We start from the raw sequence: 237,352 nt of genomic DNA on the forward strand, positions 1-237,352 counted from the left end.
GATTCCTGGAGAGGCAATCTACGGTATGGGGAATACAGTTCGTAAAACCACGTTTCACAGTTAAAATGTACTGACAATAAGTTGCTCGTGTTCTTGCAGACACCACACACAAGTGACAGCCATCTAATGTGATAGATATGTTACTTAGCTTCGTTTTGATGGTCATTTCTCGATATATTCCTATATCAAACTTTGTATGCTATAGGCAGCCGTTTGTCAACTGTGGCACAAATAAAGCTGGCAAAAATTAAACGAAGATGTAAATTTTTAAAAGACTTAGAGAGTCTTAAGTCCCCTACCTGTCACACCAGCAGAAACTCACCTATAGTCTATGTTCAAAACAGAGGCTGAGGGCAACGCAGGCATATGTCCAGGCTTTCACAGTTCTCATATTGCACTTCAAGTTATGAATCCTGATCCACAGATGTAGTCTACTACGTTTTCTGTCTTTATTCAGTAGTTTGGGACAGAAACCACCCATTAATTGCACATACCCATTAATGACCCTGAAAGTTAAAGAAATAAAGCAAAGGGCCGTAATTGTCCTGTTTGCTAGACAATGCTAGTCTCTGTCTGCTGCCAATGATTTATGCCCCACACGTTGTTTGTATTCTTCACCTTCTTTAGCCAGAACTGAACTACGAATTACATTTTGAATAAAATTTCCTCCCAGGAACTAAGAATGAGGCCTCCAAAAAACTTCTTTCATAATTATGCAGTATTAGTTGAATAATGACTTCTGCCATGATAATCAGGATGGTAAACACTGAATCGGCCAGCTGCATCATAGCTTTTGGTTTTGAATCTTTCTGAACCTCACACAGGCTATGCAAATGATGAGCCACTGCGTTACAGTCCCAGTCCCATACTCTCTTTGTAATTGATGTCATGTGCCTCTAGTCAAGCTTCCTACCTTAAAAGAATTCTTTGCCTTGCGACTGTGCTGATGAGCTTGATATTATTTCAAGCTCCACCATTTCCTAATGCATATTACATAACCATATATTCATAATACATCAGTGACTTCCAGCATATGATGAATTCCATTATCCTGAGAAGAGGCATGCCTCCATAGCACTCAACGGCGTCCCACCTTTTGCATACAAAAAATAACTCTAGATCAGAAATATTTTAAACTGCATTGGATCACCTAAATGAAAGTTATGCAATAAATCCACAGACTCAGAGATTCTAAGTAACAAGGAGGGTGACAGGAGACACATGCATCTCCCTGGGAACAGAAAATAGAATAGATTCTGTGGGTGGACTAGAAACTGGTGGGGAAGGAGGGGACCAGGAAGAAACATGTGGTGGGGTTGGTGAAAAGAGGGGCCATAGAGAGACAGGTGGCTGGAACTGGAGGTCATTTGGGAAATAATGTGAAAACCTAGTGTAGTTGAAACTCCCTGGAATCTATGAGGATGATTCTAACGAGGACTCTTAATAACAGGATACAGAGCCTCAACTGTCCATCTTCTGTACCCAGACAAGAGTTGTAGCAGTGTCAATGAGACACCAACCCAGACACAAACCTTTCAACCTGCAAGCTGACCTTTCTTCAACATGTACCGAGGCAATGGTGGACAGAAGTTCTAGGTGTAGCCAACCAGTGACTTTTCTAATTTGAGGCCCACATGGCCTAGATTACCAGGAACTGGAAGTTGAATAGCCCAGAGACCTAGGGTAGAGTCAAACATAACTGACAAAAACAAAACAAAATAAAACAAAAAGACAGCAGAAATGAAATGATTGCAAATGACGATGTTCTGCTGTTCTTATGGATTGCCTAGTCTCTCCATCAGAAAGGCTTCCTCTGACAGCTGATGGGAACAGATGCAGAGACCCATGACCAAACATTGGGAATTCAGGGGAGAGTAAGCCCAGGTTGGAGGTCTCCATCTTGGAACTCAGGAAACAAGGAAGGGTCTGAGGAGGGGGAACTGTGAGAGTCAAAAATGTAAGGACACAGGGAGATCATCGCCTGTGGAATCAACGTGGGGGTTCATAGAGACTGAAATAGCAGTCAGAGCACTGCTTTATGCATGGATCTAAGCTAGGCCCCCAGCATATGGCTGGTGGCATGGTGTTTTTTGAGGACTCCTGACAGTGAGAGTGGGGTGTCTCTGATTCGTTTGCCTGCTCTTGGGACTTTTTTTGTTCTTACTGGGTTCTTTTGTCCAGCCTTGATATGAAAGTTTGTGCCTGATCTTATTGTATCTTATTGTGCTTTGTGGGGTTGTCCCTAAGAGGCCTGCTTTTTCCTGGGTGTAGACAACTGAGGTGGGGGACCTGAGGGAGAGGAAGGTGGGGGGGGGGCAAGGAAAAGCAGATGGAGGGAAAACTGCACTCAGGTATGAAAGAATAAATTTTAAAAATTAAAACTTTTACTGGAAAAGACTGACATTCAAAGTAAGAAATGGATATTACTGGTTCATAGGCTCATACACAGAATATTCACAAAACAGTACCTGAAAACTCTGTTATCTAAAGCGTCTTTGTATGTTAATAACATACTCAGCTCTACACAGTAGATTCTCACACGTGCCTTATAGAAATAGCAGTTTTGGAAAGGTATAACTTTATAACAAAATTGCAAAGCACTTAGTCTAGAATGTTGTCACTTAATGAGAAAAATATTTCCATGGGAGGACTGGATTCCAGCTTTGTGAAGGCTCCTTAGGAAGGCTTGTATATGTTGCACATTCCAGGGATTATCTGTGGTCACTAGAGGTGAGCAGAAGCTTGCTTCAGTTTCAATTGCCTTAGTATGTGAGAAAGTGAAAGCTGATTTGCATGCTGGCTATGAGCTCTGGATCTTGCACAGACTGCCTAACAAACCAGTGACAAACACCCTAAACAGAAGCACCTGGCTGACTCCTGATGTCACCAGTTCACTGTGGGGGCTCAGAGCTCTTTGTAAGCATTCTTCTGCCTTCCTAAAACTCACACTACATAAACTACATCCTGAGTGTGGTGCTTACCCAGGAGAGTCAATTAACTACCAAGATGCATTAAGTAATATTAGGCCACCATTTAGTACATGCATAACATAACTGCAGAAGTTTTATGGCAATAAACAGACCCATGGGCTTAGAACCTGAATTAAGCATATGTTAACCAAGTACTTCCAGTATGAATATATCACAATGAGATAACTTCAGAATTTTAATAACTATCCAATATATTACCTCTATATGTAATACCCATGCCAAAATTTTATTCTAATAGAAAGATAGTCTCATTCTAGAATATCTGCATGACAATGCAGGATATATTTTATCCACAAATATAGTATTCTCAAATGTACAATATTAATACAGTTAGAAGATAGGAATGTAGGTAGCAGTTAAATAAACAAACTGAACAAACATGAAGTTGAACTTCAAATGTAGTGTATAAAGAATACTAAAATTTCATTTTCTCGGTAAGATTTTTTTTTAGGTCTGCATATGTGTGGACCATGTGTGTGCAGGTCCATGGAGGCTAGTGTCAGGTCCCCTGGAGCTGGAGTTACAGACAATTGTGAAATGCCCGATGTAGATGCGAGGAACTGAACTTGGGTTTTCTAGAAGAACAGCAAGCATTTTTAAATGCTGATCGTGCTCTCCAGCTCATGATAACAATTTAAAAAATAGTTTACTATTTTAAAAAACTATTATAACGTGATTTTCATTATAAAATGGCTGTGTATGTATGGGGAGTGGAGATTCGGTTTGGGTTTAAAGTGATAGAGTCTTATTTGTAGCAAAAGCTGACCTAGTGTTCACTGTGTGCTCCATGCTGGATCGCACTCACAGCACTCCTGTTTCGTCTGTCGCCTGACTGAGAAGGCCAGCATGTGAGCTTCTATACATAGGTGAAAATCTGTAAAAGAAGACCTGCAACAAACACAGCATCAAATGCCAATACCATCTGTGCAACATTAAAGAGAAAGTCTATGGTTATACATAACGCGAGCATTAGGCATTAATAGTATCTGTGTAATGTCAAACAGAAAAACATGAAAATACACAATACACTGTGTCTTTTACCATGACTTCTTGAACTGAATGTAATAATAAATGTCTTCAGGTGGTTTTTCATTGAGTCAATATTCACTTGAGCATAGAAAAGATTTTGCTTTTTTGAACATACAAATTTATATTGGGTGTAAGACTAAGTGAAATCAAGATGGTTTTACTTGTTAAAATACTGCAGATCGTTCCTAGAGCAGTTTAAGATATTTAACCTCAATCTTTATAAGGTCTCCCCAGAGTCTCATTGCATGGATATATTTACTTATGAAATCTCAGAGTAATTAGGATCTAGGATGTTTCTGCAATTTTTATTTTCAGATGACTAACAACATTGGAATACATAATGCCTTTGTCCATACAGCAGGAACTTTTTCTAGAAAAGGAAGTGGTACTAAGTGCTGGTCAACGCTGCCTGCCTACGTAGAAATACGAAAGGTAGTTCTTATTTTTCCAAGAATCCGTTAATGTCAAGTATAGTCAACTTTTGTAGACTTTATTAATTTGATGACAAATTGGCAATCATTTATTATTCTATGTATTAATACTTTCTATTATATGTATATGTTAAGGCTATGTATTATGAACCATGTATGTTTCTATTGTTTCGACATGTCACATCTCAAGAAGAACTGTTCCTATCATTCCCATTGATCGTTATGTGTTGTGGTTTGCCCTGAAGTTATCTGTATTTTGATGCTAATTCCACTGCCCCAAGGACAGCTGCCTAGTCACGTACTCAGAACTCAGGTGACTTCACCAGAACCACCTTCCCGTTGAATTTGTAAAGTACAGGTGAGGGGCACGTACAGGATAGAAGGAGGCTTGTCATTGGAGGAGAAGGAAGGATGGGTGGGAGAGAAGTTTGAAGGAAAAGGAGGAGACTAGGAGGAGAAAGGGAGACGGAGAGAGGAGAGAAGCTGTGGCAGGACAAGATGGCAGGAGATATTAAGATTCTGCTCTGTGTATTTACAAGTGGTTATTAATGTTCTCAAGGGATGGATGGTACCGGACTTTGTATGTTTAAGTGGGCAATTATATCTTATCAATTGGGTCAAAGATTATTGTGCTGTGTGTTCTTTAATGTGTAGATTTAAGGAATGTAATGGAGTGTGGGGCAACTGGTCTGGGCCGCCGCGGAGTTGGGATGTGTTTCTGCCAAGATATCTAGCAGATATCATGGGGCACTGAGGTGCCAGAGCTCGCAGGGTAAAAGACAATGATACTTTTTTATTTTTATATTTTTACAACAACAGTTATGTATACTTTTAGAGACTCCCACATATTTATTTTTAACAAAATATATATTCATCAACAGCTTTAGTTCCTAGTAAACAATTAATTGAAAATGTATATAATAATGAATAAATTAGTTATTTATTTAAAATTTTTAGATTATAACTACATCATTTTCCTCTTCCATTACCTACCTCCAATCACTTCCATATACCCCTCCTTGACTTTCTTTCAAAATCATAGCCTCTTTTTCTATTAAATGTTTTTGCATGCATATACATATACACATATTCTGTAGCTGGCTTTCTCCATAAGTAGTAATAAGAGTAGAAACCTAAGCGTCAGGAAGAAATGTGCAAAATAAAACAAGAATATTTGAGAAATAAAAACTGGGGGATGTATCCTAGTCCACAGATGTACAAAACACTCCAAAGAACCTTACACAAACACATGAGAAAACATGGTATTCAGAGAACATCACAGACTCACAACTACTCAATATTAGAAACCAAAGACAATAGGTATATGAAATACCAGAAAAACTATTTTAGGACCCTACTTCTAACAAGGATTAGTGACAACAGAGTGAACTCAAGTGAGCATTAGACTGAGATAAATAAATAAACTCAAGATCTAGATAAGAAAGAGATAACTCAGGGGGTGTAAGTAACATCTTGGATAAAAGATTCTAAAACACAGAGGGAAAAAATGTTGGGAAATTCAGATTGTATGAAAGAACAAATCAGAATTACAGAAAATGGGTGAATCAATCAAACAAAAGGAAGAGAGAGTACGGTCCACAGCCAAGTCCACAGAGGAAAGATGTCAGAGACAAGAAGGAGCAGTTGATGCAACAATCCATTCAGAAATATACAACAAAAAGTGAATGAATTCAATGGGATAAATATCGGAATCTACTTCTTAGAAAGCTTTGGGAAACAAACTCTAAAGTCATGGCCAACGGACAATTTATTCAATTAAAATATAGCTTGTTTGGTTTTATTATAAGTTTAGAGGAAGCATTCAATTTGGATTGTGGTGCATTATCTCCTTCCAATCACTCCATGGGCAGCATCTGAAGTAACTTCGTTGGAGGTAGGATCTCTGATGGGAATGTTCTCTCAGCGCCAGTGTTAGTGCCCTGGTGTGGCTTGTAGAATAACCCTGTAATGCTCTGAGCAAGGCCTCTCATTAAGCAGAAAGCTGATGTTTCTGCTTTAGAACTACTTGTGCAGGTTCAGGAGGTTTCTGATTATTAATGTCATTAAGATAAAGGTTTTAGTTGGTCATATTCACTTTGCTGTTTGCTCATTACGTTTTCAAATTATAAGGCAAAACCTCAACACCACACTTAGTGATGAGGCCAAGGAAGTCTGTTACATTTATATATTACATTTATATTTTAACTAGTTCTCTAAATTTATACAAAAATGAAAACTCCTTTAAACATAATACATAATACATAACTTGATTGCCTCAATTCCATCGTGTATAATGTATTAACAGCAACAAAAATCATTGCTCTGCCAGATGCCAGTGTTGTTTTACAGCTGCATTTGTGTTTACATTCTAATAATTCTGTGTGAACATTTGATCAAGTCTTGTCATGTGATGGGAAGTGTCAGTCTTTCTTACATCATTAGTGAGTGGCACTCTGGATGGCCTGCTAACGCATCCTGTTAGCACAAAGCATTGCAAGAGACAAATCAGTGTGCTGTTACCCCTCATCTCCACGGTAAAGACACAACATTTCATGAGGAAAATGTCACCAGCATGTCTTACCCAGAGCTATTCTTAGCAAGTTCAATAAAAAAAAGTGGATAAACTACTTCTTTGAGGAAAGGGAGATGTGTCTGAAATATATGGTTCAGCACTCAGATGTGAAGCCATCAACTCCCCATATGGCTGTTACCAAAAATCATTAGCTCTAGTATATCTTAAAGGCTGTGTTCTATCTCTTCCGCCTTGTGCTTTTCCGTAAGCATGAGAGAAGGCTAAGTCACACATGTCATGCTGTGATATGAGTTGACTAAGGAATTAATGGTCTAAAGCAATTAAAGGCTTCTTCCTTCAAAATGTGCCTATGAGAATCTAGTTAGTTCTATTTCTTCACGTAACATCTCAAAGCAAAAAAGTAAAACATGAATATTAAATATCATTAGAAATAAGAATTAAATAATCTAAAATATCTATTTTCAGTTTGAAAATGTTTATAGACCGTTTTCAACTTCTACGGACATGCTATCATGTGCAGACTAGTATGTTTGCATGTGTACATTTACATGACTCTACCTACCTCTCTGTTACACATACACATATCTTCAGTGCTTCAGCTCCTATTTTTTACAAGAGGCCATCCAAGTGACTATCCCAAGAATACACTGAAGAGATCCAACATGTTCTATTTACCTGCTGAGAAAGTTAAAGTAGCCGGCTGGAAGTTTTTCTGTGTGTCTTACTTTGGGTCTTATTGTTATGAAGAGGCACAATGAAAGTGACAAATACATTTATTTATTTATTTATTTATTTATTTATTTATTTATTTATTTATTTATTTTTACACTCCAGATTTTATTCCCTTCCCAGCCCATCCTCCAACTGTTCCACATCCCATACCTCCTTCCCACCCTCTATCTCCACCAGGATGTCCCCACCTCACCTACCCCAGCAGACCTCTAAACTCCCTGGGACCTCCAGTCTCTTGAGGGTTAGGTGCATCTATTCTGACCAAAGCCAGACCCAGCAGACCTTTGCTGTATATGTGTTGAAGGCCTCATCTCAGCTGGTGTACGCTACCTGGTGAGTGATCCAGTGTCTGAGAGATCTCCGGGGTCCAGGTTAATTGAGACTGCTGGTTCTCTTCCAGGTTCGCCCTCCTCCTTAGTTTCCTCCCTAATTCAACCATAGAGATTACCAGCTTCTGTCCATTGGTTGGGTATAAACTTCTGCATCTGACTCTTTCAGCTGCTTGTTGGGTCTTTTGGAGGGCAGGCACGATATGTCGCTATTTGCGAGTGCTCCATAGCCTCATTAATGGTGTCAGGCCTTGGGTGCTCCCCTTGAGCTGGATCCACCTTTGGAACTGTTGCTGGACCTTCTTTTCCTCAGGCTCTTCTCCATTTTCATCCCTGCATTTCTTTCAGACAAGAAAAATTGTGGGTCAGAGTTTTGACTATGAGATAGAAATCCCATCCCTTACTTGATGCCTTGTCTTTCTGCTGGAGGTGGGCTCTATAAGTTCCCTCTCACCACTGTTGGGCATTTCATCTAGAGTTCCCCCCACCTTGAGTCCTGAGAGTCTTTCACATCCCTGGTCTCTGGTACATTCTGAAGGGTCCTCGCAACTTCCTACCTCCTGAGATTGCCTGTTTCCATTCTTTCTGCTAGTCCTGAGGGCTTCAGTTCTTTTCCCCCACCCAATACCGGATCATGTTCCCCTCTCACTCCACTGCTGTCACCTTTCTCTCCCCAGTCCCTCTCTTTCTCCTTCCTTGTGGTTGCTTTTTCTCCCTCCCAAGTGGGACTGAGGCATCCTCACTTATTGACTCTTTTTAGTTCTGTGGACTTTATCATGGATACTCTGTACTTTTTTTTTTTTGCTAATATCCACTTCTTAATGAGTACATACCATGCACATCCTTTTGGGTCTTAGTCACCTCCTTCAGGATGATATTTTCTAGTTCCATCCATTTACCTACAAAACTCAGGATGTCCTCATTCTTAATAGCTAAGTAAGTAGTTTCATGTGTAAATGAACCACATTTTCTGTATCAATTCTTCTGTTGTGGGACATCTGGGTTGTTTCCAGCTTCTGGCTATCACAAATAAGGCCACTATGAACATAGCAGAACATGCGTCCCTATGGCATGGTGGGGCATTTTGGGGTATATTTCCAAGAGTGGAATTGCTGGATCTTTAGGTAGGTGTATTTCCAATTTTTGAGGCACTTCCAAATTGATTTCCAGAGTGGTTGTACCAGTTTTCAACCCCACCAGCAATGGAGGAGTGTTCCTCTTTCTCCACATCCTCACCAACATGTGCTGTCACCTGAGGTTTTAATCTTAGCCAATCTGATTCGTAGAAGGTGGAATCTCAGGGTTGTTTTGATATGCATTTCTTAAATCACTAAGGACTTTGAATGTTCCTTTAGATGCTTCTCAGCCATTTGAGATTCCTCTGCTGTGAATTCTCAGTTTAATTCTATACTCCATGTTTTGATTGGGTTGTTTGGTTTTTTGATGGTTAGCTTCTTGAGTTCTTTATATATTTTGCATATTAGCTCTCTATGAGATGTGGGGTTAGTGAAGATTTTTTTCCCAATCTGTGGGTTGCAGATTTGTCTTATTCACTATGTCCTTTGCCTTACAGAAGCTTTCCAGTTTCATGAGGTCCCATTTATCATTTCTTCATCTTAGAGCATGAGCCATTGGAGTTCTGTTTAGGACATTTCCCCCCTGTGCCAATGAGTTCAAGGCTCTTTCCCACTTTCTCTTCTATTAGACTGAGTGTATCTGGTTTCATGTTGAGGTCCTTGATCCACTTGGACTTGAGCTTTGTGCAAGGTAACAAATATGGGTTTATTTTCATTTTTCTACATACAGACAACCAGTTAGATCAGCACCATTTATTGACGATGCTTTCTCTTATCCATTGTTTATTTCTGGTGTCTTTGTCAAAGAACAAGTGTACATAAGTGTGTGGTTTTATTTCTAGGTCCTCAATTCTATTCCATTGTTCAACCTGTCTGTCTCTGTACCAATACCATGCAGTTTTTATCACTATTGGTCTGTAATATAGCTTGAGGCCAGAGATGGTGATTCCCCCGGCCGTTCTTTTATTGTTAAGAATTCATTTCACTATTCTGTTTTTTTTCTGCCTTTACAGATGAATTTGAGAATTGCTTTTTTCATATCTTTGAAGAATTGTATTGGGATTTTCATAGAAATTGCATTGATTCTGAAGATCGCCTTTGGTAAGATGCCCATTTTTACTATGCTAACTTTGCCAATCCATGAGCATGGGAGATATCTTCATTTTCTGAGGTCCTCTTCAATTTCTTCTTTGAAAGACTTGATGTTATTATCATACAGTTCTTTACTTGTTTGGTTAGAGCTACACCAAGACATTTTATACTATCTGTAACTATTGTGAAGGGTGTTGGTTCCCTAATTTCTTTCTCAGCCTGATTATCATTTGCATAAAGGAAGGCTACTGATTTGTTTGAGTTAATTTTACACTAAGCTACTTGTAGTTGTTTATCAGCTGTAACAGTTCTCTTAGTATATGGGGTTGCATTGTGTACAGTGTGTGTGTGTGTGTGTGTGTGTGTGTGTGTGTGTGTGTGTGTGTGCGCACGCGTGCACGCATGTCATAGCAAATAGTGAGATTTTGACCTCTTCCTTCCCCATTTGTATCCACTTGGTCTCCTTTTATTGTCTAATTACTCTAGCCAGAACATCAGGTACTGTACTGACTAGAGAGGGAAAGAGTGGGCAGCTTTGTCTTGTCCCTGATTTTAGTGGGATTTCTTCAAGTTTTTCTCCCTTTAATTTCATATGGACTGTTATTATGTTTAGGTATGTAAGATGAACTCCTGATTTCTCAAGACTTTTAACATGAAGGGATGTCTTTGTTTTGTCAAAGGCTTTTCAGCATCTAATGAGATAAATCATGGGTGTTTTTGTTTGTTTGTTTGTTTGTTTATCTCCCAGGTCTCTGGTACATTCTAGAGGGTCACCCACCTTCTACCTCCTGAGGTTGCTGTTTCTATTCTTTCTGCTGACCCTCAGTGCTTCAGTCCTGCCCCCCAATATCTGACCATGTTCCCCTTTTTTCATACAAGACACATGAATTATTTTTCAAAAATCAAGAGAGAGAATGTTATATACTAAATATTTCTGTCTGTCTAACATTTTATATTGGAATTGTAACCCCCTAATGTATTGGCATTAAGAGGAGGACCCCTGTGAGGTTATTAGAACATGAGGGGCAAGCTCTGTGACTGTTAGTTTCCAAATGGCTAATTTTTCCTTATGAAGATGTGAATACATCACAAGACCTATTTTGAAGCAACTATTGTGAATTTTTATGAAAAACTATCCACTCTACACTTGTCAATTTGCATGATAATAACAAAAAAGAGTCTAGGTAGATGATTTAAAATAAATTACTTTTCTGCTTGTGAATCTGGGCAACTGAAACTCAAGAAGTTTCTGGGTTGCCCTGTGGTGAAATCTGCTTCTTTCTTCATAGGCCATTCTGGTGCCATTATAAAAACCAAATACCAGAGACCTATCTTGTCATTTTTATCCATTAAAAGACACAACCAAGGGCAAGTGGAGAGTAGATAGAGTATTTTTTTTTCATAGAAAATTTCACAATATTTGCCTAAAATTTGCTATGTGATATATTTATATTTTGATAAGGAAAAATTAATCATTTGGAAACTACTAATAATCATACAGAATTATATGAAATAATTCATACAACTTTGTATATGTGGCTGCCTGTGTGTGTGATGGAGAGAGAGAGAGAGAGAGAGAGAGAGAGAGAGAGAAGACAGGGTGGAGAAATGGAGAGAGAAGTCAGCTTGCAGTATACTCTATCCTGACCCCAAATTCACTACCTTTCTGCTTCAGTGTCTAGTTTGCTGCCTCATCACACTTCATAAGAAAGACAGGAATTTTTATTGGGATATTATGTAATTCATGAAGAGTTCAAACTATAGCGTAAACTTGTGTGTTACAGATGACAATTACATCGTCATACAAAAACAGATAAAAAGTCATTGAATAACTAATTTTCAGTAATCTAATTGAATGTAAGGCCAGTGGGAGTGTCATAGGCCACACTTGCCACTTACAGTGGTCCACTCTAATGGTCATTCATGTCAACAAAGGACTCTGGTGGTGACTATGAAAAAAAATCGAAATAACTCTTCCAGAGATTCTTTGGACAAATAGAGGATAAAGGTTCTTTCCTTGGGCTCAATAAGTGAATAATGTAAGTCCCGCAGGCAGGTGGGTAAGTCATCTCCTATTCTAGTCCTCTGGCCACATCAGTGTAAAGTGACATCAGGATCTCCCCCAGCTTTGTCTCTCATTTCCTACCTAGAGGACTTTTGCCTGTAGAGCCAAATATGATACGTAGAGTCACCAAACTAGATATCCACCCCATACCTCTCCTTTCTTCAGCTTAATAGTTCTTAAAGTATTGTATATATACTTTAAGCCTATATTGCATATAGGCTACACATAGGATGCATGCAAATGTTGATGTAAAGATAAGAGCGATGCTTTTTTGTAGGGATACTTTTTATGATAATATGTGAGCTTGTTCATACATGGTATCATATATGGTTTTTTTAATAGCGATTCTTATAAATTGAGTCTAATCTGTTGAGACTTCTAGGTTCATACATTTAGTAAGCAGGAGCTTTTGGGTGGAAGGCTCCCTGGCCTTACGACACTGTATTCCATCTCTGCCGTGTCTGCAGCTGAAACTATTCCATATACTGCTCACAGCCAAGACTGCTGGTCTCTCATGTGATTTCTGGTGGCCTATCCTACGTGGTAACTCCTAAATCTCTTCACTTTGAACTACTTTCCAAGATGGCAGACCGATGTACTGAATTTTTCTCTCTTTATTTCCTTTAGAATGCCCCCCAAATTAGATTGTGTGCTGGGAGAGCTACAACTTCCAAAAATCAATTGTTAAACACAAACTTTTATTTGTGTTTTTACTGAAAAGTTTTGTTATTTTCATGTAATGTATTCTGATTATGGTTTTCCTTCTCTGAATCAGTCCCAGATCTGCCCCATATCCCTACTCACCCACATCCATATCCTTTCTTGCTCCCTCTCAAAAGAAAATAAGTGAGCATTAAAATAATAATAATAATAATAGTAATAATAGTAATAAACAAACAAGCAACAACCTAAATAGGACAAAACAAACACAAAAAAGATTTCACAAGAAAATCAAAGAATACTCAAAAGAAACACATATCGATGTAGAGACATACACATTGGCAAACACAGAAATCTCATTAAAAACCCAAAATCAGAAGGAAGCCTCCAGGTTATATAAACAAAATGCCTATAGGGAAAGGAAAAATTGAGAAAATAAAATGCCCAGACATATCATGGAGAAACAAAAGCAAAACCAAATCAAACCAAACCAAAACAATAACAACAATAACCAAACACCCCAAAACTACCATTGAGTTTGTTTTGGGGTGGTCGTGTACTTCTGGGCACCAGACCTGGCTTTAAGAGTGGTTTGTATACCCAGTGAGCATCTTTTGGAGAAGACTAATTTGTCATTTATGAGTAGTTATCAATTAATTATAGCTTGAGGGTTGGGAATGTTAGCTAGAAACACAGACATCATTAAAAAGCAATTTACACAAACTCATAAGTACTCATATTTGAATCAGAAGCATTACTCATGTGAAATGTTATTTTGTGCAAATGTATTCTTTGACTACCATCTGTTCTTGGAGTTATTTCTGCGTGTGGAATTCACACATCAAAAGTTCTATACATGGAAGGATACAGTCTTAACTCTGTGTTCAAAGTCGTGCATGCTTGTTTCCAACAAGAGCAAGCTCCATTCGGAGGAGCCAGCTATGTTAGTAAACCCGGCAAACAGGCCAAACAGGGCAGCCTCCCCTGGAACACCAGCGGGTGGTCTCTGGGCTCATTATTAACTCTTCTCTGGATCTACAGTTTTTCACAACTCTGGATGCACTTTCTAGGTCCCTTTACTTAGTAATTTCTCGATAATTCAACTGATCAGATGATTACAAGCAATTGGTTTATTAGGAAAAGGAAATGCCCAACAAGTACTCTAACTAGAATGCCTTCGCCTGGCGAAGTCCACCGAGTTTTCCTCTGATGGGTCATTGTGACTCTGAGTGGTATGTCTTCTCCCTGTTCCCCAGACTACTGCATCACATGCTAATCTACACATGCTAATCTACACAAGACTCCTGGTTTTGTTCTTGGCAATTCAGAAATGTATAACAAAGTCCCTGTGATAAAGGCTTTTTACTTTAAATTATAAATTCTTGTCTCATCCTTAATCTCGTTAGGAAGCAGAGAGAGTGAGTAAATTTCACCGGAGAAACTCCATGTTACGGAGATAATCAGCTGTGAGGGTTAACTGATCAGCTGTGAGGGATATAGTGATCGCATTTGAGAGAGATTAGGGCTGCCCAAAGGAAGAGCAAACTTGGTCAGGAAAATCCCCTGCTTGTTTAGGCCTGCAGCTTGTTTGGGAAGGAGTGGTTGAGGCTCTGGGAATGGCAGAACTGGGCTACTGGTGTTTCTGGGTGGAAGCTGGTCCACACTCAGCAGACAGGAAGGAAATGAGCCAGCCTGCTGGGTGCGGGCATTCAGCCCATTAAGCAAACCCACAGAGGAAGTCCTGGTGCTGCTAAAGACTCTAAGCCTGGAGCATTCAGTATCAGAATGCTTCAAGTGTAACTTTCTGAAGGTGATCATAGGGCTTGATCTGAGCCTATGAGGTCACCGTGTCCTCTGGATACGTGGCTGGATAAAAAGGCTACCACATGTTCTCACCACACACCCACATCATGTACGGAATAATGCATCAGAAGCCAGAAGGGTAACGCCAAAGCAAAGCCACTCAGAGGAAGACTAACAGAAAGAAAAAAAAAAAATTTTTTTCTTCAGCGTGACTCTCGCGCCCTCTATTGGCAAATTTGGTATCATGCGACGTTTACAGAGCTGTTTTATAAGGAGGGTGTGTTTTGGGAGTCAATCTGGCATTGTGTTCTCTCTCGATCCTCAGTAGAGGGTCTTGGCTGATACATTTGTAAAGTTAGTCCCTCCATTTTGTAATGGTATCTTTCCTTGTCATCTTGCCCTATCAAGTTTGTAAGTCGGAAATTTAGGGTTCCCCTGATTCTCCTGACTCTTCGGCGACTTTCTCCATAGCAAACATCTGCCTCAAATAAACTCTCTCTCTCTCTCTCTCTCTCTCTCTCTCTCTCCCTCCCTCCCTCCAACTTATGTCATTATCTATCCTATGGACGACTCTATTTATTTCTTGTGAAGAAGTAGCTAAGGGCCTGTAGTTCATGAGGCATTTTACTTGGCAGTCGAGGTAGGTAGGTAGATATAATCCATTTATGTTATTGAAGTTTGAACTGCACTCTGTCAATTAGTAACATTAGTAATTCCAAGCATAAATATTGAAATAACATAACCATGATTAAAAATAATGATGACAATAGAAATAGGAAATTGCTTATAACATGTCAGTAAGATTTGACCTAAAATCCTGATACTAGCTAGCTTCCTCTAGTTAGGTGGAGACCCTCAGGGGAAAACAAGGAAGGCCATCCCTTCCAAAGAGAGAGAGCAAAATCTCTGGAGTCAAAAGTAAAAATCATTTAAGACTCTGAAAATTATCTAAAGAATCACAAAAAATGTGTTTGGAGGGAAGGGAATCTGTAAAACGATCCAGCCCATGGACCATGTTAAGACTCGGGAAACATGTTAAAGATGTAGGTATTTTCTCCAAGACCTTTGATAGGATTTCCAGTGGTTTGTCATTTGGCTCCCTTTTGAGATTCTTTTCTGCTTCCCCGCTAAACCAAATCTTACTCTCCAGGTCTCCTTTCTCATCACAAATATCATAACCACTTATCTTTACGTGATGTTAAGCTCTATCCTTCCGAGTTTCCAGTTCCAATGGGGTGCCCACCCTGAAAAAAGGTGCTCAATGATTCTCTACTCCAATACCTGGTGCTTAACTCTGTGTAGTTTTAGGGTGCAGCTCTTTTCTACTCTCCCAGTCAGCTTGCTTGCTTCGTGGTATGCTTTGAGACGACTTGGTGTATTAATCAGCTCTTCAATTACTAGAACACAAACCTTGAGATGGACCTATCAAAAATCAGAGAGATCTTTATTTTAGCTCATTGTTTTGGAGGTTCAAATTTAATATCAGGCGCTCGACTTCCTTCAACCCCAGATGAGTGTCATGCCTCATTATGGACTCAAATACTTTCTGGTCAAGACAGGAGGCAAGAAAGAATAGGGATCCCACAGTACTCTTAGACATAGGCAGTCAGTGACTTCAGGAGCTCAGGCTGAGCCCTGCTACTTAATTTCTAGCATTTCTTAACAGTGCCAACCTGGAACCCAAACTCATAACACAGGGACTTGACTGGGAGAAATTTTCATCCAAACCATAAATTTCAAGAACCTTGTAAAGTAAAGAACTGAAGAATTGTGGCATCAGACAATGAGGAATCTAAGCTCCCTGCCCCTAGCAAACAGTGGAGACATTTGTCAACATCTATGAGAACCAACTATCCCAAACAAGGAAGAAGGTGAGTAAAACTCTAGACATGTTAACTGAAATTTCATGGGAGTCTGAACTAGAGAAAAAAAAGCAAGTATGATGCACCCTGATTCCAGATATTAAATAGACCCAGAGCTATCCACATGAACGCATATCCAGTCAAAACATTCAGACTCTCAGTCAGTCTGAACTTCTCTACCAATTAAATTTCACAGGGATGAATTTAGACATTATCTAAATACCAAGATAGGTTTTTTTTTCTAGTACTTCATTTATTACAGTGATCTGGGAAGAAATTTCATATATTATCATACAGTGGTCCAGAAGTCACAAGTTTTGATATGTAGAGTTCTAACTGAAAGTACAACTGAGATGTATTAATAGTTACTTTTTTTAAAAAAAGGTTGAGAATAGATTTTTTAATATAATATATTCTGATTATGATTCATTGCCACCAATTCCTCCCATATCCTCCCTCCCACCCACCCAAATCCCATACCATTTCTTGTTGTCTTTATCTCATTAAGATGCAAACAGTCATATTATTATTATTATTATTATTTTAGAAAATAAAGACAAAAATCAGGGTAAGACAAACAAAAGAAACAGAACCAGAGGAAAAACTCAATAAACATGTATAGACACAGAGACACATATATTTGCACACAGAGAAATCCCACTCAAACACAAAATTAGACATCATAGTATCTACACAAATGGCCTATAAGGGAAACAGAAGAACAGCAGTAAGGAAGTATCATGAGACAAAGAACCTCCAAATATCCCACAGAGTTTGCTTTATGTTGACCACCTCCTGTGGCGTGTGGTGCCTGGCGGAGTGGTTTGTATGCCTAGTGACAGGTCATTGGTAAAAATTAATTTTTATTTGTGAGGGCTTTTGGTATTATCTTCTGGGTTAGGAATGGGGACTTATATCTACTTCCTGCCTTCTGAGACCTGATCAGGCCTGGACCTGTGGGGGCCCTGGCATGCCTAAATTCATACATGCTTTGGTCTGGCTAAGTTTAGAAAACTTTGTCCCTCCTATCAGTCACTTTAATCTAATCACATGAACATTAAAATCTCAGCTCACACAGGACCCCTTGGGGAGTTGTTCCTAAGTGTACAGAGTGGTTGTATCTGCCACACTCTTGGGAAGTACATTAATGCTGATTTTCCTTCAAAGACTGTTCCTGTGCCTGTAAGCTGTCAGGACTCTCTCAATCTGCTGAACACTGAAGCCAAACAAACAAGCAAAAAAACAAAAACAAAAACAAACAAACAAACAAAAAAGGTCCAGGAGCAGAGCTTGCAGCACGCTGTTAATGTTGTGTGAGTGGACTGCAGAGTTGGAGCACTTGGAATGCGTACCTATTTTTTTGAAATCATGAAACCAGGACCTCAAACACCATATCATTTCTGAGGTGTAAATAGTGAACACAGGGACTTCTGAGCAGAATAGATGGACAGAGAGAATAGAAAGTCATCGACTGAGGCCCAGCAAATTTTTTGAAAACGTTCTCTTTTTTTTTTCTGCCTTTTGAATCAGTGGTGCATGCTCTGGAACTGATAAAACATAATATCCAGAAAGGTTTTGTCTTCACTCTCAATCCAGAAAACTTACTGTGGTGGTTTGAATATGGTTGACCCAGGGAGTAGCACTATTAGGAGGTGTGGCCTTGTTGGAATAAGTGTAGCCCTGTTGGAGAAAGTGTAACATAAAAACCTTCAGAAACAAGAGAGACAAAGACATAGGCATAGAGAGACAGAGAGACAGAGTGAGGAGAGAGAGAGAGAGAGAGAGAGAGAGAGAGAGAGAGAGAGAGAGAGAGAGAAGAGCAGAGGAGAGGTGTGAAGGTTTTAAAATATCTTACAGTTCCTATCATTTTAACTCTGACAGGGAGGCATTAGATAAGTAGAATGTCTCAAGTATGTCAGATTTTATGCAACATTTATTGAAAAAGACTCATCTTCTTTTGTGAATAATGTCAGAATATTGAAAATTTAAAAAGTTAAGCATACAAATGACAAATTCTGCTAAGAATAAATTTTGTCATCCAGAATCTAGAAATGTGTTCATGTCCAAGTCTTTTTTTTCCTAAAGACAATTGGATCAGTCTTCCAGAGTTGTCTAAGATGTCCTTCAAAGGAAATCAACAAAATCCAGTGTACAACATTAAAGACCAAAGTAGTCAAGAACTTTGGTACAAGTACTCATTCAAGAACAGGAGAAACATCAAAATAAGCATCTCATGTTAAACAGCGAAGTTAGAGCTACTGAGATTCCTAACACTATGGCAACTCTCAGTTAAAACCCAACAGTCATGCAGCTGTATAATTCTCTTCAGGGATAGCAAACCTTTTGAAAATCCAAAACAAAGTTATGACCTACAAAGGTCATGCTTCAGAACTGTGCAATCACATTATGAAAAACATTACAAGAAAATCTCTAGTGTTTGAAACAAGTTGGAGTTTACAGTCTTAGGTTGGGCCACTTGATAGTTGTCTGAAGGGACCCTGTAGGCAGGGGCAGGAAATCTAACAAGCCTGAGCTTGTTGAGTCCTAGGCTGACCTTGAACTCAGGAATATGCCTGCCTTTGTATCTTTCTGACAAGCTGACTCATAGTGCATCTGCCTCTGCTCTACTAGGTTCATGAACCCCCTTATACATTCATGTGGCATCCTTATATTTTGATAGTTGAGAAATTATGTCACCCCACACCTTCCACATGGCCAAGCAGTACTTTTGGCACTTATCTAAAAAGACAATAAAGCCAAATCTCCATATTGTCTTTGAAAGGTATTGTTAGAATAATAGTGAGTGCTTTGTTTTAGTGTAAATAACTATGTGACCTTACAGTCAAAAGTGAAAGTAAGGCTTGGTACACTTTTCTCTGTGCATTTCCTCATTGTGCCAATTACTGAGTGTCAACTGTAGTTGTAGCAAATGAAAGCACAAATATATAGCAAATATATAGGCTTTCTACAGAAAGAATATAGGATTGTCTGTAGAAAGGTTTCTATTTTCTTCTTACAAAGACAAACCTGTGCTTTTGGAGATGCCATTTGTGAACCTGAGAACTTCCTCTCAGAGACTGATTATCTGAGAGTTTTATTAGCAGTGGATGTCAATTGATATTAGTTTGAATAGCAGTAAGCAATTTACATTCATTTTCTCCTATTTTACCAAGCCAACAGTAACACACACACACACACACACACACACACACACTTGAAAAGACACCATACTGAGTCCACCATTTAAAGTTGCTCAAATGTGCACGTGCTTAGAGATGACCATTTAGGATTAGATAATATATCATGGGACTAGTTGCTAGGAAAGACTGTGTCTCCTCTCAGCAGCCATTATTTACTGTGACTTTTCACCATTGGGTAGTGGCTTAGATTTCCCCCATCCATGTTGGGATTTCAGCTACTGTTGTCACTCTCCCAATCTTGGTCAGGTGACCTTACTATTTAGATTTCATGAGTGCAACTCCTTGTTGTATATAGAAGACACCATCTCTCAGCATATGTCCTCATCCTCTGGCTCCTGCAACCTGCCCATCCCTCTTCTGAGGTATTCCCATTGGTAATGGCTACCCCACAGTCATTTGTTGTCTACCTATTGGCTAGTTGTGGGTTTCTATGATGGCTCCTGAGTCTTTCTGACCTAGAACACTTTCTTTTTCTCTTCTTGGTTGTCTCTGACATTTCTGGATCTGTAGTTTGGTTTCTGCCATTAATCTTGTGAAGAATACAGTCATTATTATTTTACATATTTTTTCTACCTCTAGTCTACTGACATTGTCCCTCTGTCTATAGCATGACACTTGTAGATGTCTCAATGTATTTGTGTATTCAGTTTTGTTTTGTCTTCCTGCTTGCTGTTTGTTTGGTCTTTGTTCTCTTTCCCCTTCAGTTTTGGAACTTTCATTGTAATATGTTATTGTTGTTGCTATATGAGTCTGTTACCAAGTCCCAAGTCCCTCAAACATAAAGTTAAACTTCAAAACTTGTGTGTGTGGGGGGGGTTTCTTCCTCTTTTAAAAAGATTCTCATTTGTTTGGTTGGTGGGTTAGTTGGTTGGGTGGTTTTGGCGCCTTAACATGTTTTATAGCTCTATGTCTTTACAGTATGCTTTTTACCCCACTAGAGTCCTTAGCATATTAATTTTAACTTAATTCCTAGTTCAATATCGCTTTGACTCCTGAGTTAACATTCCCTCTGATGCTTATTCTTATTCTGTAAGCTATTGGGTATTTTTTCCTTTGAGTAGATCTTACCTTTTTTCTGGAGAGTGAAGCATAATGCTCTGAGTAAATGTAATTATGTGGGTAAATAGGCTTTGCTAATGTTTGCAAAAGGAAGTCTTCCATAGTAGAATCTAGGTCAGTCTCTTATGAGTCTTTGCTTTTGGAATATGATCTTTGCATATGTTTCTTAGTCACTAACCTCCCACATTAGTGGCAGAGAGGCAAGAGTGAGCTGGATTTGGGAATTACTCTTCCCTGGGTCACTCAGGCTTGGAAAACAAAACAAGAGGTTGGATCTGGTTCATTTTTATAATCATAAGCCATTGGGAAGGGTGTGTTTCTGTGTATTTGGAAAATGTTTACTTCCCCTTCTGACTGCCAAATGACTTTTGCTCTGACATTTACATTGTGAGCTCCATTGAGTTCATAGATAGGAAATTTACAAAAGTATGGCTGTTGTGGGGTTCTTATAAGTCTTAGTATTCAGACTTGTCCACAGTGCACTTCTAATAGCTAAATGATGGTAGTTCAGGTTTCCTGCTCCTACTGGCTCCTTTGAGGTTGTCTATACATATGTGGTTCCGGGTATCGCCTGTCTTTCTGGTGCTGGAGGCAGTGGCTTGCCCCACATTCTCCCCTTTCATACGGAACCTGGACAAGTTGTTAAAATCATCGTCAGCTCACTTGACCTCTTGTCAGGTTCATGATGCTTTTCAAGCTCCACACATGCTGTGAATGTGTCTGGCTAATGGGGTAGTGAGCTTTGGTGGAAGGAAAGCAATCGGTCGTTGTATACTAGGTCTCAGTTCTTAGTGAGTCCTAGCCGTTGGAATATAACCTTTGCTTGGGTTTCTTAGGTGCCTTCTTCCCCATCTATGTAGAGGGAGCTGAAGCAGAGTAGAGAGGTGGGTATGCACCTTTCCTGGAAGCTGAAAGTCTACGTGAATTTATGGCATCTCTGTTACAATTTTAATTAATTATTTGCTTCAACCTTCTTACAGTGGCTGCCTCTGCCCTTGAGAGATTGCTCTGCTCTGATTATTGTCCTATACTTATTGACACTGTATTGTCAACGCTGGCATATGACTATTGTCTTCTTAGAGTTAGACTATGAGTATGTGTAACCTCCTCAGACTTCCGTCTGTGGTACGGATGTCTGACGTTGCTTTGAAGATTCGAACTTCTCACTATCCGGGTCTCTTCCACTCCTGGGTTGGCATCTAATGATTTCCCCCTTGCTGGGAGTTGTATTTTTCTACTTTGATATTTTTTTCTATACATCTTTGACTGTGATTTTACCACTGACTATGTGCTTGGCATTTCTATCAGTATCGCCATGCTTTATTCTATAGTCCATTTATAGTGCTTGGGTATTTTTAAAATCTGTTAGAAGGAACTGGAGCATCCTCTGTCCTAGTTTTTCCTACTACTAAAAGGAAATAACAGTGTTCCACGCAATTCCTCCTGGATTATGTAGTTTTCTAATTTGTCTGGTTAGAACTAACACTGTTTCTGACCTTGAACCATCTTTTTGGTTAATAGTAACTTTTGGTTAAGCCTTTTACACAATTTCTGGCTTTTAGACTCAAGGGAGAGGCCTTATAGCCTTCTGTGCATTAGTTTTTCAGTATTCTACTCTGCCATTCCTAGCTTCATTGGCCTTTTTATATTTCAACTTTCAGTCTGCTCATCTCCAAAGGACTCCAGGTTTTCCTTGTTGGGACATGGACCTCTCACACCCTGGCATAGGCAGCTGACACAGGTCTCTTACTTACTGTCCTCTCCTCGGGGATATCTGTATAAGCTGATGATCAAATGCTGAAAAACTTGCTTTGTCTAGTTTATCATCTCATATGTGGTCATAAGATAAGCTTTCTATCATTCCATTTTGACTAGAAGAATATATTTCATAATTCAGTATGAAACTGTTAATGACTCCAGTATAAAAAGAAAGACAACTAAAATTGAATCAGAACTTAAAAATTAGGATGATAAAATTTTCATCAACCAAGACCAGTGAGACTACTTAGCAGATAAAAGTTCAGTCTTCAAGAGCCACATGCTGGAAGGAGAGAACTGACCATCGAATATTGTCTCTGATTTCTAAATATATGTCATGCCATGCATGCCCTGGAAAAAAGGGGAAAAAAGTACCAGAAAGTGGTTTGAGGTTATGAACACTAATTGCTTTACAAGGACTAAGGGTTAGGATCACAACTTCCAAATCAGGTGGGGCAACTCTTTCTTTAGTCCTCCCCTGGAATCTGCACACCTATGGCACTCATATACACAGACATGCCTTCACAGGAACAGAAATACAATAAATGTAAAGTTTTTAAATTTCAGAAAATCCTTAAGTCAATATTTGTACAAAATTGTCCTGTCTCATGACAGTATGTTATAACCAGGTCTAAAACTCAGGCCATGGCTTAGTCTTTAAGAAAGAATGTGGCGGGTGGGGGAGCACAGGCACAGAGGTAGGGAGTGGGGGAGGGGATGGGAGTTTGTGGAGGGGAAACTGGGAAGGGGGATAACATTTGTAATGTGAATAAATAAAATAACCAATAAAAAACAAACAAACAAAAAAAGAAAGAATGTGAAAATGATGTTATTTTGTTATACTTTATAAAATATTATACAGGCTTGAAATTGATAAACAATACAGATAAAGCCAACATAAAACAAATTAGTATCTATTTTTCTATCTATTGTCATTTTAAATTTATTTGACACAGTGTATTTCTAGAGGCCAAGATGGACTGGAAGTTACTGCACATCCCAGACTGGCTTTGAACCTGCAGCAATTCTGATTCAACTGTGTAAACTTTTGGAGGGCATGGCTCACCTACCTGGTTTATGGTAGAGTTTCTAAACCTCATGCAATGTATCTTAAAATAAAACATATCCAAATCGCAGCTCAAAGCGATTTTCTATGTGATTTTTATGTAGAGTTTTTCAAATACTGTATTTTATACTAAATAATTAGATACCTCTCACTGAAGCTGCTCTTCTAAATTCTGTTGGCAGTTTACACAATTTAGAATCCCTTAGCCTAGATAGCTTGCAACAGCAAATTTTCTGGGAAGCATTATTATATTGATAGTGTGACCTGCACACACACAGTAAGAGAGAGAGAGAGAGAGAGAGAGAGAGAGAGAGAGAGAGAGACAGAGACAGAGACAGAGACAGAGACAGAGACAGAGACAGAGACAGAGACAGAGACAGAGACACAGAGAGAAGAGACTTATGAGACTTTGCTTGCTTTTATTTTTATATTGCTTTATAATACATTTAAAGCTTTTTGTGTGAAAATACAGGAAACTTAAATTTTTTCTGATGTCAAAAAGATAGATAAAATATACAGACATTACATATGGAGGTATGTAAGTAAAATTTGGACACAGCATACAGGGAAAAGTCATATATACAAACTCAATTGATTGTACCAAGCATTTCACAAAACATTTGTGCATCAAATTATCCCATTCTTTTGAATCTTGAAAGATCTGGGAAATTTATCCACACATACACTTATATTATGTTTGTCAAGAGGGCATAAACCAATAATGAGTGCCTATAACTCCTGAATCTAAAATCATCTGATGCTTTTAGAACAAATACAATAAATAAAAGAATGTTCATATCTGTCTTTTTTTTGTACCACGTAATGTTCATGGAAAATTTAGTAACAGAAAGTTAATTCCAACCTTTGAGACAGGCATACTAATGTTAAGTAATAATGGTTTTAATACAGCTCTACTCAGTTCTAATTTTCTTCAGGGTAGAATTGAGCTTTCCAAGGCTGGAGCATTAATGGTGATTTAAATTTCATTAGGCAGTAGAAGATCTCATACTCTCGGTGTATTCAAAGGAGTGCAGTACAGTCTCCTTAATTACAATCTGGATCATGAAAACATCTTAAAGTGAGCTAATAAAATGACTGCAGTCAATATCTGAGAAACTTCAGAGACTAAACAGTCTCCAAGAATCAACAAATGAGAAAATACTCAGCACTTACAAATGTGTCACAGGTGACTACCTAAATGTATTTCAAAGAATTTCTTTAATACCTTTAAAATATATTGAAGTGAATTTTCAAAGAAATGCTTTTCTTTTTCCTTTTAAGTACAGCAGTAACCCTAAGGATAATCTTCTGGTTTAGTGTTTAAAATCTAAATGAACCACAAAAAACTGTACTTCTGTTTTCAGCAAAAAGTAGATTTAATTGAAACTTGGGGATATGACAGAAGGATTCATTAAGACACTTACAAAACTTCAGTCTTTTTATGTAGCTTTTGGTGGTAAAGAGATATTAGCAGAATAACTACAGGTTTGTTAGATCTAAATCTCTTTAGCAATTATTCTGTTCATAGTTGATTAATTTGGTCAATTGATATTCAATTAGAAAGAAGCCTTGGCTCTGTTTTGTATTTTTCCTATGCAATAGCACATAAGGAATTTGACGGAATGTAAGGCTTGTAGAACATAGACTTAGCGTGACCTAGCTCCCTAGGTGACATGTGTCTCCCAGCCCAGCTGTGACTTACTCCTCAATCATCACCTTCAGTCAGGCCAATAGATCCTTTAGGGCTGCAAGAAACCAAAGGACTTTATCCAGCACTGTTTCATTCTAGAAAGAACTATGCCAAAGCCTTTTTCTGTTTTTCTTTTTCATACTGTGGGTTATCAGAAAATAGAATTTGTACAAGCCTGTGTGTATCAGATTAGTCAGAAAAGAGTCACATTACCTCGTCAAAACACATAAAACAGAAAGGTGATCATTTTCACAATTATGACTTAAACTCATGTTTAAACCCTTGGCCATACAAAGTAAAAAATGGTGGCATTCATTCTGTCATGCAGTGAAGGGGATATTGGTTATTTGAATAGCAAGGCTCAGTCCTGCCACAATTAAATGTATTCTAATGGCAGGAAAGTAGGAGGAATAATTAAAGAAGATATTAAAATCACACCTGAATTAGCTACCAAAGCCTATAATCAGGAATTGAAATTTAATAACAAAGAAGTATAGAATATTTGATCTTGTAGCATTCATACATAGCTCTGCTGAGGGTTGGTTTTTGAAGAGTCACAAGTGAGGAGTCCAATTGTGTTAGTGATGGTGTTGCAAAGAAGCAATGCATAAAGCTGATTGGAATTTTGTCATGCTGTAAGAGATCATCATGGACTTATTTGTCTTATCTTGGCTAATCTCTACTGTCTGTTAGACAATGGCTAGAGTACTGTAATCCATCTCACCGTTCTTTCTAAACATCTCATTTACAAGGAACTCTAGTGAAGTACATCTTGATGAGCCACAGAAGTTTTATTTAAAAACAAGGTATTTGGGAAAAAAAAGATGTAGGACTTCTGTGAAAGCTCTCTTCAATTTGGAAGAACCATAACATGAGGAAAATAGCTGGGTTTTTTTTTTAATTTTGTATATGGGTAAGTTTCATTGAGCTCTTCTTATGTTGAGGACATAAAGACTTGTATTCTTAGTATTTATTGATTAAATGGAACTTTTCACAGAGTTCAAAACATAGGGTAAATCAATCAATGTAGAAGACTATTTTTATGAAATGAAGTGTCTTCTTTAGGATTTTATTGCTGTGAGCAGACACCATGAGCAAGGCAACTTTCATAATGACAACATTTGACTGGGGCTGGCTTACAGGTTCAGAGGTACAGTCCATTATCATCAAGACAGGAACATGGCAGTGTCCAGGTAGGCATGGTTCAGGAGGAGTTGAGAGTTCTATATATTTTTTAATTGGATATTTTATTTATTTACATTTCAAATGTTATCCTGTTTCCCAGTTTCCCCTCTGCAAAGTCATCCTCCCTTACCCTGCATCTATGAGGGTGCTCCTTTACTCACCCACCCACTCCTGCCTCACTGTCCTAGCATTTCTCTACACTAGGACATCAAGCATTCACATGACCAAGAGCCTCCTCTCCCACTGATGCCAGATAAAGCCCCTTTTAGTCCCTTCCCCTACCTCCTCCATTGGGGTCCCTGTGATCAGTCCAACGGTTGGCTTTGAGTATCTACATCTGTATTGGTCAGGATCTGGCAGAGCCTCTCAGGAGACAACTGTATCAGGCTCCAATTAGAAAACACTTCTTAGCATCAGCAATGGTGTCTGGGTTTGGTGTCTGCATGTGTGATAGATCTCCAGATGGAGAAGTCTCTGGATGGCCTTTCCTTCAGTCTCTACTCCACTCTTTTTCCCTGTATTTCCTTTAGACAGGAGCGATTCTGGGTTAAAATTTTGGAGATGGTTGGGTGGTCCCGTTCCTCAACTGGGGTGCCATGCCTAACCTCTAGATATGGTCTGGACAGGTTCTCCCTCCCTTTTGTGGGGTAGTACAGCTAATGTCATCCCTGTCAGGTCCTGGAAGGCTCTTGCTTTCCTGGCATCTGGGACTTTCTGGTTGCTGCCCCTGGTTCCCCATCCCTCATTGCTACACAACACTGTTGAATTTCCTAACCCTCTGTACATCTTCTCCTTCTCCTGCTGGTGGAATGGCAAGCTGTCTCATTGCCCCTGCCACAATGACACACTTTCTCTAACAAGGCCACATCTACTACAAAAGGTCACACCTTTTAACAATGCCACTCCCTGGGCCAAGCATATTAAAACCAGCAGATGGAATAAATAGAAAAAGTTACCAATAGACAGACTTCTGACTCAATTTTTGAAGAACATTTGGACAATGAGAATTTTGACAATTAGGTTTGGTTGCATGTCAGGATAGTTTAACATATTCATCTTGAGCAAGTTCACATGAATCTTAGATAATTTTTGTTCATTAATTCACTTAATGCATTTTGTCATCTTCATAATATATATGAGACTTGCTCAAAATCCTAAGTTTAGAGTCATAAAGAATAACAAAGAACATTCCTAGCCCTCTTAAAGCTTCTGATGTAGAGGAAAAGAGATGTAAAAATAGGATGTGTTCTGAAACAAGTGACATGGAAATGATTAAAGGAAAAATGAGAATACTGAACAGGAGCAGGGATCAAAGGCACAGTGTATCAATGAGATCACACAAGCACTCATCTGAATGATAATAAAATATCCTCCATGTACTGAGTGGGAACATAGCAATCTAGTCTCCAAGAACTAAGGAGTGTGCTGAATCTGTTCATAAAAAAGAAAGAAAGAAAGAAAGAAAGAAAGAAAGAAAGAAAGAAAGAAAGAAAGAAGAGAAAATAAACAGTAAAATGAGCCAGCGAAAGCACAAAAGGAGGAAGAGCTAGTCTGAGTCGAGAGTTCGAAAGCATTTGCACATTTACATTGTCTAGACTTTCTTGGTGCAGCAAAAGGTAGTCTCTTTTAGTAGCAAATGCTATTTCATGAACACCAGTCTCTGGTCGGTGTAGCTGCAAAAATAGGATGTGTTCTGAAACATATGAATGAGGCCATAGCTATCTAGTTAACCGGACACAGTGAGAATTACTTTATTTCTAAGCTGCTTATAGGAAATAAACCTCTGTTACTTAGGGACCATCTGACCAAGGACGATTTGTTACAGCATCTCTTCACAGGCTCATGATTATGACCATGGTACTAAGCACAGGGCCTAGGACTGATACACAGAATTCATGACTAACAAGCCAAACTGCCTTGTTCAGACTAAAAGTCATTAAAAGATATATTTTAATAACCAACATCTTTCAATTCATTTTAAGCCAAAAATACTTTGATTCCCATTGTAGAAAATAAATCTCTTTCTTCTTTCTCTTTTCTGTTCTAATTTCTCTTGGCAAAAACCTCAGGTCTAAGACTGGAGATGAAAATTGCTATAAAGAGAGCAAAGACCAGAAAGTTACCAAAGAGAATATTTTGTAGCTGGAAAACCCCTTCAAATCTGAGGAAACAATGGTGTTTAGAGCTCAGAGCTTGCTACAGAGCAACAGTGCTCCAAAGCTGCTCAGGATTAACTCTGGGCGCAGCTGTTTGGAGCCTGCCAACAATTAGAAATCTTTCTCTCTCACTGACAAATCATTACTGGAATTCATCACGGAGAAAGTATCAGCTACTTAGAAGAAGCATTTAGAATGTTTGAGAACTGTGACAAAACAGTCATCCTTGCATCAGTGACATGCATCAGGCAGGATTTAGCTGTGTTCTTGTGGACAGGCTATCTCCTCCTAGACTGGATTACCACATGGAAGGGCTGTGTATCCCTCTCCCCTGGAGCTTGATCTGGATCCATAGCTTACAATTTAGGATGTGTAAGAATTGCCTAAAAGACTGCTGGGAACTTCCTTAGGTCTCTGAATCATGCAGGAAAGGTTGAGGTAAGATATTTGACATCCATAGCATCACAGGGGATTCAAGGACAATGGGGACCACTACCTGTGCAGTTCTGTCTGAAATATATCTGTGTACTCCATTAATTGGATTTTATTTACTGGAGAATTGAGTTGTATATGCTATTAGTTACTAGCTGCAAAGTCATAAGAATGCCGATCGACAGGAACTTTAATTAGTATGTAACATTACTTGTAATGGTTAGCACTTACTGAGAACTGGATTTATTTGACAACTTACAGACATGGAGTGTTTTATGCTCTTCAGAATCTGAGTAGTGGGCATTACTATCACGCTTTCTGGATGTCTGGATGATGATACAGCTTTTGAAAACTTGTCTCTAGATGCTGAGGCTGCCTCTGAGCATAGAAAGGATAGAATCTGGGTCTCCTATAAGAGAGTTTCCCAGAATAGAATGAACCCAGAAATCTTGTTAATATGCAGACTTTGTTGATCACACAATGATGAACAGCAGCATTAACCCATATTATAAAATATTTAAGTGAAGTTCTATTATCAAAGCCATAACATTGTTAATATAATCTCAAATATTGGCAGGGAGGTATGAACTTTTTGAGTCTACGTATATAAAGTGTGCATAGTTGTACAAAAGTGAGGTTAGGACAGAGTAAAACTATTTGATTATATGAGATGCAAAGATTTCACAAACAGAACATGATTAGAAATATAATTTATTTTTGGCTAATAGAAAATTACATTCCATTTTTAGTCAAGCCTAAGAAATTTATCTTCTTTGGAAAATAAAAGTGTTATCACCTTTCAGGTAAAAGCTAGATTCAACAAACAGCTTGACTTACACTGTGCACACTATGCATAAATTTAATAAATTTTAAATGTAATAAATCTACATATTATTTTAGTTGAGGATACATTTATAAGAGCATTTTATTTAGTTTATATTTACAAAGTTAATAAAGGATAAATTTATTTTCAAAGCTGTATAATTTTAAGATATATCTCTCCAAATAGTAGCTTGAAACATATAATGCAGTTCTTAGGCTACCATAGAGAAATAAAACTTAAAATTCAGAGGTATAAAACACTGAGACATTGCTACAAAAGATTACTCTCCAATTTTGATTTCTTTTAGAAGAGATTCTTTTTCACTTTGCTATTTATCATTTAAATAGAAATTGCTTTGGTCAAGGTATTTTGTCAGGGCAAAGGGAAATGACGTAAAGACACTGAGAACTATTCTTTTCTCTGGCTGATATTGCTGATTGCTGGAATAAATTCATCACAACTATTCAGTCTTAATCAGTAGGTTCTATCTGCTTCTCTTTCTTGTTCGCCTGAAGGCTTGGAGATTAGACATAGCTACCTTTCTGTGGTCACCATGGAAACAACTTTATAGGCTGCCATATAAGGATAGTTTCTGTTTGTATTTTTTGTGCTGTTTGTTTTTTTTGGGGTGAGGGAGGGCTATTGAAGGTTAATCTTTAGAATCTAACCAGAGGTTTGCCCATGCTCTGGACATACATGCACGTTGAGCTACATCCCCAGCTAATTAATTTAAAGACTAAAATAGTATCTGCTTCACTTGGTAGCAGCACTCAAAGGAATCATTTCAGTTCAAAAGCAGAAACTTGTATGAACTTATAGGAATCAGCCCAACATCCAGTAAAGAAAAAAAAAAACAGGAGAGAACTGGGTAGAGTGCCTCAGGAACAGCAGTTTGGGTCACTTGTTAGAATATTGAAATGTATCTGTTTTCTTGTGTCTGTCATGTAGCCTGCCCCACTGTCTTCAGGATTCAGAAAGAACCTTAGAAGGACTTTCATTGCATAATGAGAATTACTTTGTGCTCAACTTTGGATAACTAGCTTTTTTATAGGGTAGCCAATTCTCAGAGATGGAAGTATTGTCTATCATTCAAGAACAAGGAAAATCAATCTTATACCTGTTGCATTCTGTGTCCAGAAACACCTAAAAGCCAAATACCTTAACAAACATGGGAGGTCCCCACCCCCAACAAAAGAAAAAAAGAAATTCATCAAGATGAAAATGTGCTGCCAAGTGAAAAGTTGGAATGAATGTATCCACACTTAACTCTCTAGAGTTGGGAAAGGAGAGCAAATAGCAGGGCCTTTGAAACACTTATCTTAATTTGCACAGAGAAATTTTCTCACAAATGTGGATTTTCTAGCTTCAGTGTTTGTCCAGTACTCACAGAGTTAAATCTTAACTTTTCCTGTATAGGAGGAATGCATTAGGAAGAACAGAGTACATGGAGGCTCGTTAAAAACCAAGAAATGTTTCTCTGAATCATTCATCATCAACATAGAGGGACTCCTGAGGGAATATTCAAATACATAAGAGTGCAATATGCTCAGCTCCATGTGGTCACCGGGTAAGAAGACCACACTGAATGAGTATTTAGAATGCATTGCCTGTGCTCTCTCATTCATTTCTCTTGGAAATTAGAGACTACACAAGATGAAACAATGCTAACTGGCACATTCCTGCACATTGGAGAAAGCAATATCCAGCAATATTGCTGTGCTCCTCGTATTGTGTTATAAACTACTTTAACCTATTTTAAAGCCAGTGTAGCACTGTAAAGTATCTTACCTATTTTTAAATCTATAATCTAAATATGTTTGACATTTATTTTTATCAAACTATTTTGAAACTAACCTTACCATCTTATTCTTTTACTTGTCCAAAAGGTCAATAAAATTTTTTGACAGGTTTTCATTTTATACGTGTATAAAAGTCATCATTGTAGCATTTGAGTTGCATTTAACAATAAACAACCTGGCATCCGTGTACTGTGGCCACCTCGAGGAACATCCTTCATTAAATTTCTTTCCTATTGTAGACCCATTTTTCTCTTTTGCTGGAGAACTATGTTCAGCTCAGTCATGATGGACCACTCCATCACTCTAAATTTCACTTCTGCCAGCCTCAGTGTCCAAAGAGAATTTATAAGCATCTCTTTGTAAGTTATAGGTAAAATGGCGAGTCCAGAGATGGCATGTTCTAAGCAATGACACAAGGTGTGGAACGTTGTTAAAAGTGGCATGAAGGGAAGCAAAGACCATTAATGTTGTTGCAAGATGACTTGTTTCTCTTAACTCTTTTTTCATTTTAGCGGTTAGGTTTTGATCTCAACTCTTTTTTTTTTGTTAAGATTAAAAAAATTAAGCAGGTATTTTTAGATGAAAAATTAAAACAGTGTGTGTGTGTGTGTGTGTGTGTGTGTGTGATATATGTATGTGATTTAGCATTGGTCTCTGAGATTCCCATAGCAACAATGAATACTTGAATACTTAAGCTCCATCATTAATTGCTTCATTCCTATCTGGTACAGAATGCTTCTCCTGGGAGGAAGACCCCTTCCTTACTCTCAGACTTGCATGAATGTTATCACTGAAATGCTAACAAAAGGCTTAAGTCCTCGGTGTGCTCTGAAGTGGAGAACTCTAGCCATGGCTCCTGAGAAACAGGGGCAGTGAAGATCAAAGGAATAAGCAGCAGGTGGGGTGTTTCCTACCCCTTCTTTGCTCTGTGCTGTTCACCCAACTGATGCTGTTGCCTCTCTCATTATTTTCAGCCATATATCCCCAAATAGTTTCTGGCATGCTGCCCTCAGCACAAAAACCTCATAAAAACTCAGCATGGGGCAATATTAGCTTTATTATGCTTCTCTGCAGGTATGGTGATTTCAAAAGTTAAAAAAAGGAACAGGCATGGTAGAAATATGACCAGGCTGTACAAAGACTGTAAAAAGGATGCTACCTATCTGCTGTTAGCCCTCAGGAAGCAAGTACTCCCCTCACACTATCTCCTAGAGCTTGAAGGTGCTAATCCAGGACAGGGTATAGTTAGCTGAGTAACATCTCCAAACTATACATCTGAACTTTAAACTTTTTTGGATCTTTAGCTTCACTGGGCAGGTGCTTGCAAGGGGTGAGGCAGGGTATGTTGTGGGTATTTGTCTAAACCCTAGAGAAATGGTTCTCAATCTTCTTAACACTGCCACACTTTAACACAGTTCTACATGTTCTGGTGACCCCCGACCAGAAACAGCAATTTTGCTACTGTTATAATCATATTATAAATATCTGTGTTTTCTCATGGTCATAGGCAACCTCTGTGAATGGGGTCACAACCCACAATAGGTTGAGAAGCCCCTACCCAAGAAAGATGTGTGGAAATCTTAAACACAATGCTCAGCACACCGTACATGGGGTAGTAGAGGTTGACTGGTATTGGAGCATTCCTCCTAAGATGATGTTCTTGATGCAAATTTATTATTATGCATGCAACTTCTAAGAAAATAAGTTTCTCTCAGTCCGTTAGTGGAGGTATCAAGGACAAACTTTCAGTGTTTTCCCTTATCAGTTTTAACTTCCTAGCGCAGGCTGAGCATGCCCAGAGGCAGTTCTGTCCTTCATTCATGCCCTTCGTTTTAATTTCTTTACAATTGCTTTCAAAATTCTCCTTTGATTTCAAATAGTATTTAGACATTAGTATTTGGTCCATTAACTGGCAGATTGGTCTTTGTGTTTGGAAATTCTTTTTATCAATTGTGTGTGTGTGTGTGTGTGTGTGTGTGTGTGTGTGTGTGTGTGTGTGTGTGTGTGTTTCCTCTGGAGCAAAATCTGTAGACAGTTGTAAGTCACCAGATGAGATAGAGCTACATTCAATGCTTCACTCCTTCTCTAAAAGGGGAACAAGAATACCCTTGCGAAGGAATAGGGAGGCAAAGTTTAGAACAGAAGCAGAAGGAACACGAATTCAGAGCCTGCCCCACATGTGGCCCATACATATATAGCCACCAAACTAGATAAGATGGATGAAGCAAAGAAGTGCAGGCCGACAGGAGCTGGATGTAGATCTCTCCTGAGAGACACAGCCAGAATACAGCAAATATATAGGCGAACGCCAGCAGCAAACCACTGAACTGAGAACGGGACTCCTGTTGAAGGAATCCGAGAAAGGATGGGAAGAGCTTGAAGGGGCTCAAGACCCCATATGAACAACAATGCCAACCAACCAGAGCTTCCAGGGACTAAGCCACTACCCAAAGACTATACATTATACATGGACTGACCCTGGGCTCCAACCTAATAGGTAGCAATGAATAGCCTAGTAAGAGCACCAGTGGAAGGGGAAGTCCTTGGTCCTGTCAAGACTGAACCCCCAATGATGTGATTGTTTGGAGGAGGGCGGTAATGGGGGGAGGATGGGGAGGGGAACATCCATATAGAAGGGGAGGGGGAGGGGTTAGGGGGATGTTGGCCTGGAAACTGGGAAGAGGAATAACAATCGAAATGTGTCCCCGCCAGCGGGGACCCAGTTATTCAGGGTCCCGAAGAGGCTTTCTACCTGTGGGCCAAAATGGGGGTGAAGAGAAGAAGGAGACCAAGCAAGATTCTGTTGTCAAGGTCTCGTTTATTGGGGTGAATGTTACAGCTTTTAAGGCTTTCAGGTAGGGGGAGTGTCCTTTGTGAAACACAGAGGAGGGGGAGGTGCGGATATAGGTAGTGATAGCTAGAGGCAAAGAGGTCAGGCGGTAGACGATGAGGTCAGGCGGTGGAGACACTGGGTGTTGATTCAGGAGGTAACAGGTATCTGCTAAGGGAGCTGAGGCATCCCTTGAATGTTGTCTTCCTGTGCCGTAAATTCATGGGAGAGGCTTTCATTCAACATAAAGACTTAATGCAGTCATCTTAGGGGTGAGTCTCTGTGGCCAAACAGCCCAGAGTTACCAAGTCACTTTGAGCCATGAGTCAAAAAGCGGCTAGGCCCAAATCCAATATGGCTCCGTGCAGAAATGTAAATAAGAAATACTCAAGTTAATAAAGATGGGGGAAAAAAAAGAACTACATTCAAGTCCTCCAGAAGAGCAGCAAGTACTCTACCACTGAGCAGTAACTCCAGCCCTCACTGTATTTTTGAGGTCATTCAAGAAATGGATACAAAGTCTCAGTGGTATCATCTGGAGACACAACATGAATTGATGATGTATTATTTACTTAAAATTTTTCTAAGAGAGCAGAGTCTAGAATTGCCAACATAGGCAGTGGTAGCTTTGAGACGTGATGGACTTGTTAATTGGCCTGCTTTTGATAATCTCTGAGCTTTGCTGTTTTTATATAGCTCTGCATGAAGTAACAACTTAAAAGGAAACATCCCCTTGGGTTCACTGTTTCTAAGATTCATCTCATTTCCACTTCAATATATATTGTGGGGACATTTTTGAGGCAGAACATTCTACAATATTAGCATGTGATTGACAACAAGGAACAATGCCTAAGTGTGTGTCCATAGTAATCCACTATAATTTTGCATAATATATATGGATGCACCTTAATCTATACACCAAATTGATAAACCTCTAAAATGTCCAGACTTTCCAAAATGGTGTGTGTTATGAATTAGAAACTAAGTCCCAGTAAGGACCACATGGAAAACATTTTATATTCAGACCATAACAGCAATATATATACATACCAAATAATATAACAATTTATAAATATTTATGTGCATGTAGGTATATGTAATGATATAAAATGTTTAATAGTACCAAAGAAAAGACCAGATCCACCAAATCACAATTATGATGTGCAATTTAATTTCTACAGTTTTCTTTGTAAATTTTGCTTTAAAAGAGGTCAGATGCGATGCGGTGAACTTAGGAGAGTTGTCTGAATGTGACTCCCGCAGATGTCACTGGAGAGCTGTGTGACACAAGAATTTGCAATTTTGATTCTTCTTGTTTCAACTTCTACTGCTAGAAAATGATGCTGTCAGACATCCTGAAGTATCATTTTGCTGACAAATAGTTAGTATGTGAAATATGGGCAATCTGCTGTATCATATGTTGTAGTATTTTCCAAGTGCCCCATTAGCCATCGATCTTATCATCATTTTAAATACATAGAGTAGGTAGCATTTTCTTGATTACGTTTTAATTAGTTTTTAAATGTACAAATAACTTGTCAAGAAGCCATTTAATATATAAACCTTTTGACTTGGATTTTGGTGAGTCTTTCTATTGGGAGGGAATTTTTAAAAAAAAAAGTAGTATCCATTTTTCTCTTAAATAAATCAAGTTTTTAATTTGTCATTTAAAAATGCCTCCTGACATAGGAAAGAAAATAATGCTAATAATCTTTTTCTTTGAAGTGCCGTTTCCAGATATATCACATATTGAAGTAGTGTTGAGGATATTTCTGAAAACATTGAATTTATTGTAAAAGGTAGCATCTACAGCAGACTGTCTCAGAGAGAAAGCATCTCTAAAGTCTGAAGCTTTGGATGTGGAAGTGCAGAGAGCGAAAAGCCCTCTAGTACTCTGTTGCGAATTCTAGAATCACACTGCTCATGTAACAGCAGCCAGTTGCCTATGCGTAAGTAAATCTCAGTTACAGTTCAAATTAGAATCTAGCACAATTTAAAGAATCTTCTCCTTACTAGCTTAAGCCACATTCAAGTGATCAATGTATTGGTGAAGACAGGCACTTCATTCTGAGAGAGAGAAAAAAGAACAGCACAGAAACACTGAAATTATTCACACAATTGCCAACAATCCACTGCTTGATGGACTCTAGCAAAAGCAGAAAGTTGCCCTCTGAGGATAATTGTGATGGAATAACACAGGCCCCTTGCCTTTATGGGGTTGTGGAAGAGCAGCCTTTCTACCCTATAGATGCTGAATAAACACCAGCTTTCAAAATAATGCCCAGCAGATCCCCAGGGGAATAAATTCTCTGCATGAGTCAGCAGATCTTTCTTTGCCAGGAAGCTCAAGACATCTTGAGCTTCACCAAGGATGTTTGCAACTTTCTGGGCTGACAAAAAAACAGAAATAGAATCTGCCAATACATATTTATTGTAGCCATCATTAAGAGTGAGTCAGCATCCTTGGAGGAAGAAGCAGACCAATTCCTTCCAGCTATATTTCTGAAGTTTGATTTAGGTCTTGTGTTCCTGTGAAGGTAACTGGGGGCTACTAAGATAGTCTCATCAGTGAAATAGAAATCCAATTTAATGTTTACAAACACTCATTTGGTAATTCAAGCAGACCATGAGTTTAAGAACGAGTTAGGTAAATTCACTGTGAATCAGATTCAACATTTGATGGAAGCATTCTTTATTTGACTCTCCTGGGTAAGAGCCTACTTAATGAAAGGAAAAGAATGTGAATCCATGTATATAGGCCTCCACTCTGCTCTGACCCTTTCCCTGGTGGCTAAGCTCCACAATCAACACACTTGTTGAGAAACTCTTGTGTTGGAGGGTTATGAAACTACTTTACAACTTGTTTATATCTCTTTTTTGTTTGCTTAGTGTATGGAGAAACACCCGGACCAAAAAGCAAGTTGAGGAAGAAAGGATTCATTTTGCTGATACTTCTATTTCAGTCATTGAAGAAAATAAGGTTAGGAACTCAAGACAGGAACATAGAGGCAGGAACTGATGCAGAGGCCATGGAGAGCTGTCTACTGGCTTGCTACCCGCTTGCTCGGACTACTTTATTGTAGAACCCAGAACCACTAGCCCAGGGATGACCCCACCTACCATGGGCTGGGCCCTTCCCCATCTGCCTTACAGCCAGATCTTATGGAGTTTCTCTCTCTCTCTCTCTCTCTCTCTCTCTCTCTCTCTCTCTCTCTCTCTCTCTCTCTTTTTCCATTCCTTTACACCTAAAATGATATCCCACTTCCCAGTTACTCCCTCTAGCAACTCCCCATCCTGTGATATCCCACTTCCCAGTTAATCCTCCACCAGCAGCCCTGTCCCATATCTGCCCTCCCCCTTCCCCTCTGCCTGTATAAGAGTGCTTCCCCACCCACTCACACACTCCACTCCACCCCTCCAGCATCCCCCTACACTGGGGTAGGGCATCAAGCCTCCTCTAGAACAAGGGCCTCCCCTCTAGTTGCTGTCGGGCAAGGCCATCCTCTGCTTCATATGTATCTGGAGCCATGGATCCCTCAAAGTACACTCCTTGATTGGTGATCTAAACTCTGGGAGAACTGGGTGGTCAGAACAGCCCATGTTGTTCTTCTAATGGGGTTGCAATCCCCCTCTGTTTCCACCAGCTCCCCCAACCAGGCCCCTGAGCTCAGTCTGATGGTTAGCTCCAAACATCTACATCTGCATTGGCTAGTTGTTGGCCAGACTTCCTCAGGAAACGCCACACCAGGTTCCTGTCATCAAGCACTTCTTGACCCCTACAACAATGTTGGGTTTAACGTCTGCAGACAGGAGGGATCCCTAGGTGGGGCAGCACCTGGTTGACCCTTCCTTCACTTTCTGTTCCATTTTTATCATTGTTCTTCCTTTGGACAGGGATATTTCTGGGTTAAATACTTTATTTAGATGGGTGACTGTCCCCATCCCTTGACCAGGGGCCATACCTATCAGCTGGAGGAGGTCTCTACAGGATCTATCTCTCCATTCTCTGTGCATTTCTGCTAAAGTCATCCTCATTGGATCCTGGAGGCCTCATGTTTCCCTGGTTTCTGGGACCCTCAAGTGACTATCCCCAGTTCCTCATCCCTCCTGCTACATTTTTTTTATTTCCTTACCCTTTGTATCTCTCTCACATTTCCTCCAGATCCTGATGCTGACACCCTTATTTCTGACCTCTTCTTTCCCCCTACTTTGTCCCCCTTTCCCTCCTCCCACAATCATCCTGTACCCTCCTCAATGCAGGAAGGAAGCACCCACACCCTGGTCTTCCTTTCTTCTAGGCTCCATATGTTCTATGGGTTGTATTATGGGCATTGTGGGCTTTGGGCCAAATATCCACTTAGTGTTCTTTTGTGCCTGGGTTACCTCACTCAGGATGATATTTTCTAGAGAGACTCCTTCCTCTCTGATGATCCTAGCTTGTATCAAATTGACATAAAACTAACCAGTAAAGACATCAACTCTCCATTAAATACTACATGTGTATCATACATTAATTTTATCATGCCCTGGTTTTATGCTGAGAGTAATTTAAAAAAAAACTAAATTTTACATTTTTGTCAGAGGTCATCCTGTAAGCACCAGTTCTCTTCCTTGGATTGAACTCAGATCATAATGAGACTTGGTAGCAAGCCTTATCGTGGTCTTGGGTTCTATAAGAAAGCAGGCTAAGCAAGCTCTGTGAGGAAAGCAGTGAGCAGGACCCTGCTATTTCCTCTGCATCAGCTTCTATTCCCTCTGCATCAGCTTCTGCCTCCAGGTTCCTGCTCTCTCTGAGTTTTTGCCATGACTTCCTTCAATAATGAGATATGGAAATAGAAGTGGCTTGAGTAATCTTACCAAGTCACTGAGTCATCGTACCAGACTCCTTGATAAGTATTTTTGTCTCTGTTGAAAATAGTGAGTAGGCCTGACTTTGGCTGGATTAATAAATACATAAATGTCATAATGTTAATCTTCAATATAAGCAAGCAGCACACTAATATGGAAATTTCTAATGCCCTAAGTAGTCCAGCAGAGGACACACATATGCTATTTATAAAGCACTCGGGTTTTCAGATGGTCTGAAAAGTCATCTCAGGATGACGTCCTGGGCATGCTTGTGTGCTGTTGTACACATAAGCGCTGTTGACCCCAGAACTGATGGGGGAAGCACACACTCCTGGGAAGTACTGTTGAGTTATAATTTAAACCACCATGGTCTTTTAGAATTAGAGTCAATTGACACAGAAGAGAGTTGGGAATCTTCAATCAGTTCTAATTCAAAAGTACCAGAAACCCCCTCCATTCCAATGAAGTTCTAAAAGTAAAACTTCTCTGAACCCTCTTATGAAAAGTAACAACTCCTCCTTGAGATAAATTTATTTTAGCTCCCTTCACTAGGCTTGATCTGAAATAGCTGTCATTTGTGATTTCTGGTGTTCACAGGGAAAGAAGCAAAAGAAATCCAAAATGAAGCCAAGGATTTGGGAGGCCACTTCGTATCCTGTTTTGGATCACAAAACGTAGCATTAGTGGGAGGTACTCTCAGACTGGGATTTCATGGGTTAAGTTTGTGTGGGTGACATTCTATATGATATATTACATAAGGATAGACTAGAGCCTTAAGAACATATCTGCTCCTCTAGTGGGCAGCCAAAAGATTAACCAAGGGACTGGAGAGATGGCTCAGTGCTTAAGAGCACTGACTGCTCTTCCAGAGGTCCTGAGTTCAATTCCCAGCAAGCACATGGCGGCTCACAACCATCTGTAATGGGATCTGATGCCCTCTTCTGGTGTGTCTGAAGGCAGTCACAGTGTACTCATGCACATAAAATAAATAAATATATTTTAAAAAGTAACCATATGGAGCAACGTCAGTTGTTTATACCTTGAATTTGACAAAGTGTGGCTGCTTGTGTGTAAGGAAAATAGGGAAAACGAAGAACTAATATTTCATCATTTACTCACTTTCTGCAGTAAGCTGTCAGATGCTTACTATTAGCACATTTTCTGTTCTTTAGGACTTACACACAGTAGGGTCAGGGGGGAAACCACAGTAGAGAAAACAAATATCAAACCACTGAAATCTGCACCCAAACACAGAGCAGAAATGTAATTACAGAAAAAAAATGTAATTTTATCTACACATAACTCTATAGGCTCCTCTTATTTTGTACTATTTTATATGAATTAATTGTTCATATTTTCCACTTGGAATTTTGCTACAGGAATTCATGTTGGCATTCCTGGAGAATTATGCCGGATAAAACCCTATGTTCCCAAGTGCTTATTTAGCCCTTAAAAGTTTGTGGGAAAATTACTGATTGTCTGCAATGATAATATGTTAGTGATCCCTTTTAAAGATTGTCAATAATTCTTAGCATTTGAACAAAACATATGGACAAAGTATCTATCGGGGGGGGGGGTATTCCTCTTGGGTAGACATTGTTGTTGATTTCCTACAAAACCATTCACTTAGCAGAGGTCAGGATTCATTTCATTATTCCCTTATCATTTTGATAATTTTTTAAAATACTAATGTTTTGAATTCACTTTATTATTGGTTCTGGGGTTAAGTATATAATACAAATCTTCCATCCAACTCACTTTTAGGAGTAGTTACCACAGTGGCTATTGTTGGGGCTACTCCAGCTATTGAGTGCATTTGAGAGAGAAAAAGGCAAAGGAGAATGAGGGAAGATGAATGAGATGTGAAGAGGCGATCCAACTTCTGTACCCACCAATTACAGTCTAAGCAAAGCAGCTGCAAGCTGAGTACACGAAGCACACTGGGAAAATTGTCTCTTATAAATGTGCCTACTCTCCAGCTGTTAAATTCTATTAAAATGCCCCATCTGTGCTGTCTATCTTGAAACTTTTCTCTTGACAGCTGCAGATGCTATATCGAAGCCCAGATGAGTTATGGAGTATATTATATAAAAGAAAAATAACATCATTTTATGTATAGTCTCAATTTAGAAACATGAAACTGTTTAAATAATACTGATGGAAATGTTTCAATAATTAATTTAACATATTTCCTTGGTGTTGGAATCTCTGCTCTAGTATGTTAGGCTACAAAATGCACTTAAAATAATAATGTACTATATCTAAACATGTACTCGAGGAGCCCCTCCTTAAAGACACTTAAAGGTCACTTAATAATGACTAGAATATCTGGAAATGAACAAAAGAAAAATTTGAGTTTTAGAAGTGATGGACAGGTCTATAATTCTTAGGTTTTTTTTTTTTTTAGATTCACACAAAAAAATGTAAAAGGCCCAATGCAAGCGAGCTGGCTTTATAGATGAAAAATTAATGCAGCTCCAGGGAAGAAACCTGAATTCCTTCAGTCTTCCAGATGAAAAGAATGATAACAAGTACACCTGCCAGGTGACAAAGACTGCGAAGTGATTAATGTCACAAGGTTGAAAGCTGCCATTAAGGACAGCATGTGTCAACCTGAGAATCTAACAGAGTGTGTGCCGGAAATACACACACATCATCCACTTGCTTAATGTCAAGTTAATATGTTTCACGAAACTTGAAGTCAATTTGCCTTTAAGCAAAAATTCCTCAAGAGATTTTGCACTTTTTTGCTTTAGAATAAACAGATTTTGAAAACTCTAGCCTGAATTTCAGTAATTATTTGGGTGGTAGCCGTAGAACAGAGGAGAGAAATATTTGTTTTGCATTCTACATATGAGGTCGATACTGTGTACAGTTTCAACCACATTTTGTTCCTTGGCAAACAGCTGTCTGCATACAGATTGAGGAGTGAGAGATTGTGGCAGAGTAAGTTGTAAGCAAAGCTCGCCTCTTCCACCTCTCATTGTAAATAGAACTTGCTTGCATAAGTGAGGAAGAGCACATGTGGTAAAGCTCATGAAAATAATATCACACGGACATGTACAGAACAGAAGAAATCACCTAGAAGGTCTGACTCCTGGCCTTACTGGGACTCCATCAAGTAAGCTCTAGAGCTGCCAGAACTCATCCCCAGTAACCAATGCTGAACTCAGGAAGTTGGCTTAATGTAAATGACTCTTCCCTTGCTCCTCCTCATCTTTCTCTAGGGTGTCTAGAGGTGCCTGAGAGGTGGTGTGATCTGATGTGCCCCATCCTCCTAGAGACTGTAGCAGATGATCTTATCATTACAGCCACATAATACATTTAATATTAGTGAATAACAACAATGCCCACACCTTAGAGAACTGAACTATCCTCTCTGCCCCCTCATATATGTCTTGCAATGAGAATGATGAACTTTTTTTAAAAATCAACCCTTGGGTTTGTCCAATTTTTGAATTTACAAACTCATAAACTATACATGAAAATACAGCTCTGACATCCCTGGGATTTGTAATAGTTTTCTTTTGCAACTTACATTCAAATTATTTACTTTTTTAAGAGCATTGTTTCTAAATTCCAGTATTTCTAACATCCAATTATTGCTTGGTTATCAATAATGCCCAGTACATATTTACTGGGTACATTGATCTTTTTTAATAAATAAAGGCTTTCTCTACCACCTTTACTAAAAATATAATCTATTTTAAATTCATTAAGCTATCAGTTCATCTCCTGGCTGCTCACTACACTGCATAATGTCTAGTTTACATAGTCTAGTTCCAAACTAGATTGTAAATTGAAATTGCATGTCACTATTCCTGGGGAAACATGAAAAGATATTGACTCAGTCCAGGGAAGAAATCAGTCTAACACAAGTAAGGATAACATCAAAATCCAGCTGGAGAACTAATGAGTTTATTGGATCTACTTACACTCAGAGATGACTGCAGCATCTAACGCCCACCCCAGCATGGATGATGGTGCATGGAAGCCATCTTTTATAGAAATCTGAATCACACTGCGCTCAACTGGCAGGCAATTTAATGAGTTGGAGCTGGACTTGGTTCTGGTCTCTGTCTTTTTCAGGTAGCTTAGTGGCTTGACTGGCCTATGAGTCTTCTAGAGGCCTCAGCCTGTCTGAGAGTGTCTCTCTGCTCTCCTTTTGGCCTAAGTATGCTCAGCTAAATGGGGGTGTAGTGATCCTGGTAGTTCTCAGGGACTTTCTGAAGCTTTTGAGTTTTTTGCTTCCTGAAATTGAAGAGATTGCCTCCAAGACAGAATACTCTATCTCCCTTTAGAACAAGCCATCTCTTAACCAGTTCTAGTGTCTCATGTGATCCAATGAGGAGACCCTACCCCCTCCCACCTCCTTTTCTTATTTCAGTCCTTATATGACTCTTTAACTCTTTACTCCTGCCAGTGCTCTGGGACACTGTCACAGTCCCAGGGTCTTTCAGAGGCGGATCTAAGGACAATTCTTTTACATCAGTTCTTTCCCGGAAGAAGTCTTGATTGGGCCTGTGTGAAGATTCCTAGGATGGGATTAGGAGCAAATTCCACAGTACTTTGGGGTTTTCTTCTATTCTGCAGCACCATTTCAAGGTTTATAACTTGGAAATCACCTTTGATTACCGTGATATTCTATGTGTCTGTAACACAGATCACTTTAACAGTCTTTTGCCAATTTCCTAAAGATAACATTAGGTAAGTTCATCTTTTTTTAATTTACTTTCCAAAAGATGTCCTCTCCTCCCAGACTTCTTCAGCCCCTCCCCTTGGGCTCTACGAGGGTGTTTCCCAACCAGCCTTCCACCCAAATACCACCCACTCTTATCCACCACACCCCTATCTCATCTTACCTTACCTCACACACCCTTCAGCATACCCCTTCCCTGAGGCATCAAATCTCTATAGAATTAGGCCTCTCCCACTGAGGCTCAACAAGTCAGTCCTCTGCTAACATACACATTCAATCCAATAGAAGAAAAAGTGGGAAAAAAGCCTTGAACTCATTGGCACAGGGAGAAATTTTCAAAACAGAACATCAATGGCTCAGGCTTTAAGATTAAAAATTGACAAATGGAACCTAATGAACCCGAAAAGCTTCTGTAAGGCAAAGGATACTGTCAGTAGGACAAATTGGCAATCTACAGATTTGGAAAAGATCTTCACTAAACCTACATCTGATAGAGGGCTAAATATATAAAGAACTCAAGAAGTTAGCCTCCAAAATATTCAAATAACACAGTTAAAAAATGGGGTAGAGATCTAGACAGAAATCTCAACAGAGGAATATTGAATGGCAGAGAAAGAAATAGCACTTAAAGAAATGTTCAGTATCCTTAGCTGTCAGGGAAATGCAAACCAAAACAACCCTGAGAGTCCACCTTATACCAATCAGAATGGCTAAGATCAAAACCTCAAGTGACAGCATAGGCTGGCAGAGATGTGAAGGGGACCACTCCTCCATTACGGGTGGGATTGCAAACTGGTACAACAACTCTGAAAATCAATCTGGTGCTTCCTCAAAAAATTGGAAATAGTTCTACCTGAAGGTCCAGCTATACCATTCCTAGGCACATTCCCAAAAGATGCTCCTCCATACAACAAGCATATGTGTTCTACTGTGTTCATAGCAGCCTTACTCATAATAGACATGTCCCTCAACCAAAGAATAGAAACAGAAAATGTGGTTCATTGACACAATTGAATACTATTTAGCTATTAAAAATGAGGACATCATGAAATTTTCAGATAAATGAATGTCACTAGAAAAGATCATCCTGAGTGAAATAACCCAAACCCAAAAGGACATACATAGTATGTGCTCACTGATAAGTGGCTATTAGTCAAAAGTACAGAGTACATATGATACAACCCACAAACTATTACAAGTTTAACAAGAAGAAAAGCCCAAGAAACAACGCTTTCAATCCTACTCTGAAGATGGAACAAGATAATCACAGAGAAAAGGAATGACCAATGGGGGGAGGAGGGCAGGATCAGGTATGCCAGGAGACAGAAGAGAATCCCAGGGGGGTAGGAGAATGAATGGAAATATGCAGCTGCTGGAGTTGAAGGACAGGGTGAACCTCTAGAAAGTCCCAGAGACCTGGGATGTGAGAGGCTCCTGGGATTCAATGAGAATGACCTTAGCAGAAATCCTTGAGATTCAGGAGTTGGAACCTGAAGGAACCATTTCCAGTAGATAAACAAGGCCCCCAAAGGAGGGATGAGGTCACCAAACCACCCTCAAAAATTTTTACTGAATTATTCAGAATAGTTCCTGTGTAAAAGAAATTCAGGAACAGAAATGGAGCAGAGACTGAAGGAAAGGCCATCCAGGGACTTTAGAATCGATCCCATGGGTGGGCACCAAATCATGACACTATTATTAATGCCATGTTGTGTTTATAGATGGGAGCCTAGTATGGCTGTCCTCTGAGAGGCTCTCCCAACAACTGACTGAGACAGATGCAGACACTTACAAGCAACTATTAGACTGAGGCCAAATACCCCAATGGAAGAGTTAGGGAAAGGATTGTAGAAGCTGAAGGGGATGGTAAACCCATAGGAAGACCAACAGTGCCAACTCTCGTGGACCCCTGGGAGCTCCCAGAGACTTAGCCACCAACCAAAGAGCATACATGGGCTGGACTCAAGCCCCTGGCACATAAATAGCAGAGGACTGCCTTGTCTGGCCTCAATGAGAGGTAATACATGCAATTCTGTGGAGAGTTGATGCTCCAGGGAAGGGGGATGCAGGGGAAGTTGTTGTGGTAGTGGGTAGGGAGAGAGGGAGAGCACCCTCTCAGAGGCAAAGAGGAAGGGAAATGAGAGATGGGGTGAAGAACTTGGAGAGAGGTCCTAGACAGGGCAACATTTGGAATGTAAATAAATATAATTAATAAATAGATGTAAATAAATAAAACAATGTTTAAAAGAGAAAATACACTTAGTCAACAATCTAATATAAGACTTTGGAAACACTGTGCTACACTTTGGAGTCTAGAAAGCTCTAACTTGGCTCCACTAGTGCAAGAGGAAAAAAAAATTACAAGTAACAAATTGGTGTCCATAATAGAATCTTGAGAAGTAGTGAGTTGATATTTGAAACATAATAATACTAAAGGTAGTAGTCCATCATACTTGTGAATGCCCAAACTTGCCTATCAACTAGAGATTAGGGCCTACATCCCTTCTTAAACCCCAATCAGGGATAGGAATTTACAATGTAAAACTAAACACTATTGTTACTGGAAAAAAATTGCAAGTGGCTAATTTAATGTTTTTAGCATGCATTTATTTTAGGCCTACTGTTCAACAGACCTGTCTCTCACATTATTTTGATGAGGAACCTTAAAACGAGCTTAATTCTTAATTTTACAATGAGCAGCTATCCATAATGTTGAAGGGGATCATCCTGTCCGCAGCCTCAGTAGACAGATGATTGCATCAGCATTGGTCAGGAATCTTCCTTTAACCAATGTTTCCTAGAATACCTGCCTCACTGTAGCTAAGCCTGTTAATAAAGCCAGAACCACAGTTAATTTGACAAGAAAACCACTAAGACTCTGTATAAACTATCTTCTAATCATCAGAAGATTGAAAGCATACATTTAAGCATAATGTTGAACTGAAAACAAGGCTTCATGTTTATTTCAATAAAACAAGCCAGGGGTAGAATCCCCATTTCAGTTTATTAGGCCATAGTAATGAAAACTTTAATTTCACAAGTCAATTTGTCTTAGATGAATTTATGGGCTAAACACCTGTTCCTGCTGGAGCATTTAGAGTGTTTCTCTGCTGATGAGTTGCTGTCTCCATGGCAAGGCATGCCTTAACACAATGGTAGTACAGCCTTAGAAATAAATGGCTTAGACATGGCTGGGAAACCAGAAGAGACTGCACTCTGCACACATCTCTAATGCCAGAGGAAAACACCAAACGCCATCTGGAACCCTGGTGCACAGAGGTTCCCGGAAAGGGCGGCACAGAACTTCCTGGTTGCTGCCTCCGCGAAGAGCTTGTAGGGAGCACCCGACAAGCAAACTTCAGCCTCGGGACCACAGGTAAGACCAACTTTTCTGCTGCAAGTGACCTGCCTGGTGAACTCAGGACACACAGAGGCAAAATTCCTCTAGGACTAGGCACTTCCGGTGTTTACCGGGAGTCCCAAACCCACGGATCCCGGCCCGCAGCAGCTCTCTGCTCCCAGACCCTGTGGGAGAGAGACCTCACCGCCTGGTCAGGTGGGCACTCCTGAGGCTGCAGAGCAGAAGAGACCACCAACACTGCCCACCCCTGCCCACATCCCTGGCCCAAGAGGAAACTGTATACGGCCTCTTGGTTCCCGTGGGGGAGGGCCCGGGAGCGGCAGGACCCCTGCCCCTGAGACACCGCCAGAACCTGAAGGGACAGAACAGATAAACAGTTCTCTGCACACAAATCCCGTGGGAGGGAGAGCTAAACCTACAGAGAGGCAGACATGCCTGGGAAACCAGAAGAGACTGCACTCTGCACACATCTCTGATGCCAGAGGAAAACACCAAATGCCATCTGGAACCCTGGTGCACGGAGGCTCCCAGAAAGGGTGGCGCAGTTCTTCCTGGTTGCAACTACATACGTAAAAGAAACATTACTAAAGCTCAAAACACACATTGCACCTCATACAATAATAGTGGGAGATTTCAACACCCCACTCTCATCAATGGACAGATCATGGAAACAGAAATTAAACAGTGATGTCGACAGACTAAGAGAAGTCATGAGCCAAATGGACTTAACGGATATTTATAGAACATTCTATCCTAAAGCAAAAGGATATACCTTCTTCTCAGCTCCTCATGGTACTTCCTCCCAAATTGACCATATAATTGGTCAAAAAACGGGCCTCAACAGGTACAGAAAGATAGAAATAATCCCATGCGTGCTATCAGACCACCACGGGCTAAAGCTGGTCTTCAATAACAATAAGGGAAGAATGCCCACATACACGTGGAAATTGAACAATGCTCTACGCAATGATAACCTGGTTAAGGAAGAAATAAAGAAAGAAATTAAAGACTTTTTAGAATTTAATGAAAATGAAGGTACAACATACCCAAACTTATGGGACACAATGAAAGCTGTGCTAAGAGGAAAACTCATAGTCCTGAGTGCCTGAAGAAAGAAACAGGAAAGAGCATATGTCAGCAGCTTGACAGCACACCTAAAATCTCTAGAACAAAAAGAAGCAAATACACCCAGGAGGAGTAGAAGGCAGGAAGTAATCAAACTCAGAGCTGAAGTCAACCAAGTAGAAACAAAAAGGACCATAGAAAGAATCAACAGAACCAAAAGTTGGTTCTTTGAGAAAATCAACAAGATAGATAAACCCTTAGCCAGACTAACGAGAGGACACAGAGAGTGTGTCCAAAATAACAAAATCAGAAATGAAAAGGGAGACATAACTACAGATTCAGAGGAAATTCAAAAAAATCATCAGATCTTACTATAAAAGCCTATATTCAACAAAACTTGAAAATCTGCAATAAATGGGCAATTTCCTAGACAGATACCAGGTACCGAAGTTAAATCAGGAACAGATAAACCAGTTAAACAACCCCATAACTCCTAAGGAAATAGAAGCAGTCATTAAAGGTCTCCCAACCAAAAAGAGCCCAGGTCCAGACAGGTTTAGTGCAGAATTCTATCAGACCTTCATAGAAGACCTTGTACCAATATTATCCAAACTATTCCACAAAATTGAAACAGATGGAGCACTACCGAATTCCTTCTATGAAGCCACAATTACTCTTATACCTAAACCACACAAAGACCCAACAAAGAAAGAGAACTTCAGACCAATTTCCCTTATGAATATCGACGCAAAAATACTCAATAAAATTCTGGCAAACCGAATCCAAGAGCACATCAAAACAATCATCCACCATGATCAAGTAGGCTTCATCCCAGGCATGCAGGGATGGTTTAATATACGGAAAACCATCAACGTGATCCATTATATAAACAAACTGAAAGAACAAAACCACATGATCATTTAATTAGATGCTGAGAAAGCATTTGACAAAATTCAACACCCCATCATGATAAAAGTCCTGGAAAGAATAGGAATTCAAGGCCCATACCTAAACACAGTAAAAGCCATATACAGCAAACCAGTTGCTAACATTAAACTAAATGGAGAGAAACTTGAAGCAATCCCGCTAAAATCAGGGACTAGACAAGGCTGCCCACTCTCTCCCTACTTATTCAATATAGTTCTTGAAGTTCTAGCCAGAGCAATCAGACAACAAAAGGAGATCAAGGGGATACAGATCGGAAAAGAAGGAGTCAAAATATCACTATTTGCAGATGATATGATAGTATATTTAAGTGATCCCAAAAGTTCCACCAGAGAACTACTAAAGCTGATAAACAACTTCAGCAAAGTGGCTGGGTATAAAATTAACTCAAATAAATCAGTTGCCTTCCTCTATACAAAAGAGAAACAAGCTGAGAAAGAAATTAGGGAAACGACACCCTTGATAATAGACTCAAATAATATAAAGTAACTCGGTGTGACTTTAAACAAGCAAGTAAAAGATTTGTACAATAAGAACTTCAAGACTCTGAGAAAGAAATTGAAGAAGTCCTCAGAAGATGGAAAGATCTCCCATGCACATGGATTGGCAGGATTAATATAGTAAAAATGGCCATTTTACCAAAAGCGATCTACAGATTCAATGCAATCCCCATCAAAATACCAATTCAATTCTTTAAAGAGTTAGACGAACAATTTACAAATTCATCTGGAATAACAAAAAACCCAGGATAGCTAAAACTATCCTTAACAATAAAAGGACTTCAGGGGGAATCACTATCCCTGAACTCAAGCAGTACTACAGAGCAATAGTGATAAAAACTGCATGGTATTGGTACAGAGACAGACAGATAGACCAATGGAATAGAATTGAAGACCCAGAAATGAACCCACATACCTATGGTCACTTGATTTTTGACAAAGGAGCCAAAACCATCAAATGGAAAAAAGATAGCATTTTCAGCAAATGGTGCTGGTTCAACTGGAGGTCAACAGGTAGAAGAATGCAGATTGATCCATGCTTATCACCCTGTACAAAGCTTAAGTCCAAGTGGATCAAGGACCTCCACATCAAACCAGATACACTCAAACTAATAGAAGAAAAACTAGGGAAGCATCTGGAACACATGGGCACTGGAAAAAATTTCCTGAACAAAACACCAATGGCTTATGCTCTAAGATCAAGAATCGACAAATGGGATCTCATAAAACTGCAAAGCTTCTGTAAGGCAAAGGACACTGTGGTTAGGACAAAACTAACAGATTGGGAAAAGATCTTTACCAATCCCACAACAGATAGAGGCCTTATATCCAAAATATACAAAGAACTCAAGATGTTAGACCACAGGGAGAATTTGTCTATTTGTCTAAACCCTATTAAAAAATGGGGTTTAGAGCTAAACAAAGAATTCACAGCTGAGGAATGCCGAATGGCCAAGAAACACCTAAAGTAATGTTCAACATCTTTAGTCATAAGGGAAATGCAAATCAAAACAACACTGAGATTTCACCTCACACCAGTGAGAATGGCTAAGATCAAAAACTGTGGTGACAGCAGATGCTGGCGAGGATGCGGAGAAAGAGGAACACTCCTCCATTGTTGGTGGGATTGCAGACTGGTACAACCATTCTGGAAATCAGTCTGGAGGTTCCTCAGAAAATTGGACATTGAACTGCCTGAGGATCTAGCTATACCTATCTTGGGCATATACCCAAAAGATGCCCCAACATATAAAAAAGACACGTGCTCCACTATGTCCATCGCAGCCTTATTTATAATAGCCAGAAGCTGGAAAGAACCCAGATGCCCTTCAACGGACGAATGGATACAGAAAATGTGGTACATCTACACAATGGAATATTACTCAGCTATCAAAAACAATGACTTTATGAAATTCGTAGGCAAATGGTTGGAACTGGAAAATATCATCCTGAGTGAGGTAACCCAATCACAGAAAAACACACATGATACACACTCATTGATAAGTGGCTATTAGCCCAAATGCTTGAATTACCCTAGATGCCTAGCACAAATGATACTCAAGACGGATGATCAAAATGTTCATGATTCATTCCTTATTTAAAAGGGGAACAAGAATACCCTTGGCAGGGAATAGAGAGGCAAAGATTAAAACAGAGACAGAAGGAACACTCATTCAGAGCTTTCCCCACATATGGCCCATACATATACAGCCATCCAATTAGACAAGATGGATGAAGCAAAGAAATGCAGGCCGACAGGAGCCGGATGTAGATCTCTCCCGAGAGACACAGCCAGAATACAGCAAACACAGAGGCGTATGCCAGCAGCAAACCACTGAATTGAGAATAGGACCCCCGTTGAAGGAATCAGAGAAAGAACTGGAAGAGCTTGAAGGGGCTCGAGACCCCATATGTACAACAATGTCAAGCAACCAGAGCTTCCAGGGACTAAGCCACTTCCTAAAGACTATACATGGACTGACCCTGACTCTGACCTCATAGATAGCAATGAATATCCTAATAAGAGCACCAGTAGAAAGGGAAGCCCTGGGTCCTGCTAAGACTGAACCCCCAGTGAACTAGATTGTTGGGGGGAGGGCGGCAAGGGGGGGGAGGATGGGGAGGGGAACACCCATAAAGAAGGGGAGGGGGAGGGGGATGTTTGCCCGGAAACTGGGAAAGGGAATAACACTCGAAATGTATATAAGAAATACTCAAGTTAATAAAAAAGAAAAAAAGAAAAAAAGAAAGAAAGAAATGGCTTTGATGCTCCAGAATATTTTAAGTGGTTTCTCAAGTCTCAATCAAGATAGCTTTAAGTGATGGAATATATGCTTTTCTAGGCAGTGATTTGTACCTGTGGCATAATATTTATCAGGTTAACATTTAACATAATATGTAATATATTACCAATTTATATATGTGTATTATATATATATATATTTTGTAATTTCATGATATATTTTTTCTTACATATGAAAACATAAAATTTGAGATTTCAGGAATTTAAAATGAGGGCATGTCTCAGATAAACTAAGTGCATGTTAACTACTGTCTGATACTTACATGTTCCAACTATCAATTGCCTCTTGATTTTCACAAGTCCAAAAACACTAGAGAGGAGAGCTGAGAGTCCAGAGTCACAGTCACATTTAGTGTTGGGCATTGGATAGTCACTGTCTGTTAAGCACTGTGATTCTTTCTTAATTTGCCACTGAAAAAGGAGGCCAAGAAGGACACAAAACAAAGAAAGCCAATGGAAGGGAAAGGCCACTCCCTTCTGAGAACTGCCCTTTGAATTTTTCTTCATAAATTTAAAGGAAACAAAAAAAGTTGAGACCTTCAGTTATACACTCAGCTGTGGCCCTGACAACAGGAGCTAAGAAGATAAATACCTGTACTTCTCTATGAGAGCTTACTGATAGGTTCCCAAATATAATAAGCCATTTAAACTTTCCTCAGCCATAAACTTTGCCAATTTGTTCTGTCCTCCCATTTTTATTTACTCCATTCCATGATTTGGGAAGATGCAGACAGTCTTCCAGCGTTGCAGACCATCCAGTCTGCAAAGTGCAAAAATTCAGAAACAGTCAGATGAAAAACCACATTTGTTTCCAGTGACTATTTTCAGACAACTTTAAAAATACATGAAGCCAGAAAGGAAAAGGGCATCCTGATTTTTGGCTTAGCCCTTAGTATTCTGGGACACGTCTAAAAACAGAATAAAAAATAGTGTTAAGTTATCCTGTGGCAAGTATCTTGACTATGAATGAGAAGACTAATGGGAAGCCCTAACACTATGAATGCGTTTGTAATTAGAAAGCTAAGACACTAGTCTTTTATTAATCTAACAATAACAAGACAGAAACCAGTGTAGAAAAGGAAGGGGACAAGGACACCACACTTAGAATACTTTCTCATTAGTTTTAACAAATTAAGAAATGTAAAACAAATTCCAACATTTTCTTAATTTTAGAGAATCTGAATGTTAAGGTTTTTAAGATTTTGTATTTTATTTTATTCTACATATATGAGGCTAGAAGAAGGGGTCAGATTGCCTGGAACTGAAATTACAGATGCTTATAAGTCACATGCAGGGTCTGGGAACTGAACCTGAATCCCCAGGAAGAGCAACAAATGCTCTTAACCAGCACTCCAACTCTCAATGCTAAATTTTAACCATATAAAACATATAAAACACAGAGAGCTTTCACGATCCATCTAGTGTATTGGAAAGTGTCCTGTTGTTAGAGCACAAAGACTATCCTGAGATACCGTTCTTCATTTTATATTGACAAGATCCTAGAATCTCGTCCAACATCTTAGGTCTAGTATTTCCTTCTGTACAGTATGTGGCTCTGATGAGAGAATCACTGGTGTGTAGCAAAGGATTTGAGTTAATTTGAATGCATATATACATATGTATTGTATATTATTTGTATATATCTTATATGTATATGTATGATATATATGATCATTTAAAATATATGTACATATATTTATAGATAGATATCTTTGTTGACAACATATTTTAATAGTTTCTTGAGGATTTGGTGAGATAAATAGTTAAAATTTATATAGTATACATATGATTAACTTAAAGAACTTAGTATGCCAATCTTAACAAAGACCTGTAATTTCATGATAATGTACATTAAAATATATTATAATAATTGGATGTATATTTTATATAATTATGTGAATTTTGTAAATGTAATTATATATAACAATTATATATAATATGAGAGGTATTTCTTTCAATTGAAAAACCGTGTAAGCCTTTCAACTTTGAATTTAATAATTTAAACTTTGCCTTCCTGAGCATGAAAATTGAATAGATACTGAGGCATTGTTTCTTTAGTTAAATCTGGACTAAATCTGAAACTCCTCACCTTGTAGGTTCCTAGGAAGGCTGGGCTAAAATGTCATGCACAGTGTCCTATTGAGGGACCAGTAATGCTGGCAGCTAATAGAATCAGATCATTATTTTGTGCCCTGGAGCAAGTCATTTTATATTTTCATATCTGTTCTCCTTGGGAGGATGACTCTCTGTCAGTGTATGTTCTTGAGGAAAAGCTATAAGCACATATGGAACTGTTCTTAAAGCAAAATTTTGTGTTTCCCTGAAAAAAATCTGACAAAAAGAACTCTCTCTCTCTCTCTCTCTCTCTCTCTCTCTCTCTCTCTTTGTGTGTGTGTGTGTGTGTGTGTGTGTGTGTGTGTGGGTGTGTGTGTGGGTGTGTGTGTGGGTGTGTACGTGCATGCATGCGTGTATGTGGGTGTGGGTGGGTGTGTGTGCGTGCGTGTATGTGTGTGTGTGTTTCTGGCTATTGTGAATAGAGCAGAGATGACTCTGAGTACATGTCCAGGACTGACATAGCTCACGTGATTTATCTGCTTAACCTTTAGAAGTTAAAAGAAGATCAACCACACTGATTTTCATAGTGGAAACTCCCACAAAAATGAATAAGTGTTCCTCTTTCCCACATCTGTACCAGCATTTATTTTCATTTGTTTTCTTCATGTTAGTTTGAGATAATGTCTAAAAGTAAATTTGGATTTTATTCACCTTGTGACTAAGGTTGTTGAACATTTAAACAAAATATTTTATAGACATTTTGTATCACTAATACTTCTGTGCAATTCTATGGCCTATTTTATAATTTGGTTGTTTGTTGTCTTGGGGCTTGTTTTTAGGTGTTTTTGTTTGTTTGAATATCTACACACCAACCAATATTCTGTCAGATGTACAATTGTTAAAGTTATTTTTCTTCTCTATAGTCTGGCTTTTCACTCAGTGATGGTATCTTTGACTGTACAAAGTCTCTAATTTTCATGAGACTTCATTTTTCAGTTATCGTTTTGTACTCTACTTGAATCTTACTCAGAAAGTATTTACCTGTGCCTCTAAATTTTCATGTACTACTGCTTATTCCTCTCTCAAATTGCGACAGCAGGGATTATGCTCATGTCCTTTGATACTTCTAGTCTTGAGTGCTGTTTGTGGTAAAATGTAGAGACCTATTTTCATTCGTGTACGTGACTATTCCATTTGTTCAACGCTATTTGTTGAAGGTGCTTTCCTTTCACCAAAAAATCTAGTGGCTGTAAGATTTGTATTTAGAGCCTCAATTCTATTCCATTTTTGCTCAACATGGTTGCTGTTACAAGGGATCACATCCAAAGATGTGATCCATCTGGAACACAGACATGCCCTGGATTTCAGTATGATCTGACTGGAATACAGACATGGCCTTAGTCCATACCTTTAATCCCTAACAATGAAGGAAGTGTTAGTTTGTAGAAGAAAACAGCCATATTTGAAAGTGGCATCTAATTGAGGGGCAGAGAAGGCGACAAATCAGAGAAAGATTTGATAAACTGAGTCAGAGATAGAATAGACCAACTTATAGGAGAAGAGCAGAGGAAGAGAGGCTACTTAAAAGCAACTAGACAGAAAAAAGTGGTATGGTGTGGTGTATGGTGAGTGGTATGTATAAGTGGCCCCTTTACCAAGACAGTTTCACAGAGACAGGTTGCAGGAAGAACAAGCAAGACATAGGTGAAAACAGAAGGAGACAGAGAATTGACAAACATTGACAAACATACAATGAGGCCAAGCAGAGCAATTCAGTCAGAAGCTGAACGAAACCAGATTGAATCAGTCATCTTGGAATATTAGATTGTATGGAGGCTAGGGATAGTTAGAAAAATGAAGGAAATTCTCTGGGTTCAGCCCAAGCTGTATATTCACATGACTTAGGAATGACTTTTTTACTTCATCTGAGGAAATGAAAGCAACATTTACAGTATACAACCTACATGTGGTATGAATGTGGGAAGATAAATAATGAAACAGAAAGGGCTAAGTAGTTGGGAAATGGTAGGGCATGATAGAAGTGGAAATCCGAAGGGGGTGGGGGGACTAACACTAAAGATTTCAAAAAGTCATAAGAAAACCCAGAAGGAATTTCCTAAAATATATGCATATAACATATAAAATAAGCTTAAATGGAGTTACCCTGCTTTTGTATGGGGATAATTTTATTTGCAGGAGTCATAAGCTATTTAAAAAACACACAGTGTATTACCTACCTTCAGGTTGTGGTAATGTCTAAAAAATAAATTATTATAAGACACATGGTAAATATATGTATGGTTTAATGAAAACACTATGAAGGCCATTGGTAAAAACAGGAAGATGAAATTTAAAAAAGAAAACTAGAAATAAAATGCTGCACATAAAAGATAGGTTCTAAAAACTATCATAAATATGAATGAATTTCCAATATAAAATTATCAGTAGGGAAATAAAAAAACAGCTAAAAACTAAAGGAAACAAAGTTTATCAGCAATTACAAAAAGGGAGGGGGAGTAAAGGAAGGGCAATGCGCTACCTCAATGTTGTTTGAAGCAGGTTTTAGAAGAGATTATCCTAAAAGCTCTACCAAGAAAAAAAAATGTGTTAACAAAAAAATCAAAAGAATCACAATCTTCCAAAACACTCAGGAACAAAAGAAAACACATACAAAAATAAAGTGAAAAGACTCACAGTACAAAACAAAATCTTCTCATAAAGTATAAAAAGCACAGAAGACCATAAATCCCTATAAGTAAATACAAATCATTTAACATTCTTATTTAGACAAAAGAAATTTTTTTTCTCTGATAAGACACAAAAGAAAGCAATACGCTGTCTGCTTTCTACACAATAACTATTGCTCACTGAACCTCAAAGAAAACAAATTAAAGAAGCAGAAATAACAAAGAAAATACATTCCAATCAGTATGTCATTAAGCAGTACGAAAAAATCCACAAAATCATAATAATTATACCTCTTCCTACATGGATTGAAAAGTTTTTTTAGATTCAATTTAAAAAATATCTATAAACGGGGGTTGGGGATTTGGCTCAGTGGTAGAATGCTTGCCTAGCAAGCACAAGGCCCTGAGTTCGGTTCCCAGCTCCAAAAAAAAAAAAAAATCTATAAACTTAAATTTTAGATGTAACAAAATTTGCAACACATTGAGATATAATTAATACAATTATTTTCTTGAAATGTTCATAGTTTTATATATTAATATAATAGTGAAACTGTGATGTGGTTCTGGAATGGATACTTCAGCATAGATAGGAGAGGAGCTCATGAAATCCTACTCTTAGCTAAGGAGCTACTGGCAATTTGTGGCTGCTGGGTGAGGGAGAATCGGTGTCTAGTCCAATGCAGCTCATGATAGGGTCATGTTCCACTGGGCGGGTCCAGAACAAAGACCTGAACTCAAATCTTGAAACCATGTAAAGCCTGATCTAGCATTACACATAAGTAATTACAGCATTTTCCCATGAGATTTATAGACCAAGGCTGTAAAATCTGGAAGCTCCTGGGCCAAATGTGCTGGGATAACCAAAAGGAGAAAAAAAAACCTGTTAAAAAGAAAATACGGACACCTGAGTTTGTCTTTGGACTTTTACACAGGCTCTATGCATATATATGCTCAAGTACAGAGTAAGCAAACACACAGACAAACACACATACCACTTAAACCGGCTAAAAAAACAAAGAGAGGGAGCACATTATGTAATCAACTAACTCAAAAGTTAACAACTAGCAATAATCCTAAAAATATCAAAAGGATATGTTGGATAAATACCATTACAAATATATCCATAGATACATATGAAATATGAATATTACAAAACACTAGAAAACATAAAAACCATTTAGAACTGGATATCCTAGATGACTGTATCATACACATCAGTGGAAATTATAAAATGCAGGTGCACTCACACACTTTTGAAAAGCCATAAATGAGCTAATGTTGCAAAAACTCCTGAAACTGACCCATGAACAGACAAATCTAAACTGATGATTGATTTCCCCATAAAAGAAAAAAATATGTAATCCACCTTTAATCTCCCAAATACCTGTCACAGATTAATTCGAAGCCAGGGCTGCAAAATGTCATGAAGTCTAATAACTTTAATGCAGCTCAAATTATTGCAGGACTTATTAACGCAGGCAATAGCATCAAACTCTTCATGTTGAGAACAACTGCAGTGTCAATCCTGTGAATACCATAGGTGCTTGGACAGAGACACAGAATACAAAACAAGCTCTCCTAAAAATCCTATGTGAAATTCCACTCAAAAACAGAATCTGAAATTTGTGTCAAATTCAGAAAGTATCAGATGGTATAGTTCACTATGAATCGGAATATTAAGTATTAAAATCCACTCATGCTTCATTCTTCTAAGAGATGAAACAAAATCAACAGATTGTTCAGCCGCATGCCCAAGTCATCTGACATAGAGGAAAAATGTATTATTATTATTTCAAAAACACAACACATGAGATCAGAAAGGTTATTCCCTCTCTGTATGCAAAACATAAACACACATGCAGCCATATAATCTGTACACTAGTATTCTTGTCCTAGGGAAAGCCACAGATGGACCTCTATCTTTCCAACATTTTCTATTATGTTGTCTTAAAAACTGAAATTTGCTGAGAGGAAACCACTAAGTTCTTCCCATGACAGGAGGATAATGGAGCAAATGAGGACAGCCTATACCGTGAAGTGTTGAGTTGGCATTGTTAGAAATTAAGAAGGAAATCTATCAAAATTACTTACGTAGAAATGTTTTTACCAAGAGAAAATATTTTAGTTACAATTTTTTAGTATTTCATATATGTATACTGTATTTGCATGATTTTACTCTCTTCTCTATGTTCAAATCCATCCCATTCTCTCCATTTTCCCTCTAAATTTCATGAGTTTGTCTTTAATTATTGCTTTACACATACATAATTATATGTGACAGATCACAAATATGTTATTATTTCAAAAACTGTATATGTGTGTGTGTGTATATATATGTATATGTATACACACACACATATATATATATATTCAGGAGATTGTGTGTGTATGTGTGTGTGTGTTTATAATCTGCAGAAAGAATCCAGTTGGTAGATGGGAAGACTCTGTTACAAATAATAGTAACATCGCAGGCAGGCACTACCCGAGAATAAACTCAAACTTAATAAGCAAAAGTACACCATAAACAATAGAACAAATCCAAAGCAAGTAAGTAAAAAAATCCTTAGTCTTGTTGGTCAAAATTGGTATACATTACACAGATAACAACTTGAGACAGATAATTAAATATTAACAATGTTGTAGTCAATCAACACAGAAACATAGGCAGTCAAGAGGGTGATTTTCAGTCTGATCCACTTCATCCACCGCTTTGCATGGTGATATCACTGTTCCTAAGAAAAGGAGCCATTAAAGTGCCTTCAACCATGTATGCCATGCTGAGTTTGAGCTGAAAGTTCAGATGAGCATTGTGAGTCAGGCTCCTCCAGAAGGGGCCAAGGGGGTCTGCACGTCACCCTTCCTTCTCTCAGATTCCATTCAACGTCTGAGGTTTCTCTCCTTGGCGAATGCTATGCTTCTCACCAGTACTTTGCACCTACATCCTCAAGGCTGTACACAGGATGATTTTAAAGCTGTGCTCATAACATATAGGTAGATACTTGCATGAGTATCTTTGTCTTTTCTCTAATTTATTTTTTACATTATATTGCCCTATATAAAACAATACTAACTTTAGGGTGTATTTCTTTAGTAGTTTGTCTGTCCCAAGCCTCAGGAAAAGAGTTTTAGACCTCAAAGCGCTCACTCAATCTGCCCTTCAGTTTCTGCCCTTCAACATCCGTGTTCTGGATGCTGACATTTTCCAAATCCAAATGCTTGCTCCGTCTGTACACCTTTATTTAGAAATCATAATAAAAATGAATGTGGACTCCAAGGCATCTTTATGAAATGATACGGATGCAACTCGGTGGCACATCACGTGTCTTACACAGGCAGGCCTTACATGTAGTCCCCGCACAGTGGCACATACCCTGCATTCTTAGCACTCAGAAAGCTGAAGCAGAAGGATCCTGAGTTCCGGGCCAGCCTAGGCTACATTAGTGAGACTTTCAAACAAACAAATGAAGTAACTTCTTGAGACAGATTATGACTCTACAATGTTTTAATTGAAAACACTTTTATAATTTTAAATACACTTACTGAATACAAACTGCATTCAGATGTGTTTATAGAAAATATATAATATCAAATCAATTCTACATCCATATATACATGTATGAATATTAAAAGACCCATTCTTTGTATGGCCAAGAGGGTGAGTGTGCAGTATAGGTCACACTACTAGAAACAGGATCATAAAAGACTTAAATGAGGTTTTTAAGGAAGAAATGGAAGTGATAGGACTTAAGCCACATGAGACTATGTCGGGCGCCCAAGAACGACGCCAGCAAGAACGACGCGCGGCAACAGGATTCTTCTGCGAACAAGCCTTTATTGTACAGCTCTCTTGAACAGGGACAGGGACCCCGAGGGAGGAAAAGGCACTCTTATATATGCTTAGGAGACTCGTGTCGCTACCCGATTGGTGCAAGCCCCAATGCCCAATTTGCATGCCCCGAGAGCGGGCTGTGACGTGCTTGGCTCCTGTGCACTGCGTTCTTCGGGGTGGACAACAGCTGTGCCCTGTTGACTCACTCACAGGAAATCAGCGCCATCTTTGGGCGCGATATGGGCGGCTACCAAAAAGACTAGAAAGTGAACTGCTTAAAATGAAAGATACAAGAAAAATGAAAGAGGAGACAAGATGGAGTCAAGAGCACGGGAGAACTGAGAAGAGGAGGCCAACAAGATTTTATATGAAAATGTCAATAATCTTATTACTTTGTAAATAAACAAAGACACTGAACCAAATCTAAGTATTACTAGAGCAACTTCAATAGTCTATCACCAGACCAGATGGGAAGGGTGCATTATGTATTTGTTTTTGAAGTTTGAGAACCGGAGAGGTGCTGTAAAGTTTAAAGCCAGCACCCGGGTATTAGAGACAAAAAGAATGCAGGGTTGGAGCTAGCCTCAGCTACACAGGGAGAGCCTGTCACCATCTATCTCAATCTCTATGTCTATGTATAACTAACTCTATGTCTGTCTAATCTGTACGTCTAATCTAAATCTGTAATAGTATATTACATATTATTACATACAATTTATTATATACATAGTACAATGTACATGGATATATTTGAGTATATACATATAAATCTATTCTTTTGTGAACATTCATAATAAAACATTTTAATTTCCAAACCAGGCAAATTCCTACGGATCCTGATAAAACAAGATATTTCTTATTCTATTCCTGTTTCCAACACTGCCCCATTCTTTAAATTGTCTTTAAATAACCAATATTTATATAAATATTTATCAGAAATATAATATCATAGAAGAATTCAAACTATTGAAAACAAGTTTACGACCGCCGGACCCTGAAGGAAACAGACCGGATAAACAGTTCTCTGCACCCAAATCCCGTGGGAGGGAGAGCTAAACCTTCAGAGAGGCAGACAAGCCTGGGAAACCAGAAGAGACTGCTCCCTGCACACACATCTCGGACGCCAGAGGAAAAAGCCAAAGACCATCTGGAACCCTGGTGCACTGAAGCTCCCGGAAGGGGCGGCACAGGTCTTCCTGGTTGCTGCCGCTGCAGAGAGCCCGTGGGCAGCACCCCACGAGCGAACTTGAGCCTCGGGACTACAGGTAAGACCAACTTTTCTGCTGCAAGAAAGCTGCCTGGTGAGCTTGGGACACACGGAAGCAGAATTCCTCTAGGACCGGGCACGTTCTGTGTTTACCGGAAGTCCCACACCCGCGGATCCCGGCCCGCAGCAGCTCTCTGCTCCCAGAACCCGCGAGAGAGAGACCCAACCGCCTGGTCAGGTGGGCACTCCTGAGGCTGCAGAGCAGAAGAGACCACCAACACTGCTCACCCCTGCCCACATCCCTGGCCCAAGAGGAAACTGTATAAGGCCTCTGGGCTCCCGTGGGGGAGGGCCCAAGAGCGGCAGGACCCCTGCCTGAGACACCACCGGAACCTGAAGGAAACAGACCGGATAAACAGTTCTCTACACCCAAATCCTGTGGGAGGGAGAGCTAAACCTTCAGAGAGGCAGACAAGCCTGGGAAACCAGAAGAGACTGTTCTCTGCACACACATCTCAGACGCCAGAGGAAAAAGCCAAAGACCATCTGGAACCCTGGTGCACTGAAGCTCCCGGAAGGGGCGGCACAGGTCTTCCTGGTTGCTGCTGCTGCAGAGAGCCCGTGGGCAGCACCCCACGAGCAAACTTGAGCCTCGGGACCACAGGTAAGATCAAATTTTCTGCTGCAAGAAAGCTGCCTGGTGAACTCAAGACACAGGCCCACAGGAACAGCTGAAGACCTGTAGAGAGGAAAAACTACACGCCCGAAAGCAGAACACTCTGTCCCCATAACTGACTGAAAGAGAGGAAAACAGGTCTACAGCACTCCTGACACACAGGCTTATAGGACAGTCTAGCCACTGTCAGAAATAGCAGAACAAAGTAACACTAGAGATAATCTGATGGCGAGAGGCAAGCGCAGGAACCCAAGCAACAGAATCCAAGACTACATGGCACCATCAGAGCCCAATTCTCCCATCAAAACAAACATGGAATATCCAAACACACCAGAAAAGCAAGATCTTGTTTCAAAATCATTTTTGATCATGATGCTGGAGGACTTCAAGAAAGACGTGAAGAACTCCCTTAGAGAACAAGTAGAAGCCTACAGAGAGGAATCGCAAAAATGCCTGAAAGAATTCCAGGAAAACATAAATAAACAAGTAGAAGCCCATAGAGAGGAGACACAAAAATCCCTGAAAGAATTCCAGGAAAACACAATCAAACAGTTGAAGGAATTAAAAATGGAAATAGAAGCAATCAAGAAAGAACACATGGAAACAACCCTGGATATAGAAAACCAAAAGAAGAGACAAGGAGCTGTAGATACAAGCTTCACCAACAGAATACAAGAGATGGAAGAGAGAATCTCAGGAGCAGAAGATTCCATAGAAATCATTGACTCAACTGTCAAAGATAATGTAAAGCGGAAAAAGCTAGTGGTCCAAAATATACAGGAAATCTAGGATTCAATGAGAAGATCAAACCTAAGGATAATAGGTATAGAAGAGAGTGAAGACTCCCAGCTCAAAGAACCAGTAAATATCTTCAACAAAATCATAGAAGAAAACTTCCCTAACCTAAAAAAAAGAGATACCCATAGACATACAAGAAGCCTACAGAACTCCAAATAGATTGGACCAGAAAAGAAACACCTCCCGTCACATAATTGTCAAAACACCAAACGCACAAAATAAAGAGAGAATATTAAAAGCAGTAAGGGAAAAAGGTCAAGTACCATATAAAGGCAGACCTATCAGAATCACACCAGACTTCTCGCCAGAAACTATGAAGGCCAGAAGATCCTGGACTAATGTCATACAGACCCTAAGAGAACACAAATGCCAGCCCAGGTTACTGTATCCAGCAAAACTCTCAATTAACATTGATGGAGAAACCAAGATATTCCATGACAAAACCAAATTTACACAATATCTTTCTACAAATCCAGCACTACAAAGGATAATAAATGGTAAAGCCCAACATAAGGAGGCAAGCTACAACCTAGGAGAAGCAAGAAACTAATCATATTGGCAACAAAACAAAGAGAATGAAAGCACACAAACATAACCTCACATCGAAATATGAATATAAAAGGAAGCAATAATCACTATTCCTTAATATCTCTCAATATCAATGGCCTCAACTCCCCAATAAAAAGACATAGATTAACAAACTGGATACGCAACGAGGACCCTGCATTCTGCTGCCTACAGGAAACACACCTCAGAGACAAAGACAGACACTACCTCAGAGTGAAAGGCTGGAAAACAACTTTCCAAGCAAATGGTCAGAAGAAGCAAGCTGGAGTAGCCATTCTAATAACAAATAAAATCAATTTCCAACTAAAAGTCATCAAAAAAGATAAGGAAGGACACTTCATATTCATCAAAGGAAAAATCCACCAAGATGAACTCTCAATCCTAAATATCTATGCCCCAAATACAAGGGCACCTACATATGTAAAAGAAACCTTACTAAAGCTCAAAACACACATTGCACCTCACACAATAATAGTGGGAGATTTCAACACCCCACTCTCATCAATGGACAGATCATGGAAACAGAAATTAAACAGTGATGTGGACAGACTAAGAGAAGTCATGAGCCAAATGGACTTAACGGATATTTATAGAACATTCTATCCTAAAGCAAAAGGATATACCTTCTTCTCAGCTCCTCATGGTACTTTCTCCAAAATTGACCATATAATTGGTCAAAAAACGGGCCTCAACAGGTACAGAAAGATAGAAATAATCCCATGCGTGCTATCGGACCACCACGGCCTAAAACTGGTCTTCAATAACAATAAGGGAAGAATGCCCACATATACGTGGAAATTGAACAATGCTCTACTCAATGATAACCTGGTCAAGGAAGAAATAAAGAAAGAAATTAAAAACTTTTTAGAATTTAATGAAAATGAAGGTACAACATACCCAAACTTATGGGACACAATGAAAGCTGTGCTAAGAGGAAAACTCATAGCGCTGAATGCCTGCAGAAAGAAACAGGAAAGAGCATATGTCAGCAACTTGACAGCACACCTAAAAGCTCTAGAACAAAAAGAAGCAAATACACACAGGAAGAGTAGAAGGCAGGAAATAATCAAACTCAGAGCTGAAATCAACCAAGTAGAAACAAAAAGGACCATAGAAAGAATCAACAGAACCAAAAGTTGGTTCTTTGAGAAAATCAACAAGATAGATAAACCCTTAGCCAGACTAACGAGAGGACACAGAGAGTGCGTCCAAATTAACAAAATCAGAAATGAAAAGGGAGACATAACTACAGATTCAGAGGAAATTCAAAAAATCATCAGATCTTACTATAAAAACCTATATTCAACAAAACTTGAAAATCTTCAGGAAATGGACAATTTCCTAGAAAGATACCAGGTATCGAAGTTAAATCAGGAACAGATAAACCAGTTAAACAACCCCATAACTCCTAAGTAAATAGAAGCAGTCATTAAAGGTCTCCCAACCAAAAAGAGCCCAGGTCCAGACGGGTTTAGTGCAGAATTCTATCAAACCTTCATAGAAGACCTCATACCAATATTATCCAAACTATTCCACAAAATTGAAACAGATGGAGCCCTACCGAATTCCTTCTATGAAGCCACAATTACTCTTATACCTAAACCACACAAAGACACAACAAAGAAAGAGAACTTCAGACCAATTTCCCTTATGAATATCGACGCAAAAATACTCAATAAAATTCTGGCAAACCGAATTCAAGAGCACATCAAAACAATCATCAACCATGATCAAGTAGGCTTCATCCCAGGCATGCAGGGATGGTTTAATATACGGAAAACCATCAACGTGATCCATTATATAAACAAACTGAAAGAACAAAACCACATGATCATTTCATTAGATGCTGAGAAAGCATTTGACTAAATTCAACACCCCTTCATGATAAAATCCTGGAAAGAATAGGAATTCAAGGCCCATACCTAAACATAGTAAAAGCCTTATACAGCAAACCAGTTGCTAACATTAAACTAAATGGAAATAAACTTGAAGCAATCCCACTAAAATCAGGGACTAGACAAGGCTGCCCACTCTCTCCCTACTTATTCAATATAGTTCTTGAAGTTCTAGCCAGAGCAATCAGACAACAAAAGGAGATCAAGGGGATACAGATCGGAAAAGAAGAGGTCAAAATATCACTATTTGCAGATGACATGATAGTATATTTAAGTGATCCCAAAAGTTCCACCAGAGAACTACTAAAGCTGATAAACAACTTCAGCAAAGTGGCTGGGTATAAAATTAACTCACATAAATCAGTTGCCTTCCTCTATACAAAAGAGAAACAAGCCGAGAAAGAAATTAGGGAAACGACACCCTTCATAATAGACCCAAATAATATTAAGTACCTCGGTGTGACTTTAACCAAGCAAGTAAAGGTCCTGCTAAGACTGAACCCCCGGTGAACTAGTCTATGGGGGGAGGGCGGCAATGGGGGGAGGGTTGGGAGGGGAACACCGCTAAGGAAGGTTAGGGGGGAGGGGGATGTTTGCCCAGAAACCGGGAAAGGGAATAACACTCGAAATGTATATAAGAAATACTCAAGTTAATAAAAAAAAAAAAAGAACTTCAAGACACTGAGGAAAGAAATTGAAGAAGACCTCAGAAGATGGAAAGATCTCCCATGCTCATGGATTGGCAGGATTAATTTAGTAAAAATGGCCATTTTACCAAAAGCGATCTACAGATTCAATGCAATCCCCATCAAAATACCAATCCAATTCTTCAAAGAGTTAGACAGAACAATTTGCAAATTCATCTGGAATAACAAAAAACCCAGGATAGCTAAAGCTATCCTCAACAATAAAAGGACTTCAGGGGGAATCACTATCCCTGAACTCAAGCAGTACTACAGAGCAATAGTGATAAAAACTGCATTGTATTGGTACAGAGACAGACAGATAGACCAATGGAATAGAATTGAAGACCCAGAAATGAACCCACACACCTATGGTCACTTGATTTTTGACAAAGGAGCCAAAACCATCCAATGGAAAAAAGATAGCATTTTCAGCAAATGGTGCTGGTTCAACTGGAGGGTAACATGTAGAATAATGCAGATTGATCCATCCTTATCACCCTGTACAAAGCTTAAGTCCAAGTGGATCAAGGACCTCCACATCAAACCAGACACACTCAAACTAATAGAAGAAAAACTAGGGAAGCATCTGGAACACATGGGCACTGGAAAAAATTTCCTGAACAAAACACCAATGGCTTATGCTCTAAGATCAAGAATCGACAAATGGGATCTCATAAAACTCCAAAGCTTCTGTAAGGCAAAGGACACTGTGGTTAGGACAAAACGGCAACCAACAGACTGGGAAAAGATCTTTACCAATACTACAACAGATAGAGGCCTTATATCCAAAATATACAAAGAACTCAAGAAGTTAGACCACAGGGAAACAAATAACCCTATTAAAAATGGGGTTCAGAGCTAAACAAAGAATTCACAGCTGAGGAATGCCGAATGGCTGAGAAACACCTAAAGAAATGTTCAACATCTTTAGTCATAAGGGAAATGCAAATCAAAACAACCCTGAGATTTCACCTCACACCAGTGAGAATGGCTAAGATCAAAAACTCAGGTGACAGCAGATGCTGGCGAGGATGTGGAGAAAGAGGAACACTCCTCCATTGTTGGTGGGGTTGCAGACTGGTACAACTATTCTGGAAATCAGTGTGGAGGTTCCTCAGAAAATTGGACATTGAACTGCCTGAGGATCCAGCTATACCTCTCTTGGGCATATACCCAAAAGATTCCTCAACATACAAAAGAGACACGTGCTCCACTATGTTCATCGCAGCCTTATTTATAATAGCCAGAAACTGGAAAGAACCCAGATGCCCTTCAACAGAGTAATGGATATAGAAAATGTGGTACATCTACACAATGGAATATTACTCAGCTATCAAAAACAACGACTTTATGAAATTCGTAGGCAAATGGTTGGAACTGGAAAATATCATCCTGAGTGAGCTAACCCATTCACAGAAAGACATACATGGTATGCACTCATTGATAAGTGGCTATTAGCCCAAATGCTTGAATTACCCTAGATCCCTAGAACAAACGAAACTCAAGACGGATGATCAAAATGTGAATGCTTCACTCCTTCTTTAAATGAGGAAAAAGAATACCCTTGGCAGGGAAGGGAGAGGCAAAGATTAAAACAGAGACTGAAGGAACACCCATTCAGAGCCTGCCCCACATGTGGCCCATACATATACAGCCACCCAATTAGACAAGATGGATGAAGCAAAGAAGTGCAGACTGACAGGAGCCGGATGTAGATCGCTCCTGAGAGACACAGCCAGAATACAGCAAATACAGAGGCGAATGCCAGCAGCAAACCACTGAACTGAGAATAGGTCCCCCGTTGAAGGAATCAGAGAAAGAACTGGAAGAGCTTGAAGGGGCTCGAGATCCCAAAAGTACAACAATGTCAAGCAACCAGAGCTTCCAGGGACTAAGACACTACCTAAAGACTATACATGGACTGACCCTGGACGCTGACCCCATAGGTAGCAATGAATAACCTAGTAAGAGCACCAGTGGAAGGGGAAGCCCTGGGTCCTGCTAAGACTGAACCCCCAGTGAAGTAGACTATGGGGGGAGGGCGGCAATGGTGGGAGGGTTGGGAGGGGAACACCCATAAGGAAGGGGAGGGGGGAGGGGGATGTTTGCCCGGAAACCAGGAAAGGGAATAACACTTGAAATGTATATAAGAAATACTCAAGTTAATAAAAAAAAAAGAAAAAAAAAGAAAACAAGTTTACAAAATACAGCAAATAACTTGTTTCATAAAATGAAAACAAAACAAAATGAAATGAATATTAAAGTATCACCTTCAAGATACCACTCCAGTTAGTTTTCATTTTTGTATATATTTGTTATTTACAGCCAATTTATTATTTACATATTTTCTAATAGCAAGAATATGACAAAAATAAATGCAACAGATATTCATATTATTTATCAACATTGATCTACTTTTAATACTGTACTTTCTCTCCTGAGATATCCAGGGATTGGTTGCTAAGAAACATGCGGCAAATGGGTAACTTTGGCAGACTCAAGCCAAAGTGTGCCCTTGAATAATTATACCATACAATAGACTTTGTATAAAAGAGGTTTACTGGGGGGAAGGGAGGAGAGAGAGAATCTGGGAAAAGAGTAGAGGCAGGCAAGTGGATATGTAAACAGGCAGACAGAAATGGACGGTAGAGAGGGAGGGAGCTGCAGCATGGTACAGGCCCTTTCATTGGAGCACACATCTGTCACACCTGGTAACTGTAGATCATGTCAAAAGCAATTGCTAGGTCCCTGAGGGCAGGCCAGCAGAGTCACCTGTACGTTAGATGCTAACACTAGTACTTTAGAGTCATTAAAGACACAATCACATACTAACATTTATACCTAAGCAATTGTTGCCTATGTCCTAAATGAGAGCATTTTCCTTATAAAAATACAATGTGTCTTTCACACCCATGACACCTCGCATTAATATAGCAATATGACCTGGTATACTGATTTTTATACCTACAATTTTCTAGTTATCTCAGATTTTTTGAAAGCCAATAAAAGCTGGCCAACCCAAAGTATGTGTTTATAAATTTACATCTTTCTATACTAAAATATGAAGCTAAATCTCTTTTGGTTAAAAAACAAAAACAAAACAAAACCTGATATAGGTAAGCTTAGATCCTTAAAATACCTTGAGAATGCCAAGGTGAGAACAGGGAGGTTTGAGCAGAGGGTGAGCAGACTTGACTGTGGTTTAAAATAGTGTAGAGTTGATGACAGATACAGATGGGGTCCTGCACAAGTCTAGTTGGTGGAGAGAGGGAGATCAGCGTCCATGAAAGCATCATACCTATGCTCATGTCTGAGGGCTTAGGAGGGTCTCGAAGCTTCAGCTGTGGAAGGGAAAAGACAAGAGATGATATCTGCTATTCTATTTCCATTATTATCTATAAAAGTAAAGCAAAAACAATTTTAGCGTTCCTTTTCTTGATATTATAGACATAGTGGTCCTTATTTTTATCTCTAATACTTTTTTTTGGTTCTTTTTTTCGGAGCTGGGGACCGAACCCAGGGCCTTGTGCTTCCTAGGTAAGCGCTCTACCACTGAGCTAAATCCCCAGCCCCATCTCTAATACTTTTAAGGGACAGCTAGAATGTTTCAGAGGAGAAGTTAGCTTTCCAGATTATAGCATTCAGCACTCACTCCTCTCCCTTCCCTCCAAACAATCCTCTTTTACACCGGGTCTGTTGGTCAGTGTCATTACTCAGGGATGCACCTTGATTCTCTCCAATCCCTATTCTGTTCGCAAGAGATGGCAGAGTTAATTTAACTCTAGTTAGCCACAGAGAGCTGTAGAGCCCTGAACCGCCTCTCAGATGAAATCTTGACAACAGATTGAAAATTACAGGAAGCTCATAATCAAAACCCAAAATGAGACAGTGAAGAGAGGCAGACATTTGTAAAACCTCGAAGCTCATCTGCTGCCCTTGCCCAGCCACCTGGCTGCTGGGACATAACTTCCCTGAAGGCTGTGAGAACTCAGAAGTATCCTGATGGGGCTCTAGGTCTGTATACTCCCTGAAGATGAATGATGTAGAGGCAAAAGCAGAGAAACCTCTGACTAGCTCACCTCCTCTATGTGTTTTTCCAGAGGAAGCAAAGATTGAGCCTTGATGAGGTATGGGCTTGATGAGGGATGCAGAAGCAGATGTCCTGCCTGGATGTTTAAGGACGCTCCTTGTTCCTGTGACCTTATTTTTCATTTCAATAAGATATCCGGGGCAGAGATGAGCAATCATCTTCTGCAGTGCCTTAAACATTCTCAATCAAATCTTCCCAGGACGGCATCTATTTCTATTAGTTTTTGAAAAATATCTTCATCCAGATTTCTTGCTGGGACAACAAAGCAAAATAATGCTGATCACACTATATACTCTTTTAAATAACTTTGGAATCACAGGGCTCCCTTTACAGTTCTTATGGGGGGGTTACACAAATAGAACTTAAAAATTAATATGTTGAGGTAACACAGACCCAAAAGGATATACATGGTCTGTACTCACTAATAAGTGGATATTAGCTAGTAAGTACAGAATATCTAGGACACGACCCAAAGAATTTAAGAAGTTGAACAGGCAGAGATTCCAAGTGAGGATGCTTCAATTCCACTTAGTAGGGGGAAGAAAGTAGTCACTGAAGGAGAGGGAGTGAGGGATTTGGGCAGGAGAGGGGAGAGGGAGGAGAGAAGGGAAACAGGATCAGGTATGGGGGTGGGGACAGGAGAGAAGCCCAGAAGGACAGCAGAATGATTGGAAATATGCACCCTTGGGAGCCAATGTGAGCAGCCTGAGCTGAAATGCCCAACAGGGAGGAGATGGAACCTTCAGAGACTGTCTCCAGTAGTAAAGTAGCATCCTGAGTGCAGGGATGGTGACACCAACCCACGTATAATACTTTCTACCCAAAATTGCTCCTTCCTAAAAGAAATGAAGGGACAAAAATGAAAGAGAGTTTAACATGATGGATGATCAGTGATGGGCCAACTTGGGATTCATCCCATGGGCAGGCACCTGTCCCTGGCACTATCATTGATACTATGTTGCACTTGCAAACAGGAGCCTAGAAAGACTGTCCTTTGAAAGGCTCTATCAGCAGCTGACTGAGACAGGTGTAGATATTCAAATCCAAGCATTGGACCGAGGTAAGTGACCAGGTGACTCCTATTGAAGAATGAGGGGAAGGACTACAGGAACTGATTGGGATGTCAGCCCCATAGGAATACCAAAATTGCCAACTAACTGGGACTCTCCCAGAGAGCAACCAACCAAGCAAAGAGTTTACATGGGCCCCTGCTCAAATGTAGCAGAGGGCTGCTTTGTCTGGGTTCAGTGGGAGAGTATGTGCCTAATCCTGTAAAGAATCGATGAGCCAGAGTGGAAGGATATGAGGGGGAACTCTCTCAGAGATGAAGGGGATGGGGGTGGAGAACTCTGCAAAGGGGTGCTAGGAAGGAGGCTCCATTAGGAATGTAAATAGATAAAATTAATAAATAATAATAATAATAATAGAAACATAATTTGAAGCCAAAACTTAATAGGAATCCATTTTATGAGGCAGAAATCTCACGTTCTAGAATTTCATCATCTAAAATTTTCATCATATAAAATTTCTAGAAATTTCTAGAATTTTCATCGTATAAAAACAAATACTTTTTTTAGAGTAGAAGCTTCACTATGTGGTAATACTCATGCCTTCTCCATTGTTGTTGGCTGTGTCACAGCAGTGAATTCTTCACTGATGTCCTAACTAGAGCAGAGTGGTCTATCCTAAAAAGGAAAGCATCTTGGTCCTGTGCAGAGCTCTTTCGGCCTACGAGAGATCCTGCAGGATGACAGGAGGCATGAACAGCCCAGGGAGCTACACATCTGACCTTCTTTGCTGTTAGCCAGTGACAAAAGTCTTTCAGCAGAACAATTATGAGGCTGTGCTCCACAGGGCCATTTGAGAGCAGTGGGAACTCACTGGTGAGAAGCTGGCTTTGAATGCTTGTTCAGGGAAGACAGAAACCCTTTCTTCAAGATGAGAATGGTTGGGGAGGAAGGTGCACTTCAGAAAGAGTCAAGTTTGCTACTAATGACCTAATTAGTGAAAAAGCAGTGTAACCTGCCATTAAACTCTTGAATCTGGAATTCTCTAAGGAAAGTTCAAATTAGAAAGGGAAAAGCAGAGCCTAATACCAATTCAATTAGTAGCAGCAACAAAAGCTAATTTATTTTAAAAGTCAGGGGCAATAATTTATGATTGTGTTGAAATGGCATTTCAAATACTTATATTCTTTAAATTTGAATGCAGACTTCTTTTAGATTTTTCATGTGGTGGTTCATCCAAATGTCTCTGTGAAAGGGTAACTACTAAGAAAACTCATCTCAAATACTAATATTAGAAATTAAATCAACATATATTAAGGAGATCCTTTTCCAGTGACCATAATCTCCTTTGTATATATAGCATTGTTACATGGGTTCAGTCTCTCTTGGGAAGGATGCACATTCAAAAATGTCTTTGTGCTGACACACATTCTAGCATCTAGTACAGTCTATGGGGCTACAGTTGCTATGGCAACTGCTTTCTTAGAAGATCTCTTGCACATAATAATTTTCTGGCTTTTTCCATTCCAGTCAATGCAATAATATTTTTAGACCTTGCTAAGGAAGGACAAATCAAACCATTTACACGTAATTGGTCATGTCCAGGAGTATCTATTATTTTTGAATTTCATTGATACATTAGTTTAATTTGAACCTACCATGAGACTAATTAAGGGGAAGCAATCACAGAAAGTGAGCTGTTGTATCGGGCAGTGCAAAAAGAATTCAGCAATTTATTATTTTCTTCAAATGAATGATTGTGTGCCCAGCAATTGCTGCTAAATGCTTATGTAAATTTCATCTTATTTTAATTTGGCACTGACATAAATATATCCATATTAATTAATTGAGTAGAATTAAAAGTCTAAGAGTCAAGTAAGCATTAGAGTAAATTGATTTTCAAAAAGGATGCCAAGACAATGCAGTATTATTATAAGTGATGCAGGAAATAGTCAGTCTGTAAGTAAACAAAATTATCAAACTGTACCTCCACCTTATTTCCGAATTCAGAAAGTCATAGACATAAATGTAAAAATTATAATTATAGAATACACTAAAAAATGAGAAAATACTTATGATTAAGCAAGAGTTTTCCCAAGTGACAAGGCAAAACATTAATAAACTGATCATATAAACTTAAACTTCCATACCACAAAGAACACCATCAGGGCATAGTAAAGACAGTCTCCAGAATGGAAGAAAATTTTAAAAATTTTATGTATGATAAAAGACATGAATAATTTCTTCAAAGAATCAATAGAGGTGGAGAATTAATACATAGTTGTGTCTTTAGAAGAGAATAAGTAAAAAACACAAGGAGACCCGGTGAGAGAGAGACCCAACCGCCTGGTCAGGTGGGCACTCCTGAGGCTGCAGAGCGGAAGAGACCACCAACACTGCTCACCCCTGCCCACATCCCTGGCCCAAGAGGAAACTGTATAAGGCCTCTGGGCTCCCGTGGGGGAGGGCCCAGGAGCGACAGGACCCCTGCCACAGACACCGCCGGACCCTGAAGGAAACAGACCGGATAAACAGTTCTCTGCACCCAAATCCCGTGGGAGGGAGAGCTAAACCTTCAGAGAGGCAGACAGGCCTGGGAAACCAGAAGAGACTGCTCCCTGCACACACATCTCGGACGCCAGAGGAAAAAGCCAAAGACCATCTGGAACCCTGGTGCACTAAAGCTCCCGGAAGGGGCGGCACAGGTCTTCCTGGTTGCTGCCGCTGCAGAGAGCCCCTGGACAGCACCCCACGAGCAAACCTGAGCCTCGGGACCACAGGTAAGACCAAATTTTCTGCTGCAAGAAAGCTGCCTGGTGAGCTTGGGACACACGGAAGCAGAATTTCTCTAGAACCGGGCACGTTCTGTGTGTACCGGAAGTCCCACACCCGCGGATCCCTGCCCGCAGCAGCTCTCTGCTCCCAGACCCGGTGAGAGAGAGACCCAACCGCCTGGTCAGGTGGGCACTCCTGAGGCTGCAGAGCGGAAGAGACCACCAACACTGCTCACCCCTGCCCACATCCCTGGCCCAAGAGGAAACTGTATAAGGCCTCTGGGCTCCCGTGGGGGAGGGCCCAGGAGCGGCAGGACCCCTGCCACAGACACCGCCTGACCCTGAAGGAAACAGACCGGATAAACAGTTCTCTGCACCCAAATCCCGTGGGAGGGAGAGCTAAACCTTCAGAGAGGCAGACAGGCCTGGGAAACCAGAAGAGACTGCTCCCTGCACACACATCTCGGACGCCAGAGGAAAAAGCCAAAGACCATCTGGAACCCTGGTGCACTGAAGCTCCCGGAAGGGGCGGCACAGGTCTTCCTGGTTGCTGCCGCTGCAGAGAGCCCCTGAACAGCACCCCACGAGCAAACCTGAGCCTCGGGACCACAGGTAAGACCAAATTTTCTGCTGCAAGAAAGCTGCCTGGTGAACTCAAGACACAGGCCCACAGGAACAGCTGAAGACCTGTAGAGAGGAAAAACTACACGCCCGAAAGCAGAACACTCTGTCCCCATAACTGACTGAAAGAGAGGAAAACAGGTCTACAGCACTCCTGACACACAGGCTTATAGGACAGTCTAGCCACTGTCAGAAATAGCAGAACAAAGTAACACTAGAGATAATCTGATGGCGAGAGGCAAGCGCAGGAACCCAAGCAACAGAAACCAAGACTACATGCCATCATCGGAGCCCAATTCTCCCACCAAAACAAACATGGAATATCCAAACACACCAGAAAAGCAAGATCTAGTTTCAAAATCATATTTGATCATGATGCTGGAGGACTTCAGGAAAGACCTGAACACACTTAGGGAAGCACAGGAAAACATTAATAAACAAGTAAAAGCCTACAGAGAGGAATCGCAAAAATCCCTGAAAGAATTCCAGGAAAACACAATCAAACAGTTGAAGGAATTAAAAATGGAAATAGAAGCAATCAAGAAAGAACACATGGAAATAACCCTGGATATAGAAAACCAAAAGAAGAGACAAGGAGCTGTAGATACAAGCTTCACCAACAGAATACAAGAGATGGAAGAGAGAATCTCAGGAGCAGAAGATTCCATAGAAATCATTAACTCAACTGTCAAAGATAATGTAAAGCGGAAAAAGCTACTGGTCCAAAACATACAGGAAATCCAGGACTCAATGAGAAGATCAAACCTAAGGATAATAGGTATAGAAGAGAGTGAAGACTCCCAGCTCAAAGGACCAGTAAATATCTTCAACAAAATCATAGAAGAAAACTTCCCTAACCTAAAAAAAGAGATACCCATAGACATACAGGAAGCCTACAGAACTCCAAATAGATTGGACCAGAAAAGAAACACCTCCTGTCACATAATTGTCAAAACACCAAACGCACAAAATAAAGAAAGAATATTAAAAGCAGTAAGGGAAAAAGGTCAAGTAACATATAAAGGGAGACCTATCAGAATCACACCAGACTTCTCGCCAGAAACTATGAAGGCCAGAAGATCCTGGACTGATGTTATACAGACCCTAAGAGAACACAAATGCCAGCCCAGATTACTGTATCCAGCAAAACTCTCAATTAACATTGATGGAGAAACCAAGATATTCCATGACAAAACCAAATTTACACAATATCTTTCTACAAATCCAGCACTACAAAGGATAATAAATGGTAAAGCCCAACATAAGGAGGCAAGCTATACCCTAGAAGAAGCAAGAAACTAATCGTCTTGGCAACAAAACAAAGAGAATGAAAGCACACAAACATAACCTCACATCAAATATGAATATAACGGGAAGCAATAATCACTATTCCTTAATATCTCTCAATATCAATGGCCTCAACTCCCCAATAAAAAGACATAGATTAACAAACTGGATACGCAACGAGGACCCTGCATTCTGCTGCCTACAGGAAACACACCTCAGAGACAAAGACAGACACTACCTCAGAGTGAAAGGCTGGAAAACAACTTTCCAAGCAAATGGTCAGAAGAAGCAAGCTGGAGTAGCCATTCTAATATCAAATAAAATCAATTTCCAACTAAAAGTCATCAAAAAAGATAAGGAAGGACACTTCATATTCATCAAAGGAAAAATCAACCAATATGAACTCTCAATCCTAAATATCTATGCCCCAAATACAAGGGCACCTACATATGTAAAAGAAACCTTACTAAAGCTCAAAACACACATTGCACCTCACACAATAATAGTGGGAGATTTCAACACCGCACTCTCATCAATGGACAGATCATGGAAACAGAAATTAAACAGTGATGTAGACAGAATAAGAGAAGTCATGAGCCAAATGGACTTAACGGATATTTATAGAACATTCTATCCTAAAGCAAAAGGATATACCTTCTTCTCAGCTCCTCATGGTACTTTCTCCAAAATTGACCATATAATTGGTCAAAAAACGGGCCTCAACAGGTACAGAAAGATAGAAATAATCCCATGCGTGCTATCGGACCACCACGGCCTAAAACTGGTCTTCAATAACAATAAGGGAAGAATGCCCACATATACGTGGAAATTGAACAATGCTCTACTCAATGATAACCTGGTCAAGGAAGAAATAAAGAAAGAAATTAAAAACTTTTTAGAATTTAATGAAAATGAAGATACAACATACTCAAACTTATGGGACACAATGAAAGCTGTGCTAAGAGGAAAACTCATAGCGCTGAGTGCCTGCAGAAAGAAACAGGAAAGAGCATATGTCAGCAACTTGACAGCACACCTAAAAGCTCTAGAACAAAAAGAAGCAAATACACCCAGGAGGAGTAGAAGGCAGGAAATAATCAAACTCAGAGCTGAAATCAACCAAGTAGAAACAAAAAGGACCATAGAAAGAATCAACAGAACCAAAAGTTGGTTCTTTGAGAAAATCAACAAGATAGATAAACCCTTAGCCAGACTAACGAGAGGACACAGAGAGTGTGTCCAAATTAACAAAATCAGAAATGAAAAGGGAGACATAACTACAGATTCAGAGGAAATTCAAAAAATCATCAGATCTTACTATAAAAACCTATATTCAACAAAATTTGAAAATCTTCAGGAAATGGACAATTTCCTAGACAGATACCAGGTATCGAAGTAAAATCAGGAACAGATAAAGCAGTTAAACAACCCCATAACTCCTAAGGAAATAGAAGCAGTCATTAAAGGTCTCCCAACCAAAAAGAGCCCAGGTCCAGACGGGTTTAGTGCAGAATTCTATCAAACCTTCATAGAAGACCTCATACCAATATTATCCAAACTATTCCACAAAATTGAAACAGATGGAGCCCTACCGAATTCCTTCTACGAAGCCACAATTACTCTTATACCTAAACCACACAAAGACACAACAAAGAAAGAGAACTTCAGACCAATTTCCCTTATGAATATCGACGCAAAAATACTCAATAAAATTCTGGCAAACCGAATTCAAGAGCACATCAAAACAATCATCCACCATGATCAAGTAGGCTTCATCCCAGGCATGCAGGGATGGTTTAATATACGGAAAACCATCAACGTGATCCATTATATAAACAAACTGAAAGAACAGAACCACATGATCATTTCATTAGATGCTGAGAAAGCATTTGACAAAATTCAACACCCCTTCATGATAAAAGTCCTGGAAAGAATAGGAATTCAAGGCCCATACCTAAACATAGTAAAAGCCATATACAGCAAACCAGTTGCTAACATTAAACTAAATGGAGAGAAACTTGAAGCAATCCCACTAAAATCAGGGACTAGACAAGGCTGCCCACTCTCTCCCTACTTATTCAATATAGTTCTTGAAGTTCTAGCCAGAGCAATCAGACAACAAAAGGAGATCAAAGGGATACAGATCGGAAAAGAAGAGGTCAAAATATCACTATTTGCAGATGACATGATAGTATATTTAAGTGATCCCAAAAGTTCCACCAGAGAACTACTAAAGCTGATAAACAACTTCAGCAAAGTGGCTGGGTATAAAATTAACTCAAATAAATCAGTTGCCTTCCTCTATACAAAAGAGAAACAAGCCGAGAAAGAAATTAGGGAAACGACACCCTTCATAATAGACCCAAATAATATAAAGTACCTCGGTGTGACTTTAACCAAGCAAGTAAAAGATCTGTACAATAAGAACTTCAAGACACTGAGGAAAGAAATTGAAGAAGACCTCAGAAGATGGAAAGATCTCCCATGCTCATGGATTGGCAGGATTAATATAGTAAAAATGGCCATTTTACCAAAAGCAATCTACAGATTCAATGCAATCCCCATCAAAATACCAATCCAATTCTTCAAAGAGTTAGACAGAACAATTTGCAAATTCATCTGGAATAACAAAAAACCCAGGATAGCTAAAGCTATCCTCAACAATAAAAGGACTTCAGGGGGAATCACTATCCCTGAACTCAAGCAGTACTACAGAGCAATAGTGATAAAAACTGCATGGTATTGGTACAGAGACAGACAGATAGACCAATGGAATAGAATTGAAGACCCAGAAATGAACCCACACACCTATGGTCACTTGATTTTTGACAAAGGAGCCAAAACCATCCAATGGAAAAAAGATAGTATTTTCAGCAAATGGTGCTGGTTCAACTGGAGGGCAACATGTAGAAGAATGCAGATCGATCCATCCTTATCACCCTGTACAAAGCTTAAGTCCAAGTGGATCAAGGACCTCCACATCAAACCAGACACACTCAAACTAATAGAAGAAAAACTAGGGAAGCTTCTGGAACACATGGGCACTGGAAAAAATTTCCTGAACAAAACACCAATGGCTTATGCTCTAAGATCAAGAATCGACAAATGGGATCTCATAAAACTGCAAAGCTTCTGTAAGGCAAAGGACACTGTGGTTAGGACAAAACGGCAACCAACAGATTGGGAAAAGATCTTTACCAATCCTACAACAGATAGAGGCCTTATTTCCAAAATATACAAAGAACTCAAGAAGTTAGACCGCAGGGAAACAAATAACCCTATTAAAAAATGGGGTTCAGAGCTAAACAAAGAATTCACAGCTGAGGAATGCCGAATGGCTGAGAAACACCTAAAGAAATGTTCAACATCTTTAGTCATAAGGGAAATGCAAATCAAAACAACCCTGAGATTTCACCTCACACCAGTGCGATTGGCTAAGATCAAAAACTCAGGTGACAGCAGATGCTGGCGAGGATGTGGAGAAAGAGGAACACTCCTCCATTGTTGGTGGGATTGCAGACTGGTAAAACCATTCTGGAAATCAGTCTCGAGGTTCCTCAGAAAATTGGACATTGAACTGCCTGATGATCCAGCTATACCTCTCTTGGGCATATACCCAAAAGATGCCTCAACATATAAAAGAGACACGTGCTCCACTATGTTCATCGCAGCCTTATTTATAATAGCCAGAAGCTGGAAAGAACCCAGATGCCCTTCAACAGAGGAATGGATACAGAAAATGTGGTACATCTACACAATGGAATATTACTCAGCTATCAAAAACAACGAGTTTATGAAATTCGTAGGCAAATGGTTGGAACTGGAAAATATCATCCTGAGTGAGCTAACCCAATCACAGAAAGACATACATGGTATGCACTCATTGATAAGTGGCTATTAGCCCAAATGCTTGAATTACCCTAGATCCCTAGAACAAACGAAACTCAAGACGGATGATCAAAATGTGAATGCTTCACTCCTTCTTTAAATGAGGAAAAAGAATACCCTTGGCAGGGAAGGGAGAGGCAAAGATTAAAACAGAGACTGAAGGAACACCCATTCAGAGCCTGCCCCACATGTGGCCCATACATATACAGCCACCCAATTAGACAAGATGGATGAAGCAAAGAAGTGCAGACCGACAGGAGCCGGATGTAGATCGCTCCTGAGAGACACAGCCAGAATACAGCAAATATAGAGGCGAATGCCAGCAGCAAACCACTGAACTGAGAATAGGTCCCCCGTTGAAGGAATCAGAGAAAGAACTGGAAGAGCTTGAAGGGGCTCGAGACCCCAAAAGTACAACAATGCCAAGCAACCAGAGCTTCCAGGGACTAAGCCACTACCTAAAGACTATACATGGACTGACCCTGGACTCTGACCCCATAGGTAGCAATGAATATCCTAGTAAGAGCACCAGTGGAAGGGGAAGCCCTGGGTCCTGCTAAGACTGAACCCACAGTGAACTAGTCTATGGGGGGAGGGCGGCAATGGGGGGAGGGTTGGGAGGGGAACACCCATAAGGAAGGGGAGGGGGGAGGGGGATGTTTGCCCGGAAACCGGGAAAGGGAATAACACTCGAAATGTATATAAGAAATACTCAAGTTAATAAAAAAAAAAAAAAGTAAATAGCCAATTTTCCAGTTTAAAAAAAAAAAAAACACAAGGAAAAACCATTACATAGTCAGAATTGTGTCTGGAACAAATATAGACATTATATCAGTTATTAGTAAGATATCAGTTATTAGTAGACAGAATGGTGATCTATTTCAGATGGGTACAGATGTTACCTAGGCACTCTGGGGAAAAGTTAATTCTTAAATGTTGAAATTAAGGTCCTGGGCAATCAACCAATTCCAATCCTGAAAATATTTACATATGATTAAGCATATATACATGTGTGTGTGTGTGTGTATGTTAAAGATTTATTGCATACACTGCAATTGTCTTCAGACACACAAGAAGAGGGCATCAGATCTCATTACAGATGGTTGCAAGTCACAATGTGGTTGCTAGGATTTGTACTCAGGACCTCTGGAAGAGTTCCCTGAACTCTTACATACAAATGTTCATTGCAGCATTAATTATCATATCCTAAAGGTAGACCACTCAAAGATCCATATTGGATGAACAAATAAACAAGTGATTTTGATAATAAAAATTATGAACCTTGACACAATTGCCAAAGGAGAAAAGACAGTCATAGAGAATGACCTGCCACATGATCCCATTCCTCAGAAATATCCAATAAAGACAAATCAGTGAAAACAGAAAATGAGCTTGTGTTGTTCAAAAACTGAGGATAAAAAGGAGTGAGTAGAGTTGACCACAGCATGACAGACATGCTATGGAACTGGAGAGTTCCACATGATGCCACATGATTTAAACATGTTGAGATTTTCTCATATGGAAATTATGTCCCAATGATCTTACCCAAAAACATCGTTTGAAGAGAATCTTTGACTCATAATGAGACCTGACCATCATTTGACACTTAAGTATTCATTCCAAAGATGAGAACATCATAGCAAAGGCCAGTGTAGTCTATGTTAACTGTTTAAGAGTTTAAAGTAAGACTGACTTCTAATTTAGTCTAGCTTTCCTCTCAATATCAAACACATATGTAAGCAGGTTCCTCAGCCTGTCTTTTTCTCCCAAGTAACATCCCTATGATGTATGCTTTCTATTCAAAGAAAAGCTGAGAAGATTGTCCACTTAGTTCAGCATTCCAACCCATAACTATTAGTCAGAAATGTAAACTGCGTCTGCATTTCAGGATGGTATTTTAGAACATAGATCATAGGTCTCGATTTAGATTTAAATTTAAATTGAGACTTAGAAAGTTGTTCTTTCTGGCTTAGTTTATGAACAGAGGTGGAGACTCTAAACAAGTGATCTGATTTCTTGTGCATTGGTAATATTTATTAAATAAAATTCTGAAATCATATTTGGAGAGCCAGTTGAACAAAGGCATGCAATATTCTTAGCTGAGTATCCAACTGATCAATCAATGTAAAGGTAAAAGGAAACAACAAGCAGGATGAGGAGTGTCAGGATGAAGTCTAAGTCCCTGAAGTATTGTTAGCTAAAGGGTTTATGTCTGTGTTCTAAGGTTTCTACTATCATCATGAGAATGTGTGTGAATAATGCATTATTGTGGTAGTGAATGAGTTCTCCCACTTCTGTGATGATCTACACACACACACACACACACACACACACACACACACACACACACACTCACAGGAGAACCCACTGAGAACACTTGTAGAAAACAGCCTAAAAGGAAGGCCATGGATATAAGCAGGAACCATGCTTAAGCTCCTTTGATCACTCTCCTGTAATGCTGATTTACTCTTATTCCATGCATCCCGATTCCCACTAAGGAGAAACAAAGGAGATTATTGGCACAGTCAACATTTTGGAGAAGCGAACCATAGGGTTCAATTATAAATTCCGAAAAGTTTGCTTCCTTCACAAAATGTATAATACATTAAGTATAAGAAAACAAGTCTCAGGAAGAAAAGCTAAAAATATGTTGCTCTTCAGCTTTATAAAATGACACGATTTCATTAAATATTCATTATTTCTTATATGATTAGCATGTAAAAAATACAATGGTGTTTTCTCAAAGTAATACTTGTTCATTTCTCTCTGAGATGTGGATGATTTCAGGGGTACACACCAATTATTATAGAGGGCAGAATTAAGCCTGAGAGAGGATGGCATGAAACTGTCAGTGACTTGAGGCCAGAAGTAATCCCATTAAATCATCAAAACTGTATGTGGGAGAAGCTTGTATTCTAATATATGGATAAAACATGGGTAGCATGGAGGGCCATGAAAACGCAATAAGAATAAGAAGACCCCAGACTCTCTCTTTAAATGTATTTTTAATAACATCATTATTGAGCAATGATTCATATATTATAAAATGCATTTAAAAAGAGAAAAAACTGCTGAAATTGCAAAGCTCACAATCTTTCCTGCAAAGTGCAACTTTGTTCTGACTTGAAGATGACAGTGTGATTACAAATGACTATTGTACCAAGAAAAAGAGAGGAAACTTTGAACTTCATGCCGTAGATGTCAACATTCTACAAAAGTGATGATAAAATCAGGCAGAAACAAACTCGATTCTTTAAGTTGGAACAACAAAAGTCTAGGTTCTTGTATCTTCAGGATTAATCGTCTTCCAATCTCAGCCATGAGAATCACACCATAAATTACCCCTGCAAAAGCTTTGTTCAAATTCCAGACCTGTCATTTTTATTAGCGATGTGACTTTAGATTGAACAATTCAAAGATTCCATTTCCCCATACAGATGGTACAAAGTTTGCATATAATATTTAGAAAGTGTTTTTTCTCAGTGTGTCCTTCCACCCTGAAATGGCACCTATCTTTCCTTTCTTCTGATTGTCCCTCTCCATCCCTAAAATCCTCAGAAGCATAGAAAATGACACAAATCTTAACAAACTTAAGTTTGAATATTCTGATACATAGTGCTTCTATGTGCCAAGTGATTCTAAAAGAAGAAGTTGTTTAGTTCTTCAAGGAGACAGAGAAAGAAGGGTAGGGAAAGAGAACAAAGAGAACACACTGAAGAAACAAAGAACTAAGCAGCAAACACCATTTCGCTGTAGGGATCCCATTCCTCAGTCTTTTTTTTTTTTTTTTTTATTAACTTGAGTATTTCTTATATACATTTCGAATGTTATTCCCTTTCCCGGTTTCCGGGCAAACATCCCCCTCCCCCCTCCCCTTCCTTATGGGTGTTCCCCTCCCAACCCTCCCCCCATTGCCGCCCTCCCCCCATAGACTAGTTCACTGGGGGTTCAGTCTTAGCAGGACCCAGGGCTTCCCCTTCCACTGGTGCTCTTACTAGGATATTCATTGCTACATTCCTCAGTCTTACAATACAATACTTCTTCCTCCTCTCCAGCAATGATCCCTGAGCCTTCGGGAGAGGGTGTGGTACTGGTGTCTCATTTAGAGTCGCTTCATAGTCTTTTATTCTCTGTAGGTTTTACAGTAGTGGGAATCTCTTTATAAATCTCCATCTACTGGAAAATAAAAGGGCCTTCTCTGATGAGGTTTTAGAGAGGCATTAATCACGGAGGACAGAGATAAGATTTTAGAGACTAGTGCATTACTATATCCATTGCACACATGAATTTGCAGTTCACAGAAGACCTTCACAAGGTCAAGAGAGCCAACGTCCGAGCACATATGGGGGAAGAGCGCACAAAACAATTACAGTTTTCCAGGCCAGAATTATTCTTAGACTTACTTCCAGTTAAAACGGCAACTCCTATATATGCATGCAACTCACGTTATATGGACCGAGTAGGTTATAAATATAATTCATATGTATTAATTTTATAAATAAGTATAGATATGAATTATATCTATAACATATATTATATACAAATATTTATATGTATAAGAACATATTTATAACCTATAAACATATAAATATAAACATATATAACATGAAAATATGTAAGAACAATTAAAGGAAAAAAGCTATGAATTTGAGAGAGAACAAGGGGGTACATGGAAGTTGTTGGATGATGAAAGAGGAAGGGAGAAATAATGTAATTATACTTTAATCTAAAAATTATTAATTTTAAAAATGAGCTTGTTTCCTTCTGAAGCAGCTGCTATTATGCATGGGAGGATATTTTTATCATGGGATGCTAGAGAAGGAGCATGGCAAAATAAATACTTTTCGGCTTAGGTGTGAGTAAGCAATAAAGAGGTGGATGCTCGAAGCCAACCATTGAACTGAGCATGGAGTCCCCATTGGAGGGGTTAGAGAAAGGAATAAAGGAGATTTTGGGAAGGGTTGCAACCCCATAAGAACAACAATACCAACCAACCAGAGGTTCCAGGGACTAAACCATCATCCAAAGAGTCCACATGGACAGACCCATGGCTCCAACTGCATAGGTAGCAAAGGATGCCTTTATTTAGCACCAATGGGAGGAAAGGCACTTGGTCCCACTAAGGCTGGACCCCCACCCCCTGTGTAGGGCACAGACAGGGTGGAGAGGCAGCACAGGGAGAATGGATGGGTGGGGGAACACCCTCATAGAAGAAGGGGAGTAGGGTGTGATAGAGGTTTATGGATGGGAAACCAGAAAAGGGGATGGCATTGAAATGTAAATAAACAGTGTCCAATTAAAAAAATTAAAAGAAAAAGGCAATGTAAACAACTCAAAGCAATTTATAAGGCTTATGTTTCAGTAAACCAAACTGTAGGACAGGAATTTCCTTAGGTAGGTGATTCAAAACTATGGTTTCAAAGGACCTTGTAGGTTGCCAAGAATATTCCTTAAAATATTTCAACTTAATGGAATATGTTAAATGATTCATCCAAAAATACCATGCTCTGATTCAACTTGTGCATTCTCAAAGCTTTAGAATGATAAAAATAAAGGTACTTTTATTACCTTTATTTACATTTTAGGAGATATGAACTAACATCCCATGCCAAGCCTCACATACCACACGTAGATGGGAAGAACAGAGTGGGAGACAAGTAGCCTCTTGTCCAGCTACACTTGGAGTATTTCTCTACACAAATACTCTTCTCGTTTCAGGACAGGACACAATGTGATTCCCAATTGTCTTAAAGATGTTTCCTTTCTCTGCCTCATACCTGGTTTGTATATGGGTTTCACTGATTATTATTGTCTTCTAATTATTTTATACAAATCCCTACCAAAATCCAGAAACTGTAGACTGAAGCTCATGAAGAACAGCAGGGGACATTTGCAGACTACTAAGGTTCACGTGGACAATTTTGCTTTGTGTGTGGATGTGCTTATGTTGATGTCTGCGTATGTGCAGAAAAGTGTTCATGTATGTCCATGTGTGCATCAGAGGACAAATTGCCTTTTATTTCCTAGGCACTGTCCACCTTTTATTTGAGGCAGGTCTCTCATCGGCCTAGAAATTTGCCAGGTAGGCAACAAAATGTTTCCAGGGATTCAGTGCTTCCACTTCTCAAATTGTCATCTCTCGAGTGACATGTACTTGCTGCTGTGTCTGGACTTTTAGATGGGGTGTGGGAATCTGGACTCTGGCCTTTATATTTGTAAAGCAAGTATTTTCTCTACTGTGCTGCCTTCCCAGACAGTACCACTTTAAAGTACAAACTTTTGTCAGCTGCATTTTGTGAGGAAATTGAATGAAACTTGACAATTTCACCCATTCTGATGTATTATTTGAAGACAAAACTGATACAGATTTTAGAAAATTCTCAGTTCGAATACTAACACCAGAAAGGAACAAATTGCATACTCTGTTCTGCCGAAGATAACATAGTCAAATTCTGAAAGAGTCATGAATACATAAAAACATTTTCAGTCATCCCATGTTGTTTTATCTTTCATTTCCCTGAAGTCACTTTTATAAATAGTGGTAAGCAAAGATAAGATAAAATTTACCCCAGTCATCATTTCTAGTAGAATACTCTAGATTTAAGTGGTCATCACTGCTATTCAGTTCTAGAGCTGTTTCGACATGCAGAACACAAACTTCATCCCAAAGAAACAACAATGACTCCTTGCTTCCCTAGCCCTTGGTCATCTTTAGCACACTTACATATTCTCTGAGTTCCTCTATTCTGGGAATCACACTTAAGAGTCATATAGGTTGTGTCTTGGTGTCTGTTTTATTTTCCCCCACATGTTTTTCCAAACTGTTGTCATTTGTTTCTGTACTGTCCACCACAGGTCCACATACATAGTCAATACTGATCCCCTACCCCATTGTGCTACTGAGAGGTGATGGACTCCACAAGTAGTAGGAGCTACAAAGAGGAAATTAAGTCATTGTGGATATGAACTAGCAGGGGAGAGCAAGATCAGACCCTTTCTTTCTTCTTCATTTTCTCCCTAGCCACACCATGACATAAGCAGCTTCCTCTAAAACGCATATACAAAGTTGGATGTTTGTTTGATAAACAAAAAGTCAACCTACTACATATAGAATAGAGGCTTCTTTTTTAGGTTGAATTTCTCAGGCTATTTTTTTATATATATTAATGAAAAGTGGACTTTGACCAAAGGTCACTCATGTGAAACATGCTTCAGGATTTTATTTATTTTGGTAGTTGAACTTTATAAGGTAGTTTTATTTATATATATTTTAGTTTTGTCAACAGACAGAAACAAGGGCTTCATGCATGCTAGGTAAGTGACCTACTACTGAATTATAACCCCAACCCTCCCTGCAATGTATGTAAATTATATATATTCATTACCTGTTGGTACATTTAATTATTTTCCTACATTTTAAGTAAGGGAAGTTCAGTAAGATGGACAGAAGTTCAGACTTCTGATGGTTATTGATACCTTTTTAGAACAGAGCCTCAGGACCTTTAAAATAATCTAATAGTCTCTTGTACCAGTTAGATGATAATTCTCTCATGGTTGGCCCAGTAATTAGAAGTTAAGCAACTTACATTCCTTTACCTTTCCTCTACTATATTTCTTCTTCCTATGTTCAGCTTGGTGCTTTCTATAACAATGATCCTATAGACTCATATATTTGCTTAGTGATAAGCAAGTGGCACCATTTAAAAGGATTAAGAGGATTATAAAATGTGGCCATGTGGGAGTAGGTGTGGCCTTATTGGAAAAACTGTGTCACTGAGGGCAGACTTTAAATTCTCAAAGCCTGCCTGCATGCTGCCATGCTCCCTCCCATAATAATGAACTAACCCTCTGAAACTGTAAGGAAGCCTCTAGTTAAATACCTTCTTTCATAAGAATCACCTTGGTCATGGTTTCTCTATACAGTAATAGACAGGTGACTAAGACATTGCTTTTAATCAACTCTTCAGAATATATTTCTGCCAAAACTAAATAGTAGGCTAAACAAGAGAAATCTTAGGACTTTTCAAAGAAACATTGGCTCAGTAAGGGTCATGCTATTTAATTTCCTTTCAATCACATGGAATATTAGATAGTTACTGGTTTTAATGAAAATGAAAGCTGAGGTTTGCTAGGCACTAGTTAATCACATTTGCATTATCTCTGTTGATCAAAAGAAAATGAATTTTTATATCTACTTCAGTGCAAGTTAAGAAAATATAGCTCTAGCATAAGTTCTAAAAAAATACTTTGTGTTTCAGAGTATAAATTAAATCTGAGAAAGTTTCTTTATTTTTTGTTTTTTTTCCCATAAGATGATGCTTCTCACTTTTGCTTACATAAATATTCCTTCCTCACAGGTATGTGAAAGCAGAGTGGGAAAGAAACTCGTCTGCAATCACAGGATATGCAAATGGGCTGTTCCTGGACAGGTAATGGTAGTATGTTCCTACTAAATACTGCACACAAGAACAGACAATAAGTGCATATAGTACAGTAGGTATAAATATATATTCATTTTACATATGTACATATATATGTAAGCATATATTTATATTAAATACAATATATTACTTGATTAATTGTCTAAGATCTTTAATTTTCAACTTAATTTACATATTAATTTCCATTCTTTCTTTTTTAATGTACACAGACCACAAGTGGAGAAATATTTATTTATTTATTTATTTACTTACTTATTTATTTATTTATTTATCTATCTATTTAGTTAGTTAGTTTATCAGTCATTGAGAAGTGTCATGGTCCAACTGTTAGCATTCCTTCTAGGGCTCGACTGAACAGTTAGCTGGCAACAGCCAGGTTGGCCTGGTTTACTATAAAAGGGGCTGTTTGGCTCCTCCTCTCTTTCTTTCTTATTCTCTCTGCCCCTTGCCCCTTTTCTACCTGATCCCTTTTTTCAAGCTTACTTTCCTCTTCCCCTTGTCTCTCCACTTGTTTCTCTCTCTCTCTCTCTCTCTCTCTCTCTCTCTCTCTGTATGTGTGACTGTCTTTCTCTGCCTCCACTCCCTTGTCAACTCCCCTTCCCATGCCCTAAATAAACTTTATTCTACACTGTATCAATTATTTGGCTCCTACCTCAGGGGGAAGGGATGCCTCAGCATGGGCCCACCAAGGTACCCCCTTCCACCTCACCGTGCTATGCTCTACAAAACATATCCTTGTCCCTGTTTTTATAAAAAACAACACCAATCATTTGTGAAGAAGTGATTTAGCAGTTATTTCCATCAAGATGTTTGACAATGATCAGTGACCTCATTTTCTTCCAATTTGCTTGCTATAAAGACTTGCAAATGACAGGAATGAAGAAAGGCCTACAGAATTATTCAAACCTGTTCATAGCCTCTGCTGGATAAAAGGCTTATGTTCTCAGTGAGTTCTTATAGTTATATGGTAGTAATTATGAAAAGGCATACAATCCATATAGAATATAATAGCTTAATCAATTGTAGTTCCTCTCAGGTAACTCCTCTGATATATGAGAAACAGTAGTAGATGCCATAGACTTTAGAAAGAGAAAGTGTGGCAGTGCATCCTCTCAGCTGCAGCTTCATGATGGTTAAATAAGGCCCTGATAGCTTCATGCTGAAGACAGGAACATTTATCTTTATATACATACATAGTTGTGCATTCCCGCAGACATTTTCCTCTATCCTTTCAGTACCACATTTGGAAATTCAACTAATCATGTTTCAAAATTTTCACAGGATGTGCAGTTTTATATAAGGGATTTGAATACACAGTTTTGTCATCATTGTTGTTTTACATCTCTGTGGTTTCCTGTAAGCAAACCCTACACATACCAAATAACATTATCCTGCTGTGTTTTCATAATCATATAAGGAGCAACCCACATATGTCTTATCTTTTTATTGTATCACTTACTTTGTAGTCAGCTTTAGTTTGAAAAGGATAAACTGATAACTTATTTCAAAATCAAAATCACAAACATTGGATTTACCAAATAAAGACTCAGGTGAAAGCCTGATGGTTCATAGAGGCAGAGAAAGCACCCAGCTGAGCTTCCTACTCCACCAACCTCAGAGAAGGAGAGATCTCCTCTCCTTCCCCAAGATGTCTTGTATACCCTTCATCTCAAAGACACTCCTTTCTCATTCCTGGGTTTTCTAATGTTCACTGTCAACTGGTTGCTTGCTCTGCCTCTTGACCTAATGTTGACTTTATAGGTTTCCAGTTTCCAGAAACCTCTTGGGTTAAAGGTGTGTGCTAAGGCTGAGCCACACCACAGTTACTTGTTTACAGTAAACAGAAAGTTCCTGGGGTAAAGTCCTGTGCTAGGGCTGAGGCACAACTGGAGAAACAGGTTTTTCCAGTTCAGTCTTGGCTTTCACAATGTAATTAAATATCCTGCAACAGATAACTATCTTCCCATATATGTGTGTATGTGATTTTCATTATCATTTACTCTTTGCATCTGACAGATATTGCTTTTGCCAAATTTTAGGTGAAACCTTTATTCCCTTTTTGTTCCAGAACCCATCATCACGTGTCTCCAAAGTTGGTCCATATGAGAAGTGAGCAAGTGCTCTGAGGCCCTGTCTACTGTTCCCTGACCTAAGGTACTGACTCCTAGACACGTCCATCCCCCCACTAACTACTGAATACTGACAGTCATTCAGACACAGTGACATATATCTTGGGACAGTGTCATATGACAGTAGAAAGAACCACTCTTGACAAGTACTCAAGGTGGTTTCTCTTACATGTTTAAACTTTTGCAGAGGAACACATTGAACCCCTTCTGTGTCTGCTTGGATCCAGGCACTGGATTTACTGTAGAGCATTTCACACTTCATTTTATCAATGACATTCCTCAAAGAAAAAAGTCACATTCCCCAGGAGACTGTTAATCAATCTTAGAGGAAGCCCAGTGACCTTACCATGAGTCAACACAGGGCACAGTAGCTCCTGCCTTGCCTCTTCCATTTCTCAGGATAAATGAAAACTTGAAGTAATAGCAAAATTAATTTTCTTGTCTGAATTGGAACAAAATAATCCTTGTTGCCAAGGAATCTAGCTTCACATAAACCACTTCTCCTACCAAAACATGTACTCATTCCTCATTGTCTCAACAGTAACAATCTCTGTATGTGCATGAAAATGAAGAAAAACGGGAAAAACTGTCTGGTATTTTAAGAACAATGTCTTACCTAAAACTGGAGTTAAATGATGTGAGGAAATAATGAAGGGAATTAAGAAGTATACATTCTGTTTAATTCGTTACTTTCATGACAGAGAGCTTTTCAAACCATGCTACTATACTTTCATGACTGGTTTATCTCTTAGTCAACGTCTCATGGGAGAGCAAAATGGATGAACATCTATAATAGATTCTTACTGCTTCAGAAGAGTTGCTGACAGAACTTTGCTAAAATTTAGATCCAAATGTCTCCCAAAAGCCTATGAATAAAGTTACTGGGGGGTGCTAAAACACAGTGGATCGAGTGGAAAGATTTTAGGGCACCAAGACGGTTGAAGTGAATACTGAGCTCCTGCCCAACCCTCCCTCCCCCTTGCTTCCTGGCTGCTGTGACTTGAGCAGCTCCTCCACCAGGCACTGCTACTGAGTGGTACTGTGCCACAGGTCCAAAGAAAAGGGTCAAGAAGTTTCGAAACTTCTGGAACTGTAAGCAAAAAGAAGCCTCTTTTACTTAGTTTTTTACCTCATGTATTTGTTCCAGTGACTGAAAGTGTAAAAAAATAGACATATTGGAAATAACCTTCTATATTATGTAATTCAGGAGCCACTAGCCTCATGCAGCATGTGACGTCACTACAACATGCTGAGTGTGACAGGAAACTGACTTGTGAGTTTGTTATGTTTTTAGTTTCCCTATATATGGCTATGATCTTCTGTACTGCTCAGTACATTTCAAGAGAATTGTTTAAAACTGAACAATGTCAAGTGGTAGGCAAATTACTTAGTTCATTTCTGTTGTCATGGAAATGTCTCATAAATAAAGAGCTTCCTTAAAGTTATGATATGGAATTCATCCCTTTCTATACTGTTGAATACAATGAAAAGTTTTCACAAATGTGAGAAAATAAGCAATATAGAGTAAATAAAACTATTTTCTTCTAAATCAAATTTAGTTTGACCTTTAGAAGATACATAAAAATATTAAAATGATGGATATCAGAAGAGAACTTGTGATATTCAAATACATGCATTTATTGGGCGATATTTAAATCATTTTAAATATCCATCTCCTCAAACACACATCATTTCTTCAGGAAAGTATATTGAAATAAGACCATTTCTTTAAAATAATGATATACATTTACACACACACATATATATATATGCCATTTGGCACTGTTTTGTTCTTTATTATTTCTGGTAACAGCCCAGCTGCTAATCTTGCTGCCATCCATTTGTCTCAGGAAGAGATTTGGGTTCATAATTCTTAGATTTTGGTATTTTGGAATATTTTCTAAAAAATAGTAAGAATATATGTGTGTGTGTGTGTGTGTGTGTGTGTGTAATTGTTAATTATATTTGCAATGCCATTCTCTAGAACAACAGCCACTTAAAATATCAATCCATACCATTGTATCAGTTGACAAATCTCTTTTCTCTGCTTGTTCCAGATGGTAACTACTAGTCTATGAACTTTAGTGTCTTCTATGTCCATCCACATTATTGAGAACAATAAGATTCCATCTTTTTTAATTCTAAATATTATTTCACTGTGTGGCACGTTTTTCGTTGTAGTCATCAGTCAGTGGATCATCTCTGGCACTAATAGTTCTAACGACACCAGTATTTTTGAACTCAATAGAGGATTTCAGCACTACATGTCGGCACATGGAAGAAACATCGGCAACTATAAAGGTAAGTCAAATAAAATAGCTGAGTTTAAGGAAATGAACATAATAAAAACTAATGACCAGAGTATGATACCATAAGGGATACAATTATGTATAGCAACATTCTCTTGATGACTGTATCAGAAAATTATCATGGCTACAGATGTTCCAAATTTTATAAAAATAGTAAGTTTACCCACTAGAAAATACCAAGGTCTAAGAAAGATAAACCCAAGGAGCTCTTCCTGAGACAATTTGATGGCAGCAAGATTAACAACTGGGCTGTCACCAGAAACTATAAGGAACAAAACAGTGACAAATGGCATTTTAAAACTGTTGAAAGGCAATGAAAATGCCAAGCAAAGATTGTTCAGCTAGAAAAAAGATCCATCAGAAATGAAATGAAGATCTCCCAAGTTGAAAAGAAAAGAAAATGAATGAAAAGCTGAGAGACATTTGTAGTGATCATTTTCTACAGGAAACACCAATGGTAAACCTGCAGGCTCAAAGAGAAGGGCGAGAGATGATGGTTCACACATGTAAAGAGAATGGGACTTAACCATATGTGTAAGTATAAAGGCCACTATTATATTTTGTTGTTGTTGTTGTTTATAACTCATTTTTATATCCCATTAATGATTTAAAATACAGGTAAAAATAATTGCAAATTATTATGAAATAGATGAATATGCAATTCTGAGAACTATAATATATGAATAGCAGAGTTATACTGGAGCAGCTTTTGTATACTGATGAGGCTGTATTGATTTCTAATTAAACCATTTAGTATTCTCTTTATAATTGTTGTTACAACCACTAAGAAAAAATGTCAATATATATATATATATATGTGTGTGTGTGTGTGTGTGTGTGCATACACACACACACATACGCACACACAATAAATCACTAGAATCCCATCAAAATGATTATTTTAGCAAGCATGAAGACAAATAGAATGAGTGATAAACAGACAACACACACAGACAAAAGCACAGTACAAAATTAAATCTACCATTAGCACTGTTAACTCTTCCTGAAAATCGACGGAATACTTTGTCAAAAGACAAAAGTAGCAAGTATAAAAGGCAGAAAACACTTAACAATGCCATCCTCACAAGTAAATGTGTTATGCATCATTCTTACACTTATACCAGAAAAATCCCCATATTAATTACTATAATATGCAGAAGCACTATGCATTTAGCAGTATGTTAGTCCAGAGGGTATATAATCTAAAATTATATAAATGCAATGGACAATAGAACTGTCAAATAAATGAAGAAAATGAAAGTAAAAGTAAAGGCAGGGGTGATAGGATTGACAATAACAACTTGGAATCATTAGTACACCACTCTCAGTCATGGATAGAATATCCAGTGATTTATAAACAAAACAAAAAACAAAAAAAACCCAAAAAAAAAACCAGGACTTATCAGTGTTCTAACATTATAAGGCAACTAAAGCAAACCCATGCCAAACATTTCACTAAATAACTATAAAATCAAGTTCATTTGTGTAGTCCTCTAAAACACCTGCCCCATCAACCAGAAAGGAAGCCTCAGGGAAAAAAAATTTAAATCATATTGATTTATCTACCACAATGTCATGAAACTACAAAGTGATAACAGAAAGATTGCATTCTATAGATAAATAGAAATAGAATAGCATAATCCTCAACGATCTCTGGGTCAAAGATGAAACTACAGGAAGAAATAAATAGTAGTTGTACATGAATTTACATATAGACAAAGAAGCAAAATTCATGAGATGCATTGAAAGAAGCTGGGAAGGAAATTATAGTAGCAAAAATTTAGGTTGGAAATAAGGCATCTCAACTGAATGACAGATTTATACCATAAGAGACTGGCAAATGAAGAGACAACAAAACTAAGATTTAGTCGAAGAAAAGTAAAACTATTACAGTAGAGATAAAGTAGAAAAGAAAAAATGAGAAACGTGAGAGATTCAGTACAATCAATATTTTGTTCTTAGAAAAGGACCACAGGTTAATACATCTGGAGCCAGACAAGGAAAAGAAATGACTCAAGCTAAATAGCTGGAAGTGGAAATGAAAATAGGAAAATCACTACTGAGATTAGAAAGATAGAAAAGACAACAGGGGAATCAAGTTGTACAACCAGTAAATAGTTGACCTCGTTGAAATAAAAACCTAGGAAGCCACCTAGTGCCATGATGGCATAAAAAGAAAGAGGTAAAGCTGTTAGGGAAGTAGAACAGGGAAATGTACTGAACTAGAAATAGTAATCCCAACAAAGAAAAGGTAGCTTGGGTGACTTCTCTACTGGACTCTTCCAAACATGAATGAACTAATCAAAATCTTCCTGAAACTCTGCCCAACAATTACCAGCTTATTCTACTGACTTTTATTATTCTGATATCAAAACAAGAAGAAAATATCTATATTAATTGAAAGGTTTGCTCCCAAACACCGTGGGAGAAAAAGCTGATCGCCCAGACGTGTGGGCAATCCTGAGACTCCAGGGGAAGAGAAACCGCCACTTCTGCCCACCTTTGCCCACATCCTTGGCCCAAGAGGAAACTGTATAGGGCCTCTGGGCACAGGAAGATAGGCACAATCAAGCTGCAGGAGCCCTGCAGTCCAGACTGCGCCCAGATCTGAACGGTCCGAGTCAAAAATCTCCCTGCACCCAAATCCCATGGGAGGGAGAGCTAGACCTTCAGAGGAGCAGACACATCTGGGAAACGAGAATAGACTACTCTCTGCCCACATTTCTGACTCTAGAGGAAAACACCTAGCGCCATCTGGTTCGCCTGCTCACAGGGACCCAGAAGTAGGGGCAGGCCCTTCTGGTTGCTGCCCTCACTGAGAGCTGAAATCTCGCTCTGAGGAGCAACTTCAGGCCTGAGACCAGAGGTAAAACCAACTTTTCTGCTTCTAGTCACCTGCCTGGTGGACTCCAGACACACACCCACAAGAACAGCTGAAAGACAGTAGACAGGAACGACTACACACCTGAAAGCAGAACACTCTGTTCCCATACCTGGCTGAAAGAAAACAGGGAAACAGGTCTACAGCACTCCTGACACACAGGCCTATAGGACGGTCAAGCAACTGTCACAAATACCAGAAACACCAGAGACAACCTGATGGCAAAAGCCACAGGAACCCAAGCATCAGAAACCACGACTACATGGCATCATCAGAGCCCAATTCTCCCACCAAATCAAACACTGAATATCCAAACACACCAGAAAAGCAAGATCTAGATTTAAAATCACATTTGGTCATGATGATGGAGGACTTTAAGAAAGACATAAAGACATCCCTTAGGGAAATTCAGGAAAACACAAGTAAACAAGTAGAAGCCTTTAGAGAGGAAATATAAAAATCCCTGAAAGAATTCCAAGAAAACACAATCAAACAGGTGAAGAAATTAAAAATGAAAATAGAAACAATAAAGAAAGCAGAAAGAGAGAAAAACCTGGATATAGAAAACCAAAGGAAGAGACAAGGAGCCGTAGATATAGGCATCACCAACAGAATACAAGAGATGGAAGAGAGAATCTCAGGAGCAGAAGATTCCATAGAAATCATCGACACAACTTTCAAAGATAATGTAAAACGGAAAAGGCTATGGCCTAAAACATACAGGAAATCTAGGACACAATGAGAAGATCAATCCTAAGGATAATAGATATAGAAGAGAGTGAAGACTCCCAGCTCAAAGGACCAGTAAATTTCTTCAACAAAATCATAGAAGAAAACTTCTCTAACCTAAAGAAAGAGATGCCCATAAACATACAAGAAGCCTACAGAACTCCAAATAGATTGGACCAGAAAAGAAACTCCATCTGTCACATAATAGTCAAAACACCAAATGCACAAAACAAAGAAAGAATATTAAAAGCAGTAAGGGAAAAAGTTCAAGTAACATATAAAGGCAGATCTATCAGAATTACACCAGACTTCTCACCAGAGACTATGAAAGCCAGAAGATCCTGGACAGATGTCATACAGGCCCTAAGAGAACACAAATGCCACCCCAGGTTACTGTATCCAGCAAAACTCTCAATAAACATAGATGGAGAAACCAAGATATTCCATGACAAAACCAAATTTACACAATATCTTTCTACAAATCCAACCCTGCAAAGGATAATAAATGGTAAAGCCAAACATAAGGGGGCAAGCTACAACCTAGAAAAAGCAAGAAACTAATCGTCTTGGCAGCAAAATAAAGAGAAGAAAAGCACACAAATATAATCTCACATCCAAATATGAATATAACAGGAAACAACAATCACCATTCCTTAATATTTCTCAACATCAATGGTCTCAACTCCCCAATAAAAAGACTCAAATTAACAAATTGGATACGCAATGAGGACCCTGCATTCTGCTAGATTCAGGAAACACACCTCAGAGACAAAGACAGACACTATCTCAGAGTAAAAGGCTGGAAAACAACTTTCCAAGCAAATGGTCTGAAGAAGCAAGCTGGAGTAGCCATTCTCATATCAAATAAAATCGATTTTCAACCAAAAACATCAAAAAAGGTAAGGAAGGACACTTGATATTCATCAAAGGAAAAATCCACCAAGATGAACTCTCAATCCTAAATATCTATGCCCCAAATACAAGGGCACCTACATATGTAAAAGAAACCTTACTAAAGCTCAAAACACACATTGCACCTCACACAATAATAGTAGGAGATTTCAACACCCCACTCTCATCAATGGACAGATCATGGAAACAGAAATTAAACAGAGACATAGACAGACAAACTGAAGTTATGAACCAAATGGATTTAACAGATATTTATAGAACATTCTATTCTAAAACAAAAGGATATACCTTCTTCTCACCACCTCATGCTACTTTCTAAAAAATGGACATATAATCAGGCACAAAACAGGCCTCAACAGATACAAAAAAAAGAAATAATCCCATGTGTCCTATCAGACCACCACGGGCTAAAGCTGGTCTTCAATAACAATAAGGAAAGAACGCCCACATATACATGGAAGTTGAACAATGCCCTACACAATGATAACCTGGTCAAGGAAGAAATAAAGAAAGAAATTAAAGACTTCTTAGAATTTAATGAAAATGAAGGTACAAAATACCCAAACTCATGGGACACAATGAAAGCTGTGCTAAGAGGAAAACTCATACCTCTGAGTGCCTGCAGAAAGAAACAGGAAAGAGCATATATCAGCAGCTTGACAGCACACCTAAAAGGTCAAGAACAAAAGGAAGCAAATACACCCAGGAGAAGTAGAAGGCAGTAAATAATCAAACTCAGAGCTGAAAGCAACCAAATAGAAACAAATAGGACTATACAATGAATCAATAAAACCAAAAGTTGGTACTATGAGAAAATCAACATTTTCCTAGACAGATACCAGGTACCGAAGTTAAATGTGGAACAGATAAACCATTTAAACAACCCCATAAACCCTAAAGAAATAAAAGCAGTCATTAAAGGTCTCCCAACCAAGAAGACCCCAGGTCCAGATGGGTACAGTGCAGAATTCTATAAGGCCTTCACAGAAGACCTCATACCAATACTATCCAAGCTATTCCACAAAATTGAAACAGAAGGAGCACTACTGAAATACTTCTATGAAGCCACAATTACTCTTATACCTAAACCACACAAAGACCCAACAAAGAAAGAGAACTTCAGGTCAATTTCCCTTATGAATATCGACGCAAAAATACTCAATAAAATTCTGGCAAACAGAATCCAAGAGCACATCAAAATAATCATCGACCATGATCAAGTAGGCTTCATCCCAGGCATGCAGGGATGGTGTAATATACAGAAAACCATCAATGTAATCCATTATATAAACAAAATGAAAGAACAAAACCACATGATCATTTCATTAGATGCTAAGAAAGCATTTGACAAAAATTCTACACCCCTTAATGATAAAACTTCTGGAAAGAATAGGAATTCAAGGCCCATACCTAAACACAGTAAAGGCCATATACAGCAAACCAGTAACTAACATTAAACTAAATGGAGAGAAACTTGAAGCAATCCCACTAAAATCAGGGACTAGACAAGGCTACCCACTCTCTCCCTACTTATTCAATATAGTTCTTGAAGTTCTAGCCAGAGCAATCAGACAACAAAAGGAGATCAAGGGGATACAGATTGGAAAAGAAGAAGTCAAAATATCACTATTTGCAGATGATATGATAGTACATTTACGTGATCCAAAGAGTTCCACCCGAGAACTACTAAACCTCATAAACACCTTCAGCAAAGTTGCCAGGTATAAACTTAACTCAAATAAGTCAGTAGCCTTCCTCTACACAAAAGACAAACAGGCCAAGAAAGAAAGTAGGGAAGCGACACCCTTCATAATAGTCCCAAAGAATATAAAAGACCTCGGTGTGACTTTAACCAACCAAGTGAAAGATCTGTATGAGAAGAACTTCAAGCCCCTGAAGAAAGAAATTGAAGAAGACCTCAGAAGATGGAAAGATCTCCCATGCTCATGGATTGGCAGGATTAGTATAGTAAAAATGGACAATTTACCAAACGCGATTTACAGATTCAATGCAATCCCATAAAAATTCCAAACCAATTCTTCAGACAGTTAGAAAGAACAATTTGCAAATTCATCTGGAATAACAAAAAACCCAGGATAGCTAAAACTATCCTCAACAATAAAAGGACTTCAGGGGGAATCACTATCCCTGAACTCAAGCAGTATTGCAGAGCAATAGTGATAAAAAACTGCATGGTATTGATACAGAGACAGACAGATAGACCAGTGGAATAGAATTGGAGACCCAGAAATGAACCCACACACCTATGATCACTTAATTTTTGACAAAGGAGCCAAAACCATCCAATGGAAAAAAGATAGCATTTTCACCAAATGGTGCTGGTTCCACTGGACGTCAGTATGTAGAAGAATGCATATCGATCCATGCCTATCACCCTGTACAAAGTCCAAGTGGATCAAGGACCTCCACATCAAACCAGATACACTCAAACTAAAAGGAGAAAAAGTGGGGAAGCACCTGGAACACATGGGCACTGGAGAAAATTTCCTGAACAAAACACCAATGGCTTGTGCTTTAAGATCAAGAATCAACAAATGGGATCTCATAAGACTGCAAAGCTTCTGTAAGGCAAAGGACACTGTGGTTAGGACTAAACGGCAACCAACAGATTGGGAAAAGATCTTTACCAATCCTACAACAGATAGAGGCCTTATATCCAAAATATACAAAGAACTCAAGAAGTTAGACCGCAGGGAGACAAATAACCCTATTAAAAATGGGGTTCAGAGCTAAACAAAGAATTCACAGCTGAGGAATGCCAAATGGATGAGAAACACCTAAAGAAATGTTCTCATTTCAAATCAACCTCACACCAGTGAGAATGGCTAAGATCAAAAACTCAGATGGCAGCAAATGCTGGTGAGGATGTGGAGAAAGAGGAACACTCCTCCACTGTTGGTGGGATTGCAGACTGGTACAACCATTCTGGAAATCAGTCTAGAGGTTCCTCAGAAAATTGGACATTGAACTACCTGAGGACCCAGCTATACCTCTCTTGGGCAAATACCCAAAAGATGCCCCAACATATAACAAAGACACATGTTCATCGCAGCCTTATTTATAATAGCCAGAAGCTGGAAAGAGCCCAGATGCCCATCAACAGAGGAATGGATACAAAAAAATGTGGTAATCTACACAATGGAATATTACTCAGCTATCAAAAACAATGACTTTATGAAATTCATAGGCAAATGGATGGGACTGGAAAATATCATCCTTAGTGAGGTAACCCAATCACAGAAAAACACACATGGTATGCACTCATTGATAAGTGGCTATTAGCCCAAATGCTTGAATTACCCTAGATGCACAGAACACATGAAACTCAAGACGGATGACCAAATGCGAATGCTTCACTTCTTCTTTAAAAGGGGAACAAGAATACCCATTGTGGGAAATAGGGTGGCAAAGTTTTGAACAGAGGCAGAAGGAATACCCATTCAGAGCCTGGACCACATGTAGCAGGTTCGGGGGATGATGGTAATGGGGGGAGAATGGGGAGTGGAAGCCCATATAGAAGGGGAAGGGGAAGGGTTAGGGAAATGTTGACCTGGAAACCGGGAAGGGGAATAACAATCGAAATGTAAATAAGAAATACTCATGTTAATAAAGATTAAAAAAAAGAAGTGGAGTCACTGCTTCAGTAAACCTCCTCATGTCATTCAGTCATTCGTAGGCTGTCAAAGCTGGCTTATAGGAAGGCTATGAGGAAGAGTGGTACTGTGGGCTGTAGAAACCATGGACTGCTATAAGTAGGGTTTAATTGATTGGGACTGTAGAAAACCAGAGTTTTGATGGGCAGACAATAAAAACCATGTTCATGTTCATGAGGCTTTAGATGTGAATCAAGTTCTACTGGGCGCTGGACAAGAGGCTATCTGTGTTATGCTCTGAGACAATTTCTGTATATATGGTGCTACGTGTGTGTCCTGACAATTTGTATTATGTATTTGGGGGAAGTAGAAAGTTACAGACTGAGTTGTTTGAGTATAGGACATGTTAAGATAGCTTAACATTCAAGCTATGGCATGTACAAAAGCAGAATATCTCTAAAGCTGAGGCCGGCTGGCGTGCTCTAGGATTCCATGTACACACCAAGCAGGGCCAATGATTCTACCATGAGAATAAAACCCATAAATCTTTGAGAAGAGAACAAGGAAATGGATTTCTTTTCACAACCATAAATGAAAGTTTAGACAGGACTATAAAGGCAAGAGCAAGAAAAGGCAGGTAAAGTGGACCATGAAAATCAAGATGAAAATCAAGAACCATGCTATGCCAGGTTCTTGCTATGCTTGCTTCATGCTATGAAGATGTTATCAAGAGAAGACAAAAGCCTACAGAAAGGGAAAGATACTGAAAACTCACTTATCTGATAAAGGTGTGCCTGGCAGTCACAATACATATGGCTCTGTTCCAATTCAATAGGAAAAACACCAGGAGCTTACTTCAAATGTCCCTGTGTTTCAGATGCATGATTTCTTTAGAGGATACCCAATACCAAGAAACACACCAAAAGATTTAACAGCATTCAACATTTTGGAAATGTACATCATAACTACTTTGAGATACTAAACGCAATTCTAAAATTTGTAAAATTAAAGAAACTAACACTTCAGCAAAAATGTAGATAAACCTCTCATATACTGGTAGCAAGGTACAAAATGTTTCTACTCTTTCAAAAGGTAATTTCACAGTAACATACACACACACACACAGACACACACACACACACATATATGTGTGTGTGTATGTGATATGCACACATGTATACATAAAATGCATATATGTAGATCCAAACAAACAAATAAATAAAAATATATATATTCTTGACTACTTTTCAGACAATGTAATTGTTGTACTGAGTGACAAGGTCAGTATGACATATACAAAATGTGCAGTAATATTAAAGCATGCAGGGAAGGAACGGGTCACCCTGCTATTGTTATGATGAGTCTTAGAAGCATTGCACTAAGTAAGAGAAGCCAATCACAAAATGAATGTCTTGTATTATTCAGTTAATATGAAATAGCTACAGCAGGCAGACCCACAGGGACAGAACACAGGCTGGTGTTTCAAGGACATGGGGGAACAGACAAGGAGAGCTTTGGGTAGGTTATTAGTGGGTAACCTGGGAGCTAAACATCCCCAAACTTCTTGCTCTTTACTTCTCAAGAACCTTCTGAGCAACTTATTTTCCCGTATTCCAATTTTCCATTCCATTCTAATTTAAATTACCATCTTTTGCAGACAACGGAAGTACTTTTAAACTAGGCAGAAACAGTAATTAAGCAAAAAATTTGAATGTACTAAATACCATTCAATTGCAACCTTGAGATGATTAAACACCGTATGCATATTTTGCTTCAATAGAAATTATAAAATTCATAGTGGGAACAAGTTCATTAGATTAACAGGACATTCAGTAACCAATGCATTTGAGTGCTCAGGCTCGGAGGGGCTGCCTTATAATTATGATCATAATAAATCAAAGCTTTCTTTCGCACTAACTGCTCCAACAAATGTGTTTTCTTCATAAACACTGTTCTCTCGTGCTTGTGGGTTTACACACACTTCTGTTTTTAAGGTTTCATTCTGCTTGTTTGTGGCCGACAATAAGCTTAGCAAAAATTCATATACTTAAGTTCAAGGAGTTCTCACTTTGTTCTACCCTTATGTTAGATCCTAATTCACTGAAAAGGTGCCAGGGAACACACACACTAGCTTACAGTGTTGCAGGTGTCATTTTTGTCTTCTCAGTGATGTATCTTAGGCCAACACAGCTTTATTTCTCTTTTCTAAACATAGCAAAACCATAGTTTCCCTGCCTCCCTTCAGACTTCCAACGAGCATGTTTTTGTAATAATTTTTAAATTACAAAAATAACCAAGTGTGTGTTTTCCCCGTTTGGTAAATCAAAAATGCTCACTAACATACCACAGCCTGTCAAATTATGCAAATTTAACAGGGGGCAATTACTTTTCGACAGATCCAAGGGCCTCTTCCAGCAAGACTAATGGAGATCTGCCCTTGGCAGTTTGATCGCTCTTCACTGAGGGATCTCAAATGCATTGACCTGCATCAGTTCAACCTTACAAAACCAATTTTGATGATGCTCTGTCAAGGTTAAAGTTGTCCCAGCAGGGAAAGAATTCTTGACATGTTCATGAATTTTCGTCCCATTTAATTGGAAAACAGAGTAGTTGCTTTAGCCAACTGGTTATTTTTTATTTATTTTTTATTTATTTTTTTATTTTTTTGGAAAATCAGGCCAAGTTTTGTGGTGGATTAGTAGCCTGAAAACTATGCCTCCCTATAACTGCTTACTCTTCATCTTCCCAGGGGCCCCCTTAGCAGATCTTTACCCTCAACCATCTTTTCTTGTCTTTTACTCTTTAAATTACAAACTGTGCTGTAAGTTCTTGCTCAGATCTGCACACCACCACATATACCTTCACTGCGTGTTTACCCATCTCCATTCCAAGTACACATACTGGAGAGAGAGCTGTGGCCTCTGGCGTTCCACTACCCGTGAGCATGCCCACATTGTCAAATGGCAATCCTATTTAGTGTCTCTTACTTGTTTTGTATCCTTGAGAACTGACTCACAGTTATAGTGCACTGCATTTCATCTTTGCTTTCTTACTGTTCCCATTTAAAAATATATCCCTTATTGAAACGCTAAGCAATTAACTGGACAAATTTGGCGCGTGAGGTGATGATTATTATTTGGTTGCTGGAATTGAATCTAGTATCCTGGAGTAAGCAAGCAGTCTACTACTGTTCATCTATATCCTTAGCTACAAAACAGGACATGGAAGTGAACAAATAAATATATAAAAGTATCTATAATCCTATTACTTGCAGCTCACTAGTGGGAATAGTAGCAGACCACCAGGATGTAATATTCTCATCCAGGTGGAAAGTGCTGTTCTCATCTGTTCCCTATTTAGGATGCCTGCATGAGGCAAAGTTCACACAGAGCACAGGATGCTAAGATGAAACATGCTGCTCACCTTCAGTCTACCCAAAGTCCAGCCAGAGAATAGCGTGCGAGGCAAGATGTATGAGTTGCTTCAGCTAAAGGCAGTTAAGTCTAAATCTATAATCTCTAAGAGCTGGTATATGCAGTTGCATATGAGCTATGAACTCTGTATTTAGCAGTGGTAAAATATCACTTCCATCTTGCCTTCTTATCTACCTTTCTGTCTATCTGTCCTGTCTATCTATCTATCTATCTATCTATCTATCTATCTATCTATCTATCTATCTATCTATCTATCTATCCATATCTCCCTGGCCTGTAATTTGAAACATGAATGTCCCCAAAGGACCTTGGGTTGAAATATTTGATGCAATCGCAGTTCACCAAGCCTACTAAGAATTAGTAGATCTTTTAGGAAGTCGCCTGCAAGGCAGATCATCACTATGCTTTAGAGAAGTGATGGAGCATAGGCTTTTCTCTCCTTTATTTTCTGGCTGACATGAGGTGAGCAGTTTACTTGACTATATGTTTCAGACCTTCATGTACTGCCTTCTGGACTGAAACAGTTAAATCTGAACCAAACTGAACCGTCACACTAAGTTGACAGTTTCTAAGTTGATTATCTGAGGTGCACACTGTGATAAAGGAATGGTTATAAATAGGTTGCATTAAGGACAGTTACAAATCTTAGTTGTAATTATTTTGCTACTAATGTATAAAAACAAACAAACAAAAAGCCAGGTTTTAGGAGAATCTATCATCTCATGGAAAAAAGCACTTTGTAAAGAAAAAAACACACACACACACACAAATAAAAAGCCAACTGAATTTAGGTGTGCCTTCTTTCTAGGTTGAAACAAAACTGCCAGATTTTATTCACAGCATGACCTATGCCATTGTTCACTCCATTCTCAGTATCCCTTTGGTAAATATTTTTGTTTGTTTGTTTGTTTGTTTTTAGCATGGTGAACTTATGTTTACATAAGTCTCACAACAGTTTTCTCAAGCCTGCAAGTACAGGACCACAAAAACACTCGTTTCATTTAAGAGAAGTTATAGCTATGCTACGAGGAACTTTGGTGGCCTGGTAGACTGTCACTTTTTACATTTATAAACCAATGGTAGGAGAAGATGTGGCTCCAAGGAACAACAGACTGTGAAAGAAGAGTGACATTGATGGATTTCTGTATATCCAACCATTCCTGCATCCCTGAGATGAAGCCTAGTTGATCATGATGGAGGATCCTTTTGATGTGTTCTTGAATTTGTTTGGCAAGAATTTTTTTCCCTCCATCTTTATTAAATTGGGTATTTCTTATTTACATTTCAATTTTTATTCCCTTTCCCAGTTTCCAGGCCAACATCCCCCTAACCCCTTCCTCTCCCCTTCTAATATGGGTGTTCCCCTCCCCATCCTCCCCCCATTACCACCCTCCCCCCAACAATCACGATCACTGAGCATCCAGTCTTGGCAGGACCAAAGGCTTCCCCTTCCACTGGTGCTCTTACTAGACTCTTCATTGCTACCTATGCAGTTGGAGCCCAGGGTCAGTCCAAGTATAGTCTTTGGGTAGTGGCTTAGTCCCTGGACGTTCTGGTTAGTTGTCGTTGTTCATATGGGGTCTCAAGCCCCTTCAAGCTCTTTCAGTCCTTTCTCTGATTCCTTCAATGGGGGTCCCGTTCTCAGTTCAGTGGTTTGCTGCTGGCATTCGCCTAGGTATTTGCTGTATTCTGGCTGTGTCTCTCAGGAGAGATCTACATCCAGTTCCTGTCAGCCTGCACTTCTTTGCTTCATCCATCTTATCTAGTTTGGTGACTGTATATGTATGGGCCACATGTGGGGCAGGCTCTGAATCGGCGTTCCTTCAGCCTCTGTTCTAAACTTTGCCTCCCTGTTCCCTCCCAAGGGTATTCTTGTTCCCATTTTAAAGAAGGAATGAATTGGCAAGAATTTTGATGAGGGTTTTTGTGTCCATATTCATGAGGGAAATTGGTCTGAATTTCTATTTCTTTGGTCTTTTTGTGGTTTAGGTATAAGCGTAATTGTGGCTTCATAGAAGGAATTGAGTAGTGTTCCTTGTTTCTAATTTGTGGAATAGTTTGAAAAGTATTGGTATTAGGTCTTCTTTGAAGGTCTGATACAATTTTCCACTAAAGCTATTTGGTTTTGGGCATTTTTTGGTTGGGAGACTTTTAATGACTGCTTATATTTCTTTAGGGGTTATGGGACTGTTATGGGATCAGGTTTATCTGATCCTGATTTAACTTTGGTACCTGGTATCTGTCCATTTCATCCAGATTTTCCAGTTTTGTTTAGTATAGGATTTTGTAGTAGGATCTGATAATTTTTGAATTTCCTCAGCTTATGTTGTTATGTCTCCCTTTTCATTTCTACTTTTGTTAATTTGGATACTCTCTCTGTGCTCTTTGTTTAATCTGGCTAACGGTTTATCTATCTTGTTGATTTTCTCAAAGAACCAGCTCCTGTTTTTTTTTTTTTTATTCTTTATATAGTTCTTTTTATTTCTACTTGGTTAATTTCAGTTCTGAGGTTGATTATCTCCTGCTGTCTACTCCTCTTGGGTGCATTTGCTTCTTTTTTGTTCTCGAGATTTCAAGTGTACTGTCAAGTTTCTCTGGTTTGCTCTCTCAAATTTCTTTTTGGAGGCACTCAGAGCTCTGAGTTTTCCTCTTAGAAAATAAAGGACTGAGGTAGCTGAGGAGTTTGCAACCCCATAGGGAAAACAACAATATCAGCCAACCAGACACCCCAGGGTTCCCAGGGACTAGACCACCAATCAAAGAGTACACATGGAGCAACCCAAGGCTCCCAGAGAATGGCCTTGTTGGGCATCAATGGGAGGGGAAGCCCTTGATTCTGTGAAGGCTCCATGCTCCACTGTAGGGTAATGTCAGAGCTAGGAAGCTGAGGGGGCACCCTCATCTATGCAGTGAATGAGGGTATGGGGTTTCCAGAGGGGAAACTCGAAAGGGGGATTTGAAATGCAGATAAAGAAAATGTCCAATTTTTAAAAAGAAGGAAAAGAAGAAGAATTAGAAGTCACCAACCCCTGGGATATCAAATATCAGAAGCAGAGACAGAAAGATACTGAATTCTAGGCTATCCTGGGATACCTTATGAGAATCAATTTCTTTCTTTCTTTCTTGTGAATTTCATGTATTTTTTTTACTGTCTCAGATTTTTATATTAGCTTTTGTCTCAACATAATTTTGTATAGCATCAGGCATCTGGAGGCTGCTTCACTGACAAACACTGACTCTTCCTGTGGTGGTTTGAATAGACTTGGCCTATGGAAAGTGGCACTAATAGGAGGTGTGGCTTTATTAGAGGAGTTGTAGCCCTGTGAGAGGAAGTGGGTTACTGTGGAAGTGTGGTTTTGAAGTCTCATATATATGCACAAATCTGGCTACTGTAATCTAGACCCTCTTCCTGGCTGCCTACAGAAGACAGTCTCGTTCTGTCTGACTTTGGATCAAGATGTAGAATTCTCAGATAATTCTCCAGCCCAGCCCCATGTCTGCCTGTACATTGTCATGCTTCCCACCAAGATGACAATGAACTAAAGATCTGAAACTATAAGCCAGAGCCAATTAAATGTTCTCCTGTAAAAGTTGCCTCAGTCAAAGTATCTCTTCACAACAATAAAACCCTAATTAAGACCCCTTTTTTGGGTCAAGGTATTGAAAAGCAGGAGAAATTGCTTTTGTCTCTGCTTTTATTTGTGTGCCCTTCCCTGACTCACATTTATATAACTATCTTAAACCTATAGTGAGCTTGCATTCCTGGCATAACAAAGACATGAAGGACACACACACCAACCCCCAGGTGCAGGTAGTTATCCATGAAGGTGAGGGTGCATTCAGTCCTGAAAAGGACCTTGTCTCTTTAAGCAATATGGACTTCATAGGATTGCCTTGCAGAACCATACCTGAGACACAGAACAACGAGGCCATACCTAACAAGCATTGCTTAATTACACCTACCTCTAGCACCTGTTCTCTCTCTATTTAATCAATCCTGAATATTGTGGCAGCAATTAAGGGTGGATGTGGTTTAATGAGTCTTTTTATTACTAAAATCTTGATTTTCTGTAATTCAGTGATTATGTTTCTTTAGAAGACAAAAACTTCATATGTACAGTGAAAGCACTGCGATTCTGAATATATAATGGTCTTATACGTGACCTGCGATGTTTCACACAGGCTGCCATGGCTCTGACATGATGACATGCTAAGAACCAAGACTTCATTGAAGTCATGTGATACAATATGGGCAAGTGCTTCCAGAAATATACTGAACCCATTATGCATTTTACTTTGAATTAGTTTGTGTCACAGTGTTACCAAAATTTGATGAGTCCCTTAGTGATCACCAGATGATAATGAGAAAATCTGGGTCCTATATTGGGGTACTTAGTACTATTACAATGATAATTTAAGAAAGGATCAAAGAGAAGCATGAGGATAGTTATATTGTGTAAAAAAGAAATGTCCAGAGCAGGCAAGTGGCAAATCTCAGCAGGTGCCTGAAAGAGACAAGGGGTTGGGGTAAAAGTCATGTCTTTTGAGTTACCAGCATAACTCATGTCCTTTGAGTTACCAGTGGTTGTAGTCAGCCACTTGGCAGAGAAGAGGGATTAGAGAAAGAGTTAAGGAAGCCCAAAGTACTGGAAAAAGTATACTTAGATTCTGGCAAGCCTCTAGGGGAAAAAGTAATAAACATAAAGGAAAAGTTGGGCACTCTCAACCCAACTCCAATATGTCTCCTAAGGAATGCGCTGGGAGAACAGGAGTTCTGGAAAGGAAAGTAACATATCTCATCAATGGAAGGTTTATTTCCCTAACTCTTTAGCATGACCTAAGATGAACCTGACTTCTTAGACATGGTCACTAGGACAGACAATTGGCCAGGCCTATGTAGTAAGTTACCTTTCCACCCAGGAGAGTGATGCTTTTATCTTGAGCAGTAGGATACTTCCCTTGATAACCCTTTACTATTTTGCTAGCAAACATTCAGAAAGTCTCAGTGTTGACTTATTGTCAAAGACTAGCCAAGCTCATAGTCAGTCTGTCCTGAAGTATAATCAAGGTAGACTGGGATAGGCATTCAGTTGTGTCACGTAGCGCTTTTACCAGGGAAGATTTTCACAGTAGAGGGCTAAAAATGCTACCCTTAGAGAATGCTAACATCACATTCTGAAAGCACCTCCTACCAAGGTATGAAAGGCTGGTAGACAGCTAGTCTGGCACCAGTCAATGGCCAATTCTGCCATATAGTATTCCCTTCTTTATCTTCCTGTGATGATACAAACAATCCATTTACCTCATCTAATCAAAAATGGAGAATGTTGATCATTCCAGGATCTTGAAAAACATTGCCAACTATAAAAGTTCATGGTATACACCATCTCTTGAAACTGCCAACAAGTGACTAACATATGACTTTCCTCGTGCGATTGCTGTGCATAAGGGCAACTTGAGAGGAATATGGCTTCACCAAGAAATGTCTGTCTGCTTTTATTGAATAGAGTCAGATTTTCATGGGGGGGGGGAAATCACTGAAATGGATTACAGGCAATGTAGGAGTTTAGCAAATGACTGATTCGTGTAAATTAAATTTGTAAGTGATTTCTCACACAGAACATCAAAAGACATTACAAATAGCTTCATAGGCACCAAAATGTGTTGGTATCACATTAGGGAAATAATATTCAATACTTTCTCTTGGAACAATATTACCAAGAGTCAGTCTAAGTTTGAGTTTTCTAGTTCTTCCCTTTCTGTATAGTTTGTGGTTTCAGGCTTGTTCACAGTCTGTCTCTTGTATCTATGTATCCTGGCTCTATTCCCTGTGTGTCTGTTCCTATGCTTGCCTGACATCTGAGTCCTTATTCCTGTCTCAGAGTTACCCTATAAGGGTTTTGTTCTGTGTTTATGGAATAACAGTAAAAGCATTATATGGGGAAAGAATAGAATATTCTCTGGAAATATTCAACAGAGTTTTCCAAGGGAATACAGTTTTGATTTCAACTAACCTCAACTGGCTTCAAAACACTCAATATTGCAAACAGATGATATGTATATAATAGTTTTCAACATTTATGATAGATACTTGTATAAGGTTGATTTTGACCTATTTACAATAAAAGTTTTTACTGTAGCATATATGTACATGTATTGTTCTCTACATAAGGCACATGAAATAATACATAGTCTATGATTAAAACTATGCCTTATTTTAGTTAGCAAAAGCTGATTACATGTAAAATCCAAGGCAAGTTTAACTGTTATATTCTCTTTAAGGCAGGTAAAACAAATGATCCAAGCACACAGCAGATTATCAGGCTAAGTTTCTCAATATACACCAAGATGTATTATTAATCAGTGAGGTCCAGCAAAAGCCCAGTCTCTTAGATGTAGGAGGTATTTTTACAAAGTTTATCACCACAGTCATTAATGCCATGGATAACAGAGAGGCAAACACATGATGAGTTGAGGCTTCAGCCCCAGAAACTGACAGCATAGTGGGGATTCTGAAGGAAAGAATTAGAACCTAGTGAAAGTAGGAGCTTTTGAAGATGTGAGATGCTTCATGGCAATATCTTGCAGCCATGACTCCCAGATAGCACTCCCTTAACATTCCTCACTTCCCAGGTGAGAAACCATGGTCCCTGGGGGCTCTGTTAGCTAGGGACACAGATCTTAGCAGGGTACCAGTCATCATCTCTGAAAGAAGGTTGCCATGGATACTGTGGCCAGGAGAGTTGCTGGATTGAAATTGATTTGTACAAAAGGTAAGCATGTATGAGGAAACGAGTTATAACTTTTCATATAACTTAGTACTATAAAGTAAAAACTGGCCAAACAGTTTCCATTAAATCCTACTCATTCATCAGCATGTCTGCACATAATGTAGTTACCCCAACCTTCCCACAACATTGTGACATGGCCTACTTTGCTTCTGAGAACACACTTCCATTTTTAAAAGATAAAACAATGCTCATCAAAAATTCTTTCATCCATGATACCAAAACTTGAGCACAAAGAGGACTGACCTTGGCAGTTCATTCTTTGCAACAAAGAGTCGTGATGTCTGTCTGGGCATGCACAGACCACCTGTGGCTCCACCCATCTTTACTTATACTTCAGACCACCTTTCCTTCTGTCTCATCAATATCCTTAGAGCTAAAGCTCGCTTGGGGGCACCAATATCCTAAGTCTTATCTGCTTTGTGAGCTATACTGTGTATGCAAAAACTCTTTAGGGCCAAGGGATTGGCTTTCTGGGTAGGAAGTCGAGGTAAGTTTGGTTTAGTGGCACTATATTTGAAGGACTGAAAACTGATCGCCAACTGGGAAGGACTCAATCATAAGGCTTAGGAGGATTAATGTTACTGTTAGGCCACACCTCCTAAGGTGTGGCTTCACAGATCAATTTATACTAAGCTGAAATCTTCCTCCAAGACCTGCTAAGGGAGTTGTCAGGGTATCTCCTGTAATATTTCCTCTGCTCTTGATGTGCAGGAATCAGAAGCAACATAACTACAGCGACAGCAAATGGCTTTGGACCACTTATTAACTATGTAAGTTGCCTTGTACCCACCCATTCCCTCAGAAACCTAGCTATAACTAATTGGACTGGGGGCTATCACTTGAAGGAAAATTGACCTTTATGCCTCCCTGTTGAAACACGTCTCTTCTTCCTTCTGGTTTTATCATAAATCACAGTTCTAGTTCTGCTCACATGTATTTGCTATAATAAACTTATCTAAAATAAGAATACTTGCAAATTAACATTATTTAAAATTACTCTAGCCTTTATATTTTCTTGTTAATGGCTATTCTGACACCTGGATTTATGTCATCACTCACACATTTTTTCCCTTGTGTGCCCTGTCTTTGCCCAAATCTTATCCAAGTTCCTTTCTGAGGAGGATAAATGAAGGCCACACATCCACGTCCCTTTGCATGTGGTCCTGTGAAACCAATAGATACAATGATCTGTCTGACCTCTAGTTTTCATATGATCCCATCAGTATGCACAGTGACATCCCTCCAGTGTAGTGAGAGTGGACAACTCCCAAGGAACAACTGGAAAGAATGAAAGAAGCAAGGCCCGAGTTCCTGGAAAATCTCATCTAACTCATGCAAAATTGTGAGCATTCCTCCCGTTTCTTAGACCATCCCTTCTCCAAGATGCTTTGAGCATCTCGCTGTAACGTTCATAGGATAAAGGGTTGAAAACTGATGAGAAAGTTATCCTCCCACAATTCCTACTCTGGTTCAAGAATAAAAACCTCCTTCATCTCTCAACCTCTCAACTGATGACATGTCTTGTCATTTGTACTAAAATTCTAAGATGTAAAAAGGACCTTCTTTTGGGTGAACCACTACTATTTTATCCTAATAATATAGATTTGTAGGGGAGTTAAAGTTATTTTGCCCTTTCTTTTCAAACCTCTTCACTTAGAAGATATAATCACAGAACAAGAGAAAAACGAACAGTAATGTCTCAATACCTTGTATGAGTCAAGGTTCTCAAAGATGTGGAACTGATAGAATATACGTACACACATATGCATTCTAATAAATTGTGTGAGTGTGTGTGTGTGTGTGTGTGTGTGTGCATGTGTTAGATTTATTAGAATAATTAGAGTAAGGGCTATTAGGTTGTGGTCTAAGTAGGCGAATGACTGTTTATGGACTGAAAGTCAGAGGATCTGATAATCCTGCAGCCCCTGACAATGGAGGTGTCCGCACTCCTCTTCTGAGCCCAGAGCCCCAGGGGATTCCTAGAGAGTTGTTGGTCTTCAGTCTACTTTGGAATCCAAAGGAAATTGACTCTTATACCCAGTAACAAAAATACATAAACTTCCAGCAAGAATGAAGGCAAGCAGACAAAAACAGTTACTTCTGTCTGCCATGTCTTTTGCATGTGTGCAGCCTTCAGAAGTTATGGCACAGGTTTACAGTGGGTCTTCTCACCTCGAATGTCCCAGATTTGAAGTGGGTTCTCTTAACTCAAGTGATCTGTTAAAGCAAACTCCCCACAGCTTGAATTTTAATTGATAACAGATGCGGTCAAGTTGTCAACCAAGATTAGCCATCACACAACTATTCTTCATGTGTATGTGAGTGAGCAAAAATGAGTGACTCTCAGAAAGAGTAAGAATTTAAGCTTAAACATGATTTTGAGTTAAAGGAAAATGCATGGCTATATAGGAGATCAATTAGTGGATAATCAAGAAAAGTACAGGAAACGGAATGAAGTTTGCCAACCAGGTCTAAGCTTGTCATTAAGCTAATGGTCATTGATAAGCATTTCAGAGAGTTAGCATTCTTCTGGAACAAAGCAGCACAGCCTCACAAGAGAGTATAGCTGTAGACGTCACCTAGAAAGATAGAAGTTTTTTTCTTTATTCTGTGCCTTGTTGTTTCTCAAAATAACCAGTTCAAAATTAACCTTATGCTATGAAGAGCATATCTTGGGGTGATATAGTCTGGTCTCTTAAAGGACCTCTTGTAGTTTACTACTAGACAGCCATCTTCAGGAAGAATGACTGAACAGATTTCTCAGTTACTCCAAAGAATATACAGCCAAGGGTGTAGGGAGTGAGTCCATACTAAATGTATATCCTATGATGGTTTAATAAACAAAGCCATCTCTGCTTTGTTGGTATTTTCATATTTACAAGGTTTGCTTTGAATGCTGGCTTTTATTCACAAACAAAAGCATGATGACATGCTTTGCTTTTGAATATTCTACTCTTTATTCAAAATGGATGTTACACTAGTGATTACCTCAAAGAATTACAATAGACTTAATGTCAGACTTCACACAATACTGACCTTTTCTTATGGGTTTGATCTCCACCACGGCACACGAAACTTTCTGTTAATAGAATAGATGTGTCTTGCCACACATTCTTTAAGCATGTGTGTGTCTTTAAGACAGCCTCGGCACTAGAATAGTTCATTGTAGAACTATAAAAGATTCTTTCCTTTTCTTCCTCTCATTCTCTCAGCTTTTCTGTGAGACCAAGGTAGTGTTTCCCTGTTTACCCCAGGATTCTTACAAGAACAACACACAAAGTTGCAGAAAGTAGATCATAGGGAATTTTGTCTCAAGTTTAAGGGCACATCCTAGTCCTCATAAAATGAAGTGATTTTCACAGTGGAAAGAGCATTTGTCTTCTTTCTAAGGCTCTGTCTGCAACCTAATGTGGGGCTCTAGCAAAGCAGTCGATTATGTTATAATTTCACTTCAAGGAATCCTAACATGTAGCAAGGCAGATTGTAAGCCTTCATTAGAAAGTGACAAGGTTATTGTCACATGATTTACACAAAAGGTGATCAGGCAAATGCAATAAATTATGTTGTTTTAGACCCTAGTATGCATTGCCCCTCTATTATGTATATATATACATATATATAATATACCATATATAATATATTATATAGTATATTATATAATATACTATACATTGTATATTATATATAGTATATATATTACATACTACATATATTATATATATATAAATTAGTCCTGTTATTTTTCCTTTCCTTTCCTCTTCATTCCTCTCCTTTCCTCTCCTCCCCTCCCCTTCCCTTCCCTTCTCTTTTCTTCTTTGATTTCCTTTGATCATTATTTTTGTTTGTTTTCTGCTTTTGTATTTCTGAGCATCAAATCCAGGCCATGAAATATCAAGTGCAAACTTTTTTGAACAACGCTCTTATCTTCTTACTCATTTTTACGCTGTAAACCAAAGCATTTGCCTTGGAAAGTCAACACAGAAACAAATCTGTATGTGACATTGCCGTACCTGCAATGTAAAAGGCAATTTTCAGAATAATGACTTGAGATTCCAGTCACATATTGTGGCTCCTCAATATGTGATGAAATTTTCTACTGCTAAATTGCAACTGAAATTTAATATATACTGAGAGACTCTATATAATGAATTTTGAATGTCAATTTTATGAGTCTTTCTGTAGTATATCGCATGAATTTTTAAAGTGTCCTTTAGGTAGATCAAAAAATACCCCCCCAAAAGATGCATCTTTCAAGATTAAAATTATATATCATGGACTCCACAGGTCATTCATCATATTTAAAATGAGCTTTGATTGAAACTCAAGACGGATGATCAAAATGTGAATGCTTCACTCCTTCTTTAAATGAGGAAAAAGAATACCCTTGGCAGGGAAGGGAGAGGCAAATATTAAAACAGAGACTGAAGGAACACCCATTCAGAGCCTGCCCCACATGTGGCCCATACATATACAGCCACTCAATTAGACAAGATGGATGAAGCAAAGAAGTGCAGACCGACAGGAGCCGGATGTAGATCGCTCCTGAGAGACACAGCCAGAATACAGCAAATACAGAGGCGAATGCCAGCAGCAAACCACTGAACTGAGAATAGGTCCCCCGTTGAAGGAATCAGAGAAAGAACTAGAAGAGCTTGAAGGGGCTCGAGACCCCAAAAGTACAACAATGCCAAGCAACCAGAGCTTCCAGGGACTAAGCCACTACCTAAATACTATACATGGACTGACCCTGGACTCTGACCCCATAGGTAGCAATGAATAACCTAGTAAGAGCACCAGTGGAAGGGGAAGCCCTGGGTCCTGCTAAGACTGAACCCCCAGTGAACTAGACTATGGGGAGAGGGCGGCAATGGTGGGAGGGTTGGGAGGGGAACACCCATAAGGAAGGGGAGGGGCGAGGGGGATGTTTGCCCGGAAACCGGGAAAGGGAATAACACTTGAAATGTATATAAGAAATACTCAAGTTAATAAAAAAATGTAAAAAAAAATATCCTCAAAAAAAAAATGAGCTTTGATTTTTTTTTTAAGTCACAGGTATCACAAATACCTAAATATTTAACAAAGGAATGGACACTGACCACAGGAAAACTGTGTTCCAATCAGTGACAAAGCTATCATTTTAAAATATGGCTGAGCTGTTTTTACTATTTAATTAAAAATGACACTGCAGCTCAAGGGAAAATTCACATTACTTGTAAAATTGTACCTTGATAAATGCTTAGTTAAAGGAGGGGAGTTAAAATCATTATAATTTTATAGAAATGTTTCAAAGTAATAAAAAAGCTTACATGAGATGATGTGATATTAAGTTGGTTTTTTCAAATCATGACTGCTCAGTTTTTTTAAATCTAATTGCTCAGTTTGACTGACTGATTGACTGACTGACTGTCTGACTGACTGACTGACTTACTGACTCGCTCGCTCGCTCGCTCGCTCGCTCACTCACTCACTCACTTATTTATTTATTTATTTATTTATTTATTTATTTATTTATTTACTTATGTAATAGATGAAGAAAGAAAGGCACTATGTGACTGGCATAGCGGTGAATCTCTTTTAGCCCAAGTTCCATGTCCTATCAAAGGAGCAGCCTATGGCGCATGGTGTTCTGAGCCCCACACTGAGAAGTAAGAAAACTTCAATTACTAAAATGCGAGGCTCCTATTCTGTTCTTGGAGCAACTTCCTCTGGATATGTGTTGTTTTTCTTTGCTTTTTTCCCCCCACTTGCCTCCTCCCCCTGCCCAATCTCCCTTTTCATCTTCCCGTCTCTCCTTCTATTTTATTTTATCCTTTTCTATTATTGGACTTACTTTCCCCTACCCCCCTGCCCCAATCTCACCTTTCCTCTTCCTGTCCCTCCTTTTTATTCTTTTCTACTGCTGGACAGGGATAATTTGGATCCACTTCAAGGAATCAGTCCTATGCTCAGAGTAAGAAGACACGGTTGTTCAATGTGAGGTCTTTCTGGTAGAGGAAGATGGCTTGTGTTGTTTTGACATTTTCTTTTGTTCCTCTGTGGTTCTTCCTTTTCACATTCTGTCCATGTCACCACATCACTACAACAGTGCTTTCTTTTTTCATCTATTTGATTTCCCAGAAAATAATAAATAAGTAAAATTCCTTTCAAACAACCGCTTCACATCTTTCAAGTCACCTGGACACTCCAGATGTTTTCCCTTCTAGTTAAAGCTATGATCTAATGATCTCAGACCAACCTTGAAGATTTTCATAATTTATAAAGGATTTTTCTCTCTTTACTTCTCTATGTACTTTCTTGACTGTGTCTGTTATTCTCACCCCTCTCTTTTGCATATAATGAGGTCCAGAGTCAGCTACAGCAGATTCAGTGTTAATTTCCATATTTGTCAGAGTTCACTGCTGAATCTAGAGTTACTTTTTTATTCCTATATTATCATATGAAAGCACATTGACTTTCTTCTTTTCCTTCTATTTCTCACAAATAGTATTTATTTTGTTTGTTCAATTAGTAATATAAGATTACAAGTGAACTTGATTTATATATTTGAATTAAAGAAATATCACAAATTGATATTGTTATTTTCTTAATTGCACAGAGTTTAAACTACCTTGATGAATTCTAATTTGTTCCATGCTAAATGCCTTTTTGGAAAATAAATATATAACTTGAATATATATATGTTTATATATATACACACACACACACACACACATACTTTCTTTTTCTGAATGCATGCCTAAAACAGGGAGAACAGTCCTTAAAATACATTTAAAATGGACCAAATCAAGATTCTCATAATACTGATTTTCCCTTGATGTAATTTAAAATGTGTAAACTGCTACTCAAACTAGAAGTGCAATACCTGACATTTACCCACTGGCAACCTTTTAGACAATGGCTGAATTAATGCACCGCTGTTTGAACTGAAGCATTTCATTGCAGTAGATGTGAAATATGCATTTTATGACACAACACTTCACAGCAAGCTATTTGAATAATGCTTAGTTAAAAATTGTCAAAGTGACATGGAAACATGCTTACTGTACAAATAAAAGCATTTACATATTAAGAGTGTTCATTGCTCAGTGATTGCAGCATCATGATGTGACTTCTGTTTTATATAATAGCTTCAGATTCTGCATGTTCAATGGTTCTGTTAATATGCCTTCAGGCTACTAAATATGTGGGCATGAATAATAGGCAAAGGACAGTGTGTATAGATTATTCGTTGACCTATTCTTATAAAATTGACAGAGTGGGTTTGATAGCATGCTGCATATTAATCAATGTCAGAGTGATTAGGCATCATTTCCTTTCAGGATCTTTGGAAGTAAAAACCGATTTTAAGTTTTCTGTATTTATAAAAGAGGTTGCACTTTTGTGGAGTTTTCTTTAAAAAATATTTTTAAAAATCATGGAGTTCTTTTTTAAATATTTAATTTGGTCACCAGCTGAACTAAAATTATATTTATTTGCATCAGAATTCAACTAGAATATATTCAATTAAAATATATGAAAATTCAGAAACTAAATTAACTTTGACATCTTAGACCAGGGAACTTAATGCAAAGAACCTGGTCACTACTTGAAATCTTTACAGAAAATTTCACCAGAAATGATGCTTATGGAGCAAGGAGGAAGAGGAGGAGGAGTGTAGGTTGGTGTCATTATGCAAGTGAAGGGAGACACAAGATAAAATGAAGCCTGTCATTGGATGAGACGGAAGGGAGACAGGAACAGAGGTTTTAGAAGGAGAGGAAGAAGCAGAAGAAGAGGAGACAACACGGAGGCAGACATAAACGATCCATCGCCATGCATCTCTACATAGATACAGGTTGTTATGAATATTTCTTAAGGGTTGGATTTCTATAGGTCAATTTATCTTACCTAGGTGGCCAGTTTATATCTTTACCAATTGGTTGAGAGTTTATTGTGTGGATGTATTGTGGATTGAGAATTTAACACATAAATCTGATTGTTTAATTACAGTTTATGGCATCCTGATTTCACTGGGTTGTTGGTAATTTGAGCAGAGTCCGTGGCAGGGAGCCTCAATAGGCCAGCCCCATGCTGGGCTTCTAGAGCCCTGATTTTACCAGGTAGCTAGGACCAGAGAGTTCACGGCTAGTAGAGAGCTGCCAGGAGAGATACTACCCAGAGATAAATTATGGTTAGCTCCATATAGCCTTCTGGTGCTGGAACTAACTCTAGGGACCAGCAAGGTGCCATGTTGGAATGGCTCAAGGACCGCCTGGGTCTGAGATTACTTGGGGGCATCATGGAGCCATTGGGATAAAGATACCCCACAGTGTGGGGCAGCAGACTGTGAAAAGTACCCTGATTCCTGGTCTAATCCCCAGAAACCCTAAAAGGGACAGCAGGTACATTCCTAGTCTCCCAGAAGATCAAGGCTCCATGTAGTTGTAGCCCCACACAGACCCCTGTAGAGAGATTTGAGACAGACCAGTCACACAGGACAATGCCTCAAGCCCCTCCTCCAGGGTTGTGGACCGTGACCACAGGTTATATAGGCTGAAGACAGATCAGTCATAGAGACAGGATCATGCCCCCAAATATGAAGATGAGGTCTTCCCAAGCTCTCAGGCCAAACCAATAGGAAGAACCTGCTGTCAGACACTGACCCATCCAAAACCTGTAATTAAGAATCGTGTTCAGGATTAAAAGTGTGCAGGAATTATTCCATCATCTGAGAACTGTTTTAAGAGCTGTAACACCACCGTGGGGAGCCCCAGGTGCCACAGCCCCACACCGCAGTGCCATGTGGCCCTACAGGTGCTAGCATGGGATAAAAAAGATTACCCATTGTTAATTTTTACCGCAATGGAGGAAGAGGAGAAAAATATAAAAGAAAAAGGAAAAAATCAAAACACTTCTTAGTATACACACACACACACACACACACACACACACACACACGAGACACACACACACACACAGGAACACATACACACACACACACACACACACACACACACACACACACACACACACACGCACACACAGGAACACATAAGAACACACGTTAGTCCATGCTACCTATCCAGCGTAGAACTTCTGAACAGTTAAACAGTAACAGATTACTTGGCTTTCTTTAAACTGTTGCCATCAACTAAGAGTAGCTTTAACAGAACAGGAGTGAATGCTGGCCCAGGTGAACGAATGCTGGCCTGTCACTAAAATGTACCACTCCTAAAAACTGCTTGATTCAGAGACAGTTGACATTTCAGCTTATCTGTGCATTCACTGATGAAAGAGAAAGGCATCTTCATTTGAAGTTTTTAGTATGGTCAAGGGTGTGCTAGTCTTGAATTTCTGCAAACAATGGCCACAAGGCAGGAAGTCCACCGGTTTCTGCTCCACTGGGTTACATAGAAAGGTAAAACACAGCTAAACAAAAACAGAGAAGTTTAAAACAAACAAGCAAAAAAGAAAACCAACAGTGGAAGACAATAAAGCATATTGTAGAAAAATAAGAAATGCATTAAAATGCTGACTGGCCCAAAGAAGGATAAAGGAGATCCCTCATCCCCAGGACAAGAATATGTGCTATGTTCTCTGATGGTATAATCAAAACCCAAAGACAGCCCAAAGTGCAGATGTCCCCTCTGACTGACTCCCAGAAACATCCACAGACAGGAACAAAATCAAAAGTATAACTTGGAGCTTTTAGATAATACAGAGGTTTAGTCTAGACTTTTGTTATTTGGCTTCATAGACTATGTCATGTGACTACTTTCTGATATGCTTTATTGCTAAGAACCAAAGGTCAGGTATGCTGGTATCAACAACATTTAAAGAGAGGGTGCATATATCTGCAGTGTCATAACTTTTCCAAAATTAATATATCCCAAATAAAAAGGTTATTGCATTGAACCGTGCTTTAAGGTTAAAGAACAGAAAGGGGGGAGCTTTCACAGGAAGGTATACAAAAAAGTTCCAAGAGATTTTAATTTTAGGCAGTCCAGTCTCTTTCAATGAAGCAGAAGGATTCGCAATCTGTCTCCGCCTTTGGAATGCTAGGCTTTCAAATTGTCAGAGTGCCTTGCAAAACAAAAACAGAAATGAAATCAAACAAACAAAAAACCTTCATACATGAAGTTCACAATTCCTTGTTGTAAGTGGTCTCTTCGCTAAAGAAATCTGTCAGGGTTTGAAGCTTCACACAGCAGACAGCATAGTCATCAAAGAAAATCCAGTCATTCTTGCTGTAGCGTCTAACAATTGCAGCTAATGCCTGCAGACTCAACCTGTAACCCATGACAGCGATGGCCTGGCACATCTCATGACGGTCTACCGTGCCACTTTGATCTTGGTCAATGGCCATGAAGTTCTGTTTCCAGGCAGTAAGAGCTGCCCAAAGCTCCTTGAATTCGTTGAATCCCATTTTTCCTGTGTAGTCTCTATCCAACATGGCGATCATAATTTGACAGGTTTTCAAACTGAAAGGATCGTAAGTTCCACTAATTCCAGACTGTATCAAGCATCTGCAGTTCTTCAGCATCCACCTCACCATCCTGCCCAGCGACCACTGGGAAATAAGTCCACATGGAGTCATTGGAAGGGGAGTAGCTGTCAGAGTATGCCACGTACCCAGGATAAGCACCAGAGAACATATTGGGACCTGCCTCTGGCATCGGCTGGCCCACTTTCGTTTGCAACCCTGGAATCTGACCACTGAAGTTTTCAAATGCCCCTCCTTATCCCAGATAGGCCAGGACCAGACGATTGACACCACCACGACACCAATAAGTCAACTTCAACACTGCTGCCTACATTTGTTTTCTTATTGCACCAGGAATGCTTTCTCTATGTGATGTCCTGTGAAAGAGATTTTATCAAAATGAGATTTTTTTTCTGTTAGCTGATTTTCTTTAACAAAATACACTATCTTTTTAGACCAGGGAACCGCACCAAAACATAGAAATTCACACTTGTTAGGCCCCTTTTGTCATTGAACTATGGCCCCCAACTCCTAGATTTATCTTTCTAAATGACTTGAGAAAACTGCTGGATTTTATTTGAACATTTAACAGCACTCTATGTCCTAGTAAGTTTATTTATTCCTATTAACTTGTGATTTTAAAAGAATATGCCATGTGGCATACATTCTTTGAATTACAGAAATGATCTCTGAAAATTTCATCCCTCTCTATATATTACATTCTGCTGCAATGTACATTTCCAGTATTATGCTTCATGCTTTTATGCTTTGTAATGTTGTTTTATTCTTTTTAAAAAATTTATTTATTTAGTTTATATATATGAGTACACTGTCACTGTCCTCAGACACGCCAGAAGAGGGCATCAGATCCCATTGCAGATGGCTGTAAACCACCATGTGGTTCTGGGAATTGAACTGAGGACCTCTGGAAGAGCAGTCAGTGCTCTTAAGCGCTGAGCCATCTCTCCACCATTGTTTTATTAAGACAGTTTTTGTTTCTCTCTCTTTGCCTCTCTAAATTTCTCAGTTTTGGAGCAAGGGGAGAAATCTCTCTATCTTGACATACTTTTCAAAAATAACATGTCACACTTTTATTGTACAGATAACTATGTCTTTCAGGTTAATTTTCAATCGGTTTCTCTTATAAACAGGTTAAAAAAAGGTTCTGCAGGGCAAGAATGAGTTTTAATTTTTCATTTCTGGTTTTTTATTTAATTATATATTTATTGACCTACTTTAAGTTTCAAAATTTTATTAGTCTGAATCACAAATAACTAACTACTTTTAAAAATTACTTAAAATATCTTATACTTCATTTTAAAGTATACTGTGTAACAATCATAGTTGGTTCAAGAGAAAAAAATTTCTGAGTTAATTAAAATGTCAGAATGTATGTATGTAATTAAATTCATATATAAATGAATTATAAGAAAATTTAAGGAAACATCTTTTCTTATAACTAAAACTTAACCTGTAAGACAAGCTTATGAAAGGATTACATAGAGTTTTCTCTGTCGTCTTTCCATGGCGTTTTCCTTTTGTTCCTGATATTTGAGCATCTCAAACAGGAAACGCAAAGAGGAGTTACAATCAAGACTAGCTCTGGAGGATAACTGAAAAAGAGACTCATAAACTAGACAAGTGGCAGCTATAAAACAAAATGGCTGCCTCCCACATTCGAGACACTCAAAATCAACTTGTTTTGTTTCTCTTTTATACAGAGGCTCTGAAAATGAAAGGCATAAACACCCAAATAATATAATACACATAGATAGATAGATGTTGTGGGGGGAATAAAAAAAATAGGCATGACCAGTTCCCACCTGTCACTGCTCCACGCTGGGCCCCGATACTCTGGACCCAGGGGTCGTTCCCTGGTGTTAGCTCTGGCACTGTCAGGTCACATAGAACTAACATTAATTTATCTCAGCTGTGGCTGGTTTCAGTATGGCACCATGCCATGTTAGCCTAGCTATCTTCTAGCCCCAGCAATCGATCCAGTCCCATTGCTAGTCACCCTGCCAGCCTGGCCAGATGGGAACTCTCTGGTTCCAGCCACCCACCTGGTAAAATCAAGACTCAACAAATTGTAACCGAACAATCAGATTTACATGTTAAATACTCAATCCACAATACATGCCCAGAATAAATTCACTGTCAATTAATAAAGATAGAAACCACCCATCTAGACAAGATAAACTTGATCTAGACCACCTGGATCAGAATCATCTTCCTCTGTCGTCTCCATTCTCCATTTTGAATCCTCTCCTCCCTAGACTCCCCCCTCCTTCCTTCTCATCCAATGATAGGCTACACCTTATCAGAGACTCAACTTGCTGCATAATAACATCATCTTACAGATAGATAGATAGATAGATAGATAGATAGATAGATAGATAGATAGATAGATAGATAGATAGATGATGGATAGATAGGTAGGTAGGTAGGCAGACAGGCAGGCAGACAGACAGGCAGGGCAAGTAAGGGAGGCAGAGGGAAGATTTCACATGACCAAAACTTTCCATCACTTATACATCAGACACTAAGATTGATGTGTGAATTCCATCTCTGCCAATGTAAAAGACATTGTAAACATAAAAGACTATTTAAAAACCTTTCAATGTATGAGAAGATAAATCTGATCTCCGCCAGAAACAATTATTCTCAGGGTGTAAATGTATCCGAAATAAAGCCTCTTACTTCAACATGATCATTGATGGCTTCTAGAGCACCATTAACAAAACCCACATTGCTGCTCTGAATTTCACTGGTCAATCTTATATGACCAGAACTCTCTGCTCTTTCCTCATTTAGCAAGGGAGGTCAGAGTAGGCACAACAATAGTCATTACCATGACATATTTCACCGTGTACCTTACCAAGAGAGAAAGTTTCAGACATCAGTTTGTGGAAGTGTTGGGATGATTGTTCCCTCTTCTTTTTTAAAAAATAATTTTTCTTGGATATTTTATGTATTTACATTTCAAATGTTATCTTCCCTTATCCCCTCTCCCCTCCCCCTGTCAAGCCTTGTCTAGAGCATTAGAAGTCATGAAGGCTCAGTGTTACCTCCTGAACATGCATCCCCCAAAAGGCACACCTGAAGTTGTTTTCCTTCCTGTAGTCAGATTATCCTACAGTTTCCTGAGGAAAGGTGTATAGGCCAAAGGGAGGACTAACTGCATTGGTTGCCCTTGGATTTAGGTTTGCCTTTGATAAAGCTTTACAAGACTTTTATATAGCGACAGTACATTATTTTAAAAACAATTTATTGAAGGGGTTTGCAACACCATAGGAAGAACAAAAATATCAAACAACCAAACCCCACCAGAGCTCCCAGGGACTACTTCACCAACCAATGAGTGCACATGGAGGGACCCATGACTCCAGCCACATATATGGCAGAGAATGGCGTTGTCCAGAATCAATGGGAGGAAAAGCCCTTGGTCTTGTGAAGGCTCGTTTTCCCAATGTAGGGTAATGCCAGGGTGTTGAGATTGGAGAGGGTTAGTGGGAGTGGGAGCATCCTCATAGAAGCAGGGGGAGAGGAGAGAGGGTATGGGGGAAGCGGATAACATTTGAAATGTAAATACATAAAATATCCAATAAAAATAGAATTATTTAAAAAAAGAGGGAACAAAATACTCAAAGGAGTAAATCCAGAGACAAAGTGTGGAGCTGAGACTGAAGGAAAGGCCATCCAGAGGCTGCCCCACCTGGGGATCCATCCCATATACAGATACCAAATCTACACACTATTGTGGATGCCAAGAAACATTTGTTGACAGGAGCCTGATATAGCTGTCTCCTGAGAGGCTCTGCAAGAGTATGACAAATACAGAGGCAGATGCTCATAGCCAACCATTGGATTGAGAACGGGATCCACAATGGAGGAGTTAGAGAAGGGACTGCAGGAGCTGAAAGGGTTTGCAACCCATATGAAGAACAATATCAACCAACCAGACCCTTCAATGTTCCCAGGGACTAAACGACCAATCAAAGAGTACACATGAAGGGACCCATGGCTCCAATCACAAATGTAGCAGAGGATGACCTTGTCAGCTATCAATGGAAGGAGTGGCCCTTAGTCCTGAGAAGGCTAGATTCCCCAGTGTAGGGAAATGCCAGGGCAGGAGGTGGGAGTGGGTGGGTGAGCACCCTCATAGAAGCAGGGGGAGGAAGGATGGGATAGGGGTTTTCCAAAGGGGCAACCAGGAAAGAAGAGAACTTTAAAATGTAAATAAATAAAATATCCAATAAAAAGAATATGTCATTCAGAGTCAAAAAATGAATAAAAATAATCTATCATTTTCATCAAAAAAGTAAATAAACACTTGTATCAAAATTTGATAATACATATCATAGTAGTCCTAGATGCTGAAGAAACCTGTTAAACAACTTAAGCACTTAAGAGTTAATAGTCTATTGTCTATTTTTATTTTTGTTCTTTACAGGTCTATGAAGAAATTGACATACCCAAAGAGCTTTGAATCTCTACAGGATATTTAAATATAGTTTTAGTATTAAAATGATGGCTTTAATGACTGAATGTTGTTTGTGGGGCTAATCTGAGCTCTGTGGGCTTACAACCGTGATTATAAAGGATAACAACTCAAACCATATAATTTATCCACTGCAGAAGTCTTCTGTTTAGATTACTTGATAGTGTTGCTGTAAAGTAGAGAAATTTTAAAATCCATAGTATTAGCAATATTTTGTGACACACACCTATAAACTCAACACTTGGGACTTAGGGGGCTGAGGTAGAATGAAATTGATTTCTAGGTCAACTTGGTCAAAATACTGAGAGCCTTTCTCAATAAAATGGACTTTAAAAATAAGTAATTGTCTAATGAGTGCTACAGGGAATGACCCTGTGATGGTTTTTATATGCTTGGCCCTGGTAGTGGCTCTTATGGGAGACATAGCCTTGGTGGAGTAGATGTGTCACTGTGGGTGTGGGATTTAAGACACCCATCTCAGCTGCCTGGAAGGCAGTATTCTGCTAGCATCCTTCAGATGAAGATGTAGAACTCTCAGCTCCTCCTATACTATGCCTACTTGGGTGCTGCCATGTTCCCATCTTAATAATATTGAACTAAACTACTGAACCTGGATGCCAGCCCCAATTAAATGTTGTCCTTTATAAGATTTGCCTTGGTCATGGTGTCTGTTCACAACAGTAAAACTCTAAGACAGAAGTTGGTACCGGGAGTAGGGTATTTCTGTGATAAGTATGATCATGCTTTTGGGGACTTTGGATTGGGAAAGCAGTGGAATGCTTTAAATAGGGCTTAAGAGCTTATCCAAGTAAGAATATGAAAGATTTATTGTTGAGGTTTATTTGAACTGTGCAGACCTGGCCCTGGAGGATTCAGTGGAAAATTTCAGTATGTGGCCTAGAGACAGTTTTGTGGTATTTTGGTGAAGAATGTGGCTGCTTTTTGCCCTTGTCTGAAGAGTCTGCCTGAGTCTAAGCTAAAGAAATCTATATTAAATGCATTGACCAAGGAAGTCTCAGAAAAGCCCAGCACAGACTTTGTTCTCTGATTAAGTCTCATGAAGAGTGTTTTGAACAAGCATAGCATCCAGTAAGCAGCACCCCTCTGTGGCCTCCGCATCAGCTCCTGCCTCCAAGTTCCTGCCCTGTGTGGGTTCCTGTCCTGACCTCTTTTGGTGATGAACAGAAATGTAAAGTGTAAGCTGAATAAACCCTCTCTTCCCCAACTTACTTCTTGATTGTTTTGTGCAAGAATTCAAACCCTAAGACAAATTGATAGCAGAAATGAGGTATTCCTGTGACAATCTGACCATGTTTTGGGGAGGAATACAGAAGGATTAGGAACTTTGAATATTAAGACATCTCTGAGATGTTCTATAGGAGCTTGGAAGATAATGGTAACAGGAGCAAACAATGGAGGTTTGGTTTGTGAAATTTCAGAGGGAAGATTAAAGACTCTTATCAGGTCCCTTGCTGTTTTGATTGTGAAGATTCTATAGTTTTGGTTAGCTGCAACTGAAGAATCAGTTGTGATTAACAAGATACCAGAACGACCAAAGCAAAGATTTGCTTTACTGGGACTGTTGATTGCTGGTGAGCTGGAGCTAACAAATTAGTAGTGATTAAGTAGTCAGCATCGTTGAGGTGAAACCTTCTGGGAAGTATTTTCTGAGCGCACAACGAAGCTGTGTTCCAGAGATTGCCAAGGTTGTATCTCATGCTGCAGCTGTCCTTGGTAATGTGTAAGAATCACCCAGGTAGTACTGGTTTTGAAGGCATAAAGGGGTCATGAAAATCAGCTGAGGATTAGCACTATGAGAGGCCATGGAAGGCCATGGGTAAAGATGCAGCCTCTGTTGGATTTGATGGCTAAGGACTGAAGGGGTCATGTAAAGGAGTTGAGACTTGGCAACATGAAGAGAGCCTATGAGAGACTATTGGTGAAGCCTAGTTACAGCAGAAGACCCCATTATATTGGAGATGCCAGTACTATGGGGATGATCACCAAAAACAGCAGCCGTAGTGAATCAACCTGACTTAGAATGCTATGGAGGGCAGAGCTAGAGAAGTGATGCCAGCCCTTTAGAGGAGCCCAGAAGATCATGTGTAGATCCTAGACACTTGAACAAGAAGCTGTGAAGTTGAAGAGGCTAAAGATGTTAGAGCTGTGGCATACCAGCAGAGAAAAGCTGCTAACAGGGAGTGAATCCAGTCCACGAGAAAGAAGTTTGTTGTAGTCAACAAAGACGAAAAGGGAGCTGGAGATCTGAAGACCACTTTGACATCAGCCATGGAGATGCAAAGTTTGGAGTTTACCCAGCTGCTTTCCTGTCTTGTTTTGGAGATCACAGTTTAGTGATTGGATGAATCTCAGAAGAAACCTTGAACTTTGAACATTTAAAATTGTTGAGACTGCTACAGACTATGGGGTCTTGGGAAGTTGGACTGAATGTATTTTGCATTATGTTATTCTTAGGAGTGACCCCCATAGACTCATATGTTTGAACAAGCCTATGGGGGCCAGGGAGTGGAATGTGATGGTTTGTATATACTTGGCCATGGGAATGGCAGCATTGGGAGGTATTCTGCTAGCAGCCTTCAGATGAAGATGTAGAACTCTCAGCTCCTCCTGTACTTGCATACCTGTATACTTGGATGCTACCATGTTCCCACCTTGACAAAACTTGACTGAACCTCTGAGCCTATAACTAACACCAATGAAATGTTGTGCTTTATAAGACTTGGTCACGGTGTCTGTTCACAGCAGTAAAACCCTAAGTAAGACAGACACCCTGTGTACTCAGGTGAAACCACTGAACAACACCATTCCTTGTGTAGAAAAATAGTTTATTGGGGGACAATCGTTCAGGCTGCCTCAAAATGTAGACAACAACAGCTCTAAAACAAGTCAATTTTGTTTAAGAGTAAACAGAATTGAGTCTTTGAACAGATGCAGGTTGTTTGGGTTAATTACAACCTAGATGCCTATTGGGGTGGAGAAAAGAAGTGGTGGAGTTCCTTACAAACAGAAACTTCACAGAGAGCAGGTTTCTGAGGAATGCTGAGGTAGTTTCTTTTGACCCATTAAGACTGCCCCTAGAGGCATTGCAGATGTGACTGCTGTGTCACATGTACATTAGTAGGTGGCAGAAAGGAGAGAGGCCATGTCTATGCTCAGTGTTCTGACCTGTTAACATCTGAATGCTTAGTAGCCTAACACTCCCTGAAAGATAGCGAGCCTGAGATGACCACCAGTCTGTCTTCAGGGGTCTCTTCTCTCCTCCCCCACCTTACCCTCACAGGGAGATAGCCTGAGTAAACCAGGCACCTCTCAGATCTGGATGAGCTCCCACAGCTGTCAGGAAAGACCATGGCTGAGATGACCTCTGCTGGGAGCCATAATGCATGAGCAGGGCATAGTCCTCTTGAGAGCACTCGTGAAACAACCTAGACACTCAAAGACCCCAGGTACCACTAAGAGCAGCAAGTATGAGGTTTAGAAATGGGAGAGAAGGAGAAACAGAAGGATGTGGGTATAGTGAAGAGAGACAGAACTGGATACTCGAGGGTAGTGAGGAACAGCCTGATGTGAGTAGCCAGAGATGCCATATAGGACCATCTTTGGGTGCTGGCCTTTGCTGCCACTGGGGGAGGGGGGAACATTTAGGTCCATGCCCCTATAACAGCAGTGTTCTATTGTGGCAAAGGTCAGGTGGATGTCCCTGGTCTGGACTGCCACCCAGGGACATGTTGATGTCTGAGGGCTGAGCAGAATTGGCCCCACTCCTTGACTGGACACGATGAGGGAGCTGGCCCTGGAGATGTAAGAGCAGGAGATCTGTGCTCACCCCTAGACAGCTCTAGTACTCTGGAGAGTGGAACCTGAACCTTGCCTGAGCATCATAGTAGAGCTGGTCCTAGTTCTGGGTGTTGCCAGTAAGCCATACTGGAGACCATGAGAGTGGGAGAGAGAGTTCTGCCCCTTGCTGGTGGTGGCCTTGGATGGGCCAGCTTGGACAAGGAGGAGAGGTGGCCTAAGTGGTAGGAGTACAGGATAGCTGGCAGGCTGACCAGCTCAGATACCACTCAGACCCAAATCCAGGGCTTTGAATTGGCCCACTCCAACATCTACCTCATTGATGAACTGCTGGAGTTCACGAAGGGTCCTATCCTACAGATCCAAAACTATAGGATCTCTGTGACATAGGGCAATGATGAGATACCTGAGAGGAGTCTGGGTGAGATGCCAGTACTGCTGGTGTAGCAGGAGCCAGAGGCCTTGTACCAGACCAATGACAGATTGCAATGAACATTTGCAAGTACAGAAGAGTGGACAAAACGGTATAACATGGGATACATTGTGACACTACAGCTGCCAACAAGAGATTTTTAAAAGTTCTGTTGGGTGGGGTGGCAAGCGTGGAGGGCAGGTATGAGGGGAGATGAGTTGAGTAGGATTGGAATGCATGATGTGAAATTTACATACAAAAAAACAATAAAAAGTTTTTAAAAGATTATTTATAGTAGAAGAAAAAGAAGGAAGAGAAGAAAAGGAGGAGGAGGAGAAGGAGGAGGAGGAAGAGGAGGAGGAGGAAGGGGAGGAGAAGGAGGAGAAGGAGGGGGAGGAGGGGGAGAAGGAGAAAGGAGAAGAAGAAGGAGGAGGAGAAGAGGAGGAGGAGAAAGAGAGAGAGAAAGAAAGAAAGAAAGAAAGAAAGAAAGAGAAAGAAAGGGAGAGAGATAGAAAGGAAGAAAGAGAGAGAAAGAAAGAAAGAAAGAAAGAAAGAAAGAAAGAAAGAAAGAAAGAAAGAAAGAAAGAGAAGAAAGAAATCACTCTGTTTGTCTAATAAGGATCTGACCAGGACCAGGGTAGGCTCAGGTCATTATCTTGGGACATTATCAGAAGCACTGCCACTTGGCCTAGTTTGTGACCTAACACTAACAAGTAAAGTTAAAAATAACGTGCTATTTCATTCTTATTTTCCTACTTTTGTAGTACTAAGAATTCTCTCAGTCAGTCTTTTTGCATGATAAACAAGTATTCAACCTATGAATTGTCTATGGTGATGGAGTTCACCACTAGGCTAATGGCCTTGTGTGTGCTTACCATATGCTCTGTCTCTGAGCTATGCTCCCAGGCCACAAGTAAAGTGAAAAACTTCCAGACACTGTAAACTTTTCCCTAATACCTGTCTAACATTTAGAAATGTATTAAAGTATCATATCTTATCAGTTTCTAAATCCCCTTTATTTTGTGATCCCAAGTCATAATAGTTTGTTTTGCGTCAACTTGGCAAAAGCTAAAGTTATCTGAGAACTCACAGTTGAAGATATGCTTTCCTATTATCCAACATTAGGAACATTTGTAGCTTTTTGTCTTTGTTAATGATTGATGTGAAAGGTTCCATATCTCACAGAGGAAGGTCCTGAGGTCTATAAGGAAATAGGCTCGGCCAGTCCTGGGGAGGAAGCCAGTAAACAGTACTTCTCCCTGGCATCTGTTCCAGTTCCTGCCACCAGTTTCCTGCTTGCAGCTCCTACCTCAACTCCCTTTGACATTAGATTATAATACGAAAATATAACTGAAATAAACCCTTCCTTCCCCAAGTTGCTTGGGATCATGGTTTTAATCATAGCAATAGACAGTAATTGAAAACTCATGATATTGTTACTGCAATGTATTTATTCGGGCAATAAAAATAATGGGAGCCCAACACGTAAAAACAGTAAATAGCAATTATTCATATTTACATTTACATTGTCATTCTTTTTAGAAAAAAATGAGTTAAAATACTGTTGTTTTGAACATCATTTCTTATTAACAAAAAGTAGAATAAATACAGTTTTTTATTGTTCATATGTCAACATGAAATGGTTTTGAATGCACAGAAGTTCCATCTGCCTTGTATCCCAGTAATGAGTATGTATTTTAGTAGACAATATCTGACCACCCTAGAGTAATGCTTATTCTATAGGGCTGATCATCTGAAAAAACAAAACAAAAGTCTCTATATATTTAAAGATGTTGAAATACAGAATATTACATTCCAAAATCTACAAAGTTCTCAAAGACTAAGGTAAATAGAAATCTGTATGTCTTTCTCACCTCAGAAAGCTAATAACTGGACAATGAAACACTTGCGGTAAGTACACAATAACACACAATAGAAGTTTCCTCTAAATCATTATGGCTACATTTGGGTGAAAAGCTCTTTTTAGCAAACCTTCCAGAAAATTCGCCCAGTACTTTTCAGCCTTCGGAAAAAACTTGTTCTTCCTACAGCTCACCCCTGAGACTCATCAATTCAGCAGTCAGGCTGAATCATTTATTAGATTAGTGGCCTACAGAGAAATGCCCAGTGTGAGTCAGAGAGAACTGTAAGTTGCCTGCAGGTTCTTTGAAGCTGGCCAAGTAGGAGGGCCAGGACAAAGGGGACAGAAGCAGAGGGCAAAGTTAAATTCCTCAATTCAGTACACTTTTAATGTTAAGAACCTGAGAACCACTCTTGCTTTTTTCATTAGTGTTAGGGCCCATCTGAAGTGATATTTCTGTCTGCCACTTAGGAGATGGGTCCCAAGTAAAGGAATTAACTCAGTAGATGACTGGAACAACTTCTCAATTCTTCTAGGTGGATCTACCGTAGGACAAGAGTAAGGTTCTCTCTGGTTTCACCTATTTTCTCATAACTCCTGGGTAAAATTTATACTATGTTTAATGAATGCTTACCTGGATCTATATTTTCAATTTTTTTAATCTGAGAATTAGAATCTCTTCCTAAAAATGACCTCAGAATTAATTAGCCTTTTATTGAGCCAGTACAAAGTACAATGGAAAAACACGTGATAGACAATAGAGGATCCAGAATTAAAATGACTCAGAAATTATGCATTTGAAAGCACTTAAAAGATGTCCATTTCCCAGATTGAAAGAGAAAAGCAAAGGATGGTACAATTTTGACAAAATGTCCTTTTATTTAATAGATGGGAAATATATGTGGAAATCACATTCTACAGATAATTTTTAAAAATTAATAAAGTGGCCCCTCTTTTAGGCTTTATATGGACATGGATTCTATCTGTCAAGAAAAGAAGGTAAAATTTCGTTTTCTAGATTCAGCCTTCTACCCTACTACCATGCATTACTAACTGGTGAATTTATCTGTTTCATTTTTTGTTTTTTTATTTGCTTGTTTGTTTTTGTTTTGTTTAAAGCACATTTTATAGTGGAATTTCCTTTTGAAGAAACACAGAGAGATTAAATTTGAATAAATTTAATCAGGACTTACAGATCCATTCCCAAATGCAGAGAGGTTTTTGTGGTATTTTGAAATTATGTGCTAGTGATTTTAATTATGTATTTTAGTTATTTGTGTGAATGAAAAGCTCATCATTCAATTCCCAGATGCTTTCTGCATCCTTTAAAAGAGAGCATGAGAGCATCATCTCTAAATAGGAGTTATCTTTAGCTACCTGAGATTGATAGCTCTCATCCCACCAAACCACATGCCCGGATGGTGCTTCCTTGTTGGTTCCCCCCCACCCACACACACACGAGATGGTGCATCCTCCGTACCATTCCCCTTAGTTTCTTCTGAGGTCCATGTATGGTCAGTCCAGCCTAAAGCTTGGATCCACTTTTCCAAGGTGTTTATCTTTGTTCTGTAGACTTGTTTAGCATTCACACTACATTGCCTACACCACTAATTGTCAAAAACCAGCACTGTGCCCCAACAACTTTGACTGTATTAAAATCAGCAGAGACAGAATAGATATAAAAAGGTTTAGCAATCCGCTGCCCCTGTAACCTCACCCAGTTCAATAAGACTAGAGGTTTTACTGTAGAACAGTAATACCTTTACATGAAATGAGGACTGAGTTCCCTCTTATCAGTCAGATTCGTTTATTCGACATCTGGAGAATATTATTCATGTAAACTCCAAGCCAGTTTATGGGAGTGACTACTGGGAACAGTGGTTCACTTTTCCTGAGGGATTTTGGTTGCTAACATGGTCTTTGGAATGTGTCAGATAGGAAAGTTGAATTTTCAGAACCATGGATGCTATACTTGAGGAATGAGATCATTCCTCTGCTACCGCAAATTTCAAAATGCTTATGATATCTGATGGTGTACGTAGTTTAAAATCTCAGTATGATATTGGAAGCGATGGAGCCATCTGCAATGACTGTGCAAATGCAGGAGGAGAGTCAAGGAAATTATGAGGTGTGGGTGTGACCTTGATCCCAGAGTTGTGGGCCTGGATAAAGATTCGGTTGAACCTAATCACCAATGGGCTGGTGATTCTCCTTCCACCACACTGTCTAGAGCATTGAGATAATTGCTTTTATTCATACCATACGTTGTCTCTTTCTAAAACTGAGCTTTGCGAAGGCTAAAAATACTTTGTAAAGATACTTCATTTAGACTAAGCCAGTAAAGAATGTCTTTCTAGGTAAAGACTGACAATAAAGACTATTTTCCATGTTGTGGATGACTGTTTTGTTATACAATTTACTTTTCTCAAACTCAACAGCAGAAATGCATACCCGAGGGAATGCAAAATGAGTTGTACGAGTGGCAGCAGCTACCCCCTCCTTTCTTTTTTTTTTAAATGCTTTGTGTATCATTTTATTTCATCCTCATTCAATCCCCTGAAATGAACAATGTAATATACCTATTTTATGGATAAGAAAATTAAGGTTCAAGTTAAACAATTTTAACTTTGTATCCATGTCTTGTAAGCTGGGCAGGGTGGCACATGCTGAGGTTGAGGTTGGTCTTGTATACATACTGAGTTTAAGGACAGCTAGAGCTATGTAGTAAGACAAAACAAAGCAAAGACAAATATACAAACAAACAAACATCAAAACCCCACAAGTTTTTATTCCCAGAAATGAGGCGCTCATCAACAAAACCATCTATCATTACCATTCATAATACTAAGGGTATCATATTAACATTTTGTTTTAAACCTACTATAGTGACTCAGGGCTATAATATTAGCACTTCAGATGTAGTGGGAAAACACACACACACACACACACACACACACACACACACACACACACGCACACACACACGAATGTACCCCCTCCTTTCTTGACTGAATAATTTTCTCTTGGGACAGTGAGCTTGAAATTATGTAGAGATGGAACTACATTAAAATGATTTCTTTATCTTTTCTTAAGACACATGTGCTGTGTGTGTGTATGTGTTTGTGTTTGTATATGTGTGTGTGTTTGTGTTTGTGTATGTGTGTGTGTTTGTGTTTGCGTGTGTGCGTGTGTGAGCACGTGCACACATGTGTTCACTGAGGAGATAGAGCACAAGTCTCATTGCAACAGGAAATACAGACAAATATACCTAGAAGCCATAATCAAGTATTTCCTCAAGCAAAAGTTCATCACTTAAGTCAGTTAAGATATTTTTTTTCTTTAATTAAAAGAAAACTGACCTTCTAAAGAGATCTCAGATAAGATACATGGTAGACATTCTGTTTGATGGGAGGCTGTTGACAGCCATTCATATCTGCTGACCCCAGTGTTCTTCTCTGTCATGACATTTTATAGAAAGCTCTAGAGTTACTGAAAGTAAGTACAGATGTTCTCAGTTTTCTTGCTTTACCCTTAAAAGGTTCCCCATGGCCACAACATCAGACACATTTTTGTACAATAGCCTAATGAAATAAGAAAACTTTTACAGCAGGGTTAGTGATGAGAAGACAAAGGTTTTAGTCACTAATGTTGCTTTGGCTTAAATCATGAACCATTTAAGAACATAATGGAACCTGTCTCAGAGTTTAAACATTTATGTTCTTTTTTAAATACAACAAATACCTAGAGAAAAATACCTATGCTACTACGTCATAAAAAGTATTACTGGTTTTCTTATCATTGTTAAATATAAATGACAACCTGATAGGAGAAAGAGAGCAAAAACAATCATCTAATTATGATGCCCTGGTAACTAATGGATGTGTGTCACATAAGCAATCTATGTCATTTGACATCGAATCAAGAGCTCTTCACAGTGGCCATCACTGCAGATCACAGAGTCAGAGATGGCTCTGAACGGCCTGCTTTCTTATAGATAATCTCATTACACACTAGTCTGACCCAGCCTGAGTCTCTACTGCTCATTTGTATGTAGAGTTCTTCACAATGTAATTGGGTGGTTCCTGAGTTAATGAACCAAGATTGCATTGTGACTGTAAACATTCATATTAAGGATTGCAATACTCTTGGCAGCAGACAAAATAGTTTTATGTTAGTAAAATGTGCGTGATTCTCTGTGAGGCAACAGAAGATGTCCAGTTAGATGATTTGAGACTACAGAAATTTTCCATTCAGAAAAATAAGGCAACTCCTATAACCTAAAACATTATTATTACTAGTTTTACCATTTCTATGTATGCCAAATAATACCTCTGTGTCAACAGCACAAATAATAAATTTTGACTGAAACAAATGACAACAACAACCAAAAAAAGGCCTGTGCTATAAAACCTATTTACCCTATTAGAAGTTACAATTGATGAATAGACTTACTAGCCAGCTCTCAGTGTAGTAGAGTAACCTCAAGTAAATTTCAAAGTATTATGGTGTAGTGAAGAAATCAGTCATTAGGTCCTTGTTTTTAGTTTCAATATAAAAAGCATATATAAAGAGATATAGGAAAGAACAGCATAACAATGGCTACGAGGGGTTTGGATAGAAGAAAAAGTCTAAGGGAAAGGAAAGGGAGGGGAAGGGAGAGGAGGATGAGAAGAAGAAAGGGAGATGAGGGGAAGGAAGAGAAGGGAAGGGAAGAACAGAGGGAGGGGGAAGAAGAGGAAGGAGAGGGTAGTGGAGGAAAGAGAGAAGGAAAAAGAGAATAAGAGAGAGGTGGGAGGAGGAAGTGAGAGAGGGAGGGAGGACAGGGGGTGGTGTAGGTTGACCCTATGACTTTCTTATCTTTAAAAAAAATCCAAAATCAAGTATTGTCAGAGTGTATTCAAGGTGTAGCCATTGGAGGCAGGTATCACATTAGAGTTCAGGAGCCAATGGCTAATGTCTATCCCACACGGAGCTCTGGGTAATTTCTGCACTATTGACTGGGAGCTAGTTTCATACACTTGATTATTATTTTTTTATGAATTTCAATTTCCTCACACAAAGGAGCCACTAAGTAGTCTAATAAGCTTACGGAGCAATAAAATAATGCACATAAAGTAATTTAAGAATACTGTATTTCAAATAAAGGGTATTTTCACTGCTTGCCTAGCTACAGCTAGAAACAAGCAAAGAGACAGCGAAATGGCAAGATCCATCTCAGCACTCAAGCTATTTAAAGCCGTATTTTAGCATTATAGCCTCAGTGATATTAGCCACATGGACAGGGAGGTAACCTTTTCTCCCAATACCTCGACATATGGAAACAAACCAAAAACGAGGACTGACCACTAGATTGGATGGAGTTGAGCAATGTGAAACTCAGTGTCGATATTCAGCATGACCTGAGAACCTTTCCCTCTATGCAGGGTTTCATGTTTAAAACATAAGAACAAAATAAGACATATCACAGCCTCACCGCAGAGATTCACGCCAGATATGCTTTCCTTCAGGTTTCTCTTTTATTGAGCGAGAGGGGAAGAAAGGAGGTCCAAACCGTGAAGAATGGGACCACAATATTATTCCATCTTGTAACTGGAATGAAAAACCCAAATGTACAATAGAGAAATGGGGTTAAAAGCCTAGAGTTATTTATTCTAACAAGTATATGTTAATGATTACCAGCTGGAAAGGGGAAAAGGAAACATTCATACTCTGACTGTCAAAAGAGAGGGATAGCATGTGGAATGGCTCAGAAATGATGTCCTTTGTTTATGAAGCAACTTTTCCCTGGGAATGGTCCTCCTGACAGCCGAGCTGTGCAGGTGCTGAATGCGAAGCATTTTCTGCCAGCTTGCTGATGATTTGCATCTTCGCAGCTTGTCCTTAAACAAGAGTAGAATGGCTTACATTGCCAGTATAACAGGTTTGCAGAGATGTAACTCGTGGCTTCTTATGCATGTGTGTGGAACTTTCCAGGAATCCCTCATGTCCTGATGACATCATTATCACTCACTGCATGGCTTTGTTTTTCATTAAGTTACTTACTTATTCATTTTACACCAAAATTGCTGCCCCTACCCCCTTCACACAATCGCTCCTCCCATCCCCAATTCCCTTCTGCCCTGAGAGGATTGGGAACCTGCTGGGTATCCTCCCAGCCTGGCACATCAAATCTCCACAAGGTTAGGTGCATTCTCTCCCACTGAGGTCAGGAGAAGGCAATGCAGTTAGAAGAACTGTTTCCACAGACCTGCAAAAGCTTTAGGGATAGCCCCCTGCTCCAGTTGTTTGGGGGACTTCAATACACCAAGCTCACCAATGGACAGGTTGTTGAAACAAAAACTAAACAATGAAACAATGTTTCATTGTACTAAATGTACTAAAAGATGGTACAAACCAAGTAGACCTAACAGATATCTACAGAACCTTTCACCCAAGAATAGACTTTCTCAGCACCTCATGCAACCTTCTTCGAAATTGATCACATAATCAGTCACAAAGCAAGCCTCAACGGTTACTAGATTGAGAAAAAAGAAAAAAAAACCCACATGAATCTTACCAGATCACCATGGATTAAAGCTGGACTTCAACAACAAAAGAAAAGAAGAGAGCCCACATACTCATGGAAACTGAACAACTCTCCACTCAATGATTAATTGGTCAAGAAAGAAATTAAGAAATTATTTTCTGAAATTTAACGAAAATGAAGACAACAACATACCCAAACTTGTGGGACACAATGAAAGCAGTGCTGAAAGGAAAATTCACAGCACTGAGTGCTTTTATTAAAAAGTTGGAGAGATCGCATATTAGGAACTTAACAGCAGCCCTGAAATGTCAATTAGAAACACACACACACACACACACACACACACACACACACACACACACACACACACACACACAAGGTCAACAAAACCAACAGCTGGTTCTTAGAGAAAATCAACAAAGATAATCAACAAGATAGATAAACCCTTAGCCAAATTAACTAAAAGGCAGAGAAAGAGAAACAGTATCCAAATTAACAAAATTAGGACCTGAGAAAATTTTAAAAATTCATTAGGTCTTACTTCAAAAACCTGTATCCCCTGCCAAACTGGAAAATCTAAATGAAATAGACGATTTTCTGGACAAATAACACTTACCAAAATTAAATCAAGATCAGGCAAACTATCTAAACAGTGCTATAACCTTTAAGAATTAGAAGCAATCACTAAAATTTTCCCAATCAAAAAAATCCAGGACCAGATCATTTTAGTTAAAAATTCTACAAAACTCTCAAAGAAGAGCCGATACTAATATCCCTCAATCTGTTCCATAAAATAGAAACAGAAGAGACACTGCTAGATTCATTCTATGAGCCTCAGTCACCCTGATACCTAGAACACACAAATACTCCACAAAGAATCTCAGATCAAAGAATCAAAGAATCTCTTTTGATATCAATGCAAAAATACTCAATAAATACTCTCAAACAAAGGCCAAGAACACATCAAAACATCATCCATCATGATCAATTAGGCTTCATCCTAGGGATGCAGTGATGGTTCAGTATATGAAAACCATATATCAACATAATTCACCATATAAACTAACTGAAAGGAAAAAAACACTAATCTTCTCATTAAATGATGAAAAATTTTGCCTTTGACAAGATCCAATACTTCTTCATTTTAAAAGTCTTGGAGATAGCACATACATAAACATAATAAACATAATAAAAGCAATATACAACAAGCCAATAGCCAACAAAAAAAATTAAATGAAGAGAAAATTGAAGGAATCCCACTAAAATCAGGGACAAGACAAGGCTGCCATTCTCTCCTATCTATTCAAAATAGTACTTGACATTCTAGCCAGAGCAGTAAGACAACAAAAGGAGATCAAGGAGATATAAATAGGAAAGGAAGAAATGATAGTGTACATCAGTGACCCCCAAAAGTCTACAGCTAGTAACTTCAGCAAAGTGTCTGGATACAAAATTAACTCAAAGAAATCAGTACCCCCCCTTTCATACAAAGGATAAATGGTCTGAGAAAGAAATTATGGAAACAACACCCTTCACAATAGCCACAAATAATAAAAATATCTTGGTGTATCATTAATCAAGTGAAAGATTTGTATGACAAGAACTTCAAGTGCCTGAAGAAAGAATGACAAAGATAGAAGATGGAAAGATCTCTCATGCTCATGGAATTAATGTAGTGAACATGGCCATCTTACCAAAGCAATCTAAAGATTCAATGTTGTTCCCATCAACACTCCAACACAATTTTTTACAAACTTTAAAAGAACAAATTCTGAACTTCATATGGAACAAAAATCCAGGAAAGCTAAAACAATAGAAGAACTTCTGTAGGAATCACCATCCCTGTCTCAAGTTGTATTACAGAGCAATCGTGATGAAACTGTCTGGTATTGGTATAAAAGGCATTTTAAATGCTGAAAGTTAAACTGGTGGGCTTAGATAGAGTGTTTATTAATATTTTGAATTTCACATTTAAAATGGAGTTAAGTGTCAAAATTCTGACAATATTTAATTGTTCTGAAACAACTTTGAGTAACTTTCAGCAAATGTAATTTTCTTGGGAAATGTCCAATCGTTCTGTACAAAGCTGCAAAAATTTCTGCCCAGTTTTCTTCCAGAAAGCTATCCTTTGATTCTAGGAATAGTCAATTTTTTTCTATATTTAACATTCTGGTCATTATTAATATGAAACTTTTTTATTTATCGTTCAGGTCTTTCTTCAGTTTTTCTTTATTTTAAGAAAATTATACATGCAGCTATGTTCTTGTGTCTGATAAAGCAAAGACAGGTTACAGTTCAATGTGGAAGGAACATTATAAATTAGCTCTTAGGTATTAAAAAGTCGTTTATTATAAGATCCGGGCTAGCATCTATCCATTATATTACTTGATGGAGAAACCAGCAGTTGTTTTATGAAATATACATTTTCATTCACTTCCTGCAGAATCCTGATGTACTTAATTAGCATCATTTAGATTTGCCCAATTTTCATTCTTATTATCATGAAACTATTTCAGCACCTGTTGTGCTTTCTACATATGGGATCAGGCCACAGCTCCAATTTCCTTTGCCAGTGCTACTGAAAACTCACTATTAACATGGTGAAATTCCCTTTCTAAAGACAAAATTCATGGGATTCTTGTCTTGTCCCCTAAAGGCAAACAAGCCCATGTGGTGTAAATTTATAACACGGTATCTTTTTCTGTTGTGTTGCAAGTGTCCTACAATGAACAAGGTTGATCTAATAAAGACACAATACAGACTGTGCAATTTTATTTTTCTTAGTGGGAAATAACGTCAGGAAATAGTTGTGCTGTGTGTGTGAAGGATGCAGAGTCAGAGCCAGGAGGATCTGTGGCCAGAAGTGTTATATATTGAAAAAATCTAAAGATGCAAACACAGCAATTTAGTAGCATTGTAGTTCCACAATAGAAATGTGAGGAGCAGGAAGCGTGGCGTGATCCTTAGCTATGCAGGGTGTTTAGAAGTCTACAGAATACTTGACATCACACTATAACTCACTGTTTGCAGAGTGCCTCCAGATATGTGACAAAATTATCTGTCTTCTCCATATCCACACACTCCCGAATACCCCCAAAGGACTACTGCCATATTCCCATCCACACACATAGCCAAACTTTCCCATGGTACCATTGTAACTCCATCGTGTGCTTTATTAATGCCTTTAAAGTAGCCATTTCTATGCTTTAAAGCTAACTCAAGTTTGAACTTCAGCTGTGCTGTGTATATTTCTTTAGATTTCTTTCAATATATAAATCTGTAAACATTCTTGATACAATTTTCATTTACATAGATGAGATGAAAGTTTTTAAGAATATATACAAGGTTTATTGTAAATACATGTACTGTGTAACTATTCCATTATTAAGGCAAATCTCTGATATCAATAACCTGCAATATTGATGACAGTTGTTGTGTGTTTCATCATGTGGGCTTTGAGTTATTCTTCTGTTAACTGACAAGACAGAGCCTGATGTTACAGCACTGAAGAAGCAAGAAGGGTGTCAAATTCCTGTTAGGAAGCTGCAATCCAAGGAGGTCAGTAAATGAAAACATTAGATGTCCTTCCTGGAAAAGTACAGGTGTGGTGCTAGTAACAAAGTAAGATAACCAGAAAAAAGTCAGGAAATTGTAGCTCAAAAAGACTGTCAATTCTGCCAACCTTTATAGATACAAAGACACAGAGCTCCTTTGATGTACACACGGGCTGTAGCACATGACTTCTAGAATTACCTTTATTTGGAGAAGGATCTTCAGCTACTATTGAAGATAATGTTCTATCACATTTGTTGTATATCTTTAACAGGACCACTTAGACATATAAAGGTGGTGGGAGAGCACATTTCTGGTCCTGGGGCCCTGGAATGATGCTCAAATCTAAGCTCTCCATAACACCGAAGGAGCACTTCCTGTGTTGAGGGTTTCAGAATCACTGGATGCTGGATCCAAAATTATAAACTACCATCTGAAATGAGGGCCTTTGATTTTTTTAACATTCCATATCTTGTCTCATATTTAGCTTTTGTTGTTTTTTATTTGTGGAGATTCTTCACTACTGCTAGTCTTTTTCTTTCTTTTCCGTTTCTTTAGTTTCCTTGGTAGTGTTTTCAGTGATAGTCAAGGCTTGACATATTTTGGGCAAATGCTCTGTAAATCTTTAGGAGGTAGAACCAGGTGGGGAATACATAGGTATAATGCCCGGAGGCAGATTGTGAGTTTGGGGCATGAAATGATTGGTTTTATCTCCACATGAACTCCCACCCAATTATACAACCTCAGAAACCCGAGCTCAAAGCTGCTGTGTTTGATAAGTCCTAGACTTTGTGTTTCAAGAATGCAGCCAACACATTACTTCCTGTATATGTGGCATATTTTGTGTCTTTGTTACAGAAACTAAAATCCAGCAGTTAGCTGAGGAGAAAACTTGAGAGTGTCTATCCATGAATCCCTAGGGAAATCCTTGAGAAGAGAGGAACATTCTAGATCTTGACTGTATCACTCTCAATTTCTTGATATTGAGATTGTTATCCTTGGAGAAAAGAAAACCTTTATCTAATATCTCTGTATTTGTCTCGGCCTGCCGGGGTTCAGTGGGGACCTAAGGAGGGGGCAAAAGAATGGGGGACAGGAGACGCGAAGTAGAAGAGCAAGTTGTAGTCTGATCAAGCTCTCAAACTTTATTTCAGGGTAGTCGCTTATAAAGACAAGCAAGCACAAAGGCCACACAGGGTCCAAGACCAATTCATCACCGTCACCACCATCCCATTGTTTTTTTGGTTCCTGAAATTGTAGGTGTGCTGATAACAAGAGATAACTGGCTAGGTTTTCCAGAAACAGAGGCTATATAAGTGGGCTTGAAACATTCCTGAGAACATTCCTGAAACAGAGGGTGTATGGCCAAGTGGGCTTGGCTCCTGGCATGTGTTGTTTATTATATGTACCTATGAATCAACAGTTTTCCAAAGAAAAAGATTAATTCTAAAAGAAATACTTAGTTAACTTAGGAAAAATTCTCATACCAAAATGAATATCAAGGAACTAAATACATTCTGTGTAGAGAGCTTATGTAATATAATAGCTTCATTAATTCAGTCAATTAGTTTTCAAATGATCAGGTTTTTATAAGTGTTATATAATGAACATCAATGGTAACTGAGTTTCTTCTGTTTTTGCCGCAATAGACTACAGTAAAGCTTTGTCCTAATTCTAATTACCAGGTATATTGTTCAAATGGAAGCAAATTGAGGCTACTTTTGTAAATGACTTTTTAATGTATGGAAACTTTCCTCAACTTGCTATCATTGATTGCTTGTCATTCAGATAATTAGCTCCAGCAGATGACATTGCAAAACTGAGCCTCAACACTGAAACATTTTATCAAAAACCTTCCATGTTCTCTGCCATGTAGCTGAGGGCACTCATCTAGTGCCGTGTGATTTGCCTGCCATGAATAAATGCAGCTTAGCTACCCTCAGACCCCAAGACTCACCAGTGTCCGGTTCCCAAAGAGTAAAGAAGAAGAACCAAGGGAGAAAGAGAAGAGTAGAAGAAAAGAAAAGAATTCTGAATTTGGAATTGGACAATCCAAGATGGCGAGAGGAATTCCCCTCTGAACTGTTAGAGACAGACAGACAATAATGAATTGGATGAATGCATAAGCAAGAACAAGCATTAAGAACGTTGGATGCAAAGAGTGGCCTCCCCCAGCACACTGGCAGAGTCGAGCAGATAGTCCAACACTAACTCATGCTAGTTTACTTGTTTTGGCTTTGGTTATTTTTGTTCCTAGTGAAAAGAAACTAGAACACTGTCTATGAATACCATCTTGGTTTGTATAAATTATGCAGACATCATATAATTGTTCAGGAATTAAATGGACTGTCAATTCTATAACATTGTATCAGTTCTGTGAACTATTTCTAAGGCTCCAGTTGAAAAGAGAATGCTGATTGTTAGACACGTACAGAAGCTTCCATGGCCCACAAAGGACAGAGCTGACTGAATCTTATGCCCAGAGAAAGTCCAAAGAATGCCTAGTTACTATGGTTCATAGTAAGTCTGCACCATTATCACAAACACTTGAAATCAATCACCTTATAAGGAAAAAAAAAGGTTTATTTCAACTCAGCTCGGAAGAGTTTAGCCTGTGATTGGCTAGCCCTGTTGCTTTAAGTCATGGAAAGACACATATCATGACAAAGAGCATGTAGCAGACCAAAGTCACTCAGCTGCCCTCAGGGATGAAACAACGGAAGATGAAGAAGGACTAAAAGCTCTCTTTCACCTGCTGCATTCCAGTGTTCCGGCCTCTGTCATTCTTCAGGTCAAGCCTCTACCTGACAGACCTTCAGGGGATTTTTATGATCAAACTTCATGTCACCACAAGCAGAGTACTGACAGTGGCTTAGTGAATATGTCTCCCTGTGTCACACAAAAGAAATCAGATCACCCGCATTAAAGGTTGTATGGATGTTGGATAACTACCAGTTTAAGAGACCACCATACTACATATTTCTTTACTTGCCTACTCAAAGGAGCCTCTGGAACTGAGCCTTGGAATTCATACTCTCCACTGTATTCCATTGGTGGGGGAATGAGCAGGAACTCAGTAATTTTTCTTGAATGAATGATCACTTTATTCAGCCAACATATAACAATATGAATAAGACACTGCTGGGCTCACTTCATGAATGATGTAAAATAGATTTTCCAAGATTGAATCATTAATCAAAATTTCCAGGTAGAACTAGCCTGTCTCCAAGACCCCAAATGGTTAAAGCAACTTTGAAACTTTTGAGAAGAAAGTAAAGAAAATAATGATTTGTGAATAAATGTTATGTTGTTCTAAGTACACAACTCCTTATCCTTTCATATATTGCTATGGTTTCTTTTACCAACTCACCCATCAGTAGGAAATTAGCCATCGACTTAGCAGCTGTATTAATAATATGTTTGTTATACTCAAGTAAATTATAATTTGATAATTATCTACTTATAGCTCAGTTATATTTTTATATAAATTTAATTTTTTTAATTTAGCAGCAGGATCTCACTATGCATTACTGGCTGGCCTAGAACTCTCTATGTAGACCAGGCTGGTCTTGAACTCATAGAGAGTTGCCTGTCTCAGACTCTTATGTGCACGGATTAAAGGGGTATGCCACAACACCTGGAGAGTTCTATTTCTTCATTGCCATCAATTTTGATAGGCAAAAATGAGAATTAATATATACCTCACATAGTACAGTCAGTATATCACAAAACTTGGAGTTGAACATAATGGAATGTTAGACACGGGAAGAAACGTGAATTAATGAACTCCAACTCTGATTGCCATTTGGGAAAGTTGTGATCCAAAGAGCTTTATATTCTAGAGCAAGCCAATGACAGAAAGGAGAATCTGCTATATCTATTAAAATAAATAACAAAACACAAACAAAGACTGGAGCCTCTCAGTTCACCTTGAAGCTCAGTGATGTGATGAGACAAGAACTTCCAATATGCTAGTTAAAAAGCAATATAAATACAAGCATACTTTTTAGCAATGATCGGGTAGCTATGTTTTGATTTATTCCATATATGCAAACTGTCTTTTTTATATTTGACTTAGCTTCTATATTTTAAAAATAGTTTTCTGTTAATGAAAAAATATTTTTCTCATTTGTGTGATTAAATGGATGAAAACTCTATTTTTCTCATTTGTGTGATTAAATGGATGAAAACTCTATTTCTCATTTGTGTGATTAAGTGGACTTCTTCTCCCCAACCTCCAGTCCCCACACACACAAGAACAGGTACAGAGCAGAGTCATTATGAATTCATCAGTGACAAATGTGAGCACAAGGCTCTTTGATCTTTCCACATCAGGCCCATGACTGACTATTAGTTAATATAGTTGAAGAAAATAAAGTAAATCAAAGAAAAGCATTTTTAATTAGTGCTTTAACTACGTGATTCATTGTGCCTTCTTAAAGAAAAGTGCTCCCACCAGTAAATGAAAAACTCATTATTTCTAAAAGCTGTTTACTTCTATTTAATGATTTCTTCTAATAGGCAGATAAATTGAACGACAACCTTTGAAACCTATTAGCCTGAACAATTTCACAGGAACCAAAGTTAATGTTGTGCTGTGGGCTGTTGATCAACTAATCTGAAAGTAATGAAATATCAGCCTGCAAAATCTTCCGTTAAAGGGCACACGGCTAGCCTTGAAACAACCACACAGCCCAGATGAATCTGACTCACATAACAAAGTAACCAATGTATGTTACAAATGAGATCAAGTTAGCCTTCGAGGGAACCTTTCTTAACTCGCATCTATTGTTTGTGGTGCTTACAACATTAGTTACATGAGCAGAAAGAATATTTGCCAAGAAAATTGGCAGAATTATCATAAACTCTCTGATCATTATTTCTTAATCTGGGAGCCTAACGCGAAGACCTCTTAGCAAAGAGAGGCTGGCTCTTCATTCAAGCACACGATCCTAAGAGCTGGCCACCAACAGAAGTACGTTTCTATACACTTAGCAGTGTCAAAGATCCATGTCCTTAATGTCCCTTAAACATGGTAGAGCTTCAGTTGGTTGACACGTAGATTGAAGGTGGTAATTTGGCCTGTCTCAAAGGACTATGGGACATGTACAGTGACACAGGTCAAGCATGGGGATAGTTTATTATGTTTAGTAACCATTGTTGCTATTGTACTTTAGTCCAATAATATGGAATAAATTTAAAAATCACCAATTGATTTTAATTAAGCATGCCATAATAGGAGATGAACAAGCACAGTATTCTTGGTATTTAGAGAACCTGGCCCGATTCTTCCTGTGGTTCAGCATGAATAAATTTTGAAAATGAAGTAGAAATATGACTGTCACCTTCAATTTTTCTCCAGCACCCACAAATCATCCAGATATTGAGTCAGATGAGGGCTAATGTATTATGGCTTAAATTTAATTTTCTGAGAGTGCTAGGGTGTTTGTTTATGTAAGGCAAAGGGTATTTACTGCATGTGTCTGAATATGCCTTCAATAGCTAGTTTTCCATCACACTTAATTATTCTGAGTCTGCAAAATATGCAAAGCTCTCAAATCCTTTCTCCACATGGACTGGAAGTCTTCTGGTCTTTTAGTACACAAGTGTTCATTTCTTTCATAAGGATTTATGTTGATGCAAAATGAAATGAGGTTGTTCTTTCTGGTAAAACAATGAATATATAGTGTCCCTCTATACTTGGGACATTCCTCTCCTTCTGCCCCATGTTCCAATTTCTTCCTGGGCAGATCCATCATTTGAAATGGTGTCATGTGCATGTCAAACATTTTAGAGTTACAGGGCAATCACTCACCTCCCCTTGAATCAGTAATTCTGGAGTTTATACCCTTGCTTGCAACCATGGTTCTTATCTGAGTCTATCTGGAGGCTCTTTTTCTGGCTTACTCTGAGCCTGCCCTCCTTGTTCTAATTCTATTCTATTCTCACTGGCTCCTGTGAGAATCTGTCTCTGAATGTACTTTCAAACCGGCCAAACTATCTTTGTCTCTGTTAAACTGTAACAGTGGCTAGAGAACTATATTTATTTATATGTGGATATGTGTGTGGATATGTGTACATGCATGTAGATGCACATAGAAACTAGAAGAAGATGTATAATACATCTGGAGTTAAAAGGAACTGGGAGCCTTCTAGCATGGATGTTGGGAACCAAATCGGGACCTTGGCAAGAACAGTGCATGCTCTTAACTGCAGAACCATCCTTCCAGTCACCACTCTCCCAGTCACTGTTGACTAACATGCCCACTAGATCATCCAGTCATCATTTAAAATAGGTCAAAATTTTCAAAAAATGATAACTACATGATCAATAGATATATAAAAGTCTATTCAACATAACTAATCATCATGATGACAAAATTTAAAGCTACAAAGATATCAGTCAACTCCAAAAAGAAAACTGTGACAAAATGATTAAAGATACAATCAATGACAGGACAGAAGATAGAGGGGAAGATTTCTCCAGTGTCACTGTTAGTGCACATTATAGGACTGTCATCATGAAAATCAGTATGAATGTTCAGCACAAAAATAAAAGAATAAGACTATCACATGAGGCAATAATCCATTACAAATTCATATTCGAAGAAAATGTAATCAGCATGTTCAAGATCATGCAAATCTAGTTACCCATAGTTACTAATTAATGGAAATAACCCAAATGTCTATAAGACAATGAATTGTAACACACAGCATATGTACACAGTGGAATATTATACAGGAATTAAAAGGAATGGAGTCAACCTTTGGAGCATGAGAGCCTTATAAAATAAGTCAGACCCAGATAAACACCCTGATTTCAGTCAAGCTGAATCTCACAAAATGTAAACTGACTTCATAGAATTTGTAAATGAAATGGATGCTTTACAAAAGGATGTGAAGTTAGGCACTAATTTCCTGTTGGACAAGAGCAACAAGTTCCTATGAACTACTGGTGAAGGATGATTAGAGTTGACACTAATTTGTTGTATATTTCAAAAGGCTAGAAATAGGATTGTGAAAGATTTACCATAAAGAAGAGTTGAATATTTGAGGACATAGTTATATTTAACCTAATTTATATATTGCACAATAAAGAAGTGTATAGAATCATGACAGTACTCCATTATTTTATACAATTTTTATGAATCACTTAAAATAAATTTTGCCTTAAAAAAAATGAAGGAATGTGGTGGCAGCGTCCTGTACTTCAGAAGAGTTTCTGATCTCCACGTAAACACATAGAGAAAAGCACAAGGTTGTTAAGAAAAAGAAAATCTCATGGGGTTGGGGATTTAGCTCAGTGGTAGAGCGCTTGCCTAGCAAGAGCAAGGCCCTGGGTTCGGTCCCCAGCTCCGGAAAAAAAAAAAGAAAAGAAAAGAAAAGAAAAAGAAAAAGAATATCTCATCCCTAGACTGAACCAAGGAGTAAACAAAGGCCAAGTGGAACGATTAGTTTTGACTGTCAACACGACAGTATTTAGAATTATCTAGAGCATAATTCTCTATACACTGTATGTATGTCTCTGAAGATGTTCTAGAAAAGGAAGATCACGCGGAAAGTGGGTGGCATCATCCTATGCACTGCTATTCCTTTTCTCTTCCTGGCCAGGCATGCAGTATACGCAGCTGCCTCTTGCTCCCGACTCCCCAACAAGTGCAGCTCTCAAAACAGTACCTCCTGCACCGTGGATCATAGTTTGGAAATGTTAGCCAATCGATACAACCCTTCTGTCTTGCACTGGTCATTGTTAGATATCTCATCACCACAAACATGAAGGCAACTAATCCACAAAACTTATATAAGAAATGGAGTTGTTGCTGTGAACAGCTCTACTATGTGATTTGCCCAAGGTCCATTAATGGAGAGAAATACGTTCTCTTATAGGAAAGAGCTGCAGGTAGAAGAGGGACAGAGTCGCAAAATGTCAACAAGCTCTTTTGAAATCTGACACCTTAAGTCTAGACATTAAATATTTTGCCATCTTTTGTCTACACTCAATAGATTCACAAATAATTTCCATTTTAATTGCGCTTCTCTTCCTTTGGAAAATTAATCAATGGTTTGAAAGCCCTTCTGGAAGCTGTTTGTATTAAGAAGGATTCTTTGAGGGAATATAATCAATAGACTGCATATATTAGCATTAATAGATTGGCTTATAGGCTAGGGGCTAGGAAATCTAGCAAAGATTGTGTTCTTGCTGGAGAAGCTGAGAAGCTGGTAACTGCTCAATCGGAGGACTGAAGGCCTCAGTAGTTTCAATCTTGTGTCAAAGGCCTGGGGTGTACATAGAGAGCTGTTTGTCTTCAGTTGCACTCTTAGGCTGGAGTCTGCTGTGGAAGTATGATTACAGCCGTATCAGGAAGGTGCCTGTAAAGGTGGATAGCACGGTTTCTTCCTCAAACCTCTTGACATTCTGGCCACCTGTTGGAAGTTACCACAGGGGCTGGTCTCCACTCTCCTTTAATTATATGGAAAATTGCCTCACAGACACACACAGAGGTGCTTCTTTTAGTTGATTCCATTGACAACCTATAGAAATCATCACTTTCATTTATCTTAAGATTCCCTTCTGTTTTATATGTGTCTATTCTAAATGACGTCATTTGGCGTGATTATACTCACCAGTTCCCTTACTCTCAGGGTAAAGAAAAACAAGCTTTTATGGCTTACACTTTTATGATGTTTTTAGGTTTATTTTATTTAATGTATATGAATGTTTTACCTGCATGTGTGTCTCCCTGCATATCTGGTGGATACAAAGAACAGAAGAAGATGTTATGTCCCCATGGAAACCCACTTCTTCGCAAAAGTGACAATTACTTTAAAACACTAAACCAATTGTCCAAATCACATCCTTACATTTTTATTGTTCATATTTGGTTTAATAAAAATGCAGTAATTAAGCTTTCAATTATATCCCTAAATAGCACAGATACCTAAAAATGATCTCAATCATCTTCATTTGTAACTTTGGCATATCTTTGTTGTTTTCCCATGCGTTGAACATATTGAACCTTTATTTATCATTACTAATCTCTCTAATCTCTCTCTGTCTGTCTCTCTGTCTCTGTCTCTGTCTCTGTCCCCCTTTCATTGTCTCATGGCAGATATTCCTCTTAATCATAGCTCCTTTCTGAGTCTTAAGATGTCTCTTTCTTAATACAAGTCATTTATTAGTGATTCGTTTATCAGAACTACATGAGCGTTAAGAGTAGTCTCTGTGCCATTATTCTACTCTCGCTATTGAGCTATACTTTGGGCTGATGATCCTTTTCTCTCCGCATCTTTACGATAAGTTTTTCTACAATAGGTTTTTCTAATGCACTTTGCTGTCGATGCATTTTTCTGTGATTAATTGCCTATGATTTGATTTAGCACTATTTCTTTTATGACTTCCTATTTATCTTTGTTGTTTCCTCTATTATATATCATGATATATTTTGATTTAGATTGACCCTACGGAATTTATGTATTTATAAGAAAATGAGTATGGTTGCTATTCATCCTGCTATCAATGGCTTTCTATGTATCATTGATCTTCCTGTTCAGATATGGTACATCTCTTCAGTCTATGTCACATCATATATATCTGTCTGTCTACCTATCTATCTTCTATCTATCTATCATCTATCTATATCTATCATATCTCAATGTCTATCATTAATCTATTTACCCTCTGTCTCTGTCTCTGTCTCTGCCTCTTTCTCTCTCTCTAAGTCTGTCTCTATCTTTTTTGAGACAGAATTTCCCTTTATACTTTGTACAGCACCCAAACTCATAGCATCATCCTCCCAAGCACCGGGTCTCTGGGATGCAAGAATTCGCTGCCATTTCCAGCACAAACTTCCTATATCTTCAATTCCCTTCCTTTTCTTCACTTCCTGCTAACTAACACTGGAAGAACAGATTTTGAAACATCATACAGAACAATTTAATGTATGATATAAGTAAGTATAGTTAAATAAGCCAAACTAGTATATGAAGGACAAACTAATCCATAGCTGTCTAGGTAATAACTATGACTAAAATACATTTTATTGGTTAATATCAATGTTTGGAAATATGTTATATAGAAGCCACTTTTGGTATAAAACAGATAATGCTCCTTTTCTTAATTAAAATTTAAAAGTCCATCCAGATGTGATGGCACACACCTGTAATCCCAGCATTCATAAGGCTGAGGAAGGGGGATCAGGATTTGGAAGCCACTCTGGGCTACAGAGAAAGATCTCTGAACAAATAACATAAAAATGTGTATTGCATGTAATTATTTTTAGTTTGGCCAACAATATGCTATCTGCAATAGTTGAGTTTAACTTGGATGATTATTCTAAAATAAGACAATGGACATTTATAAAATGTGTTAATTTCTTCATTTTTTGCAACTTCCTGAAGATATAAATCATTAAATCAAAATTAAGACATGGATAGTTTTGAAAGTGTACATTCTCTTTTTTTTCCATTTTTTTAATCGGATATTTTCTTTATATACATTTCAAATGTTATTCCCTTCCTAGTTTCCCCCCCGGAAGCTCCCTATCCTATCTCCCCACCCCTGCCTCTGTGAGGGTACTCCCCAACCCACCCACCCTCCCTCCTGCCTCCCTGCCCTACACTGGGGCATCTGATGCCCGACAAGGCCCATCATCTGCTACATATGCAGCTAGAGCCATGGGTTCCTCCACGTGTACTCATTGGTTGGTGATTTCATCCCCGGGAGTTCTGGTGGGCTCTGGTTGGTTGATATTGTTGTTCTTCCTATGAGGTTGCAAACCACTTACCGTCCTACCTAACACTATGAACCCAAGTGCTGAGATTCCAGCTGAACTTACTCTTGTCCTCTATTACAGTCACAAAGGTCCATCCCTGTTCTATTCAGAGAACTCAGATAGTGCAGTAAGAGCTGCATGAGAGCAAGATTGATTCCTGGGTAATGACCAATGGAGAACGAGAGCCAATTTAAACCTTAGGCTTTAGGGCTGAAAAGCCCCAAAACGTGAGTTTTATTCCTTGATCTAAAGAGATAGGGAACATTAATGGTTAATACTAAATGTGAGGTGTGGAAACAGTCACCAAAAGGAAGTTTAACTTGAAAAATTCATTTCAGCTAAAAGTGAACAGAGGTCAGGATATTTTATGTGGGTGGATAAGTAACATTGGCAGCTGCAAAGGATTTTCTACTTCATGTGGATAGTCTCTTAGCAATGTCTTAATGCATACTGTAAGAAACACATTAGCAAGCCTTCCACTCATCAATTAATTCCCTTCCTCAATTTTACTGAAAAGTCCAACAAGCAGTTACTGAGAATCCTTTGGGATTAAACTAGAAATATCCTTTAAAAAAGAAAAAAGACAACACCACACACACACACACACACACACCAGATTACAGTTTATAAATTTATGAAAAATGCCATGAACCAAAATTTGCTCACTTATTTAAGATATAAAAAAATAGATATTTTCATGGAAAATGACCTTCAGTGCTAGTAAGTGATCTATTTACTTAAGATTGGACATCAAGATACCCTACTTTCATTTAGATTGCTTTTGTTCTGCAGACTTGGGGCACAGGCGTGTCATTGCGTCATGAAAAGACTATAAACATCTCTCCCAGTCACAGTGCATGGAAACATTGTTATTCCTTTCCTGACTATTTGCATGCTCAGTCCTTTCTTGCTTAGGCTGATATAGACGTTACTCCCCGATTCCACCTCAATACCTATGTGGATGAACTGCCAAGTGCCTTCCACGGCAGTTAGGATTGATTCCAACTAATCACATCCTGGGATCGCGGACAGATCAGAAACAAAGGAAGAGCCGCTGCCTCAGTCTCTCTGTCCTGTCTTGCTAAAGCAAAGTGAGTTTTCCTGCTTTCGGAGCTTCTTCTGTTCCCTATTCATTCTGACAGCCTTGCTGAGAAGAAATTTGGAACGCAGTCTCCACTCTCAAGTCTCTCTAATAAACTGCAAATTTTATGGAAATGAATAAAGCAAGAAGCCCATTCTGTGGTCTCAGCCGTCATAAGCCACAGTGTGCAGGCAGGAGCAAAATAAGATCTCAATTCTTTAATAGCCCTTCACTTAGGGGGAAAAACCTATCCTGGGTTAGCTCTATTCAAAACTGCTCAATTACACTAATACGGGAATTTAAGAGAAACAAAAACATTAGTGCTGATTAGAGCATCACTCAGATATGTAACAAATTGTACACTGAGGTTCTCCTTAAGAATGCCATCTCTCTCATGGATGCCAACAGGACTGTAAAATAGCTTTGGCATTTTAATGCTAGCGCATTATAAAGTTCCAGATGACAGCTGCACAGCCAACACTTTAAAGCCATCAGAAAATTCAGGCTGCACAATGGTCACAGCTGGACCCATCGATCAAACTGTTTTTGCTCGAATGAGATTCAGTGGTTGTTGGATAATTAAGCACGACGTGTTCTGGACTTTAGAATTTTAATCATGGGAGCTAGATTTGGAGGAAAATGAAACACAAAGCTCTTACCCTTGCCTTAGCCTGGGATGAAGGTATTTTGAGTCATACAAGAATCTAGGGTATTGAGGCCTGCCCATGGCAGAATCAGATGCAATATTTGCTATTAGCCCTTCTGGCCATGAAATTTGAGAACATGTAAATGTCAAGGATTAAAACCAAATAGTCATACACACCCTGGTAACAGCAGAGTGCTCAATGTTTCTCCTTTCTAGCTAGGCAGGCATTATTCAGAATTTTATTACAAAAGAAACTCACAGCTCCAGGGTTTCCGATATAGTAGATGTTATAGCTACATCATTCCCATGCATCACAAGGTAAGCCAGGAATGCCTTTTCCAGAGGACATATGAAATTATGAATCTGGTGGCATCATTGAGGTCAGCATTACAAAAGCACAAGGTCCCAGGTTCAGACAAGTTCTGATGCCCCGCTTCTGTTTTGGGTCTGCTTTCATGGTACAGTGTTTGGCTAACACTTACTAGAAGGGAGCCAGTCACAGCTAAATGCTTCTAATGTGCTTTAAAGACATGCATACAGATGTCACAGCATTTCTTGCTACTTCATTCTCACAGATGAGGGACTTTAAAGTAAATATTAACTCATCTTATTTCTAATATTTTGCAAAATACACATTATTATCACCCCATTGAAAAATAATGGAAACAAAGAAGAGATTTGAAAATAATCACCTCTGGTAAATGCTGAGTGCACACTTACAAAACACCACCAACCTATTCACTCTGAAACCCATATTTTTATCCCTTAAGCCACTCAAGATCCTTGTCTCAAGATAGAACTACATCAATGAGAATTCTCTAAGGACACAATGTGTCTTCTTTGTGTCTAAGGGCAAAGGAATTCAGCCCCTTGTTTTCATCTCACAGAGTAAGATCATTGCCATTAGGCCCTCAAAGGCCCACCAATTCCTCTTGTGGCAGAGTTCTGACACTCAGACCTTGTTAGTCCTTAGGTCAGTGACTCAGGACCTCTGTGATGTTCCATATGCAGCCAGGCTGCCCTGAAGCATATCAGAGGAGGAAAACAAGGGCTGTTGATTCTCTCTCCTCTCTCTCTCTCTCTCTCTCTCTCTCTCTCTCTCTCTCTCTCTCTGTCTGTCTCTCTCTCTCTCTCTCTCTCTCTCTCACACACACACACACACACACACACACACACACACACACACCCATGATGTCTGTATAGATGGATGAAATACTGGGTGCAGAAAACCAAATATCCTTTAACCTCTGTACCGTCCATTCAGCATTTCAAACCATGAAGATTTATTGCAGACCAGCATCAGAAAAGAACAATGACCTAAGAAGTCTCATCAACCCTTTGAATATTTATCACATAAGAAATTTATTTTTATTGGTCAGAGTTTTGACTGTAGGATCCCTCACCTGATGTCCTGTTTTTCTGCTGGAGATGGGCTCTACAAGTTCCCTCTCTCCACTGTAGGGCATTTTATCTAGGGTCCTTCCCTTTGAGTCCTGAGAGTCTCTCACCTCCCAGGTCTCTGGTACATTCTGAAGGGTCTCCCCCAAACCTCCTACCTACTGCAGGGATGAGAATGGAGAAGAGCCTGAGAAAAAGAAGGTATTAGGGGTGGGGGGAAGGACTGAAGCCCTGAGGGCCAGCAGGCAACCTAAGGATGAAGGAGATTGGGAGGATGATCTAGAATGTACCAGAGACCTGGAAAATGAGATACCCTCGGGACTCAAGAGTGGGGAGGAGGCTTAGATGAAATGCTCTTCAGTAGGGAAAGGGAACTTGTTGAGCCCACCTCCAGCAGAAAGACAGGGCATCAAGTGAGGGATAGGGTTGCTATACCACAGTCAAAGCTCTGACCTACTCTTCCTGTCTAAAAGAAATTCAGGGATGGAAATGAATAAGAGCCTGAGGAAAAGAAGGTCCAGTGACAGACATAAAGTGGGATCCTGCTCAAGGGGAGACCCCAACACCTGACACCATTACTGAGGCTATGGGGAGTTCACAAAAAGAGACCCATCATGACTGCCCTCCAAAATACCCAACAAGCAGCTGAAAGTGTCAGGTGCAGGTATGTGCACTCAACCAATGAACAGAAGCTGCAGACCCCTGTGTTGAATTAGGGGAAATCTGGAAGAAGCTGAGGAGGAGGGAGACCCTGTAGGAGGACCAGCAATCTCAATTTAACCTGGTCTCCTGTGATCTCTCAGACACTGGATCACCAACCAGGCAGCATACACCAGCTGATATGAACCTCCCAACACATATACAGCAGAGGACTGTTGGGTCTGGATTCAGATGCACCTAATTCTCAAGAGAGTAGAGGCACCAGGGAGTTTAGAGGCCTGGGGGGGGGTGGGGTTTGAGGGCAGATGGGGACATCCTTGTGGAGACCTGGCCGGGTGGAGGGGTCAGGGAGGAGGTATGGGATGTGGAACAGTGAGGGGGTGGGCCATGAGGGAAATAAAATCTGGAGTGTAAAAAAAAATTAAAAATAAAAGTGAAATTTATTTTCCCTTTTATGTATGTTTCTGGAAACTTTCTGATATATTATAGTACTGGAAACATGGTGGCAAATAAAGATATGTAATTATACTTTAAAAAGCTTCACCTCTATTCTAGCATGTGAGCAAACACAGAGATTTTAGAGGGAGCAAGAGAGTAAAGGGACTGGGCAGTCGGAGTCTGATTGGCTTGAAGAGATAAGATTGGATAAAGGCATAAATGATGTGAAAGAAAAAGATGGTTGGCAATGTTGGGCAGACTTCATGGCACTAGCGACCAACTACATCAGTTCAAATTCTACCCCTGCCATCTACATGAATATTTCATCAGTGTTTTGTGTTGGGTTCCTTCTATAAAATGAAGACCACCCACAGCTTATAGGAGCATTAACTAAGTTTCACTAGTCACAGGTATGTGTTATCTAATACGCCACAGATCCTGGAAGAATGCTATTAATAGCAACCACTGGATCCATACGCAAAAACAGTACTCAGGAATGGATGCTACCAAGTTACCTGTTTGGGAAGACAAAAATCACTGGGGCAGGGGCAGGAGAGGGGAGGACAGTGGGCAGGTGAGAGAAGCTAAATGAACACAGAGAACAAGAACGCAGTAGGCAATAACTCCCAGCATGAAGGTGCAGCTCTATAGCTAGGGGACTTTTGGATGACTAAGCCAAAGAGTCCCTGGGGGTGAAGCTTGAGTATCTGATTCTGAAAGGCAGGCATTAGATTCTGACATTTGACCAAAAAGAAAAAACACTGATGTAGGCCTGTGGTAAAGGAACAAGTTTGAATTTGATTCTAAGAGAAAAGCCAAACCCTCGGAATGTTGGTGGCATCCTGCCCACTTCCTACCTCCACTGCACTTGTGTATATCAGATTCTTAACTATCTTGAGATGTGTCACATTCTCTTAGAGTGGAAGAGTCCCGTGAGAGACTCTTCTTTCCTGGGCCCTCCCACACTGTTTCTTACATCTCCAGAGAGCCACGCTTGTTGGATTATGTACCTGGATGTGCCATTCAAGAAAATAAGTCAATTTTGCAAAGAATACATCTTCAAAATGTCTTATATATTAGGTCACAGGCTTTTCTTAGGAACAAGCGAACCATAAACTGGGTTTTCAGCAAAGCCCCATTGCTTTAGTAATCCGGCCACTACAATGTACCCCCAAATGCTGGGTGCTAAAGCATGAAGAGAGCAGGGATGATTTAGTTGGAGTACAGAGCTTCATTTGAACTGGAAAGGAAGACACCAAATGTCAAGATGTCCAGTTATATTCCTTTCAGCACTTCAAATGATGTGACCCAAACATAATCAGAGTTCTAAGGTTTATATTCATAATACAAGTAATATCTTATAATGATGGATTTAATTTTGGAACAGTTTTAAAAAGCATCAAAAAGTCATAGACAAAAATTATGCCCTCCCTTGAAACTGATCTAAGGCAGGTCGCGAATGTGCATTCTATTACACAGCTCGAGCTGTACCTAGATTTATGTGCATAATTTATGTTTATGGATAAGTATCTGATTTGGTGGTCATAGTAGACACCTGACATGTTATAAATTTACAAAAGACTGAGTATTAAAATAAAAGGAAGATAAGATTATTGGAGAGGGGGCTCCTGAAATACTTTCCAAGTAACAAATACTGAATAAAAGGTTATTTATCAAATAAGCAATGTTGATTGTACATAGGATAAAGGCAGTCATTGTATATCTGAGTTTTCCTAGCATCTCAGGCAGCAAACAAAAATAGAAATTAAAAATTGCTTTGTGCATTCAGTCCAGGAGAGGATTTAAATGGCTGGCCAATTCTAGTTCACATGGTGATATATAGTTCTCCTCGGTATGGACTGTCAAAGTGAGTTAGTGACAATGAAAGAAAATGGGAGATGGGCTTTCAGATGTCCTCATCCAGCTAAAGAGAGAAGTACAGTTCAAAGCATTTTTACCCACTGAGCTTTTCAAATAACCATCCAGCACGATGGATGTATTGCTTTGGAGCGAAAGCTCAGAGGAATACTAAAAGAAACTAATAGATAACGTTTTAACAGCAACTCTGGGGAACTGGATCTGTCCTTCCACCTCTAAAGAGCAAGCATATGGCAGTCAGCCGGTTCACAGGGCTACTTCACTGGTTATGTGAAGGTGGAATGTGTGTGCTTCCGTACAGCCAGCTCTCTGCTATGACCGACCCATAGTCTCAGAGCAACTAACCAATGACAGCCCTTGTCTCTAGACCACTGACCATCTTTCTTCTTTAGGAAGAAAGTTAGGAAAGATACCAAATGGATCCATGACTCAAACAGCAGCATCAGCCAAGACAATCTGGATGTAACCTTTATATGTTTTTAAAATACACATCAAAGTGTTGTTTACATGTGCTGAAATGTAAATGTAAAACATAAAATGTTTCTTCGGCTCAACTTTTATACATGTTATCACCATGTCTATTATTCACTGGCAGCCACGACTTTGCCTTCCTTTAGTGAGATTTGGACATTCATACAGCATCTAAAAACTAAATATGTTGAGCTACTTCTTTGCATGACTTCTGATCAATAAATTTATCAGAAATATCATCATCTTTGTCAATAAAGCAAGGTCTGTATTGTTGTTTGGGTGTTTTAGCGTTTATGAAGACGATGTGGAAGACAACAAAAAGAGCTAATGCTTGATATAGGAAACCAAACCTCAACAGAATTGGGTAGCAAGAAGCTGGCCATTGAACTCCATATATCCACTCAAGGACTTGGTCTCCAGTTAGCTAAGCACAAACCCACCTAGGATCATATGATACACTAGAAATATACTTTGAATAACTATGCCTTAAAATTTCAAGGGAAATTAGATATTCTGTTTTCATTTTCCCCTTTTAAAGGGGTCTCAGGAACAAAATGTGCTTGAACCAAACCTCTCGATTTCTATGACATCATGAATAATAGTCTCTACAGGTCCTTCCTTTTGTCCTATTACTATTTTCTCCTCTGCTAAGAAATAACTTCCCATGTGTGGATAAGAGAGTAGTGCTTGGCCTGTGCTCTCAGCTGTGTAGTGACGCCAATCAAGCTCAAGTTATTTTATAGTTTCTGTCTGTTTGCTTGATTGTGATCTTATAAAAAGGACTCAGTTGATAGCCTAAGCTATTCTGAAACCTACTGTAAGCTTAATGATAAAACAAAGAGTTTTAAGCAGATGCAGGGAAAACAAGAATAGACCAGGAGCTGGAGAGATAGCTCAGTGGTTAAGAGCACTGACTGCTCTTCTAGAGGTCCTGAGTTCAAATCCCAGCAACCACATGGTGACTCCCAACCATCTGCAATGGGATCTGATGCTCTCCTCTGGTGTATCTGAAGACAGGTACGGTATACTTATATATAATAAATAAATACATCTTTTTTTAAATAGTAGACCAGGAAGATTCAACCAAATATTAGGTACACATCAAGTATTAACTCTCAAGACTCACTGAATCTCAAAGCTTAGGAGGCTCCAAGTATAGATATGTATCAGATATCTGTAATCTGTGTTTTTGGACCCTAGAATACTAATAATGAGAAAATCTTAATAAAGCTCCCAGCTAATGCTTGTTTTCAGAGTTCTGCCAGTATCTACAAATTTAAAAAAATAAAATAAATCTAAGGTCACTTTCTCTGTCTGATCCTTAATTCTGCTTCTGCCTTCTCTTGTCATTTACTCTTCCAAATGAAAGTGGACAGAGACACTGGAAAATCTGAACAGAAGCTCATAAAGGGGAAGTGAGTCACTTGGTGAACATGTGTCAAGAAAGAAAGCCTGCATGGGTCCAGATGGCAGGGTGCCACCCAAGGCTAACACAACTCTTCATCTTGGGCATAGCAAGAACAGGCAATGTTTGTAATGGCGTGCTCACATCAGTCTGCAGACACAGTCTCCATGGCACCCAAGCACATCACCCAAACAAAAGAAAGCCATGGGGATGCCAGGACTGCACCATCTTTCTAACTTTTGAAATAAAGGGTGAGGATTTGAACTGACAAGGAATGATTGCAGACATTTGACATGTCTGTTTAGAATCACCACATTGAACGGATGCCCTCATATCCCTTGAGCTACAATAAACAAAGCAGACCCTCAGTGTGAAGCATTGTCTGACTGGACACCGCTGTTGGTGGCAGTGGAGGCTCAGTAGAATAAGGGCTGGCTTGGACATGCTATTTACCTAAGTTTTTCCCACATCCATCACGTATTAGCTGTTCATCTCTGGGTAAGTGATTTAACGTCCATTGGGTACAGCATGCTATGTAAATAAAGAGGAAAATGTCTTATTTATTAAAAGACTTGAGGGTGACTAGATCTAGAGCTGAGACAAATTGTGTATTAATATATACTTATTAGTAAATGCAAGTTTTCTTTGTGCCTTCCTTAGCAATTATCTCATATCGCTTCTACCAAGCTTCATGCTAGTCACTATAAGTAGTTTCTTGCTGCTATGAAAATAAAACAACTTTACATTTTTCCAGTCACTATTTTCAGACACATTCATTTGCATGCTCTTCGCCAACCACTGGATGTCATCTTGCAAGATTTCATGAGGTATGAATATTTATTGCTATGAAAATGCAATCCTGTGCAATTTGAAATTTCAGTCTCATACTTAATTCAGTCTGTCCCTCCTGACTGTGTTTAATATGCTCATGAAATTATCTAATGAGAGACCTAGGTCTCCCAGTCATTGCCTCCTCCACACACCTAAACCTTATGCCCTTACCTGACAGTGACCAGCATACAGGCAGGGAATGGAGACATCTGTCCCTGTGCAATAGAAATCAGCTACTGTACCACGGGAGGTACTGATGTTCATGTGTCCGAGCCAAACCTGCTGTGAAGTGACATTGGTGCTGTCACTGGCATAAGCACATGTAAGAGGTGTTCAATAGATTCCTCTGTAATGATAGCAGGGAATGGCTCCATCTGAACCCTCCCACAATTTGGTAATTCACCTGAGACCATGCCCTAGGGTTCCCTGGTGGTAGGGCAGCTTAAAGCTACCTCTGGAGAGTTCCACTGTGCTAGGGAAAGGTATTTATTCTTCTTACACCCACGTGACCAGTTTCTCATCTTCTATGTCCTGCATCTGCCTCATGTAGAAAGCAGAAGGCAAACAGGCAGCTGTGCTGGTGACCGGGGATTCAAACGTAGCTCCGAATGCTAGACTTCCCTGTTGACTCTCCATCCTTTCCATGGTTTATAGTCTTTATGTTTGCCCTGGCTGCTCTCAGTAAACTGACGATCTTAGTGCTGCAATCTCTGTTGGAGCTGGTATGACTCAGGGCTGCCTTCCCTGAGGGCTAAGACTTCCTTCCTCCTCTCCTCCCCCAAACCCTCCTCAGACAGTCCCCAGGCACAGGGCTTTTATTTTCCTGGTCTGATTCTGAGGATGTCTGGCCGCAATGATTCATGGTGCTTTTTAATATGTGGCTGGAAGCTATTGTGAGTTTTCAGACATGGATACAGACACCTACAATCCATACAATACCAGGAAAAGCCCTCAGCCACATTTGATCATACTATTTGCAGTATGTAGAATGAGAACAGAAATCCTATGAAACATTAGAGTTGAAAAAATGTCAAAAGTACAGATATTTGCCTGCAAGTGGTCTTGTTTACCTTCCACAGTACAAGCCCCATCCAACTGAACCTTAGTAATGGAGCTGGCTTGCTCCAAATGCTCACTCAGAAGGATTAAGGAAAGTGTGGTCTCCTCTTCCTACTGTCATCTCGTCTTGCCAATGATGCTTGTTGAACAGTACTGGCTGTGAGTTCAAGGTCACTCAAGGGAACCCGAGGAAGCATCATCTAAAGTGTCTGAAGTTCATTCAGGCTGCCTGAGGTCCAGTCCATCTTAGCTCGAATGACCAGCCTGAGAGTTCTTGGGTCCCATAAATCCCCACGCTCTGTCTCTTGGCTGAATTGCAGCCAGTTGTTAGATACGTAACACTGCTTATGCTGCCTAGGATCAGCTACCTCTCCCTGATGACTAAGCCCTTCCCTGCATGTAGGCAGCTAATGGTGCATACTCTCCAACATAGCCTCTAACCTCGATTGCCTTTGAGACAAGTTGACCCCACCTCCACCTTGAAGAGAGCCACAGCAGACGGACAGGTCCTCAACACAGAATCTAGAAAATGTGTGAATTTTTTGGAGACACAAAATACCAAGGAGAGCTATGTTACCTGGTCTCTCTTCTGGCCTCTGCATGATAAGGACTCTCTGTCCTCCGTAAATGGTCCAAATGTGCTTTCTCAATACCAGTCAGTTTCCTTTGGAAATGTTTAATTACTAGTGAACTGAGACTCTAAGCCACCACCATGAGCGATCCCAGAGTTCATCACTTTCAAAGTCACTGTCAGAAGAAGGGAGCCATTGCTACTTCAGGGCCATTTTTTTTGATAGTTAACTTTGATAGACTAGCATGACTTACTGCTTCAATTTAATACAAACAAAACCTGGTAGTATGATTGTACCCATTAAAGATGGAAAAGTAGAAAAAAATTCCAAATCTTTACAAATTTGCTGATTTTTATTTTTACTATTGTGTTGGTGTATGCTATGGGGTTTTGCTGAACAAAGATTACAAATGGCAACTAGCAGTAACTCAAGTCATATGACAAATATCTCCACAGCTTACACTACTTGTTCCCTGTGGGAAATCATACATGCGTTTCATTTAGCTCTTCTAAATATGGGGTCTCTAACCTCATACTTGAGTATACAGTTATCTTTAACGCATAGGAAATGTCACTGCAGAGGAAAAGATGATCCCATTCAGCAATCATATCTCATTCACCATATAAGTTACTCATTGAACACCATTGCTATCAACCTCTGAGGTTGGTGATACTGAATATAACATGATTTAGCTTCACAGTCTCAAAACCAATACTCCTAAGTAAAGAATGTGAAAGTATTTCTTTCTGAAGCTATCTTTGAAAATATGCTTATGCTTATGTTTGTTTAACTGACTTATTTGCAATAATAGTAACAATTTTGTTTCTGTTGGTTGTGCAATGTGATAGAAATAAGAGTTATTAATGTGATCGTGTGTGTGTGTGTGTGTGTGTGTGTGTGTGTGTGTGTATTAGGTTATTCACAAAAAATTTTCTCCTGGGTTGGATTTCCTGAATATTTGGAAAATAAAAATAATTTGGCCTTTAATTCAGATCTCAAGATTGTGTGTGATGATGCACGTATCTGCTAGAACTTTTCTTCCAAGTGTGATCTATAATTGCTGCTTGCTTTTAGCAGCGATGTTCATCCCTTCCAAAAGATCGATTAGTATCTGAAAACAAAGATGGAATTCATTGCAACAAGGAGTCCTTTGCCAGCTCTGCAGTAGCAATGTGAAGTGTAGAGCAGAAGCAATTAGCAACAATTACCGAACACTCAAATCTTCACAAACATTGAGAGCCTCTGTCTGCCAGTAACGTTAAAGAGAGCAGCATTCTCCTCACAGGGCTGAAAACTGAGGAGGAAAACTCGAGAGCCTTCAGTCCACTCAAATGCCCTGGTAGCATTTTTTTAAAACAGACAAATGAGCAGGCAATGCTTTAATGTTCAGCACACATCCTGCGGAGAGGGGGGCGTTCCCACAATCCCCCTTGTTTGAATGGCCACTGTATAATAAAGAACTGAACGCTAAGTAATACAAGATTATTCTCTAATAATGCAGAGGAATTATGGCAGGCCTGCCACATTAGAAGAATCAACACTTGCATATGTAACTCTAAACGTGACACACGGTTTACTTAAACTCTTCCACAAGCTCACTGGGAAGATCCACTGGGCAGGTACTACTGTCTCTTTGTACAGTTTCCCAGCAGGAGTACTTTCTGGCATGAAGAAAGGATACAGCACCTCACAGGCCAGAGTGGCTCCTGTCCAGCTACTTGCTTTTAGATATTGACATTGGAAAATATTTTTCATGATGGAAATAAAACAAGTATTTTTCCGCTACTTTTTCTCCTTAATAAATTTGCTAGGTTTTAGCAGTGCTTTACCAGTGTTACAGGAATGTTATGTAGCAGACACCCCTGCCAAGTTTCAATGGACTGTGGAAACCATCGTTTTTCCCTCCATGGTTAGGTTGGTGAACAGTCTGTGGATTAGCCGATGTCATCAGGCTTTCCTGAACTGGAATGAGCTATGTCAGGTCTTCATTTCAGTGTCCAGGCTGAAGGATGCTCCTGAAGATATGTCTTTCTCATGGCAAACAGCATGGGCTCCAAGAAGGTAACCTGATGTAATTCAATGTGCCAATAGAGGTTTCAGCTTGTAACTCATACTCGATCATTTCTAGGTACCATTTCGTCGGAAGAAGAATGCATCATCTGGCTGTCAATCAAGAGACCTGGTGTTTAAAGTAAGTGAGGATGAAAAAAAGTGTTGTCCATAGAGAATTTATGGAGGCACAGGAGAAAGGTAAAGATTAATGCCAAATAGCACAACTGAGCCAGTCAGGCAAGTAAAAGATGGATACTAAAGGCCACTGTCTGGTGCTGTGGTACAAACACAAGGGTGAACATCACATTACTCAAAGCAGGAGCAGCTGTACCTCTGTGCCGTCATTTCCTCCTGTTCTGTTGCAAATTCTTCCCCAGGTTCGGTACACTGCACACTGCCTTGGCTCTCATTTGTCCCGTTTGCCTCATTGTTTGGTAATGCTTTGCTAAACAGCATTTGCTTTTTTATTTAGCTCTGGTCTCTGAGTAGACAATGTCCTCAAGTCTTTATTGTCGCATATTCAACCAGAGGGAGGCACTCCAAATATTCAATCACCCACCGTAGATGCGACCCAAGGTTCATCATTAGAGTTTGGTAGACTCTAACTGCCAATCTCTGTTTCCTACCATTAAATAATTCAGTTTCCTTAAAAGAACAGTAATTATCGCTCAGATATAGAAAATTATAAATCGATGTAACTCTGTAATGAACTTAGACTATTTAATAGACTCTAAACCTCATTAGGTTTTATATATTGCATTTTTATTTTAAACAAACAAACAAGAAACCCCACTTAAGTATCAGTGAGCTCATGAAATACAGTAAGGCAGGACAGCTCCTGCTTTCATCCTGACCTCTGTCATTAAGATTTATAGGTTCTGAACACAAAATACATGCCCTTCTTTTGATCTCCTGTTAACCTCATTCAGACATGAGCTTTGAGCTTTGAAGTTTTGTGGAATCCTGGTTGGTTGATCCTAAGCAATAGCAACAATATCCCAGAGTTTTTTATCTTAATTTAAGACATACAAGCACTTTTATTCATATTGATCACAATATCATGCACATTTTAAAGTTCAGAAATTCTATACAGCTGTGACTCTAATAGAAAACACTAAAAAACAATATCCAAAGTTTTATTTTAACATGTTGTCCTAAACTAGAGATTTAGGTCCAAATATGACTTTAATTCTCATGAAATGAATTTAAATTTTTATTGTAATTTATTTCTAAGGGAATTTATCGACCCTTTGCTTTGGATAAAGCATTGGACATGCCATAAAATACATCAGCCAACAATACCAGTAAGATTTCTCTATAACCAGTTTCTTGGTGTGATATGGTAGGGACACAGATAAGTGAGCCAAACAAATTCAAAGGAAAATTTTAGTTTTGCTGTAATTTCTCATGAAAAAAATAGCTCCGAGTATGTGTGTTGCTTGAGAGAGTACAGTTGGGGAAGAAAAAGAATCAAAAGACTGAAATGAGCCAGCAATATTCTGCTGTGAAAGAGAGCAAATCTCCTCTGTGGATGAGTATATGTCCTTCAACATTCACAGGAAGGGAAAGAGAGGAAGGGAGAAGATGGTACCCAGGAGACGCGGTGCAGTGGGCAGGGGTCGGGTCACTGAGAAGTTCTGACAAAGATAACCATGGTGTTCAGGAGCAGTGTGTGCAGACTACCCACAGTAGCCAGCTCCCCTTAGAAGAATAAAAATCACTGGCTCTCTCCTCATCATGCGAACTTGGAAACTAAGTCATTCTTGCCGGCTTCCTTTGTAGGAGTAGTGCCATATTGAAGGCTGGATTTTCAACGTACTTACATATGTTAAAAGAGTGAATTAACCAAAAACCGTGAGTTAACACAGTGACTAAAAATGAGAATGGATATTAAGACTCCTCACGGTAGGTTGAACACATTAGGAATCTGCTATGCCCCTCCACACCCCATATGGTTTGGTACCTTGGCCTCAGGAGGGGCTATGAGTGAAGGAACGGAGACAGGTGAGATGCTAAGGAAATTACAGCTATGGACACAGAAGATCTGAGGTCAGTGGAATATGCACACTGCAAGGAGTGGTATCAACTCTTCAGAAACCCAGCACCTCAACTGGTTTATTACTTACAGCACCGTGGGATGTAATTGTGTAGGTAAGTAGGAGGGGTCTGTATGAGCAGTCTCAGGCTGTTAGACAACCAGGAGGAGGAAGCTGCGGTTACTCACTTTTGCACATCCTGCTGATACACGCACACAGAGCAGAGTAAGGCTTTGGTGTTCCTGACCTTGCCCCTTATGGGGAAGGCTTTATCAGTTTCTCATGAGTTGGAGGCACTGGTCCTTGACATCTCCCAGCCCCGGTCAGATAAAACACTCACCGGGGACTTCGTTTGCTCTTTACACATTTACTCAAAGCTTCCTAAGCTCACATGGGCCTTTCAGAGGAAATTATAAGATACATAGCTTTGTAGCTGAACCAAGTAGTATCCTAGCAACAAAATGCTAAGCACTTTCTTCACAGCAAACTAATAATTTTAATATTCTTATACACGAAGGGAAGGAAAAACACTGGTGCTCTGATAGAAATGAAAATTCTTCCACAATAGAATTGATAGAATCTGTGTGTCCACGCATCCTGCACCTGCCTGTTAAATGCCTACTAAGACCCAAATACAGGAGGATGCCTTGGGACTCACATGTCATCGTCAACGTGAGATCAAGATTCTTGTTTAACACGTTATGCACTGAACTCATTCATAGTATCAGCTTACAAATTACTGTCAAATTGCTCTCTGCTTTTAACTGAAAATATATTAAGGAAAATATGAGTTTCAATTACCAGAGCACTTCAGAGAAAGCAACCAACTCTGTATATCCACAGAGAGACGCTTGTTACAGAGATTGTTTCATTCAGTTAGGGAAGGAGGCAAGTCCCTGGATCTGCAAGGTCAAGTCAAGAGGCAAGAAGCTTGAAGATCAAGACTAGCCCCAGTTCCAAAGTTCAGTGAACCAGGAAAGCTGATGGGAAATTCTGGTTCAAAGACCTGAAAGCATGCATCATGGGCAAGCTAAGGCATCCATTTGTGTCTGAGAGCAGGAAACAGCCAGTATCTAATGTTAAAGGCAACCATGTGCAGAGAAATCGGACGCCCAGAGAGACCAATCTGTTATTCAGACTGACCACTGACTGATGCCAGCTCCTGTCCCCCTACAACTACGGATAGCAAATGTCTTTACTAGCTCTGTCACTGCAAACACTTTATCCATGAATGGCCTTACAAAAACATTTAGGATCATGTTTGATCAAATAACAGCGCCCTCCCTGACTTGGCAGACTGATGCATACACTGCCCACCACACGGTCCATTCTGCAAGGTTGTTGGAATGCAGCTGTGGTGAGCAACAATAGCACCAGGGAAAGAAAAGAAGCTGGGAAGACAGGTAAAGACCTGCAGGAGGCAGTGGGTGGGAAGATTTCAGCTGTATACAAAGGTTTTTCCATTTGTCTACATTTCCCAGTCAGTCTTGAACTTACCTGAGAAGTTTGGAGAGGGGGGGAGTTCCTGAGGCAGACGGAAGCATCCCCGCCCACGTGTGTCAGCCATGATGCGACTGGTGGAGAGCAGGCCTTTCAGAAGTCTCACTGGATTTGCATGTCGTTGTGTGTTATGTAACGATTCTCACTAAATGAACATGTAGTTGCATGTTATGTAACAAGGTGTGGGTGGGAAGACATAAAAATGAGAAATGTAGCACTGTCATGCCCTGTTCCCGAGGTGACTGTTCTTTCTCGAAGACAGTGCTGCGGTGCTGAGAGAACTCACGAATGCATGATTGTGAAGAAAGTAATAATGGATACCCTAAGAAGGACACGCTTCATGTTTCTGCTTCCAAGTTTGTCCTAAAGTCCTTTAGAAATGTTATTCTATCATTTTATTTGTCTAGTTCTGCAGAAAGGAAGATTTCTGAGGCTAATTCCTTATTAGTAATAATCAATTCCAGCCGAAATGTTTTCACACATAATAGCACAGTATAATAAGAAGTCTCTTAAAATATCGAAGTGCTTGGTTAATGTAATTATTATTACGTGTTTTAATGTCAAATGGTTCCTCGTCTGTCTACCTTCAAAGACGTCAATTATGTGAGGGGACTTGTTAATTGGTCGCCTTGGACCTCAATTCCTTCGGCTGGAAAGTGAAAATTTGAATAAAAATACCATTATTGAGTTCTTTAGCTTTAATCTTATATTCATGATTTTTACATGGTCTTTATACCAGATTCCAACAAATGTACGGTCTTAAGAGATGCTATGCTGCCCTCATGTGGTCAGACATGAAGATACACACAAATCAGTAAATGTTTTTGGCCAGTTTTGTCTTCAAGTTTATGAATCCTCAATAACATAATTAATTTGGAACATATATCGCCCAAATTCTAATACATCGACAAACAATAAAGATTTGAATTTTCATACAGCAAAATAATATGAATACACTAAAATTAACCCACTAGGTACCATAAATATACATGCTATATACTTTTCTCAAATCTGTAATGTTCAGATGAATACTACAATTAATGATTGAATTAATAATGAATATTGAATTAATTATTCAAAATTAGTAGTTGTGCCGTGTTCTCAGAGGCAATGATAGATATTTTCTGATTCCATAACGCAAAATATTTTAACACCTTCCAACACCTTAATTTTGAAACATCCTACTTTCTCATATTCTTTTGTTTCTAGGAGACATTTCTGAGGAAGTGGGCATAAAATGTTTAAAAATCTGGCCAGATAATAGGTGGAAACACTATTAACATAATAGCCATCCTGAAATTAAAGTGCAAAGTGTGTTACTATTTATTTATTTATTTATTTATTTATTTATTTATTTATTTATCATATTGTGAGCAATATCCATGCTTTAAGGTGATGAGAATTTGATAGAGGTCAATGCTCTTAGGCATCTAATAAATGGCACTCTTTTTTTTATCAATTCACAGAAGGGTAAACCTATCAACAGAAGCTATACGTGATCACTTCATGAAACAGGTGAGCAGAGGCTGTGATTTAAAAAAAAAAAGGGCGATGGTTTTAAAAGCCCAATGTCTTAGAGAAACTAAGAACAGAATGAAACTAAGAATTAGATACCAGGGGAGGCTCTGCTGCTGCGAGCACTGTAGGTTGCCTGACACGCTCTTCCTCTGCCTGGAAAGCAAATACCACAGCTGCAAGAAGGCCTCAGAAAGCCCTGGTCAGAGGCTGTGTGCTTCAGGAAGCTCTTGAACCTTCTGTGATTGTGTGGCTTCCGCTTTCAGACCCAGAATAACAACTTTCTCTTCCCCACTGTAACACAGGGTGTTGGTACCTGCCATCAGACCTTCTCAGCAGGGCACACAGGCAATTTTATATCCTCTCTCCCCACCTTCCAGGACTAAATAACAGTTCCTTCATTCCTATTCCTTCTGTTTTCCTCCCTCCCTTTATCTCTCTCTCTCTCTCTCTCTCTCTCTCTCTCTCTCTCTCTCTCTCTCCCCCTCCCCTCTAAATGCCCAAATCTTCTGTCCATAATAATGAACAAAACCTTTCAATATTCTCTGGGTCAATGCAAATATTCAAGAGGAAAGTGGTTAGGGAGGAATTAGTGTCCTTATAAAAGATAAAGTCATCAGGAATCATATTCCCAGCGTTTTCACTATGGGACTGTGACAATTCCACCTGAGAATGTTTTATCCCTGTTGATACATTTCTTTTCTGTGTAAACCTACCTTTATTCACCTATCTCCTTCTGAATAATGTGATATTTGCACAGGAAGTGGGAGTCAAAAGCATGATACTTGCAGGGTCTATTTAACCTGTGGGAAACACACACCTACTAGATCACAATACAGCATTAATGTAGCTGACAACCATGAGATTAAAAAAAAATACCAGCATTATTTCTGTACACAATGAAAATGACACCTGCTTGCTATGAGAGAGAGAGAGAGAGAGAGAGAGAGAGAGAGAGAGAGAGAGTTGATACTGCTGTAGTAGATAATGAGGCTAAGATCATGCCTTTCGAACACCAACTCCACCCTGCATACACACAGCCACCTAAAGCTTTCATCTCTGCACATTTCCTCGAATGCTTTCTGAACAAAAACCAGACTGAGGTTACCATAGAAACAGCTCATGGTTTCAGGTGTTTTTCAGGGGCATTTTGTTTCATTAGTGTGGAGAGATTAAAGTATGCATCATGGCTTCTCATTAACCCGATTCTCCGTCCTTGTTAGAGGCTGACTTCAGGAATCCCATGTTCTCCTAGACTGGCCTGCATATCCAGCATCTTGTCTCACTGCTATTCACTGTGCCGGAGTAACACAGAGACACTCTTGAAGGTTAATGACTCCGGCCTATCTCTGGAGTCCATCACATAGCATTTTCTTCCCTTCTGATCAGCAAGAAAGTGTGAACATCACTTCATGTTGTGCTTTCCTCTTCAGACTTTTTATCATCCATCTGGAATGTTAGCAGTATAAGATATGAAAACAACTGCAATGATTGTGGAAACCCAATTAACACCAACAACAGCAAAGATTAAGATGGGGGGTCTGTCTCGGTGTGATGCTAGCATTAACTGTCAGCCATGTGCTTGTGAGCATGCCTATGGAGGAGTCTCCTGATTAATATCTTGGGATCTGGGAAGACCTGTCCTCTAATATCTCTGGACTGAAAGACGAGATGGTACCCAAGGAGGAAAGGAGCTGGCGGGCAGAATACATCACTGCTCTCTGCTCCTGATGAGATGGAAGTCACCAACTACTTCAAGCTTCTGCTCTCCTCACACTCCTCCCAACTCCCATTATTGATAAAATCCTTGAGCTGTGAGCCAATCCAAATGCTTTCTCCTTTAAGCAAGCATTTTCTTTTTCAGGGCATTTACTCAAAGCTGTTAGAAAGGGAACTAAGATACCTGAAGCAAACAGAAAATGCAGATGCAAAATTTAAAAAATAATCACCTTTGCATTGGGTTAGCATGCAATCTCGACACTCTAAAAGATGAATACGAAAGATCATGAATCCGGCTTGGACTATATAGTGAATTCTGAGACCGCGTTAGACTACAACATGAAACTGGGTCTGAGAAAAAGCAATAAATTAACAGGGAAAAAAGGATAAAAATGAAGTCTTTCACACAGGCTCTCGGTAATAAATTCCCTACAGGAAGGATGCCCTCCTCATAATGTATGTTGACAAGGTAAACATTAAGAAAACAATTCGATGGATGGCGAATGCATTTATTTACATGCATTATCAAATGCCAGCTTTCCCCCTAAGTGATGTGCAAACATGTGAAGCTCACACCGTTTTGTAGAAGTGTGAATGCCCCCAGATCCATCCTGTCTCACTGTGATCGTCAAACTATTAAGTTACGTCACAAGTGACACTGAGGACCCGAGAAGGTGGTGTGAGAGGGATTAGTGTCATGTCCACAGATTCCAGTCTTAGATTCATGTGACTAAACATACAACCTGGAGCCAGTGGCCACTGTTCTCAACGTTTCCGTTTTCTCATCTTCAAATGGAAATGCTGATGCTAACTACTTATTAGATTTCTAATGCAAGAAGTTCTTATCGTTTTCTTATTAGAAAAGTTAGAATGTCTGAAATGTTTATAAGGTCATGCGATTCGTAAATCACAAATGCCTATCATTTTTAAGTAACAGTGAAAACAGACAACACAAAACTCTCAGAAAAGTCACTTAAGATTAAGACAGAAGGATTAATAACTGAAGAAAACGTAGAAGACTCCAAAGAAAGTAAAAACACAGTAAGGATTTGAATATCATAAAGGTTGAGGAAGCATTAAGGAGATGACTATTATGACTATATAATGACTAAAGCCATTACATAAACACACACACACACACACACACACACACACACACACACACATTCTGGCCTAGAGTATCACTCATGGAGGACATAAAATAGAGGCAGCATAATTGACCTGCAAGATGGCAGCAGATGGTGGCACACTTAATACTTCATATAAGACTGTGGTCGCCCAGCTGTGGTGCTGTGCTAGGCTTCCTCTTTGTGATAGACAGAGGAGCCGCTGTGCCCAGGATGGTTTTAACATCTCTGCTGTGGTCCATCTCCTTCCCTTGCCTGTCCTCTGTATCTGCACTCATTCACCCACTCTGGAGAAAGTCAGCTGTCAGCACAGCTGAGGAGGCTTGCTCACAGACCGGAAGGAAGTCCTATGAGCTTCCCACTCACTCATACTGTCTAAGACCTTAGCAGTGGCCCTGAGCTATCACAACCCTGCCTGTGTCTGGCACAAATGAGTACACAGGCTATGGTATTGTAAGTTCCCATGTTTGGAGATTATACATAGTATAGATAACTAAATTAAGGCTGAAGTAGCTTCCAAACATTATTTTATACATTTGATGAAATTACCTCCTCCTATGTAATGCCATTCTCTGTATTTTATATATTTAGTATTTATAGTATTCCTTTGATAATGTCATATATGTAATGTATTTTTATTATATTTGCCTCCCACTGCTTGAAGGCCCACTCTCACCCCATCCCAACTTCATTCTCCCCTCTTTTTTGGTTGATTTTAAATTTTAAAGTCCAAAGAGGTCAACTTGTGTATGCCATAAACTCATGGGTCACCTACCAGTGCCTGTATCCTTAAATAAAACTTACAACCCGTCCCCATCCACACAAGCCATCAAATATTAGTAGTTCCTGCCACTCTCCTCTATATACACTCATTCTAAAAATAATATTGACCCCTGCTTCTCCCAGATAATAGCCTGCTCAAGGCCCCTAAAATAATCGTATATTTACTACATAGATATAACTCTAATTTCATTCTTACTTGGTCTATGAAGAGCTACATGATCTCTGTTTGTGGTTTTCTTACAGTCACCCATCCTTATTATTTTTAAACTCCACATGTCTGCATTTACTTCCCTTGGGTCTGTGGAACACACTGGATGCATTTCTCCCCTCAGGCTTTTGAATGTGATGCTGCACTAATGGTCACACACACCAAGCTGGGAGTTGCAAGAAGTGGTCTTCGATGTCTCTTTTCTGACCCCTCTATACAAGGGGAACCCAGAGTTAATCCCGTCATCTGGATGCAGAGTTGCCTTGAGGGCCCCCTTGTTAAATGCTTGGTCACTGGGCATTGCTACTGGATAACAATGAACGCCCCTGTGGAAGTTCTTTAGCTCATGCCCTTGAAGTGGCTCTCTACCCTCATGCTCATGCATTCGGTCATTGCCACATCTGTCCCATCTTTCATCTGTGACAAATAGCCAAAAGAATGAAACCGTCTGCCCGATCTTAGACTGAAACCTTAAGAAGCAAAAGCCTATATTAAGTCATTTTTCTTTATCTATTGGTGGTGTCAGCCATTTTGTTATAGTAATGGGAAGCTGGTGGATATGGCTGGGTTATAAATCTCAGAGAAAATTCCGTCTGCGTTTCTGCACATTTCATCTCTGTTTATCTCTGTTGGATGAGCAGTTGCCTAAGAAGAATGCTGTCTTCTCAGAGCCACAGACATGGTTACAGAAGTCATCACTGTAAAGTGAAAATAGAGGCCTCTTTGCTCATGAAGTATTATGAATTTTACCTCAAGTGATAGTGGCTTCTATCACCCACTTTATCACTGTCAGGCTGCAGGAAACTCGTTCTCCAGGACCCATTATAATCTACTCTAAATAAGGTTTCCAGATGCCTTCACTGGGCATGTCATAGCCCTCTACATCTGCAGAACCAACATCTGATTTATAGCTTTTTAGGTACAGGGAGTAACTGTTCTCTGGTGCAGACCTGGTGATAAAAAGTCTGACCTGGGCATGAAGAGAAGCTCCAGGGAGGTCCTTTAGACCCTCTGTGATAAGATGTTTCTCTTGGAAAGTTTAGTGATGCAGATGCAACTGAGATAGAAAGGAGTCCACAGACTCCTGCGTATGCTAATCTCAGCAATTCTTGTGCAAGGGACCCTCCTTTGTAGCTTGCCCATCTCTATGCATTCTCTCCTGCTGTCATTAAACTGAAGTTATTTTCTGATGATAATTTTCTTCTTTTGACAATCCTTTGAGTGAGAAACATTTATACTTAAAGGACCAAACTCAGAATAATTGCTGTGATCGAAAGAAAGTTTATTTGGACTAAATTTAATAAGTTAATATCAACAAACCTCTACTGATTGAATACCCACTATATGTTGTTGGTGCATCAGAGACTAAAGAAATGAAATTGTCGCCCTCATGAAGCTGGCATTACAGAAAAGTGCTGTAGATCAAATGGCTACATATGTTAGAGACAATGGGGCAGTACCTGAAGAGTAAGGTGGAGAGGGGGAGGGGTTTGGGTTTTAAGTAGGGCAGTTGGGGTAGCCTGGGGATGAGGGAATGAGAAAATGGACACTAGGATTATTCAGATACATGCCAGGACAGAAGCTAAGACAGACACGATACAGAACACCCCATTTCTGGGAACCTGATTACAATTTGTCTACATAGGCTCTGCTTTTGGAAAACAGAGAAGGGATAAAAGAAAAACACAGTGAAAAGACTCACTCCAAAACAATAATTTGCATTTCGTGTGCATAAACCTTCTGAGAAGTGGCTAGCTGTCTTCTCCCAAGGGTCACCAGCGACTTGTGATATTTGATCACAGATCTTCAGTCACCCAGATTCCTTAAAGGAAAGCTCTCCAACACTGTACCGGAAACCTCTTAGGCTGAGATGTGTGTGTGCAGACATGTTGACTGGTTTGAACATGTTCCGTTCCTCTTGTTCCTTTTGCACTCTGGAAGCAAGATTTTTAAAACTGACATCAGAGAATTAAAGCAGGGGGTAGGAAGTGAACAGGATGGATTATGAAATAAACTAAGCAAGAAGAAAAATTATGAAATATACTAAGCAAGAAGAAAACAACATAATAAAACAGTAAGAAAAATTAAAGCAACCTTAACAATTAAACAAAGAAATACACAAAACGTGTTCAGCATATAATGAAGTGTTTAGAATTTATTAGCCAAATTTCATCACAAACTTTGGAAGCGGGTGCAGCTGTCTACAAGTGGAGAAATGGCCACAAGAAATTGTGTGGTTTTGTGCAGTAACAGTTTTGTCACTTATTTCTAAAGACCCATAGAAGGACGCGTGTAAATTCAGACACATTATACGTCCACATACAACCTGCTGAATTCAATGTATACACATTCAACGAACACATATTCAATTTGAAACGACAGGAAGAAAAATAATGTGCTTAATCTCAGATGGCAGGAAACACAAGTTTAGTCTCTTCGGGCTGCTGTATAAATCACGCCTTGCTCACTTTCTTATTAGATAAAAGGGAAACCCTTAATGCTTAATAACAGCACTAAAGGTCAGTGATGAGCCCAAGAAGCACCAAACAAACAAAACAGCAGGGACCCCGGCAGCTTTCTACTTCAGGGCGTGCGCCCGACTCAGGCAGTGGGCGGAGCCGAGAAACCGAAAGAGAAAGCGGGCTGGGCGCAGAGGACCTCGGGCGCCGGGATGAAGCCTCACGCGGCCAGCCTTTTGCTGCTGTGTTGCTGCTGTCTCGGCCGCGGGGTCGCCCGGACCTGGCCTTGGAGCCCCCAGCGGGAGGCGGCTGCCTTGCGGGTACCAAGTTCGCTCCCTTTACTTGTCCACTGCCCCGGGGCTCCTAGGGAGGGACCCAAACTCCAAGCGCGCATTTCCCCAGTAGAGCAGCTCCCTAAAAGCCTTGATTTCTCAAGGCAAGGATTAGTATGCTGTGCCCCAAAACACTAAAAGATGTCCAGGGCAAAGCTAAGGGGAACAAGTGCCCTCTCAACTCCAAAGCTTTCCCCACACCAAACCTGTCTCATAGAAAGCCGCCGGCAGAGGGCACTAGCTCCCTCCTGTGACTGGAAGTTCAAATGCCAGGAGCAGCTTCTTAATTCTGAGAGACTTCGAAGATGGATAAATGATTCTCTGTCCTTTATCCATCCACTGTCTACCACTTTACTATGAAGTTCTCTCTGGCTTTATTGCTTTTAAAAATTTTTCATAGTAATCCAATTTCTTTCTGAAATGGACCGAGTGGCTAACCGCGGATACATTTTCCCCAGTAACCAGGGAAACTGGCCGGAATGCGGATTCACACTTGGCCTCAGTTGCTATAGGTGATGCTATCTGACAGGTTTTTAAATCTGAAAAGATGCCATCACCATTTTATTAGAGAAGGAAACTCATCTGCTCTGACTCAGAGTCTGAATTCAAGGATGCTGCTCATGGGCCATTTAATTAGGGTCTCCTGTTGTTTTCTGAGATTTCTATGGGGCTTCATAGCTCAGCTTCCTTCCGCTGTCCTCTTTGGCCTAAGTTGGTTTCAGCTACCCTTGTGTTGTACTCAGATCAAAATGTGTGCCCTTTTTGCTCCCTTTGTTACTTTTAAGCTCATTTCTTGTTATCAGAAGCACTATTTCTCGCCAGAGTCCTTGACCTATGTGTTACCGAGACCTGTTCTTGACTTCATCTCCTGATGGACTAGACCCACTGGGGTGAAGTAGTCAGTATCATGGGTGTTGACAATGTGTTTATTGGCTAAATAGTTTTTTTTAAATCTTGAATGTTGAAGGTCAACGATGTAAGTGTATAATTTCTTTCCTCCTGGCTGAAATAAAGCGAGGTTGCCAACAAAAGCAACTTAAAGAAGGGTCTGCCTTGGCTCACACTTCAGGGGAGAGTCTATCATGATGGGGGTGTCATGGTAGCATGTGTGTGGAGCACCTGTCCACACTAAATCAACATCCAGGAAGGGAAAGACACGGATACTGTCTTCCCAGCTCATTTTCCTATCTTTATTCAGTCCAGAACCCTATCACCTGACACAGTGCCTTTTTAGTTTACGATGGGCTTCCTACCCTAGTTACACTCATCTAGAAGCATCCTCAGACTCGGCTCAAAGGTTTATTTCCATGGATATTCCCAAACCCAGTAAATGTACAGTCAAGATTACAGTCACAGTCACTGATAAATTACAAAATAGAATGTGTGTGAATTGTAATTTACATGCCTACTCATATTTTACTCATGAGGAAATTGAAGCCCCCAGACAAATGTCTAGAAAATGCCACTCTTTTGAAGAGAAATGCAACCAAGGATCCATCTAGGAAGTTAAAGGTTGGAAGTTGAAGAAAACACATAAAAAAATCTTACTACATTTTTAAAACTTCAGGTTAAAAACACCAAAACCGTGTTCCAAGCAGTTCCTGGTAGCAGGAATTTGCCTGCTAAGTTAGATGACCAGTTTTCTGAGAATTTAGTCCTTAAACAATAGCTACAAATTGTGAGTCCCCCTGTATGAATTAAAATATATGATAAGGGAAACTGGCTTGTAAGTCTGAAAAGCTTCATTTTAACAAAATTGTTTCCACTGTTGAATCCCTTGATTGGAGATTCTGTTTTCTTACAAGGCACATTGTGTACAGAATCTACAAAGTTATTTTGTTTCACAATGAAGCGAAACATTTTAAATTATGCTATAAAGTAAAATTGAGTAAGGAAGTACTCTAAATTCCACCGAATATTCCTTAAATGAAAACAAACAGCAGCCCTAACAGCTACCATTTCATTATTACTCAATGAGTCAACGCTCCTCCATAGCTTATTATGGGATGCCTTACATGCTACCTGAAGGAAAAGGAAAGGAAGGGCACTCGCACTCCCACGAGGTAGACTTTGCTTTCTGCTCTTGGTCTCCTGTGAGTATTGGCTGATTCTCTTTTCTTTACCTTAACTTTTCTTGTGGAAAGCAGATGAGAGACTCAGCTTTGTGATACTGTCACAAATAAAACCTCAGGTGGCCTACCTTAGTGGAGGAGAGCTTTGTGTTTCCTTACTGTTTCTGTCCATGCTTAGCTGTGACTTTGAACCTTTGGAGGCAAGGTGCCCTATGGAGCCTGCCGTAGAGGATACCTATTTGTGTCTCTGCAGCAGGGAAACAAGAGGGAAATGCCAGGGCCCGAATTGCCCTCCACCAGTCACCAAAACCAGTCTGCATTCTTAGCCTAGGGGGACATGAGAGGCTATAGAGAGATCAATGGATTCAGTAAGAGTTCTCTTCCTACTTCATTCTGAATAATCTTGATATGCCAATGAGTATGCGGCTTCACAGGCACAGTGAGGAGCTTTCCTTCAACACTGTGATGGCTCGTGCTACGTCTTCATTAAGCAAGTAGATTATTATAACATGTTAAAATGAGCGCTTATGATGAGCCCCAGATATCTGCATTACCTCTTCCAAGTACCCCTCATGCGTGGCTGTTTGAGAACTGCCAGGAAGAGGTGACTTCGAGAGTAGACAATACCGTTCCACAGACATCTTTCCGGTGATGTTTTTAGCTTAAAGCACACATTGTCTAAGTGGAAATATACTAAAAACTATAAAAAAAAATCTTAGATGAGATCGTGTTTGTTCATTTATCCTTCTGACCATCTCCTTGTCCTAATTTATCAATTAACCTGTGTTAGGAACTGATGTAGACTTCATGACACAATGAAGAATAATGTGTGTGGAGGCTTCCAGGTAGTTATAGCTCACTGACACATGTCACCCCGGTAGATATAGTACTGGGGAAGCTGGAAACAACTTTATCTAATGTACTCTGTCTGAAAATAAACAACATGTTATATATGTAGAATACTAGAATTCATCTCTAAGAAGCAGTAGGAAGTCCTGTGCATTAGAAAATAGATTCTCTCAATTATTAAAGGACAAGTAGAAAGTCCCTCTTTAATAAGGGATAACATATTAATCCCCTGGGAATTCCGGATCTGAGGTTTACCATTCCCATGTCTTGAGAGAAATTCCCAGCGATGATTCCATGTTGAGTGCAGTCTGTGTACATTTGTTCTTGCTTAGATTTACCCGACCTTCCAGAGAGAACATTTTCCATGCATACGTGGAACTGATTTCTCACCCACTGCACTTTAAGGCTTGCCAGTGAGGGCTGATAAGATCAAAGCTTAACAAAGAATGAGCTCAGAATGGTAAAAGAAAATGACCTTACAAGATGGGCAATGGTGACTTCATGCACCCCTAGCTTCTTGACAAACTAAGCGAGGAGAATCACTGGAGACATGGCGTTCAAGACTAGCCTTGGTACATAGTGAAAAATTTATCTCTGATTTTGAAGCATGAATAGATGAAAGGCATGTGGTACGAATGGAATCATCATCGGAAAGGAATATCTTCGCTTATATTGGTAGAAAACAGTAAACGAGAGTGCCTACAAGAACGCCTAGATAGCCCTGGGGAAAAGACATCAAATGTCCATGGCCTTCTCCTCTAATAGAATCAACACAAAGCCCCACAATGTGGCTGTCCCTCCAGCCTGTGCCTTACATGTTGAATGGCTATACCCACATATCGGGTGCTGGTTCCATGACTTTAGGAAAAGCAGATACCCGTCTATGCCTCCGTTCATTAATCTGAGACGAGAAGACGAAGTGAGCAAGAACTTCCTGCAGAGGTAGTAGCTCGAAGAACTTGCTTAGAACAGCACTTGGGTTTAGCTAATCTTCCTATCGCTCAACTGTGCTTGGTAGCTATGAACATTCTCTTAGAGAACAAAAAACCCAAGAAATTGGTCCTCAGAATTTGCTTCTTTCTCCAGATGCTCTCAAACCCATGAGAGAAAAAAAATGTGTGTATCTGAATTTGTTCTTTATATTAACAACCAGCAAGAAAAAAAATTTTCTCACTGTTCTTCTCTAGGGGATAGATCGTGGACCTTCCCAACACCCCATGGGTTTCTAGTTGTAGAGATCTGTACTGTCAACTGTCATAAAACAATACTGTGCAACTTTGTTTCTCCTAGTTGGAAAGGTTTGGATAGTCAAGATACCAGGGATGGCTTTCTGATTTCCCAGAAAAATGTTTTCTGCGGAATGTTAAAACTAGGTCCCTTATCTGCAGAGCCATCTTTTATCTGGACCAGATGGAAACAGCCCTTTCTGCTTCTGACTTCCAGTAAACATTGTGGTTTTTTTCTGACTGTGGAAGCATTTCCAAGCACTCCTGAAACAACTTTGCTAGGCCAGCAAAGCAGCAAATTAGAATAAGGAAGAGATTACTTAAGATTATCACATCATTAAATTTTTGTTTTGGAGTGTAGCATGTATGCATGCTGCATGCATATGCGTAACTGCACACGTACACACACAGGTACATGCATGCTTATGCATACATACATGTTTATAAATTTATGCATGCCTGCATAGACGTATACAAAAGCAAGGTTCAGTAACTGCCAAATGTAGAAGAAACTTGGCTGTCAGAAGTCATTTTCGGGGTAGCAAGACAGGGTTTTCTAGAGTCGGGATCTTAAGATGCAGTGTTGATTAGAGAGCTTTGAAGATGTGTGGAACCTATCAAAATCAAAGAGTCAAGTTTTCTCCTATTTTTTAATAAAAACTAGAAAATCTCCTCAAATTCTTTATCCTTAAATTATCTCTCACCAAGGCATCAGCTATCTCATTGTACATCAGTCAATTAAAATAGAAAGTAGGTTACTGTAGTTATCTTCCCCTTGTGTCTGGTGAAAGACTCTTCTCATCAGCTTAATTTTTCTTATATAAGGACTGTCTGACTTCCTCTTCATGTCTTTCCCCCTTAAATGCTGTTGTGATTCAAATCTAAGATCTGGGGTGCTGTTCAATGGTAGAATGTGTGCTTCACATGTGTAATACCCAGATTCTACCCCAATGCCAAGAGCTAAAGGCTTAGATCTTGCATTTGAAAATAGCATGTAGCTTTAGAGACAGTTACCATGTACCTGCTCTCCATCATAGCCCCTGCTCCTCTATGTTGGAACTCACTAAGTCACCATTCCCTGCTCTCTGGCCCAAGACACAGGCTACTGATGCAGTGAGAGGAGACACATGCACATTCACTGCTGCCAAGCTGTGAGACATTTGCTTCAACAGCCAGAATTGAAAACCCAATCGAAAGAACAGAAAACCCCAGAAACGAACTACAATTTCAAACGATGTAAGCCTCATGTTAGGTGAAAGCTAGTATTGAGTTCTAATAGACAGTGAATGCTCCAGGATAGCCTGTTCTGTCGTCATTGCTCTACTATGAGTACATTGGCAGATTGCTTGCACTAGCTAGCCAGTCTTCACTTGTAGCACCACAGGAAACACTTCCTGCACTCTAGCCTAAGCGAGGTGAAAGCATGGACTTTGAATGAAGTTTTCTATAATGATCTGCCTTTAAGAATGAAGATAGAGCTTGAGAATATTTAATTGGACACTCATCCTGCTGTGAGGTGTGTGTGTGTGTGTGTGTGTGTGTGTGTGTGTGTGTGTGTGTGTGTATTTCCTATATTCTGCTAGTAACCAAATTCCAAATTTGTCAGTGAAGACAGTGGGGCACAGAGAGATTGAATATGTACCCTTAGATTGCATTTTGATGATAAGATATTTATTTCTGTTTATTTCAAAATGCAAGCTTGTGCATGTTTATGTGCACAGGGACCTAGGGGAATTATGATTCCTCAGAATCTGGTAGGGAGGAGTTTTGAGTGTTCCTAGAGTTAAAAGGAGGGAGATTAGAGTATTGAGGGAATGACATGGAACGTTTTGTTTTTTTGTGGTATTTTGTTTTGCTTTTGTTTTGTTTTTTTTTTTTTGCAAGACATCAGCAATGATACGTAGATGTACCTGGCAGAGTTCTAGAGAGCTGTGAAAGGCAGGAGTGATTGCAGGGGTGATAACAATGACACATGGAAGTCTGCAACTGGTATCTGGTGTAGCAAGTGAAGGAGACCCTCAATCACAGGAGCCCTACATGGGCACTGGTGCCGTTGTGAGAAACATATCTTAGAGGAGGTCTGGCAAATGTCTTCTAATCATTTACAGTTAAGTCTACTTGTATTTAAAATGGATCAATCTTATATTGTTTTCTTTTAATACTGTTACTCTACTTGGCAATCAGACCTATTGAGCTTTACAAACCCCAAGCATGTTGTAAGTCCCAAGCAACACACTCTGTCTTATGGAAGAGCTCCCTGACCCTATTCTGCTAAAGTGATTCCTTGTGCTAATGTTCTCCTGTGCTAATCTGTGCACCCTTCATGTGTCCGCTCCACTTGATCATGACGTATTGTCTGTCTGAGCACTGATGGGTTTGATTTGTTAGCATTTCAGTAACAATTCTGTAGTCAAGAGAGTTATTCACATGTATTCCTGTTTTCTTGGGATGCCCTTTTCTGGTTTTGACTCAAGGTCACATTGGTCTTCTTTAAGTTGCAAAGTATTCTTTCTTTTTGTTTTCTCTCATATTTGTGTTACTTCTTTCTTATTTATATAGAATTAATTATTGAAGCCATCTGGAGCTAGTGTTTTCTTTCTGAGTCAAATTTCTATTACAGTTTTAATGCTGTGAGTTGATGAAGTTCATGGTTTCTATTTCTTCCATGTCCTGTAATCTGTTTCATAAGCAGGTTTTTTTTAATTTCATAGAAGTTGTAAAATTTATTGACATAAAGTTGCCAAAATAATTAGCTCCCTAATTCCAGAAGCACTGTGATCATAGCTTTTTCCTGCCTGATATCGGTAATTTATGTGTTATTTCCACATTTTACCCTCGTCCTACGCGAATATCTAGGAGAGAACGGGAAGGACCAGTATCAGCTGTTGACTGCAGCATAGCGCTGACCTTGAGTTATAGAGAAAAACAGAGAGAACTGTGACTCAGCCCTGGTTTTGTTGTTGTTTGTCTGTCTGTCTGTCTGTTTCCTGTGCAGGTCATCAAGTCACTGTTATCAACAGTAATCTATCAGAAGACTCCCTGTGTCTGCCCCGTAGAGCAAACCTTAGTACTTGGGCATCAGCTGTCTGCCACCATGGCAACTGCAGCTTCCTTCAGTGGGTTCCTGACAATTCAGCCCCCAGCAGCTCAGCTCCCATAGATGGAGGTTTACCATACAAGCTCCCACAGCCGCATATGCTCTTGACTGCCACGGGTTCCAAACCTCCTGCCTTCTCCAGTCCTACCCTGTCTTCTCTTGCTTAGGAAAGTCATCAACTATCTTCTCAGAGATTCCTGTAAATTCTTTTGCAGTTACCCCCTTTTGGCCTGTGTCGTCATTCTTCATGCAAAAGTACCTTATAAATTTAGTGTTATTTTTGGATGTATTTCTGTGGGTTACAGTCGAAGCATTGCTTCACCACAAGGAAGATCCTGAAACTCAAAAGGACTTCTAAAATTCACTGGTTAGCAGTCCTTCTGGTCATCTTCAGTTAGAGAGAGTTAAGCAATACCATGCTGAGACTCAACTGTGATGTTGCTCAAAACCAACGAAGGCTATTAAGAGGAGGCCGTATGACATTTCACGGGAGCTAATGTGTTCTAGTCGTGTCTTCAGTGCAGGTCACATAGCACATGATAACCTTGTCCTTGTTTTGTTTGCTGGTTTCTAAGTCATAAACAAAAAAAAATTTACGTGCAGAAGTCAGTATGTACACAAGCTAGCACAGAGAAGTGGTCCCTCAAGTCCCATGTAGCACACATGACAAGCCAGTGTTGGGAAATTTAAGAATATTTATAGAAAAAGCAAACCTAAGATGATGAAATACAGAGTTATGGTTATATTTTTCTTCTTCCAGCTAGGTAGGAAAACCAGACCTTCTTTTTGGGAGACCCCTAGGACTGAATCTTTTGTAAAACCTTTTGGCCCAAATGAAAATCCTAGATTCAGCATAAGAGAATGGGAGTTCTTCATTCGTTTATCAACTTAGTCCATTTTCAGTCTTTGTTACTCTACACAGAGAAAAGCAAATGCTGGAAGGCACATTTCCTATGCATAATTATTTAATTATAGTGTGTCACCAGTGTCTAGTGCTTGTCAATGCTTTAAAAGGGATGAGTGTGATAGTCTCGGCATGTGTGGGGAAGAAGAATGACAGATGCATACTCACATTTTGCCAAGCCTGAAAACCAGGTTTGACATTTGCACCCAAAACTACCCGAGTTAGTTTATGACTTCGGAAAACTGAAGTAGGAGATGTATAAAATTTGTTTTCGTTATTTCAGGAAAGCCTTAACAGACACCGATACTTGAACTCTTTCCCTCATGACAACTCCACTGCCTTCTATGGAGTAAATCAGTTTTCTTACTTGTTTCCTGAAGAGTTTAAAGGTAAGGTCTAGCAGTACTATTGATTAATTTCCTGATTTTAACTCTTTATCTAACTAAGGAGTGGTATAATTTGATATTTTTAAATGCCAACTTTGAAGTATGTACCATGTGCTAAACGTAAGGGAAGGGAATTAAGGACTACTTTCTACTAACCGTTGTTTAAGAACTAAATATATTTATATGCACATCCAAGTAGCTGCAATCCTCAAGTGTCTCATCATCCTGATCATTGTCTAGCACCAATTCTGTTTAGAATATTCATGGTTTTGTGGGTAATAATAAAAGAAACAATGTCAATTATATACATTTTTCATGAGTGGCCTAATTCTATCAAGCAAGCCATGTTACATCAGCTCCAGTCCCATTGCTGAAATTTGCATTCACAGCTCTCAGTAAAATGCATTCCCTGTTACAGAAAAGCACTGAGGAAAAATCTCAAGTGACAGGTTGGCGAGGTAGTGACTGGTTTTGCTTGACAAGTTATTCCCACAAAACATCCCTGGAGAAGCCCTTCACCTAATACTTTCTCCATGGTGTCTTCTTTCTGCCTAGCTTTGTATTTGGGAAGCAAACCTGCCTGGGCTCCCAGATACCCAGCAAAAGGACAGACACCTATCCCCAATGTGTCTTTGCCATTGAGATTTGACTGGAGGGACAAGCATGTTGTAAATCACGTAAGAAACCAAAAGACGGTAAGCATGGCATCAGTTTACTCTTTGTTGTCTAAGCATTAGAACATATGTAAGGTCAAATTCAGTTGAACTTGCCAGGAAACTCATGATTTTGTTTTTTGACATAAAACCACACCTCCGTTAAACAAAACAGAAGAGAAGGTTCCGTGATGGAGGAGAGATAGTTATCTAGTTCTGACTTTGAAACCTGCCTGAGTGTGCGTACGTTATCTATAACCATTGCCCTCTGTGCATGTATAAGTCAAGATATATCCCAGTAGCCACACTACTATGCAAACTGGGGACTAACATCTGGAAGGTAAACAGAGTTACTGGCTGAGTACGTGATTGAAAAAGAAAGTGCACCAGAGAATGAAATGAATCTAGTCACAGTGTCTGGATTTATAATCCTCACGTCATCCTCTGAGCTCTGTCAAAAAACAAGTTCTGCATGCTCGCTCCTTTTAACGTCATATATCACCCAACCCGTGTCTCTAGAAGTGCTGGCACTGTAGTTTCAAGGCTACATACACTTGTTACAGATCAGCTCTGTCCAACTTTCATGGTAAAGGGAGAATGGATATGGGACGACCAGATTACGTCATGGTGCTTAAAAACGTTTTGAAACACTTTTAAAACAAATTTTAAAAACCCTAATAAACAAAGCAATACTTTTTGGGTTTGCTTGTTGAAGGTTCAACAAATATATAATGGCAACAGAGGATATAAAAATGTCAGTGGAATGTAGCATGAGAAGGACCCACATTATGCTCTCCAATATGGGTGCTGAGAGGAAAGTTTTGTGGGGTGGTTGTCAAGTAAGAAAGAAAATAGCAGCACTGTGTGGGATGGGTGTGACTTGTAATATATAGTGTTGTTAAGAGCATCACCACACAAGTACACCCAAGACTTCCGTGTGCTAGTTCTGCAGGATACAGTGTGGTCTTATGATTGTGCTAAGTTTTCAACTTCTTAACCTGCCCTCTCCTTCCTCCCCTCCCTCCCTCCCTCCCTCCCTCCCTCCCTCCCTCCCTCCCTCCTTGCTATTTTTATGGAGTGTACAGACTTTCATGTGGCTTCTATTCCGCCCCTAGGGACACCTCCTTTCCTTAGAACCCATTTATTCTCTTCCGAGAAGCAGTGATTCATAAGCAGAAGTTACCGACTAATCATAAAACAACCCTCTTTCCAAGTGTTTTCTTGACCACCCCTAGTTCTTTAGCCTGGCTCACTTACTTTGCAGTAGTGACATTACAAGTTAGTTTTAATAAATAATGTGATGGCCATGCTCGAGAGAGAATTTTAGTCTCATTTTGAATGAATGCTTATTTTATAGGTTTCTGCTTTCTGGAAACTTTCTTTTTATTACTATTAATATCTATATATGACTGTATCTAGAGACACTGATACATTTAACTAGGTACTGTGTGTGAGCATTCACTATTCCTGTCTTCCGAGCAGTGTGGAGGATGCTGGGCCTTCAGCGTGGTCAGTGCAGTAGAGTCAGCTGGTGCGATCCAAGGGAAACCCCTGGATTACCTGAGCGTGCAGCAAGTCATTGACTGCTCCTTTAATAATTATGGCTGCCGCGGTGGCTCTCCTCTCGGTGCCTTGAGCTGGCTAAATGAGGTAATCATATCTGCTTTATATTCCCTGATTTCCTCGCATGTGCTGTGTTCACAGAATCCAGTCACTCCTATATTAAGCAAAGTTCAGTGTTCAGAAATCTAAGTAGACAACGCTTGAATGACTTAATCAGGAAAAAGATATACTGTAGGGAATCAAACCAAGGCCAGGCTTGTGTTAGGCCAGAGCTCAGACCCTGACGATACTAGAAGTAATGGCTTCCAAGCAAATTAGCTATCAATATATCAAGGGGTAAAGACATCTTAAATACATTTTGAGAAAGGTGTTATAAAGATTTCTTCACTTTTCTTAATTTTCTCATGGAAATGTGTCATATAATTTCTCACAGACATTAAAACATGCAGGCACTGGTCTCCATGGTTGTCCTGAAAGACATTAGAAGGGACAGCACAGGTCAGCTAGCTTTGTAACCATAGATGAAGAAATGTGCATGGGAGGTTGAAATCATGTCACCAAGCCAGATAAAACTGCATGCCGAGCCCCTCACATCCCACTGAAGCCCTTTGTCACAGTCTAGTTTTGTCATTTTTTTCTCTCTGACTCTTCCACATCCAGTACCAGGGACATGAAGTGAGAAAATAAGGGGCCATTGTAAAAGTCAAGTCAGTGTTGTCCAAACCCAAAACCTCCCAATCCACATTCACCATATAGGCCAGTGACTGCTCTAGATGATACATTACAGAAAACAGTGATTGTGCCCCGACCCTTAGAAGAAGCTCAGCACACGGACCTACAGACGACCATAGGAAATGCAGCACATCAAGAGCTATTTCAATAATATCAGGGAAGAATATTTGGCCACTGTCTAGCCACAGAGTATCACTGTCTGAGTCTTCAGAGCCCTGGAAGGAAAGTGTGTTGCCCTATTGTGTCCTCAGCAAAAAGATGGCAAGACTTTATTAACATATATACGGTGGTTCTAGAGAGGGAAGGCATAAGAAAAGAATTAAAAGTTAAGGACTCTTGTTTTCTTGGATGTTTGATACAAGTACCTGGTGATTTCAGTCAGGATTTTAAGACCAAAAGGCCCACAAGCTGCTTCGGTGAGGCCTGGCCTCTTTGGCTGCATTGAAATAAACTCTACTGAACCCTTCAGACAACTGGCAGTGAATGAACACTTTGTGACTGTTTCCTCTAGACACAGTTGAAGTTGGTGGCGGATTCACAGTACCCATTCAAGGCAGAAAATGGCCTGTGTCGCTACTTCCCTCCATCACAATCTGGAGTTTCAGTCAAGGGTTTTTCTGCATATGACTTCAGGTAACTGACACGTGTGTGTGTGTGTGTGTGTGTGTGTGTGTGTGTGTGTGTGTGGTGTGTGTGTGTGGTGTATATGTGTGTGTGGTATGTATGTGTGTGTGGTGTGTGTGTGTGTGGTGTGTATGTGTGTGTGTGGTGTGTGTATGGTGTGTGTGTGGTGTGTATATGTGTGTGTGGTGTGTGTGTGTGGTATGTGTGTGTGTGTGTGTGGTGTGTGTGTGTGTTGTGTGTGTATGGTGTGTATGTGTGGTGTGTATGTGTGTGTGGTGTGTGTGTGTGGTGTGTGTGTGGTGTGTGTGTGTGGTGTGTGTGTGGTGTGTATGTGTGTGCTCTGGTATGTGTGTGTGTGGTGTGTGTGTGTTGTGGTGTGTGTGTGTGTGGTGTGTATGTGTGTGTTGTGTGTGTGTGTTGTGGTGTGTGTGTGTGGTGTGTATGTGTGTGGTGTGTGTGTGTGGTGTATATGTGTATGTGGTGTGTGTGTGTGTGGTGTGTGTGTGTGGTGTGTGTGTGTGTGGTGTGTGTGTGAGGTGTGTGTGTGTGTTGTGTGTGTATGGTGTGTATGTGTGGTGTGTGTGTGTTGTGGTGTGTGTGTGTGTGGTGTGTATGTGTGTGTTGTGTCTGTGTTGTGGTGTGTGTGTGGTGTGTATGTGTGTGGTGTGTGTGTGTGTGGTGTGTATGTGTATGTGGTGTGTGTGTGTGGTGTGTGTGTGTGTGGTGTGTGTGTGGTGTGTTTGTGTGTGGTGTGTATGTGTGAGGTGTGTGTGTGTGGTATATGTGTGTGTGTGTGAGGTGTATGTGTGTGGTGTGTGTGTGTGGTGTGTGGTATGTATGTGTGTGTGGTGTGTGTGTGTGGTGTGTATGTGTGTGTGGTGTGTATGTGTGTGGTGTGTGTGTGTGTGGTGTGTATGTATGTGTGGTGTGTGTGTGGTGTGTGTGTTGTTTATGTGTGGTGTGTATGTGTGTGTGGTGTGTGTGTGTGTGTGGTGTGTGTGTGGGGTGTATGTGTGTGTGTGGTGTGTGTGTGTGGTGTGTGTGTGGTGTGTGTGTGTGGTGTGTGTGTGTGTGGTGTGTGTGTGTGGTGTGTATGTGAGTGCTGTGGTGTGTGTGTGTGGTGTGTATGTGTGTGTTGTGTGTGTGTTGTGGTGTGTGTGGTGTGTATGTGTGTGGTGTGTGTGTTTGTGGTGTGTATGTGTATGTGGTGTGTGTGTGTGGTGTGTGTGTGTGGTGTGTGTGTGTGTGGTGTGTGTGTGGTGTGTGTGTGGTGTGTGTGTGTGTGGTGTGTGTGTGTGTGGTGTGTGTGTGTGTGGTGTGTGTGTGTGTGTGGTGTGTGTGTGGTGTGTGTGTGTGTGGTGTGTGTGTGTGGTGTGTATGTGTGAGTGTAGTGTGTGTGTGTTGTGTGTGTATGGTGTGTATGTGTGGTGTGTATGTGTGTGTGGTGTGTGTGTGTGGTGTGTGTGTGTGGTGTGTGTGTGGTGTGTATGTGTGTGCTCTGGTATGTGTGTGTGTGGTGTGTGTGTGTGTTGTGGTGTGTGTGTGTGGTGTGTATGTGTGTGTTGTGTGTGTGTGTTGTGGTGTGTGTGTGGTGTGTATGTGTGTGGTGTGTGTGTGTTGTGGTGTGTATGTGGTGTGTGTGTGTGTGGTGTGTGTGTGTGGTGTGTGTGTGTGTGGGGTGTGTGTGTGAGGTGTGTGTGTGTGGTATATGTGTGTGTGTGGTGTATGTGTGTGGTGTGTGTGTGTTGTGGTGTGTGTGTGTGGTGTGTATGTGTGTTGTGTGTGTGTTGTGGTGTGTGTGTGGTGTGTATGTGTATGTGGTGTGTGTGTGTGTGGTGTGTGTGTGTGTGTGGTGTGTGTGTGGTGTGTTTGTGTGTGTGTGGTGTGTGTGTGGTGTGTTTGTGTGGTGTGTGTGTGTGAGGTGTGTGTGTGTGGTATATGTGTGTGTGTGTGAGGTGTATGTGTGTGGTGTGTGTGTGTGGTGTGTGGTATGTATGTGTGTGTGGTGTGTGTGTGTGGTGTGTATGTGTGTGTGGTGTGTGTGTGTGGTGTGTGTGTGTGTGGTGTGTATGTATGTGTGGTGTGTGTGTGGTGTGTGGTGTTTATGTGTGGTGTGTATGTGTGTGTGTGGTGTGTGTGTGTGTGGTGTGTGTGTGGTGTGTATGTGTGTGTGTGTGGTGTGTGTGTGTGGTGTGTGTGTGGTGTGTGTGTGTGGTGTGTGTGTGTGTGGTGTGTGTGTGTGGTGTGTGTGGTGTGTGTGTGGTGTGTATGTGAGTGCTGTGGTGTGTGTGTGTGGTGTGTATGTGAGTGCTGTGGTGTGTGTGTGTGTGGTGTGTATGTGTGTGTTGTGTGTGTGTTTTGGTGTGTGTGGTGTGTATGTGTGTGGTGTGTGTGTTTGTGGTGTGTATGTGTATGTGGTGTGTGTGTGGTGTGTGTGTGTGGTATGTGTGTGTGTGGTGTGTTTGTGTGTGGTGTGTGTGTTTGTGGTGTGTATGTGTGTGGTGTGTGTGTTTGTGGTGTGTATGTGTATGTGGTGTGTGTGTGTGGTGTGTGTGTGTATGTGGTATGTGTGTGTGTGTGGTGTGTTTGTGTGTGGTGTGTGTGTGAGGTGTGTGTGTGTGGTGTATGTGTGTGGTGTATGTGTGTGTATGTGGTGTGTGGTATGTATGTGTGTGTGTGGTGTGTGTGTGTGTGGTGTGTGTGTGGTGTGTATGTGTGGTGTGTGGTGTGTGTGTGTGGTGTGTATGTGTGTGCTGTGGTGTGTGTGTGTATGTGTGGTGTGTATGTGTGTGTGTGGTGTGTATGTGTGTGGTGTGTGTGGTGTGTGTGTGTGTGGTGTGTGTGTGTGTGGTGTGTATGTGTGTGTGTGGTGTGTGTGTGTATGTGTGGTGTGTATGTGTGTGTGGTGTGTATGTGTGTGGTGTATGTGGTGTGTGTGTGTGTGGTGTGTGGTGTGTGTGTGTGGTGTGTATGTGTGTGCTGTGGTGTGTGTGTGTATGTGTGGTGTGTATGTGTGTGTGTGGTGTGTATGTGTGTGGTGTGTGTGGTATGTGTGTGTGTGGTGTGTGTGTGTGTTCATATTTCTGCATGATCTGTTTTCAAAATTAATGACTTTGTTTTAGGCACCCTTGCACACTCTTAGTTCAGAACCAAGTTCCTACTAACGAGTTCAACTGATAGTCACAGTGAGGTGTCAAAGAAGGCCATTAATGAGAATCTGTGTCTTCTTCTATGCATAGTCATACTATAAATATGAAATTTAAAATGAATATCTTTTAGCTGAGTTTAAAGCTATAAGTTATATCTACCACCACTCACAAAATTCAGAAGCTAAAACAGTGAGCCCTTTTCTCAGTCTTAATATTTGAGTCTGTCCAAATTCCCATTGTATGGAATACAATGGATTTGGATTAGATATGGAATACAAGTGATTTGGATAATCACTCCCAGATTACATACCAAGAAACCCTTTAAACACTATATTCTTTGCAGTTTTCAAGTAAGCAACTGTTAGAAAAACCCAGGCCAAACACATTATAACTTGAAGCTAACAGTGTAAAACTGACGATAAGATATGTAGCATGCTGGTAGAGCGAGTGTGATGGTGATGCAGGATGACTAAAGTCTGTCAAAAGGGAAAGAAGAGTGCTGGAAATGGAAAAGTAGGCGACTCTAGGTGAGTTCAAGTGTAAATAGTCTTTAAAACATCTTTAAAATCACATGAAAAAAACAAAGCTGGCTAGAGAATTCTTTAGGCCGTTTAGTACCAGAAATGAGTAGAAGGGACATTTAGAATAGGAAGTTGGACAGCAGAAGCAAGCATCTCCAGACACCGTTGCTAAATGTGTTTTGGGTTATTATGCCATCGTTGAAAAATCACAAGGAATAAAAGAATTTAACTCAGACAAGGGCATAGAGTGTCCTGTTGCTTACTCTTGCTTGATCCCACTGCCATCTACATAACTGCAATTAGGGTTGAAATTAGATCTTTGAACAAAATATAGCCCTTTCAATGAAAGTATATGTGCCCAGAACACTAGATTGTCAACACAGCTCCTGCTTCAAAGGACGTGAACATGACCCTAAGAACTCACAATAAAACCTTTCCTCTATGGCTGGTTGCACAGGATTCTGGCTATAAGGACCTTGGCCACTGTCTCCATAGGGAGTGGAGGTAATCCACTTCCTCAAATAAGAAAACATGTCCTTAAAAGAGTGGGAAGAGGACTCCTCTTGGGGAAAGGATAGTGTGTAGTCCAAGAAAGGGCTGCCCTGGAGGAATCTTCCTGAGCTATTAAATTTGATTTAATGAGCTCATGAAGGTCATGACATGCGTATTGTTCCAACCAGAGAAAAGGAGTGCACAGCTCCTGAAACAGAGGACTGCTTAGCATGTTTGCACAGCATGAGGAGACCAATGTGTCTCCCATGGAGAAAAGATCAAGGCCCTCACATGAGGACCTGGCACAGGAGTAAAGGAGTATGGGGGTGAGAATTGGGGTATATTCATCTCACGAGGAGCAGGTGATGCACGTGTCTTGATGGGAGAGTCTAAACTTTGGGGAGTGAAAAATTGAAAAAATTGAATTAGCAGAGTGCAGCAAGGAAATATCAGCACAGTTGAGAGATGTGTGCAGTGGCCACAAGATACCTTGGCCTGGGAGAGGAGAGACAATAGGGCAAAGTACTCTGTTCTTCAGCCATAATCTTATTTATGACTTGAGGCCAATGGCTGAGGAACTCTGGGCCTCATCAAAACTGATATCAATCAGTTACAAGAGCCTAAGATGAGGGTGCCTGTGAGGCAAAATAGCATCAAGCTAGCTGTCTTCCATGGACAATTGTTCCTCAGATCCAGGGCTTGGATGACTCAAACTGGCTTGTGTGAACTGCTGTGCAGATGACCAAAGGGAAGGAAGTGACTGCCGTGCAGGGGGTCCAGGCACAGGACAGGGCGTATTATCACACCAAGCTCTCAAGAAGAAGAGATAATATCCAGATATCAATAATAGAGAGTATTGGCCTTAAATCATAAACCTGGTGACAAGAAAATTTAAGGCTGTTCTTTGAGGACTATAGATTTTATAAGTTGTTGATTTGTGGAATAAAATGTAAGCATATGAAAATCTACACTGGCTCTTGGCGATATAGTTCATATGGGATTGATGGAGGGAACATAGATAGTGCAGGCCTCAGGGTTTAACTTGGAGAAAGCCACACTCTCGGCAAAAGGAATAACGTCAGTGTTACTTGATCAGATATTCAAGATCAAATGAGCAGGTATCTGAGGGTCATGACCATGGGCTAGCTTATGTCGAATCTCTATGCTCCCTCAGTCTGCTCTAGGCAGGATTATTGCTAAATTATTCCAGTGGCTCCCTAGCTGGCACTGAAGAATGGTTGCATTCTGAGGCTTCTCTGCCTGAATCCTTAGCATCTCTCCAGGTGTCCCTTAAACTGGATTATTGATGAGAGGGACTTAACATGCATCCTTTGTTCTCTTAAATAGATGGGGACCATTGTATTCGGATAAATATAGACAATATATATGAATTACAACATATTCAAAGGATTTTAAGACAAAAAGGTTGTATTGTATACTACAACCCAGGGTGAACTGAATTAGTTCTTGGGTTACTGAGAAGGCAGAGAAAGGTTATAAGGTTTGAGTAAACCTTACAAGATTTATTATAGATTTATTATATAGGATGAAAACTAATGCTAGACACACCACACGACATTCAGTCTACTAAATTCTATAATTTCATACTTGTATGGGTGGAAGATGGTGTAACTACAGTATACAGGTGGGTTTGAACCCAGCATTTGAGAAATCTGATGCCAGTCTTTGGGCATGGGAACTTTTACAATTTTATATTCCTCTCGCTCCCCGTATTTTTGGAATGCCTCTGTGCATCAGTTATTAGAGGAAACTTTCCAAGTGTAAAAGCTGAATCTCAGGCAATAGTTTGAAAGACCCCTTGTGCACAATGCAGTCACCATTTCTGTTGTAGTCAATTGCACTGACAGGCTTTCAGACAGCCTTCATCTGTAGACTCTCCCCTTGCTGGAAACACGCTGCAGCGGGCACGGTAAGGAAGCATTTACTCTGAAAGCTGCTAATCCTTCATAGCTTGTGGTAGCAATAAACCACCACATGCTATCTTTACAGCCTGAACTGTCAATACCATGGTTTCAGTACCCTGCACCCACGGGCTGGCCTTTGAAAGAGGTAAACAGTTAGTGGGTTGATCACACACATTTGAGATGGATGACAGCCAAATGTTGTGTAACATTAGATTTTGCTATAAACCAGTAATTGTAAAAGTAGCAACGGTTTGCTTTGCAGTCTTGGTAACCTAGGTAACCTAGCACCTAGCTCTCCTGGCATCCTGAATCTCCTTGTTGTTTTTGACGCCTCTTCCAGCTCTTCTCCGAGTCAGCCTTCGTTGTAATCCCAGCACTTAACATTCACTGACAAAAGTGGATCCTGTTGTCTTTCAGATACTCATCTCTAGAGGTGTCAAAGTATTTTCCATTATCAAAACTTTACACTCTCTATTATTAAAAGGAACCCTGCAGTTTAATGGGATGCTTTGTTTCCTGAATACAAAACATTTTTCCACATCGCCTTATGAGCCAGAGCTGGCTCCATAACTGAGTTCTGGCTAATGAGATCCACACACCCAAAAGAGTTATTTCCTGGAAATCTTCCCAGAGGAATGCAGAGTTTCTCCTCCGTGTTTCATGATGATTGGAATATGTGTTAAACATCTAGAGGACCTAAAGTCCTGGGCCCTGAGAGGACTGCAAAATGGAAATATTTCATAGCAAAAGATATGGAAAGAGGGTGAGCTCCTAATATCCTTTAGTCCCATACAGTCCTGGATGTCAACTTCTCTTGGATTTTAATATCTGTGCATACAACTTTTGGGATCGCTTTCAAACATATAGCGATTTAAAACAGATTTGAAGTATCATTTTTACTTTTACCGTAAAAGCTAATCCTTCAACTATGTATATATATCTTCCTTTGGTAGTAACCAAGAAGATGAAATGGCCAGAGCCCTACTGTCCTTCGGCCCTTTGGTTGTGATAGTTGATGCAGTGAGCTGGCAGGATTATCTGGGGGGCATAATCCAGCATCACTGCTCCAGTGGGGAGGCAAACCACGCGGTTCTCATCACAGGCTTTGATAAAACAGGTATGTATGTACTAGCTCAACAAATCCCTCTTCAGATGGGGCTCATAACTAAGGCTACCTGAAGGCTGCTGAGATGTTCTGTTGTGCCTCAGAAGTTGCCTGCTCCTGGTCTTCATGGAATTGTCTTGGCAGCTCAATCGGGCTTTAATACCCCTCCCCCCTCCCCTCCCCCCCCTCTCTCTCTCTCTCTCTCTCCTCATCTCCTCATCCTTCCCTTCCTTCCTCCATCCCCCCTCTCTCGGTGTACATGTGGTCCTAGGCATTTAATCTTGTGGCTTTCATATACAAGACCAGCACTGAGCTATAGCCTAGTCAGTGACTGATAATTTAAAATTCACATAAAGTGAATGTTTCATCTGCGATATTTAGGGTTTAAGTGTTGGCAGGAGTGAAGGACCTGAGAGTTTATCATTCGTGTTTAACACTCCACCTGCTAATTCCATGGGAACGCATTTGCCTTGGCCTATTAGCCTCTGTCATAAAAAAAAAAAAAATGAACTCAGAGTCCGCTGTATAGGCTGACAGAATAAGCACAGTTCAGGTTTACTGAGCTGCCTACAGCAAACAATTTACAGAAAGTCAATGCACATCATGGCTTTGTCTTCATAGTGTGCTTCTCACAGCAAATACATTGCCATAGGAAGTCTATTTGTTCCTAATCAATATGGGTTTACCACTGTGTCTTAGCATCCACCTTACCATTGTAGGAAATACTCCATATTGGATGGTGCGAAACTCCTGGGGAAACTCCTGGGGAGTAGAAGGCTATGCCTACGTGAAAATGGGAGGTAATGTTTGTGGTAAGTCATGAATTTGTGTTGAAATATGAAGGCTAAATATGAAGGGCTCTTTGAATATATGACATGACGTGAATGCTTACAATGGGCTCAGTGTCCTTTTGTGGTGTTAATTTTATTGCCTTCCCTGTTAGTGAGAAATGAAGTTTTTCATACTGCCTTATTAAACACACATACAAAAATGAAAAAATATTGTGTGCGTGTGTGTTAAAACAATGATTTAACAAATCAACTACTTTTATACTCCATTTAGATTATTGACCTACCCCAGAACATGTCCCTGCTCCCAATTGACTTTTTATAGTGTATGAATTGCCCTAATTGTTCAAGATATTTAAGAGTAGCTAAGGCAACAGGTGGGAGGTAGAGCATTTGCATAGCATGCTCTAGGCTCTGGACTTGATCTCCGATACAGCAAAGGCAAGGGAAAAAATAAGAATTAGGTTTTCTTGGTGTTAAAGTGTGAAAATCTGTACAACACGCTTTTTGTACAGATTTGCAACCTGTTACCCGGAAAAGGCTCACAAAAAATGCCCATTGTAACTGCAAGGTTTGCCAAATAGGCAGATGCCTTTATATTGTACAACAAACCCAACAAAAAAGCAAATGGTGGAAAGAGGTGGTTTAGTATTCTACCACTGATGCAGAAACGTGTACTCAGAACTATAGTGTAAGATTTGGGTCTGGAAAATCATCATGGTTTCCACATCTGCTTAGAGTTCAACTAAATGGCCGTAGAAACACTCATTTCTCATTGTAATGAGTTCTAACCATGTGGCACACAAATCTTCACAACTTTCAGGTTTTTTATGGCTCTGAGACAGATAAAAAAAAGTTGCAGCAAAATTCGAGATTAGGTGTTCCACTATAAGATAGTGAGAAAGATAAGATAGCGTAAAGCCTATTGCCTTTGCAAAAGTTAATAACTAACCTGTCCTATTAGACAGTTAAATGATTTCCATACTGGAAGTAGCCAACTTAACAGAGCAAAAGCAGCCACCCAGACCCTTATTTCTCAGTCAGCATCATGGCTGCTTTTGTGCCATTGGGACTCCCAGCTGAGAGCCTGCTGCCCATGAGCCTCTCCTGCTGACTCACATAGCTTTTTAAACTGCAGGGAGCTGTGTCTAGTCTGCTCTAAAAGTTGACTGTGTCAAAAGCTCTGACCGAAGTGTGTGGTTCGGTGAGTCCAGTGCACACAATGAAGATGTGGTTCATAATTGCCTCCGTGGCTCTGTCTTTCCTCACCTCTCAGACGTCTTCTTCCCTCTATCTGCTTTCATAGTCTGAATCTCCAGAGGCCTTCTGGTTACTGACTGCCCTGGGATCCAAATGCCTCCTGAGCATATTTCCTGAGCATAGTATACCCAGGGCTGTCCACATTATTACAATGAACAGTAAAAGGCAGAGACTATTCCATAATCCAAGGAAATTCAAAAATATTGGTCAATAAAATGAAATTCTATTTCCAAATGGGGTCTTCACGCTTTCACTGTGATGGCTGGTTCTGTATTCTGATGCGCCAAGAAAGCCTAAACACTTGTGTTTTATTAAAATGTAGTAAACTCTTAATATAAGAAGTTACATTTTTGGAAATTTTGAAATAATTCCATAAGTATTTGAAATAGAATTATTCCTTAGCAGATACACATCACGGCAGCACAGATCTTATATATGTTCACATATGCAGCTGGCAAGCAGGATTGTGGCTTGACTTTTGGAACGAAAATCTTAAGTGTCTCTTCCAGTGTTTGCCTTTAATGTTGCCTTGCATTTATTGACAGCTAGACATAACTGCTATTTTGTTAGTGAACACTAAGTCATTCTAAACATAAGTGAAAAATTCAAATTGTAAAGCAAATTGCACAGAGGAAATTGATTGCTATTAATACTTTTTATCCTTTTTTATCCTTTGGATCAGGCATTGCAGACTCTGTTGCTGCTGTCTTCGTGTGATCATGGAGTGTTTTGGAATCCTTATGAGACAACTACTAAAATGATGTGCTTCAGGTTTCAACAACTCATCTACAGACAGATTCTAAGAGAAAACTGGCATTTTGTAAAGCAACATAGGACATTCTATTTTTGCCAAGAGATGGACAGCCGAAGTTCCTAGGAAATCCCCCAGCACACTGACTGATCAACGGAATCTGTGGGACAGTCCATACCTCTGAGAGTTTGGTGGGATCAGAAGTCACATAGTATCTGGGAGCAGATGGGATTTTTGCTTGCTTATTGTCTTTCTGGCTATCCTAATGAAGTACTTTGGTCAGGTTGAGTCAAAGAAGTGATGAGAATGTGTTTTCCTTTGTGACTTACAATCACCAGTTTTAGATTAGCTCTTCTATAAGAACTCCCAACCTGATGTCGTGTGTACCTCGCAATTACAGTGGCCTTCTGAAATGGAGTGCCATGCGTCCAGATTTGAAATATCAGTGGCTTCATCTCGGCAAGTGAAGCTTACTCTAGACAGTAGAACAACTATACACAAAGAAGAAATGGGAGAATCCCATCTTCAGAGGGCCAGCCCAACTGAAGTTAATTGAAGCACATGACAGCTATGTGATAGGGAGTACCCTACACTACTTCCTGGAAGACATAATTTCTATAAAGCCTCACTATCAAGCATCCAAAACTCTTAGCTTCTTGCGTTCTTCCCTCTGTAGTAGACAACAAAGCATGTCCCACCTTTATTCCCTCTTGGCCTTTACCATACGGTTTCTATGGTTTCCTGGTGGTTCACCTTCCAATCTAACTCAGACCCATTGTTGATATTCCATTTCTGTGGCCCAATCCCTTATTTTTAAAAAATAAGTTCTCTGACACCCGCTCACATTGCTCCTTGTTTATGTCCTTCATTAGAATAGCAGCATTGAGAACAAAACTCCTTACTCTTTTGTCTGTACCAGTGAGAAGCAATCTCAAACAGTTGTGCAGAGCCTGGAGTGTAGAGAAATGGCAGAAGAAACATTTCTTCTTAACATTTTGAATAAAGTGGTCTAATTACCGGAGGAATCCAGAGCAAAATTTAGTTCAGCTATAGTTTTTGTTAATGACCTTTAGTATGCTATCAGCAACTTTTTTAATACCCAGTTTCAAAAGCAGAAGAAGTTTCAAATTTTCAAAATGGCTGTTATCCTCTAACTGTTCTGAATTGATAGCATTTATTAAAAAAAACCTACATTTGATTTTGAATTAAAAAGAAATTGTTCTTAAATATGTGGTCTATAATTGATCATTATTTGTGAGCACTAATAGATATTTATTAGTATTGATTAGTTTTATATTCACATTTTCTTGTATTTGAACCCATATATCCAGTGTGGTTTTCTCCATAATGCTTCTAACCCCACCATGTCCAAGATTCCCATCACCATCCTCCCATATCTATTATCAATGCCCAGTGGTCCTTTCCTCCTTACCATTTCTTTCTGTCAGCAGCATGGGCTATTGTGTAAGCAGGCTATAGAGTCAAAAGGAAGTCTAGGCACTCAATCTAGTTGACTCCTCCTTGGAACCCACTCCTACATCTATCTATATTCTCTCTTTTTTGGGATGTACACTTTTTTTTCAGAGCTGGGGACCAAACCCAGGGCCTTGCGCTTGCTAGGCAAGCGCTCTACCACTGAGCTAAATCCCCAACCCCCAGGATGTACACTTTTTATTAGCACCTATCTACACTCTTCCGTTGACTCCAGCCCATCTAAAATATCAAACTAAGGCAGATTATGTAGAGATAATGAGTTTATTATTCCACAGTTTATGCTGCTGGAGATCTATATGAGTGTGTCTCAGAGGTAAAGGGAGATGAGGGATTTTACTGGTAAAACTGAGATCATTAAACTGTTCTGTTATGAAATGACTACCTAGAACTCAGAGATCTACATCAAGCTTGACTAGGTAGTCACCAGGCAGATATTTTTATAAAGTTTGCTTTGGTTTTTTGTTTTTGTTTTTGTTTTTGTTTTGATTTGTATGAAGTTATGATGACCTTTGATGCAATGTACTTCAAACACTTTTTGTGATAGTTCTTGTTATGTATCATCTATATATAATACCCACTTTTGGTGACTTGCCAGCTTTATTACTTTTGTTTTCTTATTAGATCCTTGAGTAAGTAACTTCCCTTGATTCTGACAAGTTCTGTTAGTAACTAAACTCAATGATCTTTAACACAGTGGGTCCTGAACAATAATCTCCAGAGCAGATTCCAATGGCTGTGAAAGATGCATTCTAAAGATCTAAAGATGTATCTACTGCATTCTCCTAGATTTATGCTTCTAAAATGATATTATCATTTAATTCACAAGTTTTACACCCTGGGAATCCCCAAATGTCTGCAGTGTTTCATGCAATGTCATGCAGTGTTTTAAAATAAGTATCATGGAGAGGTCTCTCCTTTGTATCTTGTGTAAATGAGTGATGACTCGTACATACCAGTTCATGGGGGCTCCTTCCCCAGAAAACCTGACACAGAGCAGCTGAATGTGTTACTTACTACATAGAGTTTATACCGAAGATCACCAATAGGTCCTAGAAGTGATTTCACAAGGTTCCCCATTGCAAGTGTTAAATCAGTCAACTTTGCATTGGTTTTGAAATTCCACAAGAATTATTATTAAAGTGGGTCCTCAGTCCCCAGAGCAAATGGGAATGGGACCCAGTGGAGGAGCCATCCATACAAATATAATATTTACATTAAGTACTGCAAATATAAAGTGCAATCAGCACTGTGATATTTATACTAAGAATTATTGAATCCTTTGGGAGGTAGATTTCCTGTAATGGTTTATAGCTTAGTCACAAACAAATATAGACACAAAGAACCCAATCACTGAGTCTATTGGAGAAAGCTAAACATTGACAGGTAGCATTTATTCCAGGATTCTAAGGCATTTGAGTCGTAAAACATCTATTTACATGCCTTTTCATTATTTGACAAGAAAGTATTCCCCATTTAGAGACAAACTGGTATTTCACTAGGAGTGTACCACAGCAGATATTAAGCAAAGGACAATTTGAGCATTTACCCTTTAGCCTACTGGTTTCTGAGATTTTGCCATTAGTACCTATGGTATTTTCCACTGTATTTGTATCTGTTTAATCTCCATGTGTGTTATATGAGTACACGTATGAGTGTGCACACATGCACACACTACGTACACACAAGTGGCATAGTTGAAAATGCATGGTTATCTTTCTTCAACAATCTGGAAATACCAGTTCCTAGAGCCCCTCAGGTACCAAAATCCAAGGATGCTCAATTCTTTTTTTATTATTATTATTAACTTGAGTATTTCTTGTATATATTTCCAGTGTTATTCCCTTTCCCTGTTTCCGGGCAAACTTCCCCTCCCCCCTCCCCCCTCCCCTCCTTTATGGGTGCTCCCCTCCCCACCCTCCCCCCATTGCTGCCCTCCTCCCAACAATCTAGTTCACTGGGGGTTCAGTCTTAGCAGGACCCAGGGTTACCCCTTCCACTGGTGCTCTTACTAGGATATTCATTGCTACCTATGAGGTTAGAGTCCAGGGTCAGTCCATGTATAGTCTTTAGGTAGTGGCTTAGTCCCTGGAAGCTCTGGCTGCTAGGAATTGTTGTACATATGGGGTCTCGAGCCCCTTCAAGCTCTTCTAGTTCTTTCTCTGATTCCTTCAACGGGGGTCCTATTCTCAGTTCAGCAGTTTGCTGCTGGCATTCGCCTCTGTGTTTGCTGTATTCTGGCTGTGTCTCTCAGGAGCGATCTACATCCGGCTCCTGTCGGCCTGCACTTCTTTGCTTCATCCATCTTGTCTAATTGGATGGCTGTATATGTATGGGCCACATGTGGGGCAGGCTCTGAATGGGTGTTCCTTCTGTGTCTGTTTTAATCTTTGCCTCTCTATTCCCTGCCAAGGCTATTCTTGTTCCCCTTTTAAAGACGGAGTGAAGCATTCACATTTTGATGATCTGTCTTGAGTTTCATTTGTTCTAGGCATCTAGGGTAATTCAAGGATTTGGGCTAATAGCCACTTATCAATGAGTGCATACCATGTGTGTTTTTCTGTGATTGGGTTACCTCACTCAGGATGATATTTTCCAGTTCCAACCATTTGCCTACGAATTTCATAAAGTCATTGTTTTTGATAGCTGAGTAACATTCCATTGTGTAGATCTACCACATTTTCTGTATCCATTCCTCTGTTGAAGGGCATCTGGGTTCTTTCCAGCTTCCGGCTATTATAAATAAGGCTGCAATGAACATAATGGAGCACGTGTCTTTTTTATATGTTGGGGCATCTTTTGGGTACATGCCCAAGAGAGGTATAGTTGGATCCTCAGGCAGTTCAATGTCCAATTTTCTGAGGAACCTCCAGACTGATATCCAGAATGGTTGTACCAGTCTGCAACCCCACCAACAATGGAGGAGTGTTCCTCTTTCTCCACATCCTCGCCAGCATCTGCTGTCACCTGAGTTTTTGATCTTAGCCATTCTCACTGGTGTGAGGTGAAATCTCAGGGTTGTTTTGATTTGCATTTCCCTTATGACTAAAGATGTTGAACATTTCTTTAGGTGTTTCTCAGCCATTCGGCATTCCTCAGCTGTGAATTCTTTGTTTAGCTCTAAACCCCTTTTTCTAATAGGGTTATTTGTCTCCCTGGAGTCTAACTTCTTGAGTTCTTTGTATATTTTGGATATAAGGCCTATATCTGTTGTAGGATTGGTAAAGATCTTTTCCCAATCTGTTGGTTGCCGTTTTGTCCTAACCACAGTGTCCTTTGCCTTACAGAAGCTTTGCAGTCTTATGAGATCCCATTTGTCGATTCTTGATCTTAGAGCATAAGCCATTGGTGTTTTGTTCAGGAAATTTTTCCAGTGCCCATGTGTTCCAGATGTTTCCCTAGTTTTTCTTCTATTAGTTTGAGTGTATCTGGTTTGATGTGGAGGTCCTTGATCCACTTGGACTTAAGCTTTTTACACGGTGATAAGCTTGGATCGATCTGCATTCTTCTACATGTTGACCTCCAGTTGAACCAGCACCATTTGCTGAAAATGCTATTTTTTTTCCATTTGATGGTTTTGGATCCTTTGTCAAGAATCAAGTGCCCATAGGTGTGTGGGTTCATTTCTGGGTCTTCAATTCTGTTCCATTGGTCTATCTGTCTGTCTCTGTACCAATACCATGCAGTTTTTATCACTATTGCTCTGTAATACTGCTTGAGTTCAGGGATAATGATTCCCCCTGAAGTCCTTTTAGTGTTGAGGATAGTTTTAGCTATCCTGGGTTTTTTGTTATTCCAGATGAATTTGCAAATTGTTCTGTCTAACCCTTTGAAGAATTGGATTGGTATTTTGATGGGGATTGCATTGAATCTGTAGATCGCTTTTGGTAAAATGGCCATTTTTACTAAATTAATCCTGCCAATCCATGAGCATGGGAGATCTTTCCATCTTCTGAGGTCTTCTTCAATTTCTTTCTTCAGAGTCTTGAAGTTCTTATTGTACAGATCTTTTACTTGCTTGGTTGAAGTCACAGCGAGGTACTTTATATTATTTGGGTCTATTATGAAGGGTGTCATTTCTCTAATTTCTTTCTCGGCTTGTTTCTCTTTTGTGTAGAGGAAGGCCACTGATTTATTTGAGTTAATCTTATACACAGCCACTTTACTGAAGTTGTTTATCAGCTTTACTAGTTCTCTGGTGGAACTTTTGGTATCACTTAAATATACTATCATATCATCTGCAAATAGTGATATTTTGACTTCTTCTTTTCCGATCTGTATCCCCTTGACCTCCTTTTGTTGTCTGATTGCTCTGGCTAGAACTTCAAGAACTATATTGAATAAGTAGGGAGAGAGTGGGCAGCCTTGTCTAGTCCCTGATTTTAGTGGGATTGCTTCAAGTTTCTCTCCATTTAGTTTAATGTTAGCAACTGGTTTGCTGTATATGGCTTTTACTATGTTTAGGTATGGGCCTTGAACTCCTATTCTTTCCAGGACTTTTATCATGAAGGGGTGTTGAATTTTGTCAAATGCTTTCTCAGCATCTAATGTAATGATCATGTGGTTTTGTTCTTTCAGTTTGTTTATATAATGGATCACATTGATGGTTTTCTGTATATTAAACCATCCCTGCATGCCTGGGATGAAGCCTACTTGATCATGGTGGATGATTGTTTTGATGTGCTCTTGGATTCGGTTTGCCAGAATTTTATTGAGTATTTTTGCGTCGATATTCATAAGGGAAATTGGTCTGAAGTTCTCTTTCTTTGTTGGGTCTTTGTGTGGTTTAGGTATAAGAGTAATTGTGGGAGACCCAACCGCCTGGTCAGGTGGGCACTCCTGAGGCTGCAGAGTGGAAGAGACCACCAACACTGCTCACCCCTGCCCACATCCCTGGCCCAAGAGGAAACTGTATAAGGCCTCTGGGCTCCCGTGGGGGAGGGCCCAGGAGCGGCAGGACCCCTGCCTGAGACACCGCCGGAACCTGAAAGAAACAGACCGGATAAACAGTTCTCTGCACCCAAATCCCGTGGGAGGGAGAGCTAAACCTTCAGAGAGGCAGACAAGCCTGGGAAACCAGAAGAGAATGCTCCCTGCACACACATCTCGGACGCCAGAGGAAAAAGCCAAAGACCATCTGGAACCCTGGTGCACTGAAGCTCCCGGAAGGGGCGGCACAGGTCTTCCTGGTTGCTGCCCTGCAGAGAGCCCGTGGGCAGCACCCCATGAGCGAACTTGAGCCTCAGGACCACAGGTAAGACCAAATTTTCTGCTGCAAGAAAGCTGCCTGGTGAACTCAAGACACAGGCCCACAGGAACAGCTGAAGACCTGTAGAGAGGAAAAACTACACGCCCAAAAGCAGAACACTCTGTCCCCATAACTGACTGAAAGAGAGGAAAACAGGTCTACAGCACTCCTGACACACAGGCTTATAGGACAGTCTAGCCACTGTCAGAAATAGCAGAACAAAGTAACACTAGAGATAATCTGATGGTGAGAGGCAAGCGCAGGAACACAAGCAACAGAAACCAAGACTACATGGCATCATCGGAGCCCAATTCTCCCACCAAACAAACAAGGAATATCCAAACACACCAGAAAAGCAAGATCTAGTTTCAAAATCATATTTGATCATGATGCTGGAGGACTTCAAGAAAGACATGAAGAACTCCCTTAGAGAACAAGTAGAAGCCTACAGGGAGGAATCGCAAAAATGCCTGAAAGAATCACAAAAATCCCTGAAAGAATTCCAGGAAAACATAAATAAATAAGTAGAAGCCCATAGAGAGGAGACGCAAAAATCCCTGAAAGAATTCCAGGAAAACACAATCAAACAGTTGAAGGAATTAAAAATGGAAATAGAAGCAATCAAGAAAGAACACATGGAAACAACCCTGGATATAGAAAACCAAAAGAAGAGACAAGGAGCTGTAGATACAAGCTTCACCAACAGAATACAAGAGATGGAAGAGAGAATCTCAGGAGCAGAAGATTCCATAGAAATCATTGACTCAACTGTCAAAGATAATGTAAAGCGGAAAAAGCTACTGGTCCAAAACATACAGGAAATCCAGGACTCAATGAGAAGATCAAACCTAAGGATAATAGGTATAGAAGAGAGGGAAGACTCCCAGCTCAAAGGACCAGTAAATATCTTCAACAAAATCATAGAAGAAAACTTCCCTAACCTAAAAAAAGAGATACCCATAGACATACAAGAAGCCTACAGAACTCCAAATAGATTGGACCAGAAAAGAAACACCTCCCGACACATAATTGTCAAAACACCAAATGCACAAAATAAAGAAAGAATATTAAAAGCAGTAAGGGAAAAAGGTCAAGTAACATATAAAGGGAGACCTATCAGAATCACACCAGACTTCTCGCCAGAAACTATGAAGGCCAGAAGATCCTGGACTGATGTCATACAGACCCTAAGAGAACACAAATGCCAGCCCAGGTTACTGTATCCAGCAAAACTCTCAATTAACATTGATGGAGAAACCAAGATATTCCATGACAAAACCAAATTTACACAATATCTTTCCACAAATCCAGCACTACAAAGGATAATAAATGGTAAAGCCCAACATAAGGAGGCAAGCTATACCCTAGAAGAAGCAAGAAACTAATCGTCTTGGCAACAAGACAAAGAGAATGAAAGCACACAAACATAACCTCACATCCAAATATGAATATAAAGGGAAACAATAATCACTATTCCTTAATATCTCTCAATATCAATGGCCTCAACTCCCCAATAAAAAGACATAGATTAACAAACTGGATACGCAACGAGGACCCTGCATTCTGCTGCCTACAGGAAACACACCTCAGAGACAAAGACAGACACTACCTCAGAGTGAAAGGCTGGAAAACAACTTTCCAAGCAAATGGTCAGAAGAAGCAAGCTGGAGTAGCCATTCTAATATCAAATAAAATCAATTTCCAACTAAAAGTCATCCAAAAAGATAAGGAAGGACACGTCATATTCATCAAAGGAAAAATCCACCAAGATGAACTCTCAATCCTAAATATCTATGCCCCAAATACAAGGGCACCTACATACGTAAAAGAAACCTTACTAAAGCTCAAAACACACATTGCACCTCACACAATAATAGTGGGAGATTTAAACACCCCACTCTCATCAATGGACAGATCATGGAAACAGAAATTAAACAGTGATGTCGACAGACTAAGAGAAGTCATGATCCAAATGGACTTAACGGATATTTATAGAACATTCTATCCTAAAGCAAAAGGATATACCTTCTTCTCAGCTCCTCATGGTACTTTCTCCAAAATTGACCATATAATTGGTCAAAAAACGGGCCTCAACAGGTACAGAAAGATAGAAATAATCCCATGCGTGCTATCGGACCACCACAGCCTAAAACTGGTCTTCAATAACAATAAGGGAAGAATGCCCACATATGCGTGGAAATTGAACAATGTTCTACTCAATGATAACGTGGTCAAGGAAGAAATAAAGAAAGAAATTAAAAACTTTTTAGAATTTAATGAAAATGAAGATACAACATACTCAAACATATGGGACACAATGAAAGCTGTGCTAAGAGGAAAACTCATAGCGCTGAGTGCCTGCAGAAAGAAACAGGAAAGAGCATATGTCAGCAGCTTGACAGCACACCTAAGAGCTCTAGAACAAAAAGAAGCAAATACACCCAGGAGGAGTAGAAGGCAGGAAAATCAAACTCAGAGCTGAAATCAACCAAGTAGAAACAAAAAGGACCATAGAAAGAATCAACAGAACCAAAAGTTGGTTCTTTGAGAAAATCAACAAGATAGATAAACCCTTAGCCAGACTAACGAGAGGACACAGAGAGTGCGTCCAAATTAACAAAATCAGAAATGAAAAGGGAGACATAACTACAGATTCAGAGGAAATTCAAAAAATCATCAGATCTTAGTATAAAAACCTATATTCAACAAAATTTGAAAATCTTCAGGAAATGGACAATTTCCTAGACAGATACCAGGTATCGAAGTTAAATCAGGAACAGATAAACTAGTTAAACAACCCCATAACTCCTAAGGAAATAGAAGCAGTCATTAAAGGTCTCCCAACCAAAAAGAGCCCAGATCCAGACGGGTTTAGTGCAGAATTCTATCAAACTTTCATAGAAGACCTCATACCAATATTATCCAAACTATTCCACAAAATTGAAACAGATGGAGCCCTACCGAATTACTTCTACGAAGCCACAATTACTCTTATACCTAAACCATACAAAGACACAACAAAGAAAGAGAACTTCAGACCAATTTCCCTTATGAATACCGACACAAAAATACTCAATAAAATTCTGGCAAACCGAATTCAAGAGCACATCAAAACAATCATCCACCATGATCAAGTAGGCTTCATCCCAGTCATGCAGGGATGGTTTAATATATGGAAAACCATCAACGTGATCCATTATATAAACAAACTGAAAGAACAGAACCACATGATCATTTCATTAGATGCTGAGAAAGCATTTGACAAAATTCAACACCCCTTCATGATAAAAGTCCTGGAAAGAATAGGAATTCAAGGCCCATACCTAAACATAGTAAAAGCCATATACAGCAAACCAGTTGCTAACATTAAACTAAATGGAGAGAAACTTGAAGCAATCCCACTAAAATCAGGGACTAGACAAGGCTGCCCACTCTCTCCCTACTTATTCAATATAGTTCTTGAAGTTCTAGCCAGAGCAATCAGACAACAAAAGGAGGTCAAGGGGATACAGATCGGAAAAGAAGAGGTCAATATGTCACTATTTGCAGATGACATGATAGTATATTTAAGTGATCCCAAAAGTTCCACCAGAGAACTACTAAAGCTGATAAACAACTACAGCAAAGTGGCTGGGTATAAAATTAACTCAAATAAATCAGTTGCCTTCCTCTATACAAAAAAGAAACAAGCCGAGAAAGAAATTAGGGAAACGACACACTTCATAATAGACCCAAATAATATAAAGTACCTCGGTGTGACTTTAACCAAGCAAGTAAAAGATCTGTACAATAAGAACTTCAAGACACTGAGGAAAGAAATTGAAGAAGACCTCAGAAGATGGAAAGATCTCCCATGCTCATGGATTGGCAGGATTAATATAGTAAAAATGGCCATTTTACCAAAAGCAATCTACAGATTCAATGCAATCCCCATCAAAATACCAATCCAATTCTTCAAAGAGTTAGACAGAACAATTTGCAAATTCATCTGGAATAACAAAAAACCCAGGATAGCTAAAGCTATCCTCAACAATAAAAGGACTTCAGGGGGAATCACTATCCCTGAACTCAAGCAGTATTACAGAGCAATAGTTATAAAAACTGCATGGTATTTGTACAGAGACAGACAGATAGACCAATGGAATAGAATTGAAGACCCAGAAAAGAACCGACACATATATGGTCACTTGATTTTTGACAAAGGAGCCAAAACCATCAAATGGAAAAAAGATAGCATTTTCAGCAAATGGTGCTGGTTCAACTGGAGGGCAACATGTAGAAGAATGCAGATCGATCCATGCTTATCACCCTGTACAAAGCTTAAGTCCAAGTGGATCAAGGACCTCCACATCAAACCAGACACACTCAAACTAATAGAAGAAAAATTAGGGAAGCATCTGGAACACATGGGCACTGGAAAAAATTTCCTGAACAAAACACCAATGGCTTATGCTCTAAGATCAAGAATCGACAAATGGGATCTCATAAAACTGCAAAGCTTCTGTAAGGCAAAGGACACTGTGATTAGGACAAAACGGCAACCAACAGATTGGGAAAAGATCTTTACCAATCCTACAACAGATATAGGCCTTATATCCAAAATATACAAAGAACTCAAGAAGTTAGACTCCAGGGAGACAAATAACCCTATTAAAAAATGGGGTTTAGAGCTAAACAAAGAATTCACAGCTGAGGAATGCCGAATGGCTGAGAAACACCTAAAGAAATGTTCAACATCTTTAGTCATAAGGGAAATGCAAATCAAAACAACCCTGAGATTTCACCTCACACCAGTGAGAATGGCTAAGATCAAAAACTCAGGTGACAGCAGATGCTGGCGAGGATGTGGAGAAAGAGGAACACTCCTCCATTGTTGGTGGGGTTGCAGACTGGTACAACCATTCTGGATATCAGTCTGGAGGTTCCTCAGAAAATTGGACATTGAACTGCCTGAGGATCCAGCTATACCTCTCTTGGGCATGTACCCAAAAGATGCCCCAACATATAAAAAAGACACGTGCTCCATTATGTTCATTGCAGCCTTATTTATAATAGCCAGAAGTTGGAAAGAACCCAGATGCCCTTCAACAGAGGAATGGATACAGAAAATGTGGTACATCTACACAATGGAATGTTACTCAGCTATCAAAAACAATGACTTTATGAAATTCGTAGGCAAATGGTTGGAACTGGAAAATATCATCCTGAGTGAGCTAACCCAATCACAGAAAAACACACATGGTATGCACTCATTGATAAGTGGCTATTAGCCCAAATGCTTGAATTACCCTAGATCCCTAGAACAAACGAAACTCAAGACGGATGATCAAAATGTGAATGCTTCACTCCTTCTTTAAATGAGGAACAAGAATAGCCTTGGCAGGGAATAGAGAGGCAAAGATTAAAACAGAGACTGAAGGAACACCCATTCAGAGCCTGCCCCACCTGTGGCCCATACATATACAGCCACCCAATTAGACAAGATGGATGAAGCAAAGAAGTGCAGACCGACAGGAGCCGGATGTAGATCGCTCCTGAGAGACACAGCCAGAATACAGCAAATACAGAGGCAAATGCCAGCAGCAAACCACTGAACTGAGAATAGGTCCCCTATTGAAGGAATCAGAGAAAGAACTGGAAGAGCTTGAAGGGGCTCGAGACCCCAAAAGTACAACAATGCCAAGCAACCAGAGCTTCCAGGGACTAAGCCACTACCTAAAGACTATACATGGACTGACCCTGGACTCTGACCCCATAGGTAGCAATGAATATCCTAGTAAGAGCACCAGTGGAAGGGGAAGCCCTGGGTCCTGCTAAGACTGAACCCCCAGTGAACTAGTCTATGGGGGGAGGGCGGCAATGGGGGGAGGGTTGGGAGGGGAACACCCATAAGGAAGGGGAGAGGGGAGGGGGATGTTTGCCCGGAAACCGGGAAAGGGAATAACACTCGAAATGTATATAAGAAATACTCAAGTTAATAAAAAAAAAAAAAGAGTAATTGTGGCTTCATAGAAGGAATTGGGGAGTGATCCATCTGTTTCAATTTTGTGGAATAGTTTGGATAATATTGGTATGAGGTCTTCTATGAAGGTCTGATAGAATTCTGCACTAAACCCGTCTGGACCTGGGCTCTTTTTGGTTGGGAGACCTTTAATGACTGCTTCTATTTCCTTAGGAGTTATGGGATTGTTTAACTTCGGTACCTGGTATCTGTCTAGGAAGTTGTCCATTTCCTGCAGATTTTCAAGTTTTGTTGAATATAGGCTTTTATACTAAGATCTGATGATTTTTTGAATTTCCTCTGAATCTGTAGTTATGTCTCTCTTTTCATTTCTGATTTTGTTAATTTGGACACACTCTCCGTGTCCTCTCGTTAGTCTGGCTAAGGGTTTATCTATCTTGTTGATTTTCTCAAAGAACCAACTTTTGGTTCTGTTGTTTCTTTCTATGGTCCTTTTTGTTTCTACTTGGTTGATTTCAGATCTGAGTTTGATTATTTCCTGCCTTCTACTCCTCCTGGGTGTATTTGCTTCTTTTTGTTCTAGAGCTTTTAGGTGTGCTGTCAAGCTGCTGACATATGCTCTTTCCTGTTTCTTTCTGCAGGCACTCAGCGCTATGAGTTTTCCTCTTAGCACAGCTTTCATTGTGTCCCATAAGTTTGGGTATGTTGTACCTTCATTTTCATTAAATTCTAAAAAGTCTTTAATTTCTTTCTTTATTTCTTCCTTGACCAGGTTATCATTGAGTAGAGCATTGTTCAATTTCCACGTATATTTGGGCATTCTTCCCTTATTGTTATTGAAGACCAGTTTTAGGCCGTGGTGGTCCGATAGCACGCATGGGATTATTTCTATCTTTCTGTACCTGTTGAGGCCCGTTTTTTGACCAATTATATGGTCAATTTTGGAGAAAGTACCATGAGGAGCTGAGAAGAAGGTATGTCCTTTTGCTTTAGGATAGAATGTTCTATAAATATCCATTAAGTCCATTTGGCTCATGACTTCTCTTAGTCTGTCGACATCACTGTTTAATTTCTGTTTCCATGATCTGTCCATTGATGAGAGTGGGGTGTTTAAATCTCCCACTATTATTGTGTGAGGTGCAATGTGTGTTTTGAGCTTTAGTAAGGTTTCTTTTACGTATGTAGGTGCCCTTGTATTTGGGGCATAGATATTTAGGTTGAGAGTTCATCTTGGTGCATTTTTCCTTTGATGAATATGAAGTGTCCTTCCTTATCTTTTTGGATGACTTTTAGTTGAAAATTGATTTTACTTGGTATTAGAATGGCTACTCCAGCTTGCTTCTTCTGACCATTTGCTTGGAAAGTTGTTTTCCAGCCTTTCACTCTGAGGTAGTGTCTGTCTTTGTCTCTGAGGTGTGTTTCCTGTAGGCAGCAGAATGCAGGGTCCTCGTTGCGTATCCAGTTTGTTAATCTATGTCTTTTTATTGGGGAGTTGAGGCCATTGATTTTGAGAGATATTAAGGAATAGTGATTATTTCTTCCTGTTATATTCATATTTGGATATGAGTTTATGTTTTTGTGCTTTTCTTCTCTTTGTTTTGTTGCCAAGACGATTAGTTTCTTGCTTCTTCTAGGGTATAGCTTGCCTCCTTATGTTGGGCTTTACCATTTATTATCCTTTGTAGTGCTGGATTTATAGAAAGATATTGTGTAAATTTGGTTTTGTCATGGAATATCTTGGTTTCTCCATCTATGTTAATTGAGAGTTTTGCAGGATACAGTAACCTGGGCTGGCATTTGTGTTCTCTTAGGGTCTGTATGACATCTGTCCAGGATCTTCTGGCTTTCATAGTTTCTGGCGAAAAGTCTGGTGTAATTCTGATAGGTCTCCCTTTATATGTTACTTGACCTTTTTCCCTTACTGCTTTTAATATTCTTTCTTTATTTTGTGCGTTTGGTGTTTTGACTGTTATGTGACAGGCAGTGTTTCTTTTCTGGTCCAATCTATTTGGAGTTCTGTAGGCTTCTTGTATGCCTATGGGTATCTCTTTTTTTAGGTTAGGGAAGTTTTCTTCTATGATTTTGTTGAAGATATTTACTGGTCCTTTGAGCTGGGAGTCTTCCCTCTCTTCTATACCTATTATCCTTAGGTTTGATCTTCTCATTGAGTCCTGGATTTCCTGTATGTTTTGGACCAGTAGCTTTTTCCACTTTACATTATCTTTGACAGTTGAGTCAATGATTTCTATGGAATCTTCTGCTCCTGAGATTCTCTCTTCCATCTCTTGTATTCTGTTCGTGAAGCTCGTATCTACAGCTCTTTTTCTCTTCTTTTGGTTTTCTATATCCAGGGTTCTTTCCATGTGTTCTTTCTTGATTGCTTCTATTTCCATTTTTAATTCCTTCAACTGTTTGATTGTGTTTTCCTGGAATTCTTTCAGGGATTTTTGTGATTCCTCTCTGTAGGCTTCTACTTGTTCTCTAAGGGAGTTCTTCAAGTCTTTCTTGAAGTCCTCCAGCATCATGATCAAATATGATTTTGAAACTAGATCTTGCTTTTCTGGTGTGTTTGGATATTCCGTGTTTGCTTTGGTGGGAGAATTGGGCTCTGATGATGCCATGTAGTCTTTGTTTCTGTTGCTTGGGTTCCTGTGCTTACCTCTCGCCATCAGATTATCTCTAGTGTTACTTTGTTCTGCTATTTCTGACAGTGGCTAGACTGTCCTATAAGCCTGTGTGTCAGGAGTGCTGTAGACCTGTTTTCCTGTTTTCTTTCAGCCAGTTATGGGGACAGAGTGTTCTGCTTTCGGGCGTGTAGTTTTTCCTATCTACAGGTCTTCAGCTGTTCCTGTGGGCCTGTGTCTGGAGTTCACCAGGCAGCTCACTTGCAGCAGAAAAGTTGGTCTTACCTGTGGTCCCGAGGCTCAAGTTTGCTCGTGGGGTGTTTTCCTCTGGTGTCAGAGATGTGTGCAGAGTGCAGTCTCTTCTGGTTTCCCAGGCATGTCTGCCTCTCTGAAGGTTTAGCTCTCCCTCCCACGGGATTTGGGTGCAGAGAACTGTTTATCCGGTAGCTCCCTTCAGGTTATGGCGGTGTCTCAGACGCAGTAGTCCTGCTGCTCTTGGGCCCTCCTCTACGGGAACCCAGAGGCCGTATACAGTTTCCTCTTGGGCTGGGGATGTGGGCAGGGGTGGGCAGTGTTGGTGGTCTCTTCCACTCTGCAGCCTCAGGAGAGGCCACCTGACCAGGCGGTGAAGTCTCTCTCCCACGGGGTTTGTGAGCAGAGAGCTGCTGCGGGCCGGGATCCGCGGGTTTGGGACTCCCAGGATGCTCAATTCTTACATGTGAAATGTCATTTATTTCCATATAATCTAGGCATCTTCTATATGCTTTAGTCATTTCTAGGTTAGCCGTGATAAAAGAACACAATGCATGCTCTTATTGTGTAGAGGATACTGACAAAACATCTGCAAAAATACTGTACTTCTTCTTTTACATATTAGAATTTGGTAAGTAGACAGATCTACAATGCAGAGCCTAACGCACAGAGGGTCCCACTTTACATGCATAAGAATGATCCTTACGGTGGTTAATTGAGACTAATTTATAGTTTGCTTTTTTCAAGAACTTCCTGCTTATTGGAAACAACTTGTTAACTCTAATTTTGAACCTTTAGAAAATTTACCCAATATTTTGTAGTCTCTCCCGTATCAACAACTTAGCTCAATGCTATCAACCGCCAAAATAAGGTTGAAAACAAAGGCTAAGGAGCCTGATATAAACTGTAGGCATCCCAAATGAACATGATTTCTGTTTACTCCATCGACATGTTTAGTAAATTGGTAAGATCTTTTCTTCCAATTGAAGTGCTACCTATTTCTGCAGCATTTCTATGTGTTAGCGCTGACTACATCCTTGTGCAGCCTTTGAGCAGGAGAAAGTGTCAGAGTCAACAGTGTAAGGAAGAAAGTGCTCTATGACAGCCAAAAGTGACACAGAAAAGAGAAGAACATCTTCAAAATGTATCAAGGGTAACATTCTGGGAGCTGAACTGGCTCCCTGTGGTATATTTCTTGAGTGCCTTTGAGTTCTGGGAGCAGGTGAAACAAAATTATAGTATCCCCAGGTTAAGCTTCAAGTAGACTTTTGTCACTGCTCGTCAAAATTCCCATCAAAAAATAAGATTCCCATGTTTTGCAAGCAATGCACAGACAAAAACTAAATTTATTAATTAAAGATTCATTTGAATAAATTTTGTACAGAAGAATAGTATTTATTGCATCTATAGTATAAAAGAACTGCTCACCAAGCTTTATAAAGTATGAAGCAATAAGGAACTAATTACTTAAAGTGTTTCTATGGAGGTAAGTGTCAGGGTAAATTGAGTTATAACCAGAATACATCATATGTATGATGATGCTAACATTTTACCAAGTTATTTTTATCATAATGCTTAATCTGCTTAATCATACATCATCATGATATGCGAAATCATAATTTTTTCCAGGATTGGACCACAACATCACGTCTCTGAACTACAAATATAAATATGTTACACCAATCACATATTTGTAAAAATTTATAAAATAAAAGTTGACTGGGAATCCTGTAGCCTGGACTGATGTTCAGAAGAACTCAATCTGATTCATCGCTGCTGAAGTAGGAGCTGTCGCTGTACTCAGCTGTGTAAAGGAACTTGTGAATGATCGGATTCATCTTTGGTATCCAGTGTCGGGGAACCAGGTACGATGAGAGGTTAAATAAATCCACGAACACCTTGTACCTGTCGCTAGAAACATATACACGCAGACATGTTAGATTGTTGATATAAAAAGTGTCTTGCTTCACATTTCTCTTCAAAATTATATCACACAAATAGCTAATATTCAACATTATATCTTATAGTCATATATATTGTATACAGGTTGGTTTCTAGGTAGCATTGGTAAATATTATGCATATTTTAATCACATCCAAGATTAATGTTTATAGATAGTAACGTGCTTGATTCAGACCAGAGTGATATAATTATTGGGCTATTTTATTCGTGTAGATGAGGCTGTGTCCTTATTTCCTATTTGTTCAAAGATTTGTTTTTATTAATTAAAAATATATTTATGTTTATATGTATATGCATGTGCTTGTAGGTACTGGTGAAGTCAGAGGTGTCAGGTATCAAATCGCCCTGGACCTGAAATTACAGGTGGTTGCAAACTGACTTACATGTGTGTTAGGAATCAAACTCTAAAGGAGCAGTAAATATTTCTAATTGTTGAGGCATAACTCTATGCCTCTCACTATTCACTGTAAAAGGGTGGTATGTAAAATTATACATTTAAAATAGAGAGTTCTTAGTTACTCATTAAAAAATATTTCCTAACTGTAAAGTAACTATCATATAACTTCTACGAAGGATTGATAAATCTAAAGATCATCTTGGCTTCATTATACATATGTATAGACTGCTTTTCATATGAAAATTGTTTTTCTGTTTGTTAGCCATCTACTTGAATGGATAGTTTTAAAGTAGCAAACCCTGGTAAAGCTTTATAGCAGAAGAACCCTTGCCTTTGAAGTCAACTAAACCTGGACTGGAATCCTTCTTTGGTCACTTATACACAACATAGGGGACCATTCATATGAAGCTAATGAGGGGAACTCTCTAAAGTAAAGCCTACAATGCTTCCTATGGCCAGGACTTTGTGAAGATTAAATGAGATAAGGCTACACTAGAAACACTGTCCACATTCATTATGTCTGTGACAGTGTTGTACTATGTGCTCCTTTTGTAAAGAAACCATTGACTATTTTTTTTGCATATAGAATTCATTTCCAAGGGAAAATCAACATGTATAACAGTGATGAGAGTTTCAACTTGCATATTGTATTCATTATATATTCTGGTAGCGAAGTATTGTAAATATTAATATTACACAAAAACAGAGCATGAACATGAATTTCCCAGAAACTCTGCTACCATGATTTAAATCCTTATTTACACTGACCTTTTCATTATAGACATTAGACAAAAGTCAATCTGTGGGTAGCTGAAATTACTTTTAATATAAAACAGGTATATGAAGAAACAAATTATTTTACTTGTGTAATTTATCTGGCAAAGACATTAGGTGAATTAATGATGACATTTTTCGTCTAATTGAAACTTGACCTATAATCAAACATAGACACTTATACTTGCCCCCCCCAAAAAAATACCCTGAAAAGCTTTAGAGAATATTTCAGATGAAAGGACAGAAAGAAAATAAGAACCAGAAGATAAGTGGGGGAAAGACCATGGAATGGTATTTTCTGGGAATGGTTCAGCCACTCAATTCATGAACCTGATGCAACTATGCTTGCTTGCATCAAAATTGCATGAAAATTGGTCTGTGAGCAGATAACAGATGATGGACAGGGATTCCAGAGGCTTGTCAGCCTCTTCTCCCACTGAACTAATGGTTACTGATACACTAGAGGTATTGGAGAATCACCAACAGCAGCAGAGTAACCACTGTTAAAACCACCAGGCTCCAATGGAGAGTTCCAAACCCAGGGTCAAACAGGTGCCCTTGGGTAAATGGACAGGATCTCAAAACAAATAAAGTCCATAAATAAGAAAATGGTACTTGTAGGGAAGAGAGTAGGTTTATACAATAGAAAGGGAGGGAAAGAAAGGAGGATAAGGCATAAGAATAATCAGAATACATGTATGAAAATGCAAAGAATACATTTGGTTAAGAAACAAAAATTTGAGCTGGAATTAATTGAAGATGTTTCTTCCTGGATATAACAACTACTGATTCCTCCATTCCGGTGGTGTTCAACCTTCCCAATACTGTAATTCTTTAGTATAGTTCCTCATGTTTTGGTGACCTCCAACCATAGAATAATTTTTGTTGTTATTTCATATCTCTAATTTTGCTACTGTTACAAATTGTAAGAAAATAACTTTTCTTGGATGATGACCCCTGAGAAAGAGTCATTGGGTCATGACCCACAGGTTGAGAATCATTGCTCTATACCATTGCTGATTCAGCAGCCACTGATACCAGACCACTTTTCCACACAGGAGGAAAATGGAAAAGTTCTGTGACTGAGGTTTTTATATTATTACCTTTAGTTTCCACAGGAATATTGCCATCTAACTAGAATGTGCTGTTAACAGTTCAGATAGAAGCAAATGTAACTTTTCCAAAATGATATTCATAGACTTGTAGATGCCAAAATTTGCAGATTTCTGCTGTGATGAGAAGTCTGACTTACCTCACAGTTGAGCGCAGATAATAATAGCCTGAGGATCCCCCAGTGCCAGCCTTGCTGCCTAGCATCCTGTGCACCATGCACACATGATTATCTAGGCAAACATACAAATTACTGCATGAGTATTTTTCTGCCATTAGTTTTACAGTGCTCTAAAACCAAAGGGTTGGTAATGATTATTGCTTCAGCAAAGACTGACACCTTATCACTTAGCCAGATGGAAAGGTCAACTATGAGTGCCAGATGAGACCATCAGGTTACCTAGCACCCCTGTGGCTTAGGCTATGCACATTTTAATTCACTCTTCATTGCTTATGGCCAGTGAGCCCAGTAACTGAGAGGAAGAGACTCAGAGTGGCTTTCATTTTTCCTCTGTGGGATCCTTCTTCCAGGAAAAAAATAAAAATTAAAAAAAAATCAGTAGAAGTTGTACACTAGAAGGTTATCATGTTAACTTATACAAGGCAAGACCCAGGACAGATTGGGAAACTAGGGATAGAGAGCATCCTGAGGCGTGAGATAGAAAATATTGTATGCCTTTTATCATTTGGGCCATGTTTTAGTAACATATGCATGAACATACAAAGGGGGCCATGTGCAAGGAAGAAGGCACCTGATAGAGAGGGAATGAAAGAGAAGTTGATGGTACAATGACAGCTGAGTATGTAAATGTCCTAATGAAACCCATTATTTTAAGCACCAACCAAGTATTAACTAAAGGCTAAATTTTGTTTTGAAAGGCATTAGAGTGCTCGCTTCGGCAGCACATATACTAAAATTGGAACGATACAGAGAAGATTAGCATGGCCCCTGCGCAAGGATGACATGCAAATTCGTGAAGCGTTCCATATTTTTTACTCCGTTGGGACTGCAGAATTGAGACAATGAAATTTTATCTAATATAGTAAGAAGTTATCTTGATAGAGCAACAGTAGCCAGTGGTTTATTGTGACATGTATTGAAATATAATGTTCACTGAAATTATTCCAAATTAAGAGTGTAAAATGACAGAGATAGTGATCACTACAAAATATTCTGTGAAGTTTAAAGTTCACTCAAGGACCTCAAAGGAAGGTTTTTATGTTTTAAATGAAATCTTCTTAGCAGTACTAGTGATCAGCTGCTCAATAAACGCAGCACAATTTAGAGACTGGGGGGATGATATTGGATCATTGATGACCATAAAAGATGTAGGAGTCGTCTGAGACATGCATGATGACCATAATATTGCCAGTCTGAGATCCACATCATAAAAAAAAGAAAGGCATTAGAATAGGATTGAGATATTATATATTAAAACTGACAGAACGGGGTTGGGGATTTAGCTCAGTGGTAGAGCGCTTGCCTAGCAAGCGAAAGGCCCTGGGTTCGGTCCCCAGCTCTGAAAAAAAAAATGACAGAACAATAATTTTCTTTTCATTCTAGAATAAATTAAATCATCTTTTCAATCCCTGAAATGTCTTATGGTAAAGGCACAGGGTACATGTGAAGGACTTGACAGACAAGGACTTACATCTCCATTTGGTCATGAGTGTGTCAATGTCCATAAGTGAGGTCAGCAACTGGAAAGGGACCTGGAATCGAGGCTCCTCCCTACAAGAAACAACAGTAGAAAGTCTCTGATTAAGAAAATCCAGTGCATCAAGACAAACCAGAGTGTCTGTATGTTAGTGTCTGTGATACTTAAGAGCTGTACTATCTTAGGATTGCCATTCAGTCACTATTCAATACCCAGTATTTGTGTGAAGTCTAGAAAGTTCCATGTAACTTATACATAATTTATATGAAGTAACCAGCCAAAATTCCTGCCTAATATGGTCTTATTGAAAGAGATATATGTTACAGTAACTTATATAGAATGCTGACAGCTATCAAATGCTTCTTAGCAGATAATAAACTGTGCAAACAAAGATGATTTCTATGTCCCCTAGTGTATTGAAATTTCTTTTTTCATTGAAGCCATAAACATTCTTGATACATATTGTACTTAGGGCAACTATTTATTTTGAGAGGAGGAACAAAAACTAAAAGATTTTGTTTCTGCTGATCCTGAAGAAACAGATCCAAAAGAATTTGCAAAATTAAACTATATATATATATATATATATATATATATATATATATATATATATATATATAAAATCCAGTGCATTAGTCTCCAAGGAGAAGATGAACACTCAGCAGAACCTGAAAACATTTTAGACATTAAAGGTGATTTTATATAAAACCACTGACCAAGCAGACTATTCTTTGTAAGACATTTTCCTTGACATACTTTTTTAATTTTAGTTTTCGTTATATTTTTCTTATGCAGAGCATGTGCATTCTGTGACTGGAGAACCTTTGGATGGGAGACAACTGGAGGAAGTCAGCTCTCTCTTACCTTGTATGTTCTAGGAATTAACTCTGGTTGTCCAGCTAGGTGGCAAGTGCCCTTACCCACCCACTGATCTAACTGGCTTCAAATTTTCATTTTATAATATAGAGAAATCTATGACACTATCTTCTAATAAAATAATAATTTTGCAATTGGGCTTCTAAGAAAAGACTAGCTTTGATCTTTTGGGGCACTTAATAACTGACACACAATGTTTTCTATAAGTAAAATACATTGCATATTTGTCTACTCATGCATAGAAATGGCCTAATGCATGAGTAAAGACAGACTTGTTATTTAAAGTAATGATTTTCAGTGTTTTCCCCAAAAACTAAATGACTAAAAAAACTAAATTAAATTTTGATTGCAACATATAGACTGTATCCTTGACATCTCCATATCCACTCTTCAATTTTACTTCCACTTTTTGTTATAATTTTCTTTTTACCTGTAAAAATATATCATCAGTGCTCCCTGGAGTGCACGGTATGACAGTCGTCGTTCACCTGTAGGAAAAGTAGGAATTTTTCAACATTAACGTTTTTTCTTGGTGCTGGGGATGGAGTCCAAGGCCCTAGCATGCCTAAGCTAAGGACTTTTAGCACTGATCTGGAGTGCAAAGCAAGTTACAACTCAATATGTAGTAAGACAATCATTTTAATTTGAATTATCATATTAGCTAAATCTAATGTGTGTTTTCAGAGAAAGGAGCCAATATTAATTTAAATTTTTATTCAGTAGCTTGTACTTGTACTGTAATCTATAGTTTTGAAAATAAAATTAGTGTATTATCTATATTTTAATACTATACATATATTTTATTTTAGATTCTCAAATATGTTAAGTGCTATCTTAGGAAAACATGATAAAAAGAATATGTAACTCCCATTATACATGTATTTTCCAGTCACTCTTCAAAAAGTAACCAAGATTCACTTCATTCCCTATTTGAAAGTGATTTGTTGTTTGTCTATGTTTGATTCATTTGTTTGTTTTAGATGTGGTGGTAAACATCTGTAATCCCAATACTCAAAAGTTGAGGCAGGAGGATCATGGATTTAAAGCCAAACTGGAGGCACCTAATAAAATCCTATTTGAAAACGAACCAAAAATTGTTGTTTTGGTTTTGCGTTTGTTTGTTCTAATTTATATAAAATTAGTTTTCTAGGCTGCGGCCTGTAAGCTAAAAAAGTGTTCTGCCCTCCATGGTGAGAATAAAAGGTTAGCCATACTTCACTGAGACTGTAGATAACGGAGGCTAGCGACTGATGCTGACGTCATGCCGCTGCTACACTCCGTGCTGAATGATAAAAATCTGTTTTGAATAATCCTAAAAGCTTTCTGAAGTGCTTTACAATTGCAGTTTACCGAGGTTCTCTGTCTGCATATAGGATGGAAATGTTTGCTAGTGTCCTGTAACTCCACTGAGCAATCAAGATGGTGAATATAGGGCTGTCAGGCACAGTGCTAACCATTTCTCACTTCTCTGAGTAGGTAAACAATTTTACCTCCTTTCTCCCAAGTTAGTCATGATAGACAGACTTGTGGCCTATCTTTGTCTGCATGCATATGCCCTTGAGGTCTAAGACCCTCAGACAGCACATTTACCTTTACTCAGAAGGTAGTCATGACGCTTCTCATCGAACAAGCAGAGCAGCACCTCTTTCTGCTTCCGGAACTCTGCCATCTGTTCCTCTTTTTCTTCAGAGTCCTTTTTCGCCTTATGGGAAAATATTGTTTTAATCTTCCCCACCAGGGCTCAGATCGCTGTTTTAGACTGCTTCTTTCAGAAGAAATAGACTCTCAGCTTATAATAAGTGTGTACCTCAAGTGTTAATCTTAACACGCAATAGTGCAATACCGAAGATGCATCTAACAAGTAGGACCCTTCCACATACTTACTGATCTCTCATGTTCTTTGTGTTTAAATAATTAATAATGCCAAATACTCTTGAGAAAATCTAAAATGAATAATGAGTGCTATGTACTAATTTTATTTTAAATAATTAATAATGCCAAATACTCTTGAGAAAATCTAAAATGAATAATAAGTGTTATGTACTAATTTTATTTTAAATAATTAATAATGCCAAATACTCTTGAGAAAATCTAAAATGAATAATGAGTGCTATGTACTAATTTTATTTTAAATAATAATAATTTATCATAGAGATAATGCCAGTCTTAGAAAATATTACTTCTTAATCGGAACAAATATTAATGCTATTTAAATTCTTTAAAATGCTTTGATTGGTTGAAGAAATTCTGCTTTATCTGCCCACCCTCCAGTTCCACTTGCAGTTGGTTATCTGGATGGTGGCAGAGCAAACACCCCAATTCTCCTCAGTTCATCAGAGCAAGTGCATCGGGGGTGAGAGCCTGAGTTACTATTACCAATGATTATTCATTTATTAAGTAAATGCTCACAGAAAAGTAACAGGCATAAAAATTGTGAGCAAAAACTGAGTCATCTCACCTCAAAAATATTCCCTTATAGGAACAGGATGGAAGGCACTTTGTCACGCAAGCACATCGTTTAAACTGTAAACAACACCACACAAAAATAGAAAAATCATCCCAGGGAGTGAGGGCAGCCAGAAGGCTGGCAGAGATGGAGCACTGTGCCTGCCGAGAAACATTTTGAACTGAGAGGATTCAGAGCACTGAGCTAGCTCAGCTAGTGGGAGCAGCACAGTGAGGTTAGCCCATGTGATAAATGAATGCTTTAGGTTTGTGCTATGGGGATCTATCCTTGTCTTGAAAAAAAAAAAAGAGCAATGGAACACAAGATGTTTTAGGCAAGAGGGAGAGATCATCAGATTTGCATTTTGGAAAGACAATTATGACTGCAGCAGAGAGAATAAACTGGAAGGCCTACGGTGGGGAAGGGATGGCAGTCAAGGGACTTTCACTTTGGTCTTGGTGATAGGTATTACAAAAAATGAGAGAGCTATTGGAAGATAAAAAGCTGATTCAGCCACTCCTCAGAAACATTTTTGAGGGACTGGAGAGAAGCTAAGGGACATGGTTAAGAATAGTTGTTGTTACCCATGATTCCGTTCCTAACACCCATATACATGTTCACTCACAACTCTCTGAACATTGAGGCCCAGGGATCCAACACTCTCATTTGAACTTTATGGGCACCATGTGGGGCACACGTGTATATGCAGACAAAATACTCATACATATAAAAATGAAGTAAGTAAATCTTTAAAGTTTAAAAAGAAATCATTGTAGAAAAAGAGTTGGAACAAGGACCACACCTAGGTGACTTACTTGACAGTTGAAGGCTCTTGGGAGGAAAACATACTTAACTCAGGGAAGACTGGGTCAAGGTGAGTACTCATAGGAGGGAAATTTTCTACTTGATTTTCTTTTCTTATTTTAAGAGGATCAGGAGAACATACCAAGTAGAACATTAAATGTATGATCTGAAATCTAAGGGGACACTCAAACTTAAGTGTTTGAGAATCACTGGTGAATACCTAGAGTTGAAGGAGAAGGTAAGGTGAGAAGTAAAGAGCTAGGGAGAGAAGACCTAGAGAATTGGTTGTGGGCATGATGCATGTCTCTGGGCAGTTGCTATGGTTGAGAAGACTTCTTGGACATATGTATGTGAACGCCATTTGTGAATGAGAAAGTACCAAACCAGGGCGATGAAAGCTTCATGGGGAACAACGCTGTAATCCAACATTATCAAAATGCTTTAAAACATGAATACATAAACATAATCCTTGGGAGTAGACATCCTTACTTTACATTTTGCCTGAAGGAAAAATTATGCAAGAAGTATTTTTTTGCCACAGAGGCCTACCGTTTAAATAAAAGTTGAACCTATATCACATGCCTTTGTAGTACAGGGTTTAAGAAGCCATTCTCAAGGTGGCAAAGCTGAGTGGTTACAGAAGTTGCATCACAAAGACAGGGTGCAAGACCTGTATTCTAAAGAAAATTTGGAGACAATCTCATTTAAAAAGTAACTATCAAATTGATATTGTCTGTAGCCAATGGAGAGGACCTAGCAAAAACAATAGCAAAGGAATCCATATGGGGTTAAATATATTTGCCTAGTTGCTCTCTTCTGTGACTCTTGGTCCTTGAATTGATCAAAATATACAATTTTCAATTATGATAAAATATATCAATACCATGTAAACAATGTCCATTTACAACAGGTTAAAAAAAACTCTCTTTGTAAATGAAGGTATTAGTTTGGCATTATTTTTACACTTGTGGAGAAAGTTAAATCAATCATGTAATACACAGTCCAAGAAGATATATTTATAAAAGGAAAATTATAAAGAAAATTATGAAAATGACAGATAATTTATGGGTTAAATTTCTAATTCTTTCTTAGTAAGTTTATGGCATGAATTCATAGTTACCTGAATCTTTAGGAACTCCTCTTCCAGACCCTTCAAGATATTTTTTTCAAACTTTCCCCAGAAATTGAATCCATGTGGCTCTAAGCCAGGTGTGCGTTCCAGCCATGCCTTAGGTAAATAATTATTTAGGTGAATGCCTAGGAAATTTAAACTTTTAACATCTTCATAATTTTAAGAAACATGTTAGCTTACTTGTAAACCTTTTTCTCCTTCATTGTGTTAATTTAGAAAAACACAAATATACTTTGTCTACTATTTTACTGTTTTACTAAATTATTAACCATGGGAAGATGTAAGTTCTTTTAACCACTTAGCCATCTCTGGACCCCTTCCTACAATCATTTTAACATTGCAAATGACCTTGAAGCATAGAAATCAAACTGACTTTATACACACCTATTGTTTGTTTCTTAACATGCATATAGTTTTGAAATCAGCTTTTTATTCATTTTTTTCTCCATCTTAATAAGTTCTTTTATAGTATGTAGACAATAGTAGCCTAAATTCACACAACACTCAGGAGATTAAAGGAATGCTAATTCACTCGAGAGAAATTTTAATTTCTAAGAGTAAAGTTTAGTGATAAAAATCAAGACAATTCTTGTATTATACGATCATAAAAAATCAAATTAACCATCCATAAACACTTTATAAATTCCCAGAAAATTTGAATAAGAAGGGAATTATCATGACAAGAACATTCCGGTGGTTTAATTAATGAAAATTCTCAGTACAATTTTTCAATTATGTTATATTTCAGAGAACCAAAGTTGATTGAATAATCAAACATAATCAAGGCAAGAAATCAGCTAATTGTATATTTCTCAATAGGAATATTTGATAGAATAATTTAATGAGATGATGTAGTTCTTAGATAATGAAATACAATTATATAAATCTTGCTGAATTTCTCAGTAAGATTCTTAATATTTTAAATGTTTCAGTAAGCTCAATTACAAGTCTAGTAGGTTTTTTATCTGTCTTTGTTTATCATGAAAGCAACACCATTTTGATAAGAGTGTTAGACTTCTAATACAACAAACACTATCCTACAAGTAGGTTGGAGTGCTACTTGAGAGGCTGTTCATGTGCTCTTACCTCCACCAGCTGCAATAGCGTCTGCTCCTGCTCCGATTTCAGCAGCAGCTCATTGTAGTCTCCTTCAAAGTTATCACGATAGTGTTTCCTGTTGTAAGGGACTCTCAAGCTCTGAAGAACACCTATCTTATTTTCTAGCAGCCGGAACTGTAGACTCTGGAAGCCTGATGCTGGAGACAGGTACTCTCTGAGAAGGGAAGAAAAAGGCAAGTTTGAAAAGATGAGATTTTTTTTTAATCATTGTAATGGTTTCTTCTAAAAAAAATGGTTTGTCAGAATATCTGTCAGGGGCAGACAGGCAACTGGACTCTACATGAGAAACTTCTTATATAAATAAGAAAAATGAATTATTTAAACATCATTGTCACTGTGGACCAATTTGAAGTTGGTTAGAACTTTCGATAGTTATGAAATGTCATATATTTTAATATATAATATATTGTAGAATGTATTGATTTATAGACATAATATATAACTTCCCACTAGAAAACATTGATTAAATATACACATAAATAATAGTATGCATTTATGTATCACTTTTTCTTCCTAAGAAAAAGACTGGTGAATATTAGGAAATTGTGTTTTCCACAGTGTCAAATGATTTTATACAGATATTTTTTAATCCTACCTACCCATTCTAATCATGAATGTCATCATTTAACCTCCTACCTAGATGGGTGTCAGTGAGATAAAACAACTACAAACACTGAAATACTGCCAGACCCAGTCAACATGACCAGAGATGTTACTAAACCATCAAAACTCTTATATCTTCTAAATCCCCTAAGTGATGTTGAGATTTTAATTTCTTAGCCACTACCACAAATAATTCAACTTCATTTTTTTACTATGAATCTTATTTGAAGTTTTGCCTATTATACAGTATGATAGATTCCTTTTAAATTAATTTTAAATTGAGAAATTTTCTTATTTAACTTTAGAAAAAAATTCTTGCATGTGTGCATTTTAAAGATGTAAGACCATATTCAGATGTACATATGAACACACAGACATATACAGGTGGCTTTGTGTGCTTAGGAGGTTAAAGCTAAAATTGACAGCATATAATGAATACTGATATTTTAGTTGTCATTTTTATTTATATATTACTGATATTTCTCATATTTTTATATCATAAGCTTATTTAAGCCATTTCACATCTAATAACCTTTGCTATGAAAAACAGGACACATGATGATAAACTGAAATTAGTTGTTCAACTAGTTTTGAATCTAAAAATAAGTCATGGAATGTTTTTAACCACTTCTGAAGTATTTGTGATCAATGCTCCAAGTTTCCCTCAGATGCTAGTAGAAAGGACTTCTTTCATCCCACACATGTTCTTCTTTTACAGAACCAGGATGAGATACTGAGAAGCACACACCTGAAGTCATTGAAGTCCAAGGCAGTCATTGTTTCCAGAACCGAGAACTGCTGTACCAGGAGCTTGAAGATGACCACCACACGGTGCATCCGAGTCATCACCTTGAGCATGTTCCTCTCATCCCTGACCTGATTTTGGGATGGTGGAGGATGAAATACTGAGTAGTCAGTTGGATTTAGAGAAGATATAGATTGGGAGTAACGATGTATTGCTATCAGTCTTGTGTAAACACTAACAAAGACATTTGGAACTGAATTTTGCCATAAATATTTTAAGATAAAAGCAATTTTGAGTTACATGCAAGAGATTACTACAAACTGGATTTTTTAAAAAATGAAAGTAGAAAATTAAACAGACACAGCTAGAAGGTGTACAGGATGTTATGATATTAAGGTCCTGTTCCCCAATTTGTTCTTGATCTGTCTGTAAAGAAGCCATGGACCAATTGCTGGGTGGGACTTCTGGTTCCCTGGAGGCAAGCAGATAGGGAGAGTTTATCATGCTTCTGATAGAGAAAAGGAAACCAGCCATGTGAGACCTTGTGTGGAGTGACCAAAGAGGTTGCTCCTACAAGCAGGCAGTCAGGGGTGTTTAGCAGGGACCAGATATAACTGAACACCTAAAGTTTAGGGCAGGTAGAGTGGTGTGGTAGAGTGTTGTGGAGCTAAAAATATTGATAAGGACACACCTTTCAAGGAGGGAGATAGTAGCACCCAGCAATTGTGTCAAAAGGCAAGTTGAATTTGAATAAATTGAATTCTCTCTCTCTCTCTCTCTCTCTCTCTCTCTTTCTCTCTCTCTCTGTGGGTGTGTGTGTGTTTGTGTGTGTGTGTGTGTGTGTGTGTGTGTGTGTGTGTGTGTGCCTTTTATCTGTAGATTCGAGGGGTGGGGGCTGGTAGTGAGGTCCATTCTTGGAGCTTTGGCAGGGTAGCAAAAGCTACATGCAACAAGAAGCTATCCAGGAAAACAGCGTTCACTAATTTCAAAGCATGTTTCTGCTAGTTTTGTTTCAGAGAAGAAAGTGAAGGAAACTCTTTCTTTTAGGAGAGGATTAGATACATATATAAATCACTTCATCTATTCTTCAGAAAAGCCTAGGTTGTCACTGACAAGTCAAGGTCTTGTAGTCACATGAGAGGAAAGGAGAAAGTGGAAAAGAGAGATAGAGGGAAAGAAAGAGGGGGAGGCAGGGAGAGAGAGAGAAAGAGAGAGAGAGAGAGAGAGAGAGAGAGAGAGAGAGAGAGAGAGAGAGAGAGAGAGAGAGAGAACCACAGCTCATGGACCAGAAACTCAGATATGGGATGTATGTTTTGAGCTCAGGATAAAAAGGAGATGGGAGTGGGTATCTCAGCTGCACTTCTGACCCCTGGGGGGCTGTTTGGGCTTCTCTCATCTTTTGTCTTCCCACTCTTTACTCCCTCTTTCAACTCTTTCTCTTCCATGTCCCTCATCCAGCCTATCTTGCCTTCTCTTCACCTATCTTGCCTTAAGTAATACTGACTAGAAATAGAGTTCAGTTACTTGTTATAGGATTATCACTATTTGGGCTTGCAATCTACCCTGTTTATAGTAACTTAAAGAGAAAAGTGAGTCTTTTAAAGGGATTTGAAGATTTGAAATATATTGATACTTCTCAGAAAAAAAAAATCTCCAAAACTCTTGAGTCACTTAATTATTTAAATATATATTAAAATGCTAGCTTCATACCTTGTAAATGCTTTTAGGAGATATACAAAATCAATCAGCTTAATAACATTGGAACTTACATGGCCATTTTGAAAAATCTCACGAACAGAATCAAGTTCCCAGAGAATTTGTTTAAACCAAAGTTCATAAGCTGTAATTTTAAAAAAGTCAGTTAGAAAGTTACAAGTACCCTTTCAATATAATTATAGGGCAGATACATATAACAAATAAAAACAAAACAACTTTAAAACTAATAAATGTGAGCATGAACTCACGTTAGAAATAAACATTTAATTTTTATTATCTCTAATTTTTGAATTTCTAATATACTGGGTGTTTTACTTTAACTGGTACATCCATTATTATGAGTGACCCCTCCTTATAAACAGAGTTCTTTGCGTCTTTTAGAATAACACATACAACCCATTCTCACTTCCTGCCTGGATACCTGCTCCTCAGTGTTACCCCTCCACAGAGTTGAACAATTTTTAACCTCGATGAAAACTGTAAGGTCTTACATTTTAAACGAGTGCTTTGTTGTTGCTGGTTGCTTGCTTGCTTGGGATTTGCTGAATTTGACTGTTCTTTATTTGAACAATTCTAGGGGGCCGTGGGTGGTCTCAAAGCAGAAGAGGAAGCAGACAGTTCCAGGATCAAACAGTAACTGTGAAGCCTCATGCTAATCACATTGTGAGTTCCGGAGGCTCCTGCCTTTAAGTGAGTCAGCAGCTCTGAGAATTCCTGCTTCAGCTCAAAGCCACTTTGAGCCTGAATTCTATCACAGCATTTCTTCTGTGGAACATAAGTGGGACTTGTCCCTGAGAATTGGCTTTTCCATTCTATGGAGTCACCAAGCAATACAACTGATATTGAAAAGTGCTACAACCTAACCAAGAAGAAAATGTATATTAAGGGTCAAAATATCTGGTTACTAAAAATGTCATTTGGGATAAAGAACTGACTGGATCTTCTTTAATACCTGCTATTTAATCCCTGTCTACAGTCACCAAACAGTTATCTTTCTTTAAGTAGGAGCTAGTGTTTCATATTCTTACAATTTATAGGAACAGTTCTATTCACTGTGTTTCCAGACTAGTAATAGCAAGTGAAATGATTCTTTCTTGTTAGATTGTCCTTCATATAAGTATATAAACCCCATAACATTTTTTTTCATCTTAGTTGTCTATTTTTCTTTCAGTAATCAGCACAACGCTTGGCACTAGCTGTTTACTTAATGAATTAGTGAATAATGTCATCAGTGTAGTAAGTAGATGATCATAAGTGCTAACAATCTGATATCCCTGGTGCACACCATGTGGTACCATTCAATGGATAAAGGCTATATCTGTGATAATTAGGAAAGTAAGCTCAACTATAATTTTCCAGCTATGCTTAAGAATTGGGGAGGTCTAATTTTTATATTTGGGTAATGAGCAAATCAAATGCTTGTTGATCAGTTTGCATATCTCTTTCCAGGTCAAACTTTGTGTGGGTAGCTCTGTGAGCCACTCCCAACATGCTGTAACCAAAGTGCAAAAGACTATAAAACCATGATGGCCATAGTCTGTTATAAGCTTACTGCATGTTAGACTCCAAGTGGTTACTGAGCATTATTTCATCTTGTTGGCATAGAAACAAATAGGAATGCAGAGTAACTCCTCATTTGGTGTAGGAGGTCTTAATCTGACTAAGATTGTGTAATTTGCACCAGTAGAGAGGAGACTCAAATGTATCTTTGCGTTCCATTTATGCTGATCAGCTAGGATTCCTTTCTTGCTGATTTCTGCTTTAGCACAACCCAATGAAAATGCAAGATAAAACAAACAAATGGAAGACAGACATAATGCAATGTGCCAACTCTTTCCAATCATTAATTTCTTCACTAAAAGGGGTTTCTGATGTTAGTAACCAAGGGTAGTAAGAACTCATTTGGACAAAGGACAAGAACTCATCAGAAGAGAAAAGTATCAGAATGTGTAGAATAGATGAGAGTTCCTGAACAGACACACAAAATCACATGGAACTGACAACCATACAGCAAGCATTCTTAACATGCGTGAAACTGTTCATGACATCTTGGAGAACCAGGCCCTTCTGAGAACACAGACGCTTTACCTGAATACCACTACCCAGAAATAAGAAATCTGAAAAATATTACCAAATATAAAACTATATGTTATTGCTTGATATTCAATTTTTATAAAACTACATGAATTTGTAAAAAAAATATTAAAAAATTATGGAAAGCCAGGTTTTCAGTGCTCCATGAAAAAAAAAAAGACATCTTAGCTTGTAAATCCTTTGTGAAAATTTGAGAGCCAAAAGGTCTCTCTTGAATGAAGGACGAAACGAGGAGATTAGTACAACTACCGGGCAGGGAAAGGAAGAAAGATGAGAACGAAAGCCCAGAGAGACTCCTGGGAGGTATCATAGGACGAAATATCCTCATGCGTATCTAACGGCAACTCCTCAGTCTGTTATGACCCTACAGAGCAGACAACATTTTCACTCTTGGTGACAAGTTATTGCAAAGTTGTTCCTTACCCTTGCGGCTTACCTTGGTGAGTTATAATAAAGAGGTGCTCGTCGTGGATTTTATTCCCTTTGATTTCACTTTGAAGTTCTTGTGCATTCAAAATCTTCTCCAACTTTAAATAAGAAAATAAGGAGATTGATTTTAAGATTTCATCTCTTGGGTTGTGGACACAGACATTAACACGAAGCAGACTGCAGTTCCGGAAAAAGTACCTCAAAGTCCAAAACTCTCAAACTGCAATCTGTTTTGTTTTTCTCTTAAATAGTAAATGAGTTTCATCAAAAAAGAGTAGCCTAAACTTGTGATCTCAAGAATAATCATAGTTACATTCTTCTCCAAAATATCCCATGCGACAGTACTGTCCTCTCAAATGCCCCTGTTCTACAGTGAGTGTGGTGGGAAGCTAACCGTTTGCTTGCCCAGCTTCAAGTCTGCCACACTTTCCTTTCCTTCCCCTAAAAGTCTTCTGGTAGGGTTTACCTTCTTTCTTGATTCATCCTTACAAAACAACCAAAAAAGGATATGAGAACTTTAACCATTTTCTACCTTAAATTTATACTCTGAAGACTGACCATAATCACCTCCAAATTCCTGGTGGAAAACTGTATTTTATTTACTAAGGATTTTGACAAAGTTCTGGGAACCTTTAACATTCCTACTTGGTAATGTGGAATTTGCAGACTTCCTATAGTGATTTGGGCTTCTGACCACATCTTTTTTACATGTGCTGAGCAGAGCCTGTCTGCTATCTACATGGTGTTTTATCTTTCACAATCTTCTATCCAGATACAGAACTTTCTGCTCTGGCCGCACCTCTTCTAGGAAGGTAGATTTCACCCGTTAACTTGCTAAAGCAAGTTTGAAAAGGCACAGATATGAATAGAAGGGTCTTAAGTTTCAGAAAACTATTGATGATTGAAGAAAGATAGGCAAGTGAAAGACCAAGGAGCCAATTTAGTGACTTACAACAGCAGCTTACTCCAGTGAGGTCATGCCACCACCTACCTGCAAGTAGTCCCCATAGATAAGTCCTCCTTTGCTGGCTCTGTTTACACCAGTTTGAGCTCCGTCTTCTTCATTGTCTTCCATAGATAAGTTTTTCAAAGTATATCTGCAGTTTGAGCGAATGACATACAAAACAAAACAAACAAACAAAAACAAAGCACAGTGACCATAAAATAAGAAAGCACAATTCTGTTACTAATTCTGTTTAGTTTATTAATAAGTGAATAGAATAATAAGAGGCAAGGAGTTGACTTTTAAGTCCAGAAACTTAACTGTTTATAGGCTAAGGCTAAAGAAAGTCCCTTCCATTTAAACAGAGATAAACACTCACCCTACACTGTTTCCTGAAAATGGGCACCCACTCATGGTAGTGATGCGTCCCAGGAGCACACAGGTTTGCTAGGACACAAACAGTATCAACCTTCCCAGATATTTTCGTGCTTGCCTTTTATGTATCCTGATTACCAGACACAGCCAATCAGCACCCAGCTTACACTCTTAGCCAGGATCTCATCCGTACTGGTTCAGAACTGAACCTCGGTAACTCAAGGGTGGATCTGTGTTGGGCACAGCTTGTTTGCTGGCAGGGTGAGCCAAATCGAATCCTCTAACTTGCCAAGTTGAGCTTTTATATCTAACATAGAAGACATCAGATAAATCAATAGAGGCCAAGTCCATAGACATTTACATTTAACTACTTAATTCCAACAAAGCTTTTCTATCAGCATAAGAATCCTTAAAGAACATGACATCATAGACAAAAGTTTGATTTCTCCCGGTGCGGTAGTCTTCCAACTTCTGAGAAATAAGAATTGGCATGTCCTTGGCAAATGAAACTCACTAGAACTCGCTGTGCATATGAGAGCCACACCCAGCCTGTATTAGAATTCATCTGGCTTAGCTTTTTCCTCATAACCAACAGCATCACCCTGTACCAATCTTAAGCATTTATGCTCAGCTGAAGCCAACGACAAGGAGTGATCTATCCATGCCGGTGACTGGTGCAAAAAAAAAAAAAAAACCAAAAAAAAAAAAAAACCAAAAAAACAGCAGTTCCCACTTGCCTACAGTTCTGAAAGATGGCAGCCGTACAATGACCTTTCTAGAAATGTCACGGGTGCTTTGAATTCTGTTGAGCCAAGACAGAAGTTCTTTCACTCTGCCCATAGTCTATTTGCACTGCTATTAAGAACTTGACACAGACAGCGTTGCCCACTTCTCCCACCGCAGAAGAGATACTTCAGCTTTAAGTTTGTCAGAGTAATCAGAAGCCAGAATCTTTCTAGGCTTATCTCTAACTGTAATTGGATAATATGAAAAAAAAACCGATTTAAATTTTATAGTAACTTCCTCAAGAAACAAGGCTTTGAAATTTTGTAATTTGGTAGAATCCAAAGCACATTTAATTCTCTATGACTGTTTAATACATTTAAATATTTAATTGATAAATATTATAAGATAAGGAAATGCTGTGTTACTGAAGAACTTGGAAATCACCAAACTCCCCTGGTCCACCACCAGCCTTGCAAGCTTTGTGTTCTGACCTACTCATTACTTATATATGAGATAGGCCATCACATCGGGAAGGGTATGTTCACTGCTCCCTTTCATGATGTCCTGGCCCAGAGGTCTGAGTCAGAGAATGCTTGACTGATCCAATTCATTGGCGTAGATTTTAACTATGTAGGTACACAGATGAAAGCCAAATGACGTACTTCACTTTCTTTAAGGCTTTTGTGCTGCAAAGCACTTTTACATACAGATCATCATACTAATACAAAGGGAAAGAAAGGTGCTTTTACTCTATAAATTAGAGAAAATAGATATTTTTATTTTGCAATGTTTTTTTTGCTTTTTTATTGGACATTTTATATATTTACATTTCAAATGTTATTCTCCTTCCCCCATCTCCCATCCTACCTCTCCACCTCCATGCCACTATGAAGATGTTCCCACTCCTACCCACTCACTCTTACCTCAACACCCTGGCATTCCCATACACTGGGGAAACAAGCCTTCACAGGACCAAGGGCTTCTCCTCCCATTGATGCCATCCTCTGCTACATATGCTGCTGGACCCATGGCTCTCTCCATGTGTACTCTTTGGTTGATAGTTTCGTCCCTGGAAGCTCTGGGGAGGGGGTTGGGGTAGTTGGTTGGTATTGTTCTTCCAATAGGATTGCAAACCCCTTCAGCTCCTTCAGTCCTTTCTCTAACTCCTCCATTGGGGTTCCTGTGCTCAGTCTGATGGTTAGCTGCAAGCATCCTCATCTGTATCAGTAAGACTTTGTCAGAGCCTCTCAGAAGACAGCTACATCAGGCTCCTATCAGCATGCACTTCTTGGCATCTACAAAACTGTCTGGGTTTGGATGCTGCATATGGGATGGATCCCCAAGTGGGGCAGTCACTGGATGACCTTTCCTTCAGTCCCTTCTCCACCCTTTGTCCCTGCATTTCCTCCTGTGAGTATTTTGTTCCCACTTCTAAGGACTGAAGCATCCACATTTTAATCTTCCTTCCTCTTAAGCTTCAGATGGTCTGTGAATTGTTTCTTGGATATTTTGAGCTTTTGGGCTAATATTTTACTAACAAAATAATTTCCCTTTCTGTAACATTACATTCTTCACGGACCTCCTAAGAAGTGTTGATTTAGTAGTTTATTTTCCCATTTCTAGACAAAGCATCCAAATATTTAAAGCTGGTGTATCACAGAATGGGTAAACTTCTGGAGAGTAATTTGCTACCTCCACTCAGGGTGAGCAACTTTCGTTGCAGGGCCTAAATACATTAATTCTTGATAGTATTTGCTATAACAGCCAAATAAAATTTATAAGTAGTTATAGTCTGGCTAATACTCAATTCTTTTTCTATGTGGAAAAATTTATGATTTGACGTTTGCTTCAGACTGGGAATTTTTTTCTCCTTTGTTTTTATTTTTACTGTTTTTGTTTTCGCTGTTTATTTCAATATGGGGGAAGGAATGCAGTGCCTTGTGCATGTTAAGCAAATCCCTGTTACTGAGGTACACACCTAGCCCTCCTCAATATCTTATTTCAAAATTTTACGATTATTCATATGTCCTACCAATGGATCTTAGAGCTTCCCAGTCTTCCTCTGTGTTT

The 237,352-nt window shown here is 39.4% G+C and overlaps 2 protein-coding genes, 1 long non-coding RNA gene, 3 other non-coding genes and 1 pseudogene across 7 annotated transcripts; 4 read left to right on the top strand and 3 right to left on the bottom strand.

Annotated features, from left to right (window-relative positions):
• Window positions 1-7,755: 7,755 nt before the first annotated feature.
• LOC134485928 (uncharacterized) lies at window positions 7,756-169,862 on the bottom strand. 2 transcript variants are annotated; one of them, XR_010064325.1, is made up of 4 exons: window positions 169,554-169,862; window positions 69,860-70,061; window positions 16,022-16,162; window positions 7,756-8,385 (listed from the first exon to the last, which is right to left on the bottom strand). It is a non-coding gene; the product is annotated as an uncharacterized LOC134485928 (long non-coding RNA). The 2 variants fall into 2 exon arrangements; XR_010064324.1 differs by lacking the exon at window positions 69,860-70,061.
• On the bottom strand, window positions 118,098-122,416 carry Gcal1 (grancalcin like 1; annotated as a pseudogene).
• On the top strand, window positions 129,679-129,810 carry LOC120101279 (small nucleolar RNA SNORA17). Its single transcript, XR_005501653.1, has one exon. It is a non-coding gene; the product is annotated as a small nucleolar RNA SNORA17 (small nucleolar RNA).
• Window positions 169,863-177,515: 7,653 nt separating the features above from the next.
• On the top strand, window positions 177,516-201,023 carry Ctso (cathepsin O). Its single transcript, NM_001427175.1, has 8 exons — window positions 177,516-177,687; window positions 186,131-186,236; window positions 186,789-186,928; window positions 188,369-188,536; window positions 189,693-189,814; window positions 196,846-197,009; window positions 197,717-197,809; window positions 199,728-201,023. Exons 1-8 carry the CDS (start codon window positions 177,580-177,582, stop codon window positions 199,760-199,762), a joined length of 936 nt encoding a protein of 311 aa, NP_001414104.1. The 5' UTR covers window positions 177,516-177,579; the 3' UTR covers window positions 199,763-201,023.
• Window positions 201,024-216,703: 15,680 nt separating this feature from the next.
• Tdo2 (tryptophan 2,3-dioxygenase) lies at window positions 216,704-234,634 on the bottom strand. Its single transcript, NM_022403.2, is given in 12 exon segments — window positions 216,704-217,284; window positions 219,759-219,849; window positions 221,269-221,348; window positions 222,581-222,638; window positions 223,741-223,852; window positions 226,521-226,628; window positions 227,619-227,805; window positions 229,003-229,130; window positions 230,769-230,839; window positions 233,246-233,336; window positions 234,230-234,335; window positions 234,561-234,634. Coding segments are annotated over 12 exon segments (1,221 nt in total). The 5' UTR covers window positions 234,596-234,634; the 3' UTR covers window positions 216,704-217,130.
• Window positions 220,504-220,610, top strand: Rnu6-492 (RNA, U6 small nuclear 492). Its single transcript, XR_005501540.1, has one exon. It is a non-coding gene; the product is annotated as a U6 spliceosomal RNA (small nuclear RNA).
• On the top strand, window positions 220,921-221,001 carry LOC120101232 (small nucleolar RNA SNORD113/SNORD114 family). The gene has a single exon (XR_005501613.1). It is a non-coding gene; the product is annotated as a small nucleolar RNA SNORD113/SNORD114 family (small nucleolar RNA).
• Window positions 234,635-237,352: the final 2,718 nt, after the last annotated feature.

The sequence above is a fragment of the Rattus norvegicus genome, chromosome 2 (assembly GCF_036323735.1).
Source record: "Rattus norvegicus strain BN/NHsdMcwi chromosome 2, GRCr8, whole genome shotgun sequence".
Taxonomy (NCBI): domain Eukaryota; kingdom Metazoa; phylum Chordata; class Mammalia; order Rodentia; family Muridae; genus Rattus; species Rattus norvegicus.

Excerpts from the sequence above, each read along its gene's own strand:
- Ctso (NM_001427175.1), top strand. The coding sequence starts at position 177,580 with ATGAAGCCTCACGCGGCCAGCCTTTTGCTGCTGTGTTGCTGCTGTCTC. Across the intron at positions 186,237-186,788 it reads GTTTCCTGAAGAGTTTAAAG|CTTTGTATTTGGGAAGCAAA; the intron begins GTAAGGTCTAGC and ends CTTTCTGCCTAG. Across the intron at positions 188,537-189,692 it reads CCTTGAGCTGGCTAAATGAG|ACACAGTTGAAGTTGGTGGC; the intron begins GTAATCATATCT and ends TGTTTCCTCTAG.